This window comes from Plecotus auritus (assembly GCF_963455305.1).
Source record: "Plecotus auritus genome assembly, chromosome: 9".
NCBI lineage: Eukaryota > Metazoa > Chordata > Mammalia > Chiroptera > Vespertilionidae > Plecotus > Plecotus auritus.
The window spans coordinates 46,441,429-46,685,221 of NC_137783.1; the positions used below are offsets into that span (position 1 = coordinate 46,441,429).

At 38.5% G+C, this 243,793-nt stretch overlaps 1 protein-coding gene across 1 annotated transcript; it reads left to right on the forward strand.

Moving 5' to 3' along the window:
• The first annotated feature begins 27,599 nt into the window (after positions 1 to 27,599).
• On the forward strand, positions 27,600 to 242,167 carry MCU (mitochondrial calcium uniporter). Its single transcript, XM_080642104.1, has 8 exons — positions 27,600 to 27,749; positions 187,693 to 187,759; positions 215,139 to 215,309; positions 216,416 to 216,520; positions 225,626 to 225,786; positions 227,546 to 227,749; positions 236,433 to 236,549; positions 240,205 to 242,167. The coding sequence occupies exons 1-8, from the start codon at positions 27,603 to 27,605 to the stop codon at positions 240,280 to 240,282; spliced, it is 1,050 nt and encodes a 349-aa protein (XP_080498230.1). The 5' UTR covers positions 27,600 to 27,602; the 3' UTR covers positions 240,283 to 242,167.
• Positions 242,168 to 243,793: the final 1,626 nt, after the last annotated feature.

Genomic DNA, 243,793 nt, shown 5'->3' on the forward strand with positions numbered 1-243,793 from the left:
ATAGAAGTTCTCAATTTCTCTATGTTGTCTAAGAAATGTATCCATTTTGAAGAATAAATAAATTTGAAAAAAAAAAGCTCTTTTCTTAACGTCTAAGAATCTCTAAGTGTATTTAGGCAAATTAATGTATGTGGAAAATAACTTGAATTATGGCAATGAATACAAATTGTTAAATTGTTCACAATGTTTAGGCTTAAGTTCCAGGATCATTGTGAAAGGTGTTTTGCAAGATATATAATATACTCAAAGGCATGTAAATTTATATTTTCAATCACTTTGAGTTTCATATTCTCTGTATTTATGATTCAATGAGAAATATTTCTTCTTTGAAATCATAAAATAGCTTTTCAGGGAGAACTTTTCATAGATGTTTTGTCACCTTTATGCCTTAAAAAAAATTTTGCCATTAGACTTCTGAGATACAGAAGTGTTTCAGGTAATACTGTAGAATTCAATAGCATAGGTTAACTTTATAGACTTATTTCCTTATGGTTAACCTAATTAATAATTTTTAATATAATTAGTAATGTTAAGGAAATAGCTATTGTTCTATCAAAAAAAAAAGGATTGTTGTTGCTATCTAAGTCTTTGTAACAGCTACAATGATCCTAAAACTTGATCTGAGAGAATAAGAATGCAAATAATAGAAGAGACAACATTTTTTACTTTAAATATTTTTTTATTTTTCAATTACAGTTGGCATACAATATTAAATTAGTTTCAAGTCTATAACCCAGTGACTTGGACATTATATGACTTACTAAGTGATCACCCAATAAATCTAGTACCCATCTGACACCATATAGTTATTACAATATTATTGACTATAGTCACAATGCTGTGTTGTACAGCCCCTTGTCTACTTTGTAACTACCAATTTATATTTCTTAACCTCTTCACCTTTTCCCCCCAATCTCCACATTCTTCCCCTCCGGTATCCATCAGTCTGATCTCTGTATCTATAATTCTGTTTCTATTCTGCTTATTTGTTTTTTAGATTCAACATATAAGAAGTCATATGGCATTTGTCTTTCTCTGTTTTACTTATTTCACTCAGCACAAAACCCTCTAGGTTCATCCATGTTGTTGCAGATGGCAAGATTTCATTCCTTTTTATGGCTGAGTCATATTTCATTGTGCACATGCACCACTTCTTTATCCATTCATCTACAGATGGACACTTATGTTGCTCCCATATTTTGGCTATTGTAAATAATGTTGCAGTGAACATATGGATGCATATATCTTTTTAATTTAGTGTTTTGGGTTTCTTTGGATAACTACCCAGAAGTAGAACTGCTGGATCCTTCTTTGTCTCTTATAATAGCTTTTGTTTTAAAGTTTATCTTTTCTGATATAAGCCTTTGTTTTTTTTTCAAATATGTTTTTATTGATTTCAGAGAGAAGAAAGGAGAGGGAGGAAAAGATAGAAGAATCATTGATCAGCTGCCTCCTGCAAACCCCTTACTGGGGATCCAGCCTGCAACCCACACATGTGCCCTGACCAGGGATCAAACCATGACCTCCTGGTTCATGGGTCAACACTCAATCACTAAGCCACACCAGCTGCCCTACCCAAGCTTTTTGTTTGTTTGTTTGTTTCCATTTTCATAAAATGTGTTTTTATATCTCTTTACTTTCAGTCTGGGTGTCTCTTTTGGTCTGAGTTGAGTCACTTGTAGATAGCATATGTAAGGACTTGTTTTCCATTCAGACTCCATATGTATCATTTTAAAATTGAATTTATTGGGGTGACATTAATTAATAAAATTATATAGCTTTCAGATATACAATTCTATAATACATCATCTACATATTGTATTGTGTGTTCACCACCCCAAATCAAGTCTTCTTCTATTACCATTTATTCCCTCTTTACCCTCTCCTACTTCTCCTACCCATATGTCTTTTTTGTTGTTGTTTATCTTTACCAGAGGATGTTTTTTCCATTGCTTTTTCAGAGAGAGTGGAAGGGTGGGAGGGAGAGAGAAACACTGATGTGAGAGGCACATCAACTCCCTCATGTGCCCCAACCAAGGGCGGGGATCGAACCTGCAACCCAGGTTCATGCCTTTGACTTGGAATCAAATCCTTGACCCTTCAGTTCATGGGTCAATGCTCTAAGCACCACACAGGGCTCCCCCTCTCATATGTCTTTTGATTAGAGCATTTAATCCTTTTGCATTTAAAGTAATTGTTGCCCGGGCAAAGGTAAATGTAGAGAAGCAGTTTGGAAATATAGGGAAGCCCAGCTGGTGTAGCCCAGTGGTTGAGCATCAACCTATGAACCAGAAGGTCAAGGTTTGATTCTTGGTCAGGGCACATGCCCGGGTTGTAGGCTTGATCACCAGTGTGGGGCATGCAGGAGGCAGCTGATCAATGATTCTCTCTCATCATTGATGTTTCTATCTCTCTCTCCCTCTCCCTTCATCTCTGAAATCAATAAAAATGTATTTAAAAAAAAGGGTATTGGATTTTGTCAAATGTCTTTTCTGTGTATATTGATATGATCACGTGATTTTTGTCTTTCAATCTGTTTATATGATGTATCACATTTATTAATTTGTGAATATTGTACCAGCCTTGCATTCCTTGAATAAATTCCATTTGGTCATGGTATATGATCTATCGCTGGATTTGATTTGCTAATATTTTGTTGAGGATTTTAGCATCTATGTTCATCAGGGATATTGGCCTGTAATTCTCTTTCTTTGTAGTGTCTTTATCTGGTTTTGGGATTAGGATAATACTGGCCTTGTAAAAAGAGCTTGGAAGTGTTCCTTCCTCTGGGATTTTTGGGGATAGTTTGAGGAAGATAGGTGTTAGTTCTTCTTTGAATGTTCGGTAAAACTCCCTTGTGAAGCCATCCAGACCAGGGCTTTTGTTTGCTGGAAGTTTTTTTTTTTTTTATAACTGCCTCAATTTCATCCGTTGTTATGGCCTATTCAGGTTTTTTGATTCTTTCTGATTCAGTTTTGGAAGATAGTATTTTTCTAGGAATTTGTCCATTTTGTCCAGCTTGTTTGCATATAGTTTTACACAGTATTTTCTTAGAGTCCTTTGTATTTCTGTAGTGTCAGTTGTTACTTCACCTCTTTCATTTCTGATTTTATTTACTTGAGTCCTCTCTCTTTGTTTCTTGATGAGTCTGGCTAAAGGTTCGTCTATCTTGGTGTATCTTTTCAAAGAACCAGCTCTTGGATTCATTGATTTTTTTTGGTATTTTTTTTAGTCTCTATGTCATTTATTTCCACTCTGGTCTTTATTATTTCCTTCCTTCTACTTACTCTGAGCTTCTCTTGTTGTTCTTTTCTAATTCTTTTAGTTGTAGGGTTAGTTTACTAGAGATTTTTCTTGTTTCTTGAGATAGCCTGTAATGCTATGAATTTCCCTTCTCAGGATTGTTTTTGCTATGTCCCATAGATTTTGGGCTGTTGTGTGTTCTTTAATGTTTCTTTTTTATAAGCTCTAGCAACATATGATTCTTGATACATGAAAGTCTCAAAAATATGCAGCTACTTTTCATGGCATTGACTAGTTTCCAGTTTCTCCTCATCCCTTATAATATCAATATACAAATAAACAGTTCAAAGCTGTTAATGTTTTCTGTTAACAGCTTCTAATATGTTCCAGGTTTAATTCTATGAAGACATTGATTGACTGTAGATGCTAATCTCTTTGGCAAATCCTTAGTTTGTCAATAATTAAGGTCTTTGTTTCCCTATGTGGAATTCTTTGTTTGTCTGTAACCTACCACAATTTCTTTAGCCTTCCACCCTTTCTCACCCAAGCAGGGCAGATCTTCTTGAATAACCATATTCTGATACTCTGTGTGAAGTGCTTATACATGTATATATTTCTAAAATACGTAATGGTTTGCTCATCACCTATCACTTATAGGTTTAACCAGCTCTGGAGGGGTGGGGCAGCCCTCCTTTGTAGCATTTGCCTATTTCTATTGTAAATATTGAAACTGTGGCTGATTTAAAGCTACTGACATAACATCACTGAACATAGAGTTGGGAAGAGATGCATAGTAGCACACCATTATTTCTATCAAACAGATACAATAAATATAACTTCAAGAACATACATACTAGTACAATATAGTAAAATAATTAAAAAGTGATGAGTTTTACCTTTTTTAAAAACCTAATTTACCAGGCATAAGTATATATAATTTAATTTTAAATAACGGCTATGTTTAATACCTGGCTTATAATATCCTAAAATTTAGCAATTGGCTCCTAGATTCAGATTAAGTTATTGATATTCACTGAACATTCTCATATGTCTGACATTATGCTAGTCCATGAGGCTGCAAAGAAGGTTAACCATTTGTATGCCATAAGCATCTATAGATGCAAGAGGCTGACCTTTTTAAATTAAATTCAAAATATCGTGGCAGTTAACTGGTTAAGACTCTTCCTATGAATCTTCCCCATGTCAATAAATAGCATGACCATTTTCTAGTTTTTCAGGTCAAAAATTTTGGTGTAATCTTTGACTCTTTTTTTCATATCCCTTTTCAAGTCCATTAGCACATTCTGATGATATCCACCTTCAAAATACTAAATATCCATATTTCAGTCACTTCTCACCCCTCCAACCACACCAGCCTCTCTGAGCTACCATTTTTTCTTACTTGGATTATTGGAATAGTATCCTAAATGGTCTTGCTTCCATCCTTACCCACTTATGAACTAGTCTCAAAACAATAGTCAGACTAATCTTTTAAACTGTAAGTCATGTGCTTTTCCTCTGCTCAATACTCTGATAATTTCTCATCTCACTCAAAATAAAAGCAAGACTTCTCACTCATAATGATCTTCAGGGCCAAACATTTCTGATGCCACTCTCCTTACTTTTCTGACATGACCTACTATTCTCCCCACTTCTTCACTCTGCGTCTACTATAATGGCCTCCTTGCTTTAACTTAGATGTGCTGGGCAGGAACCTGCCTCAAGATCTTTGCACTTGCTGTTTTCTCTGCGTAGAACATTTTCTTAGTGCATGAATCTCTCCTTCCCTCTTGTCTTGTCAAAATCTTTGCTTATATGCCATCTTCTCAATGAGGCCTTCTCTACTACCCTGTTTTACCACCCTCAGCATTTCCTACATATTTTTCCATAGATTTATTTCTATTGACATATATACAGTCTACTTATTTATTTATTGTCTGTCCTCACCAAGCTTACAACTAGAATATAAGCTGCACACGGTCAGTGAACTTTGTTTTGTTCACTGCTGATTCCCCAGTGTCTAAAATAGTGTCTGGCATCCGTATAAAGGTGTTTAATTTATATCCATTGAATGAATGAATGAAGAAAGGAATGAATGAAGAACTGTCCTCAAGGTGTTTATAGGTTTCCTATGTGTATCTTCTGTAACCGAAGTAACTGGATTTCCTGCCTTTGGACTCCAGTTTCCTGATGACTAATCTCCCATATTTGTTGCCAGGCATCTGTAGTTTGTTTTTTTTTTTTAAATAAATCTTTATTGTTCAGATTATTACAGGTGTTCCTCTTTTTTTTCCCCCATAGCTCCCCTCCACCTGATTCCCCACCTCACCCCATGCCTTTACCCTCCGCCACTGTTTTCATCCATAGGTGTAAGATTTTTGTCCAATCTCTTCCGGCACTCCTCACAACCCCTTCCCCCTGAGAATTGTCAGTCCACTCCCTTTCTATGTCCCTGATTCTATTATATTCACCAGTCCATTCTGTTCTTCAGATTTTTTATTCACTTAATTTTTAGATTCACTTGTTGGTAGGTATGTATTTGATGTCATTTTGTTGTTCATAATTTTTATCTTTACATTTTTCTTCTTCTTCCTCTTCTTAAAGAACACCCTTCAGCATTTCATGTAATCCTGGTTTGGTGGTGATGAACTCCTTTAGCTTTTTCTTGTCTGTGAAGCTCTTTATCTGACCTTCAACTCTGAATGATAGCTTTGCTGGGTAGAGTAATCTTGGTTGTAGGTTCTTGCTGTTCATCACTTTGAATATGTCTTGCCACTCTCTTCTGGCCTGCATAGTTTCTGCCGAGAAATCAGCTGACAGTCATATGGGTACTCCCTTGTAGGTAACTAACTGTTTTTTCTCTTGCTGCTTTCAAGATTCTCTCTTTGTCTTTTTCCCTTGGCATTTTAATTATGATGTGTCTTGGTGTAGTTCTCTTTGGATTCCTCTTGTACAAGGTTCTGTGCGCTTCCTGAACTTGTAAGTCTATTTCTTTTACCAGGTAGGGAAAGTTTTCTGTCATTATTTCTTCTAATAGGTTTTCAATATTTTGCTCTCTCTCTTCTTCTGGCACCCCAAAAATTCGGATGTTGATACGCTTAAAGTTGTCCCAGAGGCTCCTTACATTATCTTCATATTTTTGGATTCTTTTTTCTTTTTGTTTTTCTGGTTGGGTGTTTTTTGTTTTCTCATATTTCAGATCTTTGGTTTGATTCTTGGGGTATGTTGATCTACAGTTGAGTTTCTGTATATTCTTTATTTTAGACAGTGTATGCTTAATTTCTGACTGGTCCTTTTCCATTTTTTTTGGCATTCTCATTAAGGTTCTTGAAGGTCTCACTAAGCTCCTTGGAGGTCTCATCAAGTTTCTCGGCGGTTTTTAGAAGATTCTTGAGTAATCTTATAAATGTGGTTCTGAACTCTGTGTCATCCAGTAGTTTGCTTTCCTCCATTTCTTTCATTCGTGACATGTTTTTTTTTGTCTCCGCATTTTGCTGCTTCCCTGTGTTGATGGAGTGGCTTTGTGTGGAAGGTGACCTATAGGGGCCAGTAGCTCAGCCTCCCCTATCACCTGAGGTGGACGCTCTTGGTACACCCCTTTGTGGGCTGAGTGCAAAGTCTTGGTGTAGTTAAGCCTTGATTGCTGTTGGTACACTGGGAGGAATTGACCTCCAGGCCAATTGGCTGTGAGGACCCGCTGTGTCTATAATGGAAGAACTGCTGCGCTGGAGACATGCTTATGGTGCAGGACTTGTTTCAGTGGGGCTTTGGTGCTCACTGAGTCTGCCTTCTTGAATGTGTCATTTATGGATGTGAGGAGTTGAAATCTGGTGTCTCACACTGACCACTAGGTACACTGGCTTCTGGATCTCCAATGGGGTGCAGGTCAGCTACTGTCTGAGGCCACCCAGCAGGAGCTACAGCAAGAACTACAGTTTTCTCCTCTTTGCTTGGGGTTTGGAGGTTTTGGAGCTGTCTGACCCGGGCTGCAAGTTTGCTAGGTTAAGCTGCAATAGGGCAGGCCATTCATATGCTAAAACCGCTGCGTGGAGCTTGGGTGCGTTTGTAGAATGTGTGGGGCGGGGTCTCAGGGCGTCACTAGGCTAGGGCGTGGCAAACAGCAATGGCTGCCAGTTAGCCGGCTCTGCGTCCCTGTGTCCTCGCATCCTGTGCCCCAGCACAGTAAACAATTATTCCTGCGAGCAGCCCTGCAAGCAAGCCACCCTCACTTTCTGACCTGATGGCAGACAGTCCAGCTTCTCCCTGTAGGAGTTTGGGTCCCCCGCGTCTCCCCAGAAACTGGAGTTCAGAGTAATCAGGAGCTTGTCTCCCTTCGGGTTGAAAAAAGCAGTGCTCCCAGTCGCCTGCCGCCAGCCTGATTCGCACGCCTCCATACCTCAGCTTTTCAGCACTTATGCATGTCCCAATGCTCTTTTCTCTTTCCTTCTAGTTGTAGAACTTCCACTCAGCCAGCTTTCCCATGGTTCTGGGTGATAGACGTTTTGTCTTTTAGTTGTAGTTTTAAAATTGTTGTGTGAGGCAGCAGTTTAGGTGTTTACCTATGCCGCCATCTTGGATCCTCCAGGCATCTGTAGTTTTGACCTGCCTGCAAGGATCTCTGTCAGTTAGCAGCCCAACTCTGTCCTGGGTCTTCCTTGGCTGAAATTTTTGGTACTTATGTTCCTTTATTCCTTTTATCTCCATAAATTGATCTTTCAATTTCAGACCCATCTTTGAATTAATTTGATTTCATGTCTCAGTCTGATAATTTTTTCCTTCACTGCATGAGCTTTGGTTCTGATAGTACTCTAATGCGACAAAGAGCTTGCATAACAAAATACATTATCATCACAATCTTTAAAAATTAAAATGGGTATTGTAAGGATAATAATTATTTAAGCAATTAGATAGAATATTACTTATTATCCATCAATCTTCCTATTATCTACACAAGATAGGTGAATATCCCTACAAAATTCTTAGGCTTGACATACACACATAAAACTAAACAGATTAGAAACTATCTGCCAACTATTGTTAGATGTTAAGACCCCTTACTACCTATACAATTTTCTCAGGCACTTTACAAAAATCCTAGAAGAAGTAGGATCAACTGAGTGGTATCCTCATTTGTTAGCTGGTATTTGCTACCTAGACAACATGGCTACAGACAGCTCTGAATTAATAAGTGGTCTGTCTCAAGTTAAGATGATTGGGGGTGATAATGCGAATCACAGTAATTTTTAACTGCTAGGAAACACAAATTTTGTGGAATAATTTTGTTTCTTAAAATTCTTCATAGCCTATTTTATTTCTGCAAAGGTTTTGCAAAGAATGACAGTATAAATAGTTATCCAAAGGGAAACTGATATGGCTTAAACTCAGGGAGCACTAAGTATCTAAAAATACCAGTAGAAATAATAAAAAGGACATTTCTCTTTAGTAATAGTCTAGAGAGATTAGAATTCTTTTATAATATTGATACCATTTCTGTTACTACATTTCTGTGAGGAAATTGGGGAAAAGAGAAAATCATTTATCATGTTTTTACCGATAAAGAAACTGAGGAACAAAAAAGACTTTTTAAAAATATATATTTTTATTGGTTTCAGAGAGAAAGGGAGAGGGAGAGAGATAGAAACATCAATGATGAGAGAGAATCATCGATTGGCTGCCTCCTGCACGTCCCACACTGGGGATCGGGGATCAAGCCTACAACTCAGGCATATGCCCTGATTGGGAATTGAACTGTGACCTCCTGGTTTATAAGTCAACGCTCAACCACTGAGCCACACAGGCTGGGCAGACTTTTTTTTTCCCTGGAGTCCACAATATTACATCAATTGCAGAAACTGGACTTCAGCATCCTCTCAGTTTTTAGCTTACCGGGTAGTTTTTCCAGATCTTTCTGCATTGCTAATATAATTGAGATTCCAAGTAATAATAGGAGATGGTCAGGGCAAAATAATGGTAATGAGCCAGAGCTAGAACTGAAAATACAGTCCAACTCTTCTAGCTCCCTGTCCATTGATCCAGACATTAATCTGCAGGACCAAATTACTGAACTTCATCAAAAAGTGGCAGCCTAATGTTATTAGACACTAACTGGCATTAGTTCAGTTAACTTTTCATTACAGATGGACAGAATAATTAATATTTTGGTCTATCTAAGGGGGAAATAATCTCAAGTAGAAATTCTTTTTAAACAATGTTATTTATTCTGTTATTTAAGTATTTACTTGTGTGATATAAAAAGGATCTTGGTTGACTGAAGCTCATAAGGTGTCAGAAAAAAAGACATTACAAGTTAAAAACAATCATCCCTTTGCTTAAAGAAAGTGTGATTCAGCAAGTTGGAGAACTCAGTTTTTCAGTGGGTTGGCTAGTCCAATGTGTCAGTCGGAGGGGTAATGTAGTCCATTCCAAGCTCCAAGAATAGGCCAGGGGAGGAGAGTTAAAAATAGAAGAGAAGGGGGAGGGAGGTGTCATGTTTGCTCTATACTTAAGACATCTGTTGCTTAACCTTGTAAATTCAGATGAATGAGACCAGCCATAATTCAAAAATCAAGAAACTTTTCACCAAATGAAAAAGATTCTAAGAGATACAATACAGTGAGATGAGTTCTCATTATATACGCTAACACATGTAACTCTGCTCATGTATTTTCAAGGGCATGGGCATTTTGCCCTGCCGGAAGGGCTATAAAGCTCACATAGACTTCCTCTGTGGTGAGACTCTTCATATAAATCAGAACTCTAGAAAGGTAGGAGCCAAATGAACAAACATCTGCATAATTCTTTTCTTAGTTTTTTTAAAAATAAGAAATTAGTAGATGAAGAAATACCTTTGGAGTTATTCAGTTTCACTGGGTATCTCCCATGTATACAGGAGGTATACATGTATTAAACCTGTTTAAAAAAAAAAGAGAGAGAACAACAGACACATCTATATATATAAAAGCTAAGCGACCAGAACAACCAGAATGACTGGAACGACCAGTGGCTATGACGCACACTGCAGCCAGCCAACTGGCCCAATAGGGGGTGGGGCCAGCCAGCCAACCTCCCGCAGCCCCTCCCCTGGGCTGGCCTGGCCCCGATTGGCCCCAATTGGTGCGGGCCAGCTGGACCCCACCCATGTACAAATTCGTGCACCGGGTTCTAGTGTGTGTGTGTGTGTGTGTGTGTGTGTGTGTGTGTGTGTATATAAATAAAAAAGCTAAGTGACTGTTATGACCAGTTGACCGAACCACTGGTTGATTGGTCGCTATGATGCGCACTGACCATCAGGGGGCAAATGCTCAATGCAGGAGCTGCCCCCTGGTGGTCAGTGAGCTCCCACAGCCAACCTCCCATGTCCAGCCAACCTCCTACAGTCCCTGCTCCTGGCCAGCAGGCCCTGATAGGCCCCGATCAGGACTGGGCAAGAGGGCTCCAATCGGCCCCGATCACTGGCCAGGCCAAGGGACCCCACCTGTGCATGAATTCGTGCACCAGGCTTCTAGTTTTAACATAATAGTTCTGATTTTCATCTAAGTGATGTTTTAAAGGTACCATATAGCTTTATATGAATTATCTTTTTTAACCCCTACAACAACCCAGAGAGAATATTATTTGAATATTATATATTTAATAGCAGAGGATAAGTGTTTTGTGTAAGACCACACAGATTGCAGACTGGATTTAGAGTCTAAGTCTCCAAAACCACTCTAATACCCTTTCCACTAGGTCACAGAAGACTATGACAGTGTTTTAATTTTTACATTTGAGATAATTTCTAGACAAAACTTTAGGCTACTTGATGGCTTTTTGAGGAATGGATGCAGGGATATTTATTTTGCCTTCCCATTTTTCTCATATTTTCTTCAGCAAAGTATATACATTAGACATCAGATATGTGGGTCTTTTTGTTGCAACAAGGTAGAAATGCATTTCCTCAAAAGTGTATGTGCACAATATGCCTGTTTGTTTTGGATTCACCAAGGGTACTGTAAGTCAGCCTGATGGTTGCGGGCAGAGCCCTGAAGTGAGGACTGAGTTGACTTGCTATAAAAGGATTTCCTGTCCTTTCTAAAACAAGATAGAGGACATTAATGAATAAACTGAGCTATAAATTTTAGCTATTAGTACAATCTAATATGAGATATTAGAGAACCTTTCAAATTTTAGGTAAAAAGCCTTCAAGTATTATTTTCAGTTTGCTTATTTCCTAGAAAATTTATAATTATTGAGCATTTGCTGACTACCATCAATTCACAAATTGTTATACTAAATGTAGATTCTAACTCAACCTCTATCCAGTGGAATATTGTTTTAGTGATTTGGTGCTAAAGTTATCAAAATAACGAATGGTGAATTCCTCCAAGCCTACATTTAGAGAACTTCAGGTAAGGCCTCTGCCTTCTCTAACCAATCATTTAATAAATATGTGAATATTCTTCATTATGTACCAAGTTCAATGTTAGGCATAGTAATGCCTTCTCCATAATAAAAGCCCAATATCATTCAATAATGATTCAATAATATGAATGAAGGAAACAGAAAAAGTCAAAGATGTGACATTTACCCCAAAGGAGTGACCATATAGCACACTGAAACATACCAAAGAAATTAATGTATCAAAATCTTTTTTAATTTCTTTATTGATTAAGGTATCACATATTTGTGCTCATCCCCCCATTCCCCTCCCGAACCCTTCCCCACGCATGCCCCCACCCCCCTGTTGACCGTGACCACTGGTTAGGCTTATATGCATGCATACAAGTCCTTTGGTTGATTTCTCCCCCTTACCCCCACCCTCCCCTACCTTCCCTGAGGTTTGACAGTCTGATCGATGCTTCCCTGTCTCCGGGTCTGTTTTTGTTCATCAGTTTATGTTGTTCATTATTTCCCCTAGATGAGTGAGATCATACCAAAGAAATTAATGTATCAAATTATTTTAAAAGCACCAAATCTCCTTTTTATTTCTATTTTTACCATGTTTCCATCCTCTATTGTCTCACTGTGATTATTTTTGAGCTAATAGCCTAAGATTTTACAGGATTTACTCTGAGATCCTCATGTTCTGAACTGTTCCTTACCATGGAGGTAGTACAAAGGAACAAGTTACGTGTGTGGACTCCGGCATCAAATATCCTGGATTCACATCTTGGCCCCTCTACTAACTAACCAGGAGATTGTCAGCAAGTTACTTCTCAATATTACATCTTTCTCATCTGAAAAAGGGGAGCTAGTATAGTATTTCCCTTATAGAGATGTTGTGAGGATTAAACAAGATGTTATAATGTAATGTTTATATAGCACACAGCACAACACCTTGCTTATAGCTAGCACTCATTGTTATCACTAACAGTATTTCTTTCTCTCAGATAAAAAAATACTATCAAATTTAGACTTAATTAACCTTCACATAACCTTGTCAAAGGGTCTGCTTCCATATGCTGCCTGCCAGATGGTCTCTTACAAATGGGAAACCTGTGTGCTTACCTGTGGTAAATGAGACCAATGAGGTCAATGTAGTGTAGTAAAGAATTGGGTTGGCATAACTGAAATGTACAACTGCACAAAATCTAGGAAGCAGTTTCCTGTGAAGGGGTGTGGTATAGTGAGACAGAGATAAGCATGAGTCAGACCTCCATTTGAGTCAGCTCTGCATACAGTACAGTACTTAGCCTCTTTGATTATTTCTTAGTTATGTGCCTTAGGGCTATTACTTAAACTCTTGGGGCCCTTATTTTTTTCATCGGTAAATTTGGGAAAATAATAAATACTTTTTTAAGTTTTTTTTTTGTGAGGACGGTGACTACACAGCATAGGTGCTCAGTAAATTCACTGAGAGCTGCAGCCATTCAGGGTAAATGCCAGGTTTTTACTCTTTTTCTGTAGCTATCTTGGGAAAGAGTAGCAACAGCAGGGATAGTGGTCAGGGCAGCCCCTCTGAACCATTATGATGGATGTGACTTATCAAGTCAGCCACAAAGGGTTGTTCAGTGTACAAGGGGGGCAGTGGAGATGGAATTCCAGTCTGTGTTCCCTTCTCCAAGATGGGCAGAAGGGACCTCTATCTAATGTGTATGCAGGTGCTCCATTCTCATTCCGTTTCTGTACCACTTCTTGACTTTCAGTTCCTTCCCACCTTCCCCAGGTACTCTGACTTCATATGGAAATGACCCATCCTGGAGTTCCCACTATAACCTACCCGACACCTCTCACATCACCCTATACCAGCCATGGGCAAACTACTGCCCGCGGGCCGGATCCGGCCCGTTCGGCGGTTCTATCCGGCCTGCAGAGCCGAAAGAGCGGACGGTTCTCTTGCTCTCCCCTCTGCTCCTTCACCAGCAGCAGTGTTAACATGGCAACGTCGGGAAACACGGCCGCAGCTCCTTCTTCGGAGTGGGCGGATTTATATCCGCCCATTCAGTAGAAGGAACAACCTCTCAATCTTCCAGAGGCTCCTTGTAATGCCCGCGGACGCATCCCCGGACATCACCCTGGGAATGCGTAGACACGTTATGGTGGTGATGTAGGGAGACATGCCCCTGGAGAGCACAGTATCAGAGCATTAGCTAAAAAGGAGACCAACAACACTATTCCCACTGAAGTTGATGTTTTAAAGACCAAAAACCTTTCAACCCAGTCTACATTGCCATCTACATCTACATCCCGGGCATAATTTGGAAGTTGCACTAAAGAAAATGTTTGATTTACTGTTTACACATTTTGTTCTTTTCTATTTGTTTTAGTTTTAAATTATTTTGTTATATTTAAGTTTAATTTGAAAGGCTTTTGTACCTTTCCTTTGTTAGGCAATTTTATTTTGCCTTAGCCATCTTCAATATAAGGTATGTTATTGTGCTATGATTCCTCCATTTTTTGAAGTTTCAAATTATAATAATTAGTGTTTACATTCTTCTTGTTAAAATGTTTGAAATGAATAAAACTATTGAAATAAAAAAAAAGACCGTACCCTTTTATGTAATGATGTTTACTTTGAATTTATATTAGTTCACACAAACACTCCATCCATGCTTTTGTTCTGGCTCTCCGGTCCAGTTTAAGAACCCATTGTGGCCCTCGAGTCAAAAAGTTTGCCCACCCCTGCCCTATACCATTTATCCTGCCATGAAAGTCCTAATCTGTCCAGAGGCCCACTCCTTTAGGACTCTTAAGAGATGAGTGCAATCTGTATAAAGTAATTCCAGATTAGGAATCAGTAAGACTTTCCTTTAGTTATACTGTTTGGCATTTTTAACAAAGGTTTTCAGTGTTTCAACCCAAAGGAGCCAATAATATGAGGGTTTGAGGTATCAAAGAAAAGATAATGTAGAGAAGCAGTTTGAAAATATAGGGAAGTCCAGCCGGCGTGGCTCAGTGGTTTACTGATGACCTATGAGCTTGGAGGTCATGGTTCGATTCCCAGTCAAGGCACATGCTCAGGTTTCAGGCTCTATCCCCAGTGTGGGGTGTGCAGGAGGCAGCCAATCAATGATTCTCTCTCATCATTGATGTTTCTCTCTCTCGCCCTTACTCTCTGAAATCAATAAAAATATATTTTAAAAAAGAAAGAAAATAGAGGGAACTTTTCAGCATATCAATAGTAGCTGCCCACTCTGTTAATGTATAAATCTGGAATTGAATACAGGCCAGGAAGTAGAAGCTGTGTATATTTAATGAACAATCCTCCCTTTCTCACATCAGCCAGTCCATTAAAAGAATCAACAAAAACTTTGAACCCTATACCAATACCCACCTCTGAAAGAAGAGAATGTGGGAGGAGCAGATTTTGTAGTTATATAGTGAAAAGAGAACTGCTTTGAAAATTAGAAAACTTGGATTACAGTTCTGCCTTCACCACTAAATAGCTTTGTGGTAAGTCAGTTACATGCTTAGACCTCAATGAAGTTACTGTGGACAGAGAGACTGAATTAGAGAACCTGTGAAGGCTTTTTCACGCCTAACTTTCTATGTTGCTTTTTTCCTATTGCAAACTGAATTGCCTTGGGGAGGAAGCAAAGCTGAATTAAAGAGTTTTATATTGAACTGCCTATCAAGAATGCTGAAGGAAAAAAAAAGGTGCTGGTTTCTAGAGAGGCAGATAAGAGTGATTAAGATTATAGGGACCGGAGTCCTTTATTCCTGGATTTGGGTAGTGAATTGGGACAAATTATTTCACATCAATTTTCTCATCTGTAAATGAGGAATACTAATACCTATGACATAATGTTAGTGAGAGGGTTAAATGAACTAATACATTTCAAAGCACTTGGCATAGTGGCTGATACCCTTAGGGAAGAAAGGCTTTAGTACTTGGTGATGGCATTATTCATCCTAGCTCTGCTACTAAATTAATTCTTAATAGGCTAAGTCATTCACCTGTCTGGGTCTCAAGTTTTTTTTCATCCAGCCACTGAGACTAGATTATTTCCAAAGTGCTTTCTATTCCCATCTTTCAATCTCTATCTTTTTATTTTTTTTTTATCCTCACCTGAGGATATGTTTTTGTTTTGTTTTTATATGAGAGAGAGAGAGAGAGAGAGAGAGAGAGAGAGAGAGAGAGAGAGAGAGAGAGAGAAGGGAAGGGAAGGGAAGGGAAGGGAAGGGAAGGGAAGGGAAGGGAAGGGAAGGGAAGGGAAGGGAAGGGAAGGGAAGGGAAGGGAAGGGAAGGGAAGGGAAGGGGAAGGGAAGGGAAGGGAAGGGAAGAGAGAAACCCCAACTGGGGATGGAACACGAAACTTAGGTATATTCCTTGACCAGGAATTGAACCCACAGCCCTTTTGGAGCACAGACAATGCTCCAACCAGCGGAACCACCTGGCCTGGACTCTATCTTTTTATGTTAGTAATAGAAACTTTTGTTTTAGAAATCTGGCCAGTTTTGAATTTAGTAGCTCAATTATCCCTCTGATGTGCAGAGTAGTTCAAAGAAAGACCTACTCCCATAGTTTGTGGAAGGGTCATTGCTGGCTACCAGGATAAGAGTTGTACAATTTTAATTTCAAAACCATTGCTGCTGTATCTCCATTCCCAGTAACAAGAGAACCTACATCTTCAGATGTCTGGGTTCCATGCCACAGGACAGTTTTAGAAATCATTATTATTGCAATATTTGTAAAGTGCAGCCGCCACTTGATCCTCCAAGACATTTGTCTCATTAGGCAATTAATCACATTCACCCATAGGTGACAATTTAATTAAATGTGAATATACTGCATGTCATGGATTTCTAGCATCATGTTTCTTATTGACAAGGAGCTCAGAACATTCAAACCCCCAAACTTGATCACAATAGATAGTCCTTACATCCCATATTTGAGTGTCTGTTTCCTGGTTCACTCCTGGTACCAGTTCTGTATCAGTCAGAAGACAAAAACCATACCAGTTACTTGAACAGAGATAATTTAGTATAAATCATTATTGACTAGGTATAATGATGATAACTAAATAACTGCAAAGGTAGAAAGGAAACTTGAATGAATCACAAGGTAGCAATTGCAGTAAACAGCTATAATCGCTAGGGCTGAGAAAACAAAGGAAAATTAGTAATTTTTTAAAACTTAGAAACAGGGCCCATATTAACAATTCTGTACATTAAATTGTCTCTGTTCAAGTAATTGGTGTGGTTTCTGTTTCCTGACTGCAGTATGATTGTTACAGTGGTTGTATGAATTTATATCCCCACCAGCAACATATGAGGGTTGAGATTGTTTAACATCCTTGCCAAAACTTGGTATTTTTCATTTTAACTATTTGGTAAGCTTAAAGTGCTTTTACTGCAGTGTGGTTTTTAATTTACATTTTTCCATGGGGAATGATGTCAAACACCTTTCCATTTGTTTACTGGTTATTTTTTTTAAATTAAATTTATTGGTATGATATTGGTTAATTATATAGTTTTCAAGTGTACAATTCTATGATATATCATCTGTAGATTGCATTGTGAGTTCCATCACCATATATTTGACTGGTTATTTTGATCTCCTCTTTTGTGAGTTATCTGTTCAAGTCTTTTGCCCATTTTTCTATTGGGTTGCTGCCTTTTTCTTATTGATTTGTGAGAGTCCTTCGTACGTTTTGGACTTGAGTTCAAAATATACAGCTCTCTGTCAATATGCCCAGGCAGCCTTACTAGTTCAGATGTGCTTCCTTTGATTAAATGGCCTTAGGAACTAAATTACTATGTTGTTCTTATTGTAGGACTTCAACAAACCTAAGCATAATGGAGATATTATAACTTTCTCGATTATGAGAAGATAGGAATATGTATTTTATTCATGCATTTATTCATTCATTTTACAAATCTCTTTGAACACATGTTTATTAAGCATTAATTATGTGCTAGGAACTATACCAAGTATATTTTTTGTATATAATACTTCCTCCTGAAGTATTAGAACTCATCTTGAGAACTTTACAAATATCATCATTGTGATATAATAATAAATTTACAATAGATTAAAAAAAATCTTCAGGAACCCAGAATATTTTTGAAGAACTAACAACTCATACCCACTAACTATCTGAGCCCATGAATATCAGTTATCTTGAAAAGTCTTGTGCAATTGTTTAAAATGCCCTCTAATTTTATGAAGACTCATGATTTTATTCATTCTTTCATTTACTCAAATCAAGTATTAGTTAAGCACATATTATAGAAGCATATTAAATGTAAACTAATTTCTTAGATCTTCCTTTCTTCTGTAGTCTTATCCTGGGTGGTACCATCTATTCCTATGGCTTCAGTTACCAAGTAGCTATATGCTGATGACCCCCACATCTATGTTGAGAAGCCCAAAGTCCTTCATGAGTCTCAGAGTCAAATAACCAATTGTTGATGAATACTGTTACTTGGATGTCTCAAGGCACCTGACTACAACATTTTTAAAACTGAATTCATCTTCCCCCAACAAATATTTCTTTCTGTTTCCTTTTTTTCAGTATATGGCATCAACATCCACCCAGTTACCAAAATGAGAAGCGTAGAAATTTCTCTTGTTATCTTTCTCTTCTTCATTCCCACCCCCTAATATTTTATCAATTACCAGTACCTTTTGATTCAACTTATATGCCATCTGTCTTAAGTTAGCCTATTTTTTCCCATGGCCAATACTACAAACCATACCACTGGCATTTCTTGCCTAGATCTCCTAATTTGTTTCTGTCTTTAGTCTTTCTAGTTTCTAATCTATTCTCTAATCTCTCCCTTTTAAAAAATCCTTCAAGACTTACCTTTCTTCTTCGGTTAAAAACCAAATTCCTTAATATAGTTTATATGATCCTGCTCCTTTTGTCCCTCAGGTATCACATCTCACTACTCTCTCTCTGGGATTTACTCCTACTAATTATACAAGTCTCCCTAAATATTACTTCCTCTGATTCTCAAAATTGGATTAGATGCCCTCCTACAATACTCTTCAGTGTCCCTTATCTCTCATCATTATATGGTAAACTCTAGGAGGCCAGAGCTTTTACTTTGTTGGCTGTAGTAACTCAACCAACAAATCACATTATTTATTGAAATAATGAATGAATTTCTTGGAACTCAGGATAGTCATTATTACAGTTACACAAGAAATTCTCCCTGTCTAGTTTGGCTCAGTGGATAGAGCGTTGGCCTGTGAACTGAAAGGTCCCAGGTTAGATTCTGGTCAAGGGCACATGCCCAGGTTGTGGGCTTGATCCCCAGTGGGGAGCATGCAGGAGGCAGCCAATCAGTGATTCTCTCTCATCATTGATGTTTCTATCTCTCTCTCCCTCTCTGAAATCAATAAAAATATATTAAAAAAGAAGAAATTATTCTATTGTATTTAAGAAATAGTTCATATCCTTTAATATAAGGAGATATCTGGGTGCAAGGTAGTTATTAAAAATGAACATACTTTGAATTTTGTGTAAGCCCATTTTCATCTTATTTATGCCAATGCTTGTAGAAAGCTATTGTTTGTCATGAGCATGTGTTAAAAATTTATCTGCCAAGATGGAACAAAAATTAAGAATTATGACCCTAAGGGATGCATTCCAGAAATGACTGACTAGGTTTTAGTTTTCAAAATTGGCCTCCTTACTATTAACCTATATGTAAAATTTAATTTAACAAGATTAATTAATTTCCCAGTGGTATTTCTGGGAGAAGGACCCATGTTGGCAATCAGGAGGTTATTTGTCTATGTTTATATTTTTTCACAAAACTGATAAGAAAGCAGCAAAGGCCAATTTTAAAAGAATCACGAAATATTTATAATCTTTCTCAAATCCTCTTAAATGAGTCCTACATTATTTGAATTAATAATGGTATTTGTAAATTAACTCAGGATTCTGAGTTAGGACCATTTCAACATGCTATTCTGGTTTATAATTTTTTTTGTAGTAAGTGAAATTTCCCTCTTCTTGATAATAATCATGTTTTGATTGAATAGATAATAGGTCTAATTGCTACAGGGTATTAAAGTTGTAGCATTTATAGATATCTCTCTCTCTCTCTCTCTCTCTCTCTCTCTCTCTCTCTATATATATATATATATATATATATATATATGTATATATATATATATTTATAACAAATCTATTAAATGAGTTATTCACTTTAATACTGGATAAACCAATGGGTCCTATTTCAATCTAATACATAAATTTTAGCAAAGTAAGACATGTAGAAAGGAACACATGTCTTCTTAGAATTCTCTGAGACTGAAATTTTGTTTATACTCTAGGCAATAAAATAGTTTGAAACTATTTAAATAGAATTGTACCCTATTACACATTGACAGCAAAAAACTACATTTTTTCATATGTATTCTTAGTAATGTTATTGGGTGTGGTAGATTATGACGTTAGTCGTATGTTTTAAAAATTTATGTTATATTGATGCTCCAAGATAATTCAAGGGATCTTTCAGTAATTATTTTGAATGATACATTAATGTTGGACTGCAAAGTTATGGGAAGAACTGGCCCAATTTCATGGTTAGGATAGATAAATTAGCATTTCAGAAAAAGAAAAACATTGTACATAAAATGTAAATTTTGGAAAAATTTCTCCTAGCATATATTGCTTGGCACATAATAGGCATTTAACATATTTTTTCTTGACTGACTAACTGAATAAATAAATAAATTATACTTATCCAGGTCTCATCCCCTACTCTTTTTTTTTTTAAAAAAAATATTTTTATTGATTTCAGAGAGGAAAGGAGAGGGAGAGAGAGATAGAAACAATGATGAAAGAGAACAATTGACTGGCTGCCTCCTGCATGCCCCTACTGGGGACTGAGCCCACAACCCGGGCATGTGCCCTGACTGGAATCGAACTGTGACCTCCCGGTTCAGGTCGACACTCAACCACTGAGCCACACAGGCTGGGCCTTATCCCCTACTCTTATCCCAACTCTCAATTAATAGTAATTACTTTCTGAGTCTCCACCCAAATTTTAGATAATTTTGTTCCTAAATTTTGGCAACTGCAATGGCTTTTAAAGGGCCTAATTAAGAAAGATTTGTTTGGAGTTCTGAACACACAATACGATATACAGATGAGATATTATAGACTTGTACACCTGAAACCTATGTAATTTTATTAAACAATGTCATCCCAAAAATTCATTTAAAAAGAATGATTTGTTAATGATTATTACCTCTGAATAATTTTCTTCCTTTTTTTCACTCTTATAAGCTGTCTACACTTTTCAAGACTCATGCTGCCTTTTATTCTTTAGGCTAGTTTTTATTTAAAAGAACAAAACTCTGTTTCCCTCTGCTTTTTAATAAATGTGACCCTTTCTGTCATCCTTTCCTTGATCCTTTCCAAATCAACAGTGTTGCTATAAGTGAGGGCTGAGAGAAAACATGCCAAGTGCGATGGCTAAATTTAAAGAGAAGCATTTGCACCTGTTGTTAACTGGCAATGACCAGTCACACACCCGGTTTCTTCCACCCTCTGCTTTTCACCAAGTGTAACCCATAGCCCACTCTTTATCTGTTCCTGTATAAGTAAATACTGATGATTATATACATCATAACAAAATGAGAACAAATATAGCGTTAGACACTAAGGGAGTTCAGTTTCAAAGAAGCTGAAATTTAAGCAATGTTGTATAAAAGAGACAACAATCCAAGAAGTACTTGTCATCATCCAAATTTAGCTTAAATTAATTTGCCAGATCAGCAACTCTAACCTGGAGGAGCTCTGTAGGAGAAAGATAGTAACATAAATAATTTTCATAGAAAATACATATAAAAGGTAAAAGAAGAAGGGGACAGTGACCCAGCCAGCCAGATTAATCTAATCAAGCAGGTCTGATAATAAAGGGGTGTGGCTGACATCATTGTAAGATCTGCTCATATCAAGTACCAAAGTACTATCATAGGAAGTCAAACAGCAGCCCTGGCTGGTGTGGCTCAGTTGGTTGGAGTGTTGTCCTGTACACCAAAAGGTGGTGGTGGGTTTGATTCTGGGTCAGGGCACATGCCCAGATTTTGGGTTCCATCCCCGGTTGATGTCTTACTCTCACATGGATGTTTTGGATGAGCCACATACTAGTATATGACTACCTAAAAAAAAGTCAAACAACAAATTACGAGAGTTTAATTTTACCTGGACATTCACTCTCAGAGAAGGCCAAGCTGGTCTTCAGAAGAGTAGAACAGATGCTTATAGAAACAGTAAGAACAAAGAGTTGGAGGTAGGAAGGTCAGGGCATGTTCAGGGTATGGGTAATAAATACCTGGAGAGTGCTGAGAGAGGGGAGCAATTATTTAACATTTTGTTATAATTCAGCCTTGTCAGAGAAGGTTGTTATGATTTGGGGGCACTTTTGAATACTCTGGAATGGAAGGTGTTGGGATCCATAAGAGTGTGTGCTGAATTTCTATGCACTTAGGAGGTGTGGTTTATTTGAGTGCAAAATTAGTGTCCTGCCCCTTTGAATCACTGTTGATAGGAACAAAAGACTTCCTGACTCCAAAGGTCTAGTAAACAGCAACGGCCATAGGAGGCCACAAGCAGACCCAACACAAAAAGGACAGCATTCAAGTTGGCTGCCAACCTTTCTGATCCTGATGAACAGGGACAAGGACAGTCCTATTTGAACAAACCCTGCCCTTCTCAACTCAGTGTTTTACTGGTGTTGTGTTCTAGACAGAACAAACGTGCAGATTGGATGTTCCTGACCTAAAAGAATGTTAGATTGTAGGGTCACTGAGGTATAAAATGAATATGGAGTTGGTCATCCTTTGGAGGCCAGGGCATGAGACTCTTGTCACACAAAAATGTTAAGAGGGAGTGTATAAATATATCTGGTAAATTATGTGGGTAAAGTATGTAACGGATCCAGGAGAGAAACAAAATGAGGAAGAAAAAATGTGTGTGTGTGTGTGTGTGTGTGTGTGTGTGCGCGTGCACACGTGCGCGCAGGTTTAATGAAGTGAGACTAGAAATAGGTATATATAGGAAAATATATGCTTAAGAATAGTTGAACCCTTTTCAGCTACATTTACTAGAAATGTTCATGATCCACAGAAGCTGACAGGAAGATGACATAAAAGATCACAGACACTAGGAAGTCATGGGAATGTAAGTGGTAGTGTTGGGGAGATAATTATAGATGAGTGGGTGTAGAGAAATAGGAATAATGACATCTGGAAAAATAGTGAAGGCAAGTAGCTAGAAAACAGATATAGTCTGCAGTTTATGATAAATATTTGAAGGCTAAACCCTTACTCTTGCTTTGCTTCTTCATATACTTTTTCCTGATCTTTAAGAATTGCTGATCTGACTTGGATAATAAGTCTCATTATCAGTGAACCATGACCTTTAAGCAGACCCCTTTCATGTTTTCTTGCTCATGTCAATGAACTGTGTACATCACCTAACCTGGTTATTCTGGAATGCTTAGGCAAATACACCACTGAGTTGAGTCATAATTGGGAGCTGACTTCAATGTATATTTTAGTAGGGAACCTAGTTAGGTTTTCATGCTCCAGGAAATCTGTTCTGATTAGTTGTAGCTGAAAAAAAATCAACCTGTTTTAAGGATTGGCACAGAAAACAAGTCTTTAGCCATGTAGATTCAGTGACTATGTTTTTACAATTATAAAAATAGCATGCAGGTGGGGAAAAGTTAAACCATTCAAAAAGGTAGCTATCCCTTAAAATTCACCAGTTAATGTGTTTTCTTATTTATTCTTCCAGAAATCACTATCTATCCATCTAAATTATATATGTATATATAAAACTTTTAAAACTATTATTACTTTCTTAAAAAGTAGAGATGGGAGAATCCAGAAATTGACCCAAAACACTATGCTCAATTAATATTTGACAAAGGAGGCAAGAGCATACAATGGAGTCAAGACAGTCTCTTCAATAAATGGCATTGGAAAAATTGGACAGATACATGTAAAAAATTGAAACTAGACCACCAACTTACACCATACACAAAAAATAAACTCAAAATGGATAAAGGACTTAAAAGGGAAACCATAAAAATTTTAGAGGAATCCACAGGCAGCAAAATCTCAGACATATGCCAAAGCAATATCAGCTCCTAGGGCAATGGAAATGAAAGAGAAATAAACAAATGGGACTACATCAAAATAAAAAGCTTCTGCACAGCAAAAGAAACCATCAACAAAACAACAAGCCCACTGCATGGGAGAACGTATTTGCCAATGTTATCTCCGATAAGGGTTTAAACTCCAACATTTATAGGGAATTCATACAACTTAACAAAAGGAAGATAAACAACCCAATCAGAAAATGGGCAATGGGCCTTAACTGGTTTGGCTCAGTGGATAGAGCATCAGCCTGAGGACTCAAGGGTCCCAGGTTCAATTCCGGTCAAGGACATGTACCTTGGTTGTGGGCACATACCCAGTGGGGAGTGCGCAGGAGGCAGCTGATCGATGTTTCTCTCTCATCGATGTTTCTAACTCTCTATCCCTCTCCCTTCCTCTCTGTAAATATTTAAAAAAAACGGGCAACAGACCTAAATAGATACTTTTTGAAAGAGAACATAGGAAGGCCAAGAGACATATGAAAACATGCTCAAAGTCATTAATCATCTGAGAGATGCAAATCCAAACAACAATGAGGTACCATCTCACACCTGTCAGAATAGCTATCATCAACAAATCAACAAATGACAAGTGCTGGGGAGGATGAGGAGAAAAAGGAACCTTCTTGCACTGCTGGTGGGAATGCAGACTGGTGCAGCCACTGTGGAGAACAGCATGGAGTTTCCTCAAAAAACTAAAAATGGAACTCCCATTTGACCCAGTAACCCCACTTCTAGGAATATATCCCAAGAAACTAGAAACACCAATCAGAAGGATATATGTTCCCATATGCTCATAGCAGCACAACTTACAATAGCTAAGATTTGGAAACAGCCTAAGTGCCCATCAGCAGATGAGTGGATTAGAAAACTGTGGTACATCTACACAATGGAATACTACGCTGCTATAAAAAGGAAGGAACTCCTACCATTTGCAACAGCATGGATGGACCTGGAGAGCATTATGCTAAGTGAAATAAGTCAGTCAGAGAAAGATAAATATCATATAATCTCACTTATTTGTGAAATATAATGAACAACATAAAATGCTGAACAAAAACAGTTCCAGAGACAGAGAAGCATCGATCAGATCGTCAAACCTCAGAGGGAAGGTCTGGGAGGGTAGGGGTAAGGGGGAGAGATCAACAGAAGGACTTGTATGCATGCATATAAGCCTAACCAATGGACACAGACACCAGAGGGGTGAGGGCATGAGCAAGGGAGTGGGGAGGCAATGGGGGGATAAAGACACATATGTAATACCTTAATCAATAAAGAAAAAAAAAGTAGAGATGGGATAATTCTTTTTTATTTTTCAATTACAGTTTACATACAATATGATCTTAGTTTCAGGTGTACAACATAGTGATTAGACATTATATAACTTAAGTGATCAAGTCAATATGTCTAGTACCCATCTGACACCATACATAGTTATTACAATATTTGACAATTTTCAAAAAAATTATTGCATATATTTGGTTGCAGGGTTATTCTCTAATTTAACCAATTCCCTATTGGAAGATATTTAAGTTTTCTTCAACATTTTATTTCAAAAGTTCTGATATTTTAAAGTTTTTTTTTTCTGGTTGCTTTATCATCCCTTATAAATTTTTATATCTCTAGAGGATCAGCACAGTGTCTGACATAGCAGGTAGTTGATAAATATTAATTCCTTTTTCCTTCATATATATATATATATATATATATATATATATATATATTTTTTTTTTTTTTTTAAAGGTATGAGGATGACTTTCTGTTGCGCTACCTACACTTTCTCCTTCTGGGGCCTGGTCAACCAGCCAATGTGAGATATGTCCTTTGCATATATGGAAAAGATCTTCTTTATGAAGAGACAACTGACATTTGTTTAGATTAATTTCTAGCCCTGGATTATTATAACTCAGTTTAGTCAATGGATCCTCAAATTACACAGTTTACCTGTGGTGCATCAGTGGTTTCATCTTTGTAGATAAAAGATGGCACATTTTGGTAAATAGATAAGAAGAAGGTTTTGGTAATCCCCCCAGTTTCAGGTTTTTGCACTTAAAAACCACACCTCTATTTATTGTGTTTATTGTGCAAACGTGCAGAACTAAATCTCAGTACTGCAGGACGCACATCTAATTTTTATACTTGGAAAAATAGAGAAAACAGCAATTCCAATAGAACTTCTCAAAGTGTAAGATGGAGATGGAGGGCACAATCCTGATTCATAGACATATTTGAGGAAGGCACAGGCAATAGAAACAAAACTAAAATCCATGATAATCCTAGTAAGAAGGTGTGAAGGAAAGAGAGAGAAGAGGAAATGGCACTGGCACAGCATGGATAATACCTAAAATACAGATGAGATAAATATAGATGGGTGGAAAACAACTGTAAGTGAAGTTGTTTCAGGAAGGTCAAAGATTTCCAACTAATGGGGTTAGTGTGTGCAGCTGTTAAATGGGGGGCTCATCTCATTCTTAAGCTCTCAGGTTTCACTGTTGGGCAATAAATGCCTTTTGGGTGAGTGGCTTGATAGTCTCATCCTAACAAGCCAATCATTTTAAGGTCTTGTTTTGAAGTGGGGTGGAAGGATTAAGCTAACCAATATTTATCAACTGTTGGTCAAAAAAGTACCATTTCAGTCAAGCTTTAAAAAATATTATTAGAACAAGTGATATAATAAAATTGTGTTTGTGTGTTTTTGTTGTTTGTTTCTTTATCACCTAAGGTTACCCTTCAAAAGTGTTTTCCAAAATTAAGAATAATACTTTTATTTGCTTACCAAACTGTTTTCCTGCTCCATATTTTAAAAGGAGGTGTGAGAATTAACCAGCTCATAATAAAAACAGACAGTAAGGAAAAATTCTCTTCTAAGGAGATTCAGGAACCCCAAATCTTATTTTTTACAGTCTTTAATGAGCTCTCAGGATGACCTTGTTTCTTGTGGGAAGAAGTATTTTTCAAGAGAAAGTGATCAATGTTATTCCAAAGCATTTTCTAATGCCTAGTTTAGCTAAATTTTGAAAATTCATTAAAATAACCTTTATATGATTTTATTAATTATCAACATGTTCTGTTTCTATAGTTTAATACTGGCAAGTGCACAAAAGGTCAAAGATGGTAAGAAAATAGAGAGTAGTGCTTCTTGAGAGTGTAAGAATATCAATATAAAGGTGCTAAAAAATGAATTGAGTATTTAAAATATATACCAGTCGGTTAATTCATTCCAATGGCATGTATTCATTCTGGACTTTGATATCATAATCATTCTACCTCTCCTATACTATGTTACTTATCACAGTCATTAGATCACCCTATGATGTAGGGTTAATTTCAGCATATCCAAATGCCATCAGTTATGAATAATAATTCTGGGCATGTTGTTGAGAGTTCCAAGCATGCCTAGTTAATTACTATTAGTTTGGTGCCTTATTTTGGCGACTTAGAACACTCACAGAGTACAAAGCTTTGCACAAATGTCTATTTTCCCAATTACCCTTATTATAGCTCTATCCTTGGTGTAGATTAGCCAAATCGAATATGCCATCTCTATTGCTGCTATTCTGAGGGGCTCGAGTGACAATTACCAGTTCCCTAGAATTTGCCCGTAATTGACTATGTCCCACAATAGGTAACTCTGGAAGTGACAGGCAGCCTCAAGTGTGGTTCTCCCGCCTGTCGATTGGACCTTGCAGGAAGCCCCGCCTCATCAACTCAGTCAAGGGCTGCAGTTGGTCCGGCTCCGGTGAATGGCGGGCCTTAGCTCCGCCCCGGCCGTCCGCTGCGCTGCCTGGGTCGGCGCCGTTTCCAGTTGAGAGATGGCGGCCGCCGCAGGTAGATCGCTCCTGCTGTTCCTCTCCTCCCGAGGCGGCGGCGCGGGCGCCGGCGGCTGCGGAGCGCTGACAGCCGGCTGCTTCCCCGGGCTGGGCGTCAGCCGCCACCGGCAGCAGCAGCACCACCGGACGGTGAGTGAGCGCGCCCGGCGGCTCCGGGGAGGGCGGGGCGGCGCTGGTGTGTGGGAGCTGCCGGTAGGCAGGCCGCCCGGGCAGCGGGTGAGTTACCTCAACTCGCGGCCGCTCCCGGGGTTGCCGGGCACCGAGGGGCCGCTGTGCCCTTCAGGCGCCTGCGGCGGCGACCAGGAAGGGAGGGCGAGCGGAGGAAGCCGAGAGGACGAGGAGGAGGGGCGACGGCGGGGATGTTCCCGCAGGACCGGGGACACCAGGGCGGGGAAGGCAGGGACTTGAACCTCTCGCTGACCCGCCCCCGGCCTCGGTCCCTCCCTCCTGCTTTCTTCACAGCTCTGCCCCGCTGCTCCCGCATGAGCCCTGTGCAAGTTGTCCCCTGGCCCCCTCCGCGAGCGGGTTTGGGCGTCCTGAGTTGCCGCGGCTGCCTGTGTATGTGTCAGGAGAGGGGCAGTGCCTGCTTCTGGGAACTGTCCCCGGAGAGCACCCAGGACCCGCGGGGCCGCTCCCTGGGCCTCTCTCGGCCCTTCGGGGATGGGCAAGAAGGAAGATCAAACTTTATCCCTCTCGGCGACTTCCTGCGTGCGTGGGCACGGGCCACGGCGCCCTTGCGAGGGATGCTGCATTGCTTCAGGAGGCAGGCTCCATCCCCAGTCCTTCAAGGTCCCCGGTGGTCCCTTCGGAGGGCCGGTGTATAAACTTGCTCCGTGTACCTGAAGGAGGAGGGTGGGCAGCAGGCAGAGGGAAGCGAATATGACAAGTTATTCAGAGAGTCGGATTTGGTGGTTGTCTTAGTTATTGCTGGTTTTCATTGGCTGGCAAGGATCGGGGAGTTTATGTCTGAACAGTTGTGTGTGTGTGTGTGTGTGTGTGTGATTTTTTTCAATTGCAAGAGATCCACTTGCCATGGAATTCTAGACCTAACAAGTCTGCAGGTTCTCTTCCCTTGCACTTCCTAGACCCATATGTGTTGGTCTCTGGCCAACTCAGAGAGAAAGAGTGTAGGTTTCATGTCCTGGGGCTGAGTCCTGTAGTGTGTTCTTGAGAGAATCACTGCAGACAGCCCAGCCGGATAGAAGAAACTGGTCCCTTCAGCCCTCCACAAATACATCCACCTCTCCTGTGCTGATTACATGGCTGTTGAGAGGAAACTGGACTGGGGGTTCTCAGAGAGGATATCCCAAGACCCATGACAGCAGAAAATTAAGTGTCTGAAAGAGCTTTGTAAGTGCAAGATGGTATTGTCATTATTAGTCATAGGTATGGACCCTATTCTAACTCTTGTGAGAAAATTGTACTTCTTCATATTTGCCATGCTGACATGTTGCTTTGCTGAAGCTTTTGGGTGAGAGCCTAGCTTCTTCACAGTTCAATTGCGATTTGCATGTTTTATAGCCTCCAGTTATGTGTTCTGTTCTCATAAAACACACGGGCACCCAACAATCTGATTGTATTTCCCTCTCAAATAATTTAAAGACTTCTCAAGTTGTCTTTATCTCTATATTTTGATAACACATCTTCTGACTTTGCACAGTTTGTTTTTAAGACTATTTGGGTGTGGTATTCATGGAGCATTTTTAAATTTGTGCCTTGTATATTTTCCTCTATGAGAATCTGTAAGACTGTGTCTTCCTTGTGTGGGTACTTCATGGAAGTGTTCTGTGCTATTCTGGGGTAGGTAAAAGTAATGTGGTGAATTTGTAATGGAAAGAACAATGGAAGTGCAGTGTTGTTTCTGAAGGGCAGACGTTATGGGAATGGTGACTTGTAAATGAATTTTTTTTTCAAAATTTTACAATTGATTATTTAAAATATGTAAAGAGGTTTGGTGTGTGTGTATTTTTTGTGTGATTGCTCTGAAGCCATTATGTATACAGCTGCCTCTATTTGTTATTCTATGATTTCTTACAAGACTCAATTTGAAAGGTATCTCTTAAGAGATTTGTTTAAGTCTTGATATTTTATGCCTGAAATTGAGGCCCCAGAATGGGAGAGACTTGGTCAGAATTACACAGCTAATATGAATAGTTTTAGGACTTCCACCCACCCCCAATATTTTGACTCCCTTATTGTGTTCTTGTTATTATGAAGTGCAATTGCTCCTTCACATCTCTTTCCTCCCTCACACTGTTAGGAAAGTATTAGTATTTCAGAACCCCATGAATGGGAATTCTTCTATAAGGAGGTGTTGGTTTGAGGCACATGTATTAGGCAAATATGGAAACAACTTGCTCTGTAAAAGTCCCTGAGAGACACTAAGGTTGAATCTTGCATATGAGACATCCTGTGTATATGCAGCAGATGGCACTCTGCATTGAACTAGATCACAAATCCAGCTTGTGCCACTTATGTTCTGCTGTAGTAGGTATGGCACATTAGAAAGAGGGGGGCATTACAGTTCTGGTTAATTTTTTGCTTGAGAGGCATGTTTTTTGAAATCCATTTATCTTCAGTTTTGAGAATGAGTTCTAAGCAACACAGTTCAGCTAATTGGTAAATGTAGTTGTGAAGTTATAAAACATAACTCATCCTCACCCCCATTAAAACATTATTAAACTGGGTAAATAGGAATAAAAGTACAGGGGCTTATTCAATATTTTTTAGCACCATCTAGTAATTTTTCCTTCCCTGTTTGGAGCTCCCCAGCTTGTGACTGTAACTAAGACTGATGTAAAATGTTTGTTGCATGCCTTTCTGTGTGGTTAGTGAAGGTGGCTGCTATTTTCAAGGATGGTTCTTTAAAGGGGGACTGCCTTTCATTGTGAGCTGTGTAATTCCTTTGCTAAATCGAACTGTTTCATCTCTGATTATGACAGTCTGACTGTTGGCATTTCCTAGCGGTTAACGGCTATGTTGAATTACTAAATCTTGTTTTCTTAAGTCTGTCACTGTACTGTTACAGTTTGTGGCTGCCCCTCTGTATTTTACACATTGTATTTCTTTGGCAGAGATATCATTTCAGTTTAAACTGAAAGTTTCAACCGAGGTTACATTGCCTGACACAGAGGCAAATCCCAGTTCTTTAACTGGGTTCCTCATGTCTGGCCCAGTCTTAGTTTCCCAGATCCACCCTAGCACAAATACTCCACTACACTTAAGGCAGTATCCCATATATCCATGATAAATGTTTATTCAGTTCTTATAGCTGAATTTCAGTTTTTATCACCCCTCCAACCCTAAGGTCCATTCAGGTTAGAGGTTGTGACCTCTGACTCCTCTTTGAATCTCACATCCTCACTTTGCACATAAGGAGACAATGGGAGCTAAGGGAAGTGACTTGATAGTTTACATTTGTGGTTAATTACACCTGCCATTAAAATTCTTTTAAATGGAGGTAGATTCAAGTCCTAGTCCTATTCTTGATTTGTGTGGTTCCTGGCTCTTATTCCTTACTATTGTTTTATTGTGTCCTCTCTGAATTCTGATAGAATATATTATTTTCAGGACACAGATTGACACTTGTCTTGTTCTCTAAATGTTTCATTTGTGGTACCTTATCTTACTGGGAAGATAAGGCAAGGACTGTGTATCTTATTACCCTTCTGTCTCTCAATTCCACAGTGCTGGGTATATAGGTGACACTCAGACAAGCATTAATTGAATATGTACCCTTTTGTCTGCTTGCTACTGATAAGGCATAACCCTTCCCTGTTTTGCCTTGTTTAATGGCCTATTGCTTAGGCTGTCACATTTGGGTAATTGTTATTGCCAGAGTTGTCTTTTTGTATATTGCACTTCTTTATGATGGATTGATGGAGAGGGTGGGTAATATTGGATTAGTTCTATAGTGGTACTAGCTTTCTGTCCAAAGCCAGCAAAAGTATGATAACTAGCCAGATTATTAGAAATACAGTGGAACCTTGGTTCTTGAACTTAATTAATTCTGGAAGCCTGTTCGAGAAACAATTTGTTCAAAAACCAAATCATTTATTCCTATTAGAAATAGTGTAAATTGAATTAATCTGATCCAGATCCCCAAATGATTTGTTTAAACCTTTCTTATATAGAGTACATATTAAATGTACTGTTTAATCTATAAATAAACATTTAAAAACAAAAGAACATGAAATATAAGTGAAAATTTAACAAAAAGAAAATGAAATGTACAGTGAAAAATGAAAATTTACATACACACTAGGACTTACCTTTAATGTTGAGAGCTGTTGACTGAATATGGAGAGGAGGGATGGAGGAATGTTATTGTTTGGGAGGAGAGTCCCTTCCATGAAAACATCAGGTAGCTATTCATCTGGGGTTCTTTCTCAGCTTTTGTCTCTTTGCTCCACTAGAACTTGCTTCAGGCTCACTGGGCCTCTTTCTCACTAAAAACCTATCCAATGATGTTTGTTTTTGCCTGTATTTTAACACTTACCTGAAGTGAAACACTGCATTGTCATTGAACAAGTGTATTGCACAGTTTGCTGCTTCTTTGTCAGGGTGATACAGTTATTTCAATAAAACTTTGCATTTCTTCCCATTTCCCAAGCATTTCCTGGATTAGTGAAGTAGGAATACCCTCCTTTCCCTCATTCTCCTCTGAAGAGAGCTCCTCAGTTACTGTCTGTTGCTCTGAAGGTCTTGGAGTTCCTTGGTGGTCAGCTCAGTGTTGTGGTCCTCCACCAAATCCTCCCCATCATCATCACCCATCTTCAAGCCCATGGACTTGCCCAGAGACACAGTATCCTCTATAACAGACACCAGCTCATCCTCAAAGACCTCAAAGCCTCTTTCAGCAATAGACTCAGGCCACAATTTCTTCCAGGCTGATTGCATGGTCTTGGAAGACACTCTGCCCATGGTTTATCTATTAGCCTCAAGCAAGTGGGGATGTTAAAATGTTCCTTCCAGAACTCCCTGAGGATTACATTAGTTTCAGAGGTCACCTCAAAACACCTCTGAAACAGTGTCTTTGTGTAGAGTTTCTTAAAATTAGAAATGACCTGCTGGTCCATGGGCTGGATGAAAGGAGTTGTGTTAGGTGGCAAGAACCTAACAGTGAAGAAGCTGTACTTCTCCACCAACGTGGCCTCCAAGCCTGGAAGGTGGGCAGGAGTATTGTCCATTACAAGTGCCCTGAGTGGCCATTGTTTTCTTAGAGGTATTTTTTCACACTTGCGGCAAACACTTCATGGACCCACTCAAAAAATTGCCTGGTTACCCAAGCTTTGCTATTAGCTCTCCACATCACATTCAACTTGTTTTTCATGCCATTATTTTTCTTAAATTCAGAATGATAGACAATTAGAGGCTTAAATTTAGAGTCCCCGCTCTCATTCCCTCACAACCTAATGTCAGCTGGTCCTTCACTCATTTGTGTCCCAGCAGTGACTTCTCCTCCTGTGTGATATAGGTCATCTTTGGCATTTTCTTCCACAGGAGGGCTGTCTCATGAGAAGTGAACACTTGTTGGGGAACAAATCCCTTGGCTTCTACGTATTCTTGAAATTTTGTCACAAAATTATCAGTAGCTACTTTGTTAGAACTGGCAGCCGCCCCATGCCTCTCTATTTTATGAATGACACTTCTTTTCTTAAATTTATTGAATCATCCCTATTAGCCTTAAACAAATCACTTTCAGCACTCATGCCAGGGGTGTCTTTCAGGAGGTCAGTATGCAGCATCTTTGCTTTTTCACATATCATTGCCTCTGAAATGCTGTCACTGGCTGACTGCTTTTTGTTTATCCAAATCAACAACAATTTTCCTACCTCTGTAATTGCCTGTGACCCTTGTTTAGTGAGCACTTTCACACCCTTAGCAACATCACACTTTTGATGGCCTCTTTATGTATTAAAATTATGCTAATTGTTGATTTCACCATGCCATACTTGGTAGCCAGATTAGACATGACAAACTCCTCTATCAGACTTTGCAATTATTTCTTTTTTAAGCTCTATTGCTATTGTCACAACTTTCCTTTTCACTTTGCTGCTATCACTAACCTTTTTAGGACCCATGGTGACTTCCTGTATGTATTTAATAATAATAAGCAGCAATAAAAGTAAAAAAAAAAAAACACAAAAATATTCACAGAACAATTTCCTGATATGTTAACTATGCAAGGTTTACCAGTAAACTGAGTTGTACTTGCACATTCTCTCCTTTGTTTGTTGTCTGAGAGATGCATGACTGATAATACAGGTATCAATATGAAAAGGTTGTTGGGTGGGTTGAGAACCTAAGTTTTGTTCTACAGCCGAGACATTTTTTCCGTGAACAACTTGGTTGAGAACCAATTGTTCAAGATGGCAGATGTTCGAGAACTGAGCTTTGACTGTATGTGTTTGAATCAGATTCTATATTTATTGCTGTTTTAATCTCTAATATTAAATTTTTAGGGTTCTAGATAAATATGTTTAGAGCAGACTTGTATTTTAGAAAGCAAGCATATTTTTACTTATCTCAAAATTTCGCTTATTTTGAACCCCATAAAATATTTGAATAAGAAAATTTGGATCTGTTCAGCAAATTTTGATTATTTGACCTTTTCTTTCTCAAGAACCCTACTTCAAAATGAAATCTAAATAGAAAATGCAGCATCAAAAAGGGTGTATGTCAAAAGCAACAAATTGAATGTGAATCATTTTGATTTTGGGGCCGCCTCATGTGTGAAGATGAAATCAAGGAGTGGTCATGGTCTTTTGCAATAGCACTTCATTGATACCATTATCTGAATAACTGCTGAGATGGTGCTTTTATTTCTTTTTATATTGTAACTTTGCAGCCCTGTGGGTTTTCTTAAAAATTACTATTTGTTTTCCTGTGATTAAGGGCAAGATTATCTTTTGAGATCTTGAAATAGTCACTCAATATAAGGGAATCCTCTATTTTTTACTTGACTAATGAATACCATACCATGGCTCATGTATATATTAGAATTACTGGAATAACAGATTATTAGGAAAACTAAGATGGAGGATATTTAGAGCTCAGAAGAACCTGGTTAAGGAAAAAAGAGTGTAAGAGTGGTGAAATGGCTTTTCCCTTAGTAGCCCAGCAAGTTACTTAGGAGCTGAAAATGTCTCATATGTCTCTAGGTTTTCCCATTCAGTTCTTTTCCTATTCAATTCAATTTCATAATTCTGAATTACATTTTTTAAAAGATTAAGATGAAACTGGTTTTTAAAAGTGAATTGGGGTTAAATTCTTCCACTAAGTACCTAAACTAAAACTCAGTCTTGACTTACTCCCTGATTTAGATCAAGCTTGATGACATCTGTTAAAAACCTGTCCTCTGTAGATGGAACACAAAATAGAAACAATGCATTTATTTGTTTCACTGCACTTTGTTAAGTACTTACAGTGAGGTAACCTGTGTAAAAATTAAAGTTGACTTCAAGCAAAGTAATTTAAACAAGTTTAGTGAGTTATTGACCCATAAATTGTATTCAGATTTGAATTTTTTCTAGTGATAAAAATATAACTTGGTAAATTACATCACCAACTGGGTCTAATAGTATGCCAAAATTGAACTTTTTCTAATGCAGTTCTGGAATAATTAGATAATATGACATTGCATTTTGATACCTCTCTTAAAAATAAGAGCCTTTTCCAAAGGTTCTTTAAGGGCATTAATGTTTATTAATCCAGAAGAGTAGTATTTGCCTTTTATTCTTTGTTTTCATACTTCTTCTTACTATTTATTGACCACTTAATTGTTTGGGGATCACTTGTAATAATCACCAGAAAATTGCTGAGGAGCGCATTAGGTGTATGAGGCTGTCCAGAGGACAGTCTCCAACATGCAGTCTTAAACTGTATTGCTTATAGGTTACATGATCCTTTAAACTTCACCTTTGCTTTCTAAGACATGTCTACATTAGACTTCTTATTTATTGATAGTAAGTCGTGTTACAGGATGTTTGAGAGTATTACTGTTTGCTTTAAGCTTTAGTTTAGAGAAAGTTAATGTGACTGATAATTGGTCAAAGAACGGGAAAGCAAATAGGTTTGAACTGTGTGACCTATATAGTCAGAGGAGTAGATATAGAAGAAAGCATCTAAAGTCTGAGGGCATTGTGTTACCTCGTTTAATACTTACCATAACCCTTTGAGAGGTATTATTATCCCAGTTTTATAGATGAGGAAATTGAGGATGAGATAGGTTCACTTCTTCTTAAGTGCCATAAACTTTTAGTGCTGGGGATGTAAAGATGGACAAGACACATATTTTGGAATGGAGATTTAAGTCTCAGTCTGGCTAGAATTAAAGCCGTACGACTCTGGTGTCACGGTGAGTGCTCCTTCCCTTGCATCTTCTCCTTCAGCCATGTTTCTTTCTGAAGAATCTACTGCAGCCTTCTTTCAAGAGATCTCACCATCCTTCCCACTAACTACTTTTCTTAAATCTGTTTTTCCACCTTCCCCTCCAGGGATTAGCTGATGAGTCTCAGGTATGCTTTTTAGGTATCTTTGTAATTTAGTTTAGGATTCTAAAAACTCCCATTTATTGAGCATTGCTTCCATGCCAGACACTTTTATAACAGGCAAAGCACTACCCCCATTGTATAAAGGAGAAAATCAGGACCTAGAAAGGTTAAGAACTTGGAGTCATTTAGAAAATATCTGTTGAAACTCCTACTCTTTGTGAGATGCTGTGCTGGGAAAGAGAACTGCCTCTGAAGTGGTTGGTCAGTAGACATCGACAAAAAAAGACTGTAACTGGCTTTGTGCCTTTTCCCCCCTTTATGGTGGTTTAGTGGGAGCACTTAGACCTGCCTGCAAGAGCTGGAGAATATTTCACAGGGGAGGCCTCACTTAAGCTGAACCATGAGGAAATATAATGTTGGCCACATTCCAGGCAGTACCAAGATCTGACATGAAGTATGAGGAAGTAAGATATTTTTTGAAAAACAGCCAGTAGTTTATTACAACTGGACTCTGAGCAAGAATAGCTAGAGCCTGGCTTGTGTGGCTCAGTGGTTGAGAATCGACCCGTGAACCAGGAGGTTACTGGTTCAATTCCTGGTCAGGCCATATGCCCGGGATGCAGGCTCAATCCCCAGTGTGGGGTGTGCAGCTGGCAGCTGATCAATGTTTCTCTCTCATCATTGATGTTTTTATCTCTCTCCCCCTCTCTCTTCCTCTCTCTGAAATCAATTAAAAAAATCCTATGTACTAAAAGCCCAGCAACCAAACAGTGAATGACCAGAACGACCGGTTGACCAGTTGCTATGATGCGCACTGACCACCCCGGGGCAGATGCTCAATGCAGGAGCTGCTCCCGGGTGGTCAATGCACTCCCATAGTGGGAGCGCTGCTCAGCTGACTGGGATGAGCGGCACTCCCACAGCGGGGATCCCTGCAGGCCACAATCCCCACCAGTGCACGAATCCTGTGCACCAGGCCTCTAGCAAATAAATAAATATCTTTAATAGCTAGGGATTAGGCTGGACAGTAATAGTGATATCAATAATAATTAATACTTATCAAATACACCATTTGCCAAGCATTTTACATAGATAATTTCACTTAATTCTTGTGACACCCAACAGTAGGTACTATTATCCTTGTTTTACAGATAGTGAAACTGAGTTACCTCAAACTGGTAAGTGACTTGCCCAGGATCATACAGGTAGTGAATGGCATATAAACCCAAGCAGGCTGGCTCCAGAGCCTGTGTCTTAACCATTGTGAAGGAATTAGACTGTGAAGGGACTTGTGAAGGAGTTGAAATTTTATTATGTAGGTCAGTGTTTTGTTTTTTAAAACTCAACCAACAGTAGAAATACAGTTTATATTATGACCCAGCATGTGCATGTATGTATAAGAAAAGTTTTATGAAACAATATTTTAAATTTGTATGAGTGATACATAGTTTCTATCATGTTTTGTTAACACTGGTTGGGACCCACTTAAATTGATTTTACAATTAAAGCCACAGTTTGGAAAAATCCTACTAGTCAATAGGTGAGCATCTGAAGAATTTCAAGTAGGGCAATCACATGATCAGGTTTGTACTTTTAGGTAGGTCACACTGGCAGCAGTATGAAGACTGGATTGGAGAAGAAGGGGCCAGAAAGCAGAGAGACCAATAAGGGTTATTTTAATGGAACAGGTAAAAGATGCCTGAATGAGGTAGGGCAGGAGCATTGGGGAGAGAGAAAAAGGAATAGAGAGAAGGGAGACTTACGAAGTAGAATTGGTAGAACTTGGTGATTGGATGGGGACCATCAGCTTGTACTTGGTAGAAAAGAAAGTCATTTTAATTCAAAGCTTATCTGACTCTATTCTTCATGCACTGAAACTGTGTGTCTCTTTACATACTGTTTGGTTGTTTTTCTACTCCTCTACTTCTATATATATAAAAATGTGCTGACCTGGCTTAATTATTTTTAAATGATTTTTAAATTTATATAAAAAATTAGATGCCCACCTCATCCCCACATTCCTGCCTCCCCTCCCCTGCCCCGTGCCATTAGAATCTGGAAGATTTGCACAGCAATATAAATAAGTTCACATAGCATACTGAGCACTGAACAAACCTTTGTTGAGTGTGTTCTGTGTTATACTCTTCCAAAACAGAAACTCTTAACATTATGTTCATTAATTAGAATAATACTTTTGAGTAATTTTCTTTGACTTTGTTCTCCTTATCTTTTCACTTTTGTAATATTTGATTCCCTTTAGGGTAGTGGTTGGCAAACTCATTAATCAACAGAGCCAAATATCAACAGTACAACGATTGAAATTTCCTTTGAGAGCCAAATTTTTTAAACTTAAACTTCTTCTAACGCCACTTCTTCAAAATAGACTCGCCCAGGCCGTGGTATTTTGTGGAAGAGCCACACTCAAGGGGCCAAAGAGCCGCATGTGGCTTACGAGCCGCGGTTTGCTGACCACTGCTTTAGGGGATATTGAACCTTGTATGTATGATGGTATGTAATTTTTTTACCTTAAAAAAAGGCAAAAAATAACCCTAGTTATTCATAAGCATGAAATCTTTTCTCAGTAAAATTTTAGCAATCTTTCTTTTTTTAAAAAAAATATTTTTATTGACTTCAGAGAGGAAGGGAAAGGGAAAGAGAGATAGAAACATCAATGATGAGAGAGAATCATTGATCGGCTGCCTCCCATATGCCCCACACTGGGCCAGGTCAAGCTCACAACCCGGGCGTATGCCATGAGTGGAAATCGAACCGTGACTTTCTTGCTCATAGGTTGACACTCAACCACTGAGCCATGCTGGCCAGGGTTAGCAATCTTTCTTTCCACGTTAGAAATGTAGGTCTGAGTTTCATACTGCTTCTGCTACACCAGTTTCTCAAGAGAGGTACATAAATAAAAATATGTAATTGAGAACAAGTTATTTGGAGTGATTCTCTAGAATTTTAATTGACCAGACACCTTACTGGTTATTTTTTTTAGAAAGCACATATTCTTTGGTCTTCTAGGTATTATAATACAAAGATAAGTATCTATTTATTATGACAACTATGACAATTTTTAAGAGATATTACAGTATCTATGTTACCAGAAAAGATTGTATTTGCAATGTAGTTGGTGAACCTTTTTAAATCTCATGGGAGCAAAGGATTACAGTATCATTACAGAATTCTTTTAGTTTTGTGAGATAGTTAAATAAATAAAGAGAAGGAAGTGTTAATAGCTATGTGTTTGTGCTTCCCAGTCACCAAAATAAAGGTAAGTAATTGAAGAGGGTTAGGAGCCATGTGGAATAATAGAGTTAGGCTCAGGGTTCTCTTCTTTGCTGTTCCATTAACTTGTTATTTGTACTTGGGTAAGTGACTTAACCTTTTCGGTTTTAATAAGGAAGGATGCCTGATTAGGTAAGCCTAAAGGGCTTCTTTAATCCTAAGTCATATATCATTTATACTAGTAAAAGGGTAATATGCTAATTAGGGCAGACGTCTTCTGGATATCTATCCAGACGTCCATCCGGACATCCATCTGGACAAAGCCACAGTGGCTGCGAGGCCCAGGGCTTAGGCAGCCATGGGCTCAGGCAGCCATGGGCTCAGGCAGCCGTGGGCTTAGGCAGCCTTGAGCCCCGGCGGCTGCGAGGCCCGGGGCTCACGGCAGCCTTGAGCCCACTGGGAGTGGGCCTAAGCCGTCAGTAGGACATCCCCTGAGGGCTCCCGGACTGTGAGAGGGGACAGGCCAGGCTGAGGGAACCTGCCCCAGTGCACGAATTTTCGTGCACCAGTGGGGTCCCTCAGCCTGGCCTGCGGGATTGGGCCGAAACTGGCTTTCTGACATCCCCCGAGGGTCCCAGTATGCGAGAGGGTGCAGGCCAGGCCGAGGGACATGGGAGGTTGGCCAGCTGGGAAGGGACCATGGGAGGGCTCCAGGGCGTGTCCGGCCCGTCTTGCTCAGTCCCGATCAGCCGGACCCCAGCAGCAAGCTAACCTACTAGTTGGAGCATCTGCCCCCTGGTGGTCAGTGCACGTCATAGCAACTGGTCGACCAGTCAACTGTCTGCCCCCTAGTGGTCAGTGCACATCATAGTGAGCGGTTGACCGGCCTTAGCATATCATTAGCTTATTATGCTTTGATTGGTTGAATGGCCAACTGGCCAACTGGCCAACTGGACACTTAGCATATTAGGCCTTTTTATATAGGATTATAAGTAATCTTATGTTATTGGGTGGCTTGTATAAAATCATAAACTCAAGTATAATGTATTTGCTTATTCTTACAAGAGTTAAAGGCTTGAAGTGAAGAAAATAGCCTTCCATTTCCTTTTCAGGAAGTTCACATTGTTACTTCTCACATTTTGATGAGCAGTTTATCCTGCATTCCTCTTAAACAGGTCATTATGCTTTTAGTCCCATTTTCCCCTTTCATCTTCTTTTTTCAATCCAAACTGCTGAGTGAGTCGGGGGAGAGGTGAGGATGTGTTGGGGACTCCATAGTTGTAGAGATGGGAGAAGGAAAAAAAAAGTTAATGTTGGAATGTTGAGGGAAGATGGGACTAATAATTTGTTAATTCTGAGTTGTTGCCAGCCAACCTGAGTGTGAAAACCTTAATAAATGATTAGTGCTCCTAATCGTCTATTCTCCCAAACACTGTGAACTGGCCTAATAGTGTCAAGAACATAGATAGTCAGTGTTGGATAAATGAGTCAGTGAGTTAAAAAGTCAAAGAGACTATTGTCTAAATCCTTCCACTCTGTGAATAATGCACCTGTAGGTCATCTTGTTTTTTGTGCCTGGATACTACAGTGATGGGAATCACAGAAATATTAAGAAGGAATTACTTTTCTTTGATTCAGGCAGCAGCTAATGATCTTAAAAGAGATCACCGATTGTGCTGAAACAAGCAGGACTTTGTAAAATGCTAAGTTAAAATAGTAATGAAAAAGACTATAGTGCTATTATGTTATAAGTAATTTAAGAAATTGACATAATGCATTTACCTGGCAAGTATTTGGAGTAAGTAGGGGAAAGAGGGAAGAGTGAAGGGCTAGGCGCTGCAGAAGGAAGAAAGGAACTATTTGAAAGAGATGCTGCCAAATCTGGGTTTCTTACATATATATATTTCCAAAGATGACAGATTTTTGGAGGTGTTTATTTTGGAACCAATCTTCTGTATTTCCAGCTGCCCCCATTGTATCCTGTATCTTTCACTGCCAGAATTCTGCTAGCTGCCATGAAGCAGGGCTGTGGCAAATGGCCAAGTGTGATAAAACTCATTTTTCATTTTAAAACAGTATAGATATCAGAATACTTTAAAGAAGTATTTAAAGATAGATTGACTGGAGTTGAAGTAGTAAAAACCTAAGGAGATGATTGGAAGTTTTTTATTTTAATGTAAGTGCATTTCTTTTGTAAGCAGAAGAATACCAGCTTATATCTATCTCTGTCAGTTTTTCTCTTTTTTTGCTTCTCTTTCCCTGATCTTGAATGCTGGCACTAGAAGCACTGAATAGACAGGATAAATGAGTTTTCTAATCAGGAAGAGGTGATGGTATTTTTTTTATTTTTATTTTTGAGGGAAATCCATATACTCTGTGTAAATGTCTTATTACATGTATGCACATTAATAGTTGGGTTTTGTTTCTTTATTTTTTTCTTATTTTAACCCACAGAAAATGAAATCTTTTTTTTTCCCACTTCCAGTTTTGACTTAAGCTTCAAAACAAAATGTCTAAGGATAGTTGAGATATTAAAACAGAATTACATTATAACATATTGCAGAATTTTGGAATATTCATTTATTAGATGGAGAATTGAACTCCAGGAAGTACATTCTTTAATTTTAATATCTCATTCTACATTGGTGTTTGAGTAAAAATGAAATGAAGTTCATAGTTTGGCCAAGTGCCACAAAGTCATGTGAGCTTTAAATATATAATGGCTTTCTTTTTAATGCTTGCAAGGCTTTTAGCAGTAAAAGAGGGAAAATAAAGGCAACTATAATAAATTTCTTGCCTATAATGAGTTTTTGGTAAGATTAAAAGTAGAGACAAGTTGGAGCCCTGAGTTATGAATCTCCAGGTCACATCACAGCCAGCATCAGAAAGTAACAGTACTAGTGAAAGAAAAGACAGAAGATGACCTACTGATTAGCAGGCTGTCTAAGAAGCTCACTTGGAAAGGCACTTCTATCACCAGAGGGTTTCTTTTGGGGGGATGGGTGGTGAGAGAGTCCCTTCATAAGGAAATTATATTGTGTTTAGGCAAGCATACAAAGGGAAAAGTCTTTTTAAATTATGTCATGTCTGTAAAAACAAGTAGAATACCGTATTTTATCTTGAGAAATTAAAACTACAGCTGTAATTGCTGCCCCAAGTATCCTTCCTATTTCCTGTTTTCTCTCCCAGAAGTCATATCCTCTCCAAATTGGTATTTACCATTTCCATGTGTTTATGTTTATGGTATATATATATATATATATATATATATATGCCTTATTTAGTATTGTAAGCATGTTTTAAATCTTATTTAAAAAGATATTAGACTGTATGTATCCTTATGCAATTTGTTCTCTGCTTAATACTTTAAAAATATTTAAATTTCATTCATTTTTTATTTTTAACTTCTTTGTGGTGTTTCATTCTCTATTTTACATATTTAACCCTTCTGTTGATTGAAAGTCCTTTTAGCTGAATATTTGGGAGGGGACAGGAAAGAGGAATATATTATGTCATTTTTAAAGTTAGACTGGGAATGTTGTTTTGACTTTCAAAACAGCCAGTTTCCTTTTTTGGTGTGGGATGTCCTAATTTATCATATTCCTGGGAAAACCCTTTGTACTTCCCAAGAGAAGACAGAGAAGAGTAATGTTTCATTACACAGATGAACATGTCTTATGTAAAATGCAGAACAGCATCTGCTGTATACAGCAAGTTCATGAGGGATTAAGCTGCTGCAGCAAAATCTTGGTTTACTGTATAAAAACTCTCAGATTTTTCAAGTGCAGATAAACTATGATGGAAACTTGTTGGCATTTATTTATTGTTTCTTTTCTGTGTGTTCGGAATAAATTGCAATTTGGAACTTCTTTATTTTGCAAAAGGGTATGTGTCTTAAGTGGTAAAAAGACTTCTTGAATTGTATCTTGATTTTGTGGAGCAAAGGAAAACAAGGTCTAGGAATGAGGGGAGTTACTTCTTTTTGAGTCAGGTAGCTGGTGTGAAAGAAATATTTCTTTTAATAATAAATCGTATATATATTTGCTAGTGTATATTCTTACATTGTAGTCATTGTTTTAAAAAGGCAATCTCTGATAAATATTTTTTTTCTTTGATTGTTTTCTTCTTAACATCTTTGATAATGGATTGAAAATTTTGCAAAATACACGCACAGAGCTTCATTCAGGTTGTCCCTCCAAATAATTTGCTATAGTGCATTAACCAGAAATGCTGATGCAGCAAGGGAAACACTAATAAATGGGATGCTTTCACAGGGACTGTTGCCAAGGTGAGCAAACACAAGCCGAAATTGAGAAGAAAATGTTAGTTAGGCACCCAAGATGTAGTCTGGCCAGATATGCTTGCTATTAACAGTGAATATCCCATTCTAATTAAGTTAATTGAGGCCTGCACAATTTGAATCACCAGACTATCTTAAAATGTGACCCAACTGTAAGCATTTGGAATAATGCAAGAATAGTCTTTAGGCTAAAACTGATTTAGAATGAAAACTCAAATTATTGGATAAATTATTGTGCCTCAAGAATGATTAAGCTTAATTCCTTGTTTCTTCCATTGTGGTTCTGAAGGAAATGATGCTTAATGGACCTGCAAGTAAAAGAAAATATTTCTTTTTTGGTAGGAATGATTAGCTAAAAAGAGGAGAGAAGGCATTGCTAATTGAGAAATGATTTTTGTTTTTTCACTATTGGTGCTTTTCATATAAATCACGCAAATATATATTTTTTCACAATTATTTTACCCACAAATAATGTAGGTATGAGGAGAGGAGATAGTGGTTTGTGAACAGGCTTTTAAAAAAAATTGTCATTGTTTTTATTTTTTAATGATCTCTTATTCAATTTGCCAAGTCAAGCCTTTTGAAACACAACTCCTAAACCAGAGAGTTGTGTAGCTAGGCAAATGAATCAGAGTTTTTTTAGTGCACCAAACAAGTTTTGCAAACTTGTTTCTGAAATTAGTCAAAGTTCCTGAATGAATTTGGAAAGCCCGAGTCTTCTATTGCCAGGGTACCCTTAAGTTTTAAAAAACATTTCTTATTCTTCATTGTTTATTATAGTTCTGTTTGTGTTTTGAATGCTGGATGCATAGAGATGGAGCAAAAAATAATTTCCTTTTTTAAAAAAAATTTTCCCTTTAAAATGATTTTTAGAAGTATTGGTTTATGAGTTGTTGCTTTAGATCCTCTATTTTTACATCTGTATGGATTTACTATGTGGTTATCAAAGATTCAATATTTTTTCTGACAAAATGTATATTTTAGTTTCTCATAACCAATCTGGATTTATTCTAGGTTATAACTCAAATTCTTTTAAAAGTGATCTTTTGTCTTAAGGGTCACTGTAATAATAACTAACTGGCAGCTAAGATTGACCTAAGTTATATCTTTTCACATTTTCTTTTCTTTTTTGGCATTATATGCTGAGGTACCCAAGTCACCAGGCTCAGGAGGGCCTTTTCCTTTTACATTGACTTTACTTTTTTCTATTCTTTTAGGTCTTTTACTACCATTCCTACAGTGGTTGGCAAGATATCGTTTCTACCTCACTCTCCATGTACCATGCCAGTGACATCTTAGCTGCTAGAGTGTGGAGCTGGCCTGTGGGAGTCAAGTAAGTGCCTTTTTTACTATTTGGCATGGTTTTTGCTTACTTTGCAAAGCCATGTAGAGGAATTTTTTAAGATTAGTTTTTAAAAAGGCACTTGCTTGATCCTTGTGGGTTGGCTCTTTGCTCCAGCCTGCTACTAAACACCTGGTAGCCAACATGGTGCTGAATTTAGCGAGGTGACTATTGCAGAATGGAACATTTTTAGTAGGGTAGACCCTAAGGGCTGACAGATCTGATCTTGGCCTGATTAGACCATGTATAGATGAGCAATTCCTGTCCCATCTCAGAATCAATCAGAACTTGTGTTAGCTCAGTTAGTTACTCTGGCCTCTTGGAAATTTAACAGATTATGGATGACCAAGGGTCCGCTGGTTTAAACCAACTGGGTTGTATGGAAAAAGAACAGTTCTCCCAGGAGAGCCAATGACCTTGACACTTATCTGAATTAGTTTACCTTACTATATAGAAGTGATATTTGCCCTTAATGAGGTTTGGATTTCTGTATTTATTGCTAAAGTTGCTAAAACCTGGTATTTTACTTTTGCAGGTCACCTTGTAAATTTTGCTACATAAATTAACACATCCCCTGTTATGTCATAACAACCATGTAAGGGAGAGTGTTTTCCTGCTCTGTCTTAGGTATTGGTGATGTGACCTGTTCACGCAGGGGAAACTTGAACATTCTCAGGTATGTGAAGATCATGATTCGTAAGCATTTGCTTCCTGCAAAAAAACCCCATTTTTTTCCAGTGTGAACTCATGATGTGGTTTTACAAAATCAGTCTTGCCAGTTGATGTTCCTTCCCCTGATATTATAGAGCAGAGATTGGCAAACTATAGCTGGGACTACTTTGTTTTTGTAAATAAAGTTTTATTGGAACACAGATAGATCTGTTCACATATTGTCAGTTGCTGCTTTTGGCACTACAACAACAAACTTGAGTTGTGACAGAGACAAAGCCTGAAATATATGACTCTTTAAGAAAAAATTTGCCAACTCATGCTATAGAAGAACCAAACTTCAAGTTGCATTTAGATATAAACTTTCTACAACCACAGTTAAATTCAAATAGTCTTCTAAAGGGAAAGCCAAGGCCTGTGCCATAATGCTAAGTAGGAAGTAACATTTGCAATATATATAGTGGTGGGATTACTAATACAGGTTAATGAAGAGGAAAACTATGTATGACAGCAGTCCACTTTTTATTATATTATCTCCCTGCCCCTATCCCTCAGTAGGTGTAAACTTTCATTCAGTGGTAGGATATTATTTTTCTTCCTAGAACTCTAAAGGTTTAGAGGACAGATAATGATAAAAGATTTAACTAGGATATCTGGCATAGCCAAGAAGTGATAAGGTGCTCAGGAAAATGTTCAAGGACCACAGAGCAGATTAGTGGTAGAATTCAAAGTAGAGGCTAGATCTCTGCCTTCTTGCCCAGAGGTCCTTCCACTAGCTCTCATACCATATTAGGGCTGTTTGTTTTCCCTGCTAGCTGTAAGGCAAGTCTATTTTGTTTCCTTTTATTCATCCCTGAAGTAAAAGCAAAGACTCGGTGATTTAAACCACAAAAATTTGATTTATTGGAGAATTGACTTTACTTGAAGCTTGGATGCTCATTATTGTTTAAAGATAACTAGGGTATTGCTTTTTAATGATTCATTAAGTACTTACAGTGTATACTCAAAAGATTAGATAAGTTGGAATGAAAAAGGAAGTCTGAGCCTTGTTCATAATGTCATTGCTAGGAGCAAAACCAAAACCAGCACAGACAGAATGCTTCCCCCATATGACTATGTATCTAACTCCTCCATAGATGAAAAGAGTGTATATGTCTGTGTATATGTATGCGTGTGTAGGCATATAACAGCTCTTAAAGTGCATTTTTATTGCATTCTGAGAGGAGTTTAGCAGGTCTGTTACAATCTGCAGATTATGATAGTTTCAAATGGACCATCAACTTATATCATACACAAAAATAAATTCAAAATGGATTAAAAGATGTGAAACCATAAAAATTTTAGAAGAAACCATAGGCAGCAAAATTTCAGACATCTTATTGATACATCTCCTAGGACAATGGAAACAAAGGAGAAAATAAACAAATGGGACTACATCAAAATAAAAAGCTTCTGCACAGCAAAAGAAACCATCAACAGAATAACAAGAGAGCCCACTAAATGGGAGAACTTATTTGCCAATGATACATCTGATAAGGGGTTAATCTCCAAAATTTATAGGAAACTCATACAACTTAACAAGAGCAAGATAAACAATCGAATTAAAAAATGGGCAAAGGACCTAAATAGATACTTCTCCAAAGTGGACATACAGATGGCCAAAAGGCTTGTGAAAAAATGCTCAAAGTCACTAAACATCTGAGATATGCAAATCAAAATGATAATGAGGTACCACCTCACACCTGTCAGAATGGCTATCATCAACAAATCAACAAATGACAAGGGTTGGCGAGAATGTGGAAAAAAGGGAACCCTCATACACTGCTGGTGGGAATGCAGACTTTGTACAGCCACTGGGGAAAACAGTATGGAATTTTCTCAAAAAATTAAAAATGGAACTCTCATTTGACACAGTGATCCCACTTCTAGGAATATATCCTAAGAAATCACAAACACCAATCAGAAAGAATATATGCAGCCCTATGTGCATTGCAGCATTATTTACAATAGCTAAGATTTGAAAATATCCTAAGTGCCCATCAGCAGATGAGTGGATTAAAAAACTGGCATATCTGCACAGTGGAATACTATACAGCTATAAAAAAGAAAAGAACTCTTCCCATTTGCAACAGCATGGATGGACCTGGAGTGCATTATGCTAAGTGAAATAAGCCAGTCGGAGAAATATAAATATCACATAATCTCTCTCATTTGTGGAATATAATGAACAACATAAACTGATGAACAAAATTAGATCCAGAGATATAGAAGCATCGAACAAACTGTCAAACCTCAAGGGAAGGCAGGGGAGGGTTGGTGGGTGGGAGGAGATCAACCAATGAACTTATATGCATATATGCATAACTCATGGACACAGACAATAGGGTGGTGAAGGTGTAAGGTGGGGAATGGAGGTGGGCTGGGAGAGGTCAATGGGGGAAGAAGAGGACATATGTAATATTTTCAAAAATAATGATTTAAAAAAATAAAAATAAAATGTATCCAGGAAATTACACAGACACAAAAAGAAAGAATAAATTTTATTTAAAAACTTTTGGATTTTCAGGAAAATGCTAAAGATAGTATACAGAATTCCCATTTATTTCCTATATTATTAACATCTCACATTATATGGTATGTTTGTTACATTTAATGAACCAATATTGATACATTATTATTAACTAAAGTCTCTATTCAGATTCCCTTAGTTTTTGCCTAATGTCCTTTTTCTGTTCCAGGGTTAAATAAATGTTTATTAGCATGATCACTGATATAGAAGGCATCCACCTGGAGGTTACACTAGTTCTGAAGTCCCTTTCAATTTGTGGGAGTATGATTAAATGAGTACAGGCTTAACTGTTGCAGAATTCTGACTGGTAACAGTTGCATTCTGTAACAAGTTGAGAAAGTGGTTACTTTATTGATATAATGGCTCTTCAGTAGTTTTTTTCCTAAATTTTTAGCATCATCAGTTCTAGAAAGGACAAGACTAACTGTTATTGTCATAGGCTAAATTGTAGGTGAAAATAATCTAAAGTAAATTGCCTTCTTTGGAAGCAGTGTGGATCAACTATTCTACTTCAATATGTTTGCCCTCCTGAAAGTAGTTTTTGAAGCCAGCACTTTCTTCAAAATCTCATCATTCAAATTTCCCTATAAAAGATCTTAAAATATTTCTTCCATAAAAGTTCATTTGTTATTTACTAGAGTTGAACACATGCATGTCTATGACTCAGCAGTTCCACTACTAGATTTATACAAAACTGAATTGTGTGCTTATATTCACCAGAAGACATGGACAAAAAATGTTTATGGCACGGCTAATTGTAATTGTCCAAACTGGAATTTCTCAAATGCCTATCAAGAGTAGAATGGGTAAATAAGTTTCTGGTACAGTCACACAGTGGACATTGAATACTGATCAGAATGAACAAACTATCACTACATGTAATAATATGTGAATTTCACAGATGCATTGCTGAACAATAGAAGCCAGACACTAAAAGTGAATACATTATGATTCTTTCACAAACAGGTAAAACTAATCTGCAGTGTCAGAGTTTAGGAGATTGATTATCCTTATTGAAGGTTGGGGAAAGTGTTTAGAATGGGGTCTGAAAGGCCTTCTAGGGTGCTAATTATGTTCTATTTCTTGTTTTGGATACTAGTTTCATGGGTGTGTTCACTTTGTGAAAATTCACCAAGCTTATATATTTTTCTGTATTCATGTTATTCTTCAAAGAAAAGAGTATACAAAAAGAATTAGTAATTCTGCAAAACACACACAAAATTCACTGCTAACATTTAAGGGATATATGGAGAACAAACTGAACATGTTAACCTTATATTGTTTCCGAATTATAGAATTATCAAAGTGCCATTGTGTTACTGGAGCTCTTACAGTCTTATTTATATTACTAGAGGCCTGCTGAACAAAATTTGTGCACTGGGTGGGGGGGGTGTGTCCCTCAGCCCAGCCTGCACCCTCTCCAATCTGGGACCCCTTGGGGGATGTCCGACTGCCAGTTTAGGCCCGATCCCTAAACTGGCAGTCAGATATCCCTCTCACAATCCGGGACTGCTGGCTCCCAAACACTCGCCTGCCTGCATGCCTGATTGCCCCTAACCGCTTCTGCCTGCTAGCCTGATTACCCCCTAACTGCTCCCCTGCAGGCCTGATTGACACCTAACTGCTCCCCTGCCGGCCCGCTCACCCCCAACTGCCCTCCCCTGCAGGCCTGGTCGCCCCCAACTTCCCTCCCCTGCCAGCCATCTTGTGACAACGTGGAGACGGCCATCTTGTGGTGGCCATCTTGTGACGATGTGGGGTGGCCATCTTGTGGTGGCCATCTTGTGATGATGTGGGGTGGCCATCTTGTGATGCAAGGGTGTGAGGGTCAATTTGCATATTACCTCTTTATTATATAGGATAAGATGAATAAAGTAAGTGGTGCTAATGGCTGCTTTTTACTATAATCAGGATTTGGGGATGCCTCAGAAAAGACCCTTCCCCCCGCCCCCCCAGTCTCTATGAAGTAGAGTCACAAGTCACATTGTCCACCCATTCTTTTATTGTAGTAAATACTGATAAGCCAAGTTCTTGAATATATTACTGTTTTTATGTTAGCTGCAATTTCTCTTTCCCACTGATTGTCTTTGTTAGATCAGCGAGTGAGCTTTCGTCTTGCCTCTCAGATATTCTACATGTTCTTTGGCTTTACATGTTCTTTGAAGGCATCACTTCAAACCTAACAAGAATGTAGAGTCCTTTTCCCAAGCGGAGCCCCTTTTTGTGACTTTACTGGTTTTTTTTTTCTTGTTGGTACCTTTGGTTCTTCCAGTTACTTCAGTTCAAATTATTTTTTGGCTCTTCCCTTTTCCTTTGTAATGCTTTCCTATCCTTTTTTTAAAAAAATATGTGGTAAAATATATATAACAAAACTGACCATCTTAACCATTTCTTTTCTTTTTTAAAAAATATATTTTATTGATATTTTACAGAGAGGAAGGGAGAGGGATAGGGAGCTAGAAACATCGATGAGAGAGAAACATCGATCAGCTGCCTCCTGCACACCTCCCACTGGGGATGTGCCCGCAACCAAGGTACATGCCCTTGACCGGAATCAAACCCGGGATGCTTCAGTCCGCAGGCCGACGCTCTATCCACTGAGCCAAACTGGTTTCGGCAACCATTTCTTTTCTAAAAAATTAATTAATTTTTGTTAATCTTCACCCAAGGTTATTTTCCCATTGATTTTTAGAGAGAGTGGAAGGGAGAGGGAGAGACACAGAGAGAGAAACATCGATGTGAAAGAGACATCGATTGGTTGCCTCCTGCATGGGCCCCGACCAGAGCTGGGGGTTGAGCCTGCAAACAAGGTATGTGCCCTTGACTGGAATCGAACCCAGGACCCTTCAGTCCTCAGGCCAACACTCTATCCACTGAGCCAAACTGGGTAGGGCATTTTTTATTTTTTATTTTTTTATTTTATTGATTTTTTTACAGAGAGGAAGGGAGAGCGATAGAGAGTTAGAAACATCGATGGGAGAGAAACATCGATCTACTGCTCCTACACACCTCCTACTGGGGATGTGCCCGCAACGAAGGTACATGCCCTTGACCAGAATCGAACCTGGGACCTTTCAGTCCACAGGCTGACGCTCTATCCACTGAGCCAAACCGGTTAGGGCAGGGCATTTTTTAAAAAATAAATTTTTATTTATTTTAGAAGAAGAGGAAGAGAGAGGGATAGAGAGATAGAAACATCAATGAGAGAGAAACATCGATTGGATGCCTTCACATGCCCCCCTACTGGCAATCAAGCCCGGACCCTGGGCATGTACTGTGGCTAGGAATTGAACTTGTGACCTCTCTTTGGGTTGACACTCGACCACTGAACCACATTGGTTGGGCATCTTAACCATTTCTTAAGTATACAGTTCAGTATCCCACCCTTTTATTTACCAGCTAAAGCCTAGATGGAGCCTACCTTTGTCATCTCACTTAAGTTGTACTTTGTATTTCCGTTATCACTACCTTTACACTAGTGTAAAACTCTTATCCGTGTGCCTGGACTTTTGTTTAAATAGCAGTTCAACTTCCAGTGTTTCCTCTGTAGCCAATACATTCTATATCTTCCTGCCAGTTTTCTTTCTACAATTTCACTTACAAAATCATTTTTCACACAAAATTTGCCACTACCTATAGGATTTAATGCAAATTCCTTAATCTTATATTCAAGGCCTTCTATAATTGAGTTACAATCTAACTTTCTCTCTTTAATGATGTTTTTTTTATAACCAGTAACCGCTTACTAACTTCCAGGTTTTGTGAAGCACCATGCACGCATGATTTTATTTAATTTAGTCCTATGAGGTAGGGACTGTAATTGCCACTGCTGAGGAAATAGAGGCTGGAGGGTTCTAAGTAACATGCCCATAAGTGATGGAACTGGGAGTTCAAATTTATGCCTCCATATTCCATCGTTGTAGATTGTATCTTGCAGTGCTCCTGAATGCCTTGAATAGACTAGTCCAGTGGTCGGCAAACTCATTAGTCAACAGAGCCAAATATCAACAGTACAACGATTGAAATTTCTTTTGAGAGCCGAAAACTGACTTCTGCGCATGGGCCACGAAGTTTTAATCGCACTGTACGTGCGTGCCCGCACGTGGTATTTTGTGGAAAAGCCACACTCAAGGGGCCAAAGAGCTGCATGTGGCTCGCAAGCCACAGTTTACCGACCACTGGGCTAGTCCCCAACCATTGAGCATTTCTACCTTTACCTTAGATCTTTTATTTTGTAGATCCACTGCCCGTAAGGCTCTTACTTTTTCTGTCTTCCTCTCTCACAATCTCGTACTATCCATCCTTCAAGGCCTAGCTGAAGTCCCATCTGTTCAGTGATTTTTTTCCTCCCTTCCCCCAATTTATAGAATACTCATTAGCCCAACACACATTTTGTACTTGCACTGCCTTAAATCTGTATCTTTTATATATGGATGATTCAGTTTAGACTTTAGATTGTAACCTCCTTTAAGTTGAGGGCTTGGATTATAGATTTTTTTTTTTTTTGTATTTCCTGCAGTGCCTTATATATAACAGGTGCTTAATAAATGTACTAGTATATGTTTATCATTTGAAATGATAACAGAACTGTTAACAGCTAAGATCTATGATGCTCATCTAAGACTTGTTTTTGTGTGCTTCTTTACAAATCCAACTAGCAGTCTTAATTCAGAACCAGGAATGATATATTTAGATTAGAGCTAGATATCATTGAGTTGTTGGCAGGAAGCTTGTTTACTATTGCCACATACTGATCCAAATTAGAACAGCTCTTCATATCCAGAATTGGACTTTTTCTCATAGTCTCACCACTGGTACTTTGGTTTAGGCCACCACCATATCTAACCTAGATGATAGCAACAGCCTCCAAATTAGTCTCTCTGTTTTTGCCGTTTGTTTTTCATGGTCAGAACTCAAGTAATGGGAGTAATGATACTAGGTAAAAGACTACCCTTCCAACAGCTTCTGATCTCACGCAAAGTAAAAGACAAAGTACAGTTATGTACCACTTAACGGTGGGGATATGTTCTGAGAAATGTGTCGTTAGGCGATTTCATTGTTCAAACATGCTAGAGTGTACTTACACAAACCTATATGGTATAACCTACTACACACCTAGACCATATGGTACAGCCTATTGCTCCGAGGCTACAAACCTGTAAGCATGTTGCTGTACAAAACAACACAAGATTACATCAAGGGAAGAGAAAATAACGCAACCAAGAGATGCTTGGTAAATATGAGATATATGAGGCTATTGCCTGCAAAACATAGGCTCACTGCCTAGGACTACAGCACACTTTTAAAATTTATTTTATTTATTTTGTTAATCCTTATCTAAGGATATTTTTACCATTGCTTTTTTTAGAGAGAGTGGAAGGGATGGGAGGAAAGAGGGGGAGAGACAGAGAGGGAAGGGGAGAGGGAGAGAGAAACATTGATATGAGAGAGAGACATTGATTGGTTGCCTCCCACATGTGCTCCAACCAGGTAGGTGCCCTTGACTTGGAATCGAACCCGAGACTTCAGTGCACAGGCCAATGCTCTAACCACTGAGAAACACTGGCTAGGACTATAGCAGTTGTTTTTTTTATAAATAGAGTACACTCTAAGATAATAATAAGTATAGTATAGTATAGTAAATATGTAAGCCAGTAATATTGTCATATGCATGAAATTCGTGCAAGGGGCTTGACCCCCACAGCTGTGGCTTCTTCGTCCAGAAGGTTGTCTGGTCTAATTAGCATATTACGCTTTTATTATTATAGGTACTTTTATAGGACTGGCAGTAGGTTTGTTTACAACACTATCACCACAAATGTGAGTAATGTGTTGTGCTATGATATTAACATGGCTATGATATCAGTAGGTGATAGGAATTTTGTTTGTCTGTTAATCCTCACCTGAGGATATTTTTCCATTGATTTTTTTAGAGAGAGTGGAAGGGAGGGAGAAACAGAGAGAGAGAGAGACATCGATATGAGAGAGACACATCAATTGGTTGCCTCCCACACGAGCTGGGGATTGAGCCTGCAACCGAGGTATGTACCCTTGACTGGAAAGTCCCAGGCTGATGCTGTATCCACTGAGCCAACTGGCTAGGGCAGGTGATAGGAATTTTCAGCTCTATTACAATCTTACTGGGCCATTGCCATTTTTGCAGTCTGTTGTTGACCAAAATGTCATTATGTGCTGCATGACTGTACTTAAAGTAGCCCATAGGCAGCAATGTGCTGATAAACCAGATTTCCAGAGGGGGGAACCTCTGATTTGTAGCATTTGCCTGTTTCTGTGGTATAATTACTCCCACTATGGAATTCTAGAATGTATAATGATCTGCTTTTCAGCTGGTTACCTGCCAACTCCAGCTTACCACTGCTGGACATTTGGCTCCCCATCCGGCCCTCCAACTGCTGCCTTTTTCCCCCTGTCCACTCCAGACAGGCCAGATGTGCAGTACCTCACAGGATCTTTGCATTTGCATTTTTCTACAACTAGAATGCTCTTCTGAATATATGCAGGTTTGCTTATTTCTTATCTTTCTCAAATATCATCCATGATCTGCCAGTATAAATTTGCAGTCTTTCCCCATCTACTCAACACTCGTCCTTTCCATTACATACTCTGCTTTATTTTTTCTTGGCTTTCCCAACATTTCATATGTTATGTATTACTTGCTCTCCCTTCCTGTCCTCCTCCATTATAGGAGGAACATTTTCTTCACTAGAGAATCCTTAGCACCTAAAAGAATGCTTAATAACACAATCTCTCAAGTAGTGGCTGAATGAATTAATAAATACTTATTTTAAAGATGCACATTTGAGTGTATTTCTCCATTTGGGAACAAACATCCTTTGTATGGAAGGAATTTTTATTTTATTGGTTGTTGAGATGATTTCTAATGTATACTACAGTGTTTTTGTACCTGTCTGATGTCTGGCAATAGTGATGCATTACTGCTTTTTCTAGGCACTGTTTTCTGTAGGTGGGGTAATGGTTATATTTCTGTTGAGACCGAAAAAGAATCATTCCATTTTGTTTGAAATGAGAATATCTGCAATACATACAAATAAATCACTTTGGGCTTGTCATTGGTAATTGCAACTCAAAATAACTGTTTACTTAAGCTCCTTATGAGGAACTCCACAATATTTATGGTTAGGCTTATTGGTAGTATGTTATTCTCACAACAATGTCACTGAGTTTTAAGATCTGTGGAAGTAATGTGAAAATGGAATTTGTACATTTTATTTGAAGATTGAAATGAGTTTATGTGGGCATTTTTCTATATAAATATTAAAATTTATAGACCAGTTAGCATAATGGTTTATTGTAATTAAAAAGGTATATGACCTCTCTTGAACTAGATATTGCCTTTACCCCTTGATCTCAGTTGCTCCCTTTTTCTTTCTTGAAGTGGAATCCAACCTTTCACTTGACTTAGTCTAGGCATAGACAACCATTACAATAAAGTAGCAAGATTAAGTTGTAGTTACTGTCAGAGTTTTCTTTTTTTTCTACAAGTAAAATTTCAGTGTAATTAGAGTTGAAATTCTGATAGCTGGAGTTACTTTTTTAAAATTAATCTTTTGTTGAATAATCATAAAAACACATTTTTATTTGAGGGTTTGAATCACAGAGGTCAGAGAAGAGAGTAACTTGAACTGAAAACTGTCACTTTTTCTTAATAGACAATTACAAACTGGAAAAAAAATCTGTTTCTTTTTTATGAGATTGTGTGTTACTTTGAATGACATTTTAACTAAAATTTGCAATATATCTTTCTTCAAGACTTGGACATGGAGAAAAATTCCCTTTCTCTTATGAAAGCTTAATTTCCTTTGTTCTGTCACTTCGTCTTCAGAAAAATGTTTATCTTCTGGGTATTTTTAAATTAAGACTTTATTTTTTTAGAGCAGTTTATGATTCACAGCACAACTGAGGGTTGTTGGTTTTTTTTTACAACTACACTTTTATTTATTACCAGACAAATTTGTCAGAGAGAACAAAGATAAACTTAGTCTTCTGCTATGTATATGGTGCTATGATTCTTTTTTTTTCTAACACATTTAGAATTATCCATTTTAAAAGCTCATATTTATATGTTAAATCTTTATTGTAGAAAAAGTAAAATATACAGAGAAATGAAAGTAAGAAGAAAACGTTACTCAGAGACAACTATTGTTAACATTTTTATATTGCCTTCCAGACATTTTTTATGGTGTTTATCTTGTCTTTTTTTATTTTTTATAATTTTCATCCAAGGATATTTTTCCCATTGATCTTTAGAGAGAAGGGAAGGAGGAAGGGGGGTTAGGGGGGTGGAGAGATAGAGAGAGAAAGGAAGAGAGAGGAATATTTATGTGAGAGAGACACATTGATTGGTTGCCTCCCTGCATGTGCCCTGACTGGGACTGGGGATCGAACCTGCAACCAAAGTACATGCCCTTGACTGGAAATTGAACCTGTGATACTTCGGTCCAAGGGCTGATGCTCTAACCACTGAGCAAGTCAACCAGAGCTTATCTTGCTTTTGATAAAAGAATTGTTCATTTTTATGTATAGCATAAAACTGTATGACTGTATTTTGCTTCCTTTGCTTAGTATTGTACCAAATATTTAATGAAGTTACCATGAACATTTAATGGTAGCATAATATTCCAAAGACTGGCTATATCATTGTTTGTATTTACAATACAATTTTCAAAATAGATTTTATTTTTTGGTGGCACACTTGAGAGTTTTAAAGAATAAACCATCTTTCCCTTCAAAATAAGTCTCAGGAAAATTGAAAAAAAGCCCCCCAAAATCCAAAATAATATTCACCTCATGAGCCTTTTGTAATGTGTTACTGTGTGAACAGAATTGGTTACTGCCCTGGGCCTCTAGTAAAATATAATTATGTAGCCTTTTTACAATTATTAGAGGATTTGCTAGATTCTTAGAAGACTTTATATGAAGAGTTAACTGCATAAAATTATCTTTTTGTCTTCTGAGTGACTGTGTTACTTTAGTACAAAACAAAATTCTTTCCTCAATGTTCTAATTTATGTACTCAGTATGAAGGTAGTATTCTAGTAGACTGGATGGTAAATGGAATTGAGACATTTTTAAATTTGACTTTGAGGATAGAATTAAGAAATAAAGGACAATTTGATAATAGATTTTAATCTTTAAATTGAGCATCCTCTTGGTTACAAGAGGATAATTATCAGAATCTCTTTCTCTAGTAGTCTCTCAGCTTGAACAGATAAATATAGAACATCAATGTTCAGAGAGGAACTGCTGTAGAAAATGTGTGGGTAGCTGTTGTAGTTTTTACACAGCAGATATTTAGAATAAAGAATATATGAAAGTGCTCATTGAGAATTAGTGCTTTTGAAACATCAAATACAACATTACCAAGTCTAGCATTCAGAACCATTGGTATTCTTGCCCATTTTGCATATTTAAGTATTTCCCACTGAGATCCAACACTGTTCCTTAACCCTGTTTTTTTTCTTTTTGTTTGCCACACTTACAGTGCCATTCATTTGTTCTCATCCTTTAAAAGTCCTAAAGCTCTTCTTCTACACTCCTATGGAAAGATCATTACAGTCCATCTTTTCTTGTTTTTAATTGAATTTATTGGGGTGACATTGGTACACAAAACCATACAGTTTACAAGTGTACAACTAAACAGAATATCATCTCACACTGCATTGTGTGTCCATCGCCCAAAGCAAAGTCTCTTTCTGTCCCCTTTGCCCATCTCCACCCCCCTTTCCCTCTGGCTATTACCATACTGTTGTCTGTGTCTCTGTGTTATATATATGTTTTTATTTGTTTGTTTGTTTTGCTTAATACCTTTACCTTCTTTCATCCAGTCCCCCTAACCCCCATCCCCTCTGAGCTGTCAGTCTGTTCCATGTATACATGCCTGTTTCTATTTCGTTGGTTAGTTTATTTTGTCCATTAGATTCCACATATAAGTGAGATCATATGGTATCTGTCTTTCTCTGATTGGCTTATTTCATTTAATATAATAATCTCCAGATCCATCCATGCTGTCAGATTTTTTATGAACAGTAATATTCCATTATGTAAATGAACAACAGCTTTTTTTATTCACCCATCTACTGATGGGCACTTGTGCTGTTTCCAGATTTGGCTATTGTAAATAACACTGCAATGAACATAGGAATGCATATATTCTTTCAAATAAGTGTTTGGATGTCTTTGGTTATACAGAGATGGGCAAAAAAAGTAGGTTTACAGTTTTAATACAAATAAATAATACAATAATTAATAAATAATACAAGAATAAATTCTGTCTTGCATATTTACAACCATAAACAGAATTTATTCTTGCATTATTATTATAATTTTTTGCATTATTATTTATCAATTATTTTTTTATTTATTTGTATTACAACTGTAAACCTACTTTTGCCCATCCCTGTATTCCCAGATTGGGGTTGCTGTGTCAAAGGCAGCTCCATTTTTAATTTAGGAAACTCCATACTGTTTTCCACAGTGGCTGCACCAGTCTGCATTCCCACCAACAGTGCATTCCACATCCTAGCCAGCACTTATTGTTGACTTATTGATGGTAGCCATTCTGACAGGTGTGAGTTGATACCTCATTGTGGTTTTAATTTGCATTTCTCTGATGATTAGTGACTTTGAGCATCGTTTCAATACTCAAGTGCCATCCCCTTCATGAACACTCTCTGACTTCTCCAGTTCACGTGAGCCTTTTTAGCTCTTAACTCCCATAGCACTGATTATTTCAATTGCTTCCACCTGGTTCCTAAGAATATATTTATGTAGCAGTAGAGAGAATTTGTTATTTTTTGTTGTTTTGTTTTTGGGTTTTTATTGAGTGCCTCTGTATGTGCATACTATTCTAAATACTAGGTATATGGAGATGAACAAGATAAATAAGGTCCCTATCTGTCCTTAGGGAGTTTATATTCTTGTGGGAGAGACAGCTATTAAATAAATAATTAACAAGAAAATATTAGTAAGACATTTATGAAGAATGAATCAGATATTTTAGTTGTAAATGGCAGAACCCACTCTAGTTAGTTTAAGCAGAAAACATATTTTTAAAGGTTATTAGGTAGCTCACAGAATCTTTGGAGGAAGCCAGAGAATGAGTCTTGGGTTCTAGTTAGCCAGGAACAATGCCCAAATTGTACCACTAATCTACATTATTGGACTTTACTGCTTTTGCCACTGGGAACAGGTATTGGAATTCACACTGTCTATCCTGAGGATGAGATGCAACTGCTAGGATCTTTGTCATTTCTCCTACTGAAATAAAGCTGATATTTGTCTCCAATGTCCTTCAGAATGGATTCCATATGGTGCCTCTATTATCTGTGTTTGTTTGTTTTTTAGTTTAATTTAGATTAGATTATAAACATCTGAAGCACTGATGACCAAGAAACAAACTTCTATTCTGTTACAACCACCCAATTTCTAGAAAAGAGAGAGGAAAGAAAGGACATGCTACCATATGAGCTTTTTTGATCAGAAGACTCAATTAAATGAGAGGGGTGGTTATTGTCTGTCTTTTTTTATTTTAGCCATGCTAGTGAGTGTTTAGCAGTATCTCATTGTGGTTTTGCTCTACATTTCCCTAATGACTAATGATGTTGAATATACTTTCCATTTTTATATTTCCTTTGAAAAGATGCCTATTCAAATCCTTAGCCCATTTTTAAATTGGGTTGTTTGTCTTTCTGTTGTTGAGTTGTAAGAGTAGGGATGCTTTTTAAAGCTTTACTTCCTTATGAATTTATCATCCATTCATTTTCAATCTGATAACTCAGAATCTTTTCCCAAAGTAGGCAGTTATGTGTCCTTTTCAGTGTCTTTTAGCTTTTTAAAGTGCCAGTCATAGTAAGTCATGTGTATTTTTAAAAAATTGAAATGGAGATTGTTGATGTACAAAGACAGATAAGTGGAAGAATTTATAAAGCACTACCAATATAGATCAAATATATTAGGATCTAGTGAAATGAATTAAATCCCTTTAATTCCTATGGGAAGCTGATTGAACAGGGAAGGCATTATAGCCAAATATGTCAAACAAATGCTGTTGGTTTCTAGCACACTCCTTCAGTACACTCCCTCACATGGAATATAAGAAACATTTGTACCTGGTACTGCAAGGTTTTGTACATAACATTTTGATTATGTATTACCCTCCCACAAAAAGGTATTCAAAGGATTCCTAACTGGTTTAACTAGATCATAAGAATGCTTTACATAGCTATCATATGTACCATCTATTATAGTAGCAAATGACAGCTATTAAGTATATTCTTAGCTTGATTAAATTACAGCAGAGCATCCATGATACCAAAATTGGCCTTTTGGTTTGTTTCTACATTTACTGGGTTTAATATGAGTGTAATATTTTAGTAAGAGCATTTGTACCTGATTAATATTAAATGAAAAAAACCCCACACTAATAGAATATCTGTAAAGAGTACTGAAAGAAAGGTAGAGAGAATTGAAAAGAACACAGACTGTGGTACCAGACAGGGTTTCTAAATCTACCATTTTCTCTTTAGTGACCTTGGACAGGTCGCATTTATCTTTCTAAATGTAAGTCTTCTCATATATAAAACGGGATGGATAAAATCTACCTTGTAAAGTTGTTGTAAAGATAAGATGAGACAATTATGAGAAGCATATAAGCTAGTGCTTAATAGGCACTTAATTGATGGTACCTGTTATACATTATGTTTCAAAAATATATATATATATGGCAAAATTTAGTCTTATTTAGCTGAAATTGAGGACCTATCAGTCTTGACAAATGTTTCTGGTCATTTAATTTCATAGAAGGTAGATAAAGCAAACCTGGGCCTACTTTTTAAAAAAGAATTAATTTTTTTACTATAATGGTAAAATATGCTTGCTAAAGAAAATTTGGAAAATTATTTTGAAAGTTACATTTTAAAAATAAACAGAAATCTGTGAAGAGAGGCTTTATGTTGAACGTAGTCCAAGAAGGAAAGAAAAATCTCACTTGTCCAGTTAATAGTAACAGTATTAACTGGAAATTATGAGTAAGAACTGGGAAAGATTCTTTAAAAACTGATGCATACTACAAGAGAAATTCATTGCTTTTTAAGACATTTACAAAATACCAATGGTGAAGATATGCCATCAAGAGTGACTTTAGAGTCTTACCAGAATGGGCTCAAAACGAGATGAGGTTTCTAAAGTTACTAAGACAACAAAAATGTTTTTTTTTTTTTTTATAAAACTGGCATAATAGGAATGGGTAAGAATGGGCTTGCTATTATACATAATGCTATTTAAACAGGTGTCAATGAAAGCATAATTCCTTACCTCTTATTCACATTTCTGATAATGAACCTCTTTTGACTTGAAGGATGGAAAATGACACCAATGAAGGGTAGTTTAAGTCTGAGAATAGTGAAGAGCCTATAAGGGAGCACAGAGTTATCCCAGAAAAAAATAGCCATGGTACCCACAATTTACATATGAGATTACCTGTGGTCTTTGAGAAATCTTACAAAATGAGAGAAGTACTAGAAGCTTGAAGATGAGTCTTCTGAAAAAGAGTAGAGAGTAGATTTGAATACCAAAGAAAGACTGGTGACATAGGCAGGATTCTAGAATGGATGATTAAAAATGGATTTTAAAAAGTGTATATATTTTAAGGAGGAATAATATTTGTAGCATATCCTAATTTCTTTACAAATAGGGTTGTGAAGCTAGTGGAGTGAACTGCTTTATGCATGCTGTTCCATATGGTAGTCATTAGCCACAGGTGATTTGAAATGTGTGTAGTTTGAATTGAGATGAGTTGGAAATGTAAAATACACATCGGATTATTTACATGTTGGAATGATAATATTTTAGATATATTGTGTTAAATAAAATATATTAAAATTAATTTACCTGTTTTTTAAAACTTTTATTACTATGACTATAGACTATTTAATATACGCAATTCACATATTGGAAATATATTGGGCAGCACTGTGCTTCAGGAATAGTAATAGTTACTAAGTTAATTTTGGAAAATTTATAAATTAAGGTATTGGATATTGAATCAAGGTTATAACAATTTTCTTATAAAAATGAGGATTTTACATTCTTTTAAAAAATTTTATATATAGATCTTTATTGTTGAAAGTATTACATATGTCCCCTCTTTTCCCCCATTGACATCTTCTAACCTACCTCCACCCCCACCCCAGGCATTATTGTCTGTGTCCATGGGTTATGCATATATGCATATAAGGTCTTTGGTTGATCTCTTCCCACCCACCCACCCTCCCCCTGCCTTCCCTCTGAGATTCCACAGTCTGTTCCATGCTTCTGTGTCTCTATTTTGTTCATCAGTTTATTTTGTTCCTTAGATTCCACATATGAGTGAGATTATGTGATACTTTCTCTGACTGGCTTATTTTGCTTAGCATAATACTTTCTAATCTCTCTATGCTGTCTCAAAGGGTTAGAGAACCTTCTTTTTTACTGCTGCATGGTATAAATGTTCCACGGCTTTTTTATCCACTCATCTATTGATGGGCACTTGGGCTGTTTCCAGGTCTTAGCTATTATAAATTGTGCTGCTATGAACATAGAGGTGCATGCAATCTTTCTGATTGGTGTTTCGGGATTCTTAGGATATGTTCCTAGGAGTGGGATCACTGTGTCAAATGGCAGTTCCATATTTAATTTTTTGAGGAAACTTCATACTGTTTTCCATAATGGCTGCACTAGTCCGCATTCCCACCAGCAGTGTACTAGGGTTCCCTTTTCTCCACATCTTGTCATTTGTTGATGGTAGCCATTCTGACAGGTTTGAGATGGTACCTCATTGTCATTTTAATTTGCATCTCTCTGATGATCAGTGACTTTGAGCATTTTTTCATATGTCTCTTGGCCATCTGTATGTCCACTTTGGAGAAGTGTCTATTTAGGTCCTTTGCCCATTTTTTAATAGGATTGTTTGTTTTCCTTTGGTTAAATAGTATGAATTTATATATTTTGGATATTAACCCTTTATCAGATGTATCATTGCCAAATATGTTCTCCCATACAGTGGACTCTCTTTTCATTTTGTTAGTGGTTTCTTTTGCTGTGCAGAAGCTTTTTATTTTGATACAGTCCCATTTGTTTATTTTCTCCTTAGTTTCCTTTGTCCTAGGAGATGTATCTGCAAACAATTTACTACGAGAGATGTCTGAAATTTTGCTGCCTATGGTTTCTTCTAGGATTTTTATGGTTTCACAACTTACATTTTAGTCTTTTATCCATTTTGAGTTTATTTTTGTGTATGGTATAAGTTGGTGGTCTAGTTTCATTTTTTTTTTTGCATGTATCTGTCCAATTCTCCCAACACCATTTATTGAAGAGAGACTCTTGTTCTATTGTTTGCTCTTGCCTCCTTTATCAAATATTAATTGAGCATAGTGGCTTGGGTCAATTTCTGGGGTCTCTGTTCTGTTCCATTGATCTATATGCCTGTTCTTATGCCAATACCAGGCTGTTTTGATTACAGTGGCTTTGTAGTATAACTTGCTATCTGGTATTGTGATCCCTCCAACTTTGTTCTTCTTTCTCATGATGGCTGCAGCTATTTGGGATCTTTTTTTGGTTCCATATAAATTTTTGGAGTATTTGTCCTAGATCTGTGAAATATGCCATTGGTATTTTAATAGGGATTGCATTGAATCTATAGATTGCTTTGGGTAGTATGGACATTTTAATGATGTTAATTCTACCAACCCATGAATGCAGTATATTCTTCCACTTGTTTATATCTTCCTTTATCTGTTTTTTCAATATCATGTAGTTTTTTTAATATAAGTCTTTTACTTCCTTGGTTAAGTTTATTACTAGGTATCTTACATTTTTTGTTGCTATGGTAAATGGGATTGTTTGTTTAGTTTCTCTTTCTGAGAATTCATTATTGGTGTATAAAAAAGCCATCGATTTCTGGGTGTTGATTTTGTATCCTGCTGTATTGCTAAATTCCTTTATTAAATCTAGTAGTTTTTTGGTGGAGTCTTTAGGGCATTCTGTGTACAATATCATGCTATAAATAGAATTATAACTAAACATCCAAAGAATTTTAATAGGAAGAATGCATATGTCTAATGGTATGATGTTCTAGTTGTAGTGACTATGGTAACAGTGAACAGTGGGAAAATGGTTGCAGTAGGCAGCACTTTTGTTCAGCATTTTAAAAATTAATTATTTAAAAAAATTAAAATGTTAATTTTGAGATAGTTATAGGCATACCTCAGAGATATTGTGGATTTCATTCCACACCATAACAATAAAGTGAATATAGCAATAAAATCATGAATTGCCTGGCCGGTGTGGCTCAGTGTTTGAGCATCAGCCTATGAACCAGGAGGAATCATGCCTTGATTCCCAGTGAGAACATAAGCCAGTTTGCGGGCTTGATCCCTAGAGGGGGGCGTGCAGGAGGCAGCCAATCAATGTTTCTCTCTCATTGATGTTTCTATCTCATTGATGTTTCTATCTCTCTATCCCTTTCCCTTCCTCTATCTAAAAATCAATCTACACTAATAAAAGAGAAAAATACAAATTGACCGTACTTTCGCAATGCCCACCAGCCAATCAGGAGTGAGTATGCAAATCAACCCAACAAAGATGGTGGGTTAATTTGCATATGCAGCTGCTGAGCGGAGGGAGGCGGGGTGGGACTCTTGTGTAGTTGCCATGGCAATGACACAGGTGTTCTGCACCGCCCTAGCTGCTCAGGGCCTCTGAGCAGCGTGGGAAGGCGGGGCCGGAGCTGAAAGAGGCGGCTCCGGGGCTGGAGCAAAGGCAGTACCGGCAGCCAGGGAAAGAAAGGCCCATTCTTGTACCAATCTTCGTGCATCGGGCTTCTAGTAAAAAAATAAAAAAATTTTAAAGACAATAATTTTTTGGTTTCCCAGTGCATATGAACATTATGTTTACACTATTGTAGTCTACTAAGTGTGCAATAGCATTATGTCTAAAATATACATACCTTAATTAAAAATGTTCTTTTGTGCCCTGGCCTGTGTGGTTCAGTTGGTTGGAGTGTCAACCTGTACAACAAAAGGTGGCGGGTTTGATTTCTAGTCAGGGCACATACCCAGGTTGTTGGTTTGATCCCTGGTCAGGGCTAGTGTGGGAGGTAACCAATTGATGTTTCTCTCTCACATCGATGCTTCTCTCTCCCTCTCTCTCCTTTCCTCCCTCCCTCCCTTCCCTTACCTACCCTCTTCCTCTCTATAAAAAAAGTAACAAAGAAAAAAATATCAAATTAAAAAAAAGGTTTTTGGCCTTAGCCGGTTTGGCTTAGTGGATAGAGTGTCGGTCTGCGGACTGAAGGGTCCCAGGTTCGATTCTGGTCAAGGGCACATGCCTAGGTTGGGGGCTTGGTCCTCAGTGTGGGATGGGCAGGAGGCAGCCTATCAATGATTCCCTCTCATCACTGATGTTTCTATCTCTCTCTTCCTCTCCCTTCCTCTCTGAAATCAATAAAAATATATTTAAAAAATTTAAAAAAAGGTTTTTGGTTGTTGTTGTTTTGCTAAAAAATGTTAACCATCACCTGAGCCTTCAGTGAGTCATAATGTTCTTTTGCTGGTGTAGGGTCTTGCCTCAATGTTCATTTGTTGCTTTTGACTAATCAGGGTGGTAGTTGCTGAAGGTTGGGGTAGTTGTGGAAATATCTTAAAATAAGAAAACAATGAGGCTTGCTGCATCAGTTGACTCTTTCTTTTATGAATGATTTCTCTGTAGCATGTGACATTGTTTAATAGCATTTACCCACAGTAGAACTTCTTTCAAAATTGGAGTCATTTCTTTCATACCCTGCTACTGCTTTATCAACTAAGTTTATGTAATTCTAAATTATTTGTTTTCATTTTAACAGTCTTCGCAGCATATTCAGAAGGAGTAGATTCCATCTCAAGAAACCACTTTCTTTGCTCATCAGTACATAGCAACTCTTCACAAGTTAAAGTTTTATCATGAGATTGCAGTAAGTCAGTCACATCTTCAGGCTTCACTTCTAATTCTAGTTACCTTGATTTTTCCACCACATTTGCAGTTATTTCTTTCATTGAAGTCTTAACCCTCAAAGTCATTTATGAGGATTGGAATCAACTTTTTCCAAATTCCTGTTAAGGTTCCTATTCTGAGCTCTTCCCATGAATCATGAATGTTCCTAATAGCACCTAGAATGGTGAATCTTTCCCAGAAGGTTTACTTTGTCCAGATACTTCAGAGGAATCACTGTCTTTGGGAGCTGAAGCCTTTCAAAATGTATTTCTTAAATAATAAGACTTGAAAGTTAAAATCTCTCCTTGATCCTTGGGCTGCAGAATGGATGTTGTGTTAAAGGTATGAAAACAACATTAATCTCATCCATCTCCATCAGAACTTGGGTGACCAGGTGCATTGTCAATGAGCAGTAATATTTTGAAAGGAATCTCTCTCTCTCTCTTTTTTTAAGCAGATCTCAACAGTGGCCTTAAAATATTTAGTAAAGTATGTTGTAAATAGATGTGCTATCAGCCAGGCTTTGTTGTTATTGAGCACAGACAGATTGGACTTAGCATAATTTTAAGGGCACTAGGACTTTCATAATGGTATGTGAGCATTGGCTTCAATTTAAAATCACCAGCTGCATTAGCCCCTAACAAGAGAGTCAGCCTGTCCTTTGAAGCTTTGAAGCCAGGCATTGGCTTCTCCTCTCCAGCTATAAAAGTCCTAGATGGCCTCTTCTTCCAATATGAGTCAATCTCTGTTAGCTTCATACTTTTTTTCCTGCAGTTTCTCACCTCTCTCAGCCTTCATAGAATTGAAGGGAGTTAGGCCTTGCTCTGAATTAGGCTTTGGCTTAAGGGACTGTTGTGGCTGGTTTGATCTTTTATTTAGACCACTAAAACTTTATCTGTATCAGCAATAGGCTATTGTGCTTTCATATTATTCCTGTGGTCACTATAGTAGCACTTTTAATTTCCTTCAAGGATTTGTTTCTTTGCATTCACAACTTGACTGTTTGGCACAAAAGGCCTCTCTTGGCTTTCAACATGTCTTCCTCACTAAGTGTAATCATTTCTAGTTTTTTATTGAAAGTGAGAGATGTGCCACTCTTCCTGTCACTTGAACACTTAGAGGCCATTGTAGGGTTATTAATTGCTCTAATTTCAATATTGTTGTGTCTCAGGAAATAGGGAGCCCCGAGGAGAGAGAGATAGGGGAATGGCTGGTTGGGGTAGCAATTGTAACACAACATTTACCAATTAAGTTCACCATCTTGTATGGGTACAATTCATGGTACCCCCAAACAATTACAATAGTAACATCAAAGGTCACTGATCATAAATAATCATAACAATGATAATAATAATGAAAAGTCTGAAATCTTGTGAGAATTACCATAATGTGACACTGAAACATGAAGTTAGCATATGCTGTTGGAAAAATGCCATTGGTAGAATTGCTTGACACAAGGGTCCCACAAACCTTCCATTTGTAGAAATCACAATATCTGTGAAGCACAATAAAGAGAAGCACAGTAAAATGAAGTGTGCCTTTATAGATTCACATGCAGTTGTAAGAAATATTGCAGAGAGATCAATGTGCCCTTCCTCATTTCCCCCAATGGTAACATTTTGCAAAACTGTAGTACAATATCCCAACCAGAATATTGACATTGATTTAATCCACTGATCTTATTCCATTTTCTGTTTTACTTCTCATTTGCATGTATGTGTGTGTGTTTATTTAGTTCTATGCAATTTTGTTACGTGTTTATGCTTCTGTATCCATCACAACAGTGAAGATACATCACAGTGTCATTACCACAAGGAGCATTCCTTTTGTCCTTTTATAACCACGTCTATCTTTTCCCTTCCTACTGCCTAACCACTCCCTGTCAACCATTAATCTGTTCATTTCTATAGGTTTGTCATTTCAGGGATGTTATATAAATGGACTCATACTGTGTGTTATCTTTTGAGATTGGCTTTTCCCCCCACTCAACATGTATTAATAGTTCATTCCTTTTCTTCTTTATTGTGGTAAAATATATGTAACATAGTATTTATTTTAACCATTTATAAATGTACAATTCATTAACATTAAATATATTCACATGTCATGTATCCATCATCACTATCTGTATCTAATACTTTTTCATCATCCCCCCCAAACTATAGCAATCTATATATATAAAAGCCCAATGACCAAATAGTGGAACGACCAGAACGATTGGTCGACCAGTTGTTATGATGTGTACTGACCACCAGGGGGCAGACAGTTAACGCAGGAGCTGCCCTCTGGTGGTCAGTGCACTCCCACAGTGGGAGTGCTGTTTGGCTGACCGGGATAAGTGGCTGCTCCTGCAGTGGGAGTAGTCTCTAGCAGTCTCAGGGTGAGGCCAAGTCTCTGCACCTATCAAATACCTGAGACAATGCAGACTCTGGCCTGACCCCACCAGCTGATGCAGGCCCTCTAAGGTGTGTTCTAGAAAGAGCGCGGGGAGCTGGCATAGGCGGATGGCAAGAGGGGACGTGACTGTGGACCTCCGGGGAGGCTGTCCTGATAGCTGAGGATCCTGGAGCACGGCTGTCCTGAACATCCCCAATGGTGTCAATGATCTGGCATCACACATCAAGGACATTCACTGAGTGGCTTTGGGGTGCAAAGCTCTCCACCAGGTTCCTCCAGGACACAGAACATGCCTTTACCAAAGACATTACCCCAAAATATCAGCTCAGAATTTCCTCATTCAGCAGCCACTAAGAGAGCGGGTCCACAGCTGCTTGGCTGACCGGGATGAGCGGCTGCTCCCATAGCGGGCAATCCCTGCAGGCCATGCCCCCCACCAGTGTACAAATCCGTGCACCGGGCCTCTAGTTAAATAATAATTTTCCTCCCCCCATTTCCTAGTAACCTCTATTCTTTCTGTCTCTAGGAATTTGCCTATTTTATGTACTTCATGTAAATATAATCACACAATTTTTGTCCTTCTGTGTCTGGCTTATTTCACTAAGCATAATGTTCTCAAGATCTCTCCATGTTGTAGCACATTTCAGACTTTTGGTCCTTTTTATACTGAGTAGTATTGTAGCATCCCACATTTTTATTAATAGTATGGATGGAATATTGATGACTTGCTTTGCAGTCCTACATATGACTTGTAGCTGGCAATGAGTTGTATAGTTAATGTGTTCTTTTTTTAAAATAGAGATTGAAAATAGTTATTAGACTAAAGGATGGACTAAATTGATCAAGATGTATTAAACATTCATATGTGTAAAATTTCACACTTCCAAAAATAAAAGTGTTACTGTAGATCAGTGGTCGGCAAACTGCGGCTTGCGAGCCACGTGTGACTCTTTGGCCCCTTGAGTGTGGCTCTTCCATAAAATACCACGTACCCTGATTAAGTTAATAACAATGTACCTACCTATATAGTTTAAGTTTTAAAAATTTGGCTCTCAAAAGAAATTTCAATCATTGTACCGTTGATATTTGGCTCTGTTGACTAATGAGTTTGCTGACCACTGCTGTAGATGGATGCTATGTGGTTTAATAGCAGATAATATGAAAAATACCTGGGGGGACACCCTAGCCTGTTTGGCTCAGTGGATAGAGCATTGGCCTGCAGACTGAAGGGTCCTGGGTTCACTTCTAGTAAAGGGCACACACCTAGGTTGCAAGCTCCATCCCTGGCCCTGGTTGGGGTGCAACCAATCGATGTGTCTTTCTCACATCGATGTTTCTCTCTCTCTGTCTCTCCCCCTCCCTTCCACTCTCTTTAAAATCAATGGGTGATATACAAAAAGTAAATAAAAAGAAAAGAAAACTACCTTGGGGATTTCATTTAACAGAATATTCAGTGTGGGTCCACAGTGTGATTTGGGCTCTGTTAATAGAAGCAAAGTGCCAAGAAGGAGGACTGTGGTTGTTCTCTAGAGTATTGTGTTCATTTCTGGGTACCTTATTTGATGGGTATACATTTTAAAACAGACAATATTTAAGAGAGAAACCAGTCAACGGGGGGAAAAATGACAACTTTCCAGAAAGGTGTTAGAATGAAATCTGTTATAAGATGGAGTGGACTGCCTCGGAGGTAGTTAGGTCCTTGTTAAAGGATTTGTTCAAGTAGAGGCTGGCTGAACTTTTGGCAGGGACATTGTAGAGTATTTTAGTATCTGTAGTTGGGGGTGTTGGTTTAGGGAAGGTTGTGGATATTACCTTTGTGGATCCTCAACCTTGAGGTTTTGTAATTATGGAACATTGTAGAATCCTGGGGTTTAAACTGGTAATAATGGTTGTCTGTGGGGGGTGGGATTACAGGAACTGTCACTTTCCATGTTACATATTTCTGTATTTAATTTTAGTTTTTACAACAACTATATATTGCTCTATTTTTAAAAAAAATCAAAAAAGGTCATAAATATTGGTTTTGCAAATCAATAAATTTAATACTTTAATTTTTAAAATTTCAAATAACAGTAAATTAATATAAATATTTTTGCGTTTAAAACCCTTAGTGTATATTGAGAGTTTGTGTACACGTAAGAGTTGGATACATTAATTTTGTATATCTTTGGGAAAGTGCTTGGCTTAGTGTTTGCCTTTATTCCTCTCAGTAGTTCTCTGGATGGTGACAGTGAAAGTTGATTGGGCTTTGGCAGATCATTCTGCAAGCTGAAATTCACCTCCAGTTCCAGGTTTGGGGTATTAGATAGCTAAATAATAAGATTCTGACTTATTTGTATGGTTGATTGCTGTTGTCCCACTGTACTTGTAAAGGCTGCTAGTTCAAAAAAGAAGTGAAAGTGGAAAAAATTGTTGCATTCTCTTAGGAAAATCTTTCCTTCTGACCCAGACATCTTTTGTTTTCCCTCAGATAGTTCTGTTTCAGGGGTGGGGAACATCTGGCCCGTGGGCCATATTAGGCCCACGAAATCATTTGCTCTGGCCCTCCTGAGCATTAGGGCTGTGTTAATTAAATGTTTGATCAAATATAGCAGGCTAATTTTAAAGTTGATAATTTTATATGGCCCTTGAATGATGTTAGAAATATCCAAGTGGCCCTTGGCAGAAAGATTCCCCACCCCTGTTCTGTTTTATCCTCCAGACACCAAGGTTGGCCCTTTATGCTTGTTGGGAAAGAAAGATTATGACCAACACTTGCCTCCTGGAGCTGTTTAGGAGAAATGTTGTTAAGCTGCCTTAGTAATAGGCTATAAACAAAACTCTGAGCCACACATCCTTCCCCCATTATTATCTTAGTAAATTTTAGTTTCAGATTCTAATGATTTAAATGTTGCAGTTCTCTCACATACTTTTAAAATATGTAGCATGTCAGTGAAGAGAGTTATTACTATGCTTCCTTTGCCGCTTAACCATGCCCTTTAGGTGATTTTTTAGGCCAGGCATTTAGCAGTCTTAAGTGGTGGACAATCTTGGAGATTGTTACTTGATGTCAGCATGCAGCTGTTCCGTAGTGCTGGAGAAATGGTTCTGTTAGCATTTGATCAAAGAGGTTTCACAGGCTGGTTGCTTTCAATGTTTATAAAAAGTTTCCACAAAAAGTTGTTTATAGTTCACTACAAAGTTCACTTTAATGTTTCTTCCCCAAAGCTTCTTAGTCTTCTTAGTGAAGCATATAAGGCATATGCCTTGAGGCTTAAACTCTAAATGGCCACAAACATTAAAAAAAAAAACAACTCTTGTTTTCTTAAAACTTCAGGAATTCTCAGCTGGTATCATAATAATGGTATAGTCCGAACTCTTCAGCCATAAGTTTGCATTCTCAGAGATATTATAAGGAGTAAACTGTCTTGGAGTTAAGAAAACAAATAAAGAAGGGTGATTTCTAATGTACTATTGCAATAGCAGGAACTTTCCGGTTAGAGCAGTATAGGACTGAAAATAGTAAAGCAGATGAGCAGAAACCTCAATTCAAGGAATACTTATTTCAAAAAATAACCAACAACTTATTTTCTACCTTCTATGTAAAAGGGCCACATTACTAGTCCTTGGTCCCAGAACTCAAATAGCATATAACCTTATTGTAAGAGATTTATAATTTAAAACTTAAAGGGAGGAGATAGGGAAGCAATTCTATATGAATTCTTTGGGAGGAAATCTGGCAATTTTTTAACTTTTAATCTGAATTTCAAGAGTAGGCTGCTCTGGATATAGGCACCAAGTGCAGCAAGCTGTTTGATTACATCCCTGACAACTCCTTATCATCCTCCTACTTTTAAGTTGTCATGAGAGTATGGACGAGCAGTGGGTGGGGGTTGTCTGTAGGACGAGCAGTGGGTGGGGGTTGCTTTAGTAGTTATTAGGACTTGCAGGCTTCTGGGAGTTGGTGCAGCTGGAAAAAATCCTGTAATATTTTATTTGTAAGATTTTTTTTTTTTTCGTTTTAAAGAAATCCTGTAATATTTTAAAAGAATGAGAGAGAGAGCCTTGACTGAAACTGGGGATAGAGTTATAATCTGCTATAAATAAAAACCAGTGGAAAGCTTTCCAGCTCTGTTAATGGAATAAAACTTATAATTATAGTAATCAAAAAGAGTTTATTTGAGGAAGATAGAGAGGGAATTGGAGCAAAGTTATATGAATAAATACTCTGGGGACTCTGAAAAATTCCTCCCCCTCCTTCCTTAGTTACATGTCCAACAAATCAAAGCCTCATGGAGTAAGGAATAGAGCCAATCATATATAGTAATAAAGTAATGTGTAGTTTTAAATTGAGCAAACTTACTATTCCCTCTGATTTATGCTGTTTGTTTTAGATATTATGGGACAAAATGACCAAGTCTTTCTAGAAAGTTTATGCTAAGCCAGGAAATGTGGATTCTTAACTGCCTTGAAAAAGAAAATGTTGAATATTGATAGTCATGATGTTGACATCCTAGCCTCATATTTCAATAAAGATTAAAAATTACAGAACTTAAGGAACTGTTATGTGAAAATTGTAATTTCTTATCTGTGGAAATTCTGTATTCAGTACAGTTTTTAATTGAATTTATTGGGGTTACATTAGTCAATAAAATTATACAGGTTTCAAATGTACAATTCTACAATACATAAACTGCATATTGCATTGTGCACTCACCACCCAAAATCTAGTCTTCTGTCACCATTTATCCCCTGTTTACTTTCTTCCACCTGATCCTACCCCTTCTTTCCTCTGGTAATCACCAAACTGTTGTTTGTGTCCATGACCTTTTTTTTCAATCCCTTCACCTATTTCACCCCGCCCCCCAACCCTGTATTTGGTACAGTTTTTAAATCCTTTGCTGCTTGTTGTCTGGAAAATAAACCTTAAAATTAATGAGCTTTGGTATTAAAATTCCTTCATGGTTTGAACCCAGTTTGATCTTCCAAGTTCATTTTTCTCCTCCCTTTTTCAACCTAGGCTTTTGTTGTGCTAGTTTCCTGAAATATTCCTTACAGTTCTGTCTTTATTCACAGCTTTTTAATGTGTGGGACATCCCTCCTGACTCTTTTTAATGGTCAAAGTGCTAATCATTCTTTAGGGTCTCACCTATTTTGTTTATTTGAAAAATAGTATTTTGAATACTATTTTTTTTTAATACTCCTCTCGTTAAATTTAGCTAGAGCCAAAAGTATGTTTGGGGATGTATTAGAAGGCAAGTACTATGTGCATTAGTATAAATACTTAAGCTTTAAATATGTACCACAGTGATGTGCGACACATTGTAGATGCACAGGAGATTGTGATTACTGAAGTAGGAACTATAAATTGGAGTATCTAGGTGTAATTTATGTTAACAATTTTTTGACTGCTGGTGACTAGTTGACTAGTTGCCAAAAAAGAAAAGATTGGAAAGACCAATATACTAGTACATTGGAGTGAAGTTTATATTCACATTTGAGGTAGAACCTTTTTTTGAGAGTTTATTGGGGTGACATTGGTAAATAAAGTTTCATAGGTTTCAGGTGTACAATTCTATAATAAATCATTTGTACATTATACTGTGTGAGGGACCCTTTTAAACACTTTAAAAGTAACATTTTGGGGTTATGCTTAACAAAATTTGAATCTTGTTAAATTGTGACACAATTGTATTGTGTCAAATAAGTGTTGGGAATTGGACAGGTGATAAAGTCAGACTATATATGTGCTTTTTTCTTTGATTTCTAGCTAAAAGTATTAACTTCAGTTCTAGGTGAATTCAGTATTTTAATAGCCTTCCTTGCAGCAGTCCTTCAGGCTTCTCTGTTTATGACACAGAGAAAAAATTTTCCATTCTAAAGAAAGCCAACTTTTTATGCTCCTGTAGTCTGACTTTTTGCAGGAGTAGGGTTTGGGATTGTGTGTGGTTGTTCAACCTCTTTCCTGTTAAAGTAGGCTTAGTATATGAAGTTAACCAGTGAAGACAATGAGGATTTTTATTGTTACTCTGCTTTGATCCTGTAGTCAGTGTTTTTCTACTTGCTGTGTGGTGATTGGTAGTATCTCTCTTGGTTACTGTTGGGAGGCCATTTGGGAAAGAGTGCTCTCATCATGATCTTTTTCCTTGTAGTGTGAAGCTTTCTCTTCCATTACCCAAAATAGGGAGCCTTATGGTTCATGTCTGATCATAACAGTGAAATGACAGAATATCCGATTAGAAATGGCTTTCCCAACACAAAACTTCTTACTTAGCAGTTTTGTTGGAATTTTTTGAATAACCAAGCCTCAGGATTGTGATTTTCAATTCTGCATTTCTCTCTGACTTCTGATTCTTATTCCTATTTATATTTGACTTATTGTTTTCTTGATTTCTAACTTTGATTCCAGCAAGGCCATAAAAGCTAGTGTAGTACAAGGGTGAGTTCAAACCAACAGGTAGTATGAATCATTTGCTCCTTTGCCGGGGCAACCAGTGTGCTGCTCTTCGGTATGATTGTATCTCTTAATGAACTATCTCTCAGGACAGATCTTAGTCCAATTTTGGCAGTGGGGACACAAGAGTATGAGAGAGGATGGTTTCTGGATCTAAAGGCAAAGACTTATTGGATGCCTAAAAAGATTCTAGCTGTGTTTGGCATAATGTAGGCTGTTCCAGCATATTTCAATAGTTAATAAAATATTAATGGATTTATTCTTATATTTAACTATAAACGCAATTAAGCTTCCCCCCCATGTATAACAGTTAATGAGTTTAATAATTGAGCTCTTGAGAGAGCAGCATTGACTATGACTAAATATAGGTTTCAATGGACATAAGCAAATGATGTCAGAAATATGCCTCTGTGATTTATAGACATTCACTAAAAAGGATAAACATATAGAAATAGTCTGCTTTTGGAAGTGGAACGTATTTCATACCAGGTGGAATAGAAGGCACCGTACTGTAAGGAGAGTGAGTGCTCATGTGTCCTGTGCTCTGTGGTCACACTGTTGACATTTCCTGTGCCATGCATTCAAGTTGATTGTTGCTTGTGGATTATTTGTATCTAAAACTTCTATTTGATTAGTCTTATTGTTTTCACTTGTTTCTATTTTTTCTGTGGACTCTGTCCATCTTTGTCATCTTTGGGATTTCTTCAGGCTTGCAATTCTGTTTTATTTATACTCTGTTGCATTACCATTTCCCCCCAGAGGTTCTCTGGGGGGAAATGGTAATGCAACAGAGTATACATTTATATACATTTCAGCCAATGTTTAGACTACTATGGTAATGCAACAGAGTATACATTTATATACATTTCAGCCATTGTTTAGACTACTATGGTAATGCAACAGAGTATACATTTATATACATTTCAGCCATTGTTTAGACTACTATGCTTTTGATTGAGTAAATAATGCTCAGAAATAAATGTGATTCTGAGAGTCACAACCTACTGGTCATCACTGGTCAGTGGTTTTGTTTGTAACTTAGTAGCCATGGTTTTTATGTGTTCATTGAGTGCCTGTCTGTTCATGGATCAGATTGACTATGTGAAAATTATACCTAGAAGTGGTCATGTAGGATACAATGGAAGATAAGTCAGACATATGTCTTGTTCAACAACTTCCACACATATAGGTATGCCTAATAATTTTAAAAGAATCATTAATTTTAAAAGAATCTGTTGCCCATGGGCAGGATCTGGACTGTTGATAAATTGCAGGGATTGATTTTATCCATGTAGGAGACAGAAAGCACCAGAGTACCTGATTTAGGAAAGATCTTTCTCCTGAAGATGTAGTTAGAATGGCCGCTTGGTCTTTGGGCAACTCTGGAGCTGATTTTTAAGGGGTGCAAGCTGTAAATACTACTAAGAATTTTATAAGATAGGAAGGGAAATTAGGGAAGCAAGTATCCTATATTTGGTTTTGGTATCAAATGGGTGTGGGAGTGTGAGTGGGAGAGTAAGATCCAGTTGATCACCACATTATGTTTATGGCACTGCCATAATAGGGTTTCTAGAGCCCTTTTAATATAAGTACTTTATGAGGGGGAGATGGTAAATAACTATAATTCACTTTTTTATTTGTTCAATAAATATACTTAGTATCTACTGTGTATCAACACTGTTCTAATCATGGGCAGCATTTTTTTTTTTTACTGTACTTGTTTATTTAAGGTGCTATATAAGTCATGTTTCTACTTCTAGAAGCTTGTAATATAAGTTTCATGATATAAATTAGTATTTTATGAACTTAGCAAATTAATGAAACTTTAACAAGTAAAAATCCATTTTGCATTAGCACCTAGAGGGGCAGATGCTCTTTTTGGAAAGTAGCTATGAAGAAATCATGAAAGATTTGGTATATGCATGGTAGAATTTGAAACCAATGAATTAGACTTGAAAATAACCTTTGTTCTATGTAGTAGAGTTACTTCTACTTGAAGTTTTCTTGGTGCCTGATGGCAGCTGGTTCTGAGAAGCTGCTGAGCAAGGTACTATTTAGCAGTATAATTAAACTCTGCAGCTCTTTCCAATAATCCAGCCATTTGTTTTTGTAGGTTATGCTGTATCTCATCATTTTCACTTCTCCCCCTTGACAGTTTTATATATTTGTTTGGTTTGGTTGGGTTTTAAAAAATTAATCCTCTGCCAAGGATATGTTTTTATTGATTTTTAGAGTAAGAGGGAGAGAGGGAGGGAAGTATGGAGAGAGAGAGAGAAAGAAACATTAATTGGTTGCCTCCTGTACACTCTCTGACTGGGCATTGAACCCACAACCTAGGCATGTGCCCTGACCAAATAGAACCAGCAACCTTTTTGTGTATGTGATGACACTTCAACTAACTGAGCCACTCGACCAGGGCTCGTTTTTTATTTGAAAACTAGAGGCCCGGTGCACAAAAATTCATGCACTCGGGGGGAGGGGGTCCCTCAGCTCAGCCTGCGCCCTCTCGGGGGATGTCCCCTCTAGCGAGCAGGTCTAAGCCGCAGTCAGACATTCTTAGCGCTGCTGAGGAGGTGGGAGAGGCTCCCTCCACTGCCGCTGCGCTGGCCAGCCATGAGCCGGCTTCTGGCTGAGCTCGCTCCCCCTGTGGAAGCACACTGACCACCAGGGGGCAGCTCCTGCATTGAGCATCTGCCCCCTGGTGGTCAGTGCTCATCATAGTGACTGGTCGTTCCTGGTAATTCTAGGGTCGATTTGCATATTACCCTTTTATTATATAGGATTATTTTAACCTAATCTCTGTATAACCCACCTTTAATACAGGAAGTCTTTTCTATATATTCTATAATTTTATTCTATGTACTAGAGGCCCGATGCATGAAATTCGTGCAAGGGTATGCCCTCACAGCCCTGGCTGCCTCTGCCCTTGCAGCCCCCCTGGCTGCTGCCTAGGCCCTCACAGCCCCAGCTTCATCTGAAGGTCATCCAGATGGTCCTCTGGATGGTCGTTCTGCTGTTTGGTCTAATTAGCATATTAGCTCTTTATTATATAGGATTATGTAATAACTGTATAATTAATCGCTTGGCTTTATTTTTCCTATTCTAGATCCAAAGCAGGTTTAAAAAAAATAAAAGGTTTTTGGCCCTGGCCGGTGTGGCCCAGTTAGGCATCATCCCATGCACTCAAAGGTTGCTGGTTTGATTCCCAGTCAGGGCACATGCCTGGGTTGCAGGCTCTATCCCCAGTTGGGGGAGTGGAGGAGGCTGCCCATCGGTTTTTTTCTCTCTCTCCCTCTCCCTTCCTCTCTCTCTAAAAATCAGTAAAATATATTTTAAAAAATATTTTTGGATGGTTAATGTTAGGAGTAATATGATATCCCTGTTTAGTGACAGACTGAGTGCAGATTTGATCAATGGACTGACTTCATTTTGACAACTAGTTTCTTAAATCCATAGTTTGATGAGGAAGAGAAAGTGCTAGAATTTTTGGCTGACTGGTCTCAGCTTTGGGACAGAACATAAAACAGCAAGGCTGACAGTAAATTCAAAGTCATAAGCCCATTCTTCTTTTTTTAAAAACATCTGGTTCATACCACATTTCTTTATGTCAGATTTGTTTCTGAGTTTTGTTAGAGTATTGCAGGAATGTTCAGATAAACCTCGGGGTCATCAGATAATCCCCATATTACCAGTTGAGATTTCATATTTTCCTTATTTTAAAAAATACGTTTTTATTGATTTGAGAGAAAGAGAGGAAGGGAGAGAGAAAGAGAAACATCAACGGGTCGCCTCCTGCATGCCCCTGAAACTCAGGTATGTACCCTACCAGGAATCATATCTGCAACCTCTTGGCGTCTGGGACAATGCTCAACCAAGTGAGCCACACTGGCCAGGGTGAGGTTTCACATTTTCTTTTAATCCTTGTATGTTATTGTAAGATAGAGTTTTCTCTCTTTAAAGTGATCTGCCCCTCTTCTTTTGGATTTATGTAACAAGATCTGCAAATATGTATTTCATATTAATTGTAAAATTGCTTATGAGATTTGTCTATATGAGTTAAAAAACTATGAGTTAAAACTATTTATAAAATTGAAAGGCTTCTGAACAACTTAAGGTCAAAACAGTTTTAATTAAATTTTTAAGCGAGCAAGTTTATTTCTAAAGGTTCAAATTCTGTACTTACATCAAGTTATACTTAGTTTTTCTTCCAAAGGAGTAAATGCTATTTAATATTTTATATATTAACAGCTACCACAGTATGTTACTTTTCTTTCATGGGCTCAGCAAAAACAGATATTTTGTAAAACAGAGTATCCTCACAGTATAACTTTTTCAATGATAGCCTTTTTGCTTATTTTTAAGTTGTTTTTGTTTTTTATGTACCATGTACCATAATATTTTACAGGGGCAGAATTTCTCACCATAGCCTCAGTGTCTTCCTGTACAAGTCTGTAGTCACACTTGGCTGAGTGTGGTAAAATATATATAATGTGAAATTTACCATTTAAAAGTGTACAGTTCAGTGACATTTAAGTACATTTACATTGCTATCCATCTCCAGAACCTTTTCATCATTCCATGCTGAGTAGCTATTTTTAATGTTTCTAATGATTAAAACCTGGATTTGCCTATATTTTGTTTCCTTATATTGAGTTTTTCGTTGCAGTCTGATTCTAGTGTACATATTTTCCTTCTTTTCACTTATTTACCAACATATATATATATATTGAGCACCTTTGGTGTACATGGTAGGTCATAGAACCTAGTGGTGTAACTGTTAGCTATAATATTTGAATACAGAAAAGAATATCTGCTACCAACCACACTAGCATTACAATAGTTTTTCAAAAATCAAAAAGAAAAAGCCTCAATAAAATACTTGAAAAATTGCCAGACTGAAAAGGAAAAAATACAAGTCACATCATGTACCTGGAGAATCCAAAAGATTGTTTTTTGTGGTTATTAATAAAAGCTTTCTTACAATGTTCTTGGAATTTTTTAGTTAAGTTTAAGTGTCAAAAAGGCATAATTGTGAACTGTTTCTATATCTATTACCTCCTTATTAAATTGGGTAAATCTGTCTCTACAAAGATAGATCATTTTAATTGTATTTATTGAAGCTGTGTCTGTCCTGAGCAATAAATCTAAAGTCCATTATTTTCAGATCTCCTGTTAGTTCTAGGATATGGAATATGACTTCAGTGTTTGAAATCTGAAATTGTCTCCAGAGATTATCCTAGTCACTATGTGTTTGGGGAATTTATGCTATTTTATAATTGTAATGTCAATAGCGATCTGAAATCTAAGCTTAATGCCCAATTTGTTATAATTGCTACCATGTAGGTAGGCTAGGTTACAGAAAAAAAGAATTTATTTGAATCTTCTGATGCCAACTCTGAGATATCAAGGGGTTTAGGGAGGTGACTGATACATGCTGTCTTTCATAGAAGTTTGCTAAATACTTAACAGGAGGTTGCTAAGCATGAAGCTAGCCTATTTGAAATTTGGAAATGTAAAGGAATTTCGAACCTAACAATGAAACTTTTTAGGCCTTTTCATCCTAATTCTGGAGATGTTTACCAAAAACAGCTAAAAATACAAACTAAAAGTGTAAGTTTAGGAGTAGATCTGGGACAAAAGTGCTAAAGAATAATAGTTGTAATTTATTTTTATTTGAACCCTGGTTGCCTCCTATTTGCTGTGTTTAGTACATGTTTAGGGCCTAGGTTTTGCTTCCTTATCCCACATTTCACTACTTCTCTGTGGCTATATGTTTTGCAAGCTGTCGCTATGGTCTTAAAAATCTATGGTTGTTTGCTTTGAGATTTTTCAGGGATGGCACAGTGCCTAGAAAATAGTAGGTACCCAATAAATTCTTAGAGAATTAAGAATGCCCCTTGAATACAAAAGTGAAGAGCATTACATTTTTTAAATATTCTGAGTTTTGCCTTAGTTTTCATTTTCTTTTAAAAATTGTTAAGGAGGTGTTTGTTTACTATAGAGTAATGAGGACTATTCTTATTACAGTTAATTTTGTTGCTTTGGCACTTTTAGTACAATCACAAAGATGTTATAACTAACTCAATAATATCCCTGCTATTGTTATTATAAAAATTACTAGAGGCCCAATGCACGAAGATTCGTGCAAGAATGGGCCTTCCTTCCCCTAGCTGCCAGCACCACCTTCGCTCTGGCCGGAGCCGCCTTTTCACTTTCCCACGCTGCCCAGAGGCCCGGAGTGGCTGGGGCAGTGCAGAATGCCTGCGTCGTCGCCATGGTGACGATGCAAGTGTCCCGCCCTGCCCCCGGTCGCTCGGCGCCTGCGTGTGCAAATTAACCCGCCATCTTTGTTGGGTTAATTTGTATACTCACTCCTGATTGGCTGGTGGGTGTCGCAAAGGTACGGTCAATTTGCATCTTACTCTTTTATTAGTGTAGATTATGAAACACATTAAAACATAGTTTATGATAGGACCATTCAATCTATATGTATAAAAGGCTAATATGCTAAGTGCCCCTCTTACCGATCAACCGGTTGCTATGACATGCACTGACCGCCCGGGGGCAGATGCTCAATGCAGGAGCTGCCGAGCTGTAATGACTTGGCAGCTGCGGTTCTCAGGTGACACACCCCGAAACCAGAGAGAAGGGAGCCTGGATTCCTCATGGGGCCGCATTATTCCACCTTTGGCCATGGATTATGTTGATGCTGGGCACTGTTGCCCAAATATGGGTTATTGCACACTTGCATTTGCGTTCCACACCCTGTAGGACAGCAACTTTGCAGAGTGCCCTTCACACTCTGGGACCCCTCGGGGGGATGTTGGCCACATTCTAATTAATTTCCTTTTACTTGTTTAATGTTACTGTTTTTAAATTCTAGATGAAATTTATAAAACAGATGCAAAAAAACTTGATTACATTTTTTCCTGAGAAATGTTGTAAGACATTGATTACATATTTGGTTTTTATTATTTAGAGTTCCTTTTTAGGCCTTTTGTTAATCTTTGAGGGAGATGTCATAGTTCTTATGTGGAGGCTATCTAACTGCGTGATCTGGTAGCCTTTTACATTTTCAGGAGGTGGATATGTGATATGTAATGCCATATATCTTGGATATACATCACTTTGATTTTTTACATAATAAATTTGACTTTTTGGGCTGTATATTTATATGAATTTTAACACATATGTACATTACTGCAACCACATCAACAGTCAGAATACAGAACAGTCCCAATACCCCTAAAATTCTCTTATGCTTTCCATTGTACTCAAACCCTCTTCTCATTCCTAATCCCTGCCACCTTTGATCTGAAGAATATTTGTTTATTCAAAAAAACAAAATACCATGGTTAATATTAGACACTTACCTTATGAACTTGGGATACTAGACACTCTCTGATTACTATAAAGCATTTTATTTTATTATTATTTTTTAAAAATATATTTTATTGATTTTTTACAGAGAGGAAGGGAGAGGGATAGAGAGCCAGAAACATCGATGAGAGAGAAACATCGATCAGCTGCCTCCTGCACGCCCCCTACTGGGGATGTGCCTGCAACCAATGTACATGCCCTTGACCGGAATTGAACCCGGGACCCTTCAGTCCGCAGGCCGACGCTCTATCCACTGAGCCAAACTGGTCAGGACACTATAAAGCATTTTAGTTTAAGATGAATAAAGACCAAAAAAAGAATTTGAAAAATGTACTTTTGCCTTTTATATATATAGATTTTTTTTAATAGATGCTGCCCAAAGTTGTCATACCAGCCTACTTTTTTACCAGCAGTGTATTAGTGTATACACTGCTCTATATCCCTTTCACCACTTGGTGTTGTCAGGCTTTTTATTCTTTATCTCTATTATGGGTATGAAATAGAATTGTATGTCTTTTAAATCGTTTTCCTGATTCTGCCCGAGGTTGTACATTTTAAAATATTTATTAGCAATGTGTGTTTTCTCCTACTATGAGTTGTCCATTTATATTTTTAATCAATTTTTCTATTTAAAATAGGCTATTAACACAATTTTAAATGTTTCCTATGTAATTATACGTTTTTAAATATTTGTCCTTGCATCAGAAAAAAATTTAAAAACCTTTCAATGCCTTCTGATATGAAATTAGGGGTCCTTAGTTTGTCTTTTCAGATCTTCAGCTTCAGAAATCCTTGTTCACTTTCTGCCTTCTGAATGTTTGCACACTTTTAATATATTTTATAGACTGAATATGTTTTCTGTATAAATTCAAATTGGTGATTCATTTCAGCAGCTGAAACATATTTAATGTTTTAAAACCAAACCATTTACTTCATCTGTGGATCTCATGTCTAGATAAGCAGCCATTTTTAACTTGTGGTATGCCATATCAATGTTGCCATGCATTGTTAGTAAAGGAATGCACCAATAACAACATGTTTGTATGCTATATAGCACACAAGTGTTTAACTTTGGAAATATAATTCTTGAATTACCTTGTGTGTCTGGCTTCTTCCTAGTTATCCTTTAAAGCCCATTGAGGTAGTTGTTTTATTTCTCCATGGCTTGCTTTATATGTGAGCTGTGCTCTGGATAAGAGATGCTGGGCGTTAGTAATCATGCACATCCTATCTAATAAAGAGGGAATATGCTAATTGACCCTCATGCCATTGCAAAGATGGTGGCGCCACCAGCCAATAAGGAGGGAATATGCTAATTGACTTCCCCGCCCTCAAAGATGGCGGCACCCACAGCCACAAGATGGTGGCGCCCAGTCTCCTCAGCCCTGCCAGGGCGGCAGGCGCCCGGCAAGGCCGGGCCTGCCCCCAGGTGAGCCTGGCCATTCCGCGCACCTGCCTCTGGAGTCCCCCAGTCTCCTCAGCCCCCCAGCCGCCCAGGGCTGCCCAAGGCTCAGGTAACCAGGGCCAGCTGAGGCTTGCCTGCCGGGTCGCCTCCCACCCCTGAGGGCTCCCGGACTGTGAGAGGGGTCAGGCGAGGCTAAGGGACCCCCCCTCCCCCCCGCCTCTAGTGCATAAATTTTCATGCACTGGGCCTCTAGTTAAATGAAGAAAATAATTCCTCCATGAATGTGATAAGTGCACATTAGTGATAGCCATTCAGTATTATACTTAACATTTGGCAGCCTGCTCATCTGTCTGGTCATGATATAGGGAGCCTTGTCTTTGACAGATTATTTTGCTATATGTCCAGTGTTTCCTTCCCAAATGGAGCAGCTTGAGTCACATGGGTCTGGCCTTGATGGCGGTCAGTTTATATTTAGTTCGTAGAGCTGCCAAGTAGAAACCAAGGATTTCATGAAGCTAATCCCTTGTAGTGCCATATGGGACAAAATTTTGCTTCCTGTGCTTTGTGGTGAAAGTTCCTCAGAAGATAGTACAAAAGCCTGGGAGAAAGGACAGGAAGTTTTTGTGCTTTTGTTGTTGTTTTGTTTTGTTTAGAAGTTTGTTCAGCCCCAAAGAAGGCAGTGCATTCTAGGGAAAAGAACAATGAACATAGCTTATTTATTGCTTCAGTTCTGGTCTTAGTTTTTATTTCATACATTTAGGTAATTGCCCAGACCTTCTTCAAGGTAATATCGCTTGACCTGAGACCCCCTGAGAGATGTAAGGATAGGCAGATGTGAGGCTTTACTCTTACTGTCCTTACAGGAGTAGCACATGCTGCATAAAATGCTAATAAAGAAGCCAAAAGAAGGCAGCAAGTACTGCTAACCAGATCATACTACCGATGAAGCTGGTTATTCCAACTGTCAATGCTTAAGCTTCTAGAAGTTTCCAAATTCTAATTACCATTTTTTAAATTTTTTTATTTTAATAAATCTTTATTTAGATTATTACAATTGTTTCTCCTTTTTCCCCCCATAGCTCCCCTCCACCCAGTTCCCACCCCACCTTCTGCCCTTACCCCCCCCCCCCACTGTCCTCATCCATAGGTGTATGATTTTTGTCCAGTCTCTTCATGAAACCCCCATAGCCATTTCCCCCTGAGAATTATCAGTCCACTCCCTTTCTGTGCCCCTGATTCTATTATATTCACCAGATTATTCTGTTCCTCAGGTTTTTAATTCACTTGATTTTTAGGTTCACTTGTTGATAGATATGTATTTGTTGTTCATAATTTTTATCTTTACTTTTTTCTTCTTCCTCTTCTTAAAGAATACCTTTCAGCATTTCATATAATACTGGTTTGGTGGTGATGAACTCCTTTAGCTTTTACTTATCTGTGAAGCTCTTTATCTGCCCTTCAATTCTGAATGATAGCTTTGCTGGGTAGAGTAATCTTGGTTGTAGGTTCTTGCTATTCATCACATTGAAAATTTCTTGCCACTCCCGTCTGGCGCGCATAGTTTCTGTTGAGAAGTCAGCTGACAGTCGTATGGGTGCTCCCTTGTAGGTAACTAACTGTTTTTCTCTTGCTGCTTTTAATATTCTCTCTTTGTCTTTTGCTCTTGGCATTTTAATTATGATGTGTCTTGGTGTGGTCCTCTTTGGATTCCTTTTGTTTGTGGTTCTGTGGGCTTCCTGGACTTGTAAGTCTATTTCTTTCACCAGGTGGGGGAAGTTTTCGGTCATTATTTCTTCAAATAGGTTTTCAGTATCTTGCTCTCTCTCTTCTTCTGGCACCCCCATAATTCTGATGTTGGTATGCTTGAAGTTGTCCCAGAGGCTTCTTACACTATCTTCAACTTTTTGGATTTTTTTTTTTGCTTTTTGCTTTTTCGGTTGAGTGTTTTTTGCTTCTTTGTATTTCAATTCTTTGACTTGATTCTTGTGTTCCTCTAGTCTGTTTTTGGGTCTCTGTATAATATTTTTTATTTCAGTCAGTGTATGTTTAATTTCTAGTTGGTCCTTTTTCATATCTTCGAGGGTCTCGTTATATTTATCGGCCTTTTCTAGGATATTCTTGAAAAGCCTTATAACCGTGGTTTTGAATTCTATATCCAGTCATTTGTTTTCCTCCATTTCTTTCGTTTGTGATCTGATTCTTTGACCCCGCATTTTCACTGCTTCCCTAAGTTGGTAAGGTAGATTTGTGTGCTAGGTTTCCAATATGGCCCAGTGGGTCTGCCTCCCCAGTTAATCTGAGGTGGACACTCTTGGTGCACCCCTTTGTGTACTGTGTGTACAGCCTTGTTGTAATTAAGTCTTGATTGTTGTTGGTATCACTGGGAAAAATTGACCTCCAGGCCAGTTGGCTGTAAGGATCAGCTGTGTCTATGCTGGGAGAAGTTCGGTGCTGGAGACAGCCTTATAGGATTAGACTTGCCAAATTGCAATAGCCTCTCTGCTCAGCTTGGATTGGGTGGAGTCTCAGGGCGGAGCAGACAGTCTTGGCTTCCTGTCAGCCTTGCCCTTGCGCGTACGTGCGCGCCTTTAGACCTCTGCCTTCCCCGGCTCCCGAGTCTCCGCCCGAGAGTCCAGACTCCCCCCACAAGAGCGTGGGTCCCCAGGGGTTCGCCTGGAACTGGGGTTCAGTGCAGTCAGAACTGGGGCCCAGTGCAGTCAGGAGCCTCCGACTCCCTTCCACTAGGGAAAGCCTGTGGCAACCTCTGCAGCCTTTGTGCGCACTGGCACGCGCGCGCCTTCAGTCCCCCGCCTTCCCCGGCTCCCGAGTCTCCGCCCGAGAGTCCAGACTCCCCCCGTAAGAGCGTGGGTCCCCAGGGGCTCGCCCGGAACTGCGGTTCAGTGCAGTCAGAACTGGGGTTCAGTGCGGTCGGGGGCTTCCTTCCCCCTTCTGCCAGAGAAAGTCAGCCAGGCTCTCAGCTGCCCTTCCTCTCTGCGCGCACAAAGACCCTTTGCCGTACCTCCAATTCTCTGTGAGCTTTTCTCTTTCCTTCTAGTTGTAGAATTTTCACTCAGCCAGCTTTCCTGTGGTTCTGGATGGTGTCCGTTCTGTCTTTTAGTTGTAGTTTTGAAATTGTTGTGCGAGGCAGCAGTTTAGGTGTTTACCTATGCCGCCATCTTGGTTTCTCCTCTCTAGTTACCTTTTGATTGAGCCATTTGTGTGCAGTACATCTAGCAGATACTATAATAAGATTATAAAAAATGAAAAGGTGATGTAATTCATAAGGGCTTGCATTTGTGGAATATTTCTATTATTGAAAAGCACTTTCACAGCTTTTCCTTTTTTAGTGCATTGAAAGAACGAAAGCATAAATTTTTATATTTACTTGCATGACGTAGTGTTGACAGAAAAATTATTTCCATATGTCTATCACTTTTTAATTAAAAAAATCTTTTTTTATACATTATCTCAGAGGAGAACCACAGAGCTTAAATAGTTTGCTGAAGACACAGCCTATTTTAGTGACAGATTCAGATGTAAATCCAGAGCTTCTTGGATAAAAATGTGTTTTAATGGACATAGTAATCTATGCTAAATAAAGAATGTGCTTTATGCCTGAGTGCTAAGAAGATACAGGCATTAGTAAAGTTGAGAAGGCATTCTTTCCCCCCCTTAGTACTGTATTAATAAACGTATAACTAGAATGCTGATAGTGGTTATAACTGTGAAAAACAACCAAACAACAAAACTTGTAAGCACATTTGGAAGATAGATGTGAAGGAAGTATAAGGTCCGTTAGCAGTCTTAGGTCTTCAGTTTATTTTGGGTTTTGCCTGCTGCATGGGTCACAGTAGCAGAATTCAGTTGCATAACTGGAGGCCTGTTAAATCCTTCAGTTTGCAGGCCTGTGATTAAGTGTGTGCTCTTCGTAGCTGAATAATGGCTGCTGTGAGACTCTAAGCTTGGAATTTATGGTAATAGAAGCTCTAAATATCCCAAATATTGCAATATGGATAGAAGAGGCCTCTTTCTTAAGGGAGCAGGGTCAAATATCTATTTTGAGGTTGAATAGAATCAATGGGCAGTTTCTGAGGAATGCTATTTCCACATTCAGAGAAACTGCATTTGCTCCCCTATGTGTAAATGTTTCATATGGGTATAAAACACAATCTTTCCCATTGAGAGGCTCTGATTTTAAACAAGAAGGTTTAGTCTCCCTGAGGTGATTTTTCTTTTTTTTGCTGCTGTTAGCTTTGATAATAGATTTTAGGGGGAGCTGGATACCACCGAGTCTTAGACCCCTTAGATTTGTATTGCTTACAGATCTCTTTGATGAAATAATATTCCTCTCAATTTTTTTGTTATTGTTGATCCTCACCTGGGGATATTTTTTCCATTGATTATTTTAGAGAGAGTGGTAGGGACGGAGGAGGGGGAAAGAGAGAGGGAGAGAAATATCCATGTGAGAGAGACAGTGATTAATTGCCTTCCTCATGCTCCCCACCCGGGTCTGGGGATCGAACCTGCAACCCAGGTATGTGACTTTGACTGGGAATATCAAACCCACAACCCTTCAGTGTGGGCCAATGCTAACCACTAAGAAACACTGGCCAGAGTTCCTCTCAGAGTTTAGAATTATCCATGATCATGATTATCCTCTCTAAAACAAGAAATATCAAAAAAATTAATGTCTGACATAAAAATTTTAAGCGTCAATACTAACAACAACAATGCCATTTAATATTTGTTGTGCATTTACTGAGTGCTAGGTACCAAGAACTTTTTTATTTGCTAATCCTATATAATAAAGAGCTAATATGCTGATTAGACTGAACAGCAGAACCGTCCGGATGACCTTCCAGATGAAGCCAGGGCTGCGAGGGCTGGCCGAGGGCAGCTGGGGCTGCGAGGGCTGAGCCCCTTGCACGAATTTCGTGCATTGGGCCTCTAGTTCTTTATATAAAATTAGAAGTAAACATTCAGTAGTTTATAAAATATTTTCTCATTACCACAACTCAACATTCATAGAAATGTCTTGTGAAGTAGTTGATATTCATTTTAACAGATGAGGGATATGAAACTCGGAGAGGTTGTGATACTACATGTGGTTGTTACAACTTATTGCTTACAATTAATTGAGCACTAATTAAGCGCCTGCCAGTGTATTAAACACTTTACTTGCATCATTTTATGTAATCCTCAAAACCTCACTATGAGGCAAGTACTGTTTTCAAACAGTTTCCAAATGAAAAAACTGAGGTTTTGAGTGGTTAAGTAACTTGCCCAAGATTATAAAGCCTAATAATAAATAGTGTGGTAGGCAGAGTCACTACTGGCTTATGAGACTCCTTTGTTTGAAATAGAAAAATGTAACCCCTGGGATGAACCAGTTAAATAGCTGAAACATCTTCTGGGCTGCCACGCCAACCTAGGCAGTAGTTTGGGGCCTGGGTTAGGTGCCACTTTTTCCAGCACATGTACTAGTACCCGCCATTCTAGGGTAAACGGCTTTGTGATCTAACATGGACAGAATTTCAGCTTTATTTTGCTTTCTTGGTCAGGTGCATTTGTACTGTGCACAAACCTTGCCACTTTTTTTTTTTTAATAAGTCTTTATTGTTCAGATTATTACAATTGTTCCACTGTTTTCCCCCATAGCTCCCCTCCACCCGGTTCCCACCCCACCCTCTACCTTTACCCCTGCCCCTCACTGACCTCATCCATAGGTGTACGATTTTTGTCCAGTCTCTTCCCGCACCCCCCACACCCCTTTCCCCCTGAGAATTGTCAGTCCACTCCCTTTCTATGTCCCTAATTCTATTATATTCACCAGATTATTCTGTTCCTCAGGTTTTTTATTCACTTGATTTTTAGATTCATTTGTTGATAGATATGTATTTGTTGTTCATAATTTTTATCTTTACCTTTTTCTTCTTCCTCTTCTTAAAGAATACCTTTCAGCATTTCATATAATACTGGTTTAGTGGTGATGAACTCCTTTAGCTTTTTCTTATCTGTGAAGTTCTTTATCTGCCCTTCAATTCTGAATGACAGCTTTGTTGGGTCGAGTAATCTTGGTTGTAGGTTCTTGCTATTCATCACTTTGAATATTTCTTGCCACTCCCATCTGGCCTGCATAGTTTCTGTTGAGAAATCAGCTGACAATTGTATGGGTGCTTTTTGTAGGTAACTAACTGTTTTTGTCTTGCTGCTTTTAATATTCTCTCTTTGTCTTTTGCTCTTGGCATTTTAATTATGATGTGTCTTGGTGTGGTCCTCTTCAGATTCCTTTTGTTTGGGGTTCTGTGCGCTTCCTGGACTTGTAAGTCTATTTCTTTCACCAGGTGGGGGAAGTTTTTGGTCATTATTTCTTCAAATAGGTTTTCAGTATCTTGCTCTCTCTCTTCTTCTGGCACCCCCATAATTCGGATGTTGGTACACTTGAGGTTGTCCCAGAGGCTCTTTACACTATCTTCATATTTTTGGATTCTTTTTGCTTTTTGCTTTTCCGGTTGAGTGTTTTTTGCTTCTTTGTATTTCAAATCTTTGACTTGATTCTTGCGGTCCTCTTGTCTGCTGTTAGTTCTCTGTATAATATTTTTTATTTCAGTCAGTGTATGCTTAATTTCTAGTTGGTCCTTTTTCATATCCTCGAGGGTCTCACTAAATTTATTGGCTTTTTCTAGAAAATTCTTGAAAAACCTTATAACCGTCATTTTGAACTCCATATCCAGTCATTTGCTTTCCTCCATTTCTTTAATTTGTGATCTGTTTCTTTGTTTCCGCATTTTGGCTGCTTCCCTGAGTTGACAGAGTGGCTTTGTGTGCTAGGTGTCCTATAGGGCCCAGTGGCTCAGCCTCCCCAGTTACCTGAGGTGGACACTCTTGGTTCACCTCTTTGTGGGCTTTGTGCACAGTCTTGTTGTAGTTAACCCTTGATTGTTGTTGGTATCACTGGGAGGAATTGACCGCCAGGCCAATTGGTTGTGAGGATCAGCTGTATCTACACTGGGAGAACTTTGTGTTGGAGACACCCTTATGAGACAAGACTTGCAAAAGCCTCTGTGCTCAGCTTGGATGGGGTGGAGTCTCAGGGCAGAGCAGACAGCATTAGTTTCTCGTCAGCCCTGCCCTAATAGGCCCTGTGTCTCAGTGTCCCGTAGTAATCGCAGCAAGCACCTCTGAGAGAAAGCCGCCCTCGAGTTCCGCCCACTGCCAAACAGTCCAGTTTCTCCCCGAATAAGTCTGGGTCCCCAGAGTCTCGCCCGGAACTGGAGTTCAGTGCAGTTGGGAGCTTTTGTCTCCCTCCCGCTTGAGAAAGCCAGCCACGTACTCAGTTGCCTGCCCTCTCTGTGCACGCGCCTCAGTACCTCTGCCTTCTGCAGCTCCTCTGAGTTTCAGTGTGCTTTTCTCTTTCCTTCTAGTTGTAGAATTTCCACTCAGCCAGCCTTCCTGTGGTTCTGGATGATGTCCGTTTTGTCTTTTAGTTGTAGTTTTGAAATTGTTGTGCGAGGCAGCAGTTTAGGTGTTTACCCATGCCGCTATCTTGGTTTCTCGAGACTTGATCTCTTCCAAACCTTGCCACCTTACACAATGATCTTAAAGTCAAGATTTCAGTCCAGCCGAAACCGGTTTGGCTCAGTGGATGGAGCGTCAGCCTGCGGACTGAAAGGTCCCAGGTTCGATTCCGGTCAAGGGCATGTACCTTGGTTGCGGGCACATCCCCAGTGGGAGGTGTGCAGGAGGCAGCTGGTCGATGTTTCTCTCTCATCGATGTTTCTAGCTCTCTGTCCCTCTCCCTTCCTCTCTGTAAAAAATCAATAAAATATATTTAAAAAAAAAAAAAAAAAAAAAAAAAAAAAAAAAGATTTCAGTCCAGGTCTCTCTTACTCCATAGCCTATACTGTATTTAATAGCAAACTGCCAGTTAATGGCAAAGTTAAGTATTCAACCCATGTTTTCTGACCATAAACACTTTGCTCTTTCTTTTACATACCTTTCAGGTTGGTTGAATTACAGATAACACTGAAACCCCATATTATGCTATGTCCATTGCTTGTTCCATAGGCATTATTTATTGTTGATGGAAAAGACTTATGAGAGTTTGTTTACAAGGGGAGAGTTAAAGAGTTATAAACCTTACATGTCTCATAGCCAAGTTCTTAATAATGTAGTTCAAGACTTGAAATGAATTCCTGGCTTTACCATCTCATTAGCTGTATGACCTTGACCAAGTTAGGGAGAGAATCTATAATAATAAAAGCATAGTATGCTAATTAGACCGGACATTCAAATGACTTTCCGGATGTCATTCCGGATGTCCTTCCGATGAAGCCGCCACGGCACAGGCCTAGGCAGAGGTGGTTAGGGGTGATCAGGCAGGCAGGCAGACTGGTTAGGGGCGATCAAGCAGGCAGGTGAGCAGTTAGGGGTGATCAGGCAGGCAGGCAGGAGAGTAGTGAGCGGTGATCAGGCAGGCAGGCAAGCAGTTGGGGGCGATCAGGCAGGCAGGCGAGTGGTTAGGGGTGGTCAGGCAGGCAGGCAGAAGTGGTTAGGGATGATGAGGCAGGCAGGCGAGCAGTTAGGGGCGATGAGGCAGGCAGGCGAGCAGTTAGGGGCAATGAGGCAGGCAGGCAGGCGAGCGGTTAGGTGCCAGCTGTCCTGCATTGTGGGAGGGATATCTGACTGCTGGTTTAGGCCTGATCCCGCAGGGATTTTCCCCCCACCCCATGCACGAATTTTGTGCACTGGGTTTCTAGCCCTATATAATAAAGAAGTAATATGCAAATTGACTTGTCAAGAGGTCACAAGATGGCAGTGCCCACAGCGGGGGGGCAGGGCTGGCTGCTCCACATGCCTGCCACTGGAGTCCCCTCAGCTCTGTGGGCCTGCTGCCAGAGTCCCCTCAGCCCCTGCACCCCCCACTAACTGATAGCTCACCCAGGCTCCTCCAACGAGCTGCCCATCCCTCTCTTCCTCCCTCCCCCGAAACTGAAGCATGACTGTGGTGTCTAACAAATTGCAAGTTATAACTCATGTCATTGAGAGTATCCTCAATTCTTTTTTTTTTTAAATAAATCTTTATTCAGATTATTACAATTATTTCTCCTTTTTCCCCCCATAGCTCCCCTCCACCCATTTCCCACCCCACCTTCTGCCCTTACCTCCCCCCCACTGTCCTCATCCATAGGTGTATGATTTTTGTCCATTCTCTTCATGAACCCCCCATACCCCTTTCCCCCTGAGAATTATCAGTCCACTCCCTTTCTGTGCCCCTGATTCTATTATATTCACCAGATTATTCTGTTCCTCAGGTTTTTAATTCACTTGATTTTTAGGATCGCTTGTTGATAGATATGTATTTGTTGTTCATAATTTTTCTCTTTACTTTTTTCTTCTTCCTCTTCTTTAAGAATACCTTTCAGCATTTCATATAATACTGGTTTGGTGGTGATGAACTCCTTCAGCTTTTTCTTATCTGTGAAGCTCTTTATCTGCCCTTCAATTCTGAATGATAGCTTTGCTGGGTAGAGTAATCTTGGTTGTAGGTTCTTGCTATTCATCACATTGAAAATTTCTTGCCACTCCCGTCTGGCCTGCATAGTTTCTGTTGAGAAGTCAGCTGACAGTCGTATGGGTGCTCCCTTGTAGGTAATTAACTGTTTTTCTCTTGCTGCTTTTAATATTCTCTCTTTGTCTTTTGCTCTTGGCATTTTAATTATGATGTGTCTTGGTGTGGTCCTCTTTGGATTCCTTTTGTTTGTGGTTCTGTGGGCTTCCTGGACTTGTAAGTCTATTTCTTTCACCAGGTGGGGGAAGTTTTCGGTCATTATTTCTTCAAATAGGTTTTCAGTATCTTGCTCTCTCTCTTCTTCTGGCACCCCCATAATTCTGATGTTGGTACGCTTGAAGTTGTCCCAGAGTCTTCTTACATTATCTTCAACTTTTTGGATTTTTTTGTTTGCTTTTTGCTTTTTCGGTTGAGTGTTTTTTGCTTCTTTGTATTTCAATTCTTTGACTTGATTCTTGTGTTCCTCTATTCTGTTTCTGGTACTCTGTATAATATTTTTTATTTCAGTCAGTGTATGTTTAATTTCTAGTTGGTCCTTTTTCATATCTTCGAGGGTCTCGCTATATTTATCGGCCTTTTCTAGGATATTCTTAAAAAGTCTTATAACCGTGGTTTTGAATTCTATATCCAGTCGTTTGTTTTCCTCCATTTCTTTCGTTTGTGATCTGATTCTTTGACCCCGCATTTTCACTGATTCCCTGAGTTGGTAAGGTAGATATTTGTGCTAGGTTTCCAATATGGCCCAGTGGGTCTGCTTCCCCAGTTAACCTGAGGTGGACACTCTTGGTGCACCCCTTTGTGGACTGTGTGTACAGCCTTTTTGTAATTAAGTCTTGATTGTTGTTGGTATCACTGGGAAGAATTGACCTCCAGGCCAGTTGGCTGTAAGGATCAGCTGTGTCTATGCTGGGAGAAGTTCGGTGCTGGAGACAGCCTTATAGGATTAGACTTGCCAAATTGCAATAGCCTCTGTGTTCAGCTTGGATGGGGTGGAGTCTCAGTCTTGGCTTCCTGTCAGCCTTGCCCTTGCGCGCATGTGCGCTTTCAGTCCTCCGCCTTCCCCAGCTCGAGTCTCCGCCTGAGAGTCCAGACTCCCCCCACAAGAGCGTGGGTCCCCAGGGGCTCGCCTGGAACTGGGGTTCACTGCAGTCAGAACTGGGGCTCAGTGCAGCCAGGATCCTCTGACTCCCTTCCACTAGGGAAAGCCTGTGGCAACCTCCGCAGCCTTTGTGCGCACTGGCCCGCGTGCGCCTTCAGACTTCTGCCTTTCCCAGCTCGAGTCTCCGCCCGAGAGTCCAGACTCCCCCCATAAGAGCGTGGGTCCCCAGGGGTTCGCCCGGAACTGGGGTTCAGTGCAGTCAGAACTGGGGTTCAGTGCGGTCGGAGGCTTCCTTCCCCCTTCTGCCAGAGAAAGTTAGCCAGGCTCTCAGCCGCCCTTCCTCTCTGTGCGCACAAAGACCCTTTGCCATACCTCCAATTCTCTGCGAGCCTCCCTCGCTCCTTCTAGTTGTAGAATTTTCACTCAGCCAGCTTTCCTGTGGTTCTGGATGGTGTCCATTCTGTCTTCTAGTTGTAGTTTTGAAATTGTTGTGCGATGCAGCAGTCTAGGTGTTTACCTATGCCGCCATCTTGGTTTCTCTAGTATCTTCTATTCTTTAGCCGGGGCCGGCCACTCTGCCGGGGGCCTCGGGTCCTCCTGAACCCCCCACTGACTGAGGCTCAGGCAAGCAGGGCCAGCCCAGGCACAAGCAAGCCTTGGATGGTGGCTACCTAGCCACCAAGGGCCGGCCCAAGGCTCAGGTAACTATGGCCGGCCGAGGCTTGCGCTGCCAGCAGTGGCAGCTGCAGAGGTGTGATGGGGGCATCACTTTCCCCTGATCGCCTAGGTCGCCTCCTGCCTCTGAGGGCTCCTGGACTGTGAGAGGGAGCAGGCCAGGCTGAGGGACCCCCCGCTCCAGTGCATGACTTTTCATGCACCAGGCCTCTAGTCCTATATAATAAAAGCCTAATATGCTAAGTGTCCGGTCATCCGGTGGGCCATTCAACCAATCAAAGCATAATATGCTAATGATATGCTAAGGCCGCTCAACTGCTCGCTATGACGAGCACTGACCACCAGGGGGGCAGACAGTTGACTGGTCAACCAGTTGCTATGATGTGCACTGACCACCAGTGGGCTGATGCTTCGCCCGGTAGGTTAGCTTGCTGCTGGTGTTCTGATGATTGTGACTGAGCGAGACGGGCCGGATATGCCCTGGAGCCCTCCCGTAGCCCCACCCCAGCTGTCCAGCCTCCCGTGTCCCTCCCCAGCCCAGATCATGCATTGGTGGGGTCCCTCAGCCTGGCCTGTGCCCTCTTGCAATCCAGGACCCCTCGGGGGATGTTGGAGAGCTGGTTTCAGCCTGATGGCAGAATTATCAGTCGCTATGACACACACTGACTACCAGGGGACAGACACTCAATGTAGGAGCTGCTCCCGGTGGTCAGTGTGCTTCCACAAGGGGAGCACCACTCAGCCAGAAGCTAAGGATCTCCAATTGACGGCTTTGGCACGCTCCTGGTGAGTGGGCCTAAGCCATCAATTGGACAACCCCCGAGGGCTCCTGGACTGTGAGAGGGTGTAGGCCGGGCTGAGGGACCCCCCCCCCCACCCCACCCTGCAAGTGCACGAATTTTTTGCACCGGGTCTCTAGCATAATATAATGGATAAGAGCATGGACTCTGGACTCATACTACCTGGGGTCAAATTCTAGCTGTTACTTACTAGCTATGTGAAGTTGGGCAATTTATTTAATGTCTTTAAGGCTAATCTGTAACACTAGAGGTGGAATGGAGAGCAATCATTTCCATCTCAATGAGTTGTGAGAGCTGCTATATAAGTTAAATATATAAAGCACTTAGAACACTGCTTGGCACATAAATATATATAGCAAATACTATTTAAGTGCTAGCTGTTGTTACTGTTATTACTATTCCATCATTATGAGTTTGTGCTACAAGTCAAAGCAGTCTGACTTGCTGAAACATAAATGATCATCTAAATATAGTGTTTTGGGACTTTTTTTTTTCCAGACCGGAGTTTGCAAAGACTATGTCATAGTACTTGCTTTGGGGATACTAGCCCAATTGAAAAGAAATGACCAAAAGAGGTTTGCACAGCCATATAGTATTCTCCATTTGTTTATTTTTTAAATGACTTTTGTGTTGTGTTGTGATATCAATCTATGTTTGGGTTGTTAGCGTTTGAGAATTGTATTTTCACCTTAGCTGGTTTGGCTCAGTGGATAGAGCGTCGGTCTGAGGACTGAAGGGTCCCAAATTTGATTCCAGTTCAAGGCACATGCCTGGGTTGCGGGCTCAATCCCCAGTGGGGGGTGTTCAGGAGGCAGCCGATCAATGACTCTTTCTCATCATTAATGTTTCTATCTCTCTCTCCCTCTCTCTTCCTCTCTGAAATCAATAAAAATATTTTTTTAAAAGAATTGCATTTTCAGTAGATTATTGTTGGTTATAACCACTAACAGTTATTAATACATAAAAGCTTTCTTTTGGATCATTAGCCAATTTGAGGAGCCTCTCAGAAGAAACTACGTAATTCACTAGATCAGCAATTTCCAACCCTTTTCATCTCATGGCACACATAAACTAATTACTGAAATTCTGTGACAAACCAAAAAATATAGTTTTTGCAGATCTCACACAAAAAAACAGGTGTAATTTTGCTTTGTTCACACCAGACAGCTATTGTTGTGTTGTGTGTTGTCATTTTTTAACTTGTCAATCTAAGGGAAAAGAGGTCAGTGCCCCTAACTAAATAGTTAGATATTACATGTTTTAAAAATTACTGCAGCACACGGGTTGAAAATTGCTACACTAGATGAATGGGAGTTCCTGGTTTTTGGAGATGAGAATAGCATTATTATTGCTTGTTGTATTCTTTGTCAGTACACTTACATGTTTTTAATAGTACTTTTGCTATATTGAAAGAACATCTCAATGAGATACTCCCTGGTAGGCACAACTAGCATATTATCTTCGTAGCTTTGTCATCCTCCCTATCTCCCCCTCCCCCAAATCCTCATCCTTATTTCTGCTCCTGCCCTGAAAAGTCAGTTTTTATCTCAAGGCCCATGAATTCATCATGCTTAAGCTTTTTACTTAAGGAATCATATTAAAGCACCTAAGCATATGAAAAAGCTTATTAACATTTCAAAAAGTAGTAAGTGATAAATTGCCAAATACGAAGGTTGGGCTTTTTTTTTTTAAGTTAAGTATAGTTGTACAATATTATATTAGTTTCAGGTGTACAATATAGTGATTTCACATTTATATACATTACAATGTGATCCACACTAAGTCTAGTAATCATCTGTCACCATGCAAAATTATCACAATATTATTAACTATATTCCCCTTCCCTTTTTTCATCTAGTAAGTGGTTTTATCAGTCAGGATCTCACTAAGTAAACAGAGCTCTGGTATTTACAACAAAATTAAAATTTGATGCAAGAAATTTATAATACAAGCAGTGAAGGAGCTGAGAGCGCAGTAGGAGATGGTGAGGTAATATAGCGATTAGCAACAGGAAGCCACTACCACCACCAGCTGAAGAAATACAGGGAGGCACAGCGTTACTGCATAGAGTACAAACATTGTTTCAGGAAAAAAAGAAAAAATAGAATATTTAATTTCGTTAGGTAAGGACAGGTAAAATGTGATTCATCACCCTCTTTTCCCCCCAACCCTCCTCCAAAAAAAAGCACAGAAAACCTTGTAAAAATTTCTATTTTTGAATAGGAAGCTTCTCACTTTATCTAGAAAGTGCCAGCCTGCACGTCAATTCTAATGGATAAAAGTAGTTTGTTGTGTTTTTTTTTTGTAAAAAAACCATGGTAATAGGAATAGGAAAAATGTAATTTTCTTTTAATCTCTAAAAAGAGGAAAAGTGGTCTGAGGAGTAATACCCACCAAATATAAGCCAGTGTGTTTCTCACTAAAGAATTGTCTCCCTCTCCACCCCATGGAAGTGTTTTTTGTAGTAGCCCTCTATGCTATATCATGTCCACAGATATATTGTATACAAGTATTTGGTACCCAGAGAGATGGTGTATAAATAAGATCTCTGCCACCTAGAGAAAGTGAATATAGTTATTAAAGCATTCTACGCATTTTTTTCTGAAAACAGGAAAAGGCAAAACTGGAAATAATTATGTAACTCCAACATGCCTCTGGGTGGATTGGGGTCATTGATGAACGCTGGTCAAGAAATAAACCAATTACTTTGCTGACTGTACCAGTTTTTTTGTTTTCCTTAAAAGTGGAAATCACAAAATTGTAAGGCTAAAATTAAACCTTAGTTTTCATGGCTCTGTTTGATCTATTTTTTGGCTTTGAGAACTTGTCATTTAAAAAAATATATCTTCCCTTTAATATTATTTAAATTTCTAATGGAAACAATTTTCAGGCAGATTGAAGATGTGTGAGAGGAAAATGATAATACATTTAGAAATAGAAGTATGAAAAATACAATATTATTTAATGGAACAAGCTTCAAGTTAAAAGGCCCAAATTCTATTTGTAACTTCTCTGTTCAGTTTTGTCATTAAGGTTATGTTGCTTAACCTCTCCATGTCTGTTCCTCAGGCACTTCTATTCATCTTAGAAACTTGGCATGATGTTTGAATGAGTTCTATAAAATTTTCTTTAAAATAAAAAACTCTTAGTACAAAATTAAAATAATATTCTTCATTATGGATTAAATATTTGTATACTCCATCCCACCCCCAATTCATATATTGAAGCCCTAACTTCCAATATGATTATATTTGGAGATAGGGCCTATGGAGAGGTGATAAGATTAAAAGAGGTTCTAAGGGTGGGCTCTAATTCAATAGGACTAGTGTCTTTATAAGAAGAGGAAGAAATACCAGAACTCACAGCCAGAAGTTGGATGCCTAGAAGCCTGGGAGAGTGCTTTTACCAGAAACCAACCTTGCTTTACCTTCATCTGCAACTTCCAGCCTCCACATCTGCGAGAAAAAAAATTTCTGTTGTTTAAGCCATTCAGGCTATGGTATCTTGTTATGGCAGCCAAAGTAGACCAAGACACTCTTTAGAATACGTTATCTTTAAATTCTACAAAACATTCAAATTCTGCTTCAAGAAACGGCTCCCTGAAAAGCATGATTATAATGCTTTAAAGTCACACTGTAAGAGAAAGGAATATTTAGTGAGTACTTAGAACCAGGCATTGTTTTAGATGCATTTTAAGAATGTATTTAATAATTTAATCCTGAAAAGAACTGTTTGTCCTTATTTTACTTAAAGGCAACTTAGACTTGCCAAGGTCATGCAGTTAGTAAGTGATAGGGCTGAGATTCAAACATAGTACCTCTGAAGTTTTTAAATTATGCCCTAATTCCTTCTATGATTCTACTAATTGTTCTGTGCTCAGTAGATTGCCAGGCAGAGTGCAAAGGTTAATGGCATCCTAGGATCTTAGAATTGGGAAAAGATTTTAGACTTCATCTAGTCCAGGTTTTTCATTTTATGGGTGAAAGAATCAAGGACCAGAGAGTTAGTAAAGTGACTTAAGGTTACAGAGCTGGTTAGTGAAGTGAAGATCAATATCGCTAATGGTTTGCAGTCCACTTTTAACCTATATAAATGCTAACCATTAGTAATGAGAACCATCAGAAGATGTTGAGTGAGAGGTTTGAGTTGTGTGTATGGAATAAAGCTTAAGCTAAAAAATGAGCCTGAAATTTAGAATCTTTCTACTTTTCATCTCTCAAAGAATGGAAGTAACAGTTGATAAGAAAGATGCACAGTATTTATATATGATTTATAGACCTATTTTCACTTTGGAAACAGATTCTAAAGTACAAAGAATATAAAGTTATCTTATGGCCAGAGTACCTTTTGTCACCTTGTCATGTGGTACTTTTTGATATTTTATGATAGCCATTGCCATACCTTCAGTGCTATCTGTCACTTGGAAAATTCTTTGTCAAATATGAAGATTGATTTTTTCCAAATTTCATTTTTTTAATTGGTAGAATAAGCTATATAAATGTTGATCTAAGAAATCTTCTTTTTACTCTTTAATTGACTTTGTATTTGAATTCCCAAGTCCACTACTTTTGAGCTATGTAATTAAACTTGAGAAAGACACTTAATCCCTGAGTCCTCCCACCCCAACCCCAACGGGGTGTTACCGATTGGTGTTACCTGCTGGGACCTCAGTTTTCATTGATGCAGAAAAAAAGATTTTAAGGTCAACGAAAATGAAAGTAAAGCAAAGTGGGATTTATTTTATTTTTTAAAAATATTTTATTGATTTCAGAGAGGAAGGGAGACTGAGAGATAGAAACATCAATGATGAGAGAGAATCATTGATTCTCCTTCACGCCTCCCACTGGGGATCGAGCCTACAACACGGGCATGTGCCCTTAACTGGAATCGAACCCATGACCCTTCACCTTAACTGGAATCGAACCCATGACCCTTCACCTTAACTGGAATCGAACCCATGACCCTTCAGTCCACAGGCCGACGCTCTATCCACTGAGCCAAACCAGCTAGGGCCAAAATGGGATTTATTGAAAATACACTCCAAGCCACTAGTGGGCCAGTATAGAAAGACAATGGCCCCAAACTCCTGGGTTATATGATTTAAATGAGGCATTTTCTGGGTGGAGACTTTCATTTGTATTCTGGGATGACTGACAGAAAAAGGTTATATAACTATATTTCTTCTGTGCATACCCTTACCCATAATGCATACAGAAAAAAACCCTGGGGGGACAGTGTTGTTTTTCTCTGAGCTTGCACCAAAAACCAGCTGGTTCCCAACCTGCCTGCTGGAGGTCTGCTGGCTGCTGAGGCACCCATAGAGAGGCGGTATGAAGGCATTGTTGGTCCCACCCCTGTTCAGGACCCCAGGGCAAGCCCCACCCCAACTGCTCATGTCTAACTTCCTACCTAATAGGTGTGATATATAGAATCACCTTCATAAGGTCATTGTAAAGACTAATGCTTGTTAAACACTTAATTATCACAGAGATGGGTAAATATTATGCCCCAAAAATGTTAGCTGATAGATACCATTGGGAAATATAGTATTGACCATGCCTCGGAAGAGGGGAAAATAATGTAAATTTTAGAGGGTTATGAAATGGCACTTTGGTACCTTCTGAATATTTTTAAATCCTTGATAAAAGAGAGAAACCTCAAGTAGTAATTTATTTGGTCAGATACTCAGGAGACCTAAGTTAAAAACACTGTGGATAGATAACATTGAAAAGTAGATCTTGTAACTGATAGAACTAAAAATATGTTCCTAATGGCAATATATGATTTTAAAAAATATGTGATATCTGATGTGAAAGAGGAGCATGAGTATAAAAAAGCCACCTACATGCAAGTTCCAGGGGAAGAGTGGGTCACGGTGAGTACTTGTCCTGTTAATAAAAGTCAGATGATGTAAACTAGTAAAAATAGATCTCTGTGCCTAAAATGACTGATGCGGTATGAAAGCAATTCATATTGTCAATTAAGATTCTGGATCGAAGAAAAATGTTTTGATTGTAGTAATAGGATCTTCGGAATTAAATTATGAATATATATCAGTTCTAAAATACTATTGAGCATCTTTGTAGACTGGAGCTCTGCTAGGTACTGGGAATACAATTTTAAGTAAGATAGAGAGTTCCCACCCTCGAACCCACATAGTAATAATATAGCATGATAAAACTGTCCCCAAGTATATTAGTTTTTTTTTAAAATTATTTATTTATTTATGTTTCATTTTTTTATTAAGGTATTATATGTGTACATATCTTACCATTGCCCCCCTCCCCACCGCACTCCCATACATGCCCTCACCCCCAGTGTTTTGCGTCCATCGGTTATGCTTATATGCATGCATACAAGTCCTTCGGTTGATCTCTTATCTCCCCCACCTTTCCCTAACCTGCCTGCTGTAATTTGACAGTCTGTTTGATGCTTTACTGTCTCTGTATCTACTTTTTGTTCATCAGTTTATAATGTTCTTTATTATGCATAAATGAGTGAGATCATGTGGTATTTTTCTTTCATTAACTGGCTTATTTCACTTAGCATAATGTTCTCCAGTTCTTTCCAGGTTGCTGCAAATGTTAAGAATTCCTTCTTTTTTATGGCAGCATAGTATTCCATTGTGTAGATATACCATAGTTTTCTGATCCAGTCATCTGCTGACGGGCACCTAGGCTGTTTCCAAATCTTAGCTATGGTGAATTGTGCTGCTATGAACATAGGGGTGCATTTATCCTTTCTGATTGGTGTTTCCAGTTTCTTAAGATATATTCCTAGGAGTGGGATTACTGGGTCAAATGGGAGTTCCATTTTTAGTTTTTTAAGGAAACTCCATACTGTTCTCCACAGTGGCTGCACCAGTCTGCATTCCCACCAGCAGTGCACGAGGGTTCCTTTTTCTCCACATCCTCGCCAACACTTGTCATTTGTTTATTTGTTGATAATAGCCATTCTGACAGGTGTGAGGTGGTACCGCATTGTCGTTTTGATTTGCATCTCTCGGATAACTAGTGACTTGGAGCATATTTTCATGTGTCTCTTGGCCTTCCTTCTGTCTTCTTTCGAAAAGATTCTATTTAGGTCTGTTGCCCATTTTTTTATTGGATCATTTATCTTCCTTTTATTAAATTGTATAAGTTGCATGTAAATGTTGGAGATTAAACCTTTATCAGTGATAACATTTGCAAATATGTTCTCCCATACAGTGGGCTTTCTTGTTGTTTTGTTGATGGTTTCTTTTGATGTGAAAAAGCTTTTTATTTTGATGTAGTCCCATTTGTTTATTTTCTCTTTAGCTTCCATTGCCCTAGGAGCAGTATCAGTGAAGAAGTTCTTTCGACATATGTCTGAGATTTTGCTGCCTGTGGATTCCTCTAGTATTTTTATGGTTTCCCGTCTTATGTTTAAGTTCTGTATCCATTTTGAGTTTATTTTTCTGTATGGTGTAAGTTGGGGATCTAGTTTCATTTTTTTGCATGTATCTGTCCAATTTTCCCAACACCATTTATTGAAGAGACTGTCTTGACTCTATTGTATGTTCATGCCTCCTTTGTCAAATATTAGTTGAGCATAGTGGTTTGGGTCGATATCTGGATTCTCTATTCTATTCCATTGGTCTATATGTCTGTTCTTGTGCCAGTACCAGGCTGTTTTGACAACAGTGGCTTTGTAATATAGCTTGAAATCTGGTATTGAGATCCCTCCTGCTTTATTCTTCTTTCTCAGGATTGCTGTGGCTATTCGGGGTCTTTTTTTATTCCAGATGAATTTTTGGAGAGTTCTTTCTAGGTCTGTGAAATATGCCATTGGTATTTTAATGGGGAGTGCATTGAATCTATAGATTGCTTTGGGTAGTATGGACATTTTAATGATGTTGATTCTCCCAATCCATGAACATGGTATGTTCTTCCATCTGTGTATGTCTTCCTCTGTCTCTTTTTTCAGTGTCCTGTAGTTTTCTGTGTATAGGTCTTTTACCTCCTTGGTTAAGTTTATTCCTAGGTATCTTAATTTTTTTAGTGCGATGGTTAATGGGATTGCTTTTTTAGTCTCTCTTTTTGTAAGTTCACTAGTGGTATATAGAAATGCCATAGATTTCTTGGCATTAATTTTGTATCCTGCTACATTGCCGAATTCATTTATTAAGTCTGTTAGTTTTTTGATGGAGTCTTTTGGGTTTCCGATTTGGATGCCTTTTATTTCTTCTTTTTGTCTGGTCGCAATGGCTAATACTTCCAGTACGATGTCAAACAGGAGTGGTGAGGGTTGGCATCCCTGTCTTGTTCCTGTTCTTAGGGGAAATGGTTTTAGTTTTTGCCCATTGAGTATGATGTTAGATGTGGGTTTATCATATATAGCTTTTATTATGTTGAGGTATGATCCTTCTATTCCCACCTTGTTGAGAGTTTTTATCAAGAAAGGGTATTGGATTTTGTCAAATGCTTTTTCTGCATCAATTGATATGACTATGTGATTTTTTTCCCCACAATTTGTTTATGGGATGTATCACGTTTATTGATTTGCGGATATTGTACCATCCTTGCATTCCTGGGATAAATCCCACTTGGTCATGTTGTATGATCTTTGATGTACTGCTGGATCCTATTTGCTAGAATTTTGTTGAGGATTTTGGCATCTATGTTCATGAGGGATATTGGCCTGTAATTCTCTTTCATTGTGTTGTCTTTATCTGGTTTTGGTATTAGGTTGATGCTGGCTTCATAGAAGGAGCTTGGAAGTGTTCCTTCTTCATGAATTTTTTTGAATAGTCTGAGGAGGATAGGTTTTAGTTCCTCCTTGAATGTTTGGTAAAACTCCCCTATGAAGCCATCTGGCTCAGGGCTTTTGTTTGCCGGAAGCTTTTTGATGACTGTTTCAAGTTCTTCCATAGTTATTGGTCTATTGAGCTGTTTAGATTCTTCCTGATTGAGTTTTGGAAGGTTATATTTTTCTAGGAATATGTCCATTTCCTCCAGGTTGTCCAGTTAGTTGGAATAAAGTAGTTCGTAATATTTTTTAACAATCCTTTGTATTTCTGTGGGGTCTGTTGTTATTTTACCTCTTTCATTTCTGATTTTTGTTTATTTGAGTCCTCTCTGTTTGCTTCTAGGTGAGCCTGGCTAGAGGTTCATTAATCTTGTTTATCCTTTCAAAGAACCAGCTCTTGGTTTTGTTGATCTTTTGTATTGTTTCTTTGGTCTCTATGTCATTTATCTCCGCTCTCATCTTTATTATTTCCTTCCTTCTGCTTACACTGGGCTTTTCTTGTTGCTCTCTTTCTAACTCTTTGAGTTGTAGGGTTAGGTAATTTATTATCATTGTTTCTTGTTTTTTGCAGTAGGCTTGTAGAGCTATGAACTTCCCTCTCAAGACTGCTTTTGCTGTGTCCCATAGATTTTGGATTGTTGTGTTTTCATTGTCATTTGTTGTCATGATGTTTTTTAGTTCTTCTTTGATCTCTCTGGTAACCCAGTCATTGTTTAATAGCATGCTGTTTAGTCTCCATGTGTTTGATTTTTTTGGATTGTTTTTATTGTAGTTGATTTCCAGTTTTATGCCACTGTGATCTGAGAAGATACTTGGTATGATTTCTGTCTTCTTGAATTTGAAAAGACTTTGCCTATGTCCCAGCATATGGTCTATCTTTGAAAATAACCCATGTACACTTGAGAAGAATGTATATTCTGTGGCTTTGGGGTGAAATGTTCTGAATATGTCAATTAATTCAATCTGGTCTAATGAGTCATTTAGGATTGATGTTTCTTTGCTTATTTTTTGTTTAAAGGATTTGTCCAATGGTGATAATGGGGTATTAAAGTCTCCTACTATGAGTGTATTGCTGTCAATCTCTCCCTTGATATCCTCGGAGTTTTTTTTTATGTATTTGGGTGCTCCTGTATTGGGTGCGTATATGTTTACCAGAGTTATTTCTTCTTGATGGATTGCTTTCTTTAGTATTATGAAATGGCCTTCCTTATCTCTTGTTATGTCCTTCACTTGGAGATCTAATTTGTCAGATATAAGTATTGCTACCCCAGCTTTTTTTTTTTCATTTCCATTTGCCTGGAAAACCTTTTTCCATCCCTTCACCCTCAGTCTGTGTGCATCTTTTTTTCTGAGGTGGGTTTCTTGTAGACAGCAGATATATAGGTCTTGTTTTCTTATCTAATCCGTTACCCTGTGTCTTTTGATTGGGGCATTTAATCTATTTACATTTAAAGTTATTATTGATAGGTACTTATTTGTCTCCATTCTTATTCTTTACCCCTGTGTTCCTTCTTCGCTTCCTATGTATTTTTTTACAGCAGACCCTTTAGCATTTCTTGCATTGCTGGTTTGGTGGTAATAAATTCCCTTAGTCCTTTTTTGTCTGTGAAGCTCCTGATTTCACCTTCAATTTTGATTGATAGCCTTGCTGGATACAGTATTCTTGGATTCAGACCCTTCCTTTGCATGTCTTTGTATATTTCATTCCATCCCCTTTTGACCTAATGAGTTTCTGTTGAGAAATCAGTTGCTAGTCTGATGGGGGTTCCTTTGTATGTAACTTTCTGTCTCTCTCTGGCCACTTTTAAGATTCTTACTTTGTCGTTGGTGTTTGCCAATTTAATTATAATGTGCCTTGGTGTTGGTCTTTTGGGGTTCATTTTGCTTGGGACTCTGTGAGCTTCTTGGATTTGTGTGGGCTTTTTCTTCGCTATATCAGGGAAGTTTTCTGTCATTATTTCTTCAAACAGGTTTTCTATTCCTTGCTCAGTTTCCTCTCCTTCTGGAACCCGTATTATGCGGATGTTGTTTTGTTTCGTGTTGTCCCAAAGTTCCCTTAGGCTCTCCTCCTGCTTTTTAATTTTTTTTCCTAGAAACTGCTCTTATTGGGTATTTTTTCCCACCTTGTCTTCTAGTTCACTGATGCGGTCCTCTGCTTCTAGTCTACTCTTGATGCTTTCTTTTGAGTTCTTTACAGCAGCGATGTCATTTTTCATTTCTTCTTGGTTCTTCTTCATTTCCTCTTGGTTCTTACTCATATTGTCGAATTTTTCTTCCATTCTTTTCATCCACCTTATGACCATTTCTCTGAATTCTTTCTCTGACATGTTGCTAGCCTCTATTTCGTTTACTTCCTTTTCTGGTGATGCCTGCTTTTCTTTCATATGCGGGCTGTTTCTTTGTCTCCCCATGGTCTCTCTTCTCCGGATGTCTGGTTATTTAGTTTTCTCTCTCCTTTCCATGGTGGAGTGCAGACCTCCTCTGAAACCGCGTGTTTGCGCCAATTGGGTACCGGTGTTCTGGGGCTTGTAGCTGTTTGGTGGTTGCCACAGTTGTATATTTTCAAGCTTCCGATAAGATCCACTTTCCCCTTCAAGATGGCGCGGTCTCCGTGTCCTAGCCGGTCGCTCTGAGAGGGAACCTAGCCGCAGTGGGGGCTGCCTGGTCAGGGGAACCCTGTCCAGCAGTCCCCCACCTTCTCCTGGAGTTTAGCTGGCCCTTAACTCGCCAACAAATACTCCCCGTGTGACCCTCAGCTGTTCTTTCTTTCTGCTCCAGGACTAGACTTGGGACACATCTGTCTATTCCGCCGCCATGTTTTTTTATATTAGTTTTTTATTGTTGCCATAACAAATTACCACAAATTTAGTGACTTAAAAAAACATACATTTATTATTTTTCAATTCTGTAGGTCAGAAATCTGACATGCATCTCACTGGGCTAAAATCAGGGTGTCATTAGAGCTGTATGTCTTTCTGAATATGTTATAAGACAGCCGTGGGCAAACTACGGCCCGCAGGCCGGATCCGGCCCATTCGGCTGTTCTATCCGGCCCGTGGAGCCGAATGAGCGGAGGGTTCTCTTGCTCTCCCCTCCGCTCCTTTACTTTGAATTTATATTAGTTCACACAAACACTCCATCCATGCTTTTGTTCTGGTCCTGTGGTCCAGTTTAAGAACCCATTGTGGCCCTCGAGTCAAAAAGTTTGCCCACCCCTGTTATAAGAGAATTCATTTCCTTGCCTTTTCTAGTTTTTAGGGGCCATTCATATTCCTTGGATCATAATCCCTTCTTCCATCATCAAAGCCAGCACCAGTAGGTCCAGTTCTGACACTGATTTTAAGAACTCCTATGATTAAATAGGGCCTATCTAGATAATTCTGGATGATGATTTTAAATCCTCATCTCAAAGTTTTTAGCCATGTTTACAAGGTAACTTTTGCTATATAAGGTAACAGATTCATAGATTTTGTAGGATTAAAGTGTGGACATATTTGAGGGCCATTATTTGCTACCACACCAAGGAACTATGGAAAAATAACCCAGTTTAAGGGTACAGGAAAAACTTCTAGAAGATCATCTGAGTCTTGAATTGTGTGAAGAAGGAATTTAGAGAGGTGGCTGCTGGGTGGGTATTAGGATGAATTAGGGGAAAGCAATTGAGCTAAGGGGAGCTATCTGAGTATTTATGGAAGTGTGAAATAGCATGGCTCATTTATTTTTTAAGGAACCATAAATTAGTTCAAGCTATGTATGAAATGGGGGAATGAGGAGAGATAAGGATGGAGAGAAAGGTTTGATTATGTGTAGCACTTTTCATACAGTGCTTCAGGGCTTGGATTTATCCTGTAGACAGTGACATTGAAGGGTTTGAAACTGAAGGTGACATGATCACATTTCACTTGAGATAGATCATTCTCAGCTGTGCAGAGGGAAAATAAGACTAGAGGTAAAGAGACAGTGAAAAGGCTGTTACTTTTGTTCAGGTATCTTTATATATAATTCAGTTGATTACTTTTTGGCCTAGATGATTGGATCGTACCATCTGAGAGAAGAATACAGCAAGTAAGTTTTGAGAGGCATAAGGTAATAATACTCTCTCCACACACATACACAGAAAACAAAGAAGAACCTTATAGGGAGTTAACTCAAATTCTTGATTTTCTTCTCTGAAAGTAGTCAATTACTTTCAGTAAGTAAGCAAAACAGTGTAGGTTGAACTGTTAGATTGTTTTCTGTTCTTATGAACAAGCTTTTATCCCCTTCAGCATCCTTTGCACATTTACATAGGCCACATATTTCCTTTCCCTGCCCTGTAGCTTTCACTCCCACTAAATGATTTAAGCAATCAAACCATTATAGAAGTCTATTCCAGTTTACTTTTTCTTCCTTTGGTATGCTGTGGTGATTGAGCCAGTTTCTGGCTTGCCAAGTAGTCCATTATTCAATTTAATAGGCAGTATAATCTTGGCCGCAGAAGGAAATTGTTCCTTCAAGATATCAAAAAAATTCAGGGAGATGATTACTGATTGGGAGTGAAATTTACATGTAGACATGGTATTCTCTCTTTGTGGTTATGCAGCAATTTAATTTATTGCATAGCCAGGGATTCCAGTTATTTTGAAAGATGAGTCTGTACTTGGTCTGGTAGATGAAAGGTCATGTGCCCATATATTTTCTGTTCACTAATTGGACTAAGAGTTCTTACATATGCTGCTTAAACAAGTTTCAGCAGTGATTACACCTTTTCATTAGGAAAATTATGCAGCAGGGAATAATTATAATTTAAATTTAAATGATTTCATTCCTTTAACCAGATTTAGGGTTATATTTTTAATATTTTTAATTGAAAAATGGGGCACATTCTATTCAGAATAACTATGAAATGTAATTGCCATTGTGGGGAAGGACAGAAACTTTCATCTACCCTCAAGTTTTTTTTGTTTATTTGTTTTGTTTTTGTTATCCTCACCCAAGGATATTTTTTCCATTGATTTTTTTTCACCTTTTAATAAGTTTATTGGGATGACATTAGTCAACATGATCATATAGATTTTAGATGTGGGTTTCTATGTTACAAGATTTGTATGTTGTACTATGTGCCCACCACCCAAAGTCAAATCTCTTGCCACCATAAATTAGAACCCCCTTCTTCCCCTGCCCGCTTCCCTCTGGCAACCACGCTGCTGTTTGTGTTCATGAGTTTCCGTTTTACATACCACATATGAGTGAAATCATATGGTTCTTAGCTTTTTCTGACTGACTTATTTCACTTAGCATAATATTCTCAAGGTCCATCCATGTTGTTGCAAATGGCAGTATTTCATCCTTTCTTATGGCTGAGTAGCATTCCATTGTGTATATGTGCCATGTCTTCTTTACCCAATCCTCTATCACAGTGGTCGGCAAACTCATTAGTCAGCAGAGCGGCAAACCGCGGCTCGCGAACCGCATGTGGCTCGCAAGCCGCTGTTTGCCAACCACTGCTCTATCGCAAGACACTGGTTATTTCCATGTCTTGGCCACTGTGAATAATGCTGCAATAATAACAGGGGTGCATATATCTTTGTGAATACATGATTTTGAGTTTTTCGGGTATATATCCAGGAGAAGGATTGCTGGGTTGTATGGCAGCTCTATTCCTAATTTTTTGAGGAATCGCCAGATTGCTTTCCATAGTGGTTGTACCAGTCTATATTGCCTTTTCTAGTTTTTAGAGGCCATGCATATTCCTTGGCTCATAATCCCTTTTTCCCCACAACCTCTCCAACACTTGTTATTGCTTGTCTTGTTGATAATGGCCATTCTAACAGGTATGAGGTGGTATCTCATTGTAGTTTTTGATTTGCATTTCCCTAATTGCAAATAAGGTTGAACATTTTTTCATATATCTACGGCTGTTTGTATGTCTTGTTGGGAGAGGTGTATTTTCAGGTCCTCTGTCCACTTTTTGATTGGGTTGTTTGTTTGGTGTTGAGTTTTATGAGTTCTTTATATATTTTGGAAATTAAATATTTGTTGGAGCTACTGTTTGCAAATATCATCTCCCATCTGGTTGGCTGTTCATTGGTTTTTAGAAAGAGTGGAAGAGGAAGAGAGTGAGGAGAGAGAGGAGAGAGGAGGGAGAGAGAGAGAGAGAGAGAGAGAGAGAGAGAGAGAGAGAGAGAGAGAGAGAGAGAGAGAGAGATCCATGTGAGAGAGACACATTGATTGGTTACCTCCCCCACATGTACTCCATCTGGGGCTGAGGATCAAACCTATAACCCAGGTACACTCACCCCCCCCCCCCCCCCCGCTTTAAATATATTTTCATTGATTTCAGAGAGGAAGGAAGAGGGAGAAAGAGATAGAAACATCAAGAGAGAATCATTGATCGGCTGCCTCCTGCATATCTCCTACTGGGGATGGAGCCCACAACCCCGGCATGTACCCTGACCAGAATAGAACCACGACCTCCTGGTTCATAGGTTGAAGCTCAACCCCTGAACCATGCCAGCTGGGCCTAGGTATGTGCCCTTGACCGGGAATCGAACCTGCCATCTTTCAGTGTGTGATGCTCTAGCCATTGAACCACACTGGCCAGGGTCCTCCAGGGTTTTTGTTTTTTTTTTTTGCTGATCTAATAATCAAATAAACTTGAAACAGATTAGCAAGAGTAAATGACCAGATTTAATTACATACATATGTATGGGAACACCACATAGATGACAGTCAGAAACCCCACATATATGAGAGTTTCTAAGACAGAAAGGGAAAATGGGTATATATGACATTCTGATGTAAGGTGCCTTGGGGTTTAAAGGGTCATTGCAGGATTTTAGAAAAAGTAGATGTTTAGTAAATAGAAGTTTGCTTTCCCCTACACATAGGTCAAAAAAAGTTATCTCTGATAATCTCTTATTATGGGCAAGGTCCCTAATTCCAATTTCTTTAGATAGTTGGGGCTAGTGGTGGTGGTGGTGGTGGTGGTGGTGTGGATGAAGTTTCTCTTGAGCCCACAGAGTCTCAATTGTTTTTTAGCACAAAATAATCTATATATCACTGAGGCACATTTTGGGGTGGCTCTTTCTGAACCTCCACACCACGAAGTTCTAATTTATATTACTTTTTGGCCATATGAAGGGATTTATCAGGGGATGGTCTGAATTTTTATATAGCACAAGTTCTCTGTAAATTCTTTTTTTAGTAACCACTATCTAGATTCATTAATGACTGAAAATTTGTAGAATGGGATAATAATGAGACTTATATTGATGTGATATATGCCTTTAGGAAGGAAGAATTAAGACATTAGGGCATAGAGAAAACAAAGGTTTTACTGAAAGTAGTGTGTGTTGCCCAATAAACTCAGTCTATAATAATTCAGTTGTTGATAGCATAGTATAGTTAATTAAAACAATTTTGTCCACAAACCAAATTTACAAATGGTTTCATTAGGAATGAGAGATGATGGGAAAGAGTGGTGAATAGGAAAGAGGGAAAAATTTATTAGCCTTTTGTTTGCTTTATGCCAGTTTCTTCTGAAATGCTATTATTTCCTGGGTCATGTCTTATGTTTCAAAGATTATTATCTTAATAACCTGTAGGACTTTCTATTGCAAATATTAAAGGCAAATAACTTTATCAAGAATAAGCATTCCTCTTTTTACTAGTGAGTTACAGAAGCTTTAAAACTTTCAGAGTAAAAACAATCCAGACTATTTTTTATTTCTCAAAGTTTCTATTCATTGGAATAAATTTAAGAGAAAGTTGGAAATTCAAAATACCTTTTAGGCAGCTCCTTTTCCCTTTTCTTTCTCAAGAGATTGTTCTTGTGGGGAAAACTTTTCTATAGGGTCTGTTCTTGGATTCTGTGTCTTTTGTTCCTTTTAAAATCAACTTTGTGTAGGTATAATTTACCATACAATGAATTAAACCTATTTTAAGTGTACCATTAATGAGTTTGACATGTGTATATGTCCATGTAACCACCACCACAATCACATAGAATATTTTTATAAGTATCTTTATTGTTGAAAATACTACAGATGTCCCCTTTTTTCCCCATTAACCCCCCACACCCACACCCTCCTCACACCCTGCTATCCCAATTCCCACCCCCGACCCCCATGTCTTCACCACAGCTCCAAAAGCGGACTTGTATCTCTTTGCAGTTAATCTCTTCCTTCCAGCTCTGGTCATAGGCTACCCTCGACCAGCTTTCTGTCATTACAAATTCTCTATTATTTATTTCAAATTACACTTATTTCATGTCTTTTTATTGTTTTAATGGGTTACTTTTGTTTAGGACTTTAGGGTCTTCCAAATTAAAACAATTTTCCCTATGCTCTCTGTAATGGTCCTTTCAGCTCTGAAGTTTCCTAGGGAAGATATTACTTGTAAGTATAGATGAGAAAACGGAGACACATATTATAGAGGCTCAGAGATTATATAGAAACATGTGAATTTTCGCTTCTTGAAAAAGGAGCTCAGTTTGAAGTCTCATGAGGAAAAAGAAAATATCTGTTTTGATTTGACTGTATCTGTGGGTTTTAGTATGAAATTGGTTCATTTCAGCAGTTTTTTTTCCTGTGGCATATTAGGTTCTGATGAATTTTAAAAAGGTGAAAATTAAGGGTTTAGGATTTGTTTTGAGTGCTGAGTCTGCCCCCACCTCCCTTTTTTTAACTGACTTTTACCAGATCACTTAAGGTTTTGAAATTTAGTTTTATTATAGGTAAGATAAAACTAAAAATTCAGAGTTGATTTAGGAATTAAAGTGAATGTATGAATGGACAGAAGTCTGTTTAATTTTGGGAGAGATTGTTCTGGTTATTTTGTCTTCTTGTTAGGCTCTTGACTTTTAATTTAGGCACATATTGGATGATCAAATCAACTTCAAAAAAAATTCTAAGGGTACATCGAAAATGTCAAGGTTCTTAAAGTGACTTGTACTAATAACAAGAAAAATAATTCTGAGATGTTCTAAATTAAATTACAGCTGGCTGAAAGAAAGACACAGAACAGTCAGCCTGTTAATAGCTGGGGGGCCAGCTGACAAAAGACTGCTCACATTCCTGAATGTATGTTGGAGCTTTGGATCAACATCCAGGCATCTACTAGATGGGTCATCATACCCTGCATGTGGATAACTTTCAGGACCGTTGCCCACAACCAATCCAGAGGAGCAAACACTTCTTTCTTACAGACTCAGCACCTATCCCAGAACTAGCTCTGCTTCACCTTATCCTGCCCCACAAATCTGTAGCTAATGTAAATTCTTTCGAAACAACTTACATCTTTCCGTCTCCTCTTTGATGTATAAAAAACACCTGTGAACTCCAGGACAGCAAGCATGTTGCCTTTTCCATCTAGTGCTGCTGCTGGTGGTTTAGACTGGTCCTTTATGGCACAATAAACCCTTCTTTTAAAAGGCTTTCACCTATCAGAGTTAAGTTTTTTGTTTAACACTCTCTATTAGAGCAGCAATTTTCAACCTCTTTCATCTCATGGCACACATAAACTAATTATTAAAATTCTGTGGCACACCAAAAATGTATTTTTTTGCCAATCTGACAAGAAAGAATAAGTATAATTTTGATTCATTCACACCAATGACTAATGTTGTGTTGTCATTTTTTTTATTATTATTATTTGACAGTCTAAGGGAAAAGAGGTCAGTGCCCCTGACTAAATCGTTAGGTATTGCATGCTTTAAAAATTTTTGTGGCACACTGGTTGAAAATTGCTGTGTTAGAGTAAAACGTTTTCAAGGGGAAAAAAAAGGATTGGAAATAAAGAATAATCAATTTTAAATAAGGAAGAAAACAAACAAACAAAAAAGGCTTATAATTTGTTTTTTAAATTGTGTTTATTTCTGCACAAAATAAATTACCATATAATCTTTCATAAATTCTAACTCTGGAATCTGGAATCCTCGTTATGTGAAACTACTTGACTATGAAGTCATTTTGGTACTTTAATAATTAACCTCTCTTGTCCAGGTTGCAGGATAGGCATTCTTCTTCTTTTTTTTTTTTTAAATCTTCTTTAGAGTCAATAATAATAAGGTTCTGAAGAATTTCTTTACAAAGGTTTTGGTAATTAATTTCTTTATTTAAAAATCTTTGTATAATTTCAATGAAGTTAGGACTTAGTATTCTTGTTAGAATTCTAGTAAGTTAGAGTTAGGCAAATCACTCTTAAGTATTATAGGTACTAAGTTAGCAAGATGAAAATTTCAGCCTCTTAAATGATGAATGTAGTCCACTCACATTGATTGTTGTTATTAATATACTATACAGTATTTAATTGCCTCTAAGCTGCCATCAGTTGTAAGACACCATCATTTTATGTAAGGTTAGAAAAATATAATTAAACTATGACATAATGCTTTTTTCTTTTTCAACTAGAGGCCCGGTGCATGATATTCGTGCATGGGTAGGGTCCCTAGGCCTGGCCAGTGATCAGGGCCAATCTGTGGGGCGACCAGCGCGGCGATTGGGGAGACCCTTGCTGGCACCTACCTTGGCCGGCCTAGGGCCTGCGGGCTAGGGACAGCTCCTGCATTGAGTGTCTGCCCCCTGGTGGTGAGTGCACATCATAACGACCAATTGTTCCGCCAGTCGTTCTGCTGTTCAGTCGATTTGCATATTAGGCTTTTATTATATAGGATAGGATTACAGTTTATTTTTAATATTATTTTGTATTGATTTTGTTGTAGGCAATGGGAATGCACCAGGTGTCTAACCAGTGAGGTCACACTGACCTGGGTTCAGCAACCACAGTACTTGAGTTCTGGCTAGGAAAGAGTTCAGAGCCAAGATCCAAAGTATAAGAGAGCATTTATTTATAAAATCACAGAGGTAGAAAAAGTAATTCCTAGAAGAAATGGGCTTAGGAAACAAGTTATAGTGGTAAAGGAAGGGTCTTAGGAGCTTGGGAGAGAGAGATAGAAACATCAGTGAGAGAGAATCATTGATTGGCTGCCTCCTGCACACCCCCAAATGGGGATGGAGCCTGCAACCCAGGCATGTGCTCTGACCAGGAATCGAACTGAGACCTTCTGGTTCATAGGTCAATGCTCAACTACTGAGCCACACTGGCTGGGTCTATATATTTTTTATTTGTGTGTGTTTCTTCTACTTCACATATAAGGTATCTAGATATATATGTGTATGTATATGTATACATACATATATATGTATATATGTACATATATATCTATCATGTTTGAATTCATGTCTTTTATAGTTTCTGGATAATTCTCAATCAAATATCTCTTTGAATGTTGCTTTTTTCCATTATCTCTTATCTCTGTGTGAAACATCTATTAGCAGTGTGATGGTCCTTTTAATTCTTTTTTATATTTTAAGTTTTCTTTATCTTTTATTGATGGATAATGGATGATTTTTTATATATGACTTCCAGTTTACTGATTCTTTCTTCAATGTGTCTCATGTGTTATTTGAACCTTGAATTATAAATTTTAGTTACTAGTTTTTGTTTCTAGAGGTTCTATTAGGTTTTGTTCAAATATACCTATAATTTTTATTGTCTTCAAACATTTTTCAAGTTCTTCTTTTGGTCTTTATTCATCTTAAACTAAAATGCTTTATAGTAATCAGATAGTTTCTAGTATCCAAAGTTCATAGGGTATCTAATACTATCCATGGAATTTTGTTTTTTTTGAATAAACAAATATTCTTCAGATCCATAGGTTGCCCTTTTACCTTCATTGGGTTTTGTATGTGGTAATTCTATGTGACCTAAGTTGAAGATTTTGTCTTCAGAGATGTTTGATTTTGATTTTTTTTATGATTGTCTGAGATTATCATGTTAAAGCACAACTTTCTGTATTTCTGAGCTTAAGAATGTTTTTTGTACTATTTGAATAGAGGTCAGGCTAATGGTATGTTTCCTTGTCATAGCCCTGTGGTATGGATTGATTCCTTATAATCCATTCCTTTATTAAAGATATAGCACTTCGAGAGTTCTGGCTTTATGTAAGGATCTTAGTCATTACCTTACTTTTTTTTTCCACCTTTTTTTCTTAAAAAAGAGCAAGGGAGAAGAAGAGAGAAAGAAACATCCGTGTGAGAGAGAAACATTGATTGGCTCCCTCCTGACCAAACCCTGACCTTGGATTGAACCTGCAACCTGGGCATGTACCTTGATTGGGAATCTAACCGGCAGCCTTTCAGTCCATGGGACAGCACTTCAATCAATTGAGCCACACCAGCCAGGGCATAACCTTACTTTTTCAATAGCTCAAATTTTTATCTCCAGTATTGTCATGGCTGTTTTTTTAATTGTGGTGAAATTCACATAAAATAAAATTTACTATCTTAACCATTTTTAATTGTACATTTCAGTAGTGTTAGGTACATTCACATTGTTGTGCACCCAGTCTCCAAATCTCTTTTCATCTTACAACACTGAAGCTTTATGCCCATTAAACAACAACTACCCATTCCTCCCTCCTGCTGGCTCCCATGAACCACCATTCTACTTTCTCCCTATATATAAGTATATACATTTGACTACTTTATGTACCTGATATAAGTGGAGTAATAGAATATTTGTCTTTTTGTGACTGGCTTATTTCATTTAGAGGAATGTCCTCAGGGTTCATCCATGCCATAGCATATGTCCAAATTTCCTTCCTTTAAAAAATATTTTTATTAATTTTTAGGGAGAGGGGAAGAGAGAGGGAGAGAAAGAGAAACATCCATGTGAGAGTGAAACATCAATCGACTGCCTCCTGCTCACCCTCTGTGGGGGATCAAGCCCACAACCTGGACATGTGCCTGCCCTGACTGGGAATCAGATAAAATCGGCAACCCTTTGGTGCATAGGATGAGACCCAACTGAGCCACACCGGCCAGGGCAAATTTCATTTTTTTTAAGGCTGAATAATATTCCATTGTATGTATATATCACTGTATGTTTACCCATTCATCTGTTGATGGAAACTTCAGTTGTTTCTACCTTTTGGTCATTGTGAATAATGTTACTATGAAAATGAGTGTGCAGATACCTCTTTGAGTTTCTATTTCTTTTGGATATATACTCAGCAATGAGATTGCTCAATCATTTGGTAGTTCTTTTTAAAATTTTTTGAGGAACTGCCATACTGTTTTCCATGAAGGTTGCACCATTTTACATCCCCACCAATAGTACATAGAGTTCCAGCTTCTCAAAGTCCTCACCAATGCAATTATTTTGTTTTTCTTTTGAATAGTAGCTGTCTTAATAGGTATGAGGTGGTATCTCATTGTGATTTTGATTTGCATTTCCCTAATTACTAATGATGTTCAGCATCTTTTCATGTGCTTATTGGCCATTTGAATATCTTCTTTGGAGAAATATCTATTCAAGTCCTTTGACCATATTTTAGTTGGGTTGCTTGTTTCGTTACTAAGTTGTAGAATTCTTTATATATTTTGAATATTAACCCCTTATCAGAATGATTTGCAGATGTTTTCTTCACTTCTATGGTTGCCTTTTTAGTCTGTTGGTTGTGTCTTTAGATGCCCAGATATTTTTAATTTTGATGTAGTTCCCCCTGGTGAGTTTTAAAACCAAAGCCTGTATATTACCCAGACTAAGGAATTTCCCCTGGAGCTCTGTTTTCAGTTCTCAGTTCATTTTTAGGCTTCTGAGGTTTTTTTCTTATTTTCTTGTATTTTTTTTTTTCCAGCTACCATTTTAAGGGATATTTGTTATACTTTTATCCAGCACTTCTCGATGTTTTGTGGTAATAGGGTTTTTAGTTTATCTGACCTAAAGTATTGGTAAGAATAGAAGTACTACCTGATCTAGTTTAGGAAGTTTTGCATATATGAGTTAGGGTAAGGGCCTCTTAAAATCCTAGGATTAAAGAAATCTTAATTAATAATATCCCCGTCTTCGATAGCAAGTAGGTTGCCACAAGATGGGAAAGATGATTCAAATTTATTTAAGCCATGCCCTAGTGTTACTGCAGTTGTAGCTACCCTGAGGGAAGATGAATTGATGTTATATAGTTTCTTACAAATCTAGATAACACAACCTACTTATAAGTTGTATAATGATGCTTTAATATATTTTTTAATCTAACACCTACACAAAAGTATAATACTGTCAGGATAGTGTAGGATGGGAAAAGCCTCAATAACTTTTAAATAGCTTTATATATATATTTCAAGCTGATGAACATATAGCAAATACCGAGAGATATATTGTTCACTATTTCCTATTATGTTTATACAGCTGAAAATCTATAGCCATTTGCCCTTGGACCTTATTGGATATTGAATGCAGTGAAATATTGTTTGGATCCAGGGTTATCTGTGATTGGCCCATGTGTTAGCCTTTTACTGCTGTCACTTTTTATCAAATAGAAAAAGCCTTTAGGCATGAGCTAGCAGAAGGTGCAATAATACTTAGTTTCATTACTTCCAGAGACTTGATTGCAATGTAGTTGCACACCTTATTGCTGAGTCATAAATCTTGGCGACTCTTGAACTCTTTGGCCAATTGTTTTTCCACATGCACCAATCAATTATAGGAAATATTCAGTGCCTTGCAAATTGATTATTCATTTCTTTTGGTATTATAATTAATAATCTTGAGATGAGGATATTATTTTGGATTATCTGGTTGGGTCTCATATAATCACAAAGGTCCTTATAATAGGATTCCCCCAGTCCTCTCAGGCCCCAGCCTCCCAGGGCCGGCCTGAGGCGCAGGCAAGCCTCTGATGGCAGCTGCCCAGCCACCCAGGGCCGCCCGAGGCTCAGGTAACCAGGGCCGGCCGAGGCTTGCGCTGCTGGCAGTGGCAGCAGCAGAGGTGTGATGGGGCATCGTCTTCCCCTGATCGCCGGGTCGTCTCCCACCTGTGAGGGCTCCCGGACTGTGAGAGAGGGCAGGCTGGGCTGAGGGACCCCCCACCCCCCTAGTGCATGAATTTTCATGCACCGGGCCTCTAGTTTTTTTTTACAAGAACAATAGGAAACTGATGAAACAAGGAAGACCTGACTTCTTGTAACTGTGTGTTGAAGGCAATGTAATGCTAATAAAATATTTGTATTTTCTGAGTACTTACATTTTTGTTTCAGGAAAAACTTGACTAACTTTTGTTTTTAAGTTTTGGGCATTTTCATAGTTTAGGCAACTAAGATTGTCTAATGTCATCTTTCTTCTGTTTCTGATAGTCAAATGAGCAGTAGACCAGAGCAAAAAAGCTTAATTAAATTCACATAAATAATCCCATAGCTATTATTCATTACCAAACCAATGCCTTCCTTTATGTTCTCTATTGCTAATGTGATCACTTACATTTTGTTTCAAAACCAATAGAATAAAATTAACTATTAAAGGCTAATTTCTATCATCATAGACATTTAATCCTCTTCTGTTTTGAGCAAATACAGGCTTCTTTCAGAATTCAGCAGATTTTAAAAACATAGTGAAAGGAATGTTCCCTTTAATTGATTAGCCAATAAGTTCACAAATATAATATTTCTTTGAAACTGATTAATGTTTAATGCAGTTGTTAAATTTTCTGCTTAATTCTCATATTGTGTCATTGGGGAGCTTTGAAAACTGTCATGCATAGTAATTATTACATGAAAAAAATGTTCAACCTTGATATATAGAAAAAAACAACGGTGTATAAAATGATGTACTTTTAAAATATTTGTAGGTAAATTCTCTCTGTCTGAGAGTACCTAGTGTAAGAAACAGCAAAAGGAAGATTAAAAAAAATTTTAAGCTCTTTGGAGTGTAAGTCATAATTTGTAACTAGAACATGGGGGTATTGTTTCTATGACTGCCCCAAATGACTAGATTGGCCAGCATAAGTCTCTTGGCTTATTTGATTTTTATCATTAAAAGCTCTGTTATTGTTTAAGAAGCAATATCTATTCACTGCAAATAGTAAATTAGAAAATACAGATATGTGCAAATAAGAACCAGTGATATAGTTACTATGAACAATTTGGTATAGATCAGCCGTGGGCAAACTACAGCCCGCGGGCCAGATCCGGCCCGTTCGGCTGTTCTATCCGGCCCGTGGAGCCGAAAGAGCGGAGGGTTCTCTTGCTCTCCCCTCCGCTCCTTTACTTTGAATTTATATTAGTTCACACAAACACTCCATCCATGCTTTTGTTCCGGCCCTCCGGTCCAGTTTAAGAACCCATTGTGGCCCTCGAGTCAAAAAGTTTGCCCACCCCTGGTATAGATCCTTCCTGGCCTTTCCCATATATGCTATTTTCTAAAATGTTTTTTTTTTAATCACATAGCATCACATTAAATATCTTTTCATGTGACACACCAGAATTTTAATATATGGCAGTGTTTTCATAAAGCTCAAGTTTAGAGTCTAGAATCAGACTTTGTTTTTATTCTGGACTTTTCAGCTTATACTTATACTAGAGGCCTGGTGCACAAAATTTGTGCACAGGTAGGGTCCCTAGGCCTGGCCAACGGTCAGGGTCGATCTGTGGGGCGACTGGTGGGGCGATCAGGGAGGCCCCCACTGGCACTCACCTTGGCCGGCCTGGTGCCACCCGCTCGTCAGCGCTGACCCCCGCCAATGCCGCTGGTCACCTCCCTCTGTGGGGCGATCGGGGGGCTCCTGCTGGCACCCACCTTGGCTGGCCTGGGGCCTACAGGCTGCGGGCACTCCTGCATTGAGCATCTGCCTCCTGGTGGTCAGTGCGCATCATAGCAACTGGTTGTTCTGACGGTTGTTCCATTGTTGTTTGGTCGATTTGCATATTTGGCTTTTATTATATAGGATGACTTGGCAAATAAACCTCATTTGTAAAATTGGGGTGCATCATAAGATTGTTGGGAAGATTAAATGAGGGCATATAAAGTATTTAACACATCTGAAACAATTAATAAATGCTCACTATTTTTGCTCAAATATTCTATTATATGAACATCCTATCTAGGTAATGTAACAAATTCCCATGGTTGGAAAACTTTTTGTAATGTTTCAGGGTTATTAAAAAATGCAATTTTAAGCAACTTCTTAAATGTCAAGAAGACTTACTAGGTGAGGGATTGAGGAATTGAATCTTAATACTGTTGGCAGCAAGAATGACACCAGTGGAGTCAGACCAGACCTTGGTTCAGCAACCTCAGTGCTTGAGTTCTGGCTAAGAAAGAATTCAGAGCCAAGACTCAAACTAGTAAGAGAAAGTTCATTTAGAAAGTCTACAGAGGAACAAGTGAGAGGTAGAAGAAATGGGCTCAGGAAACAACAGGTTACAGAGGCAAAAGAAGGGGCCCTTGGAGCTCACAAGAGAGAAGGATAAAGGTGAAACACAAGGGTGTGTGGGGGGGGAAAACAGAGGTTGATGCAAAAGGCAAGGCGAGGGCTCACTACCAAGAGGGTGAGAGGGAAGGAGAGAAAGAGTGATTCTTTATTTACCTGGAATTATGTATTCTTAGGCTTGGGAGGAACCAGAAGTTTTTCAAAAGAACCCAATCAGCTTCTCAAACTTTTTCTGGCTTGCATTGGGGCCACCCCATAGCCAATTGTCTTTTTCCCAGGTTAGACTGGCAGTCTTCTATAACTAAGTACCTCCCCCTGTGCCATTTTGACTTTTATTGCACATGTCTTTATCTCCCCCTACTTCCTCCTCCCACACACACAATCTGGTACCTGAGGGCGAAAGGGAAGAGTGTTAATCCCTTGGAGGGACAATGAAGTGATTTCTTGGGGCGTGAAGCTATAGCTTCCTGGTGAAGCAAGCAGGCTTCTGCTTCCCAGCTGACCATGCCCAAAATTTCTGAGTTTCCTTGCTCTCCTTCATTCAATAACTACCTAACGAAAGTAACATGTCCAGTTGAAGTTGATAGATTGAACACACAAATTTACCTTCACTTCTCAAACTCCACTAAAATGACAAAGGGGCCCTGGCTGGTTTGGCCCAATGGATAGAGTGTCAGCCTGCAGACTGAAGGATCCTGGGTTCAGCTCCAGTCTAGGGCACATGCTCTGGTTGCAGGCTCGATCCCCAGTGGGGGGCGTGCAGGAGGCAGCTGATTTATGATTCTCACCATTGGTGTTTCTATCTTTCTCTCCCTTTCCCTTCCTCTTTGAAATACGCGCGCGCGCGCGCACACACACACACACACACACACACACACACACACATATATAAAATAAAATGACAAGGGGTTTTTTTAAAGGTATAAATTCAGAAAGGGAACCAAATGACAAATGATCCCCTTTCACTCCTTTCCTGTTTAATAACCATGTTATCACAGTGGTACCAGTTGTATAATTTTATGAATATACTAAAGACCACAGAATTAATTGAACATTTTAAAAGGGTGAATTTTATGGTATGTAAATTATATGTCAAAGCAGTTTTAAAAAAATAACTGCGGAAGAAGAAAATGGAAAATAGTTATCCAGTTCTTTAAAGTAATGTTCTAATATATTGCTTGGCTAATATTGTGTATGTATCTATGTGTGTGTTTGGATGAGTTGAGAAAGGAGGAAAGATACTTTTGTTATCACCTGTTAAAACAAACTTATCATAATTTATGAGAGCAGACACATGATGCCTACTTTATTCAGATGGAAAACCTCAGAGCTTCACTTCACCCCACTCCCACCCCCCAGTATTCCCATCATCTGGAAAAGTCTAGCAAAAAAGAAAAAGAAGAAGAAGAAGAAAAAGAAGAAGAAGAAGAAGAAGAAGAAGAAGAAGAAGAAGAAGAAGAAGAAGAAGAAGAAGAAGAAGAAGAAAGAAGACAACGATGACTTGGGATAGTGATATCTTGAGTTTTATCATATCAACTGCATCTCTGTTTTTTTCCTGTTCTTAACCTTCCTTAATATTCACAGGCTTGTGTGAGAATCAAATGAAGTTTTAGGCAGAAAGGGCTCTTTTTTTTTTCTTTTTGGTATATATTTTATTGCTTTTTTACAGAGAGGAAGGGAGAGGGATAGAGAGTTAGAAACATGGATGAGAGAGAAACATCGATCAGCTGCCTCCTGCACACCTCCTACTGGGGATGTGCCCGTAACCAAGGTACATGCCCTTGACTGGAATCGAACCTGGGACCTTTCAGTCAGCAGGCCAACGCTCTATCCACTGAGCCAAACCACTTAGGGCAGAAAAGGGCTCTCAAAGAATTAGAAACATGCTACAAATGTAAAGAAATGGAATGGTGTATTTTTTTTTTTTTAATTTGGTGACTTGTGATGTCCATTTAATTGGTTTGACTGACTTGTAGAGACAGTAATTCAATGAATAGTTTATTCATTTATTTCTGGGTGTTTTACCATCCTATATAATAAAGAGGTAATATGCAAATTGACCCTCATACCCTCACAAGATGGCTGCCTACGACCAGGCCGGCAGGGTGGTTAGTGAGGGATGACCAAATGACTGAACAAGCAGGCTGTGTGGGGCGACCAGGCTGGTGGGGGGGGGGAGGCAGTTGGGGGCAACCAGATCAGCAAGGGGGGCAGTTGGGGGTGACCAGGCCAGCAGGGGGGGCAGTGGGGGCAATTTGGCTGGTGGGGGGGGCAGTGAGGGGCAACTAGGCCGGCGGGGTTGGGGGCGACCAGGCCAGCGGGGGGCGGCAGTTAGGGGCGACTAGGCCAGCAGAGGGGGGCAGTTGGGGGCGACCAGGCCAGCAGGGAGGGGGCAGTTGGGAGCAACCTGGCTGGCAGCGGGGGCAGTTAGGGGTGACCAGGCTGGCAGGGGGGGCAGTTAGGGACTATCAGGCCGGCATGCAGAGGCAGTGAGGGGCAATCAGGCCGGCAGTTGGGGGGGGGCATTTAGGGGCGACCAGGCAGGCAGGCAGGTGAGCAATTAGGAGACAGCAGTCCAGGATTGTGAGAGGGATGTCCAACTGCCGGATTGGGCCTAAACTGGCAGTCAGACATCTCCCAAGGGGTCCCGGATTGGAGAGGGTGCAGGCTGGGCTGAGGGGACAAACCCCCCCACCCCCGTGCACAAATTTCGTGCACCGGGCCTCTACTCTTATTATAATTTTTTAAAATTGGAACACTTGAGTGGGGTGAAGGGATATATTAGATAGGGAGATATTTTATGTAAAAGTTGTTATCTTGTTATTAGTAATCAGGAAATATTTGATGAATTGAATTTATCAGGCAAGGATTTGGGGGATCAGAAATTGTTGAGGCTGAAGCTACTTGGAGCAAGTAGGGACCTCTTTGTTTAGACATAAAACAAAAACTGATGTATCCTTAGCCTGGGCAACAAGTTTTTACAAATTTTCCCCATAGCTTACTTTGCCTCTGACACTTTGCTTTCTTGTTTTATAGATTCAGTTTAAGGCTAGCCAGACTATAGGTGGTAAGGATCCCCAAAGGCAAAATATACACAAAGTATACTGTATGAGGCATCATTCATTCATTCCAGTTTTCGTTAAAACACGGCTTTGAAGGCTTGGGTATTTATGTTTATTTTCAGAAAAAGATGCTTGTGTGGTTATACATAAATAGATGTTTTGTTTTCCTGGGAATCAGTTGAGACTTAAGTATATGACCTTAACCTGAGCTAATTTCTAGGTAGAGAATGAGAATAATGATTTGCTTAATATACTTCAGATAAATAGGTATCTACTTTCATATTAGTTTCTTTCATTTTTTACCCCTTCCCTTGGTGCTGTGATATATTTAAGTTCTCTGTGGCTTGGCCAACGGGATAATAACCCTGGAATCTATTTTAGTGACAGGAACTTTGTAGATGATCCAAATGATAGGTAGAATGAGGACACCTATGATTTGTGGTCATGCATAAGCTGCAAAAAGGGGAAACTCCTTTTTAGTCTCATCAGATATTTGGGGTCACTTCCATGAGGGAAACTAGTGAGTGCTGCCAGGACTGCAGAGTCCTCTGTACAGTCCTGGGATCATAATTCTCCCTGCTCCATCCTCCTTCACTGTGACTGATTCCATAAAAGAGTACACCCCAACACATTTGGATGTGAGGGACCCAAGAATTGGCAATACAAAAGAATGTCATATCGCCCTGGCCGGTGTTACTCAGTGGTTAGAGTGCCAGCCCCTGCACCAAAGGGTCGTGAATTTGAGTCCTGGTCAAGGGTACATGCCTGGGTTGCAGATTCAATCCTGGGCCTCAGTCGGGGAGCATGCAGGAGGCAACCAATTGATGTGTCTCTCTCACATTGTTGTTCCTCTCTCTCTCTAGTGAGAATTAACAAACAAACAAAGAATGCCATATCCCAGTGGTCAGCAAACTCATTAGTCAACAGAGCCAATTATCAACAGTACAAAGATTGAAATTTCTTTTGAGAGCCAAATTTTTTAAACTTAAACTTATTCTAATGCCACTTCTTCAAAACAGACTCGCCCAGGCCATGGTATTTTGTGGAAGAGCCACACTCAAGGGGCCAAAGAGCCGCATGTGGCTCACGAGCCGCGGTTTGCCGACCACTGCCATATCCCATTTCAGTCCACCTGAAACCTTATGTACTACTTGTAGAAGTTTAGAGCTACTTACACTGGTCCATTTCTGTTTTTAGCATACCAGGTACATTTTCACCTTCATAGTACATGTATTTCTTCACTCATGCTCCTCCAAATGTTCCCTTGTTCTTTTCCATTTATTTAAACCCTACCTTTTTTTAACTAGTGAGTGCTGCCAGGACTTCAGAGTCCTCTATATAGTCCTGGGGTCATAATACTCCCTACTCCATCCTCTTTCTTAATTCCTACCTCATCTGAGGAACCCATTTTAACTTTATTTAACTTTACAAGGATGTGTGTTTATTTCCCTTACTGCTTTGTAAGTTCCTTGCATAGGACTCATGCGTTATTTGCATCTTGGCTGGTAGTTCGAAAGGCCAGGAACAACAGCAGTTATTGTGACTCTAGTGTTCGATATCTAACATCCTGCAGTAGCATACAAGGGACTAGTCCTTGAATTTTAAAGGAAACCAGATAAATGATCAAGAATCCAGGGAATATTTGTGACTGGTGGCATCTTTCACTAGACCCTCCTACTAAGGCAATTTGCAGCCTACAGTTCCACAGGAAAGTGTTCAGGGAGTTCTCAGCCATAAAAAAGAAACAGTAACTAAATTGGTATGAAGTTTTTGCTGTATTCACTTTAAGCATAATCAATATCCACCCTAAGTTCTTCATTGAATAGTTTAAATGAAGCTACTACATTGCAAATACACTGACTTGTCTAGAGGATATCAATGTATAGATTGTTTTAAAGTTAGATTTTATTACCTGCCATAGGTATACCATCTAGGTACATTCTATATAAAATCTCCAGATATATTGAAGGATTAGATTATATTGTGGTGTTTTTTGTTTTTTTTTACTTTTCAATTACAGTTCACATTTTATATTAGTTTCAGCTAACTATCATAATGTTAGACATATATATAACTTACGAATTAATCCCACGATAAATCTAATATCCCACACACATAGAGTTATTATAGTATTTTTGACTATATTCCCTATGCTGTATTTATATCTCATGATTATTTTGTAACTACAATGTGTACTTCTTAATCCTTTTACTGTTTTCACCCAGCCACCCAGCCCTCCTCCTACCTGGCAGCCATCAGCTTGTTTTCTGTATCAATGAGTTTGTTCACCAATAAGTGAAATCACATGGTATTTGTCTTTGTCTGACTTATTTCACTTAGCATTATACCCTCTGGGTTTATCTATGTTGTCACAAATGGTAAGATTTCATTCTTTTTTATGGTTCAGTAATATTTCATTGTATATACATACCACTTCTTTATTAAATTATCCATTGAGGGACACTTAGATTGGTTTCATATCTTGGCTACTGTAAATAATGCTGCAATGGACATAGGGATGAAATATTCAAAGTTTTGAAAAGCAGGGACCTACAATCAAGATAACCCAGCAATGCTATAATTTAGAATGGAAGGAGAAAGAGCTTCTCAGACAAGAAAAGGTAAAGGAGTTTATTACCCCCAAACAAATATGACAAGAAATGTTAAAGGGTCTTTAAGAAGAAGAAGGAGCCCTAGCCAGCTTGGCTCAGTGGATAGAGCATCAACCTGCAAACTGAAGGGTCCCATGTTTGATTCCGGCCAAAGGCACATGCCTGGGTTGTGGGCTTGATCCCCAGAAGGGGGTGTGCAGGAGGCAGCCAATCAATGATTCTCTATCATCATTGATGTTTCTATCTCTCTCTCCCTCTCCCTTCCTCTCTGAAATCAATAAAGAAATATATATTTTAAAAAAAGAAGTAGGAGGAGGAGGAGGAGGAGGAGAAGGGGGAGGGGAAGATTAAAAAATATGAATAGTAAAATGGCAGTAACTACATACCTATCAATAATTATTTTAAATGTAAATGGATTGGGAGAAACCAAGATGGTGGCATAGGTAAACACCTAAACTGCTGCCTCGCACAACAATTTCAAAACTACAACTAAAAGACAAAACGGACACCATCCAGAACCACAGGAAAGCTGGCTGAGTGGAAATACTACAACTAGAAGGAAAGAGGAAAGCACATTGAGACACAGGAGCTGCAAAAGGCTGAGGTACAGAGACGCGTGTGCGTGGAGAGGACTGGCGGCTGACTGCGTGGCTGGCTTTCTCAAGCGGCAGGGAGACGGAAGCTCCCAACTGTGCTGAACTCCAGTTCCGGGCGAGACTCTGGGAACCCAGACTCATTCGGGGAGAAACTGGACTGTCTGGCAGCGGGCGAAACTCAAGGGCGGCTTTCTCTCAGAGGTGCTTGCAGCGATTACCAAGGGACACTGAGACACAGGGGCCTCATAGGGCAGGGCTGACGGGAAGCCAAGGCTTTCTGCTCCGCCCTGAGACTCTGCCCCATCCAAGCTGAGCACAGAGGCTTTTGCAAGTCTTGTCTCATAAGGGTGTCTCCAGCACAGAAGTTCTCCCAGCGTAGACACAGCTGATCCTCACAACCAATTGGCCTGGCGGTCAATTCCTCCCAGTGACACCAACAACAATCAAGGCTTAACTACAACAAGACTATGCACACAGCCCACAAAGGGGTGCACCAAGAGTGTCCACCTCAGGTAACTGGGGAGGCTAAGCCACTGGGCCCTATAAGACACCTAGCACACAAAGCTACTCTACCAACTCAGGGAAGCAGCGAAAATGCAAAGACAAAGAAACAGATCACAAATGAAAGAAATGGAGGAAAGCAAATGACTGGATATGGAGTTCAAAGCCACGGTTATAAGTTTTTTCAAGAATTTTCTAGAAAAGGCCGATAAATTTAGCAAGACCCTCGAGGATATGAAAAAGGACCAACTAGAAGTTAAACATACACTGACTGAAATAAAAAATATTATACAGAGACCTAACAGCAGACAAGAGGACTGCAAGAATCAAGTCAAAGATTTGAAATACAAAAAGCAAAAAACACTCAACCGGAAAAGAAAAAAGAAAAAAGAATCCAAATATTTGAAGATAGTGTAAGGAGCCTCTGGGACAACCTCAAGCATACCAACATCCGAATTATGGGGGTGCCAGAAGAAGAGAGAGAGCAAGATACTGAAAACCTATTTGAAGAAATAATGACCGAAAACTTCCCCCACCTAGTGAAAGAAATAGACTTACAAGTCCAGGAAGCACACAAAACCCCAAACAAAAGGAATCTGAAGAGGACCACACCAAGACACATCATAATTCAAATGCCAAGAGCAAAAGACAAAGAGAGAATATTAAAAGCAGCAAGACAAAAACAGTTAATTACCTATAAGGGAGCACCCATACGACTGTCAGCTGATTTCTCAACAGAAACTATGCAGGCCAGATGGGAGTGGCAAGAAATATTCAAAGTGATGAATAGCAAGAACCTACAACCAAGATTACTCTACCCAGCAAAGCTATCATTCAGAATTGAAGGGCAAATAAAGAGCTTCACAGATAAGAAAAAGCTAAAGGAGTTCATCACCACCAAACCAGTATTATATGAAATGCTGAAAGGTATTCTTTAAGAAGAGGAAGAAGATGAAAAAGGTAAAGATAAAAATTATGAACAACAAATACTTATCTATCAACAAGTAAATCTAAAAATCAAGTGAATAAAAAATCTGATGAACAGAATGAACTGGTGAATATAATAGAATCAGGGGCATAGAAAGGGAGTGGACTGAAAATTCTCGGGGGGGAAAGGGGTGTGGGGGTGCAGGAAGAGACTGGACAAAAAGCGTACACCTATGGATGCGGACAGTGAGGGGGAGGTAAGGGCAGAGGGTGGGGTGGGAACCGGGTGGAAGGGAGCTATAGGGGGGAAAAAGAAGAACAATTGTAATAATCTGAACAATAATGATTTATTAAATTTTAAAAATAAGTAAATAAATAAAATGAAATGGATTAAATGCTAAAATCAAAAGTAACAGGGTATCTGAATGGAGAAGAAAACAAGACCCATACATAGTACGCTGCCTGCAAGAGACCCAATTCAGATAGATAGACACACACAGATGGAAAGTAAAGGCATGAAGAATGATATTTTATGCCAATATCCCTGGTGAACATAGATGCAAAAATCCTCAACAAAGTATGAGCAAACTGAATTCAGCAATACATTAAAAAGATCATATGCCATGATGAAGTGGGATTTCATCCCTCGATTATGTTGTTTAAATTTTTCCCATTCTTTCATTCCCATCCCCATGACCAAAACAACTGTGACACTTAATCATTTTAGAATATTATTTAGGACAAAGGCATGGAAAAAACCCAGATATGGAATTGCCACATGCTACTCATTTGGGTCTGTCTTTGGCATCTTAGAGGTGTTGCATATACTGTGTAAATCCTCTTTCTAAAAGACTTCACTTAGTGGGACAGTGTTGGGATTCCCAGCCCATTTTCTTGAGGTTAAAAATATGTCAAGCCAAAACCGGTTTGGCTCAGTGGATAGAGCGTCAGCCTGCGGACTGAAAGGTCCCGGGTTCGATTCTGGTCAAGGGCATGTACCTTGGTTGCGGGCACATCCCCAGTGGGAGGTGTGCAGGAGGCAGCTGATCAATGTTTCTCTCTCATCGATGTTTCTAGCTCTCTATCCCTCTCCCTTCCTCTCTGTGAAATATCAATAAAATATTAAAAAAAAAATATGTCAAGTTAAACATTGCAGGATTGAAGGCTTTTGGTGGGGAGAGCAGTTGTATCCAGAGTGTTACTATAGACCATATACTGTTCATTTTATCAAAGGGAAGGGAGAGATCATGCCAAGAAAAATACATAGAGTGGAACGAGGTGGAGAATAAAGTGTGAAAAGTCCCTAAAATCAGATGCATGTAGGAAGGATCTTCTCCATGATTAGCTTTATTTTTTTTTTTTTTAAGTAGCATTGCTTGTTTCTTTCTGTCTTAGTTTTTTTCTTTTTTTAAGAAAAGTTTTTTGGTTTTTTTTACTCTGTCCTGGACTCTTTAGTTTCAAAAGCAGGTTAAGAAGTTTATTATGAGCCCTAGAGCCAAAGGCATTATTGAAATTTATCAGCCCCCAAAATCAATATTCAATTACTGTACCTTTTTGGCTGTTCCACATAATTAATCTGCTGCTTGATTCAAGGAAAGCCCAGCACTGTTGGAAGCTATAGTTCCTTCCTTAACCCTTCATGTTCTACTTGCAAGGTTGAAGAGACCATTTACCTGGATCGCAGAGGGGTTGCATTTTCAAAGAAAAAAATTCCTTCTGCTTCCTCTTGAGAACCAATGTAAAGGGTATTGCATAATTCTCTTCAGAGAGAGATTGCTTGCTTTGAATTTGACTAAAAGGGAAGTACACAGGCTGTTGTTTTCTTTTCTTTTTTTAATATCCTTTCAAAGTAATACTGTTACATTTGGGGAAACTCTGCTCTGTTTTCTTAATAGATCTCTTAGAATTATGTCTTTTATGCAGATAGTAATTGTGTTTTTTAAAGCTAATATGTGTGAATTATTTACTTAAAATCAGGCCACCTTATAAGGCATGCATAATTTTCCTGAGCATTTTGTTGGAAGGTAAGTGCAGTAATTAATTGGCTACAGTTAGTTATCGGAGAGCTTTAAGAAAAGGTTTAAATAGGCTTGCTGCCTACTGGCATATCAAAGAAGAACGAAAAGTCCTGCAAAAACAATTTGTTCTCTGGATGTCCTTGCCTATCAGGAAAATCCCTTTGTGCACCTAGTAGCTCCCATAAATGTTAATGTGGCACTGTGCAGGGAGAGAAGGGCATCTCATTTCAGTGCAGGTTGCTGGGGAAGCCTGTCCCTAGGTATACTTGAGTGTGCGTGGGAGGGCCGCTGAACACTCTGCCTCTCTGGCTAAAATATATTGCAGAGCAGCTTTGCCTTTTCATTGGGCTCCGGTGTAGGGAATCCCTTCCTCCTACCCAGTGAGGGAATTCTTAAACGCTGATACATTTTCAGCTCTAAAATGATAATGCCCTTGTTGGAGTGAGGACCAGAAAGCATATAGAGAATGTTTTTAAAATGCAAATCAGCCAATTCCTAGTATGTCTTTTGCTTGCTTGATAGAGCTGTGCAAGCATAATCTTGCTGTTGTCAAGGGAGTTGGGATTCCACATAGTCCAGGGATTGCTCTGCATTTTCCCAGGCTCCTCCTGCTCTAATTATTTAGCATGCAGATGCAGTTTCATGATCCAGCAGGATAATCTCCTCAGTTTCCACATATATCACGCAGTCAGCAAGGCAAATGGTAGTAGTGGCTGCTCCTGACATATCTGGCAGTGCTTCTGCCAGCAGTTTTCTAATAACCTTGGTGTCTCTGCAGTAAGGTTAGTTATGTATTTACTGAGTTGCATCTTTCTTTTTCTCTTCTCTCTCTGCCTCCATCCGTACCTCCACCTCCCCTCCTGCCACCCACTACACTTAGGTTTATAAATTTGTCTATGGTATGCAGGAACTAGACATGCATTATTAAAATACATTTTAGAGTTTTTAAAAGTGTGCATAATAGAAATATACCTAAGAGTTTAAAAACATTCTCTGATTGTCATGGTTAGTGCAGATTAAGGAAACAGGATACAAAATAGCCAAATATTTTCTAGGAAGTCATCCTTGTTGAGTAGGCATTTGTCTGACAGATTGAAGTGAGCTTCTTTTGTGTGTTGGCATATAGACCAGAATTGCAGTTTTGTTCACTTTTTAGTATTCATGTAAAATTAACTCTCCTATTGACTCATTTCAAGGAAATAAGGCTCACTTTATCTCTGACCCTTATTTGTAGTAAAACCCTACAGAGCAGCAATTTTCACCTTGGTATAATTTGCAAGGAAAACATTTCATGTATGCGTAGCCAATTAATTTAGTGTTATTTATCCTATATAATAAAAGCATGATATGCAAATTGACCGAACGGTGGAGCGACCAGTTGGCAGGGGGCGGGGCCAGCAAGCAGGTGGCGCCAGCCCAGCCAAGGCCCATGCCAGCAGGCGGAGGGAGGGGATGGTGATGGGGAGGGGCGAGGCGGCAGCGACCAGCGGTGGCGGAGGGGTGATGGGTGGGGGGGGCTGTGCTGGCTGGCGCCAGCTGCCGCCAGCCCAATTGGCCGCCTGGTCGCCTCCCACAGAGGGAGGCCACCGGCGGGTGGGGTGATGGGGTTGGCACCATCCCCTGATTGGCCTGCCTGGTGGCCTCCCACAGAGGGAGGCGCTGGCTGGGCAGAGGGACCCCTTCCCCGCTCCCCCCCCCCCCCCGCCGCCCACCCCTGCTCGAATTTTCGAGCACCGGGCCTCTAGTCTAATAATAAAAATGGACGAAGAGAGAATCCTTTTGGAAAGGAGATTTTTCTAGAAATCAAAGAGTATATCTCAGCAAATCTTAATTAATAGGTGTTTGTTGAAAACACACTCTGGAAATGTATTGATCACTTTACAAATTCTGAAGAAAAATAATACATCCTTCTCTACAAGGTGTTTCTTTCCAATTTGAGGAGATGAAAGCTGTCCATGGTGCAGTAAGTGAGTAAGACTTTATAAAATAATGTACTAAGCTATACAGTAAAAGTTCAAGAATAGAATGATACATAATGGACTGATTTGCCATTGAGATCATTTCATTAGACATGAGGTTGGTGTTCAGAGATGTCACCCAGTTTAGTTAATGTAGTTCTGGATAACTGTGGAGTTATGGCTAGTTTTAAAAAATATCCATATCCTGTCTTTGATCACATTGACATTGAGTGAACAGCCACTGCTTTTGCTGCCTAAAAAGATGAGTCACACATGGTAGACAGAGAAGAGTTTTTAGAAGTAGAAACATTCAATTTCAAATCCTAATTGTACTGATTCTATTAATTTAATAATGTAATATAAAAGGATTTTAATATTAAGCTAAACAAAACATAATTTGAAAGACATACCTGCTGCCCTGCACCCTTTAAAATAACAGATCCTTCTGGACCCAGCTGAGGTCACCCCTTCAAGAAGCTCTCTCTGGCCACTCTGCCCACAATAATCTTAAGACATTGAAAATTCAGTTTCTCTTGGTTATTTAAATTGCATTGTGTTTACTTCTCATTTGGCATTAAGCATCATTATAAACCAATGTATATTTATTTTTATGATTGTATCATGCTTACTAATTAGATTATTAGCTACTAGAGGCCCGATGCACAAGATTCATGCAAGAATGGGCCTTCCTTCCCCTGGCTGCCGGCACCGCCTTCGCTCCGGCCGGAGCTGCCTTTTCCCCTTGCTCTGGCTAGGAGCTTCCCACGCTACTCAGAGCGGCTGGGGCAGTGCCTGCATATGCAAATTAACCCACCATTTTTATTGGGTTAATTTGCATACTCACTCCTGATTGGCTGGTGGGCATCATGACGGTACGGTCAATTTGCACCTTTCTCTTTTATTAGTGTAGATTAGCCCACATGAACCTTGTTTTATACTTTATCTTCCTCAGTGTTGCTCTGTACATAATAGGCACAGAGTTTATACTTTTTATTTGAGGAAAGTGGTAACAGTTGTCAGGAAACAAGGACAGATTCTATTCTGTATTACAGTTTGTGGAGGGAGTTCTGGCCTATTTATTTAATAGGTATCCAGCCATTATCCAAACAAGTAATTGTTGACTTATAGTGTATGACTCTAGCTGGTTAAATAGCACAGTGGCTGCTTTCCAGGGTAGCACTGAAATGATGGGATTATGGTGGAAACCTACTACATAGGTAGTAGGCTCTATGAATGGCTACATATATAAACTAGTGATGAGTAAAATTTATTTAGTTTATTTTATTTGGAAACTTTACACCACATCCATATTGCTAAGGAATGGGTAAAGAAAATGTCTTTAAATCATTTTATATTTTGCATTGTCACATAGTAATGCATCATGAGTAATAGACTCATGACAGAGTGCTTGCTTGTTAATTTATAACATCTCCTATTTTAAAGGATATTGGGCAGTGGACCAGGTAGTTTATTTGGAATAAAAATAACATTTACTAAGTAAAGACTAAAGAGAGTAAGGTTTGGGTTTGTCTGAATCCCTTCTTCTGACAAGAATCTAGGATGAAGTGTGATATCTTAGAGCCAGTTTGGCTATTTTCTTGAATCTCGTCTTGTTATCTCTTTTCCTAAGTGGAAAAAATAAGGCTGTGCTTAGAGTTCTTGAATTCTGTAACTGTCCTTGAGGCTTATAAGGGGTAAGTTTGGGGTAGTAAACAGTGAAAATTAGAGGGCAGAATTGTAACGTCGTAGTCTTTATCCTTGGTCCTCACATGGACTGAGTTCACATATGCTAAGGTACACACTAGGAACCTTAAAACCTACCATCATCAAGTGACAGAATTGACACATTCAGTGAATTGACCAGTACCAAAAATGGGATTGAATGGTTGGAAATTTTGGAGACAGTTATGATCTTAAGAATGTAAGCTTGCCCTGGCTAGTGTGGCTCAGTGGTTAAGTGTTGAACTATGAACCAGGGGGTCACGGTTGGATTCCCGGTCAGGGCATATGCCTGGGTTATGGGTTCTCCAGTGTGGGGCATGCAGGAAGCAGCTGATCAATGATTCTCTCTTATCATTGATATTTCTATCTCTCTCCTCTCCCTTCCTCTCTGAAATCAATAAAAATAAATGTTTTTTAAAGAATATAATAATAGCATAATAGATAGTAAGATGTTCTAGATTTAAATAATATTATGTAATTCAAGTTTTGTTGTTAGTAGTATGGGTGCCAATTAGTATCTAATAGAGTCAAATGTCTGGAATTTGAATGATTGCTGTTGCGTATCCTATATAATAAAAGCCTAATATGCAAATTATTCCCTCAACCGGGAGTTCGACTGCTCACTATGATGTGCACCAACCACCAGGGAGCGGTGCTAAACATCAGTGACACGGCGCTGGCAGCAGGCAGCAGTGGAGGTGCTGCTGGCCCCAATAGGCCCTAACGAGAGTGGGATCATGGCGGGATGGTGGAACAGGTGAGCAGGTGGCGCCAGGCCAAGGCAGGTGTGACCAGTGGTGGTGGGGGGCGGGGCTGCCGCCCAGCTCCCAGGCATTGAGGGAGCCGGGTGGGGGCCCGGTGACTCAGGCAGAGAGGGGGCACGTGGGGGCCTGGAGGCCCAGGTGCTGCCCAGGACCTAGAGGTCAGCTGGGACCTGCCCTTCCATGCCAGACTTTCGTTCTTCGATAGCCGGCCAGGCCTAGGGACCACACTCGTGCATGAATTTCATGCACTGGGCCTCTAGTTAGTTATAATACAGCATTCCTCAAATATCTGTGATGTGTTTAGAAGTACATTAGCTTTAGCTATAAAATTTGTAATGCTAGCTATTTATCCTTTTATATTCTAACTAGGGGCCCAGTGCACAAATTCGTGCACCTTGAAAGGAACTGTGGGCCACGAGGCTGCAGTGGGCACAGGGGCAGGTCTTGGCCCATCCTCCATACCTCTGCCCAGCCCCTCTCATCGCAACCCCCTGGTCCCCTCTCTGCCATCAGCCCTGCTCCCACCGCTGCCGCTCCCATGCACTGACGGTGCCGGCCCCGCTCCTACCCGCTGACGGTGCCGAGCGATTGGGACTGGTGCTGGGTGCCGGCAGCGGGTGCGAGTGGTGGCTCCAGCACCGGCAGCGGGTGCGAGTGGGGCCAGTACCAGCAGCGGGTGCGAGTGGGCCAGTGCCAGCAGCGGGTGTGAGTGGCAGCTGCTAGACCTGATTGCCCCTCAGGAGCAGGGGGAGGTGGAGAAGCCCTGATTGGGGCCGGCCGCTGCCACTCACACCTGCTAACGGAGCTGAGCGTTTGGGGCAGCCACTGTGCTCAGAAAGCTTTGATTATAGAAGTACTTTTGTGAATACCAGCACTTCAGTTGAAATGTAATCTCCTAGGATCTCTTAACATAATAGTGCTTTTCATTTTGATTATAGAGAAATAAGAAACAAAGAAATATATTGTGATCTGACACAGATAGACAAATCAGGTATTTTGGAGGCATTTCAAAATCTTGAAAGCCTTGTTCTGTTGCTGTATACTTAGTGGATATTCTTCAGTGATTGATTCTCCCTGGAAGGAATAGTATGCATGTGATGTATTCTTCATCATCTTTGTAGATGGGCAGAGGGATTGCAAGAGTATGTAGTAGTCCTCCCTCATTCACAGTTTCACTTTTAGGGGTTTCAGGACCCATGGTCAATTGCAGTCCAAAAATATTAAATGGGGATGTGGGTAAAGGAGTGGGGGAGAGGAATATCTGTAACAGTGTCAAGAAATTTTTCCAGAAATAAATAATTCATAAGTTTTAAATTGTGCGCTGTTCTGAATAGCCATCTTGCCTATGTCATGAATCATTCCTTTGTTCAATGTACCCAAGCTGCATACGCTACACTACCTGTCCATTAGTCACTTAGTAGCCATCTCAATGATCAGATCTGTTGTAAAGGTATTGCAGTGCTTGTGTTCAAGTAACTCTTATTTTGGTGTTATAATTGTTTATTATTTATTGTTGTTAACCTCTTACTGTGCCTAATTAATAAGTGAAACTTTGTCATAGGCATGTATGAAAAACCATACTATATAAAGGGTTCAGTATTATCTGAGATTTCAGGCAACCATTGTGGGTCTTGGAATATATCCCTACTTCCAGGAATATTGACTCTGAATTGTCAAATAAAAGTTGTTTTATAATCAGTATGCTTTAAGTAAAATGATTAAATTTTAGAAAGTTTTCCATTAAAAGTGCTAAAATTTAAAAATTTAAATAAATGTGGCAATTATAAGTATGTTTTAAAAATAATTTTATCTTTTATAGATTTTTAAATATTAGTGTATAACATGATATAATTTCAAGGATATTATTCTTCAAAATAATGTTAGTGGGGGAAATGTGATGTGGGACAGATGAAATAAGATCAACCAAAAATTGGTAATTGTTGCATCGGGTGATGTGTATATGTGAATTTATTGTACAGTATATCTGTATATATTTGTTTTGTTTTGTGGGAGGCAGCAAAAGTTATACTCCGAGATTGAGTTTGTCTTTGCCAGCAATATATTTAGCACAAGTTTACTGTGGGAATTATAATGATATCACAAGCCAATAGCATATAGGATGATAGCTCTTAATAAGCAAAATATAGAAATAACATACTTCAAACAAATGAGATTAATCACAGGATTGTTCCAGGGAAAGTGAAGTGAAGAAATAAAGTTCAGATTTAATATGAAGTAAACCTTTTTATATGAGGAGGTACTCGGGAGAGTGGGTGAGCAACCAAGATCTGATTTCCAGCCGCCAGTACAAAAAAAGGCCCCTGGTGCTAGAGCACATTGCTAGGGAACCAGATGCCAGGGTTGGTAGGCATGATATCTTTCACAGGCTATTTCCTGGTTTATCACCATTGACTTGGCTAGGTGTCCCCAAGACAGGAGCACATGTCCTAAGGGTCTCTGGACAGTTTTTAGGTTATCAAAGAGTTGCCTCCACTATACCAACATTCTCAAATAGTACTCACAAACTCTCAGTATGTCCCCTCACCATAGTTGCTTCTCCACATGTTCTTACTAGTAATTAGTAATGATAAGCCTCCAGCTGGGATCCTCAGCTGCTGGGCTGCTGACTGCTTACCAATGACAATAGATGTAGAATAGAATGATGGCATCCTAGCATGACTTACATCATTCTTATAACAAAGCATTGTGGATGATGACATACTGATACAACTTCATACTTATATGAAAGCAACTTTTTTTTGGCCATAAACAAGTAGATTAAAACAACTTCACTTAAGTCATAAACAAGTGGATTTTAAATCATATTAAACCTATGCACAACAAAATTAAAATGTTTCCACAATAAGAAGTTAAAGTAAAAGTACTTTGAGAGTTCTTCAGAGGAAAGTAAGTTAAAACTTAGAAAGAGTTATACTGCCCTAGCTGGTTTGGCTCAGTGGCTAAAGCGCCGGCCTGGGGACTGGACTGAAGGGTCCCAGGTTCGATTCCAGTCAAGGGCATATGCCCAGGTTGCGGGCTCGATCCCCAGTAGGAGGCGTGCAGGAGGCAGCTGATTCATGGGTCGATGCTCAACCACTGAGCCATACCAGCCGGGCTTATTTTTTTCCTTTTTAAAACACTTTATGATTACTTTGTTTATCCACAAAAGCTGTCACATGATCTACTTTTCTTGATCTCACCTGGCATAACAAAAAAGTTACTATAGTGTACTAGGCAATTTTCAAGCTCTTCTCCTAAAGTACCCCTATCTCAGGATCTAGGGAAATCCTTGGCAAGTGTGAAATTTCTTTGAAATCCCATGTTTTACATTTAAGGCTTGTGTATATTTTTTACTGTTATGTACTAAGTATATCTATCTATCTATCTATCTATCTATCTATCTATCTATCTATCTAAAAGCCTAAGCGACAGTTATGACCGGTTGACCAGTCCCTGTCACTATGTCAACGCACTGACCACCAGGGGGCAGACACTTAATGCAGGAGCTGCCCCCTGGTGGTCAGTGCACTCCCACAGACAACCTCCTGCGGCTGGCCAACCTCCCGTGGTCCCTCCCCCCGGCCAGCTGGTTCCAATTGGCCCAATTGGCCCCGATTGCTGGCCAGGCTGAGGGACCTCACCCGTACACGAATTTGTGCACTGGGCCTCTAGTTTATTATAATATTAAAATGCTTTCTACCATAACTCTAAGAAAAATATACTCCAGGGAGTTATGCCAAATTTCTCCTCTAGCACCAAGTAACAACACATGGGCACATTGTTACTTATTCATTTGTAATTCAATCACAGTTCCTGGTTACTAGAAAAGCTGGCTTCTGAGGTAGCTATGATGTGGTATCTGTTTCTTTATGACAAATAGCTGCTGTGCATAGATATTCATAATTGTTATATCTTTGTAGTGAACCATAACTCTTTGTGGGCTGCCTTAGGTATATCTCTTTCCAGCTGTGTGATCTTGTACATGTTCTCTAACCTCTATGAGATTCTGATAGATAGTAAAACAGTATTAACATAATTAATATGTTGAGGTTTAAAAGTTTTTATTGTTATTTTCATGTTGCAGTTAAAGCAATTTGAACAATACAGAAATACATGGAGGGGAAAAGGAAAACTACTCAATGTGGCATTAATTTTTACTAAACCAAATTCATAAAGGTGAAAAAACTACCCATCATTTTAGAACCCAAAGGTAACCACTGTATTTTTATTACATCCTCCCCAAATGTTTTCTAAGTGCATTTTAAATATTTAGAAAATTTTTCTTATTAGAATTTGTAAGTCATATAATACAAAAGTGTTATAGAGTGAAAAGCAGACGTCATGTCTCCTTAGAGATAAAACCATTAACAGTTTGATGTAGATTCTTCCAAACTTTTCTCTATGCATGTACAAATATTAGGATATATTTTACATGCAAATATAGAATATACTATATATTTTAACAGAAATATAAAATCATACTACATTTAATTTTATAACTTGCACCTAATGGCTCTATAATATATTCTTTTCACAGATATATATGTGGATCAAAGCTCATTCTTTTTAACAGCCATGTAGTATTTCATTGCATTGATATGCCATAATTTATTTAGATTGTTTTCAAATATTCATTATAACAGATAATGTTAACGTAAACATTCATTTATTCAATAAATATTTAATGAGCACCCTCTGCATGCCAAGCACTTTTTTGGTTTTGAAAATATGTGATAAGTATCTAATAAATTGCTTTTGAAATATATTGGACATTTCATATTTGGTTAGAGCATAGTTTCTTTCATTTTTTCTAATCAATCTGACAAGTAATGCAAAAAGATGGGAAAGCCTCTTAGTCATGTATCAAGAGATCAAGATTTATATACTGAATGACTTAATGAGTCCATATAGTTCCTCTGTCTAAAACTTACGTTCTCTGAATTATCCTCTTCATTTGAAAGCTTGAAAAATCACTGATAGCAAAGGCAAACATTCTCTAACAGAATTCTGAATAAAAGAGAAAGTTGTACTATCCTAAAGAAATCTTTGAATGGAGTTGTGTTTAGATAATTTTTTTAACCTTTCCAGAATGCATTAAATTGTTTTAATTGAAATATAATTTACATTCAGAAAAAGAAATACAATTTACATCTAATTTAGTACACAAATCTTAGGTGTTGTATTATTTTTAAAATCATTTCAGTGAAAGGAAAAAACAAAACATTTAGCATATTATCATTATTAACTTGGGAAGACTGAGGCAAGTAGAGACCCTATTTGTAGTGCTTTGAATACTTCCTTTGAAAATATGTAGTTCTTTTAGTGTTAACGATACCATGTCACCTTTTAAGCTAGGTACTATTAGTGTATTATAGAAATTTAAAATACTTTAGAAATGGAGGTCAGTGAAGGGTTCTAATTGATTAAATTATTTTCTAGATAATTAATATTGCCTCATACACCTCTAGTCCTTTTTGCTGAAGTATTTCCTAAAGCTGTATTCTGTTCTGTTGATTTTATAGGTACAGTGTAGTTAATGTAAGTGACTCTTACTTGAATGATTACATTGCCAGGTACTTTGAATGTAAATTTATTTATTTATTTATTTATTTATTTATTTATTTTTAATATATTTTATTGATATTTCACAGAGAGGAAGGGAGAGGGATAGAGAGCTAGAAACATCGATGAGAGAGAGACATCGATCAGCTGCCTCCTGCACACCCCCCACTGGGGATGTGCCCGCAACCAACGTACATGCCCTTGACCGGAATCGAACCCGGGACCCTTCAGTCCACAGGCCGACGCTCTATCCACTGAGCCAAACCGGTTTTGGCTGTAAATTTATTTTTACCATCTAGGATTGTAGTATAGAGGCTGTAGTATCAAAAGTGATTTGATTGCCGAAACCGGTTTGGCTCAGTGGATAGAGCGTCGGCCTGTGGACTGAAGGGTCCCGGGTTCGATGTCGGTCAAGGGCATGTACCTTAGTTGCGGGCACATCCCCAGTAGGGGGTGTGCAGGAGGCAGCTGATCAATGTTTCTCTCTCATCGATGTTTCTAGCTCTCTATCCCTCTCCCTTAGGTGACCCTGCTAGCGGTTGGTCGGGACCCACAGGTTGAGAACCGCTGCTGTAGAGGCTAAGACCATCGGAAAACACAGATATTTACATTACAATTCATAACAGTAGCAAAATTACAGTTATGAAGTAGCAACGAAAATAATTTTATGGTTGGGGGTCACCACAACATGAGGAACTGTATTAAAGGGTCGCGGCATTAGGAAGGTTGAGAACCACTGGTTTAGAGAGAGAGAGATGAAGGAATTGAGAAAGGTCATAGTCTTGGCCAGTACTGGAGCTAACATTAGAACTCTGGCCTTCTGACGCCAGTCACATGTTCTTCCCATATACCCTGCTGCTTTTGAGAGGCTTAGACTGACTCTGACCCACAGACTTCTTAGAATATTTTTGGTAATTCTTTGTCAGTTTGTTTTCTTGAAAATTGCCACTTTATTCTAAAAGTAGAAAATAGAAAACATTTTGTTTCATGAGGATTCTAGGTAATTAATTCAAGGTAACAATTAAGCATGTTTTCCACATTAATGTAAGTTTTATTTGAAGAATCCGTATGTGGCCTTAAGGAATTGTGATACTAAGTGTTCAGCTCAAAAAAATGGAAACTTCCACAGTTGAAAAGTTGGCCCATTCTGTCCTGAAGGCTATGAGGCATTTCCTGATGCAAATGGTTCCAAGATGTAGGCGCTCAGTGTATCCTGATGATTTTCTCCACCTACTTTGAGCCAGTCATCCATCTATCCTTGTTTCAGTAACTTCAGCATTTTCAGTGAGTCTAGATAGGAATAAAAAATAAACAAGACAAAGAAATTTTGTTAACCCCATTTCTATTTAAAAATAAATTTATATTTAATTGAAATATAAATCAAGCCTATTTGGATTTTCTTAAATAAATAAAGGTTTATGAGTGACTCAAAGATAGCAGCTCTGGCCAGGGTTTCTGAATGATGTCTTAAAAATCCTTTAGTGTGCCCTAACCCATTTGGCTCAGTGGATAGAGCATTGGCCTGCAGACTGAAGGGTCCCAGGTTCGATTCCGGTCAAGGGCATGTACCTTGGTTGTGGGCACATCCCCAGTAGGGGGTGTGCAGGAGGCAGCTGATCGATGTTTCTCTCTCATCGATGTTTCTAACTCTCTATCCCACTCCCTTCCTCTCTGAAAAAATCAATAAAATATATTAAAAAAATAAAATAAAATACTTTTAAAAGAAGTTCTTTAGTGAAACTAGCAAGAACCTAAATCAGGCCTACAAATTTGTAATTTCATCAGAAACTGAGTGAAAAGGAAAGTTATGGTAAAGGTAAATACTTTAATTGCTCTAGGTAGTTGGATAGACCACAGCTCTCAGAACCTTCCCTGCTCAAGTATTATATTTAATGCATATATAGCTTCAAGTTATTCATCCATTGCTTTTAAAAGGAAATAGAGCATTGATCCCTTTGTGTAATCCTTAAAGTTTCACTTTCTGTTATATGCCTTTATTTAAACATTAAAATAATATTTGTTTATATATTTCTTCTTATTTTATAAATGCCTAGGAAGAGTGATTTGGTGAATCTGTTCAATCCTTTACACAAACATTACCACTCAAACTTATTTTGAAATATTTATAACTCCTGAGTACTTGTGTCAAGTAGCTTTTCACTACAGCTTAATCAACAATGGTTTCATTCCCTATACCACCTTCATATTATGGACCAAAAGGTTGTATCTTATTTCATTTGCATTATCTGTGACTCGTTTCAGTATTTCTCTTATAATAGAATTAGAGGCCATTGCACAAAAATTCATGCACTCGGGGGCAGCGGGGGGAGGGCGCCTCAGCCCAGCCTGCACCCTCTCACAGTCTGGGACCCCTCGGGGGATGTCCACCTGCCAGCTTAGGCCTGCTCCCCGGGGATTGGGCCTAAGCTGGCAGTCAGACATCCCTCTGGCAGCCTGGAGTCTTTGGGGAATGTATGACTGATGGCTTAGGCCTACTCCCCACACATCCTTAGCGCTGCCACGGAAGTGGGAGAGGTTCCCACAACTGCCTCCTTGCTCACAACCGTCATCCTGGCTTGTGGCTGAGTGGAGCTCTCCCTGTGGGAGTGCACTGACCACCAGAGGGCAGCTCCTGTGTTGAGTGTCTGCCCCCTGGTGGTCAGTGCGTGTCAAAGCGACCGGTTGTTTCGCCGTTAGGGTCAATTTGCATATTACCTTTTATTATATAGGATAATATTTTCTTCCCATCTGCTCCTTCTTTGTATTTTGTCAGAGAAGATAGGTTTAAAACAATATTTTTTAGGAGCAAAGTCAGGTGGTTTTTACCATCTGGCTAATCTGTCTTATTGTGGAGGAGAATATAGCTCATAGAGTAGACAGTTTGGTGTTTTTCCTGCTTGTGTGTTTGTTTTAGAAACCATTTCTTTATAAAAATGCGGCCATTCTGATTTTTCCTGTATTTTTTCATCCAGTTAGCTGTCATTTTTCCCCTACTTGTCTATGGCAATAAAGGCTCTGTGACCTGAAGTAAACTGCAGAACTTCATTTAGTAATGCATTAGTGGAAAGAATGAACAAATACTTGCCACAAAGAAAAAAAATCCAAACTCATAAATCTGGATTGTTCAATTTGTTCCTCAGCAACATACTCTGCTATTAATTTATCTATGTACACTGAAAATTCTGCAAAAGGGGCTTGTGTTTCAAGATGTTTCTTGGAAAATCTCAATATCTATTGAATTCTTATCTTCCATGTATTTTTGTAATAAATAACTTTGAGCTCCCATTTTATGTTCTTAATATTTTATTATGAAAATTCTAAACTTTTATGAAAGTTGGAAGAATAGTTTAATGAATTTCATGCACCCATTACCTTACTTTACCCATTATCAACTACATGGGCCATCATACTTCATCTCTACCTTCACCCATGTCCATGCACACACACATACTGAATTGTTTTATGCAAATCATTTATAATAAAATTTCTCCCAAATTACTTCAATATATTTCTTTCACATGTAAGGATAACCACAATACCATCATCACATCTAAAACATCAATAATATTTCCTTAATATCATTAAATAATTAGTAATTGTTCAAATTTATCTAATTGTGTTATGTTTTATTACAGTTGGTTCATTTGATACAGAATCCAAACAAGGACCATACATTATATTATCTTTTAATATATAGGTTCCTCTTCCCTCATTTTTGTTTAGCAATATAAGCGAATATTTTGAATGAGAAAAGAACTTCAACAATTTATGCATGTTAAGAACCAACAAATATGTGTTCTAGAACAAGTATGTCAAACTCAAAGGCAAACACGGGCCAAATAAATAAGATTTAAGTTTATGTTGGATGTAAAAAACCCCAAAAGTTTCAATTTTTATAGAAATGTAGGTTTATTTCAATAGAGATATGCTGAATACAAAGGACTGAAATAAATGAGTAATTGTTAACATAAAATAATAGAACATTTTAATAAAAAATAATATTTTTTCTTGAACATTAACTTATCAGACACTGAATAACTGCACAAATTAACAAGCATAATGCAAATAAACCTATTTTTATTTTCTCCAAAAGCGAAATATTTCCTGTTGTGCACGCTAAACAAGTCAGTATAAGATTATTGATGTGGCAATTGGCTGCTAAAATATTCACTGCTAGTATTAGTGGAGAGAAATGGTGCACCTGTGCTTAAGGTGTCTAAGGAAAATGAATGCAACATGATTATAGTAATCAGTCATTAGCAAAGGTTGTAGTTCATTATTAATAATTACATATAACAGGATATCGTAAAAATTAAGTTATGAATTTTTATTAAAATGTTTCTTACATACCGTTATATTGGCTATCTGCAAAAATATTCGTTGTGGGCCACATGTGGCCCATGGGTCGTGAGTTTGACATGCTTGTTCTAGAAGAACATTAAAAACATTTTTATTAATTAACTGACAAAGTTATATAGTACTTTTTAATTCTACTTTTTTTTGGTCTTCATACTTTTTGATCACTTTTTCATATAACAACAATTTTCTATTGAGGGTGAAAGATAATTAAAACTTTTCTCTAGCATGGTTGATTGAAATTTGTTTTTATTGTTGATAGTTTGGATGCAAAAAAATGAGAAAATTCACAAACAGATGCACTCATTAGTTATGGTATTACCATAAACAGGAGAACCAATTCTGTTTTGTGCTATTTCTAACAAAAATGAAAACGATATGGTGCATTATAATTGTATCTACGTGTTATTAAATATATTTCTTTTTTATTTTTAAATCTTTCTTGTTGAAAGTGTTATATATGCTCCCCTGTTTCCCCCATTGACCTCTTCTAACTTGCCTCCACAACCCCAACCCCAGGCCTTCACCACCTTATTGTCTGTGTCCATGGGTTAGCATATATGCACACAAGTTCATTGGTTGGTCTCGTCCCACTCACCCACCTTCCCCTGCTTTCCTTCTGAGGTTCAACAGTCTGTTCAATGGTTCTATGTCTCTCTTTCTATTTTTGTTCATCAGTTTATTTTGTTAATTAGATTCCACATATGAGTGAGATCATGTGATACTTGTCTTTCTCTGACTGGCTTATTTTACTTAGCATAATGCTCTCCAGGTCCATCCATGTTGTTGCAAATGGGAAGAGTTCTTTCTTTTTTACAGCTGCATAGTATTCCATTGAGTAAATGTACCACAGTTTGGTTTTTTTAAAATATATTTTTATTGATTTTTTACAGAGAGGAAGGAAGAGGGATAGAGAGTTAGAAACATCGATGAGAGAGAAACATCGATCAGCTGCCTCTTGCACACCTCCTACTGGGGATGTGCCCGCAACCAAGTTACGTGCCCTTGACCGGAATCGAACCTGGGACCTTTCAGTCCGCAGGCTGACGCTCTATCCACTGAGCCAAACCGGTTTTGGCACCACCACAGTTTTTTTTATCCACTCATCTGCTGATGGGCACTTAGGCTGTTTCCAAATCTTAGCTATTGTAAGTTGCACTGCTATGAACATTGGAGTGCATATATTCTTTTTGATTGGCATTTCTGATTTCTTAAGATATATTCCTAGAAGTGGGACCACTGGGTCAAATGGGAGTTCCGTATTTAATTTTTTGAGGAAATTCCATACTGTTCCACAGAGGCTGCACCAGTCTGCATTCCTACCAGCAATGTATGAAATTCCCTTTTCTCCACATCCTCACCAACACTTGTCATTTGTTGATTTGTTGATGATAGCCATTCTATCAGGTATGAGGTGGTTCAAATATATTTCTGACAAAGAACTTCCATTTGACTAGGTGCCAATGAGAACTGAATCTTTCACTTACATCTCCCCTCCTCCCCCCGCCATTTATTTGTTGAACAAATCAGGTTATTTGTGCTGTAGAATCTGTTAATCCTTTTGTTGGCTTTCAATATATTTTCCTGTCTCTTGTATTCCTACAAACTATTAATTATACCTAGAGGTGTGATCAGATCCTAATTCAGTTTTGGGGTTTTTTGGCAAGAATACATCACAGGTGATTCTGTGTGCTTTCTATTGCATCACATCAGGGGCACAGTGATTGCATAGCTCTCCTTTTGTCAAGATATACTTTAGCACTATCCTCCAATTTTTAGTTTAATTTTCTTAAAAGCAAGTCTAAAAGCTTGATGTTGAAATTTTGCTTTAAATATACCAATTTGAAACTTTTAACATCCCAAAACAAATTTATCTTTTTCTTTTGTAATGTTAAATATGTAACGTTTTCTTTCTTTTATATTTTAATTTTTTTTAAAGAATCAGGGAACAAATCTAATTCCCAGAATAGGCCTTCCTAAATAAGAAGTATACAGTGAAAAAGCTATTTACTTAAATTAAGGAATATTTTCTTAAGTGTTTTTTTTAAGTATATCTTTATTGATTTCAGAGAGGATAGGAGAGGGAAAGAGAGATAGAAACATCAATGATGAGAGAGAATCATTGACTGGATGCCTCCTGCATGTCCCCTAATGGGGATCAAGCCTGCAACCCAGGCATGTGCCCTTGACCAGAATCGAACCTGGGACCCTTCAGTCCACAGGCTGATGCTCTATCCACTGAGCCAAACCAGCTAGGGCTAAGTTTTATTTTCTTTCTTTATTCCACCAATATTTATACATATAAGTATTTATGGAGAGCCTGCTATGTGCCAGACCCTGCAAAGGTGACATGGTTCCTGCTTTCATAGAGCTTATCCTCCTATCTAATAAAGACGGAATATGCAAATTGACCATAACTCCACAACAAAGATGGAGGCACCCACAGCCAATAAGGGGGGACTATGCAAAGTGACACGACAAGGCGAGAGGTGGAAGGCAGCTCCGGGCCGGAGCAAAGGCAGAAAGGTGGCTCCGGCCGGAGCGAAGGCGGTGCCGGCAGCGAGGGGAAGGAAGGCCTATTCTTGCACGAATCTTTGTGCATCAAGCCCCTAGTTGTCTACTAAAGGAAATGATATTAGTCAAATAATCTCACAAATATACAATTATAATTTCAAAGTGCTTAGAAAAGAGATATGAAGAACTTTAAGAGTATTTAATAAGGGAGTTTGGTCTAGTCTGGTTATCAAGGAGGTGGTGATTGAATGAGATTTGCAAAAATGAATAGGCATTAACCAGATAAAGGAATAAATTGGGGTCTTTTTCTAAACAGACTGAAGGGGGAAAGATCCTGTGCCTTCAGAGTAGAATGTAGAATTTTTTGTTGTTGTTAATCCTCACCCAAGGATATTTTTTCCATTGATTTTGAGAAAGAGAGAGGGAGAGAGAGAAAGAGAAACATTGATGTGAGACACATCAATTGGTTGCCTCTGGCATGCACCCCACCCAGGGATGGAACCTGCAACTCAGGTACGTGCCCTTTACCAGAATGGAACCTGTGGCTCTTCAGTGTGTGGACCGACACTCTAACCACTGAGCAAAATCAGTCAGGGCAAATGTAGAATTTAAGTAGTTAAGCCAGTGTACACTGAAGTATAGAGAGTGAGGAAAAGCCTGGTGTGAGATGAAGTCGAAGACCTATAGGTCGGCAATAGGCCATAAAGAGCTTTACAGGCAGCTAGGTGGAGGCCTTTAATTCATTGATTTATTTAAACATAATTATTTGAGTGAGTTCATCTATTATGTGCTGGGTATACTGTTGTTGGTGCCAGGAACATTTAGTTGAACCAGTCATGGACCTTGTGTTCTAGTGATGGTATCCAGGGGTGGGCAAACTTTTTGACTCGAGGGCCACAATGGATTCTTAAACTGGACCAGAGGGCCAGAACAAAAGCATGGATGGAGTGTTTGTGTGAACTAATATAAATTCAAAGTAAAGGAGCGGAGGGGAGAGCAAGAGAACCAGATAGAACAGCCGGATCCGGCCCGCGGGCCGTAGTTTGCCCACGGCTGGTATAGGCCGAAGGGAAGGAGATGAAAACAAATTCATAAGAAATAATCACATAGTGAGAAGCACCAAGGATAAAATAAAGCAGAGTCTTGTGTTCACAGTGACTATTGAACTACTTTTGATTGAATGGAAATAGAAGACCCTTTTGTGGAGCTGTTTAATGAAAGCTGAATAACAAGAGGAAAACCTATTGTCGTGAAAACCTATGGAAGAAAATCAAGTCCTGAAAACCTATGGAAGAAATATTCTAGGCAGAGAAAAGAAATTATGTGCAGCTATAACATTGGCCATTTCAAGGAACTGTAAGAAGGCATTGGGCCAGGACATAAGGAGTGAGGGTGACAGAGGTACAAAATAAAGTCAGAGAGAGCATATAACTCCTATGTAGCTATAAAATCACATTACAAAGCTAGTAAAATTCAGGCACCTTTAATTTTATGTGATAATGTTTTACTAACATTACTAGTAAATGGCCAACTTGAAATATAACTGTGGCACAGATTACCACTGCTCGATTCTTTTGAATCCACCACACATACATTACTATGTGTGGTGTAATGCCTCAATTCTCCTACCATTTTTTCCTTTCTTTTGGCTACATAGAATTTATTTTCACTAACAGTATAAAAAACAAATGTGGAGGTGAGTTTTGTAGAATTACACCAGTGTATCTAGGTTATGCTTTTTTACAGTCTGAATAGCACAGTTCTAAAGAGTGACATTTGCTTTGGTAATTAATGTGTATGTTTTTAAGTCATTGAGAAACAATAATTATAGTATTGCTTGTCACACAGAGAACCAGCATTTTCATTTATTATTTTGTTATCTAGGTGAGTTTAAAAACTTGAATTTGACGATAAAATAATACAATTATAAAGCGATTTACCTTTAGGGAGAGAGGGGGAAAGGCTCTTTGACAGTAGTTTAATAATTCCTCATTAACAACACAGTCAACTGAAGTAAAACCTAAACAAGAATCTTAAGGAACATATTACCTAACTAGAGGCCTGATGCATGAAATTCGTGCAAGGGCCTTGGCCCCCGCCGCCGCTGCCTCTGCCTTGGCCCCCACCCTCCATGGCTTTGTCCGGAAGGAAGGATGTCTGGAAGGACATCCAGTCTTATTAGCATATTACTCTTTTATTATGATAGATGTTAATATTTTAATGACTGTTCATTGGACCAAATGTGCTTCTTCTGAAATCTTAAAAAAAAAATCACTAAGGTGTTTCTCCTTGGAGCCAGTAACTTTTAATGTGGTCTAAGCCAAGAGGACTTAATGAAATTTGCTCAAGTTCATTGAGTTCTCTGTCATTTTTACTAGAAAAGGAGGCTGGTCATCATGGTATCATCAGAGCCTAAATTTTAGCTTCAGTTCTAAATTGAAGTTATGACAAGAGGAACCAATCATGTGAAAATAACTCAGTTCTAAATTGTGTATTGGAATCTAATTGATTTTTTTGCCTCATTTTACTCTTCTCTGCATATAAATGCTCCTCAATTTACAGTGGGGTTACACCTGATAAACCTATTGTAAGTTAAAAATATTGTTAATTGAAAATGCATTTAATACACCCAACCTGCCAAACATACCTTACATGTGCTCAGAACACAATATCCAAAAACACTGGCAACACAATACACTGAGTATCATTTGTTTACTCTCGTGATCTTGTGGCTAACTGGGAATTGTGGCTTGCTGCCGCTGCCCAGCATCACAAGAACAAATCACACAGCAAGTATATCACTAGCCCTGGAAAAGATCAAAATTGGAAGTACTCTTGCCCTAGCTGGTTTGGCTCCAATAGAGCATCAGCCTGTGCACTGAAGTGTCCCAGGTTCGATTCCAGTCAAGGGCACATGCCTGGGTTGTGGGCTCGATCCCCAGTATGGGGGGCGGGGGGTAGCTGATCAATGATTCTCTCTCATTAATGTTTCTATCTCCCTCTTCCTTCCTCTCTGAAATCAATTTTAAAAAATTGGAAGTACTCTATCTACTGAATGAGTACTGCCTTCGCACCATCGTAAAGTCAAAACACAAGTCTGGGGCCCTAGCCGGTTTGACTCCGGTTTGGCTCAATGGATGGAGCGTCAGCCCATGGACTAAAGGATCTTAGGTTTGATTCCGGTCAAGGGCACGTATCTCGTTTGCAGGTTCGATTCTGGTCAAGCCCATGCAGGAGGCAACCAATTGATGTGTCTCTTTCATATCAATCTTCCTCTCTCTCTCTCTCTCTCTATCTCTCCCCCCCCCCCAACTCTCTCTAAAAATCAATGGAAAAATACATTCAGGTGAGTATTAACAAACAAAAAACATAAGTCTGAAGCAGTATGTATATACCAGGTGTACCAGTTAATAATGTGGATTTTTTTCAATAGATGGAGTTACACATATGTTGATATATATGCGTTTTGATATGTGTGCTATTATAAAAGGAGGCTGGTCATCATGGTCATATTGACAGCAAGCTTCAAAACTTCATATGTCAAATTTGCTGAAGGTGTTAACATCTTAGATATTTTAACGCTTAAAAATGTCGAATTTCATGCCCAAAAAAGAGCATTTGCAGGACATTTTAATTCATTATTTTGAAGAAAAGTGCTGCTGAATACTTCAGGAAGCTAATGGTGAACATGCTACATCTCAAGATACTTGTGAAAGCTGGTTTAAACGCTTTAAAAGTGATGATTTTGATGTGAAAGACAAAGAATGTCCAGGTCAACTGAAAAAGTTTGAAGACCAACAATTACAAGCATTATTGGATGAAGATGCTTGTCAAACTCAAAAACAACTTGCAGAAAGATTAAACGTTGCTCAGCAAACAATTTCCGATCGTTTACAAGCAATGGGAAAGATTTTAAAGGAAGGGAAATGGGTGCCACATCAACTGAACGAAAGACAAATGGAAAACCGAAAAGTCATCAGTAAAATGTTGCTTCAAGGGCACAAAAGTCTTTTTTGCATCGAGTTGTGACTGGCGAAGAAAAGTGGATTTATTTTGAGAATCCCAAATCAAAACAAAATCATGGGTTGATCCAGATCAACCATCAACATCAACTGCAAGGCCAAATTGCTTTGGAAAGAAGACAATGCTCTGCGTTTGGTGGGATCAGGAAGGTGTGGTGTATTATGAGCTTCTAAAACCAGCTGAAACCGTTAATACTGATCACTACCGACAACAAATAACCAATTTGAACCACAGTTTGATCATGAAACGACCAAAATGGGCCAGAAGACACGGCAAAGTAATTTTGCTTCATGATGACGCACCATCACACACTTCAAAACCAGTTAAAGACATGTTAAAAGATCTGGCCTGGGAAGTACTAACCCACCCGCCATATTCACCAGATCTTGCTCCTTCAGGTTACCACTTGTTCTGATCGATGGCACATGCATTTTCTGAGCAGCTCCTTCGGGTTACCACTTGTTCTGATCGATGGCACATGCATTTTCTGAGCAGCACTTCAAAACGTACGAAAAGTGGAAAATTGGGTCTCTGAATAGTTTGCCTCAAAACAAGAAAAGTTCTATTGGGACGGTATCCACAAATTACCTGATAGATGGGGGAAATGTGTAGCTAGCGATGGACATTATTTTGAATAAAGCACTTTTGATATTTCTCTTGAAATTATCGTGTTTTCTTTGATTACAAAATCCACATTATTAACCAGTACACCTGGTACATATCTTCTCTCTCCTTCTCCCCCTACCCCCAAGGTTTGATCAGAAAATAGATATTGGATTGTTTTACTGATGTATTTTACTGACTGTCCTAGGGTACCTACCGTAAATAGGGCACTGAGTATCTTTTCCCTTTTCTACCCAGGACCATGTATTATTCATAAAATAACACATTCTCTTAATGTGCATTTACAAATTATTGAAGGACAAACTTGAATGAAATAAAAAAAAAAAAACTTGAAAAGAGAATTAATGATTTCTGTTCAGATTCTGTTTGCTTAAACATCTAATTATTTTTCTAAATAGGAACAGTCACTTAGGTGCGATCTAGTCTGTAAGCAACATGAAATAGTAAACTTTAGATGATTGCTGTAAGAAATACTTAGAAAAAGAATAACGTTAATTTAAAGAATGGTCATGTTTTACAATGACATATTATCACCACTAATGGCTATTAGGTTTCTTTTTTCATTGTATGCAGCAGTTGGCTTTTCTTCCACCTGCTATCTCTGAAACTCAGCCAGATTCTTTGTCTTTGGTTTCTAATGCAGAGTTTATTACCAGCCAAATGAAAAAGGATTTGAGTAAATATTTGCTATGAAATTTAGATGAGTCTGCTGCAGGAACAGTCATGGGCATCTAAATTACTTCAAAAAGCTTGCAGAGTCCCAAGAAAATATTTTACAGTTTTGACTGATGAAGTTTCCAAAAAAATTTTGTTAATTTTTCAGGTGGATTCTTCATATTCATGAGATAGTCAGCGGTGAGATAAAGGAAATACGACTCTAATAATACATTTTAAGGTCATGTTTTAGAAAGAACTAGTATCATGAGAAAGAGTTTGGACTAGTGTATTTTGTGCAAAGCTTTGAAAATCATAAGAAGTTTTGGCTTTATTCTTTAGGCAAAGAAAAGCAAGTGGAAGTGTTTTGAAGAGAGGATGATATGTATCATCCAGTTTTTATTTAGGAGGGTGACTGGTACACTTTGATGGATATATTAGGAGTACAAAAGATTGGAGGCTATTACAGGAATAGTTAAGAATAGCCAAAAATTTTTTTTAGTGTTCAGTACTTTTATACATTAGCTTTTTGACAGCTCACAACATCTAGGTTTATAGATGAAGAAACTAAGTCTTGAGGTAAAGAACTTGCTCAAAATCACAAAGCTAATAAATGAGGGAGCCTCATGAGATTCATATCCATTTGTGACTTCAGGGTCTGTGCTGTTAACCTCTTAGTTATACTAATGCTGGTAAAACAAAAAAAAAATAAAAATGAGTAAAAAAGAAGTTAAAAGGGTGGTGGTAGACTTGATAAGATATGGAATTGGCCTAAAGGCCTGAGGGACTGAGGTTGGAATTAATCAAAATAGAAAACAAAGGAGTGGAGCAGGTTTGGGAACGTATTTAGTTAAAGTTCACCTACAGGCATATTTTTTAGAGATATCTAACAGTTGGAAATTTGGACTTGAAAATTAATTTGAGAAAGGATTGGCAATATCATTTTGATTGAGATAATAACTTGAAATTCTAAAAAAAAAAAAAAAGTCGAGCTCTCCAAGCAGAATGAAGTGTGAAAAGATAAAGCCAAAGAACAAGCCTTAAGAAGTATTTTTGGGACAGCTGAAAGAGCAAGAGTCAGTGAAGGAAGCATAGAAGTAGTCAAAGACATGGAAGGGCATGAAGAAAATTCAGGAATTCTAGAGCGTCATGGAATTCAAATAAAAGAATTTCAAGAGGGAGGTGGTAGTCATCCATATAAAATGTTTTCAAACCGTATTACTAATATGAGAAATGAAACAAAGGCCATGAAAAGTTAAACAGTGAAAATTAGTTTGAGTGGAAAGTAGGATCAGTGAAGGCAGAGTTTGTGGGGCAGTGAGGGTAGGTGTGTGTATATATAGTACAGAAGTAAGCACAGAAAAGAGTCATAGAAGTTGAAGACATTAAAGATGTCAGAGAGAAGAACTAACTGAAGTAGTAAAGGGATTAACCTTGCAAAAAGAGAAGGGATGTTTCATCCCCTGATACAGAATAAAAGAAGAGAGAAAAAGAAAACCGAGAGAACCTTTGGGTGGGAAAGAGAGTAGTTGTGGGAGTGAATTTTGGAAGACCCAGACCTCAGTAAAAAAGGTGCGGTTATCTATTGAAAGGCAGAAAGCAATTCTGAAAGGCTTCTGAGAGTCTACTAGAAAGTGTGAAAGCATTTAGTGAGCAAACATCATCATCTAGCTAAGGTTGGATAACTTGAATTTGTAATGGTGCTAATAAAGACAATTATGTTGCCTTTTTTATAGCCCTTGCCACATCCAATGACAGGAGTTGATGAAATGGGTTTACCACAAGTAAGGGTTGGCAAAGTGGGTCTAGGGGTCAAGGAAGCTGAGACACTAGAGAACACAATTAAAATAAGGCTTATACTGAGTAGGAAGGGTAGTAAAGTAAGGAACATAGGACTGGATATGATGAGGGAGAATGTTGAAAAGATTTGGTAACTTCTTTTGGTTACATCCAGTAAGAAACCTCAAAGCTGTTCAGCACATGCTTTTAGTTATAGTTCTTCAGTATACACTTTATTAGTTTACTCCTTGGGGTCACACTTTGAGCTCAGATCTTTTACTGCCAGTTTCTTAAATCAAAACTGCATAATTTATAATATAGAAAAGATAGGCTATAAAATAGTGAATAAGATTTTGACCAGATGCCTTTTTGGATTTGTTGTGGTTGTTGTTGTTTTGAGAAAAAGGTTATTGATGTTGAAGGAAACTTGCATTGTAGCATCAATGAGCCAAAATAGTATTTTCTGAAATCTTGTTGATGTGTTTATATTTGTTTTTTGCTGAACTGCATTGGCATTTGACATATATATATTTATATTTCTGGGAGAGGATGGGAAAGGGAGAGATAGAAACATCAATGATGAAAGAGAAACATAATCAATCGGCTGCCTCCTGTATGCCCACTACTGGGGATTGAGCCCACACCTTGAGCATGTGCCCTGAATGGAAACTGAACCCTGACCTTGAATCAAATCCTGACCTTCTGGTTCATGGGTCGACACTCAACCAACTGAACCACACCGGCTGGGCATGAATTGGCATTTTTATGACATAAACATTTTTTTGTGCCTAGTTATCTAGGTAGTAAAGATCCAATGTAATCAATAGACTTGATCCTCTATGAATTCATTTAATAAGATTTATATTGTCAGATCAGTGGGATTCATTCAGATTATTCTTACAATTGCATTTTCTTTTCTTGACTAGGCAGCTACTGAATCTTTGGTTTTCTTTCAACCAATGCATTAGAATTTCAGAGCAGCAGGAAAGGAATCTTTCAAACTCAGTTTAGTTTGATAGAAAACTCACACTGTTTATTAAAATGCATAAATTGTCTTTGAGTTTATTGTTTAATGATTTCCTTCTCTCTTATATTCAGATGCTGAATAATAAAAATGTTTTAAGTTTCAAAAAAATAAATTTCTAACTTATCTTTGAAGACAAAATAATTCCTCAAGATAACATAAATTTTTTTTTTTAAAGAATTTTACCAAAAGAACCCTGCTGGCTTTTTCTGTCTTATTTTATCTTACAAAATTCTAAATGATGTCTTTTCCTTCATCAGAGATATAACCTAAAACATTCCTCTGTGTCTTCCTTGTTTTTCAGGAGAAAAATAAATTTCACTCAGCCAAGCCTGTGTTTCTTGTCATTTATGTACTAGCTCTACTTAACAGCATTTTCCTATATGAAACACAGTTTTTCATTTTTAATTGATTTTTAGATAGAAGAAAGAAAAATAGAAACATCTATTTGTTGCTCCATTTATACATTCATTGGTTGCTTCTTGTATGTGCCCTGACCAGGGATCAAACCTGCAACCTTGATGTGTTGGGATGACACACCAACCAGCTGAGCTACCCAGCCAGGGCTAGGACATATTGTAGAAAACAATATTATTTATCTACTAGAGTCCCGGTGCATGAAATTCATGCACGGGGGCGGGGGGGGGGGGGTGTCCCTCAGCCCAGCCTGCACCCTCTCCAATCTGGGACCCCTCGAGAGATGTCCGACTGCTGGCTCCCAACTGCTCGCCTGACTGCCTTCCTGATTGCCCCTAACTGCTTCTGCCTGCCAGCCTGATCACCCCCTAACCACTCCCCTGCCAGCCTGTTTGCCCCTAACTGCCCTCCCCTGCAGGACTGGTCCCCCCCAACTGCTCTCCCCTGCAAGCCTGGGTCCCCCGCAACTGCCCTCCCCTGCAGGCCTGGTCACCCCTAACTGCACTCCCCTGCAGGCCTGGTCCCCCCCAACTGCTCTCTCCTGCAGACCTGGATCTCTCCCAACTACCTTTTCCTGCAGGTCTGGTCGCCCCCAACTTCCCTCCTCTGCCGGCTTGGTCACCCCTAACTGCCCTCCCCTGCAGGCTTGATCACCCCCAACTGCCCTCCCTTGCAGGCCTGGTCCCTCCCAACTGCCCTCCCCTGCTGGCCTGATCGCCCACAATTGCCCTCCCTTGCAGGCCTGGTCCCTCCCAACTGCCCTCCCTTGCTGGCCATCTTGTGGTGACCATCTTGTGTCCACATGGGGGCAGCCATCTTGTGTGTTGGAGTGATGGTCAATCTGCATATTACTCTTTTATTAGATAGGATAGAGGCCTGGTGCATGGGTGGGGGCCAGCTGGTTTGCCCTAAAGGGTGTCCCGGATCAGGGTGGGGGTTCCCTTGGGGCGTGAGGCGGCCTGGGCGAGGGGCCTATGGTGGTTTGCAGGCCGGCCCCGCCCCCTGGCAACCTAAGTGGAGGCCCTAGTATCTGGGGTATATTTATCTTCTACAATTGAAACTTTGTAGCCTGGAGCAGATCCAAGCCTTCTGCTTGCTCTGTGGTGGCAGCCATTTTTGGGGGTATTTATGTATCTTCTATAATTGAAACTTTGTAGCCTTAAGTGGAGGCCTGGGCCGGCCAGGGTGTGTGGAAAGCTTGGCTTCCTCCATCACCGGGGGCAACTTTAGCCTCCTGATCTTTCCAGCTCCGTGGCTGCCGCCATTTCTGTTTGGGTTTATGTATCTTCTATCATTGAAACTTTGTAGCCTTGAGTGGAGGTCTAGGCTGGCAAGGGCAGGTGGAAAGCTTGGCTTCCTTCATTGCTGGGGAAACCCAAGCCTCCCTCCTGCTCTCTATGGCTGTAGCCATCTTGGTTGGGCTTATTTGCATATTTGCTCCTGATTGGCTTGTGGGCGTGGCTTGTGGGTGTAGCGGAGTGATGGTTAATTTGCATATTACTCTTTTATTATATAGGATTCATTTTAAATGTGTTACAGTACCTAGAGAATATTATGCTAAGTGAAATAAGCCAGTCTGAGAAAGACAAGTATCACATGATCTCACTCATATGTCGAATCTAAAGAACAGAATAAACTGATGAACAAAATAGATCCAGAGAATTAGAAGCATGGAACAGAGTGTTGAATCTCAGAGGGAAGGCATGAGTGGGTGGGAAGAGATGGACCAAAGAATTTATATGCATATATGCATAACCCATGGACACAGACAATAGCATGGTGAAGGCCTGGGGTGGGTGGGTGTAGACTAAAAGAGGTCAATAGGCAGGGAGAAGGGAGACATCTGTAATACTTTCAACAATAAAGATAAATGTAAAAAATAAAATATGGAAAGTGTAATTTAATTTATGATATCAAGATTTCTTATACGACTTCATAATCAATTTGAGGCGGAGACTGGGTAGAGCAAGAGACAGAAAAAAGGAAGAAAAGGGACCTCTGATCTAGTTATCAGAGAGAACAGGATTATATAAAGAGATTTAGAAGTTGAATACAGGATGTGAAGGGGCAAAGGAACTGCAGGGAGAATCTCTAGTGAGTAATCTTTAGTGTTCATTATTGAGGATAATGCTCTAAAGTAGCATTTGGAATGAGGGGCTATTTTTCTGAAAATACATGCCATAAACATATTATTGTTATATTTGAAGCAAATTGTTGTGAAGCAACATAAAGAGGAAGTAAGCTTTCATCTCATTGCTACTTTAAATAACATTTATCGAATACATTATGTTTTATGTCCTCTGTTTACCTGGTATTAGTGTCCTGCAGGACATTAGTGGAATGGGACACCAAGCCCTTGAGTAAATATAAGATCTGCAGCTTGAAAATTTAGTCATCTCTGTGGCTTGGAGATTCAAAATATGTTTTAACTGTCACCTCTGATTCCTGGATCACTTTCATCAGTGTCATTTCAAAGCTGTGCTAAACATTAAATAGCGTGAGGGCTCACTGCTGCCAGCACTTGGAACACAGTTAGTCCAGTATTCCAGCCTAACATTTTGATTTTGTTATGTTGAAGATGACTAATGTCAGGAATACAAACAGATTCCCAATTCCCAATGGGAAGTTGAAATGAGAAAGCTTTTAGTAAGATGACTAGACCCCAAATTCAAGTGATATAATGAGCCAGAGCTGCTGATCAGCCAACTTAGAAATTAACATTCATAGACAGAGGGTCTTTTTATGAGCAAAGGCATTTACTAGCAATGTGATAAGATTCAGAGTAAACTACACTGAAGACTGCAGAAACCCAAACTTTTAATTATAGAAGATGATTTTAAAAATGTGGCAAAATTTTTGGGAAAAGTGTAAGAGGGTCTGTTAATTTGAATACCATCTCTTTTGATATCTGCACTGTGGATAGCATATTTCTTGTGATTTTTTTTTCAGATTGCAAAATAATACATGATTACTATAAATAATTTGGAACAATACATAATCAGTTACACATCTATTTGGCATCTGTCCGTCTAGTCTATACATAGATATTTTAAAAGCATAATTCATCTTTATGCTTCATAATGTGTATTATTATCTACAGCATGATATTTTACTACCTAGGCCAGTGGTCGGCAAACTGCGGCTCACGAGCCACATGCGGCTCTTTGGCCCCTTGAATGTGGCTCTTTCACAAAATACCACGGCCTGGGCGAGTCTATTTTGAAGAAGTGGTATTACAAGAAGTTTAAGTTTAAAAAATTTGGCTCTCAAAAGAAATTTCAATCGTTGTACTGTTGATATTTGGCTCTGTTGACTAATGAGTTTGCCGACCACTGACCTAGGCCAAAAAATTTAAGCCTCAAAAATAACCTAATCAAACCTCCTGAAAGTGGAGGAAATATTTGAACCAGAATGGCAGAAAGGAAAAGCAACTATACACATACTATCTGTCAACTATTGGGCACCAACTCAAGTGGAAGCGTACAATAAGGGACTTTAGTGATGGTCAGGTAAAACTGCTACTCCTAATCCTGAACCCAATTACTAGTATAAGCTTGCTATAGAAATCTTTTATAGTACAGCATTCTGCAGCTACTGTTAGTCTAAGACAGTGATACAACTGATTTGGCATGACTGTTCGAACAGACCTCCAAACAAATGTTGCTCCTGGCACAGGCTTCTTCTAAGCACTTCTTTCACACTGCCGATGTTGGTTTTTTATCTTTCATTCCCTTATGCATTCAAACCAATCAAGCCTATAATTTATTGCTTTAAAGATTAGCTCATATTAAAATATAATGTGTGAGAAGACTTACATGTGTGAAGGTAGCAGCATAAATTAATTTTTATTGTCTCCTTTGAAACTCACTAAAAACAAGAATACAGGGAAATAGGAAAAAAGTCCCATTATTAGTGAAACTAGGCACAAGGCTAAGCCCAACATACAAACAATGAAGCATGACTTGCTAAATGCTTTGAAATCTAGACCACATGCTGGAGGATGCTGAGCCCCTCCTGGTCGCATGGGGCGACCAGGCTGGCAGGGGGGTTAGTGAGGGATGACCAAATGACTGAACAGCAAGCTGAGTGGGGCGACCAGGTCGGCAGGGGGGGCAGTGAGGGGCGACCAAAAAAGCCAAACAGCAGGCTGTGTAGGGCGACCAGGTCAGCGGGGGGGGGGGGGGGGGGGGCAGTGACGGGCGACCAGGCCGGCGGGGGAGGAGTTAAGGGTGACCAGGCCAGTGGGGGGGCAGTTGGGGGTGACCAGGCCGGCAGGGGGGCTAGTTGGGGTGACCAGGCCATCGGGGGGGGGGGGCAGTTAGGGGTGATCAGGCAGGCAGGCAGGTGAGTGGTCTCAGATTGTGAGAGGTATGTCCGAGGGATCCTGGATTGGAGAGGGTGCAGGTTGGGCTGAGGGGACCCCCTCGTGCACCAGGCCTCTAGTATACATATATGGACACAAACAATAGAGTGGTGAATGGGGGAAAAAACACAAAGGCGACATCTGTAATACTTTCAACAATAAAGGGCAAAAACAGATGGTGGGCAGGATTTTGCGTGGTCATAGTTTGCCCACCTCTGTTCTTTAGGAAAACAACAAATGGAGCTGAAAACATATTTAGAACTATAATAGAAGAAATTTTTCCCTGAACTAATTAAAATTTGATTCAAAATGAGTACCCTGTGGGAATAATTGATATAGAAGAATTGATATTAAGGCATATCTTGGTCAAATTACTGAACTTGAAGAATAAAAAAAGAATTCTGTGGGCATCTAGGTAGTGGACGAGGGACAGAACTTGGACTTACTTTACCTCTTTTTTCAACAAGAAACAATGAAGGAATGCCTATCATGTACTGAAGTTTACCCAGGATTTTAAAATATATATATATATATTATCCCCTTTTGTCCCCCTACCCCTCCCAGGCCTTCACCATTATTTAACTAGCAAATTCTTTAAGCAAAGTACAACACATGGATATTGTAGGAAAACATCTCTAGCATGGAAAAACTCAACAAACATAATCAGAACTTTTTAAAACAAATTATATCATAAAAAAATATACCTAATCAAAAGATGAGTCAGAAGAACATATGCCACAATTAAAATAGTGTGATGCTGACATGACTCAGTGGTTGAGCATCGACCTATGAACTAGGAGGTCAAAGTTTGATTCCTGGTCAGGGCACATGCCAGGGTTTCGGGCTTGGTCCCCAGTGGTGGGCGTGCAAGAGGCAGCCATCAATGATTCTCTCTCATCATTGATGTTTCTATCCCTCTCCCTTCCTTTCTAAAATCAATAAAAATAATAAATAGTATGATATTAAATTCATTTTATTACAGAACTTATATAACTCAGTGGAAATTATACTTTCAGAATAGATTATAAATTTATACACTTTGGTATAAAAATAACTAACAAATCAGGTAGGGATGGGGGATAAAAAGGAGTACAAATGTGTTCCTTTCTTCATCTTTCAGATGAAGAAAGAGTCAATAAATACTCTTTAAAGTTGAACACGGCTAAAAAATTGCTCCAGTCTCTAAATTTTTCATAATTTTTTTCTTAATTCTATCGGGATATTTTAGGACTGGTATGTCATATGATGCAGCATTTATTAATAAATCTTCCATTTTACATCACATTCTTTTTCTTCAGATAATTCAGTGAAAACTTGAAAATACTGTAACAATACTATGTAGGAATGTGTTGGAATAGGCAGAAAATAAGAAGAGAATTATTTGGTTATACAATACAATTTTTAGTAGTCATTTAAGTAAAAGGAAATTTCCTCTGGCTTCCTACACTTAAGTAACTGAAAGGTATTCCTTTCCAGCCAGTTGGTGTGTGCTTTTAAGTAGCTAATACAAGATGATATAACCTGGTGAAGTTACTGAGCGTCATTATAATAAATCTGGGATGCTAGGAAAAATAACTATAAAAGGGATGTGGAATGGTAGCATAATGCCACTATATAAATAGTTGCATTTAATAACTTGATTAATCAAAAGTATTATGCAGCAGACTTATTGCCAATCTTTTTTTCTATTTCTTTTCATTGCTGTGAATTTATAGTTACTTATTGGGCAGTTTCCTTCATAACCCTCCCCTGGCATATACCTTAAATAGAAGGATCCAGAAAAATAGTCTTTGGTTGGTTCTCTCCCTTCAACTAATGTTACTTTTTTTAATTGCTTTGGCTTCAAATATAAGACCTTTCCACTGCAAAGCAAATATCCTGTATATATACGCTACACGCAAAGTAATTATGGTGACTAAGCTTTTACTTCAGAGGTGAGACTCTCCTCAGGTATCTGTTTCTTACCCTCCTACCTGCCACCACTTGCACAATAAAGTAATAGGACCTTTGCCCTGACTGGTGAGCTCAGTGGTTAGAGCGTCAGCCCAAGCACCGAAGGATCTCGGGTTCGATTCCTGGTCAAGGGCACTTACCTGGGTTGCAGGTTCAATCCCCGGCCCTGGTCCTAGGGGTGTGGGAGGCAACCAATCAATGTGTCTCTTACACTGATGTTGCTCTCTCACTCTCTCTCCTCCTCCCTCCCTTCCTCCTTTTTCTACTCTCTCTAAAAATCAATTGGAAAAAAATATCCCAAATATTCTATTTAGAAAGTTCCTCACAACCGTTTCGTGAAGATTTTTATTTTGCAGGGATAGAGTACTCACCAATCAAACAAAAAACAAAGTTAAGCCCTTTATTGTCACCAAAAAAAATGTCATCTTTAAATCAACTGGTGATAAAAGCCCCTGATGATAATACCACATCCAACACTGTAGAATACTTGGCTATTTCCAAATGCTCTGGGAACATTTTCCAAAATTGACCATAAGCTAGGCCATAAACCTTTTGAAGTTTTAATAAATTTCAAAAGATTGAAATCATACAGAGGATGCTCTGTAACCATAGTGGAATTAAGCTAGAAATCATAACATTTTCATTGGGAAATCTTCCAATATTTGAAAAGTGCATCAAAGAAGAAATAACCCAAACTATAACAGATTAAAAAGAAAAGTAGACATATTTACCAATATCAGGAACAAAAAAGGAATATCACTATAAATTCTATAGTTATTAAAAAATTAAGAGATTATTCTGAACTTTATGCCAGTAAATTTAAAAATTTACACAAAATGGACAAATTTCTAGAATAATGTAATTTACCCAAAACAATGCTAAACTCAATAAGACAAATAACCCAATTTTAAAGTGGGGTTAGAAAAAGGATCTTAATAGATAGTTCTTCAAATAAAATATATAAATGGCTAATAAGCACATGAAAAAATGCTCAATATCATTAGTCATCAGAGAAATGGAAAGCAAAGCTACAATGAAATACCACTTCACACCCACTCAGGTGGCTCTAATAAAAAAAATAGATAATAAGTTCCAGTGAAGATGTAGAGAAATTGAAAGCCTTATACATTGCTGGTGAGAACGTAAAATAATGCAACCACTATTCGGCCATTTCCTGAAATTCAGATATAGACTTCCCATATGATCTCACAATTCTACTCTGAGGTAAATGAAAACATATGTCCACACAAAACCTTGTACAAAAGTGTTCACATCACCTTTATTCATAATAGCCAAAAAGTGAAAACAACCCAGATGGTTATCAACTGATGAATGGATAAAATGTCATATATCCATACACTGAAATATTACTTGACAATAAGAAGGAATGGAGTACTGATATATGCTAAAACATAGATGAACCTTGAAAACATTATGCTGAGATAAAGAAACTAGTCACAAAATAACATATGATTTCATTTATATTAAATGTCCAGAATAGGCAAATCCATAAGAGACAGAAAGGAGATTAGTGGTTGTCAGCGGTTGGAGGTAGGGAGGAATAGGAAATGACTGGGTATGAAGTTTGGGGGTGATAAAAATGTTAAAAAACTGATTGTAGTGATGGTTATATAACTGTCTATACTAAAAATCATTGAATTGTATACTTTAAATGGGTGAATTATATGGTATGCGAATTAAATCTCAATAGTTTTTTTAAAGCATTATCCTATCCAAAAACAATGAAATCCATACTAGAAGAAATATAAAATCTGATCAGTCTCCTACCTATAAAGGAAATTTAACTTATAATTAAAAACCCTTCCCACATAGAAAACTCCAGGCCCAGATATGCTAAACTCAGTAAGACATATAACCCAATTTTAAAATGGGTTAAAAAGAGGATCTTAATAGATAGTTCTTCAAATAAAATATATAAATGGCTAATAAGCGCTGATGAATTTTTTAAAATCTTTAAGGAAGAAATAATTATTTTACAGAAATTTTTTCAGAGAATATAAAAAGTAGGAATACTATCTAATAAAAGAGTAATATGCAAATTAACCATCACTCCACTACACCCACCAGCCACTCCCACCAGCCAATCAGGAGCGAATATGCAAATAAACCCAACCAAGATGGCTACAGCCACAGAGAGCAGGAGGGAGGCTTGGGTTTCCCCAGCAATGAAGGAAGCCAAGCTTTCCGCCTGCCCTTGCCAGCCTAGGCCTCCACTCAAGGCTACAAAGTTTCAATGATAGAAGATACATAAACCCAAACACATGACGGCAGCCACGGAGCTGGAAAGAGCAGGAGGCTGGGGTTGCCCCCAGCGATGGAAGAAGCCAAGCATTCCACACACCCTGGCTGGCCCAGGCCTCGCTTAAGGCTACAAAGTTTCAATTATAGAAGATACATAAATTCCAACAGAAATGGCTGCCACCATGGAGCAAGCAGAAGGCTTGGCTCTGCTCCAGGCTACAAAGTTTCAATTGTAGAAGATAAATAAACCCCAGATCCCAGGGCCTCCACTTGGGTCACCGAGGGGCGTGGCCGGCCTGCAAACCACCACAGGCCCCTCGCCCAGGCCGCCTCACGCCCCAAGGGAACCCCCACCCTGATCCGGGACACCCTTTAGGGCAAACCAGCTGGCCCCCACCCATGCACCAGGCCTCTATCCTATCTAATAAAAGAGTAATATGCAGATTGACCATCACTCCAACACACAAGATGGCTGCCCCCATGTGGTCAAGATCCTGCCCCCATGTGGACACAAGATGGCCACCACAAGATGGCCAGCAGGGGAGGGCAGTTGTGGGTGATCAGGCCAGCAGGGGAGGGCAGTTAGGGGTGACCAAGCTGGCAGAGGAGGGAAGTTGGGGGCAACCAGGCCTGCAGGGAAGGGCAGTTGGGAGGGACCCAGGCCTGCAGGGGAGAGCAGTTGGGGGGGACCAGGCCTGCAGGGGAGGGCAGTTAGGGGTGACCAGGCCTGCAGGGGAGGGCAGTTAGGGGAAAACAGGCTGGCAGGGGAGCAGTTAGGCATTAATTAGACTGGCAGGGGAGTGGTTAGGGGGTGATCAGGCTGGCAGGCAGAAGCGGTTAGGGGCAATCAGGAAGACAGGCAGGCAAGCAGTTGGGAGCCAGCCGTCCTGGATTGTGAGAGGGATGTCCGACTGCCCGTTTAGGTGGGATCGGGCCTAAACAGGTAGTTAGACATCCCTCGTGGGGTACCAGATTGGAGAGGGTGCAGGCTGGGCTGAGGGACACACACCCCCGTGTGCACTAATTTTGTGCACCAGGCCTCTAGTACTTTATAACTTGTTTTATGGCCAAAAGGGACATTGTAAGAAAAAGTAAGTATAGGCCATTTTCTTTATAAATAAAGATAGGTATAAACATCTTCCAAAAACAAATGATCATTAGCAACCAAAAAAACCCTCTCAGCAAACTCGGAAAAATTGGAACTCCCTTAATCTGATAAAGGGTTATCTACAAAAAATTTATAATAAATTTATATTAAATGGTGAAATATTTAAAGTTTTCTTTTGAAATCATGAGTGAGATAAGGATATGCCTACCATCACCATATCCTTATTCACTATTGGATTGTAAGTCCTAATCAGTACAATAAGGAAGAAAAATAAAAGTCTTAGTAACAGAAAGAAAGATATGAAACTGTTATTTGTAGGTGATATCATTTATATCTAAATCCAAAAGTATCTACAGACAAAATGTAAAATTAACACATGAGTATCACAAGGTTGCTGGAAATGAATTCAGTATACAAATATTGGTTGTGTTTGATGTGATCAGTTTATAAACATCAAGTTGTAATTCTTGTTTGGTGCATATTGTACTTCCATACAAAGTCTTTTAAAAATTAGTTGTATCTCACCCAGCCAGTGTGGCTAAGTGGTTGCGTGTCAACTCATGAACCAGGATATCATGGTTCGATTCCCAGTCAGGACACATGACCGGGTTTTAGGCTCGATCCCTAGTAGGAGGTGTACAGGAGGCAGCCAATCAAAGATTCTCTCTTATCATTGATGTTTCTATCTCTCCCTCTCCCTTCCTCTCTCTGAAATCAATAAAAAAATATATTTAAAAAAATTAGTTGTATCTCTCTATATGCCAAAAATCAGAAGAGGCGTATCATTTGAAAAGTATTTTTAAAAACACATAAAAATATCTAGTAATAAATTTAAAGATGTGCCAAACCTCTGTAGGGAAAATCGCAAAGTAGACTCAAGTGAATGGAGGAATATGCCATATTTAGGGTTTGGAAGACTGAGCATTGTTTAATTGTCAGCTCTTCCCATATTGTTATATATATTCTATATAATCCCAGTCAAAACCCTAGGAAAAAATGTTTTGTGGGAATTAACAAACTGCTTCTAAAATGTATAAAGAAATGCAAGGGGCTAAGAATAACCAAGACAATCCTGAAGAAAAACAAAACTGAAGAATTTACAGTACCTAGATACCAAGACTTAATAATGCTATAATAGTTAAGATAGCATAGAACTGGTACGTGAGTAGATACCAGAGCAAGGACTTTCTGCCCTCCCCACAGCAAATTGGAAATTTATTTTCTATTTTGTTCTTTTTCTTCTATTTCTTAAGAACCTACTATTCATAAGAAAAGTGAAAACCATGGCCCCTTTATATCATTCTACCTGTTTTTTTTGTTTGTTTTTTAATCCTCACCTGAGGATATTCCTCCATTGATTTTTAGAGAGAGTGTTAGAGTGAGGGAAAGACAGAGAGAAATACCAATGTGAGAGAAGCACATTGATAGGTTGCCTCCCTGCACAAGCCCCAACCAGGGAGGAGCCTGCAACCGACGTATGTGCCCCTGACCAGAATCAAACCCGGGACCCTTTGGTCCGCAGGTCCGATGCTCTATCCACTGAGACAAACTGGTTAGGGCCCTACCTGTTTTATTACAACTATTATTTTATCAAACATTTTATGAAACTTTTCAAACATACATCAAAATTGAAAGAATTTTACAGTGTATGCCCTTTCATACCTGATTCTACATTATCATGTTATCTATTCATTCCTCTATTTTATAGAAATTCTTAACTCTATTAGTTTCTTTTATCATTTTAAAATATAATAACATTCTCCAACTCCATTTCTTTTACAATCATCTAGATATCCCCTGTACCTCTTTTCATTTATTACACTGTATTCTAATTATGTTTGGAGATAGCCTCCCCTTCAGAATAATGATTACTCTGAGGACTGCCTTCATCGCTTTATATATTGGCACCCTCCCCCCACCATGCACTAGGAGAAAGTAGAAGCTTAATAAATATTTACTTGAGTTGTTTTCTTGCTTTGTGTCCAGTTTCCCTTCCATGGGAATTATTTTGCTACTAAACTATTCTGAGAAATAAGAAAGTAATTATGATTTCTATAAGCATTTTGGGAGATATTCAAAGTGCAAATTTTCTTATATATATTAAATCTTTTTTATTTTTAGCTGCTATAGGTGTAAATGTATTCCACGTTGTATGAAGATGACCATCCTATCTAATAAAGAGGGAATATGCTAATTGACCCTCATGCCATCGCAAAGATGGCGGCGCCCATAGCCAATAAGGAGGGAATATGCTAATTGACTGCCTCGCCCTCAAAGATGGCAGTGCCCACAGCCACAAGATGGCAGTGCCCAGTCCCCTCAGCTCTGCCAGGGGCAGCAGGCACGCGGCAAGGCTGGGCCCGCCCCTAGGCAGGCACGGCCGCTCTGTGCGCCTGCCTCTGGAGTCCCCCAGTCCCCTCAGCCCCCCAGCCTCCCAGGGCCAGCCTGAGGCGCGGGCAAGTCTCGGATGGCGGCTGCCCAGCCAATGCCCGAGGCGCAGACAAGCCTTAGATGTTGACTGCCCAGCCGCCCAGGGCCGGCCCGAGGTGCAGGCAAGCCTCGGATGGTGGCTGCCCGGCTGCCCAGCTGCCCAGTTACCCGAGGCTCAGGTAACCAGGGCCGGCCAAGGCTTGTGCTGCCAGCAGTGGCAACAGCAGAGGTGTGATGGGGCGTCACCTTCCCCTGATTGCCGGGTCACCTTCCGTCCCTGAGGGCTCCCGTACTGTGAGAGGGGGCAGGCTGAGCTGAGGGACCCCCTTCCAGTGCATGAATTTTCATGCACCGGGCCTCTAGTTAAATATACTGCTAATTATTCTTTTTAAATGACAAAAACCCAAATGCAAAACCTTTACTTTAAAGGATTCACTGTCTCATAAAACCTAGCTTTGTACCTTTCAACAATCATTTGCACAATTCAAAGCACCATATAAGGGAATGAAATCAGAATATAAACTACATGGGAATGTGAACTCTCAATAGTGTTTACTAAACCAATAAACGTAGCTGGTTTGAAAGATGTTTTTATTGAGAATAAAAATGGAACATCATTGGTGTTGTTTTTTTTAATTGACAGTTTATTTTGGCTATGGTTCTTTTATCTCCTGAATTTATATTTCCTTCCATAGTACCATTAAAGACTGTGGAATCTCAGTATTTGTTGACATAATAATATTAGGAAAATAGGTAATTGTATCTACAAATTAATGTATTGGGCTAAAAACTCCCTTTTCTGAAGTGGCATAAAAGTTAGGAAAATAAAAGCCTTAAAATATTTTATTTTGGCTTTGATGATGAGTAAACAGGTATTAGTTATATTATTCTCTATATTTTATGTAACTAAAATATTTTACAGTTTTTTTCTACTTTGCTGGTGCCTAGGGGGTATAAGATTTCTGTGCTTGTTTAGATAACTGCTCCTTAAAATGTAGTTCATGGGTCTGCAGCATCAGCATCAGATGAACATGTTGGAAATGCAGATTCTCAGGTTTGACCTCATACTTAGTGAGTCACAATTTGCATTTTAACAAGATCACTAGGAAATTCACATGCCCATTAAAGTTTGAGACTTTAGTTATAGTTCATCCAGATGAGACTCAAATAGGTACATTAGTTAGTTAGGTGTAGTAGTCTCAGACATTTTACCTTTCTCATTTATCAAGACCCCAGTATAAGCAACTAAGGCTTGTGAGGAGACAACATGACATAACAGAAAGAATATTGTATTGAGAGTTTGAAAAACTGGGTTCTAGTCTCATCTCTCATTGTGTGGCCTTGACTCTTGGTTCTTCTCATGTGTAAAATAAACAGGTTATATACAACATACATTGTAAGGCCCTTCCAACTCTGAAAAGGCTATAAAATGGTTCAACTGTATGTGATATCTCAAGAAATCGGGTCTACTTTTAATAGTACAGAGGCCTTGTCTATCAGTTACTTTATATTTATGTCAGTTTGAAAATTAACCTCTATCTTTCATTTTCACACTTGCTTTCTGGAAGATGCATAGTGGTGAATAACTTAGGAAGTGGGCGGCTGCTATTAATAATTCTCCTCACTGCTTCCTTTGTTCTTGAATGCTTATAAAACACAAGTAATAGACAGGATTCAGTAAAAAGGAAAATCAGATTCTGTATTTTGTACAAGAGCAGGAGAATGTTAATGTTTTAAACATATATGCACCCAATGCAGGAGCACCCAAATACATAAAAAATCTCCTGGAAGATATCAAGAGAGAGATAGACAACAATACAGTCATAGTAGGGGACTTTAATACACCACTGACATCACTGGATAAATCCTCTAGACAAAAAATCAGCAAAGAAACAACAATCCTAAATGACTCACTAGATCAGATGGACTTAATTGACATCTTCAGAACATTTCACCCCAAAGCTGCGGAATATATGTTCTTCTCAAGTGCACATGGGACGTTTTCAAAAATAGAATACATACTGGGTCGCAAGCAAAGTCTCCCCAAAGTCAAGAAGATTGAAATCATACCAAGCATCTTTTTAGACCACAATGGCATAATATTAGAAATAAACTACAATAAAAACAATCCAAAACACTCAAACACTTGGAAGCTGAATAGCATGTTATTAAATATTGATTGGGTTACCAATGAGATCAAAGAAGAAATTAAAAACATTCTGGAAACAAATGACAATAAAAACACAACAATCCAAAACCCATGGGACACAATGAAAGCAGTCCTGAGAGCGAAGTTTATAGCTCTACAGGCCTACCTCAAAAAATAAGAAAAAATGGTAGTAAATCATCTAATGCTACAACTCAAAGAATTAGAAAGAGAGCAAAAAGAAAAGCCCAGAGTGAGCAGAAGGAAGGAGATAATAAAGATTAGAGCAGAAATAAATGACATAGAGACCAAAAAAAAAAAAACAATACAAAAGATCAATAAAACCAAGAGCTGGTTCTTTGATAGGATAAACAAGATTGATGAACCTCTAGCCAGGCTCACCAAAAAGCAAAGAGAGAGGACTCAAATAAACAAAATCAGAAATGATAGAGGCGAAATAACAACAGACCCCACAGAAATACAAAGGATTGTTTAAAATATTATGAACAACTCTATTCCAACAAACTAGACAACCTGGAGGAAATGGACATATTCCTAGAAAAATACAACCTTCCAAAACTCAATCAGGAAGATTCTAAAAATCTCAATATGCCAATAACTATGGAAGAAATTGAAGCAGTCATCAAAAAGCTTCCAGCAAACAAAAGCCCAGGCCCAGACAGCTTCACAGGAGAGTTATACCAAACATTCAAGGAAGAAATGAAACCTATCCTCCTCAGACTATTCCAAAAAATTCAAGAGGAAGGAATACTTCCAAACTCATTCTATGAAGCCAGCATCACCCTAATACCAAAACCAGATAAAGACAACACAATGAAAGAGAATTACAGGCCAATATCCCTCATGAACATAGATGCCAAAATCCTAGCAAATCGGATCCAGCAGTACAACAGAAAGATCATACACCATGACCAAGCAGGATTTATACCAGGGATGCAAGGATGGTACAATATTCGCAAATCAATAAACGTGATACATCACATAAACAAATTGAGGGGAAAAAAATCACATAGTCATATCAATTGATGCAGAAAAAGCATTTGACAAAATCCAACACCCTTTCTTGATAAAAACTCTCAGCAAGGTGGGAATAGAAGGATCATACGTCAACATCATAAAAGCCATATATGATAAACCCACAGCCAACATCACACTCAATGGACAAAAACTAAAACCATTTTCCCTAAGAACAGGAACAAGACAGGGATGCCCACTCTCACCACTCCTTGTTTGACATAGTACTGGAAGTACTAGCCATTGCTATCAGATAAGAAGAAGAAATAAAAGGCATCCAAATTGGAAAAGAAGAAGTAAAACTGTCCTTATTCGCAGACGACATGTTACTGTACATAGAAAACCCTAAAGACTCCATCAAAAAATTATCAGACTTAAATGAATTCGGCAAGGTAGCAGGATACAAAATTAATGCCAAGAAATCTATGGCATTTCTATACACCAATAGTGAACTTACAGAAAGAGAGACTAAAAAAGCAATCCATTTATCATCGTACCAAAAAAATTAAGATACCTAGGAATAAACTTAACTAAAGAGGTAAAAGACCTATATGCAAAAAAACTACAGGACACTGAAAAAAGAAATAGTGGAAGATATAAACAGATGGAAGAACATACCGTGTTCATGCATTGGTAGAATCAACATCATCAAAATGTCCATACTACCCAAAGCAATCTATAGATTCAATGCAATCCCCATTAAAATACCAATGGCATATTTCACAGACCTAGAAAGAACTCTCCAAAAATTCATCTGGAATAGAAAAAGACCCCGAATAGCCACAGCAATCCTGAGAAAGAAGAACAAAGTAGGGGGGATCTCAATACCAGATATCAACCTGTATTACAAAGCCACTGTTCTTAAAACAGCCTGGTACTGGCACAAGAACAGACATATAGATGAATGGAATAGAATAGAGAACCCAGAAATCGACCCAAACCACTATGCCTAATTAATATTCGACAAAGGAGGCATGAACATACAATGGAGTCAAGACAGTCTCTTCAATAAATGGTGTTGGGAAAATTGGACAGATACATGCAAAAAAATGAAACTAGACCACCAACTTACACCGTACACAAAAATAAACTCAAAATGGATACAGGACTTAAACATAAGACGGGAAACCATAAAAATACTAGAGGAATTCACAGGCAGCAAAATCTCAGACATAATGCTGAAGAAACTTCTTCACTGATACTTCTCCTAGAGCAATGGAAAACAAAGAGAAAATAAACAAATGGGACTACATCAAAATAAAAAGCTTTTTCTCAGCAAAAGAAACCATCAACAAAACAACTAGAAAGACCACTACATGGGAGAACATATTTGCCAATGTTATCACTGATAAGGGTTTAATCTCCAACATTTACAGGGAACTCATACAACTCAACAAAAGGAAGATAAACAATCCAATCAAGAAATGGGCAAGGGACCTAAATAGAAACTTTTCGAAAGAAGACAGAAGGAAGTCCAAGAGACATATGAAAACATGCTCCAAGTCACTAATTATCTGAGAGATGCAAATCAAAATGACAATGCGGTACCATCTCACACCTGTCAGAATGGCTATCATCAACAAATCAGCAAACGACAAGTGCTGGGGAGGATGCGGAGAAAAAGGAACCCTGGTGCACTGCTGGTGGGAATGCAGACTGGTGCAGCCACTGTGAAGAATAGTACGGAGTTTCCTCAAAAAACTAAAAATGGAACTCCCATTTGACCTAGTAATACCACTTCTAGGAATATATCCTAAGAAGCTAGAAATATCTATCAGAAAGGATATATGCACCCCTATGTTCATAGCAGCACAATTCACCATAGCTAAGATTTGGAAACAGCCTAAGTGCCCATCAGCAGATGAGTATATTAAAAAACTGTGGTACATCTACACAATGGAATACTACGCTGCGCTAAAAAAGAGGGAATTCCTACCATTTGCAACAACATGGATGGAACTGGAGAGCATTATGCTAAGTGAAATATGCCAGTCAGAGAAAGATAAGTATCACATGATCTCACTCATTTGTGGAATATAATGAACAACATAAACTGATGAACAAAAACAGTTCCAGAGACAGAGAAACATGGATCAGACCATCAAACATCAGAGGGAAGGTAGGGGAGGGGAAGGGGAAGGGGGAGAGATCAACCAAAGGACTTGTATGCATGTATATGGGCCTAACCAATGGATACAGACAACAGGGGGGGTGAGTGCATGAGTGGGGGGGATGAGGGGATAATGGAAGAAGAAGGACTCATATGTAACACCTTAATCAATAAAGAAATTTTTAAAAAAGAAAAACATGACTAAAGCATTTAGAGGAAAAGGATTATGATGACACTGTCAAATAGATCAGAAAATGAAGAATAATATATTACATGTATATATATATATACACACACACACACACACACGTATGTATAGACAGAAAAATAAAGCATATGTGGCAAAATATCAATGACTAATGAATCTAGGTGAGGAATATAAAACTATACATTGTACTATTTCTGCAGTTTTTCTGTAGGTTTAAAATTTTTCCAAATAAAAATTGAGGAAAAAAATATAATTCATGCTACATACATATAGATATAAATATAATATCTACTGACCCCAAAATGCCCTGTTCTATCCTTGTCTTTTTTAAAAGTAAAATACAAAAGATTTATTTTTCTGTAAACTTTAAAATGCAACAGAAAAACTATGATAAAAGGAAAAAAATTACATAGGTTTCATATACATTCCCATGTTGCTTCTTTATTTTGCCTTTTAGTTACAGACTTGCTTACTTTTTTCTTAGCTAAGTATAAAATAAAAGGGGATAAAGAAGTGGTGGAGAGAAGTCATCTCACATCCTCCTTATATTAATAAAGTAAACAATTTCAAAGCAAAAGTAGTTCTTGTGTGATTTTCAGTTTTGTTCCAGCTTTAGCTAATAATGAAAAAGAATGTAGTTACCACTCATAAATATAAATAACTACAGGCCTTTTTCATTTCCCTGAAATGAGAGGGACATGACAGCTGTTATAAAAATCACTCTCCAATCTCCCATGTGTTGTGTAAGTGTAATGGACTTATACCATGAGAAAAACAAACCATAAAAATAGAAAATAACAGCAAAGTAGTTGGTTTTGCTCCAGAGTTCCTTTTCATTTATTGTAAGTTATTTTACCCAATTAAAAACAAAATGAACATGCTGTCTGCATTTCTAACATAATTGTCCTACTTCACTGTAAATCTCAATCCAGAATACAAGTAATAGAATTGTGTATGTCCATTAAGGAAAATGTAGCAACCATCAGGGTATAAACATATTCCACATGTAGATGTAAGAATTGCCTCTGATAACTAGGGGTCTAGACTACACTATGAAGCTTTAGATTTTGATTCTGGTTCTTACACAATATAAACCATAGGTTGTAATTTTGGGGTAATAACAAAATCTGAAATAGAAACATTATTTATTAATCAAGTTAATTTATACTAAGTTATCTTAACTTTATAAGTAATGATATATTAGAAATAACACTAATCTGCAATCTTAGAATCTAGTTATTGATTTCAAAACCTAATGTAAGAGAATTTGCTTTAGTGAGAATTTAAAGAGAATTTCTTGATACTATTAAATGGATAAATGTTTGTATTTATTAGGATAAAAATGACATTTTACCAATTCATATGTTGAATGATATGCTACATAACTTACAGTTAAGGTTTGAGTGCAATGAGTATTTTAGTCTATTGCTAGATCAGCAGAGGTGAAGAATTCTATGTTAAATTCTTGCCTTGTATGTTTTATATACATTATCTTACGTGACCTTCAAAGTACTATGAGTTTGATGAACAAGTATTAATTTTTAAATAACTTTATTGATAATTTGGAAGTTTGACTTGATCTTCTAATTAGAAAACTGATGTTGAAAGATGCAACAAAAAGTCCTTCATATTGCTTTGTTTTATAGATGTGAAATTCTCTTAGATATCGAAGGTATATAAATTGAATTATGACTTTCATTATAAAGTAACAATATATTCTAGTGGGGAAAACGTTGCCCATGTTCTAATAAAATGTAGTGATAATTTTAAATAATATATTCAAGGAGAAAATAATTTTCTTTTTAAAATTTTTATTAATTGATCTTAGAGGAAGGGAGAGGGAGAAACATCATTTGTTGTTCCACTTATTTACACATTCATTGGTTAATTCTTGTATGTTCCCTGACCAGGGATCCACCCTGCAACCTTGACATACTGTATTGGGATGATGCTGTAACCAACTGAGCTACCTGGTCAGGGCTGAAAATAATCTTCTAATATTAACTGTAATAAATACCACCTTCACTTAAACTGTATCAGAAACTTTGTTTCCCTGGTGAATTATTAAAAGGAGAATAAAATATGTCCTGCATCTAGTCTAATCCTTGAAATGTTTGTAGTGCTATCTGAAAAAATTCTTTTAAAACCTTAGGTGTTTACCTTTAACATCATAAGTAGTTTATATTGTATAATATTTCTTTGTTTAGGAATTGTTGTGGCTTTTGAAATATATTATACTTGCTAAATTTTTTACAATAAGAGTTAATCCCTTAAGTAAATTGAAGATTTGTTTTGAAATTATGTTTTCTGATATCTGACATTTTGGTAGAATGTGTAGTCATTCAAATGTCATATTTATATTGTCACTTATCCTTATATGATATCAGCCTTATGACATAGTCAATTGTGCTATCATTGCTATTGTTTTTAACTTAGTAGATGGGGAAACTGAGACTTAGGGTTGAAATTCAAGATTGTAAATTGGAACTGGGCCCAAGTCTTTTAGCTATAGTGTTTTCTCCCGATATCAGATCTCAAGGGTTTGAAGCCACAGTGCTTATTTTAGTATATTGATAGAGTCGAACTAGTGAAAATTTATTTCTGATGTGATGCTTCAACAATTGTATTATGTCAAGGATATGGACAAAGCAATGCCATATTGTAGATATCCGTTTTATACCAATTGAAATAGTTTTACACTGTTAATCCTAGTATGCTTATAAACACTGGATTCTGGAGATAGGTTTGGCAAAGTTGTTGAAACATGGATCGTCTGGACTTCAAAAAGAAACTTTTGGCACATATATTGAAAAGATCCATTCTCATAAACATTTCATATTATACTAAGGGAAATATCACAGAGGGATGTAATTTAAAATATCTACACTTGTGGTATAGTGAAGCTGTCTTTAACAAGGTTTTAGCCATGGACAAACATATAAATATAGTTATTTCATTTAAAGGTGTTTGATATAGTTAGTATGTATTATTTGATATAGTGTGACAAGGTTAATAAATATTCATTTGCTGTGAAATTAGGTCCCAAGATTTTCTTAAATAAGGGAGCTGGATTAATAAGGAACTACCTTATTCTTTCTGTCTTTTTTCTATTTTTCCCTACTCTGGTCTAATGTCTAACTATCTATAAATATTTTGGGGGTATTGGCAAATTATTTAGACTTGACAGTCTTCTGAAGTTGCTGGCAGGAATACGTTGCTGAGTTTGCTCTTCTGAACAATGAAAGGTGAGTGTAGGGGAAGTTGTACAATTTATGATAGAAGTAAAGAATTTTAAAGTAAGTTTTGACTTGAATTTAATAATTTGTTCTGAGGGTAGAAAATGTCTTTTTATAATAACACTAAAGTTTGATTTTTGTTATTAGCATGAATCTTACAATGTGGGAAAATAAAATTACAGTGTTTTATAGTATAACTCTAAGTTGTTAACACTAGTATTTTTTCTTCTCCTAGAGTTAAGATGTAAGGGAAATGATTGTAATACTAGGACAGAAGTTGTACTTTCATTTAACTGCAAAACCCTGTTTTTCCTAGAAGTTCTTAAGTTACTTCTCCAAGATGTGGACTATCTCATACCAAAAGTATAAATTTGTATTTCCTTTTCAAGGGCCTGTGTTGGCAGTATCAAGCCTAGAGATTTTCTTTTTTTTTTTCTTATGATTTCTGCTCATTCTGAATATTTACTTTCTTAACTTTAATCTTGTTCTCTGCCTATAAGATTTAAATATGTGAACAATACATGCCATTGCCTGAATGTTTTTAACTTCTTGACATATTTGAAAATTTTTAGCATCAGTCAAGTATTTATTAAAAGCTTTCTGTTTTCCTAAGATTTATTGAGTATACAATTTAAACAATGAAATATATTCAATCTAGGATAGTGTGGTAGAATAATTTAGAACAGCAATGTCTCTTTAGCCTTGAGCACTTACACTTTTCTCTTGTGTGTTTTTTCTTTTGTTTGTTGTTGTTGCTGCCGTATTTCAAAGCGAAAGGCAAGAGCAAATTCATTTTTGTTTCTATTGGCCTTATTAGACTAAAGGTATTAGAAGGTTTAAATAAAGCAAAGGACCTATATGAGTATTGGTGAACACTTTATAAGTTGTGTTTTATAGAAGTGACTGGGAAGGACTTTGGGAAAGCGAGTTACCTCAAAACTATAGAGGCAGGGTTCTACAGCAAAGGTTATCAAACATTTTCTTTTCTTTCTTTTAAAAAATAATATATTTTTATTGGTTTCAGAGTGAAGGGGAGAGGGATAGAGAGAGAAACATCAATGATGGGAGAGAATCATTGATCAGCTGCCTCCTGCACACCCACACTGGGGATTGAGCCTATAACCCAAGCATATGCCCTGACCGGGAATCGAACCATGACCTTCTGGTTCATAGGTTGATGCTCAACCACTCAGCCATGCTGACCAGCCTCAAACATTTTCTTAAAGGGCAAGATGGTAAATATTTTAGGCTTTGTAATAATGTAACAATGTAATAATGTCATAACTCACAAAAATTGGAAGAATGAAGGACAGAAATGATATAAAGTGGTACAAATTTCATGTTTTGTAACAGGCTATCAAAAGATATTTAAAATCAGTAAACCCAGTAAAAAAGATTTGGAGGTGGGGAGGTATGTAAATAGATAGATGATTAATAGATTAGGTAGGTGGATAAACACGAAGAAAAATAATGTGTAAACTAAATTAGATGGTATAGGATAAGATAAAGAAGCACAACTATTAAGTTCATCATTGCTCATAATAGAAACTATATATATATATGGGGGTGGGGTGGGGGAACCAATTGATAGGATTGCCATATAAATTGAGTGGCCAGACTAGCAAAGTATAGAAAAATGAAATTTGAGCAAAGATTTGAAGGAAGTGAGGGAGCTTGATGGTTATCTGGAGAAACAGTATTCTAAGCAGACATAATGGTTGTTGCAAAGGTCCTGAAACAAAAGTATAGCTGGTGCATGGCATGCAAGAAGCGGGAAAGAAAAGCTAAAGTAGAGTGATTGAGAGAGTGGTAGGAAATGAAGTCAGAGAGATAATATTGGACCTTAACAGCAGTTAAATGAACTTAAACTTTTAATCTAAAATAGCTATTAACAAAAAAGTATATCTTCCGTATTACCAGAAGAAATACATGCATAACTAAAAACAAAGCAAGGACTGGCCATTTAATAAAGATGATAAAGCAGCAGCCTGGCTAGTATGGCTCAGTTGATTGAGAGTTGTCCCATGCACCAAGAGGTCACCCCTCCGATTCTTGGCCAGGGCACATACCCGGGTTTCTAGCTCAATCCCCAGTTTGGGGGGGGGGGGGGCGTCAGGGGGGCGTGCAGGAGGCAGCCCATTGATGTTTCTCTCTCATAAATGTTTCTATCTCTCCCTCCCTTTCCCTTTCTCTCTCTGAAATCAATAAAAAAATACATTTTAAAAAAGATAAAGCAGCAATAAAAATAGAAAGCATAAACATTTTATAACAAAATGTGATGACTGAAAGGAGATTAAATATGTTATATTAATAAATATAAATAGGCTAAACTTTCCTAATAGAAAATACAAGATTAGATCACAAAGAAAACCATTCAGAGTCATTCCTAAAACAAAGAAACTGAAGAAGAGTAACAAAATTAAAAGACATAACTTGCATATGCAACCACAAAATGCATGATTGTAATATTGGACAAAGCAGTTCAAAAAGCATTGCATTAGGAAAAAGGACAGGCAAAATATGTATGGAGAAAACCTTAATATGTCTCTCAGGGACATAAAGACTTAGAAAGGCTGCTTAGGTAAGAAGGTTCTTGGGTAAGAAGACTCAAAACCATAGATAACATTCTATGGTCAGTTTCCCTTATGTTGATGTGGGGGAAAATTAACATGGAGTTAATGGGATCTCTACTTCAAAACAAAACAAAAAACCAGCTAACATTTATTGAACACTTAACTCTATGCCAGGCATTGTTCTAAATGCCTTACACATTTAGTCCTCCCAGTGACTTTAAGTGGTAGAAGCTAGTATTACTCTTTGTCCATTTTTCAATAAGAAACCGAAGCATGAAAGCTTGCTCAAGGTTGCAGTTAGAGTAAGTTACTAAATCAGAATAGGAACTCAGGCATGATGATTACAGATTCTATGCTTCTAACCACTGTGCGATATTGCTTCCAAACCTAACAGGATTGTGTGTGTATGTGCATGTGTGTGTAACTAGATAAACTGACTCTAAAGTTCATATAGAGGAAAAAAGTAAGGAAGAATAGCCAGAAAAATTCTTAAGGGAAAGTGGTAAGGGGAAACTAGCCCAGCCTACCAAATATTAAAATATATTATAAAGCTAGGATGTTAAAAGAATGTGGTTACTAGAACAGGAGAAGACAGGTTATTAGAATAGAAGTTCAGAAAAAGATCCAAATTCATATACTTATTTAGAAAGTTATAAAGGTAGCATTACAAATACAGTAAGAGGGAGAATGAATTATTCAATAAATGGGATAGCTGTGTTATCATGAGAGGGAAATTGATTGGGTTTCTACTTTTTAACTTTGACTAAAATTAATTCCTAGTGAATCAAATATTTAAACCTGAAAAATTGGAAGAAACCATGCGAAAATTTTACAATATTCTCAAAGTAGGAAAGGCCTTTAAGATATATGACATAGGCCCCTTAGAGAACAAATTGATAAATTTGACTCTAAAACATGAAAATTGTATGCATACAAAAACACCATTAACAAAGCAAAATAAAAAATGGGAAAATTTTGTAACATTTTTTTTACAAATGTCAAATTTTCTTAATCTTAAAAAACTTTTACAAAATAATATTCAAAGAACAATAATCAAATTGAAAAAAAAAGACAAAGGATGTAAATACTCATTTCATAAGAAAGCAAATACAAGTAACACTTAGAGAAATAAAAATATATATAAATCCTCAGTTGTAATATAAAACAATGCAAATTATGACTATGGTGAAATACTGTTCAACTGTGACATTGCAAAATAAAAAGGTTTGATAATACATTGTTTAAAAGGGTGTTGGGAACCAGATACTCATTAAATGAACAAGGGTGTAATTTGTAGATATGAAAATGCATATAACCTCCATGAAAAACAATTTGGCAATACCTTTCAAAATTTAAAGTGCACATAACTTTAACCTAGAATTTCTCTTGAAGTATTTTATTCTCAAGAATCTGTGCCCATTTGCAAGGATATTCACTCTAGTATCATGTATTTTAGTAATAAAAGATTGTCAGTAGGCATTTGTAAAGATGTGCCATGTAATTCCATTCAGTCACTAAAAATCAGTGAGTTAAGAACCAAACAGATGAGTAATGGGACTGCAGCATGCTACCAGTTGCATTTTTTAAAACTTCCACAAATACATTCATAGGTGCATAAAGTTACATATGTATAACGCTTTCTTTGGTAGGATACCCAGATTTAACCTTCATAGAGGAGAATAAGTAGCTGGGCCAGAGGGATAGGAGGAAGGCCAATATTAAGTGTAAAAGCTGTAATTTTTAAATACACACACACACACACACACATATGTGTGTGTGTATATATATATGTATATATATACATATATATATGTATATAGATATATATTTTTTAATTGAGTTCCGAGAGGAAGGGAGAGGGAGAAAGAGATAGAAACATCAATAATGAGAGAGAATCATTGATTTGCTGCCTCCTGCATACCCCCTACTGGGGATTGAGCCCACAACCCAGGCACGTGCCCTGACCTGTAATCAAACTGTGACCTGGTTCATAGGTTGATGCTCAATCATGGAAGTCTGCCAGCCAGACTAAAAGATGTAATTTTTTACTTAGTTTTTGTACTTTTGAATTCTATATCATGTACTTGTCTTATTTATTCAAAAGAGATAAACATATACAGTATATATAAAAGGCTAATATGCTACGTCTCCTTCCCACTGTCCGACCAGTTGCTATGATGCGCACTGACCACCAGGGGGCAGACACTCAAAACAGGAGCTGCCATGACGCACACTAGCCATTTACAGAGAAATGACAGTGTGGACCTGGCTGACAAAGCAACTCTCGGCTTCCCCCAAGTGGGACATAGGCCCCACCACCACCCTGGAACTACCACCCACCAAATCGCAGCCGATGCTGCTAAGACCCCATGGCCAGTCCAGAAATGGTCACTGTGGGCACCGGGTAATGATGTCACATAGCAACACCTGGCTTCCTTTCCCTAGCGACTAGCCTCCTTGCAGTTTCTTCAGCACAGGAACACGACTTGCTTTATACCCAGGTGGAAACATTTACACTTTAACCAAATGTCTGTGAAGCTTTTTCCTGTTTCTCATCTCATTTGATCCTCACAGAAGTACTGGAGTAGGTAGATAGGAGACTTGGTGGAATCCTATTTTCTTTTCATTAGCCAGAAAACAGAGATTTAGAAAGCTTAGTAGGAGAAACCAAGATGGCGGCATAGGTAAACACCTAAACTACTAGCTCGCACAACAATTTCAAAACTACAACTAAAAGACAAAACGGACATCATCCAGAACCACAGGAAGGCTGGCTGAGTGGAAATTCTACAACTAGAAGGAAAGAGAAAAGCAGACTGAGACTCAGAGGAACTGTGCAAGGCAGAGGTACCGAGGTGCGTGCATGGAGAGGACGGGCAACTGAATACGCGGCTGGCTTTCTCAAGCGGGAGGGAGACAAAAGCTCCAAACTGCACTGAACTCCAGTTCCGGGCGAGACTCTGGGGACCCAGACTCATTCGGGGAGAAACTGGACTGTCTGGCAGAGGGTGGAACTCGAGGGCCGCTTTCTCTCAGAGGTGCTTGCTGCGATTACCATGGGACACTGAGACACAGGGGCCTCATAGGGCAGGGCTGACGGGAAATCAATGCTGTCTGCTCTGCCCTGAGACTCTGCCCCATCCAAGCTGAGCATAGAGGCTTTGGCAAGTCTTGTCTCAGAAGGGTGTCTCCAACACAGAAGTTCTCCCAGCATAGACACAGATGATCCTCACAGCCAACTGGCCTGGAGGTCAATTCCTCCCAGTGACACCAACAACAATCAAGGCTTAACTACAACAAGACTGTGCACACAGCCCACAAAGGGGTGCACCAAGAGTGTCCACCTCAGGTAACTGGGGAGGCTGAGCCACTGGGCCCTATAGGACACCTAGCACACAAGGCCACTCTATCAACTCAGGGAAGCAGCCAAAATGCGGAGAAAAAGAAACAGATCACAAATGAAAGAAATGGAGGAAAGCAAACGACTGGATATAGAGTTTAAAACCACGGTTATAAGGTTGTTCAAGAATTTTCTAGAAAAGGCCAATAAATTTAGCGAGACCCTCGAGAATATGAAAAAGGACCAACTAGAAATTAAGCATACACTGACTGAAATAAAAAATATTATACAGAGACCTAACAGCAGACTAGAGGACCGCAAGAATCAAGTCAAAGATTTGAAATACAAAGAAACAAAAAACACCCAACCAGAAAAGCAAAAAGAAAAAAGAATCCAAAAATATGAAGATAGTGTAAGGAGCCTCTGGGACTTAAAGCGTACCAACATCAGAATTATGGAGGTGCCAGAAGAAGAGAGAGAGCAAGATACTGAAAACATATTTGAAGAAATAAAGACCGAAAACTTCCCCCACCTGGTGAAAGAAATAGACTTACAAGTCCAGGAAGCTCAGAGAACCCCAAACAAAAGGAATCCAAAGAGGACCACACCAAGACACATTATAATTAAAATGCCAAGAGCAAAAGACAAAGAGAGAATATTAAAAGCAGCAAGAGAAATACAGTTAGTTACCTACAAGGGAGCACCCATATGACTGTCAGCTGATTTCTCAACAGAAACTATACAGGCCAGACGGGAGTGGCAAGAAATATTCAAAGTGATGAATAGCAAGAACCTACAACCAAGATTATTCTACCCAGATAAAGCTATCATTCAGAATTGAAGGGCAGATAAAGAGCTTCACAGATAAGAAAAAGCTAAAGGAGTTCATCACCGCCAAACCAGTATTATATGAAATGCTGAAAGGTATTTTTTAAGAAGAGGAAGAAGAAGAAAAAGGTAAAGATAAAAATTAGGAACAACAAATACATATCTATCAACAAGTGAATTTAAAATCAAGTGAATAAAAAATCTGATGAACAGAATAAACTGGTGAATATAATAGAATCAGGGGCATAGAAAGGGAGTGGACTGACAATTCTCGGGGGGAAAGGGGTGTGGGGTGTGTGGGAAGAGATTGGACAAAAATCGTACACCTATGGATGAGGACAGTGTGTGTGGGGGGGGTAAAGGCAGAGGGCGGGGTGGGAACCGGGTGGAGGGGAGCTATGGGGGGGAAAAAGGAACAATTGTTATAATCTGAACAATAAAGATTTATTAAATTAAAAAAAAAAAAAAAAAGCTTAGAAACTTGACCCGGCTGAAAAGAAGTAAGAAATGGTGGACTTCAGGTTTTCTCACTGTGCAGAATATAGTCAAACTCTGCTGCAGTTAAATATTTTACCCTTTGTTTTCCCTGTGTGATCTACAATAATAATCTGCTTCATGTTGATATTTACTGCTGTGTTGCTGACAATTACCTGAAAGAGAAGGGTGCTTCACTGGGCTGGAAAAAGTTTAGCTAAAACAGAAAGCAGATCTAATTAAGCAAGATTGCTCTATATCTTTAAAGGCTAAGTTGACTCGTGCATGCACAATACATATAAAGCTCTCACTGGCGCCAATCGCACACATGTGTTTCTATCTGTCATTGTTGATCGTGAATTTGGTTGACACTTCTATTATAGAGAAAGGGTGAATATCAATATTAAAATATTTAATCTAATTAATTTCCTTTCAATGTGCACAAATTCGTGCACCGGGCCACTAGTTTTAAATAAATTCATATTGCTAGGAAATACGTAAATATCCTAGCCCCTAATGCAAACTGAGCAAACTGAGACACAGAGAGGACCTGACCAGGGCCCTGAATGTATACTAGTATATAGATGATTAGCAGTATTGAGACCTGGATTCTAATCCTGATTCTGATATATGACTCCTAGTAAGTTATTTTCCTTCTGTGAGTCTCACTTTTCTCATTTGTAGAATAAGGAGTAGGACTCATCTTCCTTTGTCTTCCATCATTAGTTTTCAAACTAATTCATAGAGCCCAAGGATTTTTTCAATCTCTTTAGGGATCTCAAGCAGGTGGTTGTAGAGGTTGCCATCACACCCGTCTTTAACCAGAGCATCCCTGGACGTGTGAGTAAGATTGAGTTTAACTAAATGTTTTGAAACTTTTTTAAAAGTCTGAAAGTCACAGTCCACAGTAAAGTCACTGTATATATTAACTTAAAGATTCTCAATGTCAGTGTCAAAACGCATTATTGTATCATGATCAACTGTGAAGTAGTCTCAAGTAATTTTAAATGATTATTTACATCCTATATAATAAAAGCCTAATATGCAAATTGACCAAATGGCGGAATGACCGGTGGAACAACCTGTCGCTATGACGCACACTGACCACTAGGGGGCAGACACTCAACGCAGGAGCTGCCCCCAGCCTGCAGGCCCCAGGCCAGCCAAGCAGAGGGAGGCAACTGGTGGCAGTGTGGGGGGCGAGGCCAACGAGCAGGCGGTGCCAGGCCAGCCAAGGCAGGTGCCAGCGGGAGCCCCCCCAATCGCCCCGCTGGTCACCCCACATATTGGCTCTGATCGCCAGCCAGGCCTAGGGATCCTATCCATGCATGAATTTTGTGCACCAGGCTTCTAGTCCTATATAATAAAGAGCTAATATGCTAATTAGATTAAACAGCAGAACAACCATCCGGACAACCATCTGGATAACTTTCTGGAGGAAGCTGGGGCTGCGAGGGTCAAGGCAGCCGGGACCGCAAGGGCCAAGCCCCTTGCATAAATTTAGTGCATCTGGCCTCTAGTTTTAAAATAAACGCCAACCTCACATTTCTATATGCTCTCTTAAGCTGGAAGGAGGTAGGAGTTAGGATATTCACATGAAGGATGTAAAGTCTATTATATGATATAGTTGTGTCAAGGCATGTGTTGTTGTAGAGTCCTGAATGTTTTTTCTTTGGGCTGATGGAGTGGAATATAATATTTGGCTCTGCGGCTAATTCATGGTTTTTAGTCAGTTAATGCCTTCCTGCCCCCCTTCCTTCTTTAATACTTTTTGGAGCTGAGAAAATAAAAGGTACAAAGGGATAAATTAAGCAAATGGCAAGTCAGAAGCAAATTCACTACTCTTTTTGAATGTTAGTTTAATGTGAGAACCTAAATTTCAGATTTAATGCACAATGACACTACTCTTTGAGGAAGTAGTAAAGGCAGATATGGGTGTGACTGTTTTCCTTCTAGCAGTCAAAAGATGGTAATGATGAAGGATTCAGGAATGAAGTTGCCTGACCAAGTCTATTTTTTTAAGGGGAGTGAATAGAAAGATCAAATGTTTACCCAACAACAGTAAATTCATGATATAACTACTTAATATCTGATGATTCCTAGTAAAAGACATGATAAAAATGCAGGTCTAAAAATCAGCAAGAGGAAGAAGCAGGAAAGTATAGCTTATACTTGATAGCACTTAAAGCCAATATTAAGTGTTTTTAAAAGTAGATGAAAAAAATTTGTGTTATAGGTGTATATAAATGTGTTTGGATAAAACCTTGAAAAGAAACCAAAGTGTTCATTACTATTACCTTAGAATGATGGGAGTTTGAGAGATTATTTTCTTTTATCTGTATTTTTTAACTTTTCTACAAAGAATACATATTACTTAAGTACTCAAAATGCTGTTATTATATATGCACACAGATGCATAAAACATTTGTTATCTGTCCTGACTTTAGGTGTGTCTTTGTATTTTCTAGGTGCACCAAAGGCTTTCTTGGCAGAATTTGGGTGTTGTTTATTGCAGTACTGTTGTGCCCTCTGATGGTGAGTTTTGGCAAATCTGTTTTTTATGTCTAATGTATTTGTCCCCCTTAAGTCAACTATATACTCTTTTACTTAAAATTTGCTTGGAGTCAGAGAAATAAAGAGGGTCCTAAAGAAGAGAAATTAAATTTGAAAGAGGATCTAATGAATTTAGAGGAGAAATCAGTATGAAAAACTAATAGGCCCATTAAGTTTTCATGGATATGGAATATTACTGTCTAGGTTTTTGGTTTTTTTCTTTTAAACTGGGGACATAGTTAATGTGAAGATCACAGAAGCACCATCTTTGGTATTTCTTAACCATTGGGTCTTCAGATATGGATAATACTAAAAAACTCCGGCCCCTTTGCGGTATCAGAGCCTACGGGGAAGCAACTGAAAGTCTGAACCTCCCCCTTCCCTTGTCTTTTTCTTCCCTTAGGCTCAAAGCTGTAATACCCTTCTTTGATGTGGAAAAGAATGAACAGATGCTTGAGGACTGTATATGGTCCTTTGTAAATGTCTATGATGCTGCAAACTGGCAACAGGATCTAAGTTTTGGTTGTTTAGAGGAGATATGTTTACTACTCTCTTTGTCATTTCTCTTACCCAATATTGTACATTGACAGTTTAGATTATTTGCTTAGGGTTGACTGTTAAATATATTTCCTCTGTGAAAAGTTTAGTTTGATAGAACTCTAATTTCAACCTTATAAGCATTGATTCTTTGGTAGAGCAACCATTGAAAGAGTATTCTGCAAATTTGTAAGGATACCTGAAACTGAAGAAACCCCAGATCATCTGTGAAACTCCTAGGATCCCCTGTATTTAATCAGTATTGATATCTGAAGTGTTTTCAAAACGCCCTCCCAAAGCTGTTTAGTTATCTGAATATATGTGTTCATTTTTTTTTTTTTTTTGCTAAATTATCTAAACTTGGAGGAAATATCCATTTGTGATTACTCAGTTGTAATATGAAAAGGTTGAAAGGAAAAATAGGCCAGAATCAAAATCAGGAAAATAGCTGGCTTTCTTTATCCTATCTCTTAGAAACATCGAGAACTGACAAAGTAATATCCGTATATAAATTAAAAAGCAGCACTCAACACTTTGTTACAGCTGAGGACAGGTAGGTATGTTGACCCCAGTCAAAACTCAGTATGTAGATGCCAGTTTTTCTCACATGGCCAAAAGGCACTGGACCAAAATGCCACCTCCCATGCCACCTACTTCGTTTCTTTCTTGAGCCCCTCCAAAACAGTGAATAGCTATCACTCTTAACCCTGACACTGTCTTGGCCCATTAAGCATCCAAATGGGTGCTGTCCACATCTATGCCAGCACCACTCCCAGGTCCTATTACCTTCATTACCACTATAGGTAACAGCATTAGATAGTTTCAATAAAGAGAGAACTTCTCTCAGTGTGTAAAATATTGTTCATAATATTGAATCTTCTCAGCTTTTGCTGAACTAAGAGTGATAGCTATTCACTGTTTTTGGAGGGGCTCAATTTCATTCAAAATTGTCTAGGTTTTATGATATTGTCTGACATTGTTATATATGTCAGTATATATTAATATGTATTCCATAAGTTATGTATATTCAGTATCAACTAAGTTACGCTACAACGGGACAGTCATCTGCCAGTGGTTGTTATGATATTCAGAGGCAATTAACTTAAACTAATGAATTTATATTGAAATTTATATTATTAATTTTACCACTTAATGGAGTTACTATTATTATCCTATATACCAATCTGTATGGAAGTATTTCAATAATACAACAATGGTACAGTTATACTGGGGCATCTGGCTGCATGTTATCCCAGAACATAAATACTAGTAGATTGTCCCTATGTTGCATGAGGGGTTGAAGGTAATATTTTCAAAAGCTAAAGGGATACATAATTTTAAAAAGAGTGACTTCTAAATTTCCTGCCAATAAGAAAATAACTCATGTTAGTTATCAAGAAATAGAAGCACAAAAGTATTTGATTTAATGCAACTCAGTGTTATTACTACCACCAAATTATTCACCATTCTTATTTTGTACTTCTTAATTAATTTTACCTTAGGGTCAATATAGCATATGAAAAAACTCTGCTATTAATACACAGTGACTTTAATAGAGTTTAGCCACCAGTAGTTAACAGTTCTACCATCATTCATTGCTCTTTGTTGTAACTGCTAGGTCTTTTTTTTCTTAATCCTCACCCAAGGATATTTTTTCATTGATTATTTTATTTATTTATTTTAGAGAGAGTGTAAAAGAGGGGGAGAGACAGAGAGAAACATTGATATGAGAGAGATACATCCATTGGTTGCTTCCCGCACACGCTCCGACCAGGGGATTGAGCCTGCAACTTAGTTACGTGCCCTTGACTGGAATCCAACCCGAGACCCTTAAATCCTCAGGCCAATGCTCTATTCACTGAGCCAAACCGGCTAGGGCTGCTGGGTCATATTCTATTATCAAATGAGGGCTTGGCCCTAATGTTTTCAAAGTACAAAATCTAAAATGCCACATTACATAATTATGATATTTATACACCTAGTATATATACCTAATATTTACTGCCCCTTAGTAATTGCTTATTAATAATGTTGTTTGGCAGATCTTCTATTATGACAATGATAGCTGATATAAAATATATAGATTATCTTAAATGTCTAACCTTCTTCCCAAAGCAATCTAAAAGGTTCTTGTTTTTTGTATGTGCCATAAATATTTTTGAGGATCTGGTGTAGGCTCTAGATTCTTTCTCTAGAAAATTTATATATACTAGTACACATAGGAAATTTTACATATAATTTATTAGTGACCAGACTACCTTAAACCAATTCATAGAATCCCTAGTCTCATGGACCTGAACTCAAGAACTTCTTTGGATACATTGCACACAGGTACACATGCACATACCTGTACCCACAATCAAGTTCCCTTTCAGGGGAGGATTGTGCTTAGAGGTAAGAGAAGAGCTTTGGAGTCAAACAGAGCTGGGTTTACATCCCACTTCCACCATTTAACCACCTTGTAACCTTAGGCAAGGTAATTAACTTCTCAAAAGTCTTTTCTTATATGTGAAAGGGAGATAGTATTATTTACCACCTCCAAGAGAAAAGTGCACCTAGCCTACAGAAATAGTACTTACCCACCAGAAACTCTTTTTCCTTAAAGGGTGGTTTTGGTAGTGTTACAGACAACTAATCTAAAATGTGTGGTTTGGAGTTCTCATTTTAATTTCTCTGTGCCCCAGATCCTCAAATGTAAAATGGCTCACTGTGAAATGTTTACAATTGCATGAATAGCCTTTAGGGGGTTCCCTTTCTTATTAATGCAGGTAAAGAATGAGAATAATTCCTCTATATAAATGGTTAGTGTATCATTTATCATCCAACCGAGGACACGTTTGAGAGTGAAAAGGGGACAATCAGAGTTGTCCTGACAATTTTTTTTTTAATATATTTTATTGATTTTCTACAGAGAGGAAGGGAGAGGGAGAAAGAGTTAGAAACATTGATGGGAGAGAAACATCGATCAGCTGCCTCCTGCACACCTCCCACTAGGGATGTGCCCGCAACCAAGGTACATGCCCTTGTCCGGAATCGAACCTGGGACCCTTCAGTCCGCAGGCCGACGCTCCATCCACTGAGCCAAACCGGTTAGGGCGTCCTGACAATTTTTAATAGCATAAGTCAGGACATATCTTCACCTTGGCTACAGAGAAAGTGCCAAAGGTGAGCTATAGTAAGAGCAAGGAAGAATAGCCTCTTCTAGCTGCCTTCATTTCTCTATACAGAAATGTAATGCTACTAAGTTATTTCTGTATTGAATTGTGCTAGAGAGTTGTGTTTATTTTGTATTTAACAAAAATATAAGATTTCTTTACAAAAATTGTTTGAAGGCAAATAATTTTAGTAATTAAAGGTCATTGGAAATTCCTGTTTAATAATAAACAATCAACTATTTAATCAATCCAAGTATGGATGATCTTATTGTGAGGTTCTCGGGGCAGGGAACAAAGACAGAGAGTCCAGGTCAGTCAAAAGAAGGAACTTTTAATCTTGCACTCCCGGGCCAGGTTCACCGGTCCTGAGGGTAAGGCCCGAGAAGTCGCACTGGGCTGGGCAGGAGCTGAGGAACTTTTTTTATACAGGTGTTCAGTGAGGATGGAGGACCATGAGCTGAGGGTGGGTGGAATTTCTGCCGCGGGCAGGGGTTCCAGGAATGGAGCCAATATCTGCGCCACCATTTGCCTGGAGCACTGGTCTGTCACGGGTTCTAGGAAGGGACCAGCATTTGTGTCACCATCGGTTGCATGCACCGACTTCTGGAATTCCTCTGACCTAACACTTATAAATTCTTAACCTAAGGTCTATGGATAGTTTGGGGAATAGATGCCTATGCCAATTTTTTTCTTTGGTTTTTGTCCCGTTACTGTTTTTAAAAAGCTTTATTGAGATATATGTTACATACCATAAAAGTCACCTATCACTGTTTAAGCATCGTAAGAATCCAGCTTTAGACTATGTGCTTCACCCCTAAAAGTTCCTTTGTTTCTGTTTTGCAGTCAATCCCTGCTCCCACCTTACATCCCAGGCAACCACTAATATACTTTCTGTCTCTATAGTTAAACCTTTCCTAAAAATGTCATATAAATGGATTCATACAAAATGTAGTCTTTTGCATCTAGCTTCTTTTACATATCAATGCTTTTGAGGTTTATCCGTATTGTAGTTCTTTATTTATATCACTGAGTAGTAATCAAGTACATGAAAAGATCACATTTTGTTTATTCACTTACCAAAAGAAAAGCATTTAAATTATTTTCTATAATGTTGCTATCAACACTTGCTTATAATCTTTGTATGGACATACGTTTTCATTTCTCTTGGGTAGATACATAGGAATGGAATGGCTGGGTCATATGGTAAGTATATACTTAAGTCTTTAGTAAATTATAAAACTGTTTTCCAAAGTGGCTGTACCACATTGCATTCCCAACAGCAATGTATGTGTGTCCTGGTTTCCCCATATCTTCCCCAACACTTGGTATGGTCGATCTTCTTGATTATAGGCATTCTAGTGGATTGTTTTCCTTGTGGTTCTAATTTACATTTCATGGATGACTAATAAGCATCTTTTAAGGTTTTATTAACCATTCAAATATTTTTGTTGGTAAAGTGTCCAAATTTTTTGCCCATTTAAAAAAATTACTATTGTCTTAGTATTGATTTGTAAGGGTTCTTTATATTTTCTAGAGTTTTTCCTGTTACTTTTGAAATCATTTTAGAAGAAAGAGAAGACGATTTTTTGAGTCATGCTGTGTTACTAATGGTCACACTCTTGTACACAGTTGTAAGTTCTGTATTTATTGTCAACATCATATTGAAGACACAAACATATCCCACTACTATCTTTCATTTCAACTTAAAAAAAAAAAAGAAAGAAATGAAACTCCAAAAATGATGGAACACAAAGCTTCAGTGTTTTAATGTGGTCAGCATTCTCACCAACCTAAATATGAAGTTGGCATAACTGAAACACCTTGTATTTTTCCATTTTTGAAATGTATTCTACAGTTTGCATTTTTTTGAAAGTAGAAGTTTCAATTTGAAACTACCAGAATGTTATTGAACTTTTTCCATCACAAAATATCCCCCTCCCTTTTTAAATGATTCTATATAATTGACTATCATTGCCAAGAAAACCAGTCACATGAAATTGGAAAGACCTTTAAGCTTTATGCACTGACAGTATTTGAACTGGCTTAGTTTGGAATAGAAGCAGATTTATGTCAAATATCAGATGATGTCATCTAGTCTAGGATTGCAACATTTATTCCAATATTTTGAAATAAGTTTTGAGGAAATTGGAAACTATTCTGTTTCTCTCCACAATGCAACTTGATGAAACTATTGATATTGCTCTGAGGAATTAGTTCCTAGTTTTTATCTGTTAATAAGCAACTTTTCACAGTTAAGGAAAAATCCTAAATATGTGAGATTCTCTTATGGAAATTAGAAAGGCTGTTAACATTAGTGACTATCACCATCTTTGAAAGGGTGTTAAATTTTTTTGCCAAAATAACAACCAGAGAAAATTATTTTTTACTCTGAGGAAGATCCCGTTACTTTACTTTCTACACAAATGATGCATCTTCCACACTTAGTATCATGCATATGTATATTGCCTCAGAGAAGAAAGGAGCTTCACCCATTTTTTCCCCCAGTTGGTACATACTGGCATTTAAGACTCTTCCAATAGCCCTAAAAGAAGCCTTGCCTGTTATCACAGAAGTAATCACTATCATGAGAAAAAAAATTTATAAGAAAAAGAATCAAAATAGAATTATTTTCTTGGCTTGATTAAATGTTCGAGTTTTTCTATTTAAAAGAGGAAAAAGTTTAATACGATTTAGTTATGGCTTGATTATTTGAGTTTTTCTATTTAAAAGAGGAAAAAGTTTAATATGATTTAGTTATGGCTTGATTATTTGGGGATATTTGAGGCTTTATGAATGAGCATAGTCTTCTAATTTAAGACTTTCAGTTGTTACTATTGAGGAGAAAAATTGTGAACTATTTTAAACAAGCTATAGCTCTGAAGTGGGTAATTAGAAATAGACAATAATATAAATATTCCAACTTCTGGACGAAGTTTCTCTATAGGCTGGTTATAAATAGAAAGCCTTGTCAGTTTCTCTGCAGGAATTAAAAATGTCATAGCTCTTAAAGATATCTCCACTCAGAAACCTTAAAACTGAAACTTGAATTTGTAATCTTTTCATTTTGATATTGCATCAAAGTAGTGATATGAATTTAATTCTATGAGTATTAGAGAATTCTTAGGTTCTCTAGACTAGCATCATTGACAAAGTGAGCTATGGGACCTGTGATTATGTTTTACCACATACTTTTCTTATAGTCTCAAAGTTTTCACAACTTCTTTTCATCAAAACAGAAAGGCACAACCTTTTAGATATCAAAGATGATATTTAAGTTACCATATTCCAAAACTGGGCCCATTATGTGACTTCTTTATTCCAGCTAAGCAATATAGCAGTATTGTAATTGAAATGTTATTTTATATAGAATTAAAGTTTATTTTCTGTTTTAATTGAAGTCTTGTTTTGTGTCTTTAAAAAACAGGAAATAGCCATTAATTTTGTTTTAAAAAGAAGAAAAGTGCTTCAGATTTTACCAACATTTATTTTTTAAATATGGCAATATAGTAGTCTGCCCAGGCTGCCATAACAAAATACCATAGACTGTGTGGCTTAAAGACCAAAATTTATTTTCTCTCAGTTCTGGAGGCTGGAAGTCTTGAGATCAGGGTGCCAGCATGGTCAGGTTCTGGTAAGAACTCTATTCCTAGCTTGCAGATGGCCACCTCTCACAATGGGGAGTCGGGGGAGCACTTAGCCTTCTTATAAAACCACAGTCCTATCATATTAGGGCCTGATCTTTATGACCTCATTTAATCTTAAACACCTCTTACAGACCCTCTCTCCAGATAGTCACATTGGGAATTAGAGATTCAACATATGAATTAGGGGGGAGGGGCACTATAACACAGTTCAGTCCATAGCAGGCATTATAAAGGAAATCCATTTCCAAGGCAATAAAATAAATTATATCTAAAATTTTTATGTATAAATTAGAGGCCCGTTGTACAAAGAGATTCGTGCAATAGGCCTTCCTTCCCTTGGCTTCCAGCACCGGTTTTCCTCCGGCACCCGGGACCCAGGCCTTCGCTCTGGCCAGAGTCTGCCTTCTTCGTCTTTGCTGCAGACTCTGGCCAGAGTCTGCCATCTTTGTCTTTGCTGCAGACTCCGGAGTCTGCAGTCTTGTCTTCGCTGCAGCACTCCATGCCTGGAGCAGCTGGGCAGCGGCCATCTTTGGCCTTCTAATTTGCATACTCACTCTGATTGGCTGTGGGCATAGGAGGTCCAGTCAATTTACATGTTTGTCTATTATTAGGTACGAAGGTAAGATTGTTTGAAATTTTTAGGAAATAGGGGTAAGGGGGAAATCTATACCTTTATCACATTCTCAAAGAGGCAAATTATCCAAAAATACTAAGGAACACAGAATTGGTTTGCATAATTTATACTCTCAACCTTTTTTGCCTTCAGTGGAACAAGTAATTTTTTTTGTCTTGAAATTTGAAGGCATGATTGGAAAATTTCTCATGGATGTGTTATATGATTTTAGTCTTTAGGTTTTAATACTTTAGATTTTAGAAAAAGCAAGAGAAACCATTATAGCAGGCATTTTCATATATTCTCATTGAATATTGTGAAATATTAGAATCCCTGCAATATAGGGAAGGAAACTGAGATATACGTATTATACTCAGTAATCAGTAATATGCTTGGGGATTCAATGTGTCTCCTATGGTAGAACTTGAATACTACCAAATCTGAGTTTCCAAGACCCATAATTGTTCTACTGCACTGTCACTATTTCAGATTGTATTGTATTTTTCACCACCCAGAAATTAAAGTGGGGTCTAATTTAATGAAGTTACTTCCACAACAGCACCATCAAAAGCAGTATTCTTATAAAGAAAAAGGGACTAGAGCACTATATTAGTACAGGGTTTCATTTTTACAAAAGCAAAATAAAATCTTTAATTCTCAGTAGAATGAGTACATGGATAGAAGGAAGGGAGGGAATGGCCATTTACTTCACACAAATGCTTTGTTGACATTTATGAGAAACTAGTAGCCCTGCGCATGAATCCATGCGCCAGTAGGTTGCTGCCACTCTCCTGTAGCTCTCCGCCCACTGCCCTGCCCTCCTGTAACTCCCCTCACCCCCTCCCTCCCCCCATAGCTTGCTGCCCTGCCCCATCATGTAGGTCTCCGCTGCCCACTTGTAGTTCGCTGCCCCACCCTCCTGCAGATCCCTGATCCGGTCGTTACACCTCAGGGTGTAATGGATAATTAGCATATTCCTCTCTTTTTATATAGTATTCTTTTCATAAACTGATTTTAAAAGTACCAGAATTACAAAAGGTACATAGGTTGTACAACTTTCACGTAGCACTAATAATACCATATATTAAAAAATGATTTATAACTTTGTTTTCAAAATTTTTATCATTTAGGCCTCATAATCACATCTTAGTTTTGTGGATAAAAATGGGCCCACATGCCCTAGCTGGTTTGGCTCAGTGGATAGAGCATCAGCCTGCGGACTGAAGGGTCCCAGGTTCGATTCCGGCCAAGGGCACATGCCAGGAGTTGCGGTCTCGATCCCCAGTAGGGGGTGTGCAGGAGGCAGCCAATCGGTGATTCTCTCTCATCATTGAATTGCTGTTTCTATCTCTCTCTCCCTCTCACTTCCTCTCTGAAATCAATTAAAAAAATTGTGGGGCGGGGGGAGGCACATACTAAACTTGCCTGACAAGCTAAGGGGAGGCCTGCATGGCAGCCTTACAAACTCAGAGACCTAAAGTAACCACATAGGATGGTCTGAAATTAAAACTTCTTAACTAAAAGTGAGTCATGTGCTAAGGTTGCTTACTGATATAGTTGAGAAGTTGGTGCTGGCTCTTGGTGGGAGGCCCTACTTCTTCTCCATGTTGACTTCTCTATAGGACTTTAGAATTGTCCTCATGATGTAACTGCTGCTTTCCCCAGAGCAAGTGATTCAAGAGAGTGGGACAGAAGCTACACAGTCTTTTATGGCATAACCTCAGAAGTTTCACACCATCACATCTGCTGTATTCTGATTATGCAGAGCAGTCCTGACTTGATGTGAGATGATACCACACAAGGATGTGAATTCCTAGAGGCAAGGATCATATAGAGCTATCTCAGAGGCTGGCTATCACAATACTTACTATGTAATGTATATTTGGGTATGTATATGCATCTGTATCTGTGTGTGTGTGTGTGTGTGTGTGTGTGTGTGTGTGTGTGTGTGTGTAATGGATGGTAATGATAAACACAAAATACCAACTTCAGGATAGTGGGGTTTTTTGGAGAAGAAAGATTACCCTGATTCAGTGTGGATAATTTTTTGAATGGGAGCAAGGCTTGAGTGAAGTAAGAAGTCCAATACAAGGTAGCTGATATAAGAAAGAGGCATGCCCTAACCAGTTTGGCTCAGTGGATAGAGCGTCAGCCTGTGGACTGAAAGGTCCCAGGTTCGATTCCGGTCAAGGGCATGTACCTGGGTTGCGGGCACATCCCCAGTAGGAGGTGTGCAGGAGGCAGCTGATCGATGTTTCTCTCTCATCGACGTTTCTAACTCTATCCCTCTCCCTTCCTCTCTGTAAAAAATCAATAAAATATATTTTAAAAAAAAAAAAAAAAAAGAAAGAGGCAGAGGTGACCTGGATTAAGATAGTAATAGTAGAGCAAATTGGAAGGATTAGAGATTTGGGGAAATAAAATGAAAGGATGTGCTGACCTATTAGATATGAGAAATGTTATGTTCTTCGTCTAAGAAATGTCCAAACCTGTAGAAAAATTTTATGAATTTATTTGAGCCAAACTGATGACAGTTGCCAGGAAGCAAAATCTTGACAGATTGAGAAAATATTGCAGATATTGGCAGTTTTGCACCTTATTTTATACATTAATATAAATGGGGACACAAGGAGGGTTACATGAAATCCACTGGTGGTAGATTAAGGAGGCAGGAAAATGCTAAGTGAGGAAATTTCTGGGATTGGATAAAAAGCAAAATGAAGAAACACCTATTTCTTTTACATTTGTGGTTACTGCATAGTAAATGTCACTGGAAAGGGACAGGGCTGAGGCAATTTGTCCCAGCACAGGTCTTAGATGTGTGGTTCCTTGACTTTGTGCAGGAAAGATTTCAAAGATATGAGTCCAGGTGATTCTGAGAGTACATTTAATAAAGCTTAGGACAGTGAGACAATGGAAGGGCTTAGGATAGAAGAAGCAAGATCATAGCAACAGGATTGAGCCAAGGCACAGCTGCTTTGATTCAGAAAGATCAGAGAGACAAAGGAAGTGAGCCGAGGCAGGGCTGCTTCAACTCAGGAAAAAAGTCACAGAGGCAAAAGAAGAGAGCCATGCATGGCAGGGCTGCTTGGCTTGCTGGAAAGTCAATAGAGGCAAAAGGAGGACCCGTGGAGACAGGATCAAAGGGTTAGCCTGGGACCAACTGCTGCTACCCACTGCTCCCCTGGTTGCAACCCTTAGAGCTCAGGAGAAAGAAAGGGAAAATACATGTCTGTGGGAATGCTCAAGGCAGAGCACATGCTGGCATTCTTTGTCTTAAGGGCTTTTATCTGTTTTCTGCAGGCGAAAATTTTAGGTCTTAATCAGAATATTTATCAGCTTTCTAGGTATGTCCTTTAATATGCTGGTGTGTCAAAATGAGTGTATAGTGGGGTTTGAGTTCATTATCTGGTCAGCTTCACCTTTGTCTTGGCTTTGTGTTTTGGGCTGTTGTGTTATTTATTCCCCTGACTTCATCCTTCTTGGGTTTGTCTGACACTAATGGCACTAACTGGGTACTCTGTTATCTATCTCCCTGACTTGGGTGATTTAAGCTACCTGCTCTTTGGTTGGTGAGGAGAGATGTAAACTATCTGCTTTTAGGTGTCTTTGGTTAGAGAAGATAAGTTCTTGTGATTTATTAGCTCGATGCTAATTGCTCAACCGTTTGTTTAACTCTCTGTCACAGTTTCCGCATTCCACTTGCCAAGGAATTTTCCTAGCTTCTCACTAATCTGCCTCAGTAAACACTTGCAGTACATAGAGGTGGTATGTGGGCAACAAGATGACAATGAGGGGATCTGTGGTCTCCTGCTCTGGTGCGGGCAGTTGTGTTTTGAGGGGACTGGAAAATATTACTCTGAAATTTCAAAAATGTATTTTGTTGGATGCAAAAAGACAATAAAACAGGCTCACTTAAGGTAAAGATTGACCTGTGTCAAGGAAACTACAGGCCTAGGACATAAGTACCCACCACGACCTGCTTTTTCTTAGGAATTTTTTATGTTCAGGCCATCCTGCATGGTCCTGAGTTTGTAAGGCCCACCATGCAAGCCTCTCCTGAGCTCGTCAGGTTTAGTGCGTGGCCCTTTTTTCATCCACAAGAGTGTCAAGGATATCAGACAATTTTCTGGATTGGGCCATAGTTATGTAATGATGGTGTTATTGACTGATATGAGAAATGTCAGAGATGGTTTGGGAGAAGATTAATTTAGTTTTAGGATTTTTGAGTTTGGGATATGCCTGTGGGAAACCTAGTTGTCCAGCATACAATTGAATTTAGGTTGGAACATCAGCATTTAGATGGTAGCTGACACTTTGTAAGGAGATGAGATTGCCTAGAGAGTGTGTGGATTGAGAAGCATAGAGGTCTAGGACAAAGCACTTAGAAACTTAAGGGGTGAATACAGGAAGAGCCTATGAAGGAAAATTAGAAGGTATAAACAGAAAGGTAAAAACAACCAGGAGGGTGTGAAAAAAGGAAAGCTTTTTATAAAGTGAAGGAGTAGTTAATATCATTAGATGCTGTAAAATGACTTTGGGTTGAACTTATCTGACCTTAGCACCATCATTTAACCTTGCTCAACTTTGTTCTGCTTACCTGTAACAGAAGGACATTAGTCTGTGTGATTTTCCTGGCCCTTCCAACACTAAAATGTTATGCTTATATTTCACATTCTTGATGTAGAATATTACAAAAAGAGGGAAGAAAGAGACAATGGTAAGACATAAGCCACTGGAATCATCCATCATATAAAATTCAGCTCTAAATAGTTTTGCAGAAAACACTCCACATGTGCTTCCTTATTGTACCAGTTCCCTTTCATAATAAGACCTTAAGATATAGTCAAGTTCATAATATATTTTAGAGATTTTACCTATTGTTTTGAACACCAATCGAACATCTTGCTATGCATTTTTTTTTAATCCATTAACAGTTGAGATTTTTATTTATTTTTTTTTCTTTTCAAATTTTTATTAAGGTATTATATGTGTACATATCTTACCATTGCCCCCCACCCCCACCCCACTCCCATACATGCCCTCACCCCCCAATGTTTTGCATCCGTTGGTTACTCTTATATACATGCATATAAGTCCTTCAGTTGATCTCTTATTTCCCCCACCTCTCCCTAACCTTACCCCTGTAATTTGACAGTCTGTTTGATGCTTTACTGCCTCTGTAACTATCTTTTTGTTCATCAGTTTATAATGTTTTTCATTATCCCCAAATGAGTGGGATCATGTGGTATTTTTCTTTCATTGACTGGCTTATTTCACTTAGCATAATGTTCTCTAATTCCATCCAAGTGCCTACAAATGGTCGTAATTCCTTCTTTTTTACGGCAGCATAGTATTCCATTGTGTAGATGTACCATAGTTTTCTGATCCAGTCATCTGCTGATGGGCACCTAGGCTGTTTCCAAATCTTAGCTATTGTAAATTGTGCTGCTATGAACATAGGGGTGCATATATCCTTTCTGATTGGTGTTTCTGGTTTCTTAGGATATATTCCTAGGAGTGGGATTACTGGGTCAAATGAGAGTTCCATTTTCAGTTTTTTGAGGAAACTCCATACTGTTCTCCACAGTGGCTGCACCAGTCTGCATTCCCACCAGCAGTGCACGAGGGTTCCTTTTTCTCCGCATCCTCGCCAACACTTGTCGTTTGTTGATTTGTTGATGATAGCCATTCTGACAGGTGTGAGATGGTATCGCATTGTTGTTTTGATTTGCATCTCTCGGATAATTAGTGACTTTGAGCATGTTTTCATGTGTCTCTTGGCCTTCCTTCTGTCTTCTTTCGAAAAGATTCTATTTAGGTCCGTTGCCCATTTTTTTATTGGATCCTTTATCTTCCTTTTATTAAGTTGTATAAGCTGCCTGTAGATGTTGGAAATTAAACCTTTATCAGTGATACCATTTGCAAATATGTTCTCCCATACAGTGGGGTTTCTTGTTGTTTTGTTGATGGTTTCTTTTGCTGTGCAAAAGCTTTTTATTTTGATGTAGTCCCATTTGTTTATTTTCTGTTTGGCTTCCATTGCCCTAGGGGCAGTATCACTGAAAAAGTTCTTTTGGCATATGTCTGAGATTTTGCTGCCTGTGGATTCCTCTAGTATTTTTATGGTTTCCCGTCTTATATTTAAGTCCTGTACCCATTTTGAGTTTATTTTTGTGTATGGTGTAAGTTGGTGATCTAGTTTCATTTTTTTGCATGTATCTGTCCAATTTTCCCAGCACCATTTATTAAAGAGACTGTCTTGACTCCATTGTATGCTCATGCCTCCTTTGTCAAATATTAAATGCGCATATTGGTTTGGGTCGATATCTGGATTCTCTATTCTGTTCCATTGATCTATATGTCTGTTCTTGTGCCAGTACCAGGCTGTTTTGAGGACAGTGGCTTTGTAATACAGCTTGAAATCTGGTATTGAGATCCCTCCTACTTTATTCTTCTTTCTCAGGATTGCTGTGGCTATTCGGGGTCTTTTTTTATTCCAGATGAATTTTTGGAGAGTTCTTTCTAGGTCTGTGAAATACGCCGTTGGTATTTTAATGGGGAGTGCATTGAATCTATAGATTGCTTTGGGTAGTATGGACATTTTAATGATGTTGATTCTACCAATCCATGAACATGGTATGTTCTTCCATCTGTTTACATCTTCCTCTATCTCTTTTTTCAGTGTCCTGTAGTTTTCCGCATATAGGTCTTTTACCTCCTTGGTTAGGTTTATTCCTAAGTATCTTAATTTTTTTGGTGCGATGGAAAATGGGATTGCTTTTTTAGTCTCTCTTTCTGTAAGTTCATTGTTGGTGTATAGAAATGCCATAGATTTCTTGGTGTTAATTTTGTATCCTGCTACATTGCCGAATTCATTTATTAAGTCTGTTAGTTTTTTGATGGAGTCTTTCGGGTTTTTTATGTACAATATCATGTCATCTGCAAATAAGGACAGCTTTACTTCTTCTTTTCCAATTTGGATGCCTTTTATTTCTTCTTCTTGTCTAATTGCAGTGGCTAATACTTCCAGTACTATGTCAAACAGGAGTGGTGAGAGTTGGCATCCCTGTCTTGTTCCTGTTCTTAGGGGAAATGGTTTTAGTTTTTGCCCATTGAGTATGATGTTAGCTGTGGGTTTATCATATATAGCTTTTATTATGTTGAGGTATGATCCTTCTATTCCCACCTTGTTGAGAGTTTTTATCAAGAAAGGGTGTTGGATTTTGTCAAATGCTTTTTCTGCATCAATTGATATGACTATGTGATTTTTATCTCTCAATTTGTTTATGTGATGTATCACATTTATTGATTTGCGGATATTGAACCATCCTTGCATTCCTGGGATAAATCCTACTTGGTCATGGTGTATGATCTTTCTGATGTACTGCTGGATCCTATTTGCTAGAATTTTATTGAGGATTTTGGCATCTACATTCATGAGGGATATTGGCCTGTAATTCTCCTTCATTGTGTTGTCTTTATCTGGTTTTGGTATTAGGGTGATGCTGGCTTCATAGAAGGAACTTGGAAGTGTTCCTTCCTCTTGAATTTTTTGGAATAGTCTGAGGAGGATAGGTTTTAGTTCTTCCTTGAATGTTTGGTAGAACTCTCCTGTGAAGCCGTCTGGCCCCGGACTTTTGTTTGCTGGAAGCTCTTTGATGACTGCTTCAATTTCTTCCATAGTTACTGGCATGTTGAGATGTTTAGATTCTTCCTGATTGAGTTTTGGAAGGTTATATTTTTCTAGGAATATGTCCATTTCCTCCAGGTTGTCCAGTTTGTTGGAATAGAGTTGTTCGTAGTATTTTTTAACAATCCTTTGTATTTCGGCGGGATCTGTTGTTATTTCACCTCTTTCATTTCTGATCTTGTTTATTTGGGTCCTCTCTCTTTGCTTCTTGGTGAGCCTGGCTAGAGGTTCATCAATCTTGTTTATCCTTTCAAAGAACCAGCTCTTGGTTTTGTTGATCTTTTGTATTGTTTCTTTGGTCTCTATGTCGTTTATCTGTGCTCTGATCTTTATTATTTCCTTCCTTCTGCTTACACTGGGCTTTTCTTGTTGCTCTTTTTCTAACTCTTTGAGTTGTTGGGTTAGGTAATTTATTACCCCTGTTTCTTGTTTTTTGCAGTAGGCTTGTAGAGCTATGAACTTCCCTCTCAGGACTGCTTTCGCTGTGTCCCATAGATTTTGGATTGTAGTGTTTTCATTGTCATTTGTTGTCATGATGTTTTTTATTTCTTCTTTGATCTCTCTGGTAACCCAGTCATGGTTTAATAGCATGCTGTTTAGTCTCCATGTGTTTGATTTCTTTGGGTTGTTTTTATTGTAGTTGATTTCCAGTTTTATGCCACTGTGGTCTGAGAAGATGCTTGATATGATTTCTATCTTCTTGAATTTGAAGAGACTTTGCCTATGTCCCAACATATGGTCTATCTTTGAAAATGACCCATGTGCACTTGAGAAGAATGTATATTCTGTGGCTTTGGGGTGAAATGTTCTGAAGATGTCAATTAATTCCATCTGGTCTAGTGAGTCATTTAGGATTGATGTTTCTTTGCTGATGTTTTGTTTAGAGGATTTGTCCAGTGGTGATAGTGGGGTATTAAAGTCCCCTACTATGATTGTATTGCTGTCAATCTCTCCCTTGATATCCTCCAGGAGTTTTTTTATGTATTTGGGTGCTCCTGTATTGGGTGCATATATGTTTACCAGAGTTATTTCTTCTTGTTGGATTGCTCCCTTTAGTATTATGAAATGGCCTTCCTTATCTCTTGTTATGTCCTTCAGTTTGAGATCTAATTTGTCAGAAATAAGTATTGCTACCCCAGCTTTTTTTTCAGTTCCATTTGCCTGGAAAACCTTTTTCCATCCCTTCACCCTCAGTCTGTGTGCGTCTTTTTTTCTGAGGTGGGTTTCTTGTAGACAGCAGATATATGGGTCGTGTTTTCTTATCCAATCCATTACCCTATGTCTTTTGATTGGGGCATTTAATCCATTTACATTTAAAGTTATTATTGATAGGTACTTATTTGTCGCCATTCCTATTCTTTACCCCTGTGTTACTTCTTCGCTTCCTGTTTCTTTCTTTCTTTCTTTCTTTTTTTTTTACAGCAGACCCTTTAGCATTTCTTGCATTGCTGGTTTGGTGGTAATAAATTCCCTTAGTCCTTTTTTGTCTGTGAAGCTCCTGATTTCACCTTCAATTTTGATTGACAGCCTTGCTGGGTACAGTATTCTTGGATTCAGACCCTTCCTTTGCATGACTTTGTATATTTCATTCCATTCCCTTCTGGCCTGATGAGTTTCTGTTGAGAAATCAGTTGCTAGTCTGATGGGGGTTCCTTTGTATGTAACTTTCTGTCTCTCTCTTGCTGCTTTTAAGATTCTTACTTTGTCATTGGTGTTTGCCAATTTAATTATAATGTGCCTTGGTGTCGGTCTTTTGGGGTTCATTTTGCTTGGGACTCTGTGAGCTTCTTGGATTTGTGTGTGTTTTTTCTTCCCTATATCTGGGAAATTTTCTGTCATTATTTCTTCAAAGAGGTTTTCTATTCCTTGCTCAGCTTCCTTTCCTTCTGGAACCCCTATTATGCGGATGTTGTTTTGTTTTGTGTTGTCCCAAAGTTCCCTTAGACTCTCCTCCTGCCTTTTAATTTTTTTTTCTAGAAGTTGCTTTTCTTGGGTATTTTTTTCCATCTTGTCTTCTAGCTCACTGATGCGGTCCTCTGCTTCTTCTAGTCTACTCTTGATGCTTTCTATTGAGTTCTTTACGGCAGCGATGTCATTTTTCATTTCTTCTTGGTTCTTCTTCATTTCCTCTTGGTTCTTGCTCATATTGTCGAATTTGTCTTCCATTCTTTTCAGCCACCTTATGACCATTTCTCTGAATTCTTTTTCTGGAAGGTTGCTTGCCTCCATTTCGTTTACTTCCTTTTCTGGTGATGCCTGCTTTTCTTTCATATGCGGGCTGCTTCTTTGTCTCCCCATGGTCTCTCTTCTCTGGGTGTCTGGTTATGTAGTTCTCTCTCTCCTGGGTTGATTTAAAGGCACAAAATACAGCACTACCAGGTACAACTCACAAGGCACTGAACAGGAATGTATTCACGATATTAATAACCTCCAATAAAGGTGACCACCAGAGAAAGGCAAATTAGGTGATAGGAGAGAAAGAAGAAGAGGAAAAAGGAAAGAAAGAAAGAAAGAAAGAAAGAAAGAAAGAAAGAAAGAAAGAAAGAAAGAAAGAAAGAAAGAAAGAAAGAGAAAGAAAGAAAGAAAGAAGAAAGAAAGAAAGAAAGAAAGAAAGAAAGAAAGAAAGAAAGAAAAAAGGAGTGTGAAAATGAAATTGGGAAAAGGGAAAGTAAAGAGAAAAAAAAAAAAAGTAAGAGAGACAAGAAAGTGACTAAGAGAGAAAGGGGAACAGACTATATATATTGGGGATAAAACTCCAATAGAACAATCACTAATCCCAGAAAATGCCAGCAACAAGTGCCTGGGGATTAGTACAAACTACCACACCAACTAATATGGAGTGAGGCAAGGAAAGCTGAAGCACAAAACAAACAAAAAAATAAACAAAAGAAGAATAAGCAAAACAATCTCACAAAAAAGCATAAAAATTGGATATAATCTACATTCAAGCAAACAACAACAAAAGGACAGAGAGAAGGACAAGTTTATGGATAGCTCAGACAGCGAAGGGAGAGGTGTATGTGGACTTGGAGCAGAGGATTGGAGATTAGATATGTAAGTAGGGTGAAATTTTAACAAGGGGTAAACAGAAAGAATAGGGAAAATCTAAAGCAGTAAAAGGGTAATATAAACAGGACACTGAAAAGGGGGAGGTTAGGAAGAGAGTGATGGCCTAAAGGTAGAGTTGAGATAGAGTAAAACGATGCTAAAGGAAAGATAAAAATAGAATGTAGAACCCTAATCCCAAAATAAAATGAAGAGAAAATAAAATGACACTTAAAAAAAAAAAAAAAAAAAAAAAGATAAAATAGCAGTAGTAATAATACGGATTGAAAATAAAAATGTAATCATTAAAAAGGTAAAATCAAGTGATGAAAAAAGAAAAAAAAAGTTTCTTGATTAAAAGATGCAAAAAATGAAAATAAAAAAAAAATAAAAAAAATAAAAAAATAAAAGGTAAAAATAAAATGTAAAGTAGTGAAGGTCATTCACTTCCTCTGTTTTTCTGTTTGGCACGCCTGTTTCTCAGTCCAGACAGTATTGCAGTTCCCTGCGATCCACTGCTCTTCAGTGTTGTAAGCCAGTCCTGATTTTAAGCAGGCGGTGTGTCTTAATTTCTCGTATTCCTTTATTTTTGATTACACAAGAGTCGATTTGTGATTCAGCCCCTGGGTGGCAGTGTTTCTGGATTAACTTCCGGGTCTATCTATGGCCTCTCTAGGCAGTGTTAGAGCCTTCTTTCTCTGTGGCACTCGTCACCGGCCTGTGGGAGTGGTCTGCCTCAGAGCTGACTCTCTGATGGTCACTCCCCGCTCCGATCCCCAGGTTCCAGAAAAACAACCTTCCCCTGCAGTCTCCCAGGGTGTCCCCAACTGGGTGATCCTATGTATTGGGCTTAGTAATCAGAAGCAAGAATTTCAAGAGGAAAAAGCCCAGTTGTGCGTACTCCGGGACTCCACGTAAGCCCAGGCACCCAGGGAACGCAGGGGCTGCGCGTAAGTCTGGACTGCCTGAAATTCCCAGGGTGTCCCTGCACTTCAGATCAAAATGGGTTGCTCTTTAGAGTGCCCTTCTCTTAGCAGCTCTGAGGACCCCTTTCCACAATCACAGATCACGCCAGCCCCTACAGCCACGGATTTTTCTAGGCACAGACTTCCCTGGTCCTCCAGCTCCCGCAAAACGCGCGTTCCTCTCTCCCGCCGGGACCAGAGACCTCACCTTATCCCAGGCGAAATCTGACCTTTCCGTGGTGGAGTGCAGAGCTCCTCTGAACCCGCGTGCCTGCGCCAGTTGGGGAGCGTTGCTCTGGGGCTCGCAGCTGTTCCTGGGGTGCCGCCGTTGTGGACTCCCAGGCTTCAGACAAGCTCCACTTTCCGGATCAAGACGGCGCAGACCTTGCTATGCATTTTTAACAATTGGCTAAATTACAAGCATTTGTATTTTATGACTTTTTTATACCTATTGCCCCAAATACATTAAAAAAATAATTCCTTCTTCAAACCCAAGTATTTGTTTGCCTTGCACTTCTTTTAGTCTGGAAAATTCCTTGTCTTTTTATTTTTATGTCTAAATCTGCTGTCATGTTCTATCTCTCAGTATTCATACTGGATGCCCCATATTTCTAGATTTCTTTGAAGCGCACTGATGTAAAACATAGCTTATTTCTTATTTTATTGAAATGGAAATAATAGCAAAAGATGAAAAAAACAACAACCCAAGAGTCACCTGATGAAATTTACACTTAAAAAAGAATATCTGTCTCCAGAGAATAATAGCAGACAACTGTCGTTAGCTTGGAAATGCCCATTGTGACTTAACTACAACCAGCAGCTATTTTGGATATTGTTAAACTGGAGGAACTTTGGTAATTGTCCTTTTTTGGTTGCAAACCAAGAAAACTAATATTTACATTGTGATTTATTATGTGGGAAAGAAGGAGACCTGCAGATTTATTTCAAAAGCAGTATTACAATGAAGCTTTATCAGTTCTGAAGTGTATTATTCCATGCAGTTTCTCAAAGCCTTCATATTTCATTCCTTTGAAAAGCTTCACAATCATTAAAGAAAAAAGTTAAAGTACATGAGAAAGACTAATTTTTTCTCGGTTATTTTAAAATAGTAACCCTTAAGCACTTACCTGTGAAACATGTTTTAGTGAAATTTTCTATACCATATGTGTTTAAGAGTCATAGATTTCTTTTATTTAAATTCAACTCTGTCTAATTTTGAAATCTATAGTTGATTTTTTTTCATATATGGAAAGGAAATAATTGAGGAGAAAAATACCAGGTGAACAAGTTAGTCACCTAGTTTTATGAGCTCATCATCATTGCTACCTGCAGAAGAGATAGGGATGTTCATATTAGTGGCTCTGAGTTTAAGAAAACACTGGATTGCTCAGGATTCTCTTAGAAATGAGAAAGAAATTTCAAATATTTTTATATATTGAATATTGAACATATTTTTATATTTTCAAATATTTTTATATATTGAAAACTTTGGATGGTACGTGCTGTGTGTTAAGTTCACATTACTGTTTCTGGTATCTTCTTTCTTAGAAACATAGACTACCCTTTTGAAAGGATTAAAGCAAAAGATTTTTGACTTGGCTTCTTTTTAGTTTTTATATAAAAATTAAAATCATGTCTTTACAAAGAATTAACTGCCATGGAAATTGTTGTCCTGCTGTCAACAACTAGAATACCAGACAAAATATGTGAACCAACTGTTTTTAGACATTGGACACAGCACAGGACTGCGATCTCTGAAAGAAGAGAAACAAATGAGATTAACCCTATGTGGAGGCTTCAGCTAAATTCTAAACCATAAGACCAGGCCAGAACAACTTCCAGGGAAAACAATTACTAGGAGCTATAAAATGAATAATTTTCAGTGCTCATACAGTGCCAGAAATCATTTGACTTCTCTCCAGCCAGAAGGAAAAGACATCACTGAATACATGAATATTTAGTAGAAACTCCCAGAAGAACCATATCTTAGAAGTGGGACCAAAATGGCCCTCAAATAAAAGATTCTCTAGATCTATCCTAATAGACTTTTTTAAAGACTTGAAAGTAACTTAACGCCCAGCCAGTGTGGCTCAGTGGTTGAGCATCGACCCATGCACCAAGAGGTTGCTGGTTCAATTTCCCAGTCACAGAATATGCTTGAGTTGCGAGCTCAATCCTGGGTGAGAGGAGTGCAGGAGGCAGCCAATCAATGTTCTCTCTTATCAATGTTTCTAGCTCTCGCTCCCTTTCCCTTCCTCTCCCTCTTAAAAAAAAACTTAATAAAAATATGTTTAACTCTGGCTTGTGTGGCTCAGTAGATAGAGCGTCAGCCTGCAGACTGAAGAATCCCGGGTTCAATTCCAGTCAAGCACACATTCCTGGGTTTTGGGCTCAATCCCCAGTGGGGGACATGCAGGAGGCAGCTGATCCATGATTCTCACTCATCATTGATGTTTCTATCTCTCCCTCTCCCTTCCTCTCTGAAATCAATAAAATATATATATATATATATTTTTAAATGTTTTTTAAAAAAAGAAAGGTACTTAACTGTACAAGATCCAGCACACAACAATGTAAAATTAACAGTTTTTAACCTCCAATCAAAAATGACTAGGAATATGAACAAGCAGGAAAAGAACCAGAATATTGAAATAGACATAGAAATGATGAGAGGATGACATTAACAGATCAGAATTTTAAAATAGTTATTATAAATATGATCCTTTTATTCAGAGGAGAGAAAGAAAAAATAAGCATAACATGAAGAGAAATAGAAGATATAAAAATAAAACAAGTGGAACTTCTAGAGATGAAAAATATGTCTGAAGTGAAAAACAGTGCAGATATAATTGACAGCAGATAAAACACTACTGAAGAAAAGGTCAGTGACATTGAAGCGCATGACAATTAAAACTATCCAAAATGAAGCTGAGAGGGGAAAAAAAAACCAAAAATATGAAAAGCACCTTGGTGCCCTGTATCACATGAACTAAAGTGTAACTAGAATCCCAAAAGAAGAAGGGTAGGAGACAGGAAAAAAATATTTGAATAATAGCCAAAATTCTTCCAAATTTGAAGAAATGTAATGACTCACATGCAAAATAATCACAAAGAATACCATAGAAAGAAAAATTACAATAAAATTGTTTAAAACCAATGATAAAGAGAAAATATTAAAAGGAGTCAGAGTTAAAAAGACATATTACATACAGAGAAACAAAGATAAATATATACTCTGCAAACCAGAAGACATAGTTCTTTAGAGTGCTGAAAGGAAAAAAATATCTGTCAACGTAGAATTTTTTGCAAAATTCTCTTCAAAAATGAAGGTGAAATAAAGCCTTTTTCTGACTTGCCAAAGCTGAGAGAATTTGTTGCCAGGAACATCTCCACATCAAGAAATGTTTGAGGAAGCCCTTCAAGCAAAAAAAATAATACTAAATGGAAATTTGGATCTATACAAAAGGGATGAATATGTGTGTAAAAATAAAAGAGATTTGTCCTCATTTCAGAATTTCTTCAAAATATCACTTATCAAAGCAAAATAATGTATTGTGTGGCTTATAACATATAGAAATCCTATATAATAAAAGCCTAATATGCTAAGTGTCTGGTCCTATGGTCATCTGTTCAACCAATCAAAGTGTAATATGCTAATGATATGCTAAGGCCACTCAACCACTTGCTATGACATCCACTGACCACCAGGGGGCAGACAGTTGATCAGTCGCTATGATGTGCAATGACCACCAGGGGGCAGACACTCCGACTGGTAGGTTAGCTTGCTGATGGGGTCTGGCTGATTGGAACTGAGCAAGATGGGCCAGACACACCCTGGAGCCCTCCCACTGTCCCTCCCCAGCTGGCCAACCTCCCACATCCCTCCCTCGGCCCGGCCTGCGCCCTCTCACAATCCGGGACCCCTCAGGGAGGCACATTGACTGTCAGGTAGTTTCATCTATATAATAAAAGCCTAAGCGACCGTTATGGTGGAACGACCAGAACAACCAATCACTATTATGTGCACTGATCACCAGGGGGCAGATGCTTAATGCAGGAGCTACCCCCTTGTGGTCAGTGCATTCCCACAGGGGGAGTGCCACTCAGCCAGAAGCTGGGCTCACAGCGGCAGTGGCAGGAGCCACTCCCACCTCCTTGGCAGCACGAAGGAGCAGCAAGCCAAGCGGTAAGGAGCGAGCAGGTGGGCGGTAAGGAGTGAGGGGTCCCGGACTGTGAGATGGACATCCCCCAAGGGGTCCCAGACTGCGAGAGGGCACAGGCCGGGCTGAGGGACCCCCGCTCAGTGCACGAATTTTGTGCACCGGGCCTCCAGTAAAATATATGATACTACAAAGCAAGGGGAATGGAAGTATACTGTTGTAGCGTCCACTGCACTATACCTAAAATGGCATGAAATTATTTGAAAATTAACTGTGATAAGTTAAAGGTGTATATTGTAAACCCTAGAACAGGGTTCAGCAAACCCAGTAAGCCAAATCCTGCTCACTGCTTATTTTTGTAGAAAAAGTTTGTTGGGACACAGCCATGCCCATTTGTTTATGTGTTGCCTAAGGCTGCTTTTGCACCACAATGCAGAGTCTGCAGTTGGAACAAAGATTTTATGGCCCACAATGCCCAAAATATTTATTATCTAGCTCTTTACAGAAAAAGTTTTCCAACACCTGCTGTAGAGTAACTCCCCTAAAAACATGAGAAGGTATAGTTAATAAGCCATTAGTAGAGATTAAACATAATCATAAAAAATAGTCAATTAATCCCTGGTCAACGTGGCTCAGTTGAAGCATCATCCCATACACCAAAAGGTGGCGGGTTTGATTCCTGGTCAGGGTGCTATTGGGTGATGGGCTGATCAATGTTTCTCGCTCACATTGATATTTCTCTCTCTCTTTCTTTCTCTCTCTCTCTCCCTCCCTTCCTTCTTTCCTCTCTTAGATCAATTAAAAAAACAAAAACCCTCAGTTAAATCTAAAAGATGGATGGCAAGAATATAGGAAAAGTAGAAGAAAGAACACTTAGGTCAAGAAATTAAGGAGCAAGATGGTGGGTGGACTTATATCCAACTATATTTATAATTTATTAAATGCAAATAACATACACACTTTAGTTGAAAGGCAGAGATGGTCAGATTGGATAAAATAGCAAGACCTAAGTATATACTGTGTAAGGGAAACCCACTTTATTTTTTAAAATAATTTTATTGATATTTTTTAGAGAGAGGAAGTGAAAGGGAGTTTCTCTTTCACACCCCCTGCACGCTCCCTACTGGGGATCAAGCCCACAACCTGGGCATGTGCCCTGACCAGGAATCTAACCTGCAACCTTTCAGTGCACGGGATGAGCCACACTGGCCAGGGCGGAAACCCACTTTAAGTATGAAGACATGGTTAGGTTAAAAGTAAAAGGATGAGAAAAGGTATACCACAATCAATAGGTGAATGGATAAATAAATTATAGTGTGTCCATACAGTGAAATATTATCAGCAATAAAAATGAATGAACTACTAATGCATACAGCAACATGAATATCAAAATCATGCTGAGAGAAAGAAGCCAGGTTTTAAAAATGTGTATATAATATATGATTCTAATGTTATGAAACTAGAAAAATATGGTGACAAAAATCAAAACTGGTTGCCCAGAGATTAACTGGGATGGGGCTCAAGGGAATTTTTATTATTGTGTCAAAACTCATCAAACTTCCATTTAAAATAAGTGTTTTGTTTTTTTATTTATAAGCTATGTCTTAATAAAGGTTGCTTTAAAATTTAAGTCATGAAAGAATTTAGAGTGAGGCTTTTTTTATACATTGTAGACCTTATAAATTACTAGATAGGTAAGATAATAAGGTGTAAATGACTATGGAAACTTTGATGCATTTGGGGTCTCCAGAACTTGAATCTACATACATTTCCTCTCAACGCATCAATTTAGAGGGATATGAATCCTTAGAAACATTATAGAATGTATCTTTTGATTCTTAAAAAAAAACAAATGAGGCAATGATATCACTATGTATGAATCAGTGTGCTATGTGTTTTAAATGGTTTATTTTATTTACTAGAGGCCCCGTGCACATAATTTGTGCACTCGGGGGCGGGGGGAAGTGGCTCAGTCCGACCTGTGCCCTCTGGCAGTCCAGGAGCCCTTGGGGGGTGTCTGACTGCTGGCTTAGGCCCTCTCCCCACATTGGGAGAGGGCCTAAGCCAGCAGTCGGACATCCTTAGCACTGCCACAGAGGCAAGAGAGGCTCCCGCCACCGCCGCTGCGCTCACCAGCCATGAGCCCGGCTTCTGGCTGAGCGCCGCTCCCCCTGTGGGAGCACACTGACAACCAGGGGGCAGCTCCTGCATCGAGCATCTGCCCCCTGGTGGTCAGTGTGCATCATAGCAACCAGTCATTCCACCGTTCAGTCGATTTGCATATTAGCCTTTTATTATATAGGATTCCTCATAACAACTCTATCAGTTAGGGATTAAACCCAGCTTATATATGAAAAAGTGAGGCTCAGAGAAGTTATATAAGATGGCCAAAGTTAGCCAGAATTCCAGCCCAGATTTGACTCTGAAACCTGTTTTCCTTCCTTGGTGCTAATTTATCTTTAAATATTTGGTTGCTTATGTAATGAAAACTGGTTCAAAATTAATTTATTTTAAAAATTCATTTGAAAATTACTTTGAGTTATTCTGACATTTGTTTTAATGACAGGCTCTGCAAATCAAGAGTAGAGAGGAAAGCCCTAACTGGTTTGGCTCAGTGGATAGAGCGTTGGCCTGTGGACTCAAGGGTCCCAGGTTCGATTCTGGTCAAGGGCATGTATCTGTTGTGGGCATATCCCCAGTAGGGGGTGTGCAGGAGGCAGCTGATTGATGTTTCGCTCTCATCAATGTTTCTAACTCTCTATCCCTCTGCCTTCCTCTCTGTAAAAAATCAATAAAATATATTTTTTTTTAAAAAAGGGTAGTGAGGAAAAAGATAAGGAAATAAGGAATTCTGTGCCATACTGTTGTAGAAAATCCTTTCAGTTGTATAGCTTATAATAATATCTTCTTTATTAACTTTTTGTTAGAAAATGCCAAATAGTTCATCTTTGGCTTCTCGCTAAGCTCAGGAAGATGTTCAGGAGAATATAAAAGGAACTGTTTTTTTTATTATTTCATAGTATGTCCATGTTGTGTAAGAGAATGCTTAGTTATCAAGTGCCTTGGATATAATATTGTACTATAAATATGAGTTGTATCCTTGAGCAAGAATCTACCTTATTGGTGTACTTTAAGATATCATTAATTCCCCAGGGCTTCTTGAAAGTTCTGGCTCCCAAGAGCCACCTCCTATAGGTTATGGAGTCAGCTAGGAATCTCTGACTACTTAATAAAATTTTAATAAATGGAACCAGGTAACGTTCTTCAGCAATACCAAGAACTTTACCTCAAATTCCTAAGAAAGCTTTTCCTTGATCCATTTAGAAGATAATCCTTTGCATGTTTCCATTTTTCTGAAAAGTGAGTTGTGTGATTCTAATTCCCAGAATAACTGTCAACTAAAGCTAAAGGACATATTCTTAAACCTTTGAAAACATTTTAAACCACACTGATAATAACAGATCCCATGTACTAGTAAGAATGGTAAGAATATAGCTGTAACTTATAATGAATCTAACTTTCATATAATTGGGGGTCTTTTTCATTCAGATGTGACAGTGGTGTATCAAAATGGGTTACCTGTGATATCTGTGAGGCTACCATCCCGGCGTGAACGCTGCCAGTTCACACTCAAACCTATCTCAGACTCTGTTGGTGTGTTTTTACGACAACTACAAGAAGAGGATCGGGGAATTGACAGAGTTGCAATCTACTCACCAGGTACAGTCACTTTCATTATTAATTCCCACCCATCCATTTCCCCAAAACCACACACACACACACACACACACACACACACACACACACAGGTTTCTGCAAAAGAATCTCTTACTCTTAACTTTCTTTGCTTAGCAAATGTCAGCAGGAGAGAAAGTGGTTCTCAGAATATAACTGTTCAGTTTTAACAAATATATATACACAGGGAGTCTCATTCAAACGCACCTCACATATAATGCTGTGGGCACTGTATATTATTAAGACCTTTCATCATTGCCTTAGGCATAGAATAAATTTTTCCAGTGGTTGACTCCTCATCTCTGGAGATATGAAATATTAAGACTTCTTTTTAGATTTTCTTATGTCTTTCACATAAAGATTTACCAAAATAAAAACATGTATACTTGAAAAGAATATAAAATAAGGCACCAAAAATTCCCATTTGACATGACACGCATTTTACTTATTTATTTTTAAGTGCTTTACATATTTTCCTCATTTTTACTTTGAAACATTTTAAATCCACATTAGTACAATAAGTACCCACTTACCCTTCACTTGAATTCACCAGTTATTAACAACTTGCCACATTTCTATGCTATACATATTTTAGATAGACTTAATACTCAATTCATGAAGTAGTATAACTAGTAGACCAGCTTGGTGTACTTGCTAGCCCTAGCATTCATCCCTAACAAATTATTGGCATCTAATCAGTGACCACACTGAAAAGTACTACATAACAGAAAATGTTGTTTTTTAACTCACCCACCTTCCATCACAGACAAATATAAGACGCCCGTGCAGCTCTCCCAGAGACCCTAGATTTCCAACTGACACCTGTAGATCTATATAATCATTCCACTTGTTCATGAAGTTCTCCCAGAAAACTATGTTAAATATTCACAGGCTTGAGGCCATGAAAACAGAACTCAGATAATAGCATAAGCTTTGTTTAGCATAGACTTGGGGATGGGGCAAAAAGTTAACTGAAATTAAGAGAGACATCATTCTTAAAATCTATTTTGAGGATTACTTTTTCATGACCATTCTTAAATAATTATGGACATAGGACAAGTTTACCTTTTCACATTAAACTTTTTTCACAGATGGTGTTCGAGTTGCTGCCTCAACAGGGATAGACCTCCTCCTCCTTGATGACTTTAAGCTGGTCATTAACGACTTAACATATCATGTCCGACCACCAAAGAGAGGTAAAAAGTAACCTTGATAAGGTCAGAGGAATGAGAGAACTTAACTTTTGGAAAGAACTTAACTTTTCCCTGGATAACCTTGAGAAACAGGAAGTATTCCAAGAACACGGAAAGGTTTACATGCAGACTCTGTTTCAGTTGAAGAACTCCTTGAGTACCTGGCATTCGGCCAGTACATTGACTAAAACTTAAATTCTACCTAAACACGAGAAAGCTTAAAACACAAGAAAGCTTATTATCTGATATTGCCACTGGTTCACATAAGTGAATGTTCTACATAACTTAAGCTCCTTCCCTCCATACAGGCTAAAAGTCATATTATTTTAATGACATTATGTTGGGGGGGGGTTCTTTTTAAAATAAATTATGGACTTCCCTGTGCTTTTAAACATTTGTAATGAGAATTAATCCTTTTTTTAAAGTTCAAAGTCAGCAGTCTGAAAGTCAATTATTATGCAACTAGAGGCCCGGTGCACGAAATTCGTGCACGGGGTGGGGGTGGGGGGGTGTCCCTCAACCCAGCCTGCACCCTCTCCAATCTGGGATCCCTCTCACAATCTAGGACTGCTGGCTCCCAACGGCTCGCCTGCCTGCCTGCCTGATTGCCCCTAACCGCTTCTGCCTGCCAACCTGATCACCCCCTAACCACTCCCCTGCCAGCCTGATCGACACCTAACTGCTCCCCTGCTGGCCCGATTGCCCCTAACTGCCCTCCCCTGCTGGCCTGGTCACCCCTAACTGTACTCCCCTGCAGGCCTGGTCATCCTCAACTGCCCTCCCCTGCTGGCCCAGTCACCCCTAACCACCCTCCCTTGCCAGCCTGGTCACCCCTAACTGCCCTCCCCTGCTGGCCTGGTCACCCCCACCTGCCCTCCCCTGCTGGCCATCTTGTGGTGGCCATCTTGTGTCCACATTGGGGCGGCCATCTTTGACCACATGGGGTCAGCCATCTTGTGTGTTGGAGTGATGGTCAATTTGCATATTAGGCTTTTATTATATAGGATAATAGACCTTAGGAACTTCTGACATATATATGCTTTTATGCAAAACAGTGAGGTACTTGCCTCAGGAGTAAATTTTAAAAGGGAGCCTAAAAACTTAGTAGTCAAAATAAATAAATTTACAAGAAAACTGTTAATTAAAAACATGATAAACAAAATATCATAAATTTAAATAACAACATAGTCAATGTTGCTGATTTTTCTTTTATGCCAGGCTCCAATGTGGCTCTGCACAGTATTGGTGCTCAATAGCCCTCTAAAGTAGCATATTGAGTTATCTTTTTTTTATTACTTTTCTCTCTTTATCCTTGATATTTATTGTTACTGACTGGTATTCTTAATGCTCCTTCCATTACTACCATCCCTCTACCAGCCTACTAGGACATCTCCACTTTTCAATTCTGCTTTTGAGAATTGTGTCTAATATAGAAAAAGATCTGAGTAAAAAATCTAAGTATTGAATGCCTCCAAAGTCTGGTCCACATCTACCTTTAAAATTTTTCTCTTTCTCTCTTACATATTGCCTGCTTTTCCTCCACCCTGTGTCCCTTTGTTCCTAAACTATGCCCTGTTCTTTGCCATCTGAGTGTTTACTCATCTTTTCTCTGCCTAAGATACTGGTACCTGTCTCCTTTCTTCCTAACCTCGTTTCCTTATGTCAAAATTGTCAATGTCAGCTCTTCTATAAAGCCTTTAATGATCCTATTCTTTCTTTCTTCAACTCCCAACCAACCAGAAGTGATTAATCTCTTCTCTGAGTTCTTCTGATTCCTTTTCTTTACAAATGTTACTGTGATAGTGTAACCCTGATTGACTCAGGTGGTCATTCTACTTGAGTGTATTAAATGAGTTAACTTGGTAGCATTTTGGTTTTTCAGAGGCCAGAATCTCTTCTGTGTTCAAGCTAGTTGAGACATTAGATACCCTTTCTCACAGAAGCTCAAACAATACTGTTTTAAGTCCATAGACATTGTTTCCCCCACCTTTTAAAACAGAATAGAGAAAACCTTTTTTCTTTGATAAAATGTAAAATTTTGTTTCCACAATATTCTCTTCCTCTCCTTGTCTGAGGAAGATACTGTTGGCATCCAAGTCACCACACATTTTTCAGGTGCATCATAAAAGAGAGCAGGTTGACTTTCTGTACTTGAGAAGGATGCCAACTAGCTTAGAAAAAAATGTAGAAAAGTATAGTAAGGATGGGAAAGTATTCTTTAAAATATTAAGGTATTTCTGAATCAGATTTTAGTAACTTGGAATAAGTGAACATGTAGACCAGGGATTGTTAGCTATATATTAGCTATACTTATATGTTTTTCTTCTTTATTCCCAGATTCTTGTACTAAAAATTATCTTTAAAATAACAGAAATACAAGTTTATTTTATTCAGTTTTTGTTGTGCTATTTAAATTTGTTCCTTTTCCCCCAAGCTTTATTAACATATAATTGACATACAACATTGTGTGAGTTTAAGGTGTGCAATGTAATGGATTGATACACTTCTATACTGTGAAAAGATCATAATGGGATTAGTTAGTGCAGTGGTTGGCAAACCGCGGCTCATGAGCCACATGCAGCTCTTTGGCCCCTTGAGTGTGGCTCTTCCATAAAATACCACGGCCTGGGCGAGTCTATTTTGAAGAAGTGGCGTTAGAAGAATTTTAAGTTTAAAAAATTTGGCTCTCAAAAGAAATTTCAATCATTGTACTGTTGATATTTGGCTCTGTTGACTAATGAGTTTGCCGACCACTGAATTAGTGCCTCCATTACCTAGCATAATTACCATTTCTTTTTTTGTGGTCAGAATATTTAAGATTTATTCTCTTAGTAACTTTCAAGTATACATTACAGCAAGCATGTCAAACTCAAAGACTAACATGGGCCAAATAAACAAGGTGTAAGTTTATGTGGGCCGCAAAAAAACAAAAGCTTCAATTTTCATAGAAACGTAGGTTTATTTCTATAGAGACATGCTGAATACAAAGGGCTGAAATAAGTAATCGTTAACATAAAATAATAGAACATTTTAATAAAAATTAATATTTTTTCTGAACATTAACTTACCAGACACTGAATAACTGCACAAATTAATAAGCATAACACAAATAAACCTATTTTTCTTGTTCTCCGAAAGCAAAATATTTCCTGTTGTGCACACCAAACAAGTCAGTATAAGACTAATGACGTGGCAATCAGCTGCTAAAATATTTGCTGCTAGTATTAGTGGAGAGAAATGGTGTGCCTGAGCGTAAGGTGTGTAAGGGAAATGAATGCAACACGATTATAGTAATCAGTCATTAGTGAACGTTGTAGTTCATTATTAATAATTACATATAACAGGATATCATAAAAATTAAGTTATGAATTTTTATTAAAATGTTTCTTACATACCGTTATATTGGCTGGGCCGCAAAAATATTCATTGTGGGCTGCATGTGGCCCATGGGCCGCGAGTTTGACATGCTTGCATTACAGTATTGTTAACTATAGTCACCATGTTGTACATTAGATCCTCAGAACTTATTCATCATATAATCGGAAGCTTGGTATTGTTGCAGAAAACTGGAAAAAAATCAAGCAATGCTTAGAGAGTTTGGAGTCACACTTTAATATACAGTACACCAGTGGGCTTAGAGAAAAATGAATTCAAATTCTAAGCAGAGCAAACAAGCAGAATTTTTCTTTTTATTAAAGAGCCAGCCCTATGTGTGCTTAGGGGTTATCTCGCTGGAAGCTTGTGGCCTTGAAAACAACACAGTTCTATCCAATTAAAAAAACACATCTGGCATGGCATGAGAGTTATGGGCGTATCTAGTCTCTGGCCTACAAGGTCAGACAGCTAAGTTTATCTTCCTTATTATTCAAGCAGGCTGGAAAACAAAGTTATTTTTTCAGAATAAAGGGCTGTCTAAAAAATAGCAGAGAATTTCAAACAGTAGTTTTGCAAAATAGGGGTTAGCCTTCTTAGTACCCTTTGATCAACATAGAACTACCACATGATCCAGCAATCCCACTTTTGGGGGGAAATGAAATCAGGATCTCAAAGAGACATCTGCACTCCCATGTTCACTGCAGCGTTATTCACAATTGCCAAGAAATGAAACAACCTAAGTGTCCATATATGGATGAATGGATAAAGAAGATGTGGTATACACATCATGTGGAATATACATTTAGCCATGAGAAGGAAGGAAATCCTGCCATTTCTGACACGATGGACCTTGAGGCATTATACTTTATTATTTTGTGTGTGTATGTGAATTAAAGAGTTCATTCTATTTAGAGTTTCTATTGTATAGACAGTCCTCGGGTTACGTCGGACTCGACGTACATCATTTCGTGGTTACATTGCCATCTCCCATTTATTTATAAAAAAAAGTTCTGTCATTTCGATGTATGTACATATGTGCTTTATGTTTTTTATTATTTATTTACCACAAGTAAAGGTCAGGAATTGTTATCTTTTAAATTTTTTTTACTGTTTCACTTCATTACTGCTGTGTATGTGCTCCATGTGAGTGACGTAGGTGCTTATGTAGGTGGGTCCAACTTATGGCGAAATCGCATTACGTTGCGCCGTAGGAACAGATCCCTGATGTAACCCGAGAACCTACTGTATTAGTAAACTTTTTAAGCTGATTAATGTATTCCTATATAAAGTTTAACAATTAGGAAAGTTAAGATATGAGCTTCCATATATTGTCAAAAACTAGAGGTATGCCCAGCCGATGTGGCTCAGCAGTTGAGTGTCAACCTATGAACCAGGAGGTCATAGTTCAATTTTTGGTCAGGGCACATGCTCAGTTTGCGGTTTCGATCCCCAGTAGGGGGCGTGCAGAAGGCAGCTAGCTGATCAATGCTTCTCTCTCATCCTTGATGTTTCTCTTTCTCCCTTTCCCTTCCTCTCTGAAATCAATTTTTAAACAAATATTTAAAAAAAAAACTACAGCTATTTTGCCCTGGCTGGTTTTTCTCAGTGGTTAGAGTGTTGGCCTGCAGATGGAAGGGTTGTGGGTTCAATTCCTGGTCCAAGGAATCTTGGGGCAAGTATCTCAGTTTCCGTTTGATCCCCAGCCCTGGGCAGGCTTGTGCGGAAGTCAAATAGTCAATGTGTCCCTCACCTCGATGTTTCTCTCTCTCTCTCTCTCTCTCTCTCTCTCTCTCTCTCTCTCTCTCTCACCTCACCCCCCCCACCCCCCGCTCCCTCCCACTCTCTCTAAGGAAAAAGAAAATGGAAAAAAATATCCTCTGGTGAGGATTTTAAAAAAAACAGGGTATTTTAGTCAATGAATAATTTCAACCATCTTGTCTAATACTAGGTTTTTAAAACAGAAATGAATGTTTTAGTTTTTAAAATTGGTTTAGTTTTTAGAAATTAAATAGGAAAAAAAATTATATTTGATTCTCTGGTAATCAATTTGGCAGCCTAATAGTTCTACTTTATCTATATCTCAGAATTGTGGAATTCACACATGCAAGCTCTCTCAGCTCTGTTAATTAGCCAATGAAAGATTATGCCATTAGATACCCTTTCTCACAGAAGCTCAAACAATACTGTTTTAAGTCCATAATCATTTTGTTTTCCCCGCCTTTTAAAACATAGTAAAGAAAATCTTTTTTTCTTTTGATAAAATGTAAAATAGGTTTTAATTTTGTCGCTAATGTATTATCTTCCTCTCACCAAGGAAGATATTGCTGGCATCTGAGTCACCACACTTTTTCAGTTGCATCGAGAAAGAGCAGGTTGACTTTCTGTGCTCGAGAGGGATGCCAGTCATCCAGATGAGGACACATATTTCTCTTCCCCACACTGTAACTCTTTTTAGTGAAAAGAAAATAAAGGCACTAGGTTTTGGGTGTCGGATAATGAGGAGAAACAAATCTGCTTCATCTAATAAAAATTAAAATAGTTAATGAAGAAAAACATTTCCAGGACAGTTTTTAAAGTTTTGACACATTTTTGTTTTTACTCATTTGTTACCCCTTTAGCTTTCACATGGCTCTCCTATTTCCCTTTTCCCTGCTATGGATAGCACTTTAGAACTAACAATGCCCTAGGAATGTTGTGTGCCAGTAAACCTGATCTTCACACTCTTCCAACAGTCATTGAGGATAGAGGTTCATTCATATAGGATCTAATATAGCCACATTTAATGTTTATGTGGGATTGGCAGTCCTTGGGTATTATAGATCCTTAAGTATATACAAATCTTATACGTAACCCCAAAATTGGAGGGATGAGGCAGGAAAAAACTGAAATGGAACAAGGGGCAGGTCAAAGCAGTAAGGCTAGTTTTGGCCTCCATTGCATTTTTTTGCTTACTGTAGCTGTATATGGCTAGATTCCCCTCTGACCACTGCAAGATGAGAGGAGCAACTATTTTAGCAATTAGATTATCTTATAACCTAATCAAATCTAGAATGGAGGGAAGAATATGGAAAGGGAGCATAAAAAGTCTATTATCCCAGTCCATGTTGAAGTAGTAATTACCTATCTTCCTCTTAGTCTTGGGGAAGAAGAAAATATCCCCTATATTACTAGTGGTTGAAAGTTTGTGTGCTGAGGAGAATCATTTAATTGGCATCACTGAGCCCTTTTCTCCATTCATCCATCCAGAGGATATTGGAGAACTTACTTCTATCTGAATGATATAAATAATTTGAGAGAAAAGGTTCTACAGGCAAACCAAATACCAACAATAACAAAAGCCTTATAAGAGACTCAGGTAGCTGAAGGCCTTCTCAAACCATTCTAGTAGCTGAAAAGACTTTTTAGTCTCCATCACATTAGCACATCTCCCTGCCTTTCTGTACCTTACTTTTCCTGGCACTGATAGCATGTGCAAAAACATTAATAAGCATCTGGTTGCATTTTTAGTGAAGCATACACTAATCCCCCCAAAGTGTTGTTGTTAAACTATTATATTTATCTTCCCTTTTTCTGTAATTTCATCTCCAGTTATGTAGGCAGATTTTGGGGGGTCAATTTTTTGAGATGGTTGTTTTCCTTCACCAGGATAATACTTGGAACCATATTCTTCCTGTCAAAACAAAGCCTAGTCCCTTGAGTTTAGTAGGCCTTTACTGATGCCTGCCTGAAAGATAACTCAGTTTTCAGCCCGGTCTAGAATTGGACATCTATGAAATTGATTTTCTATGAATTATCATTTTATAGTCTTTTCATTCCTATTAGAAAGTATTGTGGTTGCACATTAATTTTTTTAATTTGTCTTGACTAGATAACACGTTCACAAGTTCAGCTCCCAAACACAAGGATGTATGGGAAAAGTTTTCTCATCCCTGTTCCAGTGTCACCCTTTCCTCCTCTATACCTGCAAGCACCGTTCTTAGTTCCTTTTGTTTCCTACCCGAGATAGTCAGTGCACCTGTAAGAAAATATAAATGCATAATCTTTTTTCCCTTTTTATATAAATAGTAGCATATAATGCATAATGTTTGTATCAGGGTTCAATTGGGGAAGCAGCCACATGAATATTATGGAATAAAAGACTTAGTATAGGAATGAAACCTTGTACAGTTAATTGTATGAAGCTGAAGAAGTAGGAGTCTGAAAAGAGAGCTTGGAAGATGGGAGAATAGTCACCAATTTTTAAGCAATGACACAGATGGACAAATCAAAGCTTGCCAAAGAATCTGGAAATTTAGATACATCCAATCGTTAGGATAAGGATTAGCAAAAGAGGGCTGATAGAGAAATCCCAAGGGATGCTGCCACCTCACTGTGAAATTCTAGACATGTTACTGCTTTCTAGAGTGCAGTCTCCTCTTCTGGTAACTGGAAAGTGTAAAGCTGTATGCAAATGTGAGCTGCAACTTTAGTGCAAAGAAGACCCTCTTGACATAGATGACTTCTAGAGTTCAAAGTGTGCAAGACTCTATGCTCATCCCATTTTACTATATCAGCTCTTCTCTAATCCAATTTGCTACCCTTATTTGAATTTTTATTGATTGACTTTCTGTGTTAACTGTACTAAAGGTTGTTTTTGAAGAATATTTCACAGATATCAGTATGACAGTTACCAGAGAGAAGGGGGTGGAGAGGTAGTAAAGGGTAAAGGGGCCAAATATATGGTGACGGAATATTATTTGACTTTGGGTGGTGGGCACATAATGCTATATATAGATCATGTATCACAGAAATGAATACTTGAAACTTATATGATCCTATGAACCAGTGTCACCCCGATAAATTTAATAAAAATTCTTTTTTTAACTATATAGTTAATTCTGACTGTAGTTTATTTTTATTTAGAAATAGGCTGAACTTAAGAAAATGTCACAATAAGGCTAATATTCTAAAACAAAAGCTTTATTTGTAGTGCTTTAATAAATGGCAGCTGAAATCAGCTGGATTTTTTATTAAGTTCTCACAACATAATTTTTAGATTTCTGGAAACACATCCTACTCACAGAAGAGGATAATGAATCAAAGAATTTAATCTTTTACCCTTTCAATCATTATAACTTCATGTCCTTTAGAGCATGATATTGAGGTCCATACAGCTGTTCTGTGACTTTTCCCAACAGAAATAAATAAAAATTGTATGCTAAGGGGAAGATGTATGGGAACTAAGATTATTAGAATATTGATATTTTTATTTTTGCCTTTGTATGTGCAAATTTGAAATAATTTAGCTTTTCTTCAAATAGTACTAAAGGGGGAAAAATCATCAATTAAAATGGTAAGGCCATAGATAAATTATAGATCAGCATTTTAATAAGCATGATAGTAAGATTGATTCTAAACCTCTCTTCTTGTTTTTAACATACTGTCTTCATTTTTTTATTTTTATCTAATGAAGGTTATTATTTGTAGCCTCATATGTAGCATTTAAACATCTAAAAATATAATGGTGAATGTTGGTTTCAAAATTTTCAAGTTGCCCAAATATGAATATACTTTCTATGATTTGTAGATACCTCCTTTTTTAAAAAAGAAATATTACTTTCCTTCAGTTTCACACTGAAAGTGAGATCCCTATTGTGGATGAATCTGCCTTGTTCTTATTGTCTAATAACCCCAAGAATAGCAACTCTTCACTTAAGGCATACATTTTTTTAAAAAGTAACCTTTTCCTTTCAGACCTCTTAAGCCATGAAAATGCAGCAACGCTGAATGACGTAAAAACACTAGTCCAGCAGCTATACACTACACTGTGCATCGAGCAGCACCAGCTAAGCAAGGAGAGGGAGCTTATTGAAAGATTAGAGGATCTCAAAGAGCAACTGGCACCCCTGGAAAAGGTACAAATTCAAACCTCATACTTTTCACTGATATTTTTTTCAGAGCATATTTACCTCCATTTTAAATTTGCTTTTTTATGTAACTGAGCTGTGTCAATCAAACTAATCCACTAGTTTGTGGGACTGAACCATAAAAAAGTTCCAATCAAAGCTAAGAAAAGACTTAAAAAGAAATAGTTTGGAGCCTTGATAATGGACTTAAAGCTTTGAGTTCTGAATGTCTGCCCTTATGCAGATTTACCACCTTTACAACAAAGTTTGTAATAACTGCTGATCAAGAAAGGTTCTGAGGCTAGTGGGTAATGATTTTAATCAAGTTAAGAATTATATCAAATATTATACAGCTGTTTAACATGATTGTGTAGACCTAATATGCTATAGAAAACTATTCATATATTTTATGGAAAGGAAATTATAAAAGTAAGCATATTAGTACATACTGTGATCCAAGTTTTAAATGTATTATGCTCATAGTTATACATATGTATGTATTTTAAATACATACATATATAGAGAAAGATATGCCAATAGAGTAGTAGGATTATGATTGATTTTTTACACTTTTCTGAGTATTCTAGAATGACATGTGTCATTCTTACTTTTTGATTATGCAAGTATTTTCATTTTAAGAAATTAGACTATAAGAGATTGCCGAAACCGGTTTGTCTCAGTGGATAGAGCGTCGGCCTGTGGACTGAAAGGTCCCGGGTTCGATTCCAGTCAAGGGCATGTACCTTGGTTGCGGGCACATCCTCGGTGGGAGGTGTGCAGGAGGCAGCTGATCGATGTTTCTCTCTCATCGATGTTTCTAGCTCTCTATCCCTCTCCCTTCCTCTCTGTGAAATATCAATAAAATACATTTTAAAAAAAAAAAGAGATTAACAAAGGGAACAAATACTCTTTATATTGTGCTTTTTCTGATTTCTTTAAAAATAATAAACACATATCTCAAGGTTGTTCTCATTAAACTTAAGACCACTAGAAAGCTGTGATATAGGGGTTAATGGGGGAAAAGGAGGAACATATGTGAATACTTTCAACAATAAAGATTAAAAACAAGAAAGTTGTGATAAACTAAATTTAAGGAACTGTTGTCAAGAGGAACGAGTTTTAAATTTGGTATTTTCAAAACGTAAAGCATTTTTAATGTGTCAACTATAATAAAGTAATTATCATCCTATACTGTATATTTACTATCTACCAGGAATTATGGTATTTTACGTGTATTCTGTTAATCCTCAGAGCAACTCAATACTGAAGTTAATGGTGATTTGCAATGAGGGCTTAAACTCTTCTGGTCTGAATCCAGAGTCCATGCTCTGACTCACTGTGCTGGTCTGCCCCCTCCCTAGTAAACCCTTTGAGTAAAAACTGACAATAGATTAAATTTTATATGAACAGTGAGAGAACATTTGCATGCTTTCATTTCCCTCTTCTCAAAGAAAATAATCTTGTAGTTGGATAAAGAACTGTTGAAACTAACTTACTCACTCCTGTAGTTCACCATATTTTCAGCCACTTCTAGGATGAAACATAAAACACAGCATCCTAAATAAATATTACTCCTTTTAAATATCTTATTCAGTGAGAACTATAGGTACTATTTAGGAAGACAAACTATATTTAATAGAACTGAGATTAACTTGTATCTTGATTATGAGTCCTGTTTCTTTAGTGAACCTAGAACAGTTTAATAAGAGTTTTATATTGATTCTATGTCAAAGTGCTTTACGATTGATCAATCATGTGTGCCCCATAGGTACGAATTGAGATCAGCAGAAAAGCTGAGAAGAGGACCACTTTGGTGCTATGGGGTGGACTTGCTTACATGGCCACACAGTTTGGCATTTTGGCCCGGCTTACCTGGTGGGAATACTCCTGGGACATTATGGAGCCTGTCACCTATTTCATCACTTATGGAAGTGCCATGGCAATGTATGCGTATTTTGTAATAACACGCCAGGTAAGAATTCTTCTTCAAGTAACTTTTTATGAGATAGTAATGAAGTTTTGGTTGTCAAAATAGTTCTCTTTTCTCTCATATTCTTTCTCTTTTTTTTTTTTGTTTTTGTTTTTAAATATGTTTTCATTGATTTCAGAGAGGAAGGGAGAAGGAGAGAGAGAAACATCAATGATGAGAATCATTGATCAGCTGCCTTCTGCACACCCCCTACTAGACATTGAGCCCACAACCCAGGCATGTGCCCTGACAGGAATTGAACCGTGACCTCTTGGTTCATAGGTCAGCACTCAACCACTGAGCAATACCAGCTGGGCTCTCATATTCTTTCTAAGGCCCGTTCCATTTACATACTCATTTATCCTTTACACACACACACACACACACACACACACACACACACACGTAGGTGTGCATGCATGCCAGTTATGTATCAGGCACTATTTTATTTTTTAAAGTCTTTTTTTAAATATATGTATACATCCTATATAATAAAAGCCTAATATGCTAAGTGTCCAACCATTCGACCAGTCGCTATGACGTGCACTGACCACCAGGGGGGCAGACACTCCAACCAGTAGGTTAGCTTGCTGCTGGGGTCGGGCAGATCAGGACTGGGCGAGGTGGCCGGACATGCCCTGGAGCCCTCCCTGCGATCCCTCCCTGTGATCCCTCCCTGAGATCCCTCCCCGGCCCCGATCATGCACCGGTGGGGTCCCTCAGCCTGGCCTGCGCCTTCTCACAATCCAGGACCCCTCAGGGGATGTCGAAGAGCCGGTTTCGCCCCAATCCCTGCAAACCAGGCCGAGGGACCCCACCAGTGCATGAATCCTTACACCGGGCCTCTATTCTATATATATAAAAGCCAAGTGACTAGAATGACCAGAACGACAGGAATGACCGGTCACTATGACATGCACCGGCTGGCCAACCTCCTGCATCCCCTCCCCACAGCCAGCTGGCCCTGATCATCCCTGATTGGCCCCGATCGAGGCAGGCTGGCTGGACCCCACCTGTGCACGAATTCGTGCACCGGGCCTCTAAAATAAATATATATATGTATGTATTGAGAGAGAGAGGGAGAAGGATAGAGAGATAGAAACATCATTGATTGGCTGCCTTCTGCACACCCCTACTGGGAATCGAACCCATAACCCGGGCATGTGCCCTGACAGGAATTGAACCAGCGACCTCTTGGTTCATGAGTCAATGCTCAACCACTGAGCCACATCAGCTGGGCATCAGGCACTATTTTAGATGCTAAAGAGACAGATAAAAGATATGGCTTCTGCCCTCATGAAGCTCACAGACTATAAAGAGAGCCATATAAAACATTAAATTCGGAAAAATATATTACAGTAAGTTATAGAATAAGAGGGCAGGTGAGAAGAATGGCCAGTGATAGGATAACTTGTTCAGCTAAGTTGGTTGGCTTTTTATGTACTGTGTAATTAATTTAACGGTCAGATGGAGTAGTCCCAAGCTTTTGGTTTTTGTTGAATTCTTGGAATGGAGAATTGGTGATACCTAAACAAATAGTTAAATAGCCCAGCCAGCATGGCTCAGTGGTTGAATGTCGACCTATGACAGTTCAATTCCCGGTTTGATTCCCGGTCAGGGCACATGCCCAGGTTTCAGGCTCAATCCCCAGTGTGGGGCGTGCAGGAGGCAGTCAGTCGATGATTCTCATTATTGCTGTTTCTATCTCTTTTTCCCTCTCTGAAATCAATACCAAAAAAAATATTTTTAAATAGTTAAACTAAACTCTGGGCTACTTCTCAGTATGTTAAGTGAATGCGTAGGTTTTTTTGTTACTGTTTTTACTTCATGGAAGAGAGGCAAAATTAGATATCTAATCATTTTATACTCTTGGTCTATTCTTTATCAACCAAGGCTCATTTATTACATATCAGTAGCTATTAAAGACACTGTTTGAGCCCTAACCGGTTTGGCTCAGTGGATAGAGCATCGGCCTGCGGACTGAAGGGTCCCAGGTTCGATTCCAGTCAAGGGCATGTACCTTGGTTGTGGGCACATCCCCAGTAGGGGGTGTGCAGGAGGCAGCTGATGGATGTTTCTCTCTCATCGATGTTTCTAACTCTCTATCCCTCTCCCTTCCTCTCTGTAAAAACATCAATAAAATATATTTTTTTTTAAAAATAAAGACACTGTTTGAATTGGTGGAATTTTTTTCTTTGAAATAACAGAAGCTCATTTCATATTTTCTCTCACTAAATAACTATACTTACTTCAAATTCAACCTGCAATATTTTATTTTCTTATGAAGCCAATGAAATAGTCCATTAATTATTAGTAACACTGTCTCCTTAATAAATAGCTAATTGTCACTCCTTAAGTAAATATCAGTAGCTAGAACTAACTTTTGTTGCCAGTGATATTTTTTTTAGTAACTTGGAAATTCATAGTGTCACTTTAGGAAGTATGAGGGATTTATTATCACTTATTATATATGTGATACCACCACAGATCCAACCTCCTTTAATAAAAAAAAAAAAACATTTGAAATAGCTGAGACATATTTCTATTTCCTTAGGAAACAGAAGATAGCTAAGAATTGTTTATCTTATATTTTTAATGGCTGCTATAGACTATAGGCATATTCTTCTGTTATTAGACCAGTGGTCATGGGCTTGTTTATGGGAGTGAAAATGAAAGCCCACGAATATTATTTAGCCTTTTGTCCTCCTAAACTTGTCTCGTAGAGAAGAGAGATGGTAAATCGTTCATGTATACCATTGTTTGCTCAGAGTCTCCAGCACCTAGTTCCATGTCTGGCTCATACTACTCACTCTTGAACAGAACTTAACAGCCAGAAAAATGTATTTAATCACAGCTCTGGACAGGGCTTGCATATGTCTATCTGTCTATATATGGGTCTTTCCCTCTCACCTCACTCATCTTTCCTCTTCTCTCTCTCTCCCCCTTAGATACATACCCCTTTAATGGGTTCTTTTTATGTATTTATTGATTGAAGTCCAGACCCCTTAGCCTGCTATTGTCTTTGCTGTTGCTTTCTGTCTTTTCCAAATGTCTATCAACCCCACTGTGTATCTACTATGTTCTAAAAAAATCAAATTATATTCTTTATTTACCCACAAATGCCCCAAGTTGTTTAACCCCTCATTCCTTACTTCACACATTCTAACAACTGAAAAAGTTCTCCCTGTTGATCTCTACCTGTCATATTTCAAGATCTACTTAACTGCCTATCTTTCATGAACCTTTGACCTATATCCAACTTCAAATTCTTCAGAATTCCTATAAGCACATTGTACCTCTCATTTCACTCATCCTGTGCTATCTTGTATTATAATTATTCATGTACAATGTCTTTTCCCCTCTACTAGACTGATATCTTTTGAGGCTTGGCACTTAGTTTTTTCAATTTTTATTGCCTACCACTGTGTCTTATATCTTTAATAGCCTTTCTGTCCTATTAGTTAAATGCTATACTTCTGTTATTCCAAAGCATTTTTGCTGCCCCCAAGTGACAAATTGCAAAATAGCAGTAGTAAATAATCCTGTCATTTGTGACTAAGAAAACTTGACCAAATAAAATATAGATTCTCACGTTAAATATCCATATTCATAATTAACATCCATGAAGCAAAATACTTCTTCAACATCATTTAAATTCTTCTAAACTCTTGTTACAATGAGATGCTGCATTTGTTAGCAACCTAAATGTATCCAATAGTATATTAAGTTCCAAAGAATCTTTATAAGATGACAAGCTCCTTTAATTCATAAAATCAAGTGGAATATTGAATTTTACTGACTAATATTTCAGTGAAACCTGGGTCTCCATTTCTGTTACGGAAAAAAGAAGCCTGACCATAAGAATTGCCATTCTGAGCTACTTCAGCATGCGTGTAGACTGCCCATCTAACACCCTAGTCCATGCTCTTTCTTTCTTTCTTTCTTTCTTTCTTTCTTTCTTTCTTTCTTTCTTTCTTTCTTTCTTTCTTTCTTTCTTTTGAAGAGAAAGGGAGAGGGAAAGGGGAAAGAGAGAGAAACATCATTTTGTTGTTCCACTTATTTATGCAGTCATTGGTTGATTCTTGTATATGCCCTGACTGGGAATTGAACCCACAATCTTAGCTTGTCAGGACAACACTCTAACCAACTGAGCTACCCAGCCAGGGTGCCCATGCATTTTCATCAAAGGGGATATTGCCTCCAAGGGGAAGAAAATTGGTTCTTGAGGAGTAAAACATCTTAGATGTTTATAATATATCAACAGATATTCAGTGTATTTGTGGTATTAAGCCTTTTGGGGAATGAGGGTAATCAGGAAAAAATACCTAAAAAGGCTACTTAGGGGGACAATAATGAAAAAAAAGTATAAACTTTTAATACCCTGTGTCATCTCTATTTCAGCAACTGTCATTTATATTCTACTCCAGCAAACCACTTCAATGATTGTTTAGGACCTTCTTTCCTTGAACTGCCCTACTTGTATACCAACTTCTGACCACAGTTTATTTTCTTTCTAGCCCTTTAGTTCACTTACTTTCTCCTTTGACTTCATCCAGATCTTTAGGCTTCTGACAGCTCTCTCTCTTTAACTTTTTACTATCACCTTCCTCATGTGTTGCTTTCTTTTCTATCAAACTTAGATCATATTGCCCTTCTCTTCTTAGTATTTTACAATCCTTACCCCATTGTCTTTCCACCATAGGTACTCTATAAATTCCTAATCTTAGCCATTTATCCTATATCCAGGCTACTGCACATGGCTAGGGAAAAATCATGTAATAGTGTGCAATAGGCCACTGCTTAGAGTTCCTCCCCCAATACTCCCACAGTATTTATTCTAAGACTTTACATTAAACTCCCCATGCCAACCTTAACCTGGCCTCCTACTTATAGGAAATTCCGATAACAGATATAAGCTTTCTAATTTCTAAATTTGTATGTTTAACAATATTTGTACCTACTGTCACCCTATTTCCTTTGAGCTCAAATAAGAGGTAGCATTTTCCTGTTCAGGGCTAGCTCCTCTACCTGCTTTTAGCCTCACCGTCCACCCCTACTTCTAGTATCTTACTCTGGTTTATTGTTTGTGTCCCCTGTGTTATCAGTCATCTTCCTCTCTGAATTTCTTCCCAAGCTGTCTGCATCTCTTCTCACTGATTATCAAATCAGTACATAGTTGCTTAGTAAATGCTTGTTGCCCAAAAGAGGGAGCATAGAATGAATTTGAATAAATTTAAGTTTGTGTATATTTTTACATTCTAAGCAAAGATAGGTAAGTAACCTAGTAACTACAATTTAGATGAAAGTAAAGGGCTTTCCCTTAAGTTTTTAATCCAACAATTATCCCTTCAATTAGTATTCATCCATTATCTGTCATCATCAATAATTGAATATTTACTTCTACTTCTAGTATGGCATACTAGGTAATCAGACCAATACTCCCATTAGGAACAATTAAAATAACCAGACAAAATGTAAAACGCATCTGACTGTGGACACTGGAGAGCCAAAAAGATAGAAGCAATTACCAGGCAAGGACCTGAAGAAACAGAGTGCTGGGAAAGTGAACCTGATGCGAGGCATGCTTATTCCTCTGGAGATTTACATTAATTAAGGAAGGTAACACTGAGAGGCCAAGAAGCTGAGCCATCTTTGATCATTTAAAGCAGGGGTGGGAACATCCGGCCCACGGGCCATATAAGGCCCGAGAAATCATTTGGTCTGGTCCTCCAAGGCATTGGGGGTGAGTTAATTAAATGTTTGACCAAATATAGCTGGCTAATTTTTAAGTTGATTATTTTGTATGGCCTGCAAATGATGTTATAAATATCCAAATGGCTCTTGTCAGAATAAAGGTTCCCCACCCCTGATCTTAAGGATCAAAGCCATAGAAATTGGTGTCCAGGGATCACTAAAGTAAGTTCTCTCAGAGACTGTAGTTCATCTTCAGTCATTTCAATCCTAAAATTAGGTTGAAGTAGTCCTAGAATTCTGGTAACTCCAGAATGCTAATGCTTACAAGTTCTAGGCAGAAGCAAACAAATCATCCCTGAGCAAAGAAGTCAAGAAAAAGAAAAGCTGTAAAGATTGGAAAGAAAGAAAACTGATGTTATTAATAGATTTATACATTTAAAAAATACAAAAACATGTAAAGATAACTGGTTAGAATTCTTAAGTGAGTTTCATAAGGTTACTGCATACAAGGTCAATATACATAAATCAGTTGCTTAACTATATGCCAGCAACAGTTAGAAAATGAAACCTTATAAAAGATGCAACTTAAAAATACCTAGAAATAAATTGTGCAAAGACCTCTATGCAATAAAAACACAAAATTAAAGAAGACTTAATGGAAAACTATAGCATGTTCACAGACTAGAAAAGTAAGTATTACAGAAATGTCAATCAGTTCTATCCAAACTGATCTATTTGATTCAGTGCAATCCCAGTCAAAATCCCAACAGATTTGGGGGTGGGAGGAAGAGATTTGAATAAGCTGCTTCTAAAATATATATGGTAATGACTCAGAAAAACCAGGAAACTCTTGAAGCAAAACTAGGTAAACCGATTTGTTCTATCAGATATGGAAGACTAAATAGCTTTACTTATAACACTACAGTAATTAAGATAGTGGCACAATGATAGACAAATAGTACAAAGGAATAGAAGAGAGAATGTAGAAACCAGCATAAATGAACTTTTGATTTTAAAAAGATGGCATTGCAAAGAAAGGAAAGTCGCTTTTGATAAATGGTGAAAGGATAATTGAATATCCATATTAAAAATGAACCGACCCCATCCTTACACTGTAAAAAAATTAATTCCAGATGGATTGTAGATCTAATTGTGAAAAGTAGCACAATAAATAAAGCTCCTGGAAGATAATATAGGAGAATATCTCAATTACTGTGGAAAAGGAAATTATTTCTTAAGTAGAATGAAAAATACTAACCATAAAGGTAAGAATGATAAATTAGACTGTTAAAATTTAAAAAAAAAGTCTGTTATTAAAGCACACCATAAAGAGGGTGAAAGACTGGGAGGAGATATTTGCAGTTCATATATCAAACAAAGGATCCATATCTATAATAATAAAAGCGTAATATTCTAATTAGACTGGACATCCTTCCAGGCATCCTTCCAGACGAAGCCAGGGCTGCGAGGGCCAAGCCCCTTGCACGAATTTCGTGCATTGGGCCTCTATTATATCTCTAAGAGAAATGAAAACATAATGTGCACACAAAAACTTGTATATGAATGTTCATAGCAGCCTTATTCATAGTAGTCAAAAAGTAGAAACAACCCATATGTCTATTAATTGACAAATAGATGAATTGTGGTATATCCAGTCAATGGAATATTATTTGGCAATAAAAAGAAGTAGTACTGATACATGACACAAATAGATGAACCTTGAAAAAAGCCAGACACAAAAGGCTAAACACTGAATAATTCCATTTATATGAAATGTCCAGAATATGCAAATCTATAGAGTTAGAAAGTAGATTAGTAGTTGCCTAGTACTGGAGGTGTTGAGGAAGATAGGAAGTGACTATTAGAGTATGGGGCTTCTTTGGGGGATGATGAAAATGTTCTAAAATTGATTGTAGTAATGGTGGTGTAACTTTGTGAATATACTAAAAACCATTGAATATTATACTTTAAATGAGTGAATTGTATGGTATGTGAATTATATCTTAGTAAAGCTGTTTTTAAAAAATGTGGTAGTACTTCAGCACTCACACTAGAATTCCTATTTAAAAAACTGGTAATACCAGCATTGACAAGGATGTAGAGTGATGGAAACTCTCATACTCTGCTGATGCGAGTATAATTAATACAACGATTTTAGAAATCTATTTGATATCACCTCTTAAATTTGAACATATGCATAAACTATGATCTGGGATTTCTACTCATAAGTATATCCCCAACGGAAGAGATAAGTCCAGAAATGTTCTTGGCAGCATTATTCATAATAGCCTAAACCTAGAAATAACTCAAAAGTCTATCAATAGTCCAATAGATAACTAAACTGTGATGTAGTCATACAATAGAATATAACATAGCAAGAGAAATGAATAGACTACATACAAAAGATGAATCTCATAAACATAACTTTGAGTGAAAGTAGTCATATACACACTATCTGACTTCATTTTTATAAAATTCAAAGAACAGGTAAAACTAAGCTGTAGAGTTCAGGGGGGTGGTGTATGCTTAAATGGAGCAGCTATAAAGAAAACCAGAAAATAATTATCATAAAAGTCAAGATATTTATTACTTTGGGAGGAAGGAGGGTTAGTAATTGGGAAGGGGCAGGAAGGGAGCTTTGGGTTGTTGGCAGTGTTCTATTTTTTTTTAAGCTGGTAATGATTAGCATGTTCAGTGTGTGATGATTCATTGTGATGCACATTTTTAGTTTGTGTGCTCTTCTGTGTGTGTTTCCCAATAAAAATGTTTACAAAATAATTAAATATTGAATACAACACATGCCAGCATATACTTCTTTTCTGCCAAGGGCCAGATATTTAATTAACTCACCCCTAATGCCTTGGCCAGACATCCCCCCCTCCTGCTTTATATGTATGCATATGTGTTGAATCTTATCAACAGTGTATAAATGATTATTTTGTGAAGATGGTATGCTAACGACTAATAATTTAATTCCTCCTTTATTTTGTAGGAGTATGTTTATCCAGAAGCCAGAGACAGACAATACTTATTATTTTTCCATAAAGGAGCTAAAAAGTCACGTTTTGACCTAGAGAAATATAATCAACTCAAGGATGCAATTGCTCAGGTAAGTTTTCAAAAATAAAATTTAATAAATTTCAGCCCCATCTTATATGGCATTATTATTATTTTTTTTAATCCTCATCTGAGGATATTTTCTCCATTGATTTCTAGAGAGAGTGGAAGGGGGAGGCAAAAGGAGGGGAGAGAAAGAGAGAGACATCAATGTGAGAGAGATACATCGATTGGTTGTCTCCCGCACCTGCCCCTACCCGGGGCTGGGGAATGCAACCGTGGTACATACCCTTGACCAGGAATCAAACCTGTGACCCATCTGTCCACAGGATGACACCACTGAGCAACCGGCCAGGGCTGGCATTATTATTATAATAATTATCTATAACCACAGTACTTCAGTGGGTGAACTGAAAGAGTGATCCAACCCCTTCTTCCTATATAAATTATTCCTCATCTAATAATAATAAAAGGGTAATATGCTAATTAGACCAGACGTCCTTCTGGACGCCTTCCAGACGAAGCCGGGCTGTGAGGGAAGCCCGGGTTCCGGGTGCCTGCCAGCAGCTGGAGGGAAGCCCAGGTCCCGGGTGCCAGAGGGAAGCCGGTGCCAGCAGCTGGGGGAAGGAAATACTACTCTTGCACAAATTTCGTGCATTGGGCCTCTAGTCTGATATAAATGACTTTTTTAGCATGGACACCTCTAGAAAGTTTTATAATACAAGCAGGTGAAAAGATGGTGAGTCCTAGCTATCCTATTAACACTAGCATATTGATTTTTTAGACCTATTTTTACTTTTTCATTTTGTTTCTTTAGAGGTGTCTTTTATTACTTTTCTCTCTTTTTAAATCTTTCTTCAATAATTGACACAGAAGTTTCTCACCTAAAGAGTGTGGTAGCAATGGGGCAAAAATAAAATCCAGGTAAGAGAGAGAGATTACTAGGAATCTTTGCCCAGAGCAGGTGAGAGATTATTGAACTACAAGATGCTTTAAATATATATATATTTATTTATTTATTTTATTGATTTTTTACAGAGAAGAAGGGAGAGGGATAGAGAGATAGAAACATCGATGAGAGAGAAACATCAATTAGCTGCCTCCTGCACACCTCCTACTGGGGATGTGCCCGCAATCAAGGTACATGCCCTTGACCAGAATCAAACCTGGGACCCCTTAGTCTGCAGATTGATGCTCTATCCACTGAACCAAACTGGTTAGGGCTAGAAGATGCTTTTTAAAACGATTGATACAGCCCTAGCTGGTTTAGCTCAGTGGATAGAGCGTCAGCCTGTAGACTGAAGGGTCCCGGGTTCGATTCTGGTCAAGGCCACATACCTGGGTTGTGGGCTCAATCCCCAAGAGGGTGGTGTGCAGGAGACAGCCGATCAATGATTCTTTTCATCATTGATGTTGCTATCTCTCTCTCTCTCTCTCTCCCTCTCCCTTCCTCTCTGAAATCAATAAAAATATATTTTTTAAAAAGATTGATACATTTTATTTTTCACTAGAGGCCCAGTGCATGAAATTCGTGCACGGGGGCGGGGGGTGTCCCTCAGCCCAGCCTGCACCCTCTCCAATCTGGGACCCCTCGAGGGATGTCCGGTGGGATCAGGCCTAAACGGGCAGTCGGACATCCCTCTCACAATCCAGGACTTCTGGCTCCCAACTGCTCACCTGCCTGCCTTCCTGATTGCCCCTAACCACTTCTGCCTGCCAGCCTGATCACCCCCTAACCACTCCCCTGCCAGCCTGTTTTGCCCCTAACTGCCCTCTCCTGCAGGCCTGGTCACCCCTAACTGCCCTCCCCTGCAGGCCTGGTCACCCCTAACTGCCCTCCCCTGCAGGCCTGGTCCCCCCCAACTGCCCTCCCCTGCAGGCCTGGTCACCCCTAACTGCTCTCCCCTGCAGGCCTAGGTCCCCCCCAACTGCCCTCCCCTGCAGGCCTGGTCGCCCCCAACTTTCCTCCTCTGCCAGCTTGGTCACCCCTAACTGCCCTCCCCTGCAGGCTTGATCGCCCCCAACTGCCCTCCCTTGCAGGCCTGGTCCCTCCCAACTGCCCTCCCCTGCAGGCTTGATCGCCCACAACTGCCCTCCCTTGCTGGCCATCTTGTGGTGGCCATCTTGTGTCCACATGGGGGCAGGATCTTTGACCACATGGGGGCAGCCATCTTGTGTGTTGGAGTGATGGTCAATCTGCATATTACTCTTTTATTAGATAGGATAGAGGCCTGGTGCATGGGTGGGGGCCAGCTGATTTGCCCTGAAGGGTGTCCCAGATCAGGGTGGGGGTTCCCTTGGGGCATGAGGCGGCCTGGGCGAGGGGCCTGTGGTGGTTTGCAGGCCGGCCACGCCCCCTGGCGACCCAAGTGGAGGCCCTGGTATCTGAGGTTTATTTATCTTCTACAATTGAAACTTTGTAGCCTGGAGCGGAGCCAAGCCTTCTGCTTGCTCCGTGGAGGCAGCCATTTTTGGGGGGATTTATGTATCTTCTATAATTGAAACTTTGTAGCCTTAAGCGGAGGCCTGGGCCGGCCAGGGTGTGTGGAAAGCTTGGCTTCCTCCATCACTGGGGCAACCCTAGCCTCCTGCTCTTTCCAGCTCCGCTGCTGCCATTTCTGTTTGGGTTTATGTATCCTCTATCATTGAAACTTTGTAGCCTTGAGTGGAGGCCTAGGCCGGCAAGGGCAGGCGGAAAGCTTGGCTTCCTCCATTTCCAGGGAAACCCAAGCCTCCCTCCTGCTCTCTGTGGCCATAGCCATCTTGGTTGGGTTTATTTGCATATTCACTCCTGATTGGCTCGTGGGCGTGGCTGGTGGGCGTGGCTGGTGGGTGTAGTGGAGTGATGGTTAATTTGCATATTACTCTTTTATTAGATAGGATAATCATTACCACTTTCAGATTTCTGAGTGTGCCTTCCTCACTCTGAGATATTAGATTTTGGTGAATAAATCCTCATCTTATTTTCTGTAGTCCTTTATGACTTTAGAGGGGGTTTTTTTAATCTCCAGAAGCTCTTCCATCCTCTTCTCTGGACCTTCTCTGCCTTCTTGTCCCTTATTGGTGATGGAGTTGTGCTTTGAATAAGCTTAACCCATCTTCCTGCGTTGGCCTAAGTGGACTCAGGTCTTCTGTTGCTCTGGGTGGTAGGTCTCAGCTGGAGGGACTGCACCAGAATCCTCCCTGGAGCTATTAAACATGCAGATGCTGCAGCCCCACCCTAAACCTATTAATCCAGCTCCTCAGGAGTGAGGGTCCAGATGTGTGAGTTTTAAAAGTGCTGCATTGACTACAAATCCTTGTTTTAAAAGTCTGTAGCTATTGAAAAACTTAAACAACTATAGGATACACAACAAAAGTCTTTGAGGAGCGTAAATTAAACTTCTGGCTCCAGGCAAAGGCTCATGAAAGGGCTTCTCTCTGGCAAAACACCAAGGTGCATCAGGTGTTCCCCATATTCTTGAGCCTGAGTCCTGCCCTATTGATAGCAGGTCCCTCTGGAGGCTCTGTTGACAGCTGAAACTGCCAGCCTTTGGCGTAGGTCCCCCTTTGTTGCCCTTTGTCTCTGAGGCACTCTTATTTTGGGAGTAACTGAGATGATTTCTTTGACACATAGTGATGGAGGAAAGACAATTTCCTTTTCTTAGGAGACACTAATATTGAAAGCTTCATTAGCAAGTCTTTCTCACCTTCTATTTCTATTTTAGGCAGAAATGGACCTTAAGAGACTGAGAGACCCATTACAAGTACATCTGCCCCTCCGACAAATTGGTGAAAAAGATTGATCTGCAAAGAGCCTCTGAATCCCAGCAGAAAGAACACTTGTTTATATCTATTGCCTTTTTAATTAAAACATTACAGGTGGAAGCTGGGAGCCATGTTGGGGTGGAGGGTTTTTACCTTTAATTAAAAACAAAAATAACAATGATGTTAGGGAAGAAAGGAATGTTAAAATCTGAAGATCAAGCTTTGTGAAATATAAGCTCAAAGGGCTTAGTTAATATTGTCTTAATCAAGCATCTCAGTTCCTGGATGAAATGATAAGTTATATATTTGAGAGATTCAGAAAGAGAAAATGATGCTGGGGTGTTAGTTTCTTGCATCTTCTTTGCAGGTCAGCAAAACAGTAACACACCAGCACCCCACTCACTCAATTTTTTTTTTATTTAACTTTTCTTATTGTTGACATAAGAGTCAATAAATATATCAGAAAAGCATATCCTCAAGATATGTGGGTGGCAAACAGAGTCTGAGCCCAGTCATTAGCATTTATTGTAAATTGGACCCAGCCTCTACAAGTAAACCAGGAATCCGTCCCGCTTGTGCCCCTTTTCGGACCACCCACCCCTGTTGGTCACATTAATTTTATCCATATGATCATTGGAACCAATTCATGACTGTTTGATGATCGACACTTTGGATTATACCTTCTTAAATGTCTGTATATTCCAGTGCTCTGGATCAGAATCTAGGAATCATTGGCAACACTGCATGAAGTTTTTTTGTTTTGTTTTGTTTTTTTACTAATTAATCTTTGTGAGGAGGCAGAATTTCCCTCCTTTCCCCCATTGATATTCCACTCTCCCTCCATAACTCAAATTGGAGGGGGAGTGTCCAGCTGTATTACCAAATCAGAAAGATGAAAGGTTTACAAAGTGGCTAAAAATCATGTCTGTGTAGCCATTTCAGAACCGGAATGATTTCATTGCTGTTAATCTGCTTGTGTGACAGCATTCAAGGCCACCAGATGCCACTGTCTCATCTGGAGGCTTTGTCAGTCTCGAAGGACACACACACTTGAACCCTGTTTGTGAGCCCTCCCACCTCCACCACTTCAGGAGTTGTAAATCAAGTGTGTGGATCACAAAGGGTGCGATTTATCTTTATACAGGCATACATTTCTATGGCTCCTTTCGGCCTACCTTCGTCACCCAATTTTTTCTTAAATTGAAAGAAAGAAGCATTAATCTTATACTCTATCAAATATTTTCTACCATATTTCCAGTTGACATGTGCACTTGAAAATCAAAGGCACCTGTCCAATATTCTGTTTTTAATTACTGTGGGGATGTGGAGGCAGGAGGGAGAGGAAGATGGGGCTTGCCACACAGCTGATTGGCTTTTTTCTTTCACATGATTCATCCCTCCTCATTGTGGCAAGGGATTCCTTTCTCTTTTTCTTTCTCCTTTGGGATCATTGTGTATGAAAAGAAAAATTTTAAATGACAAACCCAGACTCCAGGTGCCTTGCAGAGGTTGAAGGCCAGCCAGGATTGCTGCTGCTGCTCCTGCCACCACCCCTTCCACTGGCATGATGGAATGAAAGGATGCATGTCTCCACTTCCCAGCCCCTCCCCACTTCCTTCCCAGCCCCCCCCAGCCGCCCCTCACCCCGTCGAAAGCTCTTCCTTCATTTATTTTTAAGTTGTGTGAATTATTTTTAAACCATTTATCCTGTTTGTGCACAGGGTTTTTAAGAAGAAACAGCACAGTGCAATGAGCAAATCCTTTCAGGATGTGTGGGAGGCAAGGGAGGGAGGATGGATGGGGAAAAAAAGTCATTTAAACAAATAGTAAAATATTGAACATGTGTAAAATCCTGTATCATTTATGAAATATGTATAAAAAGCAATGTAACTTCTGGAACAATAAATACTTATTCAATTTTTGAACTGTAGCATCTCATTCTTTAAAGCAAAACCAAACAAAAGAAAAACAAACAAAAAAAAAACATTTTCCTGTGATTCTAGATGGGAAGCTTTTTACTTCTAAAATAATTTTTATAAAAATACCATTTTGAAATCAAGATTTGTTCCTAGAAACCATATTCTTAAAACAGACATTTCATTAATTTTTCCTGAACTAAGATGGTCAGTAGCTTCCTCATTTTCCAGTGCCACCCAAGGTTAAGTGACCTGACCGGCCATAATAAAGCCAGTGGCAGCAAAGAGACTACTATCACTATCTCCTGATTAACAGGAAAATCGTATCAGGCCACTAGATTGCCCAGGTGGTCTCCTACACTCCAGGAAGTTGTACAAGATGAATCAAGATTAAATATTCATTATTTTAAGAGTTTGTATCAAATTTATAATGATTACCAAACAAGAAAGTGCCACATGCTGCCTTGTCCATCAAAGGCATATCAAAAAGCACATATTAAATAAAAGATTAAAATCATGTGATCTTATCAGTGGATTCAGAAAAAGCATTTGGCAAGATAAAACACTAATTTATGATTAAAACACTCAAAGTGGGTATAGAAGGAAAGTACCTCAAGATAATAAAGGCCATATATGACAAACCCTCAGCTCATATAATGATGAAAAAGCTTTCCTCTAAGATCAGGAAGAAGACAAAGATGCCCACTCTGACCACTGTTATTCAATATAGTCCTGAAAGTCCTAGTCAGAGCAGTCAGGCAACAACAAAAAATAAAAGGCATCAAAACTCGAAATAAAGAAGTAAAACTCACTGTTTGCAGATGACATGGTTCTACAGGGCTCCCCCAAAATACTATTAGAAACAATAAATTGCAGGATATAAAATCAACATACAAAAATCAGTTGTGTTCCTATATACTAAAATGAAATATCAGAAAAAGAAATGAAAATAATTGTTTTCAATTGAAACAATTAAGTACCTAGGAATAAACTTAAAGGAAGTAAATAACCTGTACACTGAAAACTGTAAGACATTGTAAGAAATTGAAGAAGATACAAAGAAATGGAAAGATATTCTATGTTCATGGATTGGAAGAATTAACAGTTAAAAATACCATATTACCAAAAGCAATAAACAGATCTAATGCAGTCTCCAACAAAATTCCAATGGCATTTTTTCAAAGAAATAGAACAAAAAATCCTCAAATTTGTGTTGAACCACTAAAGAGCCAAAACAATCCTGAGAACAAAGAAAAAAGCATAGATATCACACTCTCTGGCTTCAAATTATGCCACAAAGCCACAATCATCAAAACAGTGTGGTATTGGGAGAAAAACAGACGCAGACCACCATATATAATAAAAGCGTAATATGTTAAGTGTCTGACCATTCCACCATTCGTTCGACTGCTCCACTAGTTGCTATGATGCGCACTGACCACCAGAGGGCAGACGCTCCAGCCAGTAGGTTAGCTTGCTGCTGGGGTCTGGCTGATTGGGACTGAGCAAGACAGGCCAGACATGCCCTGGAGCCCTCCCTCAGTCCCTCCCCAGCCGGCCAGCCCCCATCAGCCCTGATTGGGGCTGGGCGAGACTCCCCAATCAGCCCCAATCAGCCCCAATCACCGGCCAG

What these genes read in the sequence shown, in the direction of transcription:
- MCU (XM_080642104.1), top strand. Translation starts at nt 27,603, where the DNA reads ATGGCGGCCGCCGCAGGTAGATCGCTCCTGCTGTTCCTCTCCTCCCGA. An exon ending in AGTTGCAATCTACTCACCAG is followed by an intron (nt 215,310 to 216,415) that starts GTACAGTCACTT and finishes CTTTTTTCACAG; the next exon opens with ATGGTGTTCGAGTTGCTGCC. An exon ending in ATTTTGTAATAACACGCCAG is followed by an intron (nt 227,750 to 236,432) that starts GTAAGAATTCTT and finishes TTTATTTTGTAG; the next exon opens with GAGTATGTTTATCCAGAAGC.